General features: G+C 38.5%; 12 protein-coding genes and 2 long non-coding RNA genes across 14 annotated transcripts; 10 read left to right on the forward strand and 4 right to left on the reverse strand.

Annotated features, from left to right (window-relative positions):
• Positions 1–8,580: 8,580 nt before the first annotated feature.
• Positions 8,581–11,468, reverse strand: LOC146163631 (uncharacterized). Its single transcript, XM_083380552.1, has 2 exons — positions 10,988–11,468; positions 8,581–10,229 (listed from the first exon to the last, which is right to left on the reverse strand). Exons 1-2 carry the CDS (start codon positions 11,466–11,468, stop codon positions 8,581–8,583), a joined length of 2,130 nt encoding a protein of 709 aa, XP_083236678.1.
• Positions 11,469–59,360: 47,892 nt separating this feature from the next.
• Positions 59,361–69,726, forward strand: LOC146163632 (uncharacterized). Its single transcript, XM_083382620.1, has 8 exons — positions 59,361–59,498; positions 60,202–60,501; positions 62,001–62,053; positions 64,149–64,500; positions 66,633–66,876; positions 67,266–67,887; positions 68,535–68,680; positions 69,589–69,726. Exons 1-8 carry the CDS (start codon positions 59,479–59,481, stop codon positions 69,724–69,726), a joined length of 1,875 nt encoding a protein of 624 aa, XP_083238746.1. The 5' UTR covers positions 59,361–59,478.
• A 371-nt stretch (positions 69,727–70,097) lies between these two features.
• LOC146163633 (uncharacterized) lies at positions 70,098–83,724 on the reverse strand. The gene is made up of 19 exons (XM_083381865.1): positions 83,605–83,724; positions 81,727–81,958; positions 81,360–81,552; positions 80,952–81,116; positions 80,718–80,795; positions 80,283–80,416; positions 79,471–79,625; positions 78,777–79,053; positions 78,302–78,460; positions 77,913–78,030; positions 77,315–77,544; positions 76,562–76,642; positions 75,653–75,970; positions 74,722–74,918; positions 74,167–74,338; positions 73,577–73,732; positions 72,903–72,980; positions 72,408–72,565; positions 70,098–71,788 (listed from the first exon to the last, which is right to left on the reverse strand). The coding sequence occupies exons 2-19, from the start codon at positions 81,940–81,942 to the stop codon at positions 71,374–71,376; spliced, it is 3,300 nt and encodes a 1,099-aa protein (XP_083237991.1). The 5' UTR covers positions 81,943–81,958; positions 83,605–83,724; the 3' UTR covers positions 70,098–71,373.
• Positions 83,725–85,023: 1,299 nt separating this feature from the next.
• LOC146163634 (uncharacterized) lies at positions 85,024–88,200 on the forward strand. The gene is made up of 2 exons (XM_083380553.1): positions 85,024–85,385; positions 85,626–88,200. The coding sequence occupies exons 1-2, from the start codon at positions 85,085–85,087 to the stop codon at positions 87,842–87,844; spliced, it is 2,520 nt and encodes an 839-aa protein (XP_083236679.1). The 5' UTR covers positions 85,024–85,084; the 3' UTR covers positions 87,845–88,200.
• Positions 88,201–88,682: 482 nt separating this feature from the next.
• Positions 88,683–93,539, reverse strand: LOC146163635 (5,6-dihydroxyindole-2-carboxylic acid oxidase-like). Its single transcript, XM_083380554.1, has 8 exons — positions 93,247–93,539; positions 92,542–92,754; positions 91,611–91,870; positions 91,033–91,194; positions 90,546–90,701; positions 89,934–90,102; positions 89,377–89,531; positions 88,683–88,870 (listed from the first exon to the last, which is right to left on the reverse strand). The coding sequence occupies exons 1-8, from the start codon at positions 93,537–93,539 to the stop codon at positions 88,683–88,685; spliced, it is 1,596 nt and encodes a 531-aa protein (XP_083236680.1).
• Positions 93,540–94,761: 1,222 nt separating this feature from the next.
• LOC146163636 (solute carrier family 2, facilitated glucose transporter member 8-like) lies at positions 94,762–101,048 on the forward strand. The gene is made up of 11 exons (XM_083382687.1): positions 94,762–94,832; positions 95,775–95,943; positions 96,545–96,661; positions 97,781–97,870; positions 98,107–98,206; positions 98,571–98,731; positions 99,097–99,285; positions 99,436–99,541; positions 99,975–100,148; positions 100,632–100,828; positions 100,908–101,048. The coding sequence occupies exons 1-11, from the start codon at positions 94,762–94,764 to the stop codon at positions 101,046–101,048; spliced, it is 1,515 nt and encodes a 504-aa protein (XP_083238813.1).
• Positions 101,049–113,936: 12,888 nt separating this feature from the next.
• Positions 113,937–141,388, forward strand: LOC146163637 (uncharacterized). Its single transcript, XM_083380555.1, has 20 exons — positions 113,937–114,172; positions 119,128–119,250; positions 121,363–121,465; positions 121,958–122,083; positions 127,462–127,534; positions 127,930–128,088; positions 128,417–128,567; positions 129,567–130,120; positions 130,496–131,527; positions 132,633–132,975; positions 133,238–133,334; positions 133,904–134,153; positions 134,773–134,858; positions 135,327–135,414; positions 136,168–136,317; positions 136,857–137,039; positions 137,677–137,907; positions 139,226–139,318; positions 139,896–139,942; positions 140,859–141,388. The coding sequence occupies exons 1-20, from the start codon at positions 114,001–114,003 to the stop codon at positions 140,884–140,886; spliced, it is 4,089 nt and encodes a 1,362-aa protein (XP_083236681.1). The 5' UTR covers positions 113,937–114,000; the 3' UTR covers positions 140,887–141,388.
• A 2,579-nt stretch (positions 141,389–143,967) lies between these two features.
• Positions 143,968–164,766, forward strand: LOC146163638 (poly [ADP-ribose] polymerase tankyrase-2-like). Its single transcript, XM_083382535.1, has 21 exons — positions 143,968–144,833; positions 145,249–145,455; positions 146,020–146,202; positions 146,869–147,030; positions 147,453–147,557; positions 148,659–148,843; positions 149,454–149,637; positions 152,456–152,653; positions 153,288–153,392; positions 153,815–153,946; positions 154,837–155,070; positions 155,328–155,528; positions 156,171–156,329; positions 157,004–157,252; positions 157,794–158,067; positions 158,897–159,140; positions 160,550–160,697; positions 161,123–161,261; positions 161,649–161,831; positions 162,876–163,003; positions 163,687–164,766. Exons 1-21 carry the CDS (start codon positions 144,684–144,686, stop codon positions 163,759–163,761), a joined length of 3,645 nt encoding a protein of 1,214 aa, XP_083238661.1. The 5' UTR covers positions 143,968–144,683; the 3' UTR covers positions 163,762–164,766.
• Positions 164,767–195,227: 30,461 nt separating this feature from the next.
• On the forward strand, positions 195,228–195,669 carry LOC146163639 (uncharacterized). Its single transcript, XR_014494614.1, has 2 exons — positions 195,228–195,346; positions 195,553–195,669. It is a non-coding gene; the product is annotated as an uncharacterized LOC146163639 (long non-coding RNA).
• Positions 195,670–199,624: 3,955 nt separating this feature from the next.
• On the forward strand, positions 199,625–212,932 carry LOC146163640 (protein smoothened-like). Its single transcript, XM_083380556.1, has 15 exons — positions 199,625–199,921; positions 200,399–200,498; positions 201,550–201,658; positions 202,299–202,499; positions 204,237–204,409; positions 206,463–206,613; positions 207,017–207,141; positions 207,439–207,602; positions 208,242–208,350; positions 208,886–209,074; positions 210,240–210,344; positions 211,016–211,127; positions 211,842–212,033; positions 212,784–212,858; positions 212,921–212,932. Exons 1-15 carry the CDS (start codon positions 199,711–199,713, stop codon positions 212,930–212,932), a joined length of 2,028 nt encoding a protein of 675 aa, XP_083236682.1. The 5' UTR covers positions 199,625–199,710.
• A 101-nt stretch (positions 212,933–213,033) lies between these two features.
• On the forward strand, positions 213,034–214,132 carry LOC146163641 (uncharacterized). Its single transcript, XR_014494601.1, has 2 exons — positions 213,034–213,163; positions 213,763–214,132. It is a non-coding gene; the product is annotated as an uncharacterized LOC146163641 (long non-coding RNA).
• Positions 214,133–218,461: 4,329 nt separating this feature from the next.
• On the forward strand, positions 218,462–225,588 carry LOC146163642 (histone-lysine N-methyltransferase SUV39H2-like). Its single transcript, XM_083381824.1, has 8 exons — positions 218,462–218,766; positions 219,121–219,285; positions 219,762–219,962; positions 220,186–220,403; positions 220,815–220,968; positions 221,380–221,532; positions 222,386–222,527; positions 223,302–225,588. The coding sequence occupies exons 1-8, from the start codon at positions 218,497–218,499 to the stop codon at positions 223,514–223,516; spliced, it is 1,518 nt and encodes a 505-aa protein (XP_083237950.1). The 5' UTR covers positions 218,462–218,496; the 3' UTR covers positions 223,517–225,588.
• Positions 225,589–238,570: 12,982 nt separating this feature from the next.
• On the forward strand, positions 238,571–240,415 carry LOC146163643 (protein FMC1 homolog). Its single transcript, XM_083382212.1, has 2 exons — positions 238,571–238,735; positions 239,119–240,415. Exons 1-2 carry the CDS (start codon positions 238,607–238,609, stop codon positions 239,347–239,349), a joined length of 360 nt encoding a protein of 119 aa, XP_083238338.1. The 5' UTR covers positions 238,571–238,606; the 3' UTR covers positions 239,350–240,415.
• A 1,968-nt stretch (positions 240,416–242,383) lies between these two features.
• Positions 242,384–250,667, reverse strand: LOC146163644 (cysteine protease ATG4D-like). The gene is made up of 9 exons (XM_083381937.1): positions 250,394–250,667; positions 249,975–250,073; positions 249,634–249,753; positions 249,188–249,277; positions 248,606–248,737; positions 248,067–248,207; positions 247,112–247,408; positions 245,713–245,819; positions 242,384–244,515 (listed from the first exon to the last, which is right to left on the reverse strand). The coding sequence occupies exons 1-9, from the start codon at positions 250,542–250,544 to the stop codon at positions 244,057–244,059; spliced, it is 1,596 nt and encodes a 531-aa protein (XP_083238063.1). The 5' UTR covers positions 250,545–250,667; the 3' UTR covers positions 242,384–244,056.
• Positions 250,668–257,224: the final 6,557 nt, after the last annotated feature.

Raw genomic sequence — 257,224 nt, forward strand, 5'->3', positions numbered from 1 at the left:
TTGTGTGTGATACAACCTTTAAAATAATAATTAGTACCTATTTTTTAAATTACTTAGCTGATTGTTGGTATGCCATCTTTAGAATTTACAGTGAACTGCATGAAATGGTGATATAATCCACCTTTATTTTATGTCAATATTCAACACTTCAAAATAAACAAATTTATGTAAGGTGTTTATATTTCTTTATGACGTCACGATTTAACGTAGTTTTGTGACGTCATTTCTGAAAAAAATTTCAAGGTTCCCCAAACAAAAATCTTGGATCCGTGCCTGGAGCTAACCATTTTTATCTCATAACCGACTGCGTAAAATACAGAATAGGCTTTTTAAAATATTTTCATCCATCTACCAGCACCACTAAAAAACTGGTTTTAACAATCGGTAAATTTTAAGTGATTTAGGAATTAAGGTCAAGGTTTATATCCTCCTATTGCGATTAGTAGCTGCATTTACTCACATTGCTATATGGCGTAATCGTAAATACAGACATTTCAACTCAAGGGCGACATTCCCCTTTCGAAGCACCTCCGTCGCCCAGCAGAGAAAAGGCAACGCGGCGTTGATATTAACTTTCCACACTTGACCCGCGGGCGTAAACAGCGGGGTCGGGGGTCGGATGAATCAGACAATCAGATATTGGCACTGTTGTTTTTGCGGCCCCCGTTTGAAGGCGGGGTAGCCTTCTCTCACGCGCCCCAGTCGGGCTTACGTGATTTCGTCGTTGCGCCCCAGATTTTATTGGCAATTCGATCCGGGCGCGGATCCCCCAAAAAAACAGCTGCGAGTCGCTGCTGGGCCTCATTTCCTTTCGCTTAACGGAGGAACCATTACCTCGAATACTTTGCCTTGACGACGCTGGACGTTTCCAAGGGTTTGATGCGATTCGGACAGTCGGGTTAATCTTATAAAGTGCGTTGCACTTCAGAAATGTCTGATTTATCAGCGATAATGTTTAGTCTTTGCGGATGGCGTTTAGGGTTCAACCTTTGGACTGAGATACTTCTGACAACCTGTGGTTTGGGTGCTCTTAAAATTTACCATTTGTAACCCGCTTCTCCTTTTGACAAACAGCCCGCGAAAACCATCTATAAAAAAGGAAAAATCGCCGCAAAAAAGAAGAAAAAGTGTATAGGTGTTGATTTTAGGTTTTCCCAAACGTTGTCAAAAGCCGGAGAAATTCCTTTCAAGGACCGCGCTCAAACTGTTGAAACAGGCCGAACACCACCGCCGAGCAATTTGCCAGAGTTTTGCCAGCTGAACACACGCGGCAGCAAAGCCAAGTCGAATTAAGGCGTGCTTTGTGCCTTGGCTGGGAGCGGCGCAGATCTAATCGACTTTTAAATGCTCTAACGTCCCAAGCATTTCACGCGCACATTCGGGCGAGCGCAAACCGCATCAGATAACTTTAAAGTTGACACAGATTTGGCTGCGGCCCTGGAAAGTCGCCGAACAAAAGCCAAACAAGGCAGTACCAACACGGAGAAGATCCGCCTTTCAAAGGAGCAATAACCAGCGGATTCCCGCTCGATTAATCAACATATTGCGCCACGTCTTCTCGAGGCGGCCATTGTCCGCTATGCAAAGACAAGATGGCGTTACGCCAGCTTGCTTTGAACTTCCAGAAGCGTCTTATTGCGGGAACGGTATGATCGAAATCTGGACAGATGATGACGGGACCATCACGAGGGAATTCAATGCATATTTTCGCCCAGGGACCGTGTTTTTGGTGGAGAAGGAACATAAACAACGAGTTATCAGGCTAAGAACTAAGGCTACACAATTATCTAATGTCTAATTCTAAACAATAAAACCATTATCCAAGTGGCTGAGTGGCTGAACGAAACTGTAATCAATACTCACGGTTATATGTTGGGACATGACGCCGGACGATCCTTCTATAATTAGAATCTCTTCTTTAAAATTTGACCTATTACGTTATAATTAGAATTATTGGGGAGAGTTTAAAAATTACATCCCACGATAAATTCATTTTGGTCCCAGAATAACGGTAATGTGGTAATGGACTGATGACGTAAAGATCAAATTCTTCCCGTTGCCTTGTGACATTATCAATCGTGTCCTCTTCTCAAAATACCAGAAACTTCGCCGCCCTTTCGCCCCAACACGTCTCCGGGACAATGGCGACCTCTCCTCCCATCCATTTAGAGCTATAAACGCCGCCGTGGCGATGCCTAATAGTAAAAAAGCCTATGTTTTTACGCCGGCGCTTCTGATCTCAAATACGAGCTGTTCTTCGGCCCGGTCGTGTTTTGTTTAACCGCCGTGTCCCCAGTTTTTGCGACGCGATTTATAACTGGCATTGTTGGGGTGTTTGCGTACGGCATATATACCGGTCTTATCTTAACGGCGCTTGCATTTAGCGCACCGCCCGCTCTGTTTGCACCGAATATCCTCCACAAAGGCTGCGAGCGAGATGGGGCGGGCGGACCACCGCAAAGGACGCGTTAAGACACAATAAAGCGGTGTACTATGTGATTGGAACAAGGGCGTCGATTTATCACCTGAGCTTATTATGAACTTGAAAGTTTTCGCCGGGCCTGGACGATCTTTGTTGCGCCCCAGCCAACCAGGCACCTTGGCGATGGCAATGCGACATAGTTATGTTTAATTAATTCCGTGCGCTATTGTGGCGGACATAAAGCGAGCGTCGATTTTAGTTTTAACCGACCAAACATGACAGACCGCGGCGGCGGCGTTGCTTTGGTTTGTTTTTCGCCGAAATTTTAATTTTATTTGACAAGGATCGCTTTCCCACTGCGTTACAAACGTGATGGATCGCAAATTTATCCAGTCCAAACGAAATTCTCGCGATCGGCCGCTTCAGACGATGCAAGACACACAAAGAGAATTAATCCTCAAAGTTATTGCAATTCGACGCTATTTAATAACCGTGTAAGATTGTTTGACTTCTTTTTTGCGGTTGCGCTTGCAAAACACCTTTTTACATTGGTGTTATTTCGTCATATTTTACCTATTTATATAGGTTTTGTTGTAGTTCGGGTTAATTTATTACTAACGCCGTGACTTATTGTCCAAACGCCTGTATTTTTACATTTTCAATTCAAGTCATTTTTTTTAATTAAACGAAATCAGCGATTTATATCATCAGCCTCATAAGGTCGTTTAAAAGTGTATTGAGAGTGCATTTATATCAGCCCGATTTGCGTAAGTTGTTTAAAATGCTAAAAAAACATATTTAAACAGGCGTAATGGGAGAATAGTAGCAGATTAAATTACACCAACGTAAAATTTGAGGACGAACATAATTTTTCTTTGCAATAAGACATAACTTGGACTTAAAAACAACATCAACGTCGGGATAAAACACAGTTTGGAATAAAACCAAAATACGACTAATATCTAATAGTCGAAATAATGAAACGTGATTTTGTGTCGTTAGCTTTCAGCTGGCCAGTTTCACACAATTCACACAGTAAAATTATTCTGCTGCAGCCCGCAGAACGCTAATGGCCCCTGTGAGTGTTTTCGATTTCCCTATTTACACTCACTTGGCGTCAATATCACGGGCACTTGCCTTAAGCTTAGGTCGTGCTTGGCCGAGCAAAGATCCGACACTGACCGCTTGCTTGTCCAGCCATCGGGGGCCGTGGGACTGGAGCGGGGACCCGGGTAATATTGCCGGGCGCTGAGCCGAGATAGAAATCTCATCACTCGGCAGCTTTTGACCTCTAAACAGCTGTCAAGGGCACATCAAGGGCGGGCTGTGATTTCGCCGAAAGCTGCGCTTGCGCTGATAAGAGGGTTCGGACTTTTTAAAGCACTTTAACTGCTTGAAAACGCGCCTTCGCGGCTGCCTAAAAAGTTTGCAGCATCAACTGTGTACATAGTCGCATTTAGCCGATACTTGACTGGACTATTGCTATTTCCCGTTGCGCACCTCTGACAACTTATTTACCCCACGACATCTTTAAAGTCACTGCCAAGAAGAAACATACAGTTTAGAAATCAATTGCCAATCTACACGTAAGTGACCCACATAACAAAGCAGGATATATCAAATTATCCATAATGCTGACTATAAAGCCTATCTAAAGAATTTTTTTCTGTATCTCGAAGAAGTTTTAAAATACGTATTCCAACTGATTCATTTCTCAAGATTTTAGCCTCTTCTTGAGCATATTATCAAGTTACAAAAACACATTTACGAAAAATGTTAACAAGAGTGAAAACGTTTTGGGCCGAAGCGCTCGAACTGTGACAGAGTATTATAAAATATATATCATTTGCCCACTGTTTCCCGTGTAGGTTTGTAAATCGAAACCCCTATACACAATAAACAATGCAATAAACGGAATGTTAACGAACGCATGGGGTTGGTGGGATTCCCTCGCACCTGTTGTTGCCTCATAAACCGCTGTCGACAAACAAGCGTCGACGGCGGTCATTTGTCAGCAAGCCGACCCGCATCAAAATAAAATCAGTGCAGGTGAAGACGAGGTGTTGGACAACGCACGGAGCGCCTTCTCAATCTTGTTTGAGTAGCGGAAATCCAAGACAGCGTCAACATTTGGCGAGCGCTTTGTCGGATCACTGTGTGACAATCAACGGCAAGGGGTTCCAGCGAGGGGCAAAGAGCCGGTTTCCAGACTAATGCGGGCGGTCACAGGTGTGCCGCGGGGGCCACGTCGGGGTCCCACGCACCTGGCCCTCGGGCAACTGATACCGTGGGTGCTGGTGTTGTTTCAAGGGCTCTACCGTCCCCGGGTCGCGTTTAGGCTATTACCTTGGCCCGGCTTGAGCCAACCGCAATCAGCTACACTTGATATCAAGGCAGCAGTAAGTGGCGTGCATTTAGCACCTCTTTAATTCCACCTCTTTCTCTCATTTTGGTCGCGAGACGGTTTTCTCTTCGTAAATGTTTTGTTTGGACAGATGCACTTTGTGTCTTGCAGATTAATTTCCGCCGTCGATTAGAACCGACTGTCGCGGGCGCTCAAGGGCTGCTGGCTTTACGGCACCTGGCGCTCGCCTAATTAAGTGATCGCATCCCGGCGCTATTGTGTCGAAATATTTTAGTGAAGGGCCATAAAACTTGCTATTTGTCTTCGCTTTAAAGGTCTATGGCGACCTGTGAATCTAATATTTTGATAGATGACAAAGGGAGAAATTACAACAAAAGCAGCATGTCCAAATAGATTTCATGGAATAAAATGTTAAATGATATTTCAGGCAAATATTAGCGACGCCGTAAAAGTAAAATTTTGCAGCGTCTTAATAATTTAAAAGGTCAAGATCTATTGCTACTTGGTAAATTACACAACTTATAAAATAAATGTTAAATATTGATTCAACGAAACACCTGGCGTTTAAAAAACCGTTAGAAATAAAAACCGGCCTAACCGTTTGGCTGTAATTCTAAGGTTTACGGCCGAACAGTGAAATGTTACGATGTAGCGCTTAGAGATGAGCGCGATATTTCCAAACAAGGGTTTTACGATATTAGCCTTTTCCGCATGTATTAGCTTTTCCGCAAGTAGTAGCCTACTATAGATACGTGCCGAATACTGTATAGTAGCCCCGATTAAAATTTAAATAGGTCGTTCATTCATGGTTCGCGACCTAACAACGATTTGTTTGCCTAAAATTTACACTTTGTCTAAAAATGATTTGTCGTTAACTAAAGTAAGCTAAAAGTAAAAAGGAGGACAAATTGCAGCTAAACAACTGAAGTAAACTAAAACGCGTGAAGGCAAATTGCAGCTTGATTAGGTGATGAATAGGATCGTTACACTTTTTTTTTTAAAGTTCAGCTACCTCAGAGGTGGTGGGGTTAGCAATAAACTTTTTGGTTCGACTGTTTTGTTTATTTGACCATAAAATCGCGTATCTGGTATCGGATGGGACATATGTACTTTTAGTCCAAAATATTGGGTATGGGTATCAAAATAAATAACAATTTTTTCCTATTGAAAAGCCAAATCTCAACTTGCGGTTGCACAGGAAAGGGTCGCCGAAAGGACACGAGACGCCGTCTGACCACCGCTGGCTGCTGTCTTATGCCTTGTACAAACTGCGAGTGCAGGCGATTGGCTGTTTTCACAGACTCGTTCCACGCCCGGATTAGACAAGGGATTAGTGTGAAAACAAAGGCTGGGCTCCGCCCGACGACTGAAGCGGCAGCTTTCAAGTCGCAACCTTTCTACTTGGCTTTGATGCGCTCACGTGTAGCGCGTCAGTCACGTAATAGTATAAATCAACCTACTTGGCAAAGTATCAAAGTGAGTTGGCAACTTGAACTTGGCTATAGGCACCGGACCTTTCGTCCAGCGTCAACATTCCCATTCGACTGGCTGGGGTCGGGCTTCGGGCAAACGAAGACTCGCGACCCAAATTATTGTGCTCCAGTTAATTGCCGTGACTGTTTGTTTTCGCTAAGTCACTTTGAAACGTAAATTGAGGGATGATTGAATTCGACAAAACGTTTCTCCGAACTTAGTAGCGAAGAACACGTCATCGATTTTTATTGTCGATTTTAACCATGGTAATGAATTCGCAACGTTGTGTATAATTTACAAATATTCTTAAATCTTGTCATAATAATTGGCTGTTAGTTTTGTTGTTACTCAATCTCACTTTTTTATTAGTGCCGTGTTTTACAGTTGGTACAAACGTTGACCACTGAAACGAATCACTACTTTTTGCCTGACTATTTTTTTAAATATTTTGACACTTTATTATAACTATATAGATGGAATACTACGTTTCAGTTACAATTCCACCAATTTCCGATGCAAATTAAATTCAACTTGTCACATGTTTTACGATGACAACCCGTCTTCATTCGCCGAATCAATATCAGTGAAAAACGCACAATTCCCTCACGACAACCCCAGCGATTTTCGCACGCTTTTATGACGCGGCTTCCGCGCCTCGCATGATTTAACGCCGATGCGTCGGACGTTGTTTTACATTAGGGGCGCATTACGAAACGGCGCTCGGCCGACGGGTGGGAAATACTGTGTCGTTTTATTGCGCGCATATTGCAATATGCCACGGCGAGTTAAGCGACAATGCTCGCGAAAGAACAACATATAAGCTACAAAGTTCGTGAACCTTCCGTGAAAGCAGCTTTCAATTTTTGTTCGCAAGTGACATGTTACGCCACTATTCACATTTAACTCTTTGTACTTTATTTTGAAGATAAAGAATATTTGGCCGTAAAACAAAATAAATTTTACATTTTGCAAAGTAGTGTTTTTTGGAGTTTATTAACAGTAATCGTAAACTGACTTTATCTGAAAAAACTACTCTAACAGACCAACATAACCCCAGTGTAGGCTTTCGTCACTAAATGTTAAATCAAGTTCGCAGACTGCTTGATTTTGGTTGTTTTGTGTTTACCATAATATGCGTTAGGTGGCACTGTTGCGTAAAGGTGAAACGACGACTCTGGTTTAGGTATAATTATAAAAATGAAAAAAAAGCTTTTTATCTTTAATGCGTGGCCACACAATATCCGTTTTTGCACAGTGTAATATTTACTTTTATAAATGTAGTCCAATATCTGTCGCGAAAACTATAATGATTGCATAATTCGGTTACTCCGTATTTGTGGTCATTTCTAAAATATGACGTTTTGTCGTAAACTTAAACTGCTAGTCAGCTTATACACTTTAAATAGAACCAAAATAAAATGGCGGCACATATTTTTGACTTTCCTGTCCCATTTGCAACTCATATAAAATACTCATATCCCTGAGTTCCTTGAAAAAATGGCTCGCTTAAAATACCTTATCTGGCAACATTTATCTGACAATCTTTTTTAGCCCATAAATACTTGACGACTTTTTCTTCTTGCTAACTATAACCCTAAGCTATATCGATAGCGGCTCAAAAGTTGTTCTTGTGTAATTATAACTTTTACAAACTGTGTTGTAATTATAAGTTTTATTGGCTTGATTGCAACATGAGAAAAAACACAAACACACATAACGACGTGCACCTTGCGCACGATCGACACGGAACGAACAAAAATAATAAACAACGCGGGAAAAGGGGCACGTCATCAATGACGTCACGGCGTGAAGAAGAGGGCGGGAGTGAAGAAGACAGCGCACGCGACGATTTACGAAAATTTCACAGGGATTTGGTTTCGAAAACACGCGGGCAGAACACCTTGTGAGACTTTTACGTTTTTTTGGAAATCGCTTTTCTACTTGGAGTTTTCGCAGTATTAGCGAACTCAATTGTCTGTGGAATCCATGAGAGACTGTAGCATTTTTTGTGTACGAAATGTATTGCCAAAAGTACAGAAAACGCTATTCGCTGTCTCCATTCAAAATAACACAGCGGTAACGGGCGGTGGACACTTGCGATTGCATGCACGACATAACGCATATATATAGAGAGATATTTATACTGCATAACTAAAATGAAATGACTGGGCGTATAATTTCGGTCAGCGTTCGGACGACAACACTCTGGCAGTGACAAGCTTCGAATGGCTTCTTTTCCACCTCGAAACCCTTGGCCCTTGCTCGAAGATATAGGGCTTGAAAAAATCCTTCTGGCTCCTGAAACCTAGAAGAGAACGGATCACGTGGTGCGACCGAAGCATGGCCAACCGGCCAAAGGAGGAAGAATCCCGCTGGCGGAACCCTGGAGGGGATTTCCCGGTTGAGGGGCCCCAGGAAAGCCGGTGAAGGGATTAGCAGAAGCGGCGGCGGCCAGAAGGCCTCGTGACATCAGGGGGTTCTGGTACAACTTGGCCACCATGTCATAGTTCGTGAGCAAAGGGTTTGCCGCGGATGTTGGGAAACCGTGCGGAAGCCTGGTAGCGGAGGACGGATGGGGAAGTGCGTGCTGGATGACTCTCTCCGGAGTCGGACCTCTTTTGGCAGCGAGTTCGGCGGCGTGAGATCGGCGCGCCTCCTCGACTTGTCGTCGGTCCTCGGCGTGGTGATGACGCGCCGCCGAAGAAAACTTTGGAGTGGATGTTGCGGAGGGATGTATGGAGGAGGCGAAGTGACTCATCCTGGCGACTGCTCTGGATGATTCGCTCGGCGACGAAGATCGCGGCGGCGACTTGGAGCAGGGAGAGACCGATGGCGAAGAGTGAGAGTCAGATCCGTGAGAGGACCTCCGCTGTTGCAAGGAGTCGTCAGATGAGGAGGAGCATGCCTGCTTCCCAATAAGGGACTCAATAGAGAAGGGGGAGTGCCTCTTCGTCTTCTTAGGCTCGTCCTGGGCGGGCGCTGGAACGTAAGGGGGCGAGACGTTGTTGCGCGAAGCAGCATTAGCGAGGCTCGCGACTGAGAAGAGTCGCAGCTCGGTGCTCTCTCTTGGCAGGGAGGGGTTGGCGGCGTAAGTGCTGGGATTGAACGATCCCAGAAGCGGGTTTGCGCCGTGGAAGTTGACGAAAGCGCCACTCAGCAGTGCGGCTTGGCGGGATGCGAGCTCCTGTGGGCTCATAAGGGGCACAGCAGGCGGCAGCGGGTTCATGTACGCGTAAGAGTTGAGCGCCGCGGCCATTGCAGCTTGCTGGTTGGCAGCCGGAACTCCGTAAGCGCGTCCGTAAGGGTTTGGTGCGCCGCCCATGCCGAACATTGGGTCGCGGAAGGGGTCGCGCTGCTGGCGCTTGAATCGCTTGCGTCGGCGCAGAAAGGATCCGTTGTCGAACATATCCTCAGCCTCAGGGTCCATGGTCCAGTAGTTGCCCTTTCCCGGGTTGCCGGGCTCACGCGGGATCTTGACGAAGCAGTCGTTGAGCGAGAGGTTGTGCCGGATCGAGTTTTGCCAGGCAGGGAACTTGGCGCGGTAATAGGGGAATCGGTTCATGATGAACTCGCAGATGCCGCTCAGTGTCAGCTTCTTCTCGGGCGACTGCAGGATTGACATTGTGATGAGTGCGATGTAGGAGTAAGGCGGCTTGACGTCCTTCTTCTTATCGTTTTCATCCGAGTCCTCCGGTCCGGGGACCTTCTCGCACGCGGCCTCATGGTCGGAGTGATCAGCGGCGCTTTGAACAGGAGACTCTGCGTCTTTTGCGCACTTGGCATCGACGACGCCATCTTGTTTCTCGTCGCTGACGGCGAGGTATTCGGCCGGCATAGGGCGCTCGAATTCCGGCGAAGAAACAGCGGCCTGTCGATCGGCGGGTACGTGCTGGTCGCTGTATGTTGGCTGGTGGCAGTGGTGGTAGCGCGGTGCAGGCGATCCGACAGAAGTGACATCCACGTCAGCATCTAAAAAAGCAACAAAATAATTTATTGTTTTGATCCAGGCAAATGAACTGTATTATACAACGGGCGAAAGGTCGAGCGCAGATCGCGTAAACTGTTTTAACGCTTCTGTTTGCAATAGCAACAAATCAAGTAGTGGGAGAAATAATATTAAATTTATCGGCCACGCTCGGCGTAGCGTGAGACGCCCCGGTCTCGCGAACTTGATTTTTCGCGCGCCCCTGCCATTGACAGACACGCTCTTGCCAGGCGAAATCTGCTTCGGCAGCATGCGCCGTTAATTATCAGCGCGGCGTAAAGGTGATGATGGCGAATCAGTCCGCTAAAGCAATAGGGCTTTGATCGGGGATCTGGCGCGACGACAAGTGATACGCCAGCGCACTGATCTTATGCAAACTGTTGGTAATGGCCAGATTCGACGGCCCCGAGCCGCCTTCTAACTCGACTTTGAACTCTGATTATTTGCGAAGCTTGGGTGAAATTATTTACGTGACATGGTACGAAAAGTTTTATAATAAGTTTCGCCTACTGAAATATTTTTTACAGTAAAATAAAGGCAAAACAAGAAGTAAATTTAACACCCCTTCGCTATAGCGATTGAGGTTGCTGTTATTTGTTGTTTTCTAGTCTTACTAAAGCTAGATATTTTTTAACCAAATAATATACTTAATGTCGCAACGACAATTGTCGCCATACAGGAAAAAGCTAAACCAAGGATGTGCTCAAAGCTTGCTACCAAGTTTTTTTATGCGCGATCTTACCTGTCACGTCGTGGGCGGGCGAAAATCTGCCGAGAATGTTGGTGGAGTTCATCGGGCTCACGGAGGATTTAAGCTGGTCCTGGAGCTGTCTTACTGCGGCGTTCATAAACTGCAATGCGGACATATCGCGTGTGAAGCGATCCGGATGCTGCGGCGGAGAAGAAGAGCGATTCTGCTCGGTGGAGGAATCACTGGATGCACTCCGGCTTGAGCTTGGTCGTTGGTAGGGGTGGTGGGAAGCTGGACCGGCGACTGAGGTCCTTGCTTCGGTGCGGCGTACAGGCCCGCCTCCAGGCTGCTGTGCGTGCTGCTGGTAATCGTAGGCGCTCATACCGAAGCCTTCGGATCTCTGTTGGTGCTGGTGCAGGGCTAGCTGCTGCTCAAAGTGACGCTGTTGGAGGCTGCTGTGGTGAGCGAAATGTGGAAGCTGGTGGCGGTCTTCGACGGCTTGGTTCGGGTGCCCGTAGGTCTGGACGGTCATCCTTCTTCTGCGCTTATTTTTGCTGCTGCTGAACGATTCGAGTTCGCTTCAGGCTGGCGATTGAGCTTTGCTTTTTTCTCTCTTTTTTCGACAAGCTTTCGTATAGACTTGTTGTCAGATATTATTTGCAAGTGCTTTTATAGAATCATAGGTCGATTGGCTGAAATGTAAAATGGCTTTGTTAACAACACGGTAATTATTACAACATAATTAAAATTTAATTTGATAAAAGTAAAATAAAGATGACACTTCCTATCATATCAAAAACTTTCTGCAAAATCCTAACGTTTACAACGATGTCTTATACTTGCAAGCTGCTACAATCTATGCAATGATTCTAAACGCTTAGTTGTCCAAGCAATTTAATAAGTCTTAAATAAGTCGTGGTCTGCGCTTGGTGAGCGGCTAATGAGAATGCATGTCCCGATGACCGGCGCTTGCCAATATATGTTGCGACTTTAGCGCACGCCGGACTGCCGAGGGAAAAAAGGAAAAACAAAGACAGTTTCAAAGCCAAGACCGCGCAGCGCGCCGTCGTGTCAAAGATTCGGCGCACGAGGCCAGATTAAAACGAGCTTATGATGGCGATAAGCTAGGAAGCATCAAAACGCCTTGTTGTATTTGTTTGCGACGCGAACACAGCCCAACGTCCAACAACAAGTTGCGTTCGTCCACTGCTGGTCGCCTCCCTAACATCGGGCAACTTTGAAAATGGCGAGGGTCAATATTTGTCGTGCGCAAATACGCGAACGACGCGCACCGAAGGCTGCTTGAAGATTTGTTTAGTCGCATCGCAGTTTCCGGTAATCCCTTGGGGTGGCGACGAGTTTACTCAAACACTTGAAACTAAGCCATTACTTCGAGTGAAAAAAGTCGCTGGGAATCGCACTAAATGGGGGCAAAGTTAGCTGTTTCAACCATTGGTTGAATTGTCGTTAAAATAAACGTTGTTTTACCACGCGCGCTTTAGCAAATTTCAAGGTTAAAAAAAATTGTTTAGATTATAATTAAAAAGAAAACTTTCTTTTATATACAACGTAACAAAATATTTCAGCTTCTAAAAACAATGCAAATTTCGTAGCCTTTTCGTCACGTATTGTAAATTGTCAGGTCAATCTGTTTTCCAATTCGAGTGGCGCAGTTTAATTCCGAATCAAGACGACAAAGTGTATCGACACACTTGACGTACACCGAGCGACGGTTGGCGCGTCCCCCTTGATTTCGACGACTGCCCCGTTGTTGCCAAAACAATCGAATGTCGGCGATCCGTTACAAAATGGCGCAGCGCGGCCCGAAGATGTATTGCTCTTCGCGGCTGATCCGAACTACCACGAGACCGAATCTTTCAAGTGCGATATTGTTTCAATTGAGACGCTTCAATGTACGGAAACCGCGCAAAAGCAAAAATGCGACCTGACGCTAAACTGAAACAGCTAAACTCGACACGAATCTTGAGTATGGAATTTCGATCCTACTATACTAGAGTGTACGCGAAATTACTTTGCTCATCCCCCTTCTGTTTATTGTCATTGTGTTATAACCTTATCTTCATACCGAAACCTTAAAAATACTGGTTGTATAAACAGCGTTTTTTGCACCTTTTCTTAAGTTAATCTATTTTTAATTCTTACCTGTATATCTCGGCTTAAATATTTTTAAATTAAGGTGAAACCAAAGCGCAGTAATACTAATTTCAAAACACTGCCAACTATTTTAATTGCTCTAATTGACTCTGCTTAGTAAAGTACATGCGACTACTTATGATGCTGAAGCACACTGTGAATGATCATCCAACAACTCGACTCCATATTTATGCGCCTTTCACTTTTTCCCGTTGTTCCAATTGGCCTTAGAAGCGCCTTTGATTTAGCACCACAACGGTGGCAAGAACACTACAATGAAAACATTATTGCGTCGGTACAACTGAGGCCCGGGCCCAGGATCGAATGCAAATAGAGATAAAGCGCGGAATCAAAAAGCGCCTGGGCCCGCATTCCGTCTGTGCTTTCACATGCGGCACGCTTATCGCTCCCTAATCAGACACACTTGGCCATTTCTATGCCTTCATCAGGCCAGCGCCGTCCCCCGAACTTTGCCGGGGCCCTTTTAGATTAATGCCGGCCGCGCGCTATTCTAAAGATAGACGTGTTTACCGACCGCTATCAAATTTTATCACAAAGAAAGTGAGCCCGCGTTTGTTCATTTCGCCGGCTTACACCAGCGGCAGCCATATTGAATCATCATTCTCGCCTTTTAAGTTATTCAATTAAATAGATATTTCTAATTTCACATAAAACAGTCAGAACTGAAGCGCCTATAACTAATGCTCAACTCTTAGCGCATATTCGTCAAAATTATAGCATGCGAAATGCTAAGTTAAACTTTGCCTCACCACAGCCTGCCTTAGTCGCTTCCCCGAGGTCGACTTTCTCGACTGACTTGCCTCTGGATTTCGAACTGGGCTCGGCGGCGGACGAGAGTAACGGAGGGAAGAAATGCGGCTGATTTACGGCCTTCGCTTGGCGCGCGGCTCGCGTAAATGGCAAGTTTCCCAGCGAAGGCTATTGGCGACGGGCTTATGGCGGGTCACAATCTTTTTCGGGGATTTGCTTGGTTAAAACTGAAGACAAATCGTTGTCTTTTTTCCTTGGCTCCCCTTTTTTGCTGTTGTGAAATACACGACTGAGCGGGATGAGCATTAAGGTTTTTCTGTTTTGAAATATTTTTTAGTATTTTGTACGCATTCCTTCAAGCATTGACAAAACTTGACATTTTCGCACACTTCACCTTCAGGATTTTCACACTCCTAAAAATGTAATCATTATTTTTTTATCAAAAATCAACAAACAATCTCTCATATTTGCAAGGTCCGCGGATTAGAGCATTCCGACTTAAAGAAATCAAACCCGATAGGGCGATAAGTTCAAAGGCTACAACTATCAGAACACTACACATTAATAAATATTATCAAAAAAGGAGGCGCAACACAGTCGCCGATCAACTAAGTGGAGTCGCCGCGCTCCGCCGAAATCACGTGCCGCAAGTTGAGCGTTTGAAGTCGCGCGAAGCGTTCCAATCAACAAACGAAATGCGCTTCGGGCCCGGGTACTGGGAGCTCGTTGTAAGCCTACACGCGGCGACCAGTCGTCAATCAAACGGCAAACAGGCCAAGCAGCTAGTTGGACAAGCTGCTGGCAGATTACAGATCAAACGGCGTGCGCCTTCAGGTAACAACGATAATATAGATCACGGGCTGTAGAGAAGGTTTAGAGATGATGCCTTTAGACACCGTCTTGTCATCGTCGGCTGTGCTGGATAGTTTGTTCAAAGCGGTGTTTTGGACACGCGTTGCCGGTACGCCGCGTAATGCCCTTACCAGGACTGAGCTTACTTCGCCCGTGTGGAATCCATACGCTACATTGAGGTGATGCTTTTACAGCAAGTCGCCGATACATTACGGGTGAGTGGATTATTGAATTAACAGCTTTTTATTGGACTGGCGGTTTTGGTTGAGCTGTTTGTTATTTATGGTTACTCAAAGAGTGGTAGTGATGTTGGTTCGAGCTTTTAGCAGAACAACGACCTGTCATTTTTTATATTTTTATTATTGTTTATTGCATATATACCCTCTTATTGCTAAAGTATGAAACATAATTTTTTTATATGAATTAGGGTGTATTTACGTTGTTAGAATAGTAATGTTTGGATGTGAAATATTAAGGAAAAACTTGCCACTGTCGGGTAAATGATGTAAGAATCTCTTATTGTCTCCTTCAATGTAACTAACTCTTACGCTTGAAGCGTATCTAGAAGGGCCACTTACCTGGCTTAAACAAACTTTTTTTGCAACATTCAGGTGGCGAACAACGAGCTTACTTTATAGGTATGCGACAGAAGTGTATATATGTGCTGACATTTGTGGTTATTTCTAGGTTCCCTTATCTTTCGCACTGAAAAGACAGCTATCAACAGTTAAAGCAATGAAATGCATCACCACAAAAATAAAGCACAAACATTTCACGAATAATTTTTTTCCATGAAAACACTCTTGTTTATCAATTTGTAAAATAAGGGTACTTTATAAATTAAAGAAATAAGTCACTTTTACATTCCCTTTTCCATTGGGGTAAATAAAATTCTCCTTATGGTTAGATTAATAAAATAAATATTTTTTCATTACTTCTCAACAGTAACTTATTGTACGATCGAATATAAACTGCCAAATGTTTGCCTCGTCACTGTACGACACGGCGGCAAAAGAGAGATGGCCGTCGAACGTGCTCAAACTTCGACAGTGGTGCATTACCAACCGCTAGGGCATCATTGACAAAAATCGCTAAGATCTCGTTGCGTTCTTAATAGGCGACGATGCGCGAAGCATCCTCTTGTCAATTTAAAATAAACGAACTGTATTGGAGCGACTGAACAAACCTCGGAAAGGAGGCATGACAAGGGAATAGGTCCCGGATTGTACAGACATGATGCTTAATGTCAGTTTTTTGTGTTGATGTTGCGATTGTGTGCATTTTGCGCGCCTCTTCTTATTTGTTTTTGTAGAAACTTGCGAACTGTAGGCCGCGGCCCAAAGGTGGGCCGTTTAGCAGTTTTTAGTGGGTCGCGAGTTTTTCTTTTATTATTTCAGTAGTTGTGGGTCGCGCGATAGCCTGACATTCATTGACCTGTATTTTACAAAAAAAAATTCTAAAAGGTTTTTGACCCATTGTCGTATCCTAGGGCAACCAGGCCACCTCAAAGTATACTTTTACCAAGTTTAACTCTACGTAACTTTTTTGAGCTTCACGCCCTTTTTTGAATTCATTCGTGTTATATCTATTCAGCCAAAAGATGCTATATCTTAGAAATGGCAGGGTGACTCATAAACTCTAACAAAGTTCTATTCCTGTTAAATAAGATATAAGAATACAAATGTCTTTATTTCGAGCAATATTCGAATTTATTTTATGTGTGCCTTATGCGTCACGTATCCTTTTAACTGATGTTTTTCCAACTTAAAACAACCATACGCCATGCCTTTCGCTTTACGCGCCCGATTCTCTTGAAAACAACATTTTTGCTTTATGAAGTAACTTTGTGACGTCCTTCTAAAAATAAATAGAAATACGCCCCTGTTGTCGTAGGATTTTTTAGTAGCTCTTAAAAGACATTTTGGGCCGCCACAAAACAGTTTGCCGACCACCATGCTGCAAAGCATTGTTTGTAGTGAAATGTGTTCATTGAAATTATCATGGTCCAAAACTTACTTTTTAATGTGCCTTAACCTAATAAACTTTTCAATTTTTTATTCAAATAATTTACATTGAAATACAAAATTATATGTTTGACCTCATTTAATCAAACAAGCACGTACAGCTTGCTCAGTAATTTTCTATAAATTAAGGTAAATTGTTTTAACGTTTTTATAGAGGAAACTCATCGCATAAGATAAAGGAATTTTGTCTCTCACAAAATGTCGTAAGCCGAAAAATTTCGTTTTCCAGGTGGCTCCGAGACAAGGCGACATCTCCGCCGTTTCAGTGACGTAAGGCACTCGTTGACCGGGGCCGTTTGCCAAAGCCGGGATCGGGAACAGATGCTAATTGATTTTGCGTGGCGCGGCGCACTTAGATGCTGAACTATGGGTCGGAAGGAAACGTGCACTTGTTGGGCGATGTGCAGCGAACTTCGAGAAGCGACAGGTGCCCTTACTCCTGCCTCCCAGACACCTTTTGAGACACCACTGTCGGCGCCAAGCGTTTATTTGCAAAGGAGACGCGATTTGGAATTCCTCGAGAATTTTTACCGGTGTTTGGCTGAAACGATTTGAAAGCAACGATCGGTAAAGTTATGAATATAACCTGGTTTTGGGTATTTTGGTGGAAATGTTTTCTTGATACATATCAACCATATATATATATTGATTGTGTTTTTTCGTATTTTTTATTTAAAAGTATAGAAGTTTTAGCTGTGCTTTACACCGGTGGACTTGAAAAAAAAAAACGTTTGGACTCGCGTTGGTAAAAAAAAAGCGTTGGCAAAAAAATATAAAACAGGAATACTCAAGAAAGGGTTGTAATTTAAGTTTTCTTTCACCCAAAATGTTTTCATGGCCCAAAGTAACCGCAAAACTGCACGAAATTTTGGTTGGAGCCATTTTCCCTGGAAAGATACACGAATCTCGAGTCTGGCAAGCGAGCGAATCGAAATGGAACAATCGTGTTTCCACTTAAAACAATGGCTGTTGATGTAGCTGCCGCCTCTTAATTACGTCACGGGCCCTTCAGCTCCGTGCTTTCTCGGCGTGTGATTTCGGGGCCTTTTCAAGTCGCCCGGGAAATTTACACACGCCAGCACCTTGCAAAAACCAACGCTGCTGTTATTTTGCGCGCCCGGCCCCGAACTAAAATTAAACATCGCGCAAAGGGCCGCTTACCCTGACGAGTAACAACACAGAAGCGCCGATAGATGGAAATACAAATAAGAAAAACGCCAACTGATGACTTAAGGCGAGCTGTTTTGATATCAAACCCAGGATCAAAACACTTGATTTTCAGCGAGCCAAATCAAAATCGAGCCTTCAAGGGCGCCCGAATGTCGGACAAGAAAGCAAACGAAAACGCCCGATTCCTGTTTGATATGTCTGTCGCCCCTCGCCCTTACGAGGCGCTTTTTCAGCGCGTTTTTGCGGGATGTCGCGCGGTTTTTCGTTTTTGTCGCTGGATCGTCCCCTTTCCATTTATGCTGAAGTATAACGCGACGACCAAAATAGTTTTGCGAGGTGTGCGCAAAACGCACGCGGCCATTTTGTACACAACGCTTGAGTGATGAAGTCGATACTTGCTGACTGTTTTAATACTGTCACGGAAGCGACAGCAGTTTTTCCTTATGGTAAAAATATGGTTTTCTGTTTTATAAAATCGAGCCAGTGCACCACAGCCCACTGCTCAGACAAACTAAAAAGTTAAAGCAACCTTTAAATATTAAAAAAAATCTTTCGAACTGCAACTTAGCAAATCTTTCGAACTGAAACTTAGCATTGCTTACAGCTTATGCTTATATGTGGTACAGTTAAATTTACAATAAATAAAAAATACCTCATTTTTTGCGGCGATGAAATGCTACACCAGTCGGTAGTGGGTTTTTATTTTTTTTAAGTCAAGTTCTTTCGAAACGGGTAATTAGATATATCGCTATCCATTTCCAGCTGATGTGCTTTTAGCTTAAAATGAAGCGAAATCGAGACTTGGTGCAGCGGAAAAGATGGGCGAGATAGCGTTGAGCGTTGTGGTCGTTGCTTGCCCTTAAGGGCGCGACACCTGGACCCCTGCGTAGGGGACGCTTCTCCAAATTCCCTTCTCGATAGCAGAAAATGTTTCCAAACCTAAATTGCTATAGTTCTACGTCATTTCTTACCGAAAAGCGAAGCGCCAAGAAGGACCGCGGGGTCAATACTGAGTGGGCAATACGAGCACAGGCCCTTCGATTTTGTTTGCTCTAGTCAGAGGGTAGGGGGGTGAGGGGGTCTGGCCCGCAGGCTGCAGGCACCTGTGCCCAATGAGGCGAGCGCGGCTCAACCCCGCTGTCTAAATACAGAAAGCAATTATTGTTGTTGTCGGTGTTTTTGGCACAACAAGGGCCGGGGTGATATTGTCGCGTTACCCTGCCGATGAGACTCTGACTCACATTCTAGCTGCCAATCGAAGCGATTCGTCATTTACGCAAAGCGCTTTCTTATTTAGATTATTGCGATTTGCAAATTTGATCAATTTTTTTAAGTAAACTTATAGTTGTTTCTGTTAAAAACCATTATTCAATAGTGTGCATGTGGTATACCATTAACAGCGCCGTGTATGATCCTATGTCGAAAGTAATTTTTAACTCGCCGGTCGATTGTAAACAAAATTTCAAACCTTTATATTCAAATAAAAGATGAGCAACATTTTTCTAACATAACATCATTTTTTTATTATTTTAATACCAACCTGCAAAATACCAAATTTCACGACATTACACACACCGCCTATGTAAAACACGCATTTGCGCTTGACAACCACAAAGCGTATAGCGAGATCTAAATGCAGTAACGCGAAATCTGGAAGCTATTTACGGCGTCTACTCCAGCGGGCGATTGACTGAAATATCGGATCTTAATTGAAAGCTCCTCAGACACCGCTCTTACGCCGTGTCGGCTTCTCGAGTTGAATATAGCTATCGCGTTGCCTGGCGCAGGTGTGCTGTTTGGGACTGCGAAAAAGGGGGTGCAAGAGGGGTAACCTACCGTGCTGGGATATCCGTTAAATAAGTGTTTTAAACGGCACTATATAGCGGGGCTTACAAATGTATTATAAAAACTAAACCGATTTAAAAAATTTTAATCACACAGAAAACTCAAGCGTGAAACGCAAACCAGTTTATTCCTGTCACCCAATTGCCCCCCACCCCTTGGAATGCGGGGAATTGTACCCTCTTTAAAAAAACCTTCCTCGGCATCCCTATATGTGCAGGTGTGCGACTCCAAGTGCCTTAGGACAGATCTCACTTGAAGGGCTGTCGACACATCTGCTTGTCCTTGTGCTAACTTTGATATGATCTTCGGAGCTGAAGAACGGCCTGTCGGCTTTCCACTTGGATTTGAAGCTGGGTTCCCTTGGCAAGACATCCCACCTGTCGTCTAAATGGAATTTGGTGAGTTTTTGTTACCTTTACTTTACGTTTAAAAGTATATTTACTTTTTGTATGTTGTTTGTACCTAGTATAGACACTAAAGCGCCGACATGGCTAAGTTTATCCACTACTGTTGCGGACACCGCATCAGTCAAAATGGCAACAAACAAAAATGGCGTTGCAGCTGGCTGCGCAGTTTGCATTACGCGCATTTATCAAACAACGGAAACGTTTTTTTACGAAATTCTAAGATTATTTCTACAGCTAAAATATCACAGCTACAAATGCAGGCGTTTGTTGTGACCAATCACCAAATCAGACTATAGGAAGCAGTTCCAGTCGTACCAGAAGTGAAATATCAGCCTTTAAACAATTTAGTTAAGAAGCACTGTTATCATAAATCCAGTAGCGTAAAAATTCCCTTTGCGCATATACGGTTGATATAAGACACCGGGGTCATTTGTGCGAAGAGCAGGGCGTGATGTATTGAAACAATGCTTATAGTAAACCGTGTGAGAAAGCCACCTAGGTTCGATATGGGAGTAGGGGTGCTGGGGGTGAAAAGCCTATTTTGTATTCTCTGGGTGGAAGTGGTTAGACACGGAGCCCCCCTCGTATTCAGCATCCCTACCCACCGCCGAAGCGACAGATAACATTTGTTGACCCGTTCCAATGGCAGAGGAAACCAGCTTTGTCGCTCATGCATCAGCATAAAGCAGATCGCAAACGCGCGCCGATCTTCACTTTGGCGTTTTTCCAACTGCTAGGGGGAATTCTCACGCGGTGAGTTTTTTCCGCCAAGTTTGTTGTCGCCTCTGAAAGCTTTTTTTGTGATCGTGGTTTTACGCCATCAGCACCTGACCCTGGTCAGTATATTGGTTTCTAAGGCATTGTGCTCTGTATACTTCCAGCTCTTTTATTTCCTACCTAGTTTTAAAAAATGGCAAAAAACAGGGTAAAAATAAGGCTAGCTACTTTAAAGTGGCCGTGTAACTAAATTTCTGTCATCGCAGTTTAGCGCCCTGCTTGTTACGTATGAATTTCGCACACATTTGATATATATTACTAAGCATTTAATATGTTGTTTAGGCACAGTAGCCTAATATTCTGTTATGACATATTAATACTAATGATATTTACATGTGCATATTAAACTTTGATGCCGTGATGTTAATTATCTGTATTTATATATATTATAAAGCGCACATCTTGTTATATAGTTAGAAAATTGCGGAAAACATTTCGTTTTGTCAACCATCCAAAACATATCGATATCGACTGTGTTTAGGAAACGTATAGTTGATAATGTTGTAAGGGTTTAAAAAATGATTTTAGTCAAAATGCGTTCAAAATTTTTACAGTATGTGAAGTGTTGGTTTTCCATTTTTAAATTCTCCCACTTATTTAGGCTTTATTTTGACATCGTTCACACGCTTAAAACAGCAACCATCCATTTGCTTCAATCATTCTTAAAAGTAATTGACACCCGTAAACAGCTTCGAACACCTTTTTCAGCACCAACTGCAACGAATACGGCCCAAACGTTTGGGTGAAAGTTCGCCAGGCAGTTTGTTTTCACTGCTAAAGTGCGCTCAGTTCGGTAAAGCAGTTGTTTACAAGATACAGTTGACTTATGGGGAAATTAAGTACTCCCACTAGCTTATAGTATAGTACCCGAAAATTTGCCTATTCGACCACTTAGGAAGGCTTCCATGCATACAACACAAGGCAGCTTTCGAGAAAACTGTGGAAATTCGACCCTTTTATACACACAACCCCCTAAAAATTCAGATTCTAGAAAAAATATCAATTTTTGGTAAAACTGATTTTTTAAGAAAAGTTTGAACAATTTAATGAATAGTCTAGGAATTTTAAAAAATTAAAAAGTTTATTCGAAACTTTGCACCAAAAAAACTATATGAACGGTCGATTTAAAACACAAAAACATACACGCATGTTTTCAGTAACTTCAGCACGTTTTTTAGCCTCGGCGTTTATCATCCCGCGTACGCAATCAAGGTCGTCTTGTCTGTTTTGGAGGTCAAATATTGAAACTGTCGCGTCGCGCACGGCCGAGTGAAAGTCGTCTCCTTCACGGGCGGCGGAAAGTCAATGACGCGCGACGCCGCGAAACGATTGTCGCGTCACGATATCGACTGTTACGTCACTGTCAACGACGAGTGGCCGTTGCTCTCGTAGTAAACAGGTTTCAGGGTGGGTGGGGCCACTACATAAACTCGCTACAACTCAAGTCGGTTCATCCGAAGCCGTGTTTTGAACGAAAAAATGTGCAAAGCTGTCGTTTTTACTTGCATATTGTTAAGAACCTTATCGATGTACAATTTTAAAGGATTGTTTTATAGATTTAGTGCCATTTTTTAGGATTTGGTGTCATATTGCGATTTTCTTTTTTTGATGGAAAGACCGTCATATATATCTGAAAAGTACATGTGAAGACAAAATTAGTTCAAGATTTTTTGTTATGGAAATATCTTCGAAAAAAACAGATAACACTTTTCTAGTTGCACCTCACCCATTTTGGGGCCGGCTAAGTTAAAAATGGACTGTCTCGCGGGACCTGATTTACTGGAATTCAAGCTCAAGCAAAATTCAATATTATAAATGCACGCTTATTACCCTTCAAAAAAAGCCTTCCTATATTGACATACGGCCGTGGAACGAAAGGATCTGTATTTGTCCTCGGCAAGTGGAATTAACGATAGGTACAAGGACGCAGCTTTTGCTAAACAACCAGCGGCGACACGAATTAACAACTCGATTCCGGGCAGTTTATTGAGCAGGGGGCCTCAAGAGCGGGGCTGAGTGGAGTTGGAGATGGAGTTAAGGGTGGGAGGCGCGGGCCATTACCCGGGCCTCCTTCAGATGTGGGCTTTTATCCGCTGCCGAATAATCAAACACGGCAAATGGCTTGTAACGGCGCGCCGAAAGAAAGCGCCAGCTGGCAGCGGCACAAAGAATGTTATCTTTGCCAGTGTAAACCGGGCGCATGGGACAAAGGCGCCGGCGCTGGTGCCGCTAATAGAGCCTTTCACCCGGACCCTTCCATCCGCCGGGGATCCTTAGGGCTGTCGCAGCACCAACAACACTCGTCCACTCTATGAGCGAGACGCGCTAGGGCGTCTTTGCCCGGGGTTTGGGAAAGGGCGCACAAAACCCGCGCGCACCTGGCCCGTCGGTAACGCGGCACCGCTCGATGGCCGCTCGCTAGGCTAGGGTGTGAAAACGCGAGCCCTTAAGTTGACACGAGTATTATTGTTTGGGCAAAACTCTCACGCCTCGGACGGGTCGGACGGCGCATTGGTCCTTTTACTTACTTATAAAAAGTCCCCACTGGTCTGCTGATGTGATGGCGATGATGATGTTGTGTTTTGCGACACATTTTTTTTGGTTCTCCTTCGGGCACCTGTCGCCTGTTGTTTTAGCTGTCGGATCGGATATAATGATTAATGTAGGCAAACAACCACTAAAAAAATTCTGCGGTATGTGTTGTGCTGTGCTGTTCTATTGTTAACTTTGTTAAGCATTTCGTGGTGTGTAAGATGAAACAGATCGAAGCAAACTTTCTTTGCAGGCACTATTTTCGATATTAAAAACTCTGTAACGGTATTGTGTTCTGGTCATCTGTGTTTTAGTGTTTTTTATCACACATGTTGTGTCCATATGTTGTTTTGTTCATAGATATCCTTTACAAACAAGTGTAAACGAGTTTGATTGAATCTCGTAATATGTTATGTTGCTTACAGAGTGTATAAAGGGGCTATAGCCGCAAAACCTTTATATGGATGCGATAAACGGATAAAGTCTGTCGATTTGCCGCGGATAGGTGGCTACCGTAGTTAGCACCTGTGCACTGTTTACAAGTTTCCGGTAGTTAGCTGTTGATAAGTGGCCGAAAGTAAACAGCATTAACATTGCGCAGCTGTTGTGGCGAACCGAAGCTGGCTTTCACGGTATTTTACAAAGATAAAGTCGTGTAAAAAGTGGGTCCGAACACAGAAGAAAGCAATAACATTTACGCGAAGCGGGCGCATTAAATCTTCGCCCGATGTCGCAATTAGGATGGCGCGAAACAACGGCCCGTTCCTTGCCGTCGCCACCTGTCCACATACAAATGTGACTAAGATAAACCAAACACCCCAAAGCAAAGCGCGCCATTATGTCGTCACAAAGCGCAAACAAACAGCGCGGGCGCGACAAAAACCGGGAGCGCGCTATTTTTCCTTAAGTGCTTGCGCGAGCCGCATTTTTACCGCCCCTCCCCTCAGTCGATGTCGCTTTAATTGAGTTTCAATGTAGGCCGGGCACCGTACACCCGCACCAGCTGCTGACTGCGAGACTAAAACTAACTCCGCGTATTGTTTGCGCCACTTCGCACCTTTCGGGGGTAAACAGGGTAAATAGTTTGTGCCCCAGGGCCGCGCGCGATCGTTTGTCGTGCGATCCGGGAGCCCCAGGACCCTTCGTTGGGGGCACGGGGTCCCCAATGCCAAAGGTGCGAGGTGACCGGCTTCTGGTGGCTTCAGGTTACTTTAGCTGCGGCTTTGCAACAGGAAGACGAGTTTTCCCGACGTCAGTTGTGGCGGTGCGACAGATGACGATGCACTTAGGCGAGGAATTCGTGGCGCAAATGCCATCTGTCAAGGTTTTATGCGTGCCAAGCGCTGTTAAACATTTAACTATGTTATTTGTTTTGGGTTTAATCGCGTGTATAGGTTTGACTTGATTAGTTATCTTTACGTGGCTTGAGAGCAACGCAAGAAATGTAAATTTTAGCGGGATTTTAACTTTTTGTTTTTCAGCACAAACTTAAACATGTCAACCTGTGTTTCACACTAAACGTTTTAGATTAGATAAAGGTCGTGTCGAGAAGAACTTATGGCTTTATTAATGCGGTTAAAACCTAACAAAATTCATCAAATGCACACCTAGCCTTGAAGACCTCGCTATATAGTTAAATAGGGACAAGCTTGTCACACACATGATGAACCACTTTGAAATCGCCGTACGTTTTCCAGTAGTTTTGAAAAAGTATACTTTATTCCAGTATAAACATTTAGGTTGTGGTATGTCGTGAATTAACGACAGTCGGCAATCAAGGGCCCAGACATTCCTATCCATAAAGCCATTCAACGTTTCTTAAATTCATTCATCCCGGCGCGAACCCCTTAAATCAATTTTGATACAACAGCTTGAAGAACAAACTCCCTTCTCATAAATAATCGGGTCCGCACCGTAAGCCCTTGTCGCTCTGACGAGAGATGAAGAGAGTGAGCACAAACTCCAAAAAAACTCAAAAACAAGCGATCAATCCTGGATAGATGACGGATCTCTGTCCAAGCAGACGTGCCCGATCCGGGGTCCGCCATCTTGAACAGCGAGGCTTAATGAAAACTAATGCGCGACTAATGACACCGTCGCTTGTTTTTTTTCTCTCGCGCGCGGTAATGCCGACTAATAGGACCCCGCCGGCCGTGAAATGTTTGTCAATGAAGCGCGCGCGTCCATCACTTGTGACGTAACACGCGGGCGACCGCGTTGCGTCGTCCAGTCGCGTTGTTTATCGCGCCTGCGATGCATCAAATTAAGTTTAACGCGAAAGTACCGCGTTGGGATGGCGGCTTGTGCTTTGGCGTAATGCGACCAGAACGGACAAATGACCGCAAGGCTTCTGCTGCCGTGACCAGTTTCGTGATGGACGATCGGACATGGCTTGGACAATTATTATTGGACCGTGTTGACCTTGCTTGCGTCCAGGCGCCTCGACTTCAAAATGCGGCCGACTTGTTTTAATTCAAGCCTAATTAACTGAGCGGTCGGTTTTGGACAGTGCCCATCGTCAAGGCGCCGCAGTGGAGTTGGACCGTTCGAAAACAAGATATTCACCCGGTATCTTTCTATATGTATATGTGCTGTCGCTAAAATAATTTTTGAAAAAACACGGAGGTTGTTTAGTGTTTTGTCTTAGCTTCCAACTTTACGATAATGAGAACGGAAACTATTATTAGGTTAAGGACGCCGAAAATAAACATAATTATAAATGACCCCAACCCGTGGTTTTTTACTTTTTACTATAGCAACAGAAAGGTTCAAGTTAGCATTTGTGCTCACATATCTGAAAACCCCATTAAGTAAAGATTTTTGTGAAAGGTAAAGTGAAAGTTAGCTTTAAACCAAAAATAACCATTTTATTGTAAAATTAAAGGTTAAAAACAATTTAAGACCAAAAAATATTTCAACTTAATTTCATTAATTTTTAAAAAAACGTTACATATACTGTTTTGTAATTACAAACCAATTTTTTTTTAAATGTATCTATATTTCAGTTAAGGCGTATTTACTTACATCTTACCAAAATGGGTGTATAGTAATAAACGCTATGCTGGAACAAAAATGTAGGAGAGAAAGTAAAACAACTTAAGCCATGTAATTTAACAGGGTTTCAGCTCTTAAAATCAGTTACAACTATTTAAAATATTATTTTCAGTGTTCATCGTTGTATGAAGTAAAACCCGTAATTTGTTGTGAAAAACTGTTTTCCCAAAACAGTTACTTCCCTTAAACCAAGTGCGAAATTCGATAAACTTCGGCTTGTCGAGATTTATTTAAATTAAGTTACCTCAATTATTACGCTATATAAAGCAACCAGGATCTTTAGTTTTAACATCTACCCCAAAAGTGATGCAACATAACGTGACGCACTAAATACGTTTATGCGTACCGTATACCAAAGTGTATTGTCCAATATCCGTATACGCACTGTACAATCATCCGAGAATTTGATAGTTGGCGGGTCTGGTGGCGAAAAATGCGTTCGCCGTGCGGCAAAAATAGACTCCTTCCGGGAGTCGTGAGAATTTTTGCTCCTGATCCCTTAAACGGTGCTTTGCTGAAGGGTGGGATTTGCCCGACTTAGAACAGGGCCGCTCATGGTGGGTGTTTTAAATCGGCAGATTCGCGCCTTTTGCTGCAAACCGAGGAAGGATGTTGGGAGATGTTTCGGTTAACTTTTATGTCAGCAATTCGAGGAAACGCAGACTAATGACCTATATACCCGTTTGAAAACTTTTTAATTTTGCCAAGTTTAGGCACTGACGAAATCTTTAGCAGTTTGCGAAAACTATAGGATGTTAAACGTATATCCATCTCTTTCATTATTTCACGATTAAACATAAACTTTCTTGTTTAAAATATGCTTTAAAGATTTGTTCAGGTTTCCTTTTTTACAGGTGAACAACTAAATTAACATTCAATTACAAACACTGACAAAACAGATTGTCTATTTCATAAAACGCCAGTCCCCAAATGCCCAATCATAATTATGATTGGTTTGAGAACATTTAAAAGAAATAAAAAAACTCGCAAACCAATTTTCAACTCTTCGGCGTTTCCTGGAGAGAGGCAAATGTACCCTCATGCCCTCCCAGCCCTTCCCAGCCCTTCCCAGCCGGATCCCTGCTTTTATTCCTATACGCAAACGTGCAAGTTCAGCCCACCGTCCGGGCCCGGCTCGGAGCGCAGGTGGCAATTTGGCGTCGTGTTGTTCGACATGTGTCAATTTCGGTCCGGGCCCCGAAGCCTGGGAAACGCGAATTAAGGGATGAATTTGGACAACTCGGATTCCGCGGCACTGCGGACCACACATGAGCCCGGGCTGTTCTCATTGTCAGGGCCTACGGGGCCTTGGCGTTTGTTTGTTGTCACGAAAGCGCACCGATTGCCAGAGCTGGTGATTGTCGCTCGCGCGGCTGCAATTACTTTCCCCGAAAGCGCGTCCGATTGAGTTCCAGCCACCCGGAAACGCGCCCCTCGTGCTTTAGATAAACTTGAGCGCAGCATTGATGCTGCGCGAGCTCTGCATTTTTTCTGGGTTGCTGATTCTTCTCAATGCCTCGTTTTAAAGTTTTAATATGCCCGTACAAGTTTATAAGTACGCCCGACCTGTGGCAAATTTAAAATTCATGTAAAACAGGGTTGTCCAACTCGAACACACCAGGTATATGTGAATGCTAGCCTTCATTACAGTATATTATCAGAAGCAATTGTTAATTACCATAATTGCTGCGATTTTAGTATTTTTTTTACAATTGGCTGAATAACAAATTTAGTATTTAGGGGGAAATAGCGTGCCATTTTTATAAGGTCGCGTGCCGCGTGTTGGACATCCCTGAAGTCAAGAGATTGAAACAATAGATGACAGCGAAAAAAAAAATAAAAAAAATAATCATAATAATACTGAAGCAGGTTGTACGAAAGCTGATGTTATTTAAAACAAAATATTGTTTATCAACAGTGCCAAAAGATTTTTAGCTTTTAAGACGAAAAACACTGTTTTCAACTATAATGCCAAATAACGAATTGTTTGAGGTAATGCGCTCCATCAAAAGGAAAAAAACAAAACACACTAACTCGTCAACATGTTTTAACAACATCACCCCCAGGATGATTATATCGCTTGCACTCTGTCTATGTCGCAACGATTGTGCAATATGATCGGTTTGGGCGCGTCATTTCGATTTTTTATTTATCTGGAGGTTGTAGCAACATATATGGAGACTCGTGGACTTGCTTCTCGGGCGTGATTTATTCGTGAACACGTGTAGAAAAGCCGCAGAGGGTCTGTATTCATGTAAAGTTTGACGAAAATTACGGTTATTTATCGATGCAGGGGACTGCGGTTAGAGGGCGTTCCCCTGTTTGTCAGCAAAACTGTCGACGCCAGGATTCCGATTTCTCAATAATATGGTGAAATAAAATAATTTCTTACAGCTGGCAATGCAGTCTATCTTCTGTTTGTCAACATTTATTAAGTAAAAAAACAATTTTTTTCCTATTGGCGAATATTCGAAATCTTTGAGCCTGTTGCTTGATATTTTCAGTAAATAGAATAAAATGAATTCCCTGTTTGTCAAAAGAACGGTCGACGCCAGTATTCTGAATTTTGAATAATATGGTAAAATAAAATTAATGTCCTAAAGCTAACAAAGTATAGTCCAAGCCTCGTGAACTGTAAATATTTATGCATTGTCCTTTTGTCACTATCTTCTGTTTGTCAACATTTATTAAACAAAACACAATATTTTTCGTATTGGGAAATCCTTAATTTTTTTTTAAATAAAAAAAAATAAAAATATATATATATATTTCCCCTGTGCTTGCTATTTCCTAATCAACCCTTTAAACTGGGGTCCATGGACCCCTTTGGAGTACGTGAACTCGTTTTAAGGAACCCTGAAGCCTAATTAAAAGATTAGCGTATATTTTAAGAAGAAATCAACTTTTCAAAGAAAAGGCTTTAATTTAAAAAATAAAACATTTTTGCATTGAATCTATTCTGACTCAATTTTACTTTCACATTTTTTAGACCCAAAACAGAAGATTTTTAAAACTCATTTATAATGTGACGTTAATTTATGACGTAATCGCTAAAATTTTCTTCCCTAAAGTGGTCCATGCATCGCAAAAAAAGTCTTTAGGGGCCGCGGAAAAAAAAGTTTAAGAACCCCTGTACTAAACTAAATAGAATAAATTATCGGAATAAAATCCATGTAAAAATCTTCATCGATATGCATTAAAACCATAAAACGACTTGTAGACTAATCGGTTTACACATTTATACTCACTCGACCCGCATCCTTTATTTGCTGACATGATGAACCTAAAGACCCCAAGCATCGATTCAAATTCGAATTAGTGGGCGTACGCATATATATTCATCATGGCGAAATTTACAGCCGTATGCAATTCCGTGATTGGTCGCCTAAAACCGCAATCGCTTGTGCACACTTTCTAGTTCCTTTACAAGCGCCATAACGACACTTTCCGCACACGTAAGGGGTGACGAACACGCCAGTTGCATTGCGAACATCATCGCGGACAAATAGGTCTTTTACTGTATCCAAGTTGTTCTTATCGTCAAAACAAGGCAAAGTACACCCAGACCAACTTGTTCAGCGCCAAGATATTTGCCAAATCATCTTTCCGACTTCCGGGCAAACATTTCTGCTATGTCGTGGCATTTTTTCATTTGTATTTTGTTGACAAAGCAGTTTTCACAGTTTGCCTCAAATTAAAATATTTGCTTCGTTAGACCAAGTTGAAAGTCGGACTCAGTGATTGTCAACCTTTTATGAATAGTGGACTCTTCCATGGGCTCTCAACAATTTGTGACCCCCTCGTTAACTTTTCAGACAAATGTGTCACAGAACGTCACTAATATAGGTGGTCTGCGAAAGTTATAATGAAAACCACAAATTGGAGTTTAACTGACTAAAAATTAAAACTTTATATCATCGCGGTCCCCAGACGACTGCTCCATGGCCCCAGAGAGACGGTGGACACTGGTTGAGAAACCCTGGTAACTGTTCACAAGTAATGTTTAGTGTGGCAGTATTAACTGGTGTCAACAATAACAAAAAAAGTTATTTTGACTTGGTTTGTTTATCAAACAAAAGCTTGTACAAGATTTTTTGAAACAGCATAGTCGCAACTCGCAACTGTAGTTTATAAACCGTGCGCACGTTATTAGCTGTGTCTCAATGGCGGCGATGCCAAGTATTTTAAGTATATTTGTGTGTGAAGTGAATACAACGTGTGTGCACATGAAAGATACATCGATAGTATAAATTTTAAAAATTAAGTAACACTCGTTGATCCAGAAAATGAACCGGGTCCATCCTTTGTATTGGTATATATGAGGATTAAAACGTTTTTTTGTGTAAAAAATCCGAAACAAATTTTGACCTGATAGGCAATGGGGCGCTTATAAATATTTATTTGCTTGTATGTGTAATAAAAATATTTTTTTTCGTTTGGTTCTTTCGAGAAAATGCGCACTATTTTAAAAGCGGAATTCTCGGCTAATTTAATTATCATCCCAATAAAACTTGGCACGGGAACTGTTTTAGAAAATTATTATTTTAATTTTCAAACTATATATTTTTGAACGTCCGAATGTTTCTCGTAATATAATGCCGATTCCTCCAGTAATTGCAATCATTTATTTTTGACAAAAAACTTGGGAGTTGACTGTAGACTGCACGTAGTTCAACCAATTACCCCAGTCACACAGAATTAGTAGCGCAAGACATGAGATTCCAGGAGTAAGTGTACTTGGTCACAAAGTCTTATTGACAGCACTTATAAAGCGGATCAATTGGTCCTTTATATTGAGGTTTTGGCATCCGGGCAAATTCACATTTGAACCATTCCGTTGATCGATTTGTTCCAGCGTTTTACCAGTCAATTTATAAGGCCTTAATATAAGATGAAAAATGGTAGCTGTACACGTTTAAAATACTATGAAAACCCTGGTTAGATATTGTGCAGAAGTAGTTAGCAAACTCGTTAGGAGACAACATTGTTTTTCTGTCCTTGTTTTTGGGTAATCATCATAGACTATTCACTGCAAACACATAAATATGAAGTGTCGCTCGTGTTTTGATGTCTTGTTTGTCGAGTCTCGCCGTGTCGGTTAAATGGCGGCCGATCAAATATCCTGGCGAAAGTGCGCTTAACAGCACTTCAGCAAAAAGAGTACACCGGCAGCATGTGTAACCTGTATACACGGTGCTCTGTCGGTCGGATATTATGCGCAGTCGTAATTCCTCATCAAAGGAGCTCCCCGCTAAACTAACGTTTGCAAGCGCGGCGGCTAAAATAACCTTTTAAAGTTTTACGACTGCGGTGAAACAGTTACGTCAGTAGGGCACTCATCGTCTGACGCGATTTATTTGGGGGCGTCTTTCTCTTTAGAGCTGGAAGCCGCTGTTTAATTACTTAAAGGAACATTAAATTACATTTATTTTGTTACAGGAAGAAAAAGAAAAACAACAAAGACACAGATTTAACACTGATTTTGCAACACGTTTAGAATTGTTTGTCAAGAAAGTTGCGTTACAGAGACAATCACAAAATCAATAAAATTTGTGAAATCTCGTCGATTATTATTTTAAAAAAATTTAAATTTAATTTGGGCCTTTATCGATGCACAATCGTACTTAACTTGCCCTGCACCGAAAGACATTCGTCTTTTCTGCAGTTAGACATTTTTTAATTTTCCAGGTTCTTAGGCGTATTCCGTTAGAATGTATTGAGCAGAAAAAAGAAACGTGTGAATAGAGAATGGCTATTTGCCTAAATAGCTGTAACGTTAAAAATAGAACACTTAGAGGACCCTAAAACATAAATTCGATTTTTGTTCTCGCGGTGTCAGAGTAGAACCTAAAATAGAAAATGTTAAGTGACGAATTGGCCGGCAATATAACACCGCGAACCTTTATTATTAATTCGCTGTACGAAAAAAGAAGATTTTCGACGCGTCTGCCGGACGATTTTATTTCCTCGAGATCTGCAGGACGAGAAAGTCGCGCGTTTCTCGAAACCGTCGCAATATCACCGACCGCGGAATACACACGAACGGGGCAATATCGCGTGCATTCCTTTTAACGAGCAAAAAATCGACACACCACCTCAAAGCGGGCCGCCGAAAGCGTGCGCGGTAAATCGTGCTCGCGCAGCACAAATACGCTGGCGGGCCGCGATCGTAAATTACCGACTTATTAAGGCGGCGGCGTCGGCCTCACGTTGCCCCAGCGTAAATGTTTTGCCAGGCAACGGATCACCGCACCAAAAGCCTTCGCTGCTTGCCTAGTGCCAGCGATTCGCATTCGTCGGGTCGTTTGATGCTCGGCGTTAATTGTAACCGCTCGCGTATATATATGTATATATATATGTGTGTGTGTGTGTGTGTCTTCGTGTATGAGTGTGGTAGTTTGGTTGACAGCACGGTCAGGATAACCGGCTTTGAACAGCTTGGAGCCCCCCCTAAAGGCCAATTGCGTATAGGAGAAATGCTTGCTTCCAATGCGCTTTTGCGTTCACCGATTTAATTTTATGGTTATCGCATGGGCTCAAAAGGACAAAATCACATAACAGGGAAGTGGTTCGTTAAGAGGCATATGTGGATAAATTCGTCTGACGTTTGCAGCCCACCCACAATAAGCTGCATAAGTGCTACTAAAGTCGCTGCTATTTGCTTTGTATTAGTTAAACTTTCTTAGCCTTTTTTGTTTTTTGGTAAAGTTTTTTTGCTTTTACTGCAATTTGTATAGATTTTCTGAGAGTAGCTATCTCAATATAATAGAAATATTTTATGAATCGTTATTTTAAATTGTGGGCGGAAACCATTGCTTCTCAACCTTTTTTAGTTCGCGACCACTTTTATTGCCAGTTTTATTGTGCGACCCACAATGAGATAATACAATACATAAAACCTGCATCTTTTCTACTGGCGTACGTGCTGAAATAGATAATGCGACATAATACTACTAATTCTTTTTATTTATTACAATGTTGCATAAATGTTACGTAATGATAATGCAATAATTTCACCTAATAGAAAACAGTAACATTTAGAAATACTTCGTCATTTTGTGCTGTTATATATAGAGGTAGTTTTATCATATCATGAGACAAGGGTGAATGAAATCTGGAGATAGACGCTAGGGGTGAACAAAACTAAAAAAGTTGAAGCACTGATTTAAAGCACTCTATCCCGGCACATGGCCAATCACGTGGCAATACAACGCTGACACGGGACTGGCGTCAGAGGAAGCCGAGGAGCTATCTTATTGCGGTTAACGCCGCCACTGTTCGTTTCCACCTTCGCCGAATGTTTCCGGACGCCCGGCGTAAAACATGTGCCCGAGGCGCGTGTACAGGCGATCGGTCGATGTTCGACAAGCTCTGGAGTTGTGCGCGGGTGATAGCGGCCGTGTTGGTGGACGTGACATCACAGGACGCTGCCTTTACGGGTGTAATGGTAGTTGTAGCGCGCAAAGGCGAATCAATGACCCCTATGTGCTGGCCCGAAGCGGCACCGGGGAAAGGCGACAGTCCGAAGGTTTGTTCTCGCCAGAGTTCGGGTTTGTTTAAGTTCACCCGACTTCCCTTCGGTCTTCCGCCCCAGCCGTGTCCCGATTTATCGCCCCCTTTGCCCTTTCACCTGATTTCCCGTGAACACTTTGATTGCGTTTGATATCAAGCCTCGATTTCCTCTTTCGCGTAATACCAAACTAATACTATTGGCCTGTTGTTTTTCTGTGGAAGAAAGTGAGCCGAGTGTGAAACAAACCTTGGCCCCAGGATGTATAGTTCGTGGCTCTATTTATTTTTTGTCAATTTTTTACGCTTTATTTATTCATTTTTTAGGAGCCCTATTTAAAGTATTTTTATTAAGGTGAAGTTAAAATCTTTAGAATTTTAGTTGTCGGGTTTAAGAAATAAAGACTTTGTAAAGTTATTAAACGAAAACTAGTTTTCTCCCTTGTCAAGAAATCAAAATGGCGGTTCGAAATTGGCCTAATCCGGAACGACTATATATAGTTGAAAGCACACCGCAGTAAAATGCTGAATTGTCAATTGAAAAAAAAACATATTTCTGCTGTCCTCAGGGTCGAAACTGTTTCGCGGCTTTAAGCTGTTTTCGCGGCATTAAACTTGTCAAAATACTGCGAAAATACATTTTTTGTGCTCATAAGATAGCTCCGAAAACAGTATTTCTCCGAGTTCCAGAAATTCCACCGGTCCAAAGTCGGTGGCGCGCATAGCGATGCAAAAGCATCTGGCGCGGCATCACGATATCCAAAGAGAAACATTTGGCGAGCGCGAGTGTGTCGATTCCAGGGTTCGGCGACCAGCAGACAATCGTCGCGTTTCGGCGGCCCGCCTATCGCCTTACAGCGCCCATTGACGAAGGCAGCGCGGCTTTCAAGTGGCCACTTTGTTCAACAGAGTAGTGTCATTACAAACGCCGAGGGTTTTTGACACCTTCCCTCTGTGCGCCGTTGTGCCCGAGCCTGTGGGCGCAGACGACCGTCCTTTGTAACCCGCCACTGGGCAATTACCCGGCCAGGCTTGGGTGACATGTACATCTCTATATGTGTGCGCGTTGGACATATCCCGGGCCGGCTCCTGTGTGTGGGTTTCGGATCGTTATATTTGCCCAACCGCGCGTCCCTTTCCGGTCCTGAACTGACCAGAGCGACTGGCGTTCGATAAATACGCCAGAGGCTTAAAGCCCCCTTTGCCCCCCGGCCACCCCCAAAAGCGCCGATTGACGCCGCTTGTGCGGCGATGGACTTGCCCCCGGGGTGTCACCTTACCCCCTGGCCGTTGACCTTTTCCGACCCTTCGCGTCCCTTGTCGCTTTTTAACTACGTCCTAGACGCCCCTTTATTACTAAGCAATGGATGTGCTGGGAACGTAAAGGTTTTGACCAAGAGAGTTAACTATAATTGCCTTACATTATATTTTGTGGAAAAGAGGCAAATATCTGCGCAAAAATAAACTATAGTGGGCAGATCAAACAGTGCGTGCTATGGGCCAGAAGTTAAAAAGGATTTTTTTAACTAAAGCGGTGGTTAAAAGGTTTTTGCGCACATGTGAAATGTGCTTGAAAGGAATATTCAGCTGATTAATTGAGCGCGCTTGTCAAGGGAACTGATCGGAATCTCCGTGGGTTAACGACGGTCCCGTTTAACGGGTCAATTGTTCGAGAGTACAAAAACAAAATTGTCCGGCAGCATTATGTTACTCTAAGAAAGAAAATATTCAACAATAGAATGTATAAAAATTGAGATTTTTTCTATATCTAAAGATTCAAAGAATTGCGAACTTACACAAAATATAGTACTTTGTTGAAATTACACAGGTCATTGTCCAATATTTTTATTGCCATTCTTGCGGTAAAGCTATATTCTCCTATCCATTTTAATTGATCCTTTTCCAAAGGTACTGCAACTTAAAGCTTCCAAAGTATATTTATGGGCACTTCAAACTGGGCGTGGAATTAGGTTTGGTCGCCGAAATGAGACAAAATAAAGACAAAACCAATGCCAAACTCACCCTATATATCCCTATATTGACGTTACAGGCAATTTGATTTGTTTTGAAAATTGAACGAACGCGGCCACGAATAATAACATTGACCCGTAGACTTTGACTTTGATTGATTAGTTCACTGGACAAGGGACCCTTTTTATGGACTCAAATGGGTTCGGTTTATATCTGAAATATATTGCTGCTAATAGTGTATATGCTATAGTTTGTAACCGAGTGTAGCTTCGTAACTTTTGCTGACGGTAAAATTAAAAAAAATATCTGATTTTTTTTTGTAAATCGTACAAGAGAAATACCACAACAAAAAAAATTAAACATAATTAGGAAGCGTATACTGTAGGTTGACCTGGTCATATACATAATATTTAATTTAAAGAAGAAATTCAAAGAGCATAATTACGGTTGTACTTTAATTGTAACAATGTGTGGTTAATACTTTAAATACTTTGCGCATAGCCCAAGTTGTAAGTTTTCCGAACTTTTTTTAGAAGAAAAATCCCTTCAAATAGAAATTTTAGCATACATTCATTTATTTAGAAGAGATTGAATTCACGAGTTTTAACGGCAGGTGGGTGGTATAAAATCAGATGCTTTCGTAACTACCATTTATACGCTGCCAAAGGGTCAGAAATTTTAGCCGTAATGGGCATAACAAAAAAGCTAAATGAAAAGGCAAAAAAGGGCACGAAAACGGATACGGTAAAAACGAATTATCTATCCTAAATTGAAGTGACCAGGGTGAAGGCTGCCGGCCGGTCGGAGTCGGCTTTCGGCGAAGGCCAAACAGGCCAAACAAAATGAATCCGGCGAAGTCAGTGAACCCTCGCAAAGCCGATCCAGCATTCTTGTTGCAAGGTACGAGTCCGGACTGTCGTTGCTGATGCCACGTTTACTCAGTCGTGTTTTGCCTTGCCGCTTTGGGTTTCCGCACCGCGACTTGGACTTGCGACGCGTCTGCTTTGCGGCCAGTTGAAGAGGCGTTTCGAAAATCAGTCGAATATACGTTCTTTAACTCTAAATATGCTGTTTGCTATACCAGATAAAGTACACTAAAAAGAAGCTCTTTCGGTACCTGTTTATTTTATTTGACGTTTCGGCTACCTATATATACAGGATGCCGTTAGGGTTAGGGAATGCGAAACGTCGTATAAAATAAATAGGTATCGGAAGAGCTTTTTTAGTATTTAACTCCCCCCCCCTTTTACTCGCACTATTGAGGTGCGTAATGGGCCTTTCTATAGTTTTTCATTTGGATTACAGGAAATGGATAACACGATGTGGCTTTCAAAACGGGGCCGTGAAGTTAAAACAAGGCATTCTCAAAAGATAAAGTTACGTAATGGTTTGGGTGCGAAATCCCAATTTTTACACTATTAAATACTTTTGTAAAAGTAATCAGTCAATAATGCTCAGTCACGGTTGGAATTATTAAACGCTTTGTATATACGTGTTTAAAAAAGTAAAAAAATATTGCCTTTGTTCTTGTGTTTTTTAAAACAATCAAGCAGAACCTCGTAATATATACGAACTAATTCATCACGTCAATGGTATGTCGTGATTGATCGCTATTTTTTAAATTATCCGATCTCCATATTACTTACTCGCTCACCCCGGAGGCAAAATATTTAGCCACAATCGATATTTGACTTTTTGCCCGGTAATGTGTCAACCCTTTCCTCACTATATATTAACTTTGTTTGTGTGTAAATCCTTACGCTGAAGTTCGAATAACATGACTGCATTGACGTGTGGCCGTACACCGACAGCCACATAGGCGTGATAATGTGTTATGGGAACAAGGAATCGCCGGTAGCAGGTCAATTGGCCACTCTTGGTGGTATACACAAATTGTTAACAAAAAAATATAGCTTAAAAGCACTTTCTGTAATAGCGAATCTCTTCCACGGAATAAACTGTGAAATAACGTTTTTTGCTTCCTATATATGTATAAATTTTGTTTTATACAACGAAACATAAATTTATGGTTATGTTTAAGAATTGGTTGCCGTTTTTTATCTGTTTGTATATGAAACAGTTTTAAAATCTACAATTATTAAAGTTATATGTATGAAATACAAAGTAAATTGCTTCCTGCCCCTAAACTGGTATAAGATAGTCCAACGGAAAAAGTGTATTTTCTTTCCATTTCATAATATGTCGGGGCGTGGACGAAGCAATCCTAAAATCTGCTAGAGAAGGAAACTCAAACAGTATATGACGTAATCGTGATTTGGCCGTCGCTCTTAATGGCTCAAGTGCTGCTCTTCCAGCGGGCCAGGAATGGCAGGTATTCCGCAATCGCCGACCCAAGTTCGCATACTCGCGGTGGCCCCGGAGTCATAACACAACTTTCCCTCGGTGCGGATGTCGCGTTTCCCAAGTTGCCACTCGGTGCTTTCTGTTGTGAAAATCCGGACTGCTTTGCTACGGTTTTCGGTTCACGGAGGCCGCAAATGGAAATTCTTGGCCGCCGACAACGCGCGTTGACGCCCTCTCATCGGACTTGAGAGGGGTCTTGTACGCATTCTTTGACAAAAGTTAAATGTGGTGTTTCAGCGCCAATATCCTATTGTCGAAAGCGCGTGACCCGACCGACACTTTTGCTCAACAACAGTTTTGCGCTAAAACGCAATTCGGTGCTATATAGCGCGTTGATATAACTGAACGTTTACTTTCATATACTCAGGCAATGTTTTGTGGCAATTCAGCATCTAAATAGGTCATAAAGTGAAACGAGAAACTTTAGTGCACAACGGGTGTGCCAGGTCTTTCTGTGTAGGCGGTTGCCTTAAAGCTATGTATGAGTTGAACTGTGCCCCACCCAAACTTCTGACGAGTAGAGGATATCGATTCAATGTTGACTCATATTTCTAATTGGTCACTGTAATCCAATCTCGTTAGCTATGAACGCTTATTTTTACATGAAACCGTGTTTTGTGGTTTGCTAGCCAAATTGCCGCATTACACGACTTCCAAAACTGTACAGCCGCTTGTCTTCCATTCCAATTTCGAGGCATTTTCTCACTACGAGGCGAAAAACCGGCCTTCCTTAAAAGTGGCTTCGCAAAAGTGGCCAAATGTTACGAATGCTTCGTTTCGGTTCGCTTGCTGACGGTCGCGTCAGGAAAAAACAGTCGGCCGTGTTTATGACAATGAACCCGCGTGTGGCGCCACCGTGTGTAAAAATCCGACGACGTTTCACAAGTGACGCAATTGCATAACTTTTCGGGGCTGATCGGTGAAAAAAGGCGCAACGGTCATCCAACTAAACTTTTTAAAAACTAATTCAGTTTCGTTGAGTGAAGAATAAATGCGAAACTACTATGTTATAAATGCGAACTTGCTTATCCATAGTTTATAAAATTCTTGAATTTATATACAGAAATTCAGTAGAATCCGCCTTTTATGAATTTGACTTCATTTGTTGTATTTTTGTGCGTTTGATTTGATTTGACTTTTAGTATTGTAGTTTAACCCCTTTTACTATGTCATCCGCATTATGATATCCCATTTCATTTTCGGTCGTCCATATTCCCACAGTGGGAACGAAAAATCAGCGCCCCATCGACAGCAATTGTGTATTTATTTTGCAGGGGAAGTTCCCGGGGTGCATGGGTGACGCCTGGGGGGCGACAGGTCCGTTACCTGACCCTGGGATTGTCGCCTGGGGCTCCAGGATTAGCTTGGGCGCTAAAATCGACGAACAAGAGGCGACAAGCGTCACAAGGGGTGTCGCGTGTCGCGCGGGAAGCAAGCGCTTCCGTTCTGCCGACGAACACAAACTCGTTTATGAACAAAGCATGACAGATAAAACGGCGGCTTTGAATTTTGTCAATTAGCCCCTGCCCTGGCGCCGGCCGTCGCTGCCCCCGGGGCCGGGGCGCTTTGTCGCCTGGGACCTTTGGGACCCCGGAAAGTTGCCCCGAACCGCGTTCGCTTTGTTGTCACACAGAGTTGCACGTCACGAACAAATTAGCGCAATAGGAAGTGGAGGTGTTTGCGGTCTTGGACATACAACTGATGCGAGCTTGTTTTCTGCCCGCCCCGCCCACTCGAGCCGCGCTTTGGTAAACCGGTCCGATGGAGAAGCGCCCCGACCGCGGTCGAACCTGATACCAACCCGATGCTCTTCAAATAGACTTTGCGACGTGGGAGGCCGGAAGGCGACACTGGGATACAACCGCTGGAAAACAATTTTTGTATAATGCAAAACTGTTTTTTTTTTTGTAGTGGAAACACGTGTTTTCGATACTGCCTAAAAAAGTTTTATACTCAATCTTTGTGTATTTCATTTTAAAACGGACTTAACATATTGAAATGAATGCCTTGTACTAATAAATTACATGTCTCCGATTGTTTTGTGGAAAAAACAACTTGTTATGACAACTGGTCAGATGTTAGAAATAACTTTCAGCTTCAAGCACTATTTTTTAGTTTTTAATCCCGAATGAAACATATTTGTCCACAAAGCAATACAAATTTAAACTTGAAAATAATTAAATAAACCTACATGTTTTTAATTTGGTGGATCCAAGTACCAAAATCGGCGATATAGGAAAAATAGAAAAAACATTAAAAACTGGATTTTACTTGTTGCCTAACAAAAAAAATAGAAACTAAGAATGAGAACAATTACATTCCGACTTTTATAAGTGATGCTTTGATTTAGGCTACTTCTCAATGACATTAACTGAAGATGATACAAGTTCGTATCAAAACGTCTTAATCAAATCAAGATGATCTCAATCTACTCGACCTTTTTGTCTTTGCAATTCATTATTATCAATCTACAATGCAGATCCGTACATAGTGTACCCCCAAAAAAATTGTTTTAAAAATCCTGAAGAAACACAATGAATGGTCAGTCGGTCACTCAATAAAGTAACGCATCAAGTCAAACAAAAGGCCCATTAGATCCAGAATATTATTGGATTTTAATGACCATGTCCAAGCTCATAAATTGTCAATAAAAAATTTCCTGTGGGAAAATTGTTGACAAACCACAGTTCGCCATTAGGGCGCAAATACGATCCGTCACTGTACAACTACACACAGGATGCCGGTGAAATGACCACACAGTGAAATGTCGCAAAAGCGCGAAAATATGTTGTCATTTCCCATGCATGTCCAATCCATCGTTGTGCAACACTTGTCGTGTTGTCGGCCCACCATTGGCTAATAAAGGAACGACAAGGGTCAATAATCTCAGCCAGTCATGTTTACGTCCGTTCAACTCCGTGTTTTCGGGTCCCAGGCGACCACATGCCATGAACCCGCACGAACGCAAATCGACCCAAGGATCGATCTTTACTTTGGTGCTTTCTAATTGTTGGCCTGAAAGTGGCCAGTTTCAAGGGCTACTTTGGAAACCAACGGTTCACGGTTTACTTGCGGCAAAACTGTTTTGTGTTATAGTTCCTATACCGTATACCGCGGTGATTCTTTCACTGCTGTGGGTATAATAACCGTCAAATATACAGATTAAGCTAGTACAAAATAGTTTGTTTGCAAATTCGGATGTTATGCGATAAATATATTTCTCTCCTATAAGCATCATAATTATCTTATTCAAAAAGAAACCAGAATCGTTTATTTTTTACCATTCGGATTGAGACAGATTTATTTCTTCGAACGAGAATTCTGATTAACCGTTAAGGGTGAAATTTTTTATGGTAACTTTGTTATGGTGTAAATTTAATGATGGCCTCTTTGGCCGCCTAATAGTACCAATGCGGTTTGGGCTTTCAGTTGTTTTAAACTTTGAGCTCCAATTGAAAGCAAATTGTCACGCCGTGCTTGTTTTCTTATCCAAATAAATTTTTGGAGGTTTTAAATTGTTACCCTATTGTAAGAAAAATGTATAGATTTTTTACTTACAACCTATAGCTAAAATTTTTGAAAACACTGCTTTTCCGGTTTATGAGCCTCGTTGCTCTCCACGCTTTGCGTAACGTTTATATTTGTTAACCGCCTAAAAAATGATAAAAACAAATGAAATCAAATGTTCTTCTTCAAGCCCAAGGGTATATTATAAAACGTCTGAAGCAACCGAGAAAATTATGATTTTTACGTTTTTATACTCACAGCTTACGTTTTTATAATTAATATTAATGTTTAAAGCAATAGAGCAGTGCCCCCCAACCAGTGAGTCGCGAAGCAGTTCTAAATGTTACACTGTTCTATTAGAGCGGGAAATTATTGCATTACCATTACGTAACATTTATGCAACAGTGCAACAAATACTGTATGTAATAGTTAGATGTGTTGTGTCGCATTAACTATTTCAGTACGTACGCCAGTAGTGAAAATGCAGGTTTTATGTAAATGTTAATTTTATTTCATCATTAATTTGTATTTTTATTCGTTTGGTCATATCTCATTGTGGGTCTAAAACATTAAAAGAGAGTCGCGAACTGAAAAAGGTTGAAAAGAACTGCACTACAGGTTTGAAGGCTTTGCACCGGCATAATTGCGCACCAACACCTTAAAAAAAATCAAAGCGAAAAAGAGGATCTTTCTTGAGTGTCAAGCGAGCCCGAAGCCCGATTCGGCGAAAATGGCGCCGTTTTACAGACTGCCTCGACTCCGTCGCTTCCTTCCTTCCGCGAAAGACCGCTGGGAATCGGGCTTCGTGGTTCACACGGCTCGAAGTGCCGTAAACCGCTGCTTACACGACTTGTCGTGTTACCGCCGTTGCTGGTAATTAATGCGAGTTGTTTTCGCGCGTCGCCGAATTTTTTCGCCGTGTCCCCCTGAACGTGATATTCGATTTTCTTCTCGTCGCCGAATAATGTCCGTCGCTTTTTGTGTCGCGCGTGTTTCAACTCTATCGATTTCATGATTTCGTGGGAAATTTTTTGATGTCGCTGGAAAGCGGCCAATTGTCTTGGAACGATTAAGTACAAGTTCCAAGCAAAGGTTTTCTTGGAAATGACACAGAATACCTTTTTGTTTAATATTCAGTTAAAAAACGGGAAATAAAAGTATTTTTATAATGAATATTGGTTTAAAAAGTAGACCCAGAGTATGGCGTTACCTTGTAATTTTTTAGTTTTAGACAAGAATAGTGGTAAAATATTATTTTGATAATAGGCAAAGTAATTTACTGAAAAAAACTTGTTTGACAATATTCCAAATTGATTTTTTTGTGATATAATTTTAGAAATATAATATTTGCAACACACTTCAAACATGAGCGATTTTTTATTTATGCAGATTTGAACAAAACACTATAACTGCATATTAGCCTACATAAGATTGTGTTAGCCAATCTTTATTGACTTGCTGTGCACATTATAAATCCCTTGCTTTAATTATATTTTTATGGGTTTATATATTTAAGACAAGGGAATTTTTTTGAGGGCTCAGGTACCTCAGGGTTAGTGGGGTTAGCTTTTGGTTTTACCTAATGCCCCCCTCCCAGCAATCCAACAAGCGTTAATAAGCGTGAATCCCGAAGTGGCCAGGCCCGAGCAGACACAGTCTGATGCAGTGACCCGCGGGTCCACCTTCCCTTTCCAACTGGAAGCCAATCAGACACGGTGCTTCCTTTTTTGTAATAAGGTTATTCCTGCTGTCCGGCATTCACTCACTCACTCGCCCATTCAGTCGCTTACTTGCTCGCCGAGCCATCAGCTCCGACGTCAATTTCCTGAGCAAGAATGGGCGGGCACTCGACGAAAAACACGCGGTTTATATTTTTCGCAGATCGGGTTTCGCCTCTTCCAGCTTCCGCGCGCGTGTCCCTCGCCCGATTTCCCAGACGCAGCAGTCGTCGCTGTCGGCATATTTTCCTCACGGTGCCAACGCTGGCAAACTGTACAGGACGACCGACGCTTGTTTTTGCTGCCATTTCTTGGCAGACAGGTGAACGTTTTATACAGCTTATTTTTTTCTACAAATTAAATTGCAACAGGTAAAAGTCCGTTGGCACGTCGTCGTGAAAGCCCGACAAAATTAGCGTCCTCGGAAAAATCACCTCCAAAAACAGAGATAAAGTTTGGTTTCGAAAAATTAAACATCCTCAAACACAATTCTAGCTATAATATTTTCTATATAGCTTAATAATGGATTTGACAATACAGATGTGTGCATATAGTTTACCCAGTTTTTTGGTGTCCATTACAGTATAGCATTCAGGCTTTTCCATATAGGTTTTTAACCAACGTGCACCAAGGATAAATAAGTGGCGAGTACGAATCTATTTTTGTCGATGTTTCCCTCATTTGTTGTTTTGTAATTTAAGAGGCGTTTCATTAAAACTAAAAAAGGCGGTGGCGCAAAAAAATGACCAACAAACCCCGAGTAAATTTAACAGAATTTTAAAGCAAAATAAAAATAAAATCAAATAAAACGTTACAAAAAAACTTTTACTCGGAAAATGGTCACTGCGAGCGTCTATTGTTAAGAATGGTAGGAAATTCCTCTGCATTCCTAACTTACACAGGCAAATTTCCCACCGCCCCTTGTAATTGTCCACATTATTTCCAGACAGTACTCGGATCAGCTAAAAACGAAAAAAGGCCAGTCCACTCCAGTTCCAAGACTGTCGCTGAGCTTCAAAGAACAAAGCGGAATGGAATACAAGAAGTTGGACGACGCGCGTTCCAAAGGCCTGGATGTCGTCATGGATTGAGTCTGTTTCGGTGACCGCTGGGAAAGCGACCAACTCCACATTTTTGTCGCATTATTCGGTGTTTTTAGGACTTGCATGGTCGCTTCAAATTTAAAAGTAGTAGGGGCGTTTTACCCCGCATTTCGTGTGGCTATTATTCGCTTTAAAATTCAGGTCTTCAACAAAACAGTATTGTAAAAAGTCATCTTGAAATACAAGTCAAAGACCCTCATTTGTAAAAACACTTAAATCCAAGTCAAGGACACAAAACGCAACATATAGCAAGTAAATTGTTTATGTGCAAAAAACCTTAGTCTAGTCATTTATTCAAAAGACTTAAGTCAAGTCAAGTCATTTAAAAACAGTGCCTCAAGTCAAGTCATGTCATTGACTTAAATCATCATTACAACACTGCAGAAAAGCTGGCACCATTAAAATGGCCACTAACACTGGACCGTTTTTGCAACGACTATAGAGAGATGGGGGCGGCCAGCTTGCCTTCGGACCCCTCGTGAGCCGAGGTGCGAAAATCCTGGCGACTTTCAAGCGAATTGCAAGGTGTCGCTTTACAGCCGCCAAAGTGTCGACGTCACCGCCCCCGTACCCTGCACCTGCCGCCAATAAATACAACAAAGCGGCAGCACTTGGCCGCACAGAGGCAACTCGATAGGGTTTTATCGGCCCGGCCAATGTGTACACCTTTACAGGCACCGTGGGCACGGGGAATTTTTCGGGGTCTGCGGCTCGGCTAAGTTGCATCAAGTAATTTTAATTGGCGAGGGTAAAATGAACTTGTGTCACGGAAATTCTGGAGTTGTTTTTATTAAAATCGTTGTTGATGTTTTTATTGCTTTTTTAAAATTGGGGAGGGAGGTTATTTAAGCAGTATTTTTCAATCTGTAAGGCAAATTTTCATTCAAATAAAGTCGTGCAATAAATATAAGCTTTAATAAATAAAAAAAGGAGCTGTGTTGATGCTAAAAAGTAATTATCAAAAATAATAATGTCACAAGATAACAATAGTTTATTTGTTCTAATGGTTATTTGTGCTTCTGTACATCGTTTAATTTGATAACATTTTTTTATTTTTGAAAGGAGGAACTGAGCCCATATAACTGAAAAAGCACTGTTGCACAGGCTATCTTGGGTATTCGTTCTAAGTAGTTTTACTTTTTTACAATGCCATAACTTCTGCCAGCAGACAAATGGATATATGTGTTTTATTATTTTGCATTAATTTTCACTCTGGCCTTCAAACGGTATTCTGAGCTGGTTAAATATTTAGCTAAACGACATAAACCCGTGTAATTAAAATAAATCGTCTCTTTTGCAAAACAAATTAGTTTCTGTGTTCATAGTATAACGTATACTTCCATGCAAAATCGTGGTATTTTGCGCATTGAGTAAATCATAACCTACGTCGTTTTTTAGAAAATTTTAATCTTCAAAATATTTTTAAACAAAATGGCACCAGGCAACATTGGAAAGTCATCGATTTGTGGTTTATTGAGCAATTTATTACACATGTTTTACATTTGCCTAACTGAATTCAATGCTTGTCAACCGGTGGTTACGAAGTATAGCAAACAAAAAATAACAGCAGTTTGCGTGCTGCAGTCGCGTGTCATGCGGTCGAGTAAGCCTGGAAAACAAATACAAAACCAGATATTGCCTATTAGTCAACTGTATTTTGAACGAGTTCACTGTTCCCTGTTCCCCAAATTTACAAATCACTTAGCAGTTGATGGACGGCATACACAACTTGTTGTTGGTACAAAATTGGTGGATGCTCAGGCAAAGAAAAGCACATTTAATTTCAAAATATTTCTGAAATTTTTTTCATGTATAAAAAATACAAGATTTCCGTCAATTTGTTTACGGCCAATGTATAGACATTTCCGGCTTTCCTTTAGAAAGCCATGCTTTCGTGTAACTTCCCATATCCTGTCCAGGGGTATTGCCACTTCATGGCAGCTAGGAAAATAGCTAAAAAGTCAAGTGTTTTTTCCCGCTCCTTGTGCAAAAAAGCGAGACGGCTACATAATTGGTCCTGAACATCATAAACGAAAGCAAGAAGATCGGAGCGGGTTGTTTCTGTTCAGCGGATATTTCAACCGGTTCTACGAGGATCTGAGAGGTCATTACAGTCGGGAATCGAAAAAAAAAACAATGTAAATTTCACAAAAAGTGAAGCTTTAATAAGTTCAAACAACTATTCATATACTTTATATCGCATGTATTTCTAAAATAGGGAATATTATGTTTGCTTTAGTCATTCGAACCTAAATCAGATGTCCCTCCCCCCCCCCCCCCCCCCCGGCGTTCCTGGTATCCTTGTTGGTTGTGATTGCTACATGTATCACCATAATAAAAGGATTCGGCCTTTTACTTTCAAACCAATAAATAAACGAAAAACAACTCAACAGAGGCACTTAGTTCCCGGCTTGTTCCCACCGGCCTTCTCAGCCGGGCGTTATGTCGCATTTCGCCAAAAAGCCCTTTGTGTGCGCAGGTGTCGCTTCACCGAGTCGCTTTTCGCGTCACTCGATAGGCGCGACTCGCCGCTTGATAATAAGCGACCGACAACCCGCCGACGTGTCGCGCCATTGTTCCGAGGTGTGAAGTTATAAAAATGTTTGTGTTTCTCAGCGGCGTTGATTTGTGCCGCGCCGGAATGGAACGTCGCGTCCCATTGTCTTGAACACCCATCCCAGTGATGCACCTCCCCCCCTAGTTGAGGCGACGATGGATGTTTATTTGAAAAGGCGACAAAGGAGAGTTTCCTGTTTTCCTCTCGTCGGCTACTTCTGTTAGCCGACTGTTTACTTGCCTCTTGTTGCTGTTTATATCTTGTTTGCCGCTGTCGTTTGAACGGGCAATCGTCAAACCATTACTACAAAGCAAAAGGGTGCTCTTCGAATTTCTTCCAGACCAATTGTATTGTTAAGGGAACCTTACATTGATTTTTTTTGTTTGTAATAATTTAGTGTGGGGCTGGTATAGTTCTTCGGAATATTATAACCGCCAAATAAATTTACATAAACGCAACGTAACAAAATCCGATTAAAATTATGGTTATCAAGCTACATTCCAACAAAATTAAATGACATTAAACACAATTTAAAAATTCCATTGTTTAACTTGCACACTCGATGTGGCTGATCCAAGTAATAAATCTACTAAATTGAAAATACGTTTCAAGTTGCTTTACATTGATTTAAGTAACGTTAGAAGTTACATAAATATTAATCATGTGTTAAAGTCTACAACTAGAACAGATGCGGTATTTCGTCATTATAAGGCACCTGTATAAGTCGCCTTTAGCAGTAAGTTTAGCAGTAACATCGCCAGAAACGAGTATTTGTCTTGCAACGAAGCGCCGCTGCTTATGCCAGGAGCTGCCAGGCCCTTGATCTTGTGTGTTGGGGTTATGCAAACTTCGCAACCCCGTCGGCAACCCGATAGCGCCGGGTCGGCCTGGCGAATTAGCAAAGCGCGAGCGAATACTTTCGCAAAACTGGAGCGACAGAAATGACAACAAGCTGCTGTTGGCGCAACAACGCCGAGATCTCCCACACACGTTGACATTGGCTCGGTTTACAAGGATACCCTCGCCGTTTGTGAGTTTCCACCCTGGTAAGCAAAGTAGAAAAGCGCCCCTCACTTGTTTCCACCCTTTAAGACGTGATAAAATGCCTACGCCAAGCGGGTGGATTACAATAGTAGTCGACTGAGGCGGTCATGAAAAACTAGCCAAATGTAAGCTTCAAATTGGGGATTACAACATCGCGCGCGCTCCTGCTAACACCTAATTTGTCAAGTCGAACGCAATGATGGTATAGCTGAGGCTGTGTCGCGTTTAACTGGGTCGCGTTTGCCGCGAAAGGCGATACGCCCGCTTCGTTCCTGAGCCTGTAGCTCGGTCGCGGATCAACGCTAAGCATATATGAAAAAATTGGATCGAGGCGTGACCCCGACCCGTCGACCTTTGAACCTTGGCGCAGTGTGAGTCGCGTAATTCGGCGCGAGTGTTGCCTCCAACAGTTTGAGCGCTAACGGGGGCCTCGGAGGGCAGACTGGTCCGCTGCCAAGAATAACGACACGGTTAAAGTTCTCCTGTCAAATTAGCTGTCAGCGGCAGGACAGGCTCTCAAGTTGTTTTGGGCTGCTAGTTGACTAATCTTCTCGTCGATGGAGGTAGTTTGGAATCGGTATAGGTTCGTACAACGTACTTTTGGATAGGCATCGACATTAGGGCAAAAAGACTTAGCATTTGTTTATCATAATATTGCCGTGTTTGTCCTCTTTGGGACGCAACAAATTTTCGGGACTATTTTGCGGTCATCTAGCCTTTTAGACAAGACCATCCATCAAGGTGTTGATTTGTACGCAAATGCACGAACAAAAGGCGTTTTCATAAACAAAATTTCCCTTCATTGTCACGTATGAATTCAAAACACACTTTTTACATTAGCTGAAACGGCGTTATTGTTATAACAAACGCTGTAAAGTTGGAATTTGCAAATAGGGCAATAAATTATCCATTACACTTTCCAAAGAGAGCCATAAAGTCCGCTCTGTTATTTTCCTACAGTCTACACTTTCACGGAACGTTTCAAATAAATGGCACAGCTATGAAACAGCTTTAAAAGCAAATAGTCCTGGATCGTTAACTACAACAACGTCAAGTCATTGCGGTTAGTGTGGCCAAGTGCATTTCCAAACAGGCGCACCCGGTGCCCTTTCAAACACAATATGAGAGCTTTCAAAATTTGGGCAACTTTCTGAAATGATTTACGACCTACCTTTTAGGATATCGCGATTAAAAACATGCCAAGCAGGGCGTTTTGTATCGAAAAGGGCACACGGCCACTTTTATAGCGTCTGGAGTATTTTTAACCTGTTAAATCAATGGAGACTGAGCTGACCAATTCGAAAGTGTAAAGGGTATTTTATACACGATTTTGTTCACTCTTTTAACTGTCACAAAAAACACTGGGATTTTTCCATGTTGTATTTTTACACTATTTATCAGTTCTGAAATATCACGAAAACCACATCAAATAAAGGTACCGTGCTGGCATTTTTGCCGAAACGACTTGGCAATTGCGCCGCGCTCAAATCGACTTCACCCAAGAGCCGAGGTTGGCTTAAAGGCGACCACAGGAGCTCAGCACGAAGCGAGAGTTCATCGCACCAGCAAAAACAAGCTTATGCCGAGACCGCACTCCCGCGCCTTTAAAACAACCGCTCCACGGCAAAAGTCATCATTTGACACATAAGTCGACTCGCTATATCGCTTTCGGCGCGGCTGAGGGCCCTGCCAATGATGACGTCGCCCCCTTTTGCGGGAACGCATTCCGGAACCGGCCGAGCGTGAAAGGTGCTGTGATTGGCCGATGGGGATTTGCCCGGAAAGCTCAACAAACTCGATTTTGTTGTTTCGACGCACTTCAATCGAAATGCGCGAATAAATTGACCCCGCCGGAGCTTGTCGCCCTCGATGGGATTTACGAAAATACCTTACCGAGCCGTGGTTTCTAACTATGGGTGTCTTCAAAGCACTTCACGTCTAAGCTTTATCGTCCTTGTTTAAATAGACCGACCAATATTTTGTTAACGATCGAGTTATTTTTTTACAACATTACCAAGATAATTAAATAGCGGCTTAAGGTTTCGGTGTTTAAAAAGGTAAATTTTTGTGTAATGAAAATAATTAGAAGCAGGAAAAACAATTTTATTTGATATATTGTTTTGTTTTTTTAATTGTGTCTTTCAACTTAAATTACTATATATTTGAAGCGCCGCCATGCCTCAATAAAATTTATTGAAAATATGCCCCCTAAATTACTATAATAAGGAGCCGCCCCTTTCTAATTTTTATGAGCAAACAACGAATGTCCTGTGACTTCACCTAACGTTCAGCTAAAATATTTTTTACGGCCGTTAGGTGACGCAATATACCCATATTGTAACTTTTATATCCATTTAAAATAGAATATCTTATTGATTACAAAAAGATTTTTGATTTTCTTAAATTTTGATTGAATTGTTTTTTCGAACTCTTATTTAACACACTTCAATAGTGGCAAATATGCTACTAATATTGCAAACAGGACAAATTATCGTTTTAGTTGATTATTATTATCGTTCTACAAAAGTTTAAAGCTAATCCAACAAACAGCCAGAAAACTTTTCCACATTGTATTTGGAAAGCTATTAACCACGCTCCGATTTTCAAAAGTAAAGTATTTGTTTAATTAGCAAACCTTTCGTTGCAGCAAGAAAATTTAGAAGGTTGATTTGACGTTTGTTCTATGAAGTATACGAACAAATTTGTGTATTAACTGATTACTTTGAAAGCCCCTAACTAGGCAAGTTTAGTAAATGGTAATACATGTGTTTTAAAGGTAATCTCTTGGTTTAAAATAAAGCATTATTAAACAAACATAACCCTAAAGCGAATAAAGCTAAAAATAAAGTTGTCCTAATTTACAATAAAAATAAAGTTTGTCCTAATTTTTACAAATTGCAGTTTATCTGCTACAAACCATTTTTTATACCTGGCTTTGCCTTTGCCAAACAACCTTTGTTACGTAATACAAGTTTTAAACAATTAGCTTTGGCTTAGTAAAGTATTTTTGGAAATTTTTAAATCATTTGTCTTGGAGATACAGAGGAAATTGTATAGCTGAAAGAGCAAAAAATGACCAATCAGTATTCCTATACTGTACATTCGACTTGGTTCGAATATATAGGCTCCCTATGATGGGATTTTAAGTCTTGGTGATTTTCTGTAAGTACAGAAGAGAAAAATCGGGAGGTTTTCTGTGTTTGCAAAATACTAGTTAATTAGGCTTTTCAAGACTCGATATTCTGTATTGCAAAGTTGGTGGTTGCAACTCTATTTCTCAATGTTGGAAATTATTTAGGTGGAATACCCCCAAAAAAGGTGAGTCAACTTTATTTTGGTCTTTTTTTATTTCTCTCTTCTAGCAAAAACTTTAAAAGTTCAATAAAAAAAAAAGTTTTGCATTAGCTGCTTTCGTTTTCACTTGAAGTATTGATAAAGATTTATTCTTTGCACTCAAGTTCACGCGATCAAGGGTCAACCCCGACTCATCAACCATAAAGGAGAAAATATTTACTGAGGTATCTATTTTGTGTGAATAACTTAACAAACGAATATTAGATTCATAAAACAAAAAGTTTTATAAATCTCAATTAAACACTAGGAATTAAACTTGTTAAATGATGACCAGGCTGAATTTTTTTTCAGGGTTTAACTTTTTTTAGAAATTATTAAAAGAAGTTGATTAAAGTTAATAATAAATAACTAAAAAAACTTGTAATACTTGTTACTGAAATTTTGTTTGATTGATTTGAAGTTAATATTTCTAATATTTACAGGCCGCAAATAACTTGTTTGCTGCAATTAACAGGCAAAAAGTGTTGAACGATGTGCCTATCACAAGCAAGTTAAGCGCAAAGGATAAGTGCTGGCTGCTAAAATTGGACGCAGCGTAGTCGCTCGGAACGGGTGATCCCAAAGTTTGATTTGTTAGAGGCGCTCAAGAGGTTGCCCAATGACCCCGAAGAGCATAACACAACCCTAAAAGAGCAAGAATGGGGGCGATATTACTAGGAAGAGCTAAGCTGCAAAGAAACAAACATTAAATACCAAACTTTTCCGAGGTAAGTCGTTGTTTGCCAAGTTTACCTTGTTGCATAACTGATATACTTCTTTAACCAAAAATATGCAAAAAAACACCGCAAGAGAAACCTAATATTTGAGCGATAGATATTAAACCAGGGGCGGGCAACTTCTTCAGTCGGCGGGCCTGATATGAAAAATGAAGTACTTGGCTGGCCGGATTCCTGAATCGATACAATAATCGTATTGCCATACCCTGAATGTTTTGTCGCATAATGGCGGCTAATGTTGTACTCTTTGAACATGACAACACTTTCTTTGCACAGCAAACATACTGCCTTTTTGCCGACTTGAGTGAAAAATTACTAAGGCATTCAATCTTTGTTAAATTCGCGACCCTCCTTGTCAACTTTACCTTTCTTGTCAAAACCCAAGGGAAAATATAGATTTCAAATTCTAAATCTCATTTGCAGTGTTGTAAGCAAATCATTTTGAAATAACTGAAGTCCCAGTCAAGTCATTTGTAAAATAACTTAAGTCCAAGTCAAGTCTTTTTGAATAAATAACAAGTCAAGTCCCAGTCCAAGTCATAAATAACTCAAGTCAAGTCCTAATCAAGCCTTCATTTCAATCGTAATTTACCAAAAAGACTTAAATCATTACAACACTGCTAATTTGGGAGCACACAATAAAGTCAAATAAGCAGTAATACCCACGACAGAATAAAAACTTAATCGTCCGAATAAGACCTAAAAAATAAGGCCTAAATGGCCAACATAATGCTTGAAACTGCAGGGAGAGGGTATGGGACGATCGAGGGCAATTCATATGGCATCGGCCGTTTTGGTGGCGAATTTTGTGCGCCCTAGTTTGAAGGTCGCCGTTATGCTTATGGCGCCGCTGTTTTGGCACCTAATTTTTTACCTCTTTTTTGGGTTATTGGTGCGATACGTGTGGTTAGAAAATCGGTTAGGGTTGAAATTATTAGGGGAGTTAGTTATGTACCTAGAGGTGGGGTTTTCGGGCTGGGTCCGGCCCGCGGGCCGTATGTTGCCCTCCCCTGGATTAAACAATACAAACAAAATCATTTTTATTTTAAATGTTTATAGCAAGGGTGTCCAACCTTTCAGCTCTTGACGGCCGCATTGACAGTCTTATTTTCCTCACGGCCGCAAGTTAAATTTTTTTAGGGATGACTCAAAAAGTTGTAAAATCATGACGTCATAGCATAATCAATCTTAAAAAGACGTTTTGTTGTCTAATAAACTCGTGGTAAAATATGAAACCTAAATGCAGATTGAAAAAAAAATGCGTTTACTACGTTTAGATTTGGCAAAAATTTTAATTCAATCGAAATGGGCTTAGGCACATAAAATAATCGCATACTGTTGTAAACACAAGCATTTATGTAAGAGTTGGATTATATTAGTAATGCGGCGCAATATGCCATGATATAAATAGCACTTTCGATATTAACAGATTTACTTCAAAGGGACTAAAATACAATATAAACAGACGCGAAAAAATCGCTTTTGCATTGAATTTTGGATCCATCCCTGCTCTAATGCTTTTAGCCAATCTAATGACCAGCAATGGTAGACGAATGTCTGGCTGGCCTATAACATAAAAACCTTGTCTAATTTTGCTGTCTCAAAGTTCTAAATTCAGCATTTTTTTCTATACTGGCATTTGTTTTAAATTTCGTGCAAGTTTTTATTACATTGCCAAAAATTAAAAACAAATTAAAAATATATGCCCAATATTTTTGAATACGGTTTCCGTTTGTCCGCAACCCACTTGTCAGCCTTCCACTGTTCAACGATAAAGAAGCGCTAATCTATAGTTCAAATGATAGCCTCAAAACGTAAACGAACCGGACGCACAAATGAAATTCGCGCGAAGCGCGAAAAATGTTACGCCCTTGCCTAGTTAAAATAGTGCAAAAGTATTCGTAATGGACTCGTGTCTATAGTTTGTCCAAAGAGGCCGCGGGCCGGATAAATTACATTGGCGAGCCGATCCGGTCCGCGGGCCGTAGGTTGCCTACCCCTGTCATACACTGATTTCTTTGTGCATCAATCAATCATTGAAATCAAGTTTTTTTTTAGAGCACATAAGAAATCTGTTCACTGACAATGTAGCGAAAGAGCTTATATCTCACTGATTTAGCTGCACTCCCTAAAGTCGTAAAAAATTATAATCTGCATTTAGCATATCTACCATTAACGCATGGCAGCACGGTCGGTCACGGCCGCCAACACATGCTTATTAAAATACGTGTTAACGGCCGCACAATTATTCATCGACGGCCGCAGGTTGGACACCGTTGGTTTATAGGCTGCACGCGACTTGTCGGCTATAGCAAAACTACAAGAAAGTGTGCAAAAGACGATAACTGGCTGCAAAGGTTGGCGCAACACAGTCGCTCTAAGCATGAGCCTATACAAGTGTCGATTTGATAGAGGCCCTCAACAGGTTGCCCGATAAAGACGAAGAGTGACTTTTCGGCTGCGACAAACAGACACAGAACAGTCTCTCCAAAAGGGTGCTTGCAAGTTTTGATTTGATTGAGGCCTTCAATAGGATGCCCGATGATGACTAACAGCAAAGTAAGACTCCAGAAGAGGAAGAATGGGAGCGATATTACGAAGAAGTGATAAAGTTACAGCAGCAAGAAACAAACATTAAAGATAAAACATAAATGGGTGTAATTGTTTGTTTTTAACTTATTTACTTAGTAACCTAAATGATGTATTTCCTTAACAAAATTATACAAAAAACACCGCAAGAGAAACCTAACATCTATAATTTTACCATTTATTTTTTAAAAGTTAGAAATCATGCAACAAGTAATATTCATCGTGAATTTTTACATGCCGTAAGCGACTTTTCGGCTACTTTAAAACCACAAGAAAGTATAGAATGAGGGAGGAGACGATTGTTGGCTGCAAAATTGGACGCAGAACAATCGTTCGAAGCGGGTACCTACAAGTTTTGATTCGGTAGAGGCGCTCAACAGGATGCCTAATGACGACGAAGAGCAAAGTAAGACTCTAGCAGAGGAAGAATGGGGGCGATATTACGAAGAAGTGATGAAATTGCAGCAGCAAGGAACAAACATTAAAGATAAAACATAAATGGGGGTAATTATTTTTTTTAACTTGTATTTCTTTAACAAAATTGTACCAAAACCACCGTAAGAGAAACCTAACATTGATCATTTTAGTGTTTATTTTTTAAGAGTTAGAAAGTGACTTGTTGGCTACCATCCATAAAGCCACAAGAAAGTATGGAATTAGTGGCCAGTTTTCTATTCTGAAAAAGCACGCTTAGCGAAGACGAATCCTGGCTTCAAAATAGGGCGCAGCACAGTCCCTCTAAGTATGAGCCTACACGTTTTGATATGATATAAGCCCTTAGCAGGATGCCCAGTGACTATGAAGAGCAAATTAAGACTCAAGAAGAGAAGAATATGTGCATTTTACACAACATGATCACCGACGAAGGTTCACGAAACTCATAGCAATTACTGAAAGGAAATGTTTCTAACAAAACCGCGACCACGGCCTAATTAGATTTATGCTCCAAGTTTACTGGAAGAAAAAAGTGTATATGTTCGAGGCATTAAAAAATATAAATACGTGACGTTCAAAATGTTAGGACTATAGTCACGCATTGGCTTACAAAAATGCAGACCTACGCTGCCTTCGTTGGTGACATCGTCCGGTGCGATGAATCAGAAAATCATAATTGTCCTTCTATACTGCACAAATTGTGGTTTCCAGTGTTATATTATGGTGATGGTGTTGCAAGAATTTTTTTTATAGTATCAATAGCAAACGATTAGGTATTCACTCAAGTAAATAATATGTTGTTCCGAAAGTCACAGATAATGATTTTGTCCTGCGTTTAGACCGCCCAGTTATCGACAATATTTGGACAATAATAGCGCAACACTCGATCTTCGCGTTTTGCACTTAGTATTTACTTAAAACAATTATAACAATGTAATAGTAAGATATTTATCGATGGTAAATTGATAAAAGGACAGCCACAAAAATACTGCAATTGCAATTTTGAAATACATTATAATACGATATTATAATGATATATGGAGGCAATTTTACTTACTTGTATCGTAAAATGCAGAAATAAAGGTTTTAAAACATTGCACTTTATTCATTAGCAGTCTTCGAGCTGCTGCCAAGATTATAATCAATATAATTACTTAAACCGTCGCAAGATCTCTCCCAGATCGCTTCTCTAAGTGGATATTTATATTGGATTTCCACAGATAACCTAATTTACCCTCTTCACCCGCGCCCAGCGCAACTCCGTTTGCAGGCCTTCACGCATCGCTAAACCCGCCTCTCTCTCCTCTCCGAAATTGAGTATTTCCTCTGTGACGTCATACAACAGCTAACGCACTCGACGCGCGAAAACCAAAAGCGTTTTCCTGGCAAGCAAGGCAGCAAGCAGACAGGCAACTTCTTGGCAAGGCAAGTCAGAACAACGATGTTTCAAAGTGAGCACAAACCAGCAGTAGAAAAAGAACAACAACAGCAGCTTGGAAATCCCTTGGGTGAAAGGATATAGCAGGTCCCTAAAGAAAAGCTCTTTTATGCCTTCGTCCATAGCTAATTAGTTTCACATTTTGTAGTGTGTAGCATTGCAGTCGAAAGTAACTAGCACTTTAGGCACATGCGTACACAGTTAATCAGGGATACGTGCTGTGGTTGAAATTGTGTTGGAAGTAACCTAATTTATGCTACTGATGTTGCAAGTATATTCAATGCTTTGAAATTATTTTAATTGATGTGGTAGCCCCTAAAGAGGATTTTGTACAATGTTTACAATTGTTTTCCATTAAACGCGCACCAATTTATGATGGTGTGTAACGAGAACTGTTCATTCCACCACTGGGTGTAAAGTTTAAAAAACGTTAAATCTTTGCTTTGTGTACAATGCAAACAACACTACGTTACAATTCGCACGTTTTCTTTGGGTCAATAAACTTGTTTTACCCGCAGGTATTTGGGGTGTTGGTAAATACGGATAATCTGGCCAGGGTTCGTAGACTTATTTTGTAAACAATGCACTTTTTGATGTTTTTTGAAGGTGGCCAAAGCCCAGTGTAAACGTTTTTGTTCGGGTGCTATCAGGTTAGGCACAACTAATTTATTTTACTTTTCATGATTAAACGTTTAACCAAACGTGCGAATTATTTTATCTACTTTCTTCAGTATTTACAACGTCATACGTCTAATATAGTACGGCTGTCTGAAATAAAAACGTTTTTTGGCCTGATTATATATTATTTCGATAAAAGTAGGCCAACATTTATCAATTAAATTTGCGTACTATTCAGTAATATAAAACGTTGTTTTGAAAATCCTCACTAAAATTTTGTGAACTAATTAAGCTCGTGGTTTGATGTTGCTCACGAAGTTTAATCGAATACGGGTTTTTGTTGTTTCCCACACTTGGCCATACATAAGGCACAAAGCGAAACAAACTTGCTGCAACAAATAACATCGTTGTTATATGATTTGGTTATGTTGGTTTGCAGTATGCACGACGTTACAACATTAATACTAAAAACATAAAATGTTTTCCCTGCTAAGAGTGCTTTACTATTTAGAGTTGACTCTAAATAAGTTTTGAAGAGTAAATTTTCATGCCGCGCCAGACAATCTTTCTGGTGTCATTAATCGTGCAATGGCGTTTAGGTTTGCGGTAATCTGAAAGTCAATCGAAGCCGTTCTAAGTCTCGAAGCAGGCAAAATCCATTGATTGCGAGAAAGTTGTGGCTGGACCCTGCTCTTGTATGTAGCAACGTTCGACTTCCTGGCAAACCTTATTGATGAAAGCCATTTAGTGTTACAGCGAGGTTATCAAAGTTTTAAAATGATGTGGGGCGTGCCACTTTTATGTATTTTCGCTAGCTATTTAGTCGTTATCAACAGAATATGTACAGCGGATTGTGGTCTTGTCTAATTTAGTTTATGTTTCGAGATTGCACACGTGTGACCATTGTATCTTGTAAGCAGACTTCGACAACTAGCTGTAGTTCTAGTTTTCTAATTCAATGAATTAGAGCAAAATGCGGCTAATTCTAACCCTAATCTAATTTGTAAATCGTCTGTGTGCTTTAATTCTAGTTCTAACTAATTCGGATTTGACGAAAAACGCTACTTCCAGTGGCATTTTTAGTCATTCAGTTGAGTCGGATGCTCGGATCGAATAATTTGAATGAATTTAATTATCTTCGTCGACAAGGCTTGTAGGTGATTTTTACAGTCTGGAAAGCAACGACCATGCTCAAACGTATAAAAACAAACACCAAACAAAATAATATGGCCTTATTTTGATTCTAATCTATTTTTAAAATGCAAAAATAAATCTAGTTGTCAAAGTCTGCTTGTAAGACACAATGTTATTTGAGAGGATAGTTTTGTTCGTAAACTTTTCGCTGGACAACGTTAAACGTTAGTTGTTCCAGTGCTTTTTTAAATCTAATTTATTTCCCAAAAAAATTCTCTTTAAAGTCGATTTTTGTCGCTCTGTTTTCAATGAATTAAAGGTGGTGTTTCAAAAGCTGCGGAAAGGCGACAATTTGGCGAACAGCAACTAATCCATCGATTGCCTGTCGCACATTATTGATCACATAAAATGACGCGGTGCTATTATCGTCAGTTGCACAAGCGTAACATTGCTCCGCTATTTCAGCCCTTTGTTGCATTATACAACGTGTGAACTGTGAACACATCCGTTTTTTGTTGAGCAGATATTGTTAGGAGGTACGACGAGCAGTACGATTGCTCCCTAGAACTAAAACGAAAAGAAACGGCCTCGGTCAAAATATATAGTCAAAAATATTGACCACGATAAATGGGTCGTTCGTTCGTTGAGCTATGCTCATAGTGCAAAAAGTTAGATCAAGAATATAAATTTATATTGGAGAACACAAATTTGTATTTAATAATAGGAATTGTAATCGCATTGTACAGTCCTATAGTACTAAAATTCGTCATATTTGCTTATAGAATATTTTAAGCTGCCGGCTAAATTTAGCTGCAAAACAACAGGTTTGCAAACCAAGTATGGATTTTATGACGCCAATCTACACCTGATCACCAGATTTTCGCCCCTTACCAGGCAATATGATGAACAGAGATTATGGGTAAGTTGATGTGCGATGGGTTGATCTCCTGACCTGAAATGGCTTATAAGAGATTTCTGCTTAGATTGGTCTCACATGTATGACAACAAACGAACGTGTTTTACGATTTCCATACCGGACGGATTTCTTTACATTCAATATATAAAACACTCTTACTATTTCAAACACTTAATTGATAATTTGAAAAACTATATATCTCGGCCTTTATGGATTATTAAGCAATCTGATGTGCGATAAGTCGTTTTTCAGCTAATACCTAATTTTCACGTAAAACTATCTTTATCCGATACCCATCACTTTCCGACTTCAACAAAGGAAACGAAACGTTAAAACACATGGCCCCAATTTTATTTCGACAAAGTTAGTCTCTGGGTTGCTTATCATGTTTAGAACGTATAATAGGATAGATGTCAGATCGGCACCGTTGCAGCCCAAAGGTTAGAATTAGACAAATTGTACAAATGACTAACATCAGTTTGTTTTATTCGAATTAATACGACTACACGTTATTAATATTAGGCCTACATGTAAAGCTCTACAATATTACTCCTAAATACAACAGACACCTACCAAGCTACCATATATCAGAACAATTTCAAAAAATTATCCAAAGCTTTATTTATCCTAATCATCTCGACTCCATACGTAAACGTTTGACGCTCTCTCTCACATCTCTAACTCCTTTTTAAATCTCAAACTTCAGCCGACGTCATCAGCTGATGACGCGCGCCAGCTCCGGCTACTTGCGTATGGCGATCTCGGGGTCGCGCGAGAGCATCGATGAAGACCTGGACGACGCCAGCTCGGACGCGGGATCCATCAGGAGCACTACGAGTGTTAGGAGCTACAAGAGCTGGAAGAGACAGCAGAGGTTGAGGAGAAGGCGTGCTCCCGCTCCTCTCGAGAGAGCGCAGAGTCTGTTCGGAGACGCGAGCAGCGACCAGCAATTGCACTTCAACGCAAACCGCAACAACATGGATCCTTTCTCGTTCGGAGTTCGGAGGTTGGTTTTTTAGGGCGTTAGGGAGGTTATTGCTGGTTGTATTTTAAAATAACTCTTTTTTAAAAAGTCGTAGCTAGTCCATTTCAAATTAACTTCAGTTAAAGTCAAAGTTTGCCAAAAATATCCAGCAGGTCAATCTCCAGTCCCAAGGTATTTTCATTAGCATCAAAACAAAATGGTAATCCATTACCATTCATAACTAGTAAATACGCCCTGTTCTAAGCATCACATCGATTTGCAACCAACAAAGCCGCAACATATTGCAAGTTTGAGGAAATTGAGGGTAAATTTTACCAAAAATTTAATCAACACAAACACTCCCCAAGTTTAAGAAATATTGTTAGCCTTTGGGTTAGTTCAAGTCAGGTTATTCGTTTGAATGACTTACGTCTTATCAATTTATTAAAAAAAACAGTGCCCGAAGTGCTATTAAGTCATGTCTTTGAAGTCCGAGGATACAAGTAAGCGGTGACGTCCATAACGCGTTGCTATAAAATATTGCTGAATCGCCGTATCGGTTAAAATATGTTATTTTTTACCCGGCCATCCCGTAATTTCCTTTAATGTATTGGAAAGGTGGAACTAAAATTTTATTCAGGTTTCCTTAGGAAACTTAGCTAGACGTCCCTGATGACACAACTTTGTGACGTCATTTGTGAAAATTTTTATGCGTTGTAGTAAGGAAATTATTTTACCTTTACCCCCGCTTCAGTCATTACATTACAGCACTTGATGTTGCTGTTTTATTCGCAGTCGCAAAGCCAAATTTCACCTGGATCTATTTAGGTCACTATTAGACTCATTTTCCTATTTGTCAGCTAATTAATAACAACGCAAAGTCGGTGACGTTTACATAAAACAAGTAAAAATGAAATACATTGGGTTCTATCTAGCATTTAGTTTGTTTCACCTTTTGTTCCATGGATGTCCAGTGGTGCGGGCATTTTTATAGAATAACTCTCGACCAAATTATTATAGCCAAGGGACAAAATGACAAATTGTAAAAATATCAAGCTTTGTCTGTAAATTGTTGAACGAATTCGAGATAGAATTCTATTTGTCATCAAGTAAAACGCTATATTCCGGTATATTTTTTAGTCGGTTACTATCGAGATTACTGCCTTTAAGTCCTTCGCAAATATTGCTGTTTATTGTTGTATGTGTTTTTGCTGCTATGTTTATATAAACGAAACCCTGAAATACGCGTTGTGTGTTTTTCTTGTTGAATTCACGCGCTTCCGACTTACGTACTAAATGTAGAATAAAATTCAAAAATGCAATGAAAACTTGCCACATACAACGATCTTTGCAAATCCAATTGCTTAAAAAAACACTGGTAAAACATGGTATAATAACTTTTTTAATTAAATGGTTAGTTACATGAGTTCTCTTTTCCTACTGTTTATAGTGTTCATGTTGATAAAACACGTTTAGGCCCGATACGCCGAAACATTAGCTTTGTAAAGTTTAAATTCTAATCTTTGTGTCTTTAACTTCAGGACACCATTGCCTCGACAGAATCGTGCACCACTCCCAACTGGATACAGGCCAAGTAAGCTGCGTTGCTGGTTGATGATGTTCTGTAATATCGGGTCGCGTATGTAACGACAAAGATCGTTATTGTGTAACGGCGTCGAGCCCGATATGTCAATAAAGTAGGCTTCTTGGTCTATAACCACCAAACCAGCCAATAATTATGCGAATATAATTTTGTCGATTTAAGTTAGGGATTTGTCCAACAAGCATTATATTTTTTATTTGGTTTGTTTTTTCTCACTTTTTTTCGTGAATTCAAAGTCGGAAGAAAAATACATAAAATCTTTCTAATACTCGGGATTCTCCGCTACTAAAAATCAAGATGTCAAATAATGATTTTGCGCAGGCAGCTTGCTAAATGCTATAGGTCAAACTACTGCGTCACTCCTATTTATGTTTTATGTAAATGTGGCTCTTTGCATAACTAGCCAAGTTAAATTTGAAATAACATATTTGTGTATGTAATATCTGCAATCAGCCAGTTTCGAAATCAAATCCTTGACCACCGACTGATAAAGATCATTATTTCGCTTTGCATTTAAATGCAATATTCCTGGCAAGCCTGTGTTTAATATGAAATTCGTATCGTTTTTATGAGATCCCGGAAACTATTGATGCATATATTTTCGAAGTTTGTCCAAAACCCACGACGGTATAATCAAATTCGAGCATGCTTCGTTTGTATATTGCATTTCAAAGTCGATTGTTTTTTGGCAAATGAAATATTAAACCCCTGTCACCTCTTTAATTATCGAGTCGGTAGCAATGGTTCTGTTTAATTCTGCAGCACTAAATCCGTCATTTAATCTGCACCTTTAATCATACAGTAGGCTAGCGGCCAAAGTGTCAAAGTTTGCTTTTCAGACCTTCGTCAAGCATAGACACAGCCGGGCAAAGTTAACCAGCTTGTCGATATTGCGCACCGACAATCCGACATATTTATGACTTCTGGGAGCACATAACAGTGCGCCGGTCCCCCCGGGTCAATTAAATTTCAATGCCACATGTGGCTTACTTGGGCTTACAGTTTTCTTTCTTCTAGTTAAATTTATCGATCCAAGTACTAGATTTATTGCTTCTTCTGTTGGAATGTTACTTTTTGCGTCGCGCCTAAATGAGTTTTTCGCACTGAAGGCGTAAGGGCAGTTGGCAGAACGAAATAGAACGACTGTTTTAAAGTTGGCAAAGGAATTTTTATGATGAAGGTTTCAGTTTACGAAAAGTCTTTAGTGATTGTTGGAATAGGCATATTTTATGAAACTGGATTGTCATATTGGCTGTCTTCATGCTTCTGACCAAGGTTAAGATATCTAACTTACAAACACACAAATATAAAAGTGGTACAAGTTACAAGTAACAGGGATGTGAAAATCCCAAACTTCTATGTTGGACTTGGCCACTTTGATTTATGTTACAGTTTCAAGAGGCAGCTTTACTGCACTTTGTTGATAAGCCGAATTTAATAAAGTTAATTGAAAAACTGTTGACTTATGTGTTTTTTTTTGCCTAGTAGCAGAGCTCAAAAAACAACAGCATCATTATTTTTGAACGTAATTAATTATTCATAGAGCGCTATATTTCCAAAACAGTAATTGGAGGTAAGTGCCTAAATGGGCGATAAATTAAAATTGTTTTGAGGGCATGGGATGAGGGTTTCGTTGTTTTTCGTATTACGCTCGTGTTTTAAATTTTGTACATATAAAGTCTTTGCTCTTGTTTTTTGCCTTATAATAACCATTGAAAGTGACCAGGCTTCCTATTGCGTGTATATTCTGTCAGTTGTAGTTTGTTCTTCTTGTTAAAAAGTCTCCGTCCAGGGGTAACATACTAAAAAATGAAAAAAATACATTTACACACGATTTCTAAATAATTTTATTTTAGTATTATCCCACTCAACTATACTCTAACATACTAAAAACGAATCAATACATTAATACACGCTTTCTAAACAAATGTATTTTGGCATTGTCACACTCAATTATACTTTAACATACTAAAAATGAAAAATTACATTTGCAGGCGCTTCCTAAGCAAATATATTTTGGTATTGTCACACTCAACTATACCGTTTTAACGAATAAAAACACCCAACCTTAACAATCTGTGTTCAGGATTAAACGAAAGCTCCTCGTCAGTCGACTACGAGGTGCCACGTGACCAGGAGCCACTGGGGCGTGACGTAGCGGCCGAGGAAGCGTTCAGCCACCAGGACCTCTCCACCATCCAGCAGTCCCCGCTCGAGCCCTATTACTCCTCCTCTTCTCTCGATTCGTCCTCATCCGACGAAGAACGGGAGGACTTTGTTCCTCCTCCACTTCCGCGAGGGTCATCTGACCAAAAGGACACTCGTGATTGGCTGTTGACCGGATCGTTCAAGCACAACCAGGAGGTGGTGAAGCCGGTGCTGCCGGCGGTGATTCCCCCCAGGAAGATTATCGTGGCGAAATCGAAGGACTCGACGAAGTAAGCTCGATAGGAATATAAAAGAAAAATTAACCTTTTTTAAGAAGACTAATTTAACAGTCTAGCTGACAGTGCTTCTTAAACTTTTTTAGTTTTGTACACCCCTAGCTTCTATTTTCAGATTTCATTCACCCTTTCTCATGATATGATAAAACTATCAAGTCTGTATTTAACATCACAAAATGACTTGGTTGTTTCGCAAAACTATCATCCGTTTCCGACGGTTCACCCTTATTCACCCCTGCAAAAATTTCATTCACCCTGGGGTGAACCATTCACCTGTTTAAGAAACACTGGTCTAGCACATACTTGGCAGTTCAAAGTTTAATAAAGTGTCGCCAATTTTGTGCAAACCTTTCTTTAAACGCCGAATAATTTTACATTTAACCATTAGGAAACAAGCCACACAGGATCGCAGCAAAAAAGGCTTTTAGCGAATAATTTTGGATTTGAACTTTAACCCGTAATTTTGTATCCTAAAACGCTAATGTTTGTAAAAAATGATTTTCAATTTTCTGTGCACTTTGAATATCGGACACTTACTTCTACCCATATTGATTAAATATTTATAAATAATTTTCCGCCCTTTTCGCGAGAATCTTTTTAAAAATCTGCTCATTGGTAAGATTTGACCGTTTTTGCAAACAAAAAAACGTGCTATTTTAGTGTGGATAAATCTTCCATAACTTCGCTGTGATCTGCGTGACGGTTCTCACGCACAAAGTCAAACCCTAGGTTTAGTTTTTAACACAAGTCACGACACAGCGTGGTGTGGCTTGCAGTTATGTGACATGGCTTGCGCTCCCCGAAAAGGAAAACGTTCGGGCCCAAATATTTAATATAAGCCGACGGCCGCCAGCGTTGTTCCTGTGCGTTGCGATTGTTATTGATACCTTTTCCGCCGCGCAAACGCTGACGTTCCGGTGATAAACGTGTCTAAACGGCGTTTGCACATCGCTATGCTACAGCCGAAGGGATGTTGCGAATTAATAACGGCTGTTGCGATGCTGCGATAAACCTGTAACCCATGTGCCTTGCAACTCCCAAACAGTGGAACACTACGATTCCGGAATGGCGGGCACACACGCCGATCGAACTGACTTCCTGTTTTCTGTCGGAAGTTGGTGCTCGTTTGCTGCCGATTTACCAACAGGACAAGCTCATTTTAGCATCGAATTATCGCTATGGCGACATAGCGCCACATGATCGCTTTGTAATCCAAACAGCATAGTACTTAAACGCAGAAAAATGACCCGAATACTAGTTCCAAACTGTATTTACTGAATATGTGTTTTCCTATGTTGTAGGCATAATATGGTACTTGGGCCGAAAGCAGTATGGTTAATAAATTAACGCCAATGTCGACACAACTAAATTTTTCACTCCATTATTTGTAAGCTTAATATGATACAACACAAATAAATACCAAAAAGTTAGAATTAAATTAATCTAAGTATTTTATTATTAAAATTTGAAGCAGTTGTTGCTCAGGTTAACCTATTAAATCTAGCCGATGAAATACTGCAGTCGGCACCCCAACCGAACCCAACCAAATCAAAGAGCGTCCCACATTTTTTCTGGTTTTAGGTCATAAGATAACTTGAGCGAAATTTGAGCAAGTTTATCCTGTTAAATGACTCCCGGCGCTGCATGCTGTAAAAATTAATGTTATCGGAAAACATCACTTTAGGTTGGAATTTACCAAAATGAATAATTGTATCTCATAATAACTTAAATTTTGACTTATGATGTACCTTCAGGCACCCTTAGAGAGGTAACTTTAAGGGTACAAAAGTTCATTTTTGTTAAACACTAGAATTTGAGTTCATTTACTCCAAAGATGCATTTTATAATACTGACATATTCGTTGTATTCAGTTTTACAAAAGCTAATGTTGTGTACATTAAAATAAAATAATACTACGTTTGTATTGTATGAAGCGCGCATGTAAGAAACACAGTGCACATAAGTACATAACAATCAAGTTGAGGACGTTTATAATTGCATTTTCTACCTCCTTATTGTCATCAAAACGGCACTAAACGACCATGACGGACAGCATAAACCTCCTTTGTTAAACCACAAGAATTATTTCGGACGATTCACATTTCATTAAATCCGTTCTTCCGCAGAAAAAAATACAAGATAATTCGACCCGACCCGATGGCCGGAGGACTCAACGAGCTCCTCGACATCATTGATCCGGAGGAGAAGATGAACGGGATGCCGGAGCCAGATGAGGACCTGGAGAGACCGGACACTCCAACTCTCGTTGATGACGCAGATGATGGGAAAAAGTTGGTGCCTAACGGAATTGCTGGTGACTCGGAGGATGTTACCGGAGATAATGACGACGTCTTTAAATCAGCCAATTTGGTATTTATTTGTTTTTATAAAACTATATTCTTTGCTGTGTTTTAGAAGAACACAAAATTTCCTTGACACGTATAACAGGGCGTTTATAATTTTATTTATTGGTATGCATAACTTTATAGGTTCCCAAATAAATAAACAAAAAAGTGGAAGCATGTTGTAAACTTCAAGTCAATTAGTTAAGTGTACATTTGCTTGGAGAAAAAGTTTTCAAAGTGAGAAGAGTTTAAAATTTAGTTATTACTTTAAAGACGTGAGTCAGACTTTGGTGAATTTAAAGTGGCGTGCAATAACACTTGATCACTTAATGGAAGTTCAAAGGGTTACAATGACATATTAACAATTGTGTTTCACTATACAAATGTAATTTTCAACTTTTCTATCACTCGCAGGCGAACCAACTCGCCGAAAGCGACCAGATCGCGAGCACCCCGAACGACGTCCGACCTCCGAGTCTCAACGAATCCGAGATCAAAAATCTTCCCGGCATCGAGAGGTTGCAGACCTCGGAGGCGGAGACGAACGAAGCCTCCTCCAACAGCGACGTCCGGATATACAGCATCAAGGACCTCGCTGAGGACTCCATGGCCACGGATCATCTCAGGAAAGAAGAACGTCCTCTTCGGCAGGAGGAAATTACGGATGCTTCCAGTCTTCCCGGATCTGGACAGCGTTCGAATGGTCACGCCAAACCTGCGAATTCTCCTCCTTACAACGCAACTTCTGATTCTCCTCTCTTAATCCAAACCAATCCCACCTGCGAAGTTCCCGAGAAATCTCCAAATGAATCTTCATCACCCAAGGAGAACCGCTACTCCAGGAACAGCGACGACTACTTCCGGCACTCCCACCTGGAGGTTGTCATGGAGGAAGACGACTCTGTCGGGGAAGGATCGGAGTCTTCATCCAAGGCACCGAGGAAGTCTCAGGACGCATTTACCGAGAAGATTGACGAATTGAAGAGAGACCTCACTGACAACGATATCTACGGCGACGCCAGACCGGAATGCGATGGTAAGTATTTAGGGATGTGATCTGTATCCTTACAATTGAAATCTGCATAAAAGTGTTTAGTGATTTTACAAATTTGTAAATTAAGTGGCTCTCTTTTTTAAAAAAAAAAGTTATCTGTTTTTTGTGTTTTATTTAAACCATCTTTACCGTTCCCCATTTTCACACAAAAAAATACATTTCTAAGTTTATAAACAATGTTTATAAAGATCCTAAAAAAAGTCAAGAACTGAAAATAAATTTTCGATATAAATTTTCCTTTAAAAATATTTTTTTTTCGTTTCCTGAAACTTTTGCCTAAAATGATAAAACACTTTATAAACACTGCATTCATAAGGTAAACTGTTTCTCAGAGTAGCTTCCCTTAAAATTAAAATTAACTTTTTACATTTGAAATAAACTGTTAGAAGCACGTTAGGGCTGTGGCTGCATGTCCAACATCATTGGGCTAACATACGTTCGTATTCTAACACCCATATCAGTGTTGCGAAAACTTTTATCGTACACAAAAAATGTTTCAAGAAGCTTACCAATAGAGTTAAAAATGGAACCTGAAGAATTTATAATATCTCTGGGCACCCTAGAGGGCCTAGAGTGCCGCTGCACCCCGGTCGAGAACCACTGATCTATATGTTTGTTTTAATCACCAGTGGACGAGGACACAGGAGACGTTCGGGATGACGCTTGCGATCTCCTTCTTAACGACGAAGATGTGTCGGGGAGCAGAAGAGGAGCGAACGGCACGTCCTCCGCGATGGAGAGCACGCTCGACCTTGATAGCACGGCAAACCACACTGTGAGTAGGCTCTTCCGAAAGTTGGATTAATTACCAATTAATATAAGTTCAATTTGTCTTTATTTTGCATTTACTCACTTATGTTTTGAATTACAGAAATATTGGGTGTACCACAATCTTGTTAATGCTTAAGGCACCTACTAGGGTTAATCCGGTCCTGGCTGTTCCAATAACCTTGATATTATATCTCGGTACGAGAAAAACTGTTTTCTATTTTTGTCATCCCAAAACATCGGACTGTTAATGACCTGCCTAACACATTTGTATTTGAATAACAGGAATACAAATGAGTAAACCACGCTGGTAGTAGACTCACACGCGATCCAGCATTCCTTATTATTATTAGTTTCAAAATTTCTTTAGAAACTAGGTTCATGTTACCACTTTTAGGTAGACTAAATTCAAAATAACTAGACCTACATGTCGCTGGTCGGTGCACATTAAATTCACTTTGCCAATAATTTTTATCAGGTTGGGAGATAAAATATGGGAAATGAAAAACAGTCCGGGCGTTGACCCGTATTGATATATCAATGTAATATTTCATACTATACCGTGCCGATTTATGTCAACGGTAAACGAAATTTTGGTGGCTTTGATACAATTTTAATATGTTTCATTTCATAACAAATGAAATTCTGTATTATAAATTCGTCGTGCTTTGAATTGCCGCAGATAGCTGACACTTGTAGTTTAACAATTATTGACATATCCAAATAAGATATAGAGCATTTTCGAATGAGGCATACACGGAACACTAGAGAAGTACTTGAGATGTTAACTTATTACCTATAAATTCAGCGTTGCGAATGATTTTTGTTCACCAAATTTGAAGCCCGTCTTATTTTCTGTCAAACAGCACGGCCTTCCACAATTTATCGATAACCTTTTGTGCATGTTGAAAGCAGGATGCTACGCAATCCAACGGCAAGGAAGTTGTCAATCACGCACCCACCAACGGCGCCCACGTGCGGAAAAAGAAAAAATCGATTCCACTCACGACCAGCGACAAATCGGCTTTGTGCGGATGCTGCAGTATTATGTGATTGAGGCTATTGTTCGAAGAAGTATGACTGACGTAGAAACACTTTTATCGCTTGATTCTTATTAAAGTTTGTCTTTGTGGTACAGCGGTTGCTTCCTTTCATTTACTTTTTTGTATCGACAATAAATTGTTTGTGAGCTATGCTTAACTTTGTGCTAGAAAAACAAACCATATTGACAATTTGTGCCCCCTCTGGAACTTTCGAGGCTAGCGTATCGCGACAAAAACTGTTTAAGGCCAATCTGCATTTTTATTCTTTCCGAGTTTATTTTCTAAAGGCCACAAGATAACTTGATTCTTTAAACGAAGCGAAGAAATAAAAAGAAACAGCGCACAAAGCGACAAAAAAATGGAAAAAAAAAACTAGGCACAAGTCGTACACGGTACTATAACGAAATGAGTGCTCCCGATTTGTGGTACACAATCAATGGTGATTGCACATTAATAAGAAGACGTCAAATATAACAAAATGTGTAGGGAGCAAATGCGCCAACATCAATAATTAATACAACTCTGTTATAAACTCGTTTGGAACGCACGCAAAACACCAGCATATCTACAACGAGGTAGAATTGCGGCAGGAGGCTTCGAAGAGAAATAAAGGCTCGTGTGTGTTTTGAAGATTTCCGACTGTTCACAGTGGGCAGAATTCGGAAGGGAAGGTGGTGTTAGCAATAAATACGAGGTTTTAATTGTAAACAAGCCATTTTAAAATATCTTTACTACCAAGTCCTTTGCGAAACTAAAGCAAGTCATTGAAACACTGGGGGCGTTGAAACAGCTTTTCCTGATTGGTTATGTACAGTATAGACTGCCGGCCAAATCTTGGAATAAAGGAGTGTCGCTTAAACAACCCACCAATAATTGAACGCATTTTTATTTCCACCGGACTGCTGTACAGTTTCGACACAGCGTTGCGTGAATCCGGTTGCCATTCATTTGCTTTTTTCCGATTGAAATACCACGTTACGCTTTTCCGAGCAAAATACACAAAGGAACAATGATTTTAAAGCGGAACAACGTTTCAATGCATTTCCTTTCATTTTTGTCATAACATAATAGTTATATAGTAGCACTGTTTATGTCGCCAATTATAACGCGATTATGAAAACAAACAAAAGGTAATGCCGGGCGATAAAAGATCCCGTAAGTGTTACGGAAAATAGGGTGTACACCAACAAAATAGATGTAACGAACACAGGTATATTCCGTCTCGGACAAACGACTGGGAAACAAGCTATTAACGAATATGGAACGCCCCTTTCAAATTTTCAAATGACGAAAAATGACTAATTTGAGTTTGACGTTGCAATATTATGAAGAAACCAAAACTTAAACGTTGACATTGCACAATAGATACATGCAATGTTATCTTATCTTTCTTAAGGAGACACTTCGATCAATACGTTTAACTTTGTAAATTACGGACAAGTAATGTAAACGGAAATGTACTTTATTTAACCCTTTTTTAGCAATAAACTACATTTACAAGTTGCACTTTTTGCATGCCCGAAAAATTGCACTAAGCCATTCGGCATTAACAAGGATGACAAACAAATACAATAATTTGCTTTAAGGCGTGTTGCTGAAAGATTATGCGTTTGTATTGCGTACAGGTGGCTTTTTTACTTTCTAATGTTGACTGAAGTTAGGGAGGCGTTGAAGCATGGGCTAAGTTGTCCTGCATAATCTGGGGCGAGCCAGTGAGAATTTGTTGCTGTTGCAGGGAGACATGGACTTGTTGCGGCTGCTGCTGCTGCTGCTGTTGTTGCTGCTGCTGCTGCTGCTGCTGTTGTTGTTGTTGTTGCTGTTGCTGTTGTTGGTTGTGTGTCTGTATCATGTGTTGTTGTTGTTGCTGCTGTACTTGCTGTACCTGCTGCTGCATCTGCTGTTCCTGTTGTATCGCTTCCAGCGCTTGCAGCACGGTAAGGTGGCTGATTGCCTGGGGCTGCTGCTGGTCTGGGTCAGGGGGCGGTGGGGCCGATTCGCTTGGCACTGCGGGCCCCATAGGGGGCTTGGAGAGCAGGTTTTTACCTGGTCGCTTGTCGTAGAAGTGGATGTCTCTGTGGGCGGGAAAAAATAAATAAAGCGTTGACACAAAACGGCATCTCATTTTACTCCTCAGTAGGCCTACCACAGTAAATTCACTCTGCTTTTTTGTTTTTTTGTAAGTCTATTTGAAATTTAGCACAAAACTATAGATCAATCAAAATGGTAACTTGTTAAAAATACAAGAACTATCTTTTCAATCACATTTTACACATCAGCACCAAAGTAAGTTTACTAAATTTTTGTTGGTCTGTTTAGAAATTGGTTACAATTCTGCAAACAACGGTAATTAAAACTAGAAACCAAGAACTGTATAACTGCGGTGTATTTTTTTTATAAAATTTACCCTAGTGTAGGTAACAAACTGAAAACCTACGTTTCGAACGTACTGGGTGCATTCAGCAATAACAAAACAAACAAAAAACACATTAAACTTTCCTCTCGAATTTTTTGGCCGTTCAGGAGAATTTACGGAATAATGTTTAAGGTAGTTAAACTGATTTATACAAATCATAGACAGGTTTTTGTAACACGTAAATCATGCCTGAAATCACCTATAACGGACTTTCGCTCCTTTAGGTCGGGCATCTTTAAAACCTCCAACAGAAAAAAAAGTAAAAGCAAGAAACTAACCTGAGATGTCGCTTGAGGACTCCAATATGAGCGAAGCACTTGCCACACTCGACACACTGGTGCGGCTTCTCCAGCATGTGCACGGCCCTCACGTGCTTGTTAAGGTTGCCGTGGAGGCCGAACGACTTGCCGCAGATCTCACACTTGTGCGGTCGCTCCTGTACACAAAAAATGCGATTAGTTCACGGCCAGTCCACATAACTTACTTGGCCCATGCTTTGGGGCGTTTTAAATCAATACTGTTATGTTGAAGAGATAAAGGATGAATAATCTAACAATAGAATAATAAACAAAAAAACTAAGAAAAAATGGATTTTCTGTTTTGTTGCAAACGATATCTGATATTTAGACCAAAAATAAAACTTGTATTTCACGATTTAAAATTTAGCAACACCAACTAATGAACCTAAAAAAATTCATGTTATTTTGACTAAGGTAAATATAAAGAGGTCAAAGTAAGGTGTGCCCGGCGTAGCGTTTGCGTTCTTTCCATACCTTTAGATGTACTGCTTGTATATGTCGGTCCAGGTCGACTGGTCTTGTGAAACTCCGGTTGCACTCGTGACAGTGATGCTGTGGAAAGAAATACCTTGTATTATTGACTGCGGGGAAAATGGAATTGATCAGGGCCACAGTGATGAGTAGAGAAACAACAGGTCAAGGTTACCATTTATACTCTACTAACACACGTAGTCCGAAGAAAAAGGGAATCGGTAGTTTATACTTCAAACCTTATATGCAGACAGGAAAAATGGTTATATATTAACCAGGTCCAGGTCTTTGTCAACCTTGGTAGAACTATTTTCAATCAAATCGGGAAACACGCAGATTTTTAGTATTTACACAAGTATTATTATGCCTAAATAGTAGATAAACAATTTTAGCGCCTTTTTTAGATTTCCATTTACTTCACTATAGATTATTTTATTGTATAATTACAAAAAGGTAAAAAAATATGTTTTTTGTTTCGGATACTGTATAAATCCCGGCATGAAAGTTCAGTTAGGAGGAAAACCAAGATGCCCTATTAGTAACTTGCCTGTTATCAAATAAGTTCAAATCAAGTCCTGTGGCACGACTACCCTATCCCCACCCAACCTTGCAAGCCAAAGTTCTAAACTTTTTTTCGCAAAATGCTTCTCTTCCCTTGCTAAGCGCCTGTCACCGACCTGCGGCTGCGAGCTCTGGTTGGTATGTGCCGACCGCATGTGACGTCGAAGCTGGGTGCCTTCGCCGAAACGCTTGCTGCACACACTGCACACGTGGGGGCGCTCGTCCTCGTGGCAGATGTGGTTCTTGAAGGCCATCTCGTCAGCAAAGCCCTCCTGCGAAAGAACGAACGTGGGCTTGAAATGGAGTTTAGTATGTTTGGCGAGTTATGTCGAACTTCGCTTTCTTTAGTTGAAGGAAGAATGGGCTTTATTAAGCATAATATGAAGCATGGGATATTTAAACGTATTTTGTAATGTCTCAGAACAAAAAACTAAGGAAGTAACTTTTAATTGTAGCTTGGTTTTCAAAGGGCATAATCATTGACGTATTAAAGTTTATTCATATTGTTTACTACGTTAACTTTTGTTAGTTTTGCAATGAACTAACACCAAAATGTTATCTGGTTTGCATCCACATGTAAGCTCTCATCGTGTGTAATAATACCATCCTAAAAACCCGAGACACATTCCAAATCGGGAAAATACACACAATTATAAAGATCAGAATTGCGGGTTTTTTCGCCAAGTGAAATTCTAGCTGCACCTACCTGACAGTCGGCGCACTTGTAGCAGGGCCGCTGGTGCAGGTGAACGGTGAGGATGTGTCGCTTGAGGTGGATAGCCTCGGAGAAGGCGGCGCCGCACTCTGTGCACTTGAGGCTCAGCAAGCGGTGGGACTTGGACGGCGCCTTCTGCCGTTGGTGGACGCCCTTCACGTGCCTGAAGATCGAACCAAGGTTAAACATAAAATAATTGGCTTTCGAAAAACTAAAGATTATGAGTGATTTGGTCAATCTAGGTTCCTAAATTCAGGGGCACTGCTATACAAAGAAATAATCTCATTAGGTGAACTAAAGTAGTGTCACTGTATCAGGTGATTCGGGACAACGTCGAATATATAACTCAATTAAATCTCTTGAAAAACATAGTCTTATCATGAAATATCAAAACTCGGATCGCCCCTTAAAATCATAGAAATATAATCTCTAAGACACAATATTAAAAACTTGTATCGCCCCTTAAAATCATAGAAATATAATCCCTAAGACACAATATTAATAACTTGTATCGCCCTCTTTAAAAACATATATTTTCTCGCTTACCGATTGAGGTCGCTCATGCGCGCGAAGGTCTTGCCGCAGTGCTGGCACTTGTGTGGGCGGTCCTTGGTATGCACACAACGCACGTGTTGCTTGAGGTGGGTGGCCGTCTTGAAGCCTCGACCGCACTTGGTGCAAAGGTGAGGACGCTCGCCGGCCATCGCCATAGCTGCCGCTGCGGTCAGAGCAGCCTGCTGGAACTGCAAGAGTCCTGAGGTTACTTAAGAATCATAGTTACCGCCACCAAAGCAATAACAATAGTACACCGTTTCGATTTCTGCTTTGATGAGCCATGCGAAATGCCGAAGTAGGCGTGAAGTTTTCATGAGCCAGTAATTTAGGGCTTGTGGATGCTTTTTTGGGTCTGAAGCATAAGGTGGCCACCGTAATTAAGCTTCAAGTAAATTTGTTGTGACAATCACATGGCATGCCTGTTTACACAGAAGGAAAGCAACGCGTCCACTTGCCGTATGCAAACGTTTCGAGTCCGACAGGCAAACCTTGAGTGTTGTGAGCCTGACAGAGCAGTTATTTTTTCCTGGCTTACTAAAATATTACTCACCTAACGGTTACGATCCGAACGTTTTTTGTGTAGAATGTGGTTTGGTGTCAGACAGTCAGATCGAATGTCCTATACTTATTAACCGATATCTTAAGCAAAAAGCAGCACAACTTGCCAAATTTCGATCCAAAGTCTAAAATATTAGATTAGTCAATAAATCAAACCTCTTTCAATTTATTACAGGCCCTTTATTTGTTTTAAATTGGTTAAATGTTAACATAAGCTAATTAGCTGATTTAAGATATAGGACAGGCGACAGATTCAACCTATAGGATATAGTCCAATGCGCACATTTGTATTGATTTTCGGCCTGAATATTCAATCAAAGATAATATTTAAGCCCTGCTGTAATAGCACTGCAGTTTTAGGTACCTTCATACTGGGGCACACGTGGTCCTTCATGGTGGACTTTTCTACAATCTCCCCACATGCATTGCACTTGGCCGTGGTCGAGAGGTCGCCGCCCGCTATTGGCGGGTGAAGGTCGTCCGCTGATTGGCTGAGCAGCATGTTTGAAACCACGTTGGTCGTCCTGGCGACGGCGTGATGTTGTTGTTCCTGCTGCTGCTGCTGCTGCTGCTGCTGCTGCTGATGTTGCTGCTGCTGCTGCTGGTTGCCTAACGACAGGTTGCTGATGATGGAGGAGGTGGTGGTGGGAATGTTGTCGCTGTGTCGGGATTGGAGGTGATACTGTGCAGAGATGGGACAGTTTAGGTTTTTACATAAATTGAAAAACAATATCCCTACCAATGTTTGGTATTACGCCACTAAATACTATTCACCGAGACTTGATGGAGAAATGCACTCTTCGAGAAGCAAAATCTAGGGTTAACTTTTTTAAAGATAGTGTGCGTGGTAAAACCATTTTCAGCACATAATTAAATTGGTGAAATTCGTGGAGAATTAATGATTTAAAGTCAACGGCGAAAACATTGAATTGGCTAAACAGCAAATTAAACACGTTGAAAAAGGACGTCAATGCGTGGTTGTCGAAGTGAAACTATAACATTTTGACAGTTCAATGTGCATTGTGTAGAATAGTATTACGTATTTACGAAATTTGCCTTTGTCAGTCTTTTAAAATACACTCTGTATTGTTAATCAAAAAATCAGCGGTTTAATAAACGAACATTCTGATAAGTTTATAAAAACGCAAGTGTGTGTAGTTGAAGTAAACGTTTTGTCATGTGGTGTAGGTAACATCGTATTATACACAATGATTAGGCATTTTGCGTGAAACTCTGGATCGGTAAATATATACTGTGAGCAGTTTAGGCTTACCTGCAGTTGGTAAGATTGTGAGAAGCCTTCGCCACAAACAGTGCACCAAAACGGCTGGGGGTGGGTCGACATGACGTGGTTCTGATCAGGGTAAATATTTCAGTAAAACAATCACAATCGACAAATATTTCTATGGGAAATTATTTTATCAATGGCATACAAATCTTACTCCTTGTAACATAATACAAATAGATGTAGTAGTTTTCCTGTTGCGTAAACCTAATAAACTTGCACTTGAAGAAAATAAACTGCAAAATTTCGTGCAAAGTTTACGGTAATTAGGCATTATGATGCTCACTTCGAAAATAAAACTAAGATTAAAATATAATCTCAATTTTAAAAGGCCAACATTCTACAACTAAATCAATGACCATTTATCATCTAACAATATTAACCTGGACCATCAAACATATGGGGACAAGTACCAAAATTTTACGATCTTTCAAATCCCAACACAATAAATAATGTGAGGAAAATGGACGCAGTAGATTTTTCTTTCTCAAACACCAAATAAAGTTGCAGCTAAAGGCAAATCAAACACAAAATTTCGTTAAAAGTTTTTATTATCAGGCATTATAATGCAACTTCGACGTTTAAAACTAAACTTTCAAAAAAAGATATTAATTTTAAAAGGCTAACACTATATAATTTAAATGGCAATTTAACTCATTGTCCACTTATCTTCTAAGAATATTAACCTGGGTCATTAAGCAAGTTGTACCCTTTTTACAACTTTTTACACAATAAGCGTACCTGCAGCATGGTTACGGTGGAGAAGATCTGGCCGCATTCGTAACACCTGTTCATGTGCGATTGAGCGGTCGGCAAAGCGAGGCTGCTGGAAACGTCGCTGTGTTGGCTTTCCTGCTGTTGTTGCTGTTGCTGTTGCGGCTGTTGTTGCTGTACTTGTAGCGCCGAGAACACCTGTAGTGGCGCGGTGTTGCTGTTGCTGTTGTTTAGCATGACGCTGGTCGGCACCAAAGCTGCGCGAAAAGGAAACAGTTTTCGATACGTTGGTATTTGAAAAACGAGTTTTATAACAGATGCTGTTTCCACACGTAATGGTAGCTTGAGTTATTGTATCTGCTTGCATGGTTGGTTCATTTTTCAGATCTTTATCGCATGAAAACTAAAACTTATTAAGAATGATGCGGGTGGAGCTAAAGTAAAATGCACTAGTCTAAAATATAAATATTTTTGGGTTAAATTTAATACTAACATTAGATTTTGTTTAGCATTTTAATAGCATAGTTTACTGAGAAGTTTATGTGATAACCAGGACCAATCTTAGAATGTCACAGAAAACCAGCTTCAGCTGCCTTTACACCGTTTCAAAGGTATCTTTTCCTACTTTTTAATGTTTCGTTGATGTTGTGCACGCGAATCAAGTGCGTCTTCAGGTAAGACTGAATGGAAAACCTCTTGGCGCAAATCGGACAGTGAAAATTCTTCTCCTTGGAGTGAACGGCCTGGAATAAAATAATTTACTTTCTTACGATTGATTGAATTTTCCAAATTAACATGTTAAATGCAGAAAAATGCTTCTTTTTCCCTCTGCATTCAAAAGTTTTACTTTAGTTTTATCGGATATGCCATCACGCTTACATTCTGTTGCCTTAATTGTCGTTTAATGGCGCTTAATATAATTACCAGTCATGTAGGGAATATAATCAGTCGGTGACATTCTTGTGTCCATTAAAGCTGTTTGTCTTTACCGCAACAATTAGATTTGTGGCCAACCTGCATATGATGCTTGAGGTTGCCGGCCTCGGCGAAAGTCCATCCGCATTTGGCGCAAGAGTGCGGCCTCTCCCTCATGTGAACACCGCGCATGTGACGGTTGAGGTCGCTGCGGCGTCCAAAGCCCTTACCACATTCCTCGCACTTGTGAGGTTTGTTCTGATAAAAAAAACAATACATCTGTTTTTCTATTTAATACTGAATGTTACTGATTGGAAACCGATTTGTTTCACTAACGAGGGTTGATCAGAAAATTGTGACATAATACAAATCTTGTCTGTTTAACACGATGAAAAATACTTGCTTTGTTCGCGCAAATGAATGTTTCAAAATTGGATTAAAAGCCAATTGCGTTCCCGTTAGATTTTTTATTGGCTTATGGATCGCAAAAACAAAAGTCGGTCAAAACGTTTTGCAATGGCCACCACCACAGACCGGGTGCCGTCCTTGCGCCTTAACGAAAAAGTTAACTCACGTGCACTGCAAGCAGGTGCTGCTTCAGGTAGGTGGTGTTCTTGAACGTCTTGTCGCAGTCCTTGCACTGCAGCGGCTTACCGCTTTCGACCCCAGCTGCAGTCATCTGCCCACCACCTGCCCCACCACTTGTATTACTACTACTGTTATTAGCGAGAGCTTGCTGCAGTTGGTTAGGGTTACTTGAGCTGCTGCTGCTCGCTGTGGTGCCGTGTACGTTTCGCAGGTGGCTCGCCAGCAGCGAAGGCTTCATGAAGCTTTTACCGCACTGGGTGCAACTGGGAAGGAAAAGGGTTTCTTTCTTGTGCATAGTTTATTGAAAATTCTCGCTGACATATTTGCCTCATGTAGCAGGCCGAAATGCGGCATCTATAGGATGTTTCCAACACTGGAAATTCTAATTTATATTCGGCTACGAAGATTTGATTGCATTCCTTAACTACAGATGGTCTTGCTTAAAAAAGAAGAATTACACTGCCATATCACGCTACTGAAACACTCTTCACACATGTGTGTACAACTGAGATCTCACTCATGTGAAGAAGTTGTGTAGGGAAAGAAATATTTATTAATTTTCCATTTTTTTAAAAGATTAAAAGTTTTTAATTTTCATACTTTAAATTCGAAACGCTGTCCTTTAATTTAGCATCCTATACAACTTCACACACTTAATGACTTGTTTTGGCTTCACTTACAGGTGGTGCATGATGCGTGGTCCCTGCACGGTGTGGGCCATGTATATGTGGTAGTTAAGCTGGCCGCCGTTGGTGAAGCTGGCGTTGCACTCGCTACAGGTGTAAGTGGCGTTTGCTGGCTGGATGTCGTTCGAGTGAACCGCCTTCATGTGGTCCTACATGGATAATATTACATATACTATTGCTACCAAGAATATTATATACTGAAAAAGTTCTTCCGGGACTTATTTTATTCGACGTTTACCGTACTTCTTTTCAGTATATGGAAAACATTAAGTTGTCGCTGTCAGCTATTGTTATTGGTTTATTTGTGTTCGATAACGTACAGTGATAAAATGTGTTTTCGTTTCCTACTCAAGGGTTATGCTTTTAAATTCAGTTTCGTGTTAAAAATGTATGTCTAAGAAAAAACGTTTTCAGAAGGACGACGATTTTAGTACCGACTGTGTCTATTAGTGTGGCTTATTCGTTAAGTTGTCAGCTATGCTCTCTTAATAAATAAACATTACAGCACACTTTGATGAATTTTAGGCACATAACGCTGAGACAATGGTTTTCATAACATTCTTCGTTCATGACTTTCTTATTGATGCTTAGTCAGTTTAATTAAAAATATAGGAACGCAGAATTAAATACAAGACCTTTCTTCAATTTAAAAAAGGTTTAAAAGAAAAAAAAGGTTTTAAAAATGAATTGCGGTTTTGAAAGCTTTCCGTTTAGTTTTCGTACGCAAAAAAGTAAAAATAGCAAACTGGAAGAAGTTAGAAGTGGCTTCATAAGCCGAGCGAGGAAAAGAAAGCGACAACACTTACTCTGAGGTGATGAGCAGCGAGAAAGCTCTCGGGGCAGGAATTGCACTTATGTGGCCTGGCCTGGAGCTCAGCGTGCGCTACGAACGCGTGGTAGCTGAGCTGACCAGCCTGCTTGAACGTCTTATTGCACTCGGCTGGAAAAGTTTTGCATCGCGTAAGACTGGATGTTAGTGTTAGTGTGTAAATCGACTAATAAACCTATGTTTTACAAGGTTGTTGTTTGAGTGGTATGGTTAAACGTATTTATGAATTTTACACGTACTACCGTTTTTGCTCAACTGTATTTATATGAAGTGCTATATTATATTAATTATAAATTTGTTCGTCCGACAAAGATAGGTTTAACATTTGTATGCTGACATATGCTGACAGTTGTAGTTTTGACTATCTATTCATTGATTTATCAATGAAATGTAATCAAGAAAATAGACTTACTGCACTTGTGTTCTTCTTCATTGGGAGAACTGGGTGCGCCACTTGCATTGTCCGTTGCAAGTGCTGTGCTGCTAATAACTAAAAAAAAAACACAACAAATATTTAATGACATGATTCTGGAAAAAACCTTGTTGTACATGCCCCAAAACAAATCAATAATTGGAATAATATCAAGTTAATTATTTTTTGTGGTTTGGTGTCGCTGCTTCAGAAAAAGTCCTGCAAAACTGTTACCCTGTTGTGACAATGGGTCCAGATTGGTTTGCATGAGGGCTGCAACTGTGTCATTGTTTGCGATCATTGCTACTCCACTCTCTGCTGCCGCTTGCTGGATAAAATCTTTGGCAACCGAGGTAGTTGCCATTTGAGGGGACAACATATGCTGCATGTTGCCCGCAACTAAACATATATCGTTTTAATTTAAAAGCATCAAAATGTATTTTAATGACATTCGATAAAATTAAAAAATACGACTGTTTAATCGATCATTTAAATAAATACAATTTTTAACCCCAATAACTTTTTATTTTCAAAATAAACAGTTGATTAAGTTAAGCTAATTATACCTGCAATGAATTCGGACCAAAATATAGTTAGCAATTATCAAAACTAAACACATCTTTTGTAAACACAAAAGTTTACTTTGAATTGGTGTTGCATTCGAAATGATGACGTTTGCATTTTGCATTCCAATGTTACTGATAGTTGCCATGCCAGGAAGGGTACCAGTTATGGGAAACACCCCACTTCGCTTTGAAAGTTGGTTTGCAGGAGGAATGGTTATTTGGTTGAGCGATGGCATGCCGCCTTGGCCAATGAAATTCTTTCCTGCATTCTGAAGTACAAGATGATTTGTGTATTTTAAAAAAACGGAATGATTAGTGATATAATAAAACATAAATATATTAGCTGGCAGATTGAGCAAAAAATAATTCTTGAAATATCAAACAACCTAATTTTGTTAGTTAGGGTGCAGGTTAATGTAAAAAAACAAAAAAAACTTACTCACCAAGTCAGTACTGGCAGATAATCCAGACACACTGCTAGCCACGGCTGCAGTGGCCCCAGCAAAAATGTTAGCAAAATTTACCATCGTAGACTGGCTGATCATTGAGAGGTCAGTCTCCTTTGCCTTGCTTGGGTCTTGTTGCTGTGGCAAGACGTTACACTGGACACCACTGACCACTCCACTTGCTGCAGGCAGCCAGTAGGCATTACTGTCCATTGCTCTTCAATTTTGCCTACAAAAATTTATTTAAAAAAACTTAAATTTTTGGTCCACATACTGTATATCTAGGCTATTGGTTCCCAACCGGGGTGCTGCAGCACTCTAGGGTGCCATTTTTAATGCTCAAGGGTGCTGAGAGGTATTTTAATTTTTAGGATTCCAATTTTTGCTTTATTGGTAAGCTTCTTAATTTTTTTTGTGTAGGATAAAAGTGCTAAAATTTAAAAAGTGTTTTTTAACCTTGTTGCACACGTAATATGCCGTTTCAATTTCATTTATTGTAACGTTACAGTCCATGCAGCAAGAATACGAGCAAGGGTGCCACAAATTATTTATAATTTTGTGGGGTGCTGCAAGCCAAAAAAGGTTATGAAACACTGAGCTAGGCAAACTAATAATATTAGTGCAGTTGTAAGTTAGTCAAAGCACTAGGAAAAATACAATATGACAAAATTTTACTTTGTAACTTATACATTGCAAAGCACTATTAAGATTCCACTAATACCTTTTAATTAATTTTTTTGTTTGAGTGATGTTTGCAGCTGTTAACAAAATGTCCTGCAAAATTATGTTTAAAGGCTTTAAAAAATTTGAACTTTTGTTTTACATATCTCCACTGCTGGAAAGCTACAAACAAACAAACTGACAATACAATGTTTTTAGAATTCTTTTTTTAAATTTCATCAAATAAATTTCATCAAAAAAGGCAGCCCAAAACAAAACATTCTGCCCAAATATTATTTTATAGGCTTTGTTCAATAGAATTCAATTTATTTTTGTTCTATTTTGATTTTATATAATGTGAAGGCTATAAAAGTGTGATAAAGTAATAGACAACGTAGAAAATTTCTCTTTTGCCACCTTAAGCTTGCAGAGGCCCGATTTTACAAGTTTTATTTTCGCTTCACATAGTTTCAATTCCATATGACATGATAAGCATATTTCTAGTTGTGAAGAAAATTCGAGTTGTACATGCAGCTGTAAATCAGTGATAGCAAATCACAATCTGGAATAATTTATTTCCTCCACTACACAATCTCATTTTGACTGAGTTTTAATGTTTGAAGTTCAATCTATTTTTAGCAGTTCAAATGAAAATTTAAAATTGGCAATTGCTTTAAAAAGATTTACCTGTTATGAAATTGTTTAATAATGAATGCGTCAATTATTGTTATGTGGCAACCCATCCGGTAAAGAGTTTTGTTTATGTGCAACACGTGTGAATGAAATGCAATTTTGTTTGTTAAACCCGTGCACTGCGCATACCGAAATTGTTTCCGCAGGTCAAAACGTGTTTTTTTACGAATCAAGGTGGTGTATTGGGCCTTATGACGAAACAAATACATGCCGGGACAACAACTACAACCGATCAGCTGATCCAAGTGCGCCTGTGTGCGCAGTTTCGCCGAGAAAAAGGACCACAGAAACACACACTTGTGCTGGCAGTGGCACGGCCGAAGCGCTGCCGGTGGGTGTTAGCGCAACGCAAAAGCGCCGACGAAACACACACAATTCAGCATTTCGCTGCGCGGCGCGCGCCTCCATTTTGCTTTCGCATAGACATGCATTGACCGCCGCGCTTTGCGTAAGCGACTGGCACACTCAAAAACGACGCACAAACTATCGGCCTACTACCGTCAAACTGGGCCATAAACTCACCTGAAATGTTTTTAGCGTTGTCCGTCTTTGGACGAAGGATGCTGTCGATCTTTTAAGGCTTTATCATCGTTCTTTAATTGCTTGTTTCGGCTAATATCTTACGCGGAACTGGCGCACGGCTCACACAATCACTAGCGCTCCGCGATTGGGCGCAAGCCTGACGCGCTCATTCACGTCACAACAATTCAACCATTTCACATATTCATCCGCGCATTATGTTACCAACTTACTTCTCGCTATAAACAGGAAACGAAATTATGCAAACAATAAAATAATCAAATTTACATGTTTTAATCATCAACAAGAAAAACGAATGTTTGTCACGAAACGACCACAGATTTTATAGATAAGTTCAAATATTTTTAACATTCCAATTATTTTTAAATAAATGGCATGTCATTATAAAAAAATTCAAAGCATGTTTAAATATAAAACATGAATTTTACAAATGATACTAAACAGAGTTGGCAATTCCCTCGAATATAAATAAATGTCAAACCTTCTGTATGCCATGGTTCAATAAGTTTCGACATGGTATCTGATTTTTAACTTTGGGTGACCAAATTGTTTGGCGGCAAATACAACCCATTGCAATTGTTATTGCTCTGTAACACTTGTTTAACTTCGAAAAGGATTCCTAACCTGTGTTGCTACCGACGACCACTGGAGCTGTCTGGAGGAGTGCATGCTTATTAATATTATAGGAAGAATTTACAAACACTTTGACCTCGAGACATTTTTTAGAGGTACTGTAAAATTAATAATTGACTTGATTTAACTTGTTATATATCAGCCCAGGTTGGAAAGTTTGGCCTGCGCGGGGGATTTATCCAGCAGCACCTTCAGCCGCGGTCACAGCCGCGCATTTTAGAGAAAATGTGTTCAGCCGCGCAAACCTGACTCAAGCAAACGCGCAAAACTTCAGCCGCGCAAACTTCTGTATGGAACTAAATAACCTAAAAATAAGTAATACTACTAAAATATAAATACGGGCTTTAACAAACTTTACTATTTACGAGAAGTATATTAACGTAATAGAAACGTTAGTATGGCTCCTGTAATACTGACGTCACATTTATTCCCTCATCACTCGTGTATGACCGAAAATGTGTCACCTTAAACCAGGCCTGCACAACTAAAATGGTACAAGGGCCACAACAAGCACAAAAAAAATTGGCGGGCCGCATACTGAAGTTGCATCACATTTTTAAACGCTAGTCTATAAGACGTATATAATGTAATGCATCATATAGAACCCCCTGCAAAACACTAAAAACGCACAGTTCGGCGTTTTGGTCACGCATCAGTGGACAACGGTCACGTGTTTAGTGACGTCAAATTAGGCAATATCGAGTAATATTGCATATCAAAAGCTACACTATCAAAGTTTTTAAATATTTAGCTGCGCCCGCACACCAACCAAAAATTGCTCAGTGCTTCAAGTATTCTATGAACGCTGTAAACCTGTAAGTTTATTATAATGTCGCAACTTACAACGTTCGGTAGCCTGGTGGTTTATTTTCAGCCGCGCAAGTTCAAGTCGAAATTTTATTTTCAGCCGCGCATTTTTTCAGCTGCAAAACATCTCCCCCGCGCAATATCCAAAGTTTCCAATCTGGATATCAGCTATAAGTGCCTCATATTATGCAATAATGTTACCCTTTTAGTTAAAATAGCTGTACACTTGGCTGGAATGGCCTGCGATACATCACTAGACTTGCAAGACGACATTGATGAAAATCTTATCAAAGAAATCCTAAACAATTCTGACATAGTGAAAGGTTAGTAAATTTAGATAAAAATCTTTAAAACAATTAACGACCTAATAACCACAAGAAGGCAACTGTAGTGACGATTATTAACTATTATATTACCGTGTCTGGATAGTGTGGTGGAGACCCGTGCAAGGCTAATTAAAAAAAGACTGTTGTAAAAAACGCAAGTGCACTTGTCATACTTTCTACAGTGATACATAACCACATTTGCATTAATTGTCATTAAAACATAACTTTGTATTTTAGCATTGGGACATACTGAGGTCATTGAAAACAGAATATGTTCACTACCTAAAGCTACACCAAAGACGCATAGTCCACCACAGGACTTTTCCATAACCCAGGCTCTTGAAAGGGAGAATTCGGATAAGAAAAAGTTTGTTTATCCTCATCAGATTAATATAAATTTGAAACTTGTAAGCAATTGTCTTGAAAATCAAGAAACTGAAAGTAATGAAGCAAACACTGTTAAAGTAAAACCTGTTCCACACTGTTACATCAATCAAAAGTCTTCTGAAAAATGTGAAAATCATGTTGGTCCGTCAAAGGATATAACAGATATAGATCTCTCTTGTAACAGCAACCCAATTTCTCAACCTACTTCACCTATTTTGTCTTCGCGTCGGAATCGAAAAAAGAGAAAACATACCACGTCTTCATGTGGTGCTGGAGATGATGTTTCTGTCAAACATATAAGCACACTAACTGTAGGATGTCACAAAAATATCAATTTACCAAAACCTGTGCAAATAGTGTCAAATAAGGGTAATCTTCCAAATAGATGTTCATTTAATGCAAATTCTATCCCTCACAGTGATGCCAAAACCAACTTAACTCCTTTATGTACATCAACTAGTAGTTTTCTTGAGAATGCAACACCAACAAAAACCAAAGCACAGCAAAGGCATTTCCAAAGCAAAACAAGTTTTACGCCATCTGGCACCGAGTACAATCCATGGAAAAAGCAAGAAAGTCTGAGTAAAAGAAGAAGAACTTTCAGTGGTTCCTGTGTTAATGCTCAGACTGGAAACCTCCTGAAGTTGAAGCCTACGCCTGTCGTACTTAAAAATACAACAGAAGTAATGCAGACAAATTTCACTCCAGGGGCAACAAAGCAAACAGAAACTGTGAGTTTCTTAGGAGGGAAATCATGCCAGGGCTTTAAGACTGCAAGTAACAAAGATGTTAAAATATCCTCCGAGGCTTGGAATAAAGCTAAAGACTTGATGAAATGTCTCGATAAACCGCCAATGGCTTTGTCTCAAAGAGTGCCTAATACAAGTCCTATTAAAGTGTCTAAAGCTGCTTGGTTAAAGATTGAGTCACAAACACCTTGTAACATGAATGCCACTGCATCTAAAGGTAATTATGACACTGCATCTAAAGGTAATAATGCTACAACAGTAAAAAAATTAAAAATGGCTCTATGTCAAGGCTTTAAGACTGCTAATAATAAGGATTTGAAAATATCCAATAATGCATGGAATAAAGCCATACAATTTATGAACAATGTTGAAGGGCCCTCAATTGAACATCCTCAAAAGGTAGTTACGAGAAGTCCAATAACGATTTCAAAAGCCTCTTGGTCAAAGGCAGAAAGCACATTGCAGAGCAAGGATCAAACGCTTACAAACATTAAGCATTGCAATATACAAACAAAGAAACAGCCAATCGTGCAAAACACTTCTTGTGGATTTCCGGAAATTTCGAACAACTGTGGATTTAGCACTGCAAGTAAAAAAGCCATAACTGTTTCCAAACAAGCGTGGACCAAAGCAATGCAGTTCATGGAAAATGAATCATCTGCTCTGTCACCAAATTGTGGTAACCTTGAGGGTAACTTGAATCATATTAGTAGTGGTGGTTGCAAGCCAATCACTATACCCAAAGAAGCATGGAATAAGGCAAAACATGTTATGTCAAGTTCAAGTTGCATGGAGAATAAAATGGAGAAAACTGACAATATTACCGGTAAATCAGTTGCGAAAAACGTTGAAAAAATATGTAAACTAGAGAGAAAAGTGATTCAACCTGTTGGTACTCTAAAATCTGTAAAACCAAATAGTTTTACGACTCCAAAATCTTTGCAAAATTTGCCTGAAAACAGTTCGGATTCTGGATGCGGAATTCGAACTCCTTCTTCCACAGTAAGAACAACAGATGACTCTAACCTGCTTAGCCAAAAAGCTGTTTTAAGGAGTTTCCCGTCTGCGAAAAGACGCAACAGTGCCTACAAGCCACCAAGGAGTAAAAGGGATAAACTTCAAAACCATAGCAAAAAAACGGGGCCTGATATTGCACAAACAGTTGATTCTGAAAAGGAGAATGTTGTACCGTCTTCTCAAAAATCACCTGCTTGCAGGTCGATTGGTAAACGCCTGGGCATCAAAACGAACCCGGAAACTCAGATTATGATGTCTGACGAAAGTTTGCTTTTGGCGTTGGAGCTAATTGAAAACACATGACGTCACATTGGCACAGTGATTTATTTTATTCACTTAACCGCAGTGACACCCTGTTGTTGTTGTTGGGCGATTTTATAGTGTTTCTTACAGTACTATACGTATGAACGCGTGCTGATTACTCCTAGCGCTTTGTACTGATTTTGCAATTTAGCTTTTTCTTACCACTATTGTTCTATCCCACGCCACTTGCATGAATTGTTTTCGCGATTTTTCGTGTTTCACATTTTTTCAAATTTTATGCTGTTTGCCGTTGTTGCAATTTGCTTTTTGTTGCCACTTAAAGTTCTTCAGCTTCTCGAAGTTTTCTCTGTTACTGATACGGTAGAAGAGGACTGCGAAATGCTATTTGAAAGAGGCCGTAAAATGCGTACAAATACTCTACACTTCAGGAACAGGCGATCTCTTAAGTGAAAATTGTATTTTACAACACGAAAAACACAGTTTTACAAGACACAATCCACACTTAAATTACCTAACGGCTGAAAAGGCAAAAGTTATAACAGGGCAGAGGACACAACCGGAAAAATAGCGCAAAAACAAAACACTTTAAATTGCTAAAGTCGTATAAATAACAAATAAATACACAACAACAGCGGTGGCAAGAAATTATACCCTGTAATAGTTGAATTTAAGAAAAATCCGCAAACTCAATGTTTGGCTTTTTAATTATATTTCAATTTATGAACATTTTTCCAACTTACGATTTCACTGTGTAACAGTAATCGGCCTACAGTATTTTTATTTTACCGTTAAATTATATAAAACAAAATATCCAACATGGGAATAGTCACAAGTGTAAAGCTCTTCCTGCGCGAGAAAAATCGCCATTCTCGTTCGTCTATTCGGTGTACATCAATCCGGGGCTGTCTTCGTCAGACACCAGGTTCTGGTAAAGGCTCTGCTCCTTCTTTCGCTTTCTGTATCGCTTCATGCTGGTCACTGCCAGCGCCACGAGCACGTTAAGTACTACGAAGGCGATCACACCGACCGACGCCCACACAATTGACTCGGTGGTGGCGAGAGCGTCTGCGCTTGCTGTTGCTGGTGACTCTGTTTAAACGGAAGCGGTTATTTTGAAGCGCGACTTGCAATGCAACCACATCGCAGTAAAATGTAGAAATCACAACGACTGGGTTATTTTAGCAGTTCCCATATAAACGGTTCTAAACTTTTCAGCGGGGACTCGTAAATTCCCTTTGGCAGACACGTTTCCATTTACAAAACGCGATTAAAATAAACTACGCGAAACGTTAATTTACCTAATTATTACTCTACGCGATTAACAATATTATAGGACAAACGCTCATTAGTTTTTAAGAAAATGTCAACTTTTCGCTGGGCTCGCTTAAATTTTGTTTGGTAAACACTATACCCACTTTTCCATTGACAAAACGTGGATAAAATGTATTATGTGGATCTTTCATTTACCTACTTATAACCAGACCCGATCAAATTTATTTTAAGGACAAACGCTCATTATTTTTTTTTATAGAAAATGTTTATTTAGATAGAAGTAAAGAGGTAAGATTTACCTGGAAACGTCACCTCGTAGCTGTACCCAAGTTGCTCGCTCGGTACAAACATTTCACCGTTTTTAACCGGCGGAAAGAATGGAACCATGTTGTAGTTGAGGTTGTGGCCGACCGGGGCGTCTTGCTCCGGGTAGTCCGACAACGTTCCATTGTTCCTGGTAAAAAAAGTTCAACAACATAAATTTTACTGCCTGGTTAAACTGATGTGCCCATAAACGACGTAGCGCAAAACATTAAATTCCGACGCAACACTACTTTCTTTTTGCTTTGTCTCAATTTTGAGATTACTGTTTTAAAAACGAGATAACAGTTTTAATAATTTTACTGTCTGATTGAAACGAAGCATTGCCTTAAATAACGCATTAAATGACAGTACATTATAAAAAACAGGAATTACTTTTCCGTTGTAACATGTTTTCTAAGTGTGAATTAAGAGAGTAATTTAAAAGAGTTGATTGTTTTATATGCGTCATTTAATATGACCCTCGAATATAAACGTCCTAAACCCCCCCATCGTAAGTGCTGTGCCTTAAAGCAAGTCATTCTCAGAATCCTACCTCTTTAGCCACTCGTCGAAGATAGCATCAGTGAAGGAATGGAGCAGAACGAATATTGGGTCGTTGGTTGAGGCGTGGGTCGTTCCTCCGGTGCCGTTTAGGAAAAGATGGGCCAAGTTGTGCAGAGTTCGAACACCGACTTCAAATTCACCGTCCGGTTTTGAATAACCTAAAGACAGGGGAAAATAAACTGGCTATAAAACAGTGTTTCGCAACCTTTTTTGGCTTGCGACACCCTACAGAAATTAAAATATTGTATCAAGAAGCTTACCAATAGAGCAAAAATTAGAATCCTAACTAATTTGAAATGTGTTTCGGCACCCTTGAGCGTTAAAAATGGCACCCTATAGAGTGCCGCGGCACCCCGTTTGAGAACCACTGCGCTCTAGGGTGGACAATTGAGCATCAGGTATTTTATGTTTTTGAAGGCAATTTATGTTGTGAAAGTAAATCAGCCAAGAAAACGTAGGGTTGCATAAGCCTTGAAAGAGGCAAGTTTAAGTTATAGATATTTTGGTCGCTAACATACTTCGGATAAAATTAAGTTTGCACAATGCATTTAAGCTAAGCTAAAATTTTAGTTTCTTTTGCAATACTCGGGTAAACTCGTACCTTCCAACGCGTTCCTAAAACTTCCATTCGAGTTGGAAAAAAAGGGAAACGAGTCGTAGGTTTCCACTTGCACGCAGCTTGCCACGTCATCTGGCTCGGGAAGGTTCTGCACTGCTGGGCGTTCAACGTTGCCACCGGGATTGCGAACAATTGGGCCTGGAATGCCCACAATGATAACATTATTAATTAAAAAGGAAGGAGTAATAATAAGCAACAAATTAAACATAACTGTACAGCTTTCGGTGTACTAACTGTACAGGCTTACATAAATGTCGAGGACCTATATGCCAACGAACGGCGTTCATTGACGTACAATGTCAATCACCAAACATTCAATAGATACAGAAATGTTATTGATAAAGAAACATTCTGATCGTGAATTCCTTGCGTAACTTACAGGTAATTTTATTTTCGCTCTATATTTTTAACCAGGAAAATTGTTATTTTGCTAGAAAGGGATGTAAAATGTTAAATCCGAGTATATTACCCTCTGCCGTTCCGTTGCACAACTTCAGGTTCTCGTTGTACCAATCCATGCTGAGGCAAACCACTTCCCAATCGGCAAAACGCGAGTTGTTTCCTAACGACGTCGCATTGTCGGCACTTCGAGCGCCCATCAACTCGTCCGTGCAAATGTCACACTCTGAACCTGTCAATTAATTAGCGGGGAAATTAATGGGACTTATTTAATTAAGGTAAAAATTAGAGTGTCAATGGCATTACTTTTTAATCTATGGAAAATACCAGCTTGGATTTTAAACTGGGTTGTCACTTAATCGACATTAAGTTGCCAAAGAGTATTTGAAGTCGAAAAATATACAAGTGGTGCTTTAATTAATTTTACGCCGTATATAATAGGAACTACTAACATATCACCCATATCGATTGCTTAGTACTTCAGACTATTTTTAAAGCGTTTAATAAAAAAACAAATTTGCCATTTTTTTAACATTTTATTTTCTGCTGAAGATTCCTTACAAACCTAAGTGGTCCAACTTATAACAAAAATATACATGACAATTAACGCAGCCCTGCTACTTAATCACAAACGCATAGACCTCCTACCTCCGATGGCAAAGTCCCAGTATGGCAGTGACAGGGTCGGGTCCCCTGCTAGCACCTGCAAGTCGCGCTCGAGCCCAAGAAGATGCATTCTGTGCCAGGTGAGGAAGGCAGGGCCCTCGTGGGAGAAGTCGATGGCCGCGTAGGTCTGGCCTGGGATAAGCACAGTGTCGCGCACTGAGTAGTAGTGCTGCCAGGTAAAAAGGTCGTACACCGAGATGTTCACGAACTGGGGCTCAGTTCCGTTCTCGCCCAACAGGTTGCTGGGAAAATATTGCAATAACGAATAAAAAGGTATTTGTGCGGTGGATTTGATTGACCCTTTGCGTTGGAAACATTTCTATTAGTTGGGCCGTGGAAAAAAATCTGTTGAAACGTATATTTAGTGTCGAGAACTATGTGATTGCTTGCGCTGCTAGTCTGTGACAACTTTCAATTTTATTTTATCTATGACACAATAAAAGGTTTACTAAGACATGAAAAATAAGGATCATAACAAAAGCAGGAAATAAGGTTTGTTCAGACCTGGATTATTATACTTAAACGAAAGCATTGTTTAATTACCGCTAGGAGATCTCACGTTTCATTGCTAAATTTGAAAGTTTAGAGTTTGGACAATAAAGCATTTCGCCTTTAACGTCTATTTGGGCCGTTATTTTCACCATTAAACTTATTGATAGTTTAGATTTCCTTAAAAAAATCATTTTAAATCTAATAACGGAAGATAATATTATATCGATATGATCTTTACAGTATAAGATGATATCACGGACTAAGAATTCCAAAGGAATGCAGAAAGTCAGAAAAGATCTATTTATCTGACAAATTTGTAAAAAGTAAAAGTATAGATAGGTCTTGGTTCAATTAAACTATTTTCAGGGCTATTGGTTAACAACATAGTAAATGATTCAAGACGCCCTTCCGTGTTTCATACCTGTAAAATTCGGTGGCGACCACAAAGTCCGGATGCGGCGCGGTCTTGGACTCGTCGAGGACGCTCAGAAACCTTTCTTGCTCCTCCGTTGTCATGTTTACGATGTTCCTCCGGACGTTGACCGCCCGTCGCTCCTGGCAACCGTCTCCTTGCCAGCCAATCTGGCACCGGGAGCAGTCAAATCCGCCGAAGTTTCCGTTGCACTCGCATGCCCTTTAAAGTAGATAGAAAGTATACCCTACTAAGACAGGGGTGGGCAAATATTCTTTAGATGCCGTAGCACGAGAAACAGAAAATGGTTTGAAAGGCCGGGTCAAAGAGAGAAATCCAAACGGGAGGTAGCAATGAAGTCTTACTGACTTTTGTAAAACCCATCCCACGAAAGCGCGGTGGATGCCCTCAAAAAAGCTTTTATTAAAAATGAGAAGCATACCCAAAGGCTTGGCTAGAGTAGCACTCAAGTAAAATGATATAGGTCTAATCCATAAAGGCATTTTTTTATTACGAATAATAAATTGTTTCGTGCAGGCATTAAGTAAATTTAAATTATGCTCTAAAGTCTATAAAGTATATGTACCTTGGGGATTTTCGGTATGTTTAGTATAAATTAGGGAAAAGCTTTTGCTAGTTGTGCATATGTGCATATACAAAGTAAAAAAGCACATTTCAAAACCATTGTCCATTTAACTGTCTCTAGCTTCTTACCTAGTGAAGAACCTTTCCGGCCACCTTTCTCTGTCGTCGATCCCGGCCAACAGATATTGCACTCCGTGACGTAGGTCTTCGATTGTGACGTCAGCGCAGCGGCCTCTTCCCTCCAGCTCGCCGCACTGGGAGCCGTTCAGCAAGGGGCAGCACTCTTTCGAAACTATTGCGTCCACAGTGGCGCAAACCCTTGGAAACTGGCAACTTGCAAGGTGCAGTGCGGACACGAAAAACAGCAGTATAACCGTGGGAAGGCTTGGCTGCATATTAGCTGAATGAAGTGCAGTCTTCATTGTCTCGAACCTCTGCTGGTTGTTACGCTAGAAACTTAAAAGTGAACGATCGCTACAAGTCTACTACTATACTTGAAACTTTTACTACCGAGTTGATCTTGCTTGTTGTAAACAGTAGACGCCGATGAATGATGTGTCGTTGAAGTTGACAGCGATCCCTTATGTAGGTTTTCGACGTCGCGCCTTTTTCGATAAAGTTTTTAATAGGATCTTTGCTCCTTTGTTCTTTTGCATTCTAAGACGCTAATCCTTTGCGTTTCATGTCTATTCAAACGGACGTGGGATATTGACTTGACTTTAGGAAACGGCAGAAGCTATTAACGCAGTTGCTCACCGCTAAGATCTATGTTTTATAATCCGATCAACGTTTATTCGGATTTAAACGAGCAGCAACATCTCTTGCCAAGGCAAGAAAGCACATTCGCCGTATAGTTTGGATAAAAAACTGTAGAGATAGCCGACTCGAAAAAAAAACAATTGTTTTTTTATGAATTTCGAGTAGTTCGTCGATTTAGCTTTACGCTGTTTTAACCGTATAAGGTTTGTAATATTATTATGGAGTTTTTGTTTTGTGTGCTGTTCCAGTTTTTTAATGTAACTCAGAATTATACACCGTTTGTGACGGAAATATATAAACTACAACAGAAATATATACATTGTTTTATATGGTCTACTCCAAAACATTGCGAAGGGACAACTGTCATAAATTTGCGATTTAAATATGGAAAAAAATTATGACAAAAAAATTAGATTAAATATGGAAAATATATAGTGAAAACTTCATTGTCTAAAATGTACTTAAATAGTGTCTGAAGCCACAGCGAGAACTAAACGAAAATGGTTAAATGACTCGAGGCGAAGGTGCTTTTGTCACACATGCGTAATATTGAGTTGTGCATTAGTTGTGCGTTATGCTAATGAGTATATCAACATTAGCGCGCAAACGGTATTATATCGATGACATGCGGTCAATCGCTGCATGCCGACCGACAGTAGGCCAATATAGGATGTCGTCTCGCGCCTCAGTTATTACAGCTACGTCCGCTGCCAGCACCAACCGAACAGAAAGTAAGCCAAAGATTAATGGCCGAAATGATCTCTGCTGTGTCAGGCGTGAGTCTCACACCCTTCCGGTAAAGCTTAGGTGGAGGTCTTAAAAAGTTACATTTGCTGCTGATGTTCGCGAAAAGCTTGCTTACTGGGTTTGTTTTATGTTGCTGAAATGGCACCAAATGCCCCTCAAGATGTAGAAGAGTCGAAGTCATTGCTGTCGGGAGACGGTCGCAAAGAGAAGTTGTGAGTTTTTTTACATGTTTATCTGTTAAATAAACTTACATAGCTTTAAACATACGTTCAGCTTGAAGGGCGCACATGCTCGGCATTGTCTGTTTCAAAGAGCATAATACTGTGCCACCATATTAGTTTGATATTTGTTTGCAGTTCCGCGACTGACGCAAAGCTTAAACTCAAAGTTTGTTGCGTTGTGTTCCAGTCAGCATTACAGCGTTAAACGTTATTCAGCACATATGCTGTTGCGAATAAAATGGGTGGAAGTGTACATGGCTAATTCGTAATTTACACAGTCCCGCGCCAACGAGGAAACTGTTTGATCGATTGCTGTCCCAATTAAGTTAGCCTCAAACTATTTGAGATAAAATAAAAGCTTTGTCCATCCTATAGTTAAAAGTAGAATGCTTCATGCTCTATTTTGTTGGAGTATTTACAAATTTGAACGAATGCCACCCAAGCTATGTGCATATCACCCGCATAGTTTTATGACTTGGTATCCAATCGTCCGCACGCCCTTGGTCCAATCCAAATGTTAGGCCTGTGTGGGGTTGGTGCGTTTGCTCAAAATCTCTCTGAAAAATAACAAGAAAGAGGACATATGCTTATAAATAAAATAAGCGACAGGCAATAATCTTTGCAATACGGGAACTAAATGTAGAATATTTTAAACTCGAAGTCTTGCTGCTTGTGCTACACGAAGCCGCTGCTAAAACCACCAACCATTTTGTTACTAATATCGCCTAGAATTTGAGCAGACAATCAAGGGCCTTATCTAGCTAATGTAAAATTTGTTAGATCTAACATTAGGTAAAGAAAGGAAAATTATTAACAAGATAATACGATTGGACATGAAGTCACTTTGCAGGCGATTTCTACGCCAAAATGTTTTCCGAAATATCGTAAGCTCTACCGACACCTCGTTAACTGTGCACCTCTCTTTTACAGTGAAGAGAAGGGTAGTTTCGTCCTCTATGTATCGTGTTTCATCGTGCTGCTCGGGGCCGTTTCGGTGGGTGCCATGCTCGGTCTCACATCTCCAGTAATCCCTGGTATCCAGGCGATGGGTCCAACGTCGCCCCTCTACCTCACCACAATGCAAGCGTCGTGGTTTGGGGTAAGTACTCAGTTGGTCAATAAGCACGTACCGAGTAAAGGCTTATACAGTTTTTTTGCAAAAATAACTTCGGATAAAAGTTTTGTTTGTTTTTGGGATTTTTGCATGTTGACCTATCAAATTATAGGTTGTTTGGTATTGTTTCGTGGAGGGTATGCTAAAATGGCTCGTTTGTTTTGTTCTCAGTTGCCTTAATTTGTTGCGCTATTCCATTTGCTTTATTTTCTTGTGCTTTTGCTTTTCCATTTAAAACATTCACAGTTTCAAAGTTGCCATTTCTACGGAAGCCGTATAGGCCTAATAGCATAAACGTCTTTCGTGGTTTCCTGACTGCTTCGACTAGGGGAGCTTGCAAGCTAAGTTTAGCATGTCTTATGACCTTGTAAACGCCCTAGCACTGTGTACGGTTTTCTACTCTAAAATTTCGGCAACAGCGAGACTATTCGTTGCTTGTCTTTATATGATATTTTAGAACAACATTACCTGATAACATTTTAACTAAAGTATCACAAGAACTAAAGTTGTGATATTTTTAATTTTGCGATATTTTTGCTTACATTCATGTTGTCATCCTTATAATTGGCTGTTGCTCGCTACCCAGGCTTCGGTCACCGTTGGTGCTGTAGTTGGTGCTTACATCGCTGGTTTCATCATGCAAGCGATTGGAAGAAAATTTACGTCCGTCTTATCTGGAATCCCGTTTATAGTCGGCCTGATCGTAAGTATATTATCGAAGCAAAAGACAAGTAGTTTTCGGAAATTAGAGCGATTAAGTTTTAATAGAAACTTACTTTTGATAAAAAAAAACAATTGGTAAGGTGACTTTTGTTTAAAATCGTCGAGAAAACATATTGACGTAATTTTTTTTAGGTTAATGGCAGGTTGGTCGAGTTTAACACCCTTAAAGCCAACTCACTTTTACTCCTTATGTTCAAACTGCAGCTCGATATTCAGTTTAAGCAACATTAAACATTTACACGCCAACCAAACTATTCCCAGCGAAATGAACCTTTGTTTTTATTGAAAGTACCACTTTTCCTGGTTGCGGGGTAGGACTTACTGCGGTCGCTTTCCCACGCGTCAGACACGTGGTGAAGACCACCTCATGCCCGACCCACAGAGGCGCAACGCCCCCGACGATTGCTATAGTCAAAACATAACTGAAGAATTCGGTTTAACGAATTATAAACTTCCGTCCTGCGTCGTGTATAGGCCTACATTCTTAGAACAGGTGTATGTTACGAGAGAATGAACAACGAAAGCATAAACTGAGTTTGTTTAAGAAAATACAACTACTTTTTATAACTTTTTGTTTATGCAATTACGAATTATTATAACGTCGGAAAGATGTTCACCTGAGATAATAACAGGCCTCTTACGCAGACAAGGAATAATACATTTGTTTAGCTCGATTAAAATTTAATCAACACTACAAAATTCGTAAATGTCCTGTATCGATAACGTTAGTTCGTTTATTGCTTTTAAGCCCAACAAAACATTCCAACAGTTACAGTTATAGGCTATTCAAAAAAACAAAAAGCAGTAAATTGTCTTTTTTTTACCCGTTGATCAATTCAATTCTTACATTTTTCTCCAAAAAACCATATATGTATTTTAATTAAAGTTCGTAAAATAAAAAAGGTCGAAGTCCAAATAAACCGAAGCAAAAGTAAACATTCCATTATGATTAATGGTATCTCCAGTTTAGGAAAAACTCTTCCTCCAAAATAAAAAACAAACATGTTTCGATGAAATTTTATCAATGTTACTTTTACTACTTAACAATATCAAGTTTCAAAGTTGCGTTTTGTTTATTTTGTTGTAAAATATATTTCAGATTATTTCTTATGCCTCTCAATTGTGGATGCTGTTCTTCGGAAGGGTATTGACCGGATTCGGGGTCGGCATTATTTCCCTCATCGTCCCGGTAAAGTTTTTTTTTTATCATGTAGTAAATTGCAATCACAGCACGATATGTGCGTAACACAGTTAAAATGTTTGCAACAAAAATACGGCTTGAGACCAATCCATTAAGGGTTAATTAAATTTAGGCTCGGTGTGAGGTTGAAGTTTGATTACGTATAGTATGACAATGGCGTTGTTCAGAAACAGCAGACGTTAAACCGACCAACATTTACATTTAAACGTATACGTGTTGAATAGACGTACATCGGCGAAGTATCGACTGCCAAGATGCGTGGAATGCTGGGATCCTGCAATCAGCTCTGCATCGTTTCCGGAATCCTGTTTGTTTACGGCGTTGGTAAATAGCAGCCTAAAACTGTTTACATATGTTATATATCGAACGACCGGCATAAACGCGACGGCCAGCACCTGGACCCTAAATGTTATTTTTACTTTACTCCTAAAGCATTGATATTTGTTTTTGTACATTTATTTGTCAAGCGCCCCAACAGTTCGTGACATAACTTAGGCTAAAAATAAAAAGTATGTAAAAAAAGTACGAATTACTCTTAACTTGCCCTATAGTTTTACAACTAAAACTGTAAGCGCTGACTTACGCTGTCATGCGCAACCTTCCGTATATATAGTCACAATAGCGCCTTGTTATATTGGAAAAGAAAGAAACACCAAAACTTCTTTATCACTTCGGCAATTTTGTATAGGTTCCGTGCTTCCTTGGAGGTCGATTGCGCTCGCCGCCATTGCTCCTCCTGCTCTTCTCAGTCTCCTCTCCCTCTTCATCCCAGAAACTCCAACCTACCTCCTCCAGAAGGACAAACCGGAGGCTGCAAAGCAATCGCTCACCAAACTACGAGCTGAAGATGTGAGTTGTTAACATAGGCGACTCCTTTAATCGGCAATTTATTTGTCTTTAACCGGATACGTAACTCCACCAAACACACGCACGATGTCCACCCTTTTAGGTGTGAAACAAACGTCCTTCGTCACAAATTAAAAATTCATCAAAAGGTGGCACACACTAATTTGACAACGATTTGTATAATTGGTAAAAACATCAACATTATTGCCCAGTGATGATAATGACGATTAACGTCAGGTCTATTTAGGTTAATTTAGGACTTTTTGTCTGATCGATTAGTCGAGCATCTTTTTAGAACTGGAAAACGTGCTTGGTAATGTCACGAATAGGTAACATATTACCTTACACGTGTCATATACTGTTATTAGTCAGACGTTGAACTGGAGTTCACCATCTTGGAGGAAGGTCTGAAGAACCAGGAGGAGCAAGCAAGTTGGCTGGAGATCATCAAGGACAGCTCCCTGAGGACCCCGACTCTCGTTTCTTTGGGGGCGATGTACTTTCAGCAGATGAGCGGCATCAACTGCGTCATGTTCTACGCAAAGTCCATCTTTATGGTAAGCCGTTAGGAGGGTATACTTATATTAAACTAAAGTTCTATTCCTCGATTGGTTTTGTTTGTCAACTAACGAATGAAAAAGTAATTTTGAAAACATCTTGTGCGATCCGTTTGTCGTGAACAACAAAACATGTGCACTCACTTTCAGACCGCCGGATTCAGCAACCCAGCACAGTTAACGGTGGCAGTACTTGCCATCGCGTCGACACAAGTTTTCTTTACAGCAATTTCGTGTGTCATCGTTGACAAGACAGGTAAACGTTTTGGGGGTCGGTGCCGATGCGGCAGCTGTTTTAACACCAGATTGTTCTCATGTTTTGGGTTTAGGGGTGGATATTTGGTGGGATTAAAAATATTGAATTAGGATTGAAATTATTAGGGAGATGGTAATTAAGTCAGGGGTGGGGTTTGGGATTAAGTAGAAGGTTGTATATATAGGCGTTATTCTGGCTATTTAGGTCTTATTACGCCTATTAGATACCGATATTAGTCTTATTTCGGTCTTATTCGTTACTGTGTTTTATTTAATTTGCACCAACGGTACATTTTGTTATGAGATATTATTACCAAACCCCCGCTGTGGACACTAATAATTGAAATATGTTTAAAGTTGAGATCGCGATTGCATTTTATATTTATAGTTAAAGAATACAGTTAACAAGATTAATCGATTGCGATTTTTTTCAGGACGCAAACCTCTCCTTCTTATCGGAGCAGTGCTCATGACCCTCAGTTTAACGGCTTTCGGCGTGTACTTTGAGATCAGGGCGGAGAGCCAGCATGCTGTTAGTCACGTGATGAACACGACGCTGGCAAACGTCACAAACAACGTCACTTCAGCAGTCGCCACCGCTAGTGGCAGTAAGTAGAAACAAATTGGTTTAAGGTTTGAATAAATCAGTTAAAATGACATGTATTCTATGGGAAACAGGACAATAATGCACACAGGCAAATGTTTTTGTTTTGTTTGATTTTATTACTATTTCCTCTAATGGTGGACCAAATTGATAGTAAGTAAAAAAAATAAGAAAAGTAGAAAAGTGGTTATTTCTACCCATTTAAAAGGGATAGGTTCTTCCCATTTTCCAAAAGTTGTCAGGAAATATCGGACTTAATGAGTAATGTTCTGAGCCCAGTCCGTTTTGGCACTCCACAGGGGCCACCATGGATGTATGGCCCCAGTTAATCTTGTTTGTGGCGTAGGTGTAGAGATCCCCCAGACCCCCCAAAAAAGTTTTCCTAAAAAAATGGGTTTGGATCACTCGCAAGTCGCAATCAAGATTACTGACTCTTGTTGTAGTAGGCTACACGAATGCCTTACACCCATTCGCCTTGTTTTTGCAGGTAACCCATTGTCCTATCTCGCGCTTGTCAGCCTGGTGGTCTTCATAGCAGGCTATTCTATTGGCGTCGGGCCCATTGCCTGGCTTCTTGTTGGTGAAATTATTCCGGCCAGAGCGAAGGAGAGATCTGCTGGATTGTCAACTGGTTTCAACTATTTTCTTGTGTTTATTCTTACTTTGGAATTCAGCAGTATGCTTGTAAGTAGGCCTATACCAAACCAGTAACACTTGTTCGTCATTTGTGGCATTTATGCATAACATTTTTGTCTAATTTTAGGTCGCATTTACTTCACAAGGAACTTTCTGGATATTTGCAACTAACTGCGCTCTGTCAATCCTCTTCACAGTTTTTATTATGCCCGAAACGAAAGGAAAGTCCTTGGAAGAGATAGAAGAGATATTCCGAAAAAAGAAATGAGCGTTACCTTTTTTAAACAAAAAACATAGAAATATAAATGACAGCTGTTTCTGGGTACTGAGCTAGTAAAGAAATTCGGGATTCTTTTAAATGAGTTGCGTAAAACTTCAACCCCTTTGCAATGAAATTGTTCAACATATTTCCTTCATAATCGAACAACGATTCCCAATAAAGTGTCTACCGTTTTAATATCGGTTAATAGGTTCAATTTTTATTCAGTATTTTTGACGCCATAAAAACTGTTGTTTGTATGTTTGTTTAATTACATTAGTTTTATATGTTAAAAGCAGGCGCTGATGGTTCTTCACGTTTTGCTTTCGTTATCTGTTTCGTTAGCAATCATATCCAGATTTATGCAGTTCATTATTACGCATCGTAGCACAAATAATGAAGCAAAATATATTCCTAGGTTTTTTATAAGAGCGTGTGTTTTTCAGTTGTTTATTGTCAGGTTTTAAGATCCTTTATCACAATTTTTCAATTATCATCTTAGTCATAAAATAGGGAAAGCACCTAACAATATTGGCGTGAGCTTTAAAATTGCAATCGTGGAAAAAAGCATCTACAGTGCTGCAAATGGTAGCAAAATAAGTGTTTTTTCGGCAATGAAGGCGATAAGTCTGATGGCAACTATGTACATATATGTAGGCTTGATAACATATAGCTTATATTCCCGATACCTGTGATACATCTAAAGTACAAGGGTGAGAAGAAACGTTTCATTATACCTTGCTCGATAAAAAATAAGGCACTGGTCTAAAATCCGGCGCTCTTTCACTATTGTACGTGAAAAGTTATGCAAAAAAAAAAAAAATAATACCGTATACCACAACGCATATTGTTTGGGTTAGGGTGCGGGTTAGCGTTTGGGTGAGGGTGGGTCAAGTAATATTATGTTTATTATTAATAATAACTTGACCCACCCTCAACCAAACGCTAACCCGCACCCTAACCCAAACAATATGTGTTGTGGTATGCGGCATTTGAAGAAAAATTTTTTTTTATTAATTTTTACGTACAATAGTGAAAGAGCGCCTAAAATCCTACCACTTTTTTGTCCGTTGGTTTATACTGCTAAAATTGTTTCGGTTAGGGTGGCTCAAGTAATATTATTATATTTATTTTCTCACATTGATTCTGTCTTGCATTTTCATTTTTTTTTGACAGCTGATTTAGTTACTATAAAATAGTGGTAGGATTCTACACCAGTGTCAAGAATAATAGCTATAGCTGTGTGGAGAAGAAACCTACTTGTTTGAGCATTTTAATCACTTTGGCCTACTTGGTTAAATTGAAATCTATTTCTAAAATTTTACTCATTTTCAAAGTTTACTCAAAATTTTACTCATTTTAAATTACAAAACTTATAAAGCTTTAGCCTTAACCTGAACACAAATGTTGAGGTCCAACTTATATGTTGTAAATGTTCTAATGTGTTTTGAGGGACGAAAATGATCTATCAAATTTCCTCAATAGTTTCAAAAACTAAAGCCAGCCTACTTCGATAATTAAAGCAGACAATTAGCAGATTGTCTTGGTAAGCGGGTAGTTGCTGTCTCTTCAAACTTCTTAGAGGTCACCGATACCCAACCATAAAAATATGTGATGTTGTTATTTGTTATTTCACTGTTGGATTACTAAGTCAAACAATTAAGTGCAACGTTAATTTGAAACAATGTGTCCCATATGATTAAATAAATAAAATTCCATGTAAATACCTGTGTACGAGCAATCAGCATAAATGAATTTATGACACTTCATAACTTGTTTTCATCATTTTAATTAAAAATCATCTGCCTGGTTTTTAGGGTTAAACACAAAACCTGCTAATTATTCTTTTTTTACCTGCTTATTATTCTTCTGCTTATTATTTCTTCTTTTTTTCTGATATTTTAATTTAGAAGCCACCCTGACAGCACTAAATTGAAAAACATCATATTCGTTAAACAAGTACAATAGTTAACTTTAATTTTTTATTAGTTTTACAAATTGCAAATTATCTTAAATAAAATATAATTTAAATATCAATTATTCTAAAATAGGTATAGTTTGTTTATATCTGAAATATTATGTGTTGTAAAATGTATATTTTTTTACTTATGAATTTTAAGCATTCTAATTTTATATATTTTCATTTTTACTGGACAACAATAAATAAAGTTCATGTATTTTAACATGCCTTAAGTAATTTTTAAATTTGAATTTAATATTCATATTAGGTGTGACATGTGGTACTGACACTTTTTCATAGAGTGTTGTTTATGTTGTATTAGCATGTTTTTAGCTAAGCTCAACTGTAACATTAATAGGCCAGAAAGCAAAAATAAAAAATAATTTGTTCCCTGAATTTTTTTTTACCACAACACGGCAATACAGGCTTCAGGTTTCTGTGGCTTAGCAGTGAACCGCGTCTAAGTACACAAACCTAAACCAACAGGGGGATCGCTTTGAGCTCGACTGACTTTTAAAGTTCTGTCCATAGAGACTGGCTAGAGAAAGAGCAGTATACAGGTGGACAGGCTTAGCTTTTTTGTTAACGTTTTAACTTAAATCCTGTTACAGTTTTTCAGCTTTTTCAATAGGAAATTAGGCAGCCTGAATTAAAAATCAGATATAAAATCTGTCAAACCTGGTACATGTGCCAATTAGATAATCATATTTTTGCTTGTAATGTAATTAACTTTGCTTAAATATATAGTTAAATCAATAGCAAGCACAAAAAAGTTCATAGTTCAACTTTAAACCAGGTGGGTCAAATAATGCGCCTAACATATAATTTTGCTGCACTTTTTTGGATACAAAGGTCGCTGGCCTGTGTGCAGCCTGAGTCATACAGGGCTTTGATGCTGTTGACTTAGATTCGTTTGTTTGTGGAGAGGTTTACCGCTTAACAGGCTGCGCTATACCGTCGACGAATTCCGGTTCAATTGATTCTTAAAATGCCGCACGAGTCAGTTAATAAAGAAAACATTTTTTTGCGTCAATGACAACGCGCAGTTTCATTTCTTGTTGAATTAAGGTTTTTAGTCGTCAAACAAGTCGCGAAATGTTAATCATTTTTATCTAAAATAAAACGCAGACACAAATTTTAACGGCTCTAATTTGCAAGGGATTTTCCCTGATAAACCCAGGCATATATACAAATATCATCCACTTCATTATCGTCGAACACCTCCCGAAAACGTGTCCGGAATTTTGGGCACTAGCCCAATTACGTCGATAAAGCTTCGTTTTTCGAATCAGGCGGTTTTTGATTTCCATGTGAAGCAGCCTGCCTCTTTCAGCACCAGTCTTGCAGAAAATCGCGCCCAGTTTCCACAAAGGCCCGTTCGCACCGTTCACCAAAAGAGGCAGGGTTTCAGGGGGGCATGTTACCCCCTTCAGGGCCTTCAATTAAGCCGTACGTAAACGAGGTGCACTCTTGAAAAAAATTGCGCCTCGTAACCCTGACATTTCGCCAAGTCGCTACTCATCCACAAAATGTCGCATTCATCCTCGATTGAGCAACTGTAGCCGTGCGTTGCAGGTCGGGCTACGTGCAGGCTTTGTGGTGCACTGGGCCGACGTGTATCGTTCGATTAACGTCAAACAAGTTTAGCTTTTGCCGCAGCCGAGCTTTTGCTGTGCTCCGGCGAGGGGTGAAGTTTTTATCTCTGCGTTGAATCGTTTGCTCCTCTTTTTTGAGACAAACCAGAAGTTCAAGTGCTCCATTTGTTGTAGCCTTTTTGAATCCTTTAAAGAGACAACAGCCAGTCGAGATAATTTTTTAGATTTTTCGTCAAAATTCGCCGAAAAGTTTTGGCTTTTGTTTGTGTTAAACGTTATAAACGGAAAACTATAGGTTCGTTTATTATCCATTTTATTCGGGTAGGAAAAGTTTTTTTTGTGATATGTGCTGCTTGTGAAGTTTTTGTGATATGTGCTGCTTGTGAAGTTTTTTGTGATATGTGCTGCTTGTGATAACTTTTAGTATGGTCAGGTGCTTAAAAAAGGCACGTTTAATAAAGTTAGTCGACAGGATTCAAGTATCCCGTTAAAAAAACTACTAAACTGTTTTTTTTAGTTAAAAAACCAAAACAGTCATTGTAACGTCGCTTCAAGAAGGTGAAGTTGTAGGTTGAGTGAAACGTGGCACAAACTGGCCAACGAAAGCAAGAGTTAAGTTAGACGTTTATTCAGCAACTGGGGAAAAAGGCTTCGTGTTTTTCTGTTTGCCCTCCATTATGGACGGCGGCAAACACAACAAAAGCTAATTAGCTCCGGGACCAATGTAAATATTGACAAGCTCCAGCGTGGCTTTGTAATTGGGTTTGTCGTCGGTTGGAGCGCAATATGGTTAAATTGTGTAGCCTGAATAAGGCTTGGGAAATCTCTACAGGCATTGGCAAAGTGGATTTATTTACGAACTCGATTTGGGCCGGATGAAGGCAAACTTAGCTTAGTTAAAACCACCCAGCGAATGACGGACCTACCTTGAATTAGCCTATTGGTGGCTTGTTTTGTCATCATAAGCACGAAATGCGCTTTACCGAGAGTTATCGCAGTGGTTGCTTGTTATCGTTAGGCTTAGCGACTGTTAGCCTGATTCGGGTTTACTTCTCGAGGCTGCAAAGTCAAAAAGCAGATTTCACGCCTGGCTTCCGCGCGCTCGTAAACGCTTAAAACCGCCGGATTATGTTTGGCCTCACGTGATACAGGCTCAGGTAATTTGTTTACGTGCCCGTGTGATGGGATTTTGCGGGCTTGGCCGTCGCTATTTAAAAACTGAATCGCCACGAAATAATGCAGAGGGATTGTTAGGCCTAGATTGTGTTTTGGCAACTTTTTATTAGGTAAGGTATTTTTGGTTGTGGCATTGTTCCCTAATAAACGCCTTGTGGCATGTAGTTTCGGATTCCTCACTATAGTTGGTGCGTGAGCGCTAAACGCTTTAAACAGCTTAGGTTCTATCAATTTTTCTAGTTTTGTACCAGTATGATTTTTATCCCAGCTTTGCGTTTCTCCGTGTCAGTGTGGAGAACTAAACTTAAAGAAAGTACCTAATAGATAAAAAAAATACCTAATATATATATCGATTTGTAATGTAGTTTCACTTGTTGCCATCGATAAGTTTCTTGTGGTATACCATTTCATTTATGCCGAAATTTTCAGCTAATCTCGTACCCTTTGTCAGGGGCAAAAAATTAGGTAATTGCTTTGAAGTTGACGTCAGACCGACCTTACCATGTTGCCCAAACAACAAAAGCCCGGCTCATTTCCAAGCCATTACATCCCATCCAGCCGTATATAGTCAACGTGTGCGAGCAATACCTGACTTGTTCCGACTCGGCTACGTCAAACAGACTCCCGCTTTCAGTGGAGATCACGTGCGCTTTATGATTGACAGATTAGCAACGATTTGTCTTCATAAATCGCTGTGTTTTAAGCTGATGTTGGCCCGACTGTTGACTGTTTTTTGCTCGATTTCTCGGTATGGCCATTTACTTGCGAGTGCTTTTATTTCTCTTAATGGCTCTAAGCTGAGAAATGAGTTTGGTAAATAAACAAAGGGCCAAACTACTGCATTGTACAGTTTTTGTAGAATAAACGTTGACATCTTATAGTGCAGAAAAGGTCTTTTCAGCGTAGTTCAAGTATTCCACCGGTTTCCCACAGAATAATTAGATCAATTAAATTGCTAATAATGCTTGTTGTCCATTAAGAACGGCGCATATTTAATTTCTTTACCCGAAACTCAAATAAATTTCTGGGTTAAGCTTGGAAAGTTCCAGACAGGAAATCTTACCTATATCAACAACGGTTTGAATTTGTCAGTCAAAATCAGTGTCAGCGCAAAAGTTTTATTTCGTGTTGCTTAAAACTACAGAAACGCAAGGGTAGTCGGCGTGAAACGAGGTAAATCCGGCGCGGTTGTGATTCTATGGCTCGTCCTAAATGAGATGTCGAGTGTTTACGAGTGGGACCACTCGCCTACGAGCGGATTAAAATCAGGAACATATACTGCTACCTTTTCCTGTGAATCAGCTTTTCTCAGACCACGGCGATGGTCACCGCGTCCTGTGAGACTTATCGCGGTTTTAGCGATTATTATTTTTTGGTCGTTCGTGGCGTTTGTTTTGTGTCTGCGACCACATCCAAGTAAAACATAAGGCAGGGTACAGTGAGTCTGTTGAACTCGACTATGTGCTATAGACTAATAGAATAAATGTTTTTTTTATTGATGTTGGAAAGCAATTTACGAGTTGACGTGCAAGACAGTCAGTGTATTTTTATAAGTCTGTTAAATTTTTCCTGATATATATCTAAAAAACAATCTTAACAATTGAAACTTTATCTGGTGTAAAGTATCTGAGTCATCCAATTTTCTGCAGTCATCAAAATTATTTTTAGAATGGCAAAGATTATCCGTTTGAAAGCTGTGTAGGGCAGAGAAAATTCTTCTTATTTTGCTTGTACCATTTCTAACAGGGACACATGTTAACTGCTGTAGGACCAGCTCAGACATCCCCGCTGCAGTAACTTTATTTTTCCGGTTATTGTGATTCACAACATAAAAGCAGTCAAATGATGAATTTCAGCCGAAATTAGTCAGGTATTTCTTTTATCTCAGGGTGTGACTTTTTCCCACTACAGTATTGATTTGCCTTTCAAGTTCGTTTGAGTTCCAGCACAAAAAAAATCAGGCTGTTTTTTGTACAGAAAAATGTCATCTCCCGAAAATTTCTAGATACATTACGAGCACCCAAAGTGTGTTTTTTTTTGAGCACCTAAAGTGAAATACTTCTGTGCAGAAGGTTTTTGTCGGGACAAGAGATATTTTAAACTGCGAATCACGTTGTCGTCGAAATTTGTCGGGCCATTCCTTTGGAAGCGAAGAATCCCGCTGCGGGCGATACAGCGACAATTACTGCTCGCGAGTCTTACTTTTATAGCGCTCGGTCGGATCACAACAGGGTCCTCGAAATCGCCTTATCTCGATAGCTCGCTTTTGGAACGGATCGTCGCAGTACACCTGCAATTACAGAGACTGCCGCGGGCTTTTAATTGTACCTGTCGTTTCCCGAGCGGGGTGTAGTATTACGCCAATCCCGGACGGCACCTGGATTGCGTCAAATGGATTTGCTGCGCTCAGCAGACGACTTAGTTCGTACAGTCCAATAGACTTTACTTGTAAGCTGTGTTTGCCGAGTTTTCTTTGGTTTGCGCGTGTATTAGTCATCGGCCGAAATTCCTATTCTCGGTATTTGGGTATTGACTTTGTTAATTTGATTTCGGGCGTTTCAGCTGAGGATGCGACTTTCCAGGTAAAACCGTAGTCAGGCATTTTATGTTCTTGTACTTGCGAAGTTGCGTCATTGGCGTATCATCGTTATCAAATAGTGGGCGTTTATTGCCTCATGGTTAGACCTTAAATATTCGTCAGGAACCCCGTCTTCTGAAGTGGCACTGCGTGTTTAATATAACATTGAAATGTACACTTTATAAAAGCAGCATCTTCAAAGTTCAGCTCCACAAAGTCGGGTCTTTCTTTAAAAGCCAATTTAGGCCCCAATTCGAGGAATACACAAGCAGCATGTGAGAGCCGGTGTCGTAATCGTCCGAAAACCAGTTGTTTCGAATTTCCACACAGGGCTACAACAAAAGCCGGGCAGGTTGATGCAATTGCGCGCGATGAAAGGCGACGACGCCACAGAGAACACGCTGATTGAAGCTTTCACTGCCCTTCGTCCGTACGTACGCCACACGAGAGCGTATTGTTCCTGCATTTGTTAAAGTTGAGCTGGGCGTGTATCAAACTTAAAAGCCCGTGTTTTATTTTGCGCGGCGATTCGAATCTGACGTATTACAATAGTGCGGCAGCTACAAATTGCGACTGTATTTTTTAAAGGTGGTTTACACGTTAAGTGCGGTGTTACGCACCTGGCTGCTGTGTGCATTGTGCTAAGATAAACTACACTCCTTTGTCGGTCTTAGCGGTTTGATTTAAAGGTTTCTAAGGTTTTTATATTGACTATGTGAACATACCTGGCTGTAAAACCAAAGGGTTTGTGGGCGTTTTTTTTTATAACCGATAATAGTGCACAACAGTCTTTAAAGCCTCGTCATGTAGCAGCGTTTCAACAATGATGTTCTTAAATTAATCAGGCAATTTTAGGGGCGCTTTACGAACTATTCAATAGATGGCTATTTTTGGCTTGCGTTGTTATCAAACAAACAAGCTTGTTGTCGTGTTTACATATTGACCGAAAAACGTGCACATGCCGGGCGCCATACCTGTCCTAACCGCAGGAGGTAAAATAATTGGACATTCCGCCGGAAACTTGCCGTTCGCGAATTCCGCCTAAAGCAGCGAACCTTCTCGAGAGCAGCACCCTGCTTGTCGCGTGTGTTGACCTAGTGTGCGGTGGGCGGCCGTCGAGCGCTGTAAAATGCACCGCGGCAGCCACACTGGTGCCGGATGAGTTGCTCGGCTAGTCTACTTGATTTGCTACCTGCTTATCGAGGGCAGACAATTTTAAGCCACGAAGAAAACGATTGGTTGGATTTGAATGGGTAGTCTTTTGAAGACGTTGGTAGGCTTTTTAGATGTTATTTGTGATACTGTGTGTTAGCGGTGCGTTTTGGGTTTAATGTAGAGGCAGCGTGGGGTTCATGAACCGGCTTTACTCTACTGCCACTCCATATGGCTGCCCGGGCAAGCCTGTCTCCAATGGGAAAGAGAGGAGCCGCAACACAAACCTTGGTAGTGACGTTTTTCTGTTTTTTGATTTGAAGAATAGTGCGATTTTATGGGTTCGCACCAAGTAGGAGTATTATTAGTGTTGTCTAATTTTTTTTTCTGGTCATTACCATTTTTTATTTTTATGTTTAATGAATTTTGACAGAGATATTTGCGATTACGTCACCACTTGTAATAAAACAAGCCCAAATGATATTAAAAACAACACCAACAAGAACTTGGTTTGAAGTGGGCTTGTTGTTAGTGAAGTTCGCGGCCGGAATACAACCGATCGACTTTCCTTGGTCAGCCAAATCTATTTCCAGAGCCGGTGTATGTTTTTCGGGCGGGGCTCGACGCGCGATTCTTATGTCTCTCGCCAGTTTTTGACGCCAAAAGGCCGAGGCCACACAAGTTGTACCGAACAGGGTCCGAGAGTTTACTTAAGGCCACGTGCGCGATAAGGACATTTATATTCCAGCCCCAAGATTTTGTTTTGTACGTAGGTGTGCACAAGCCAAACGTACGAGTACATTGACTCGGCAACGGCATTTTTATCAGCATCGTACGTTTAAGAAATATATAAATTGGAGCTTTTTTTCAAAGTACGAATAGCTGTTTTTATCGTCCGAAAAAAATCTGCGAATTTGTTTTCGATACTGAGTCATCAAACGTTTAACTTTAATACCCGACATTCAACCACATGAAAATGTCACCTGTTTTTTTGTGCTTTCGCTGATCCCACGCATAACGTTTGCAAACCGCAACTTATAACCCGACCCCTGTTTACCTGCGCTCGCTTTACCCACAAGTCGCCGCCTTTCTAGCCTGATGAAACTTGTCTGACCCTCCGTCGAAAAAAAAACACTGTCTGGCTTGGTTGAGGGCGTGCTCATCGGTTCGGGGAGATAAAATCTAAACCTTGCTGCACTTCTGCTTTGAAAACAACGTCTGGCGCGCCGGTTAAATCCTATAATCAGCAGAACACTTGCAGACAATATGCTAGAACAGTGGTTCTTAACCTTTTTCCTTGCTGCACCCCTCTCAAATCACAAAAAAATTTCTCGCACCCCCTTTTAGATTTGCTTAAATAACAAAACCATTGTAATTTTATTTTTATACAAGTAACTGATAACACAGTGACATAATACCAAACTGTGAGTTTTACATTTAACTAATCAAAGAAATAAATTACAGTTATACATTTTTTGTGTCTGCAGCCCCCGCACGGCCGCACCCCTTGGAACAGTTCTCGCATCACTTGAGGAGCACCCCTGGTAAAGAAACCCTTTTCTAGAACCTGCATTTGGAGCGCCGATTTCGGGCCAGAGCATTCCCATTTATGGATTGCTGCCTCATATATGCCGATCGTGGCGTGACGTGTTGCGGTCACGGCTGACTGGCGCTCGATCTTGGCCTAAATCAGCAGCCGACTCGACTCAGAGCTTGTTTTCGTGTCGTCGGAGTTTTGCGCGGAAAATGAAGAGATTCAATCGCTTTGGATAGTAGGGAAAGCTGTCAGATCGTTTGCGCGATCAGTCGCTTATCGACTTTCTCCGGCGGCAATTAGGCTTTCCCGATTTCGAGGCTTTTCGATTCCTAGACGACGTAAACACGATGAACTTTGCGGTAATTTTCGAGGCTCGACTCGTGACCTTCTTCCACGTTCCGTTGCAGGGACGAGCGGCGCCTGACGCATTTTGGTGTATTTGTGAAGTTTCTGAGGCTCTGGATGCCATTTACGACGCTTCTTAATAGCTGGATCCCGAATCATAGAGCATAAAAAAGCGTTTGCCCTTTTCAATTTTACGCAATTGAAACTGCAAATTTCCCGGTGGTTTTGTATTTGTTATGCTTCGCTGCGATACAAAGGCGCCTCGATGCAGGTGTCGTTCGTTTGTGATTTTTATTAAATTTACATTTCGACTGGAGTTCACTAGAACCATAGTACGGCGTTGGTGCACTGGTGAATGCGCTTCACTTATTAGCGTCGGTTTTGTAGTTCTTTAAAGTGATGGGAGAACTGTTTAGCTTTGAATGCTGTTAAACAGGTATTAATTTCAGTTGATATATTTTGTTGATGTAAAAGATTTGTTCGCGAACATTAAGATTTTTAATGTGATGAATGTATCAAGTGGCATGTTCCAACAGAAATTTTGTAACCTAAACGCAGGGCGCTTGAAGCAAAATTGCCAAAAGTTGTGTTTGAATGTGGTTTTCCAAGACTGCTTTAAGATAAGGTTCTTAACCAACTGTCCCAAATGTTACAACCTTTTTGGTGTTGTCAATGTAGAAATTTAGTAGCTAAGGTATTCTGCAGCACACATATCCTGTCTGCTTTTAGACACAGCTGAAAATTCCCCTTTTAAAAAGACGCGACTGTTTTTTATTGAAGTGAAAGTTGTTCAAACGCGTCGTCAGCTTGCCGCCGGCAAATTTGGCAGTTTTATCAGAACGGCTGTAAATTGTGTTTCATGCAGTGTAGGGATGTAATGCAACCTATAATATGTCAGTTAATCGGTCCAGCAGAATATCTCAGTCGAAGACAGAAAGACGAGTTGCCCAGCTATTTCGGTCGGGCGCCAAACGCACAAGCCCGTAATAATTGCTGGTGCACCGTTTATAAATATGTTCAAGTGCTACTTGCGCGTTAATAAGGAAGCGTTGAATTGCATGTCAGTTGGGCGCCGCGACAAGCCATTGTTCGGCTCAACGGCGAAGATGTTGACCGACATAGCTGGTCCAAATGCTGTTTTCTTATTGTGGATATAATAAGTAAGCGTGGGATTATTTTGGGGCGACGAACATTGTTTCTGTGTCAGGTGCCCAGTTCGATACTCATAGTTGAATAGATGAGTCCTGGCGTCAAGTCAGATTTTTTTCGGATTGTTTGCTGTTTATTGTTCTCGTCTGAAAATTAATTGCAATGAAAAAGTGTCGTACAGATGACAGATTTTCGCTAGAAACCCATAACAAAAGCGTTTAACTGTGGACTTTTCCTAAAAAAGCTAAGGCAAATGGGTTACTATTCTGAAATAGCTAATGTGGATGTTAAATTAGTTTCCCAGGCTGCGTGATATAAACTTCTGCTGATTGTAGTGGAATATCAATCGACCAGTATACAAAAGAAAAATATAAGATTTTTTGTACGCATAGCTAAGTTAGGAGTTTTGTCTTGATTTGACGAAAAAGGCGAAAACTCAACTGTTTAAAAAAAAATTTATATGCCGTAAATTCTGCAAGAAATAGTTGTATTTTGGAAAAGCGGTAGCTTTTATGACACAGATCAATTATTCGTATACGGGCACGGTCAGCACAAAAAACGAAGAACAAGATAGATCGCAATAAAAAGTGGCGAGTCGTAATTCGAAACTGAATAGGAAAACCCGTATTTAACAAACCAAAGTAGCACTGTACAAGTCAGCATGCCCTGTTTAAAATGGGTTAGTGTAAGCCGTAAGGGGTCAATAAACGTTTCGTTGTAGGTTGTCGCAAGGGTTGTAGGTTAAACTTTATGTAAAAGTTCAGTAAATCTAAACACTTATGTTTTTGCCACTGAGTCTTCAGTTTTTTTAGACGTTTTACCACCAGCGAACAATCAAGGCCCCTGCCAAGCCACCTGTGCTGTGTGCTGTCAAGACCACAAGAAAGGGCAATGGGTTTTGCGGTTTGGGAAAAGATTAGAGCATCGGCACTTAAACCGAAATCACGAAAAGGCCGTCGTGGTTGCCCGCCGCTAGTCCACTTAACCAGCCACTTAACCAGTCACGAGTTAGCGGAAAGGCCAGCTCATTAACGGTGCTACTACTATTGGATTCTCACGTTGGTTACTGCTGTAAACTAAAAAAAAACGAGGTTTGGTGACCAGCAATAGTTAGTCCACTTTTGAAAGCTCTGCAGATATGGGTTTTACAAAAGTACAAGGTTACTGTATAGTATTAAAAATAGGGCCAGCAATAGCTCAGACAGACCAAAGCGTTAGTTACTGTGTTTAGACAATTACAGAGCATTTCCCACAGCTGTTTTTTGCCGAATTCCATGTATCACTTTTTGGTTTTAATGTGTGTAACAATTTACTTTGATATCCGTGAAATTTTATTTAGAACCTAAATTTTGCAACTTGTGAAGTATTCACTGTATTTACTAACTTTATTCCAATAGGTATAGAGGCAAAATGACGGTATAATATTAAGTCCAAATTTGCCCTAAAAACATTTCCCGGAACTGAGAGAAATGGAATTCAATAAGCTCAAAGGCTTCTGGAAGTCGAGTTCGGACAAGTCTTCCACTCCTGCAGGTGGACACTCGGCCAAGAGTGAGTCGACCAATCAAAAAAAACAAACGGTTGCCAATGCCAACAGCAACAACAGCAGCAACGTACAAAGGGGAAGAGGCCATCCTAAAGGTGAGGGAAATACGACACAAATTTTAAGAATATTTGGGTATTCGTATGTGGCCAAAGTGTAAAAAACCTATATTGTTAACTGAGGATAATTTTATTAAAAGCCGACCAGGCAACTCTTGCAAATCTCTTCTGCCTCACTCTTTTTTAACCTTGACCAAACAAGTTTGTAACACCTTTAAATGATTTATGTGCGGATATTTAGTCTGAGTTTGTAACCTCGCAGGCAAACTTTGCATAATTTTGAACTTAAACTTATTTATGATTTACCTAAATTTGCCTTGATTGTCGATGCATTAACCTGAACAACTATATATATTCTACGCTTAAAATAGCCTTTTGTGCATAACTGGAGACGTAGTTTGAGATATACAACTACGATAGTTGGAAAGGTGTACGGTTTGTTATGGGCTTACTATCTTAGATGTATATGTTATTTGTGATACTGTGGGTTAGCAGTGCGTTTTGGGTTTAATGTTGAGGCAGCGTAGGGTCCATGAACAGGCTTTGCTCTTCAGCCATGCCATATGGTTGTTTGGGCGAATCTGCCTCCACTGGGGAAAAGAGGGGCCCAATACAAACCTCCAGCCATCGCGCAGATGTGTCGGTTTCCCATGCCGGCCGGCCATTGTGCGCGAAACTTGGCTAATCGCCGACTAACTCACATGTGCATGTGTTCTCTTCAGTCGTTGTTATTTCTAAATAAGGGGCGTCTGTGCGCCGGTTTCGCGCTAGACGACCGCTATCGATAAACGTCAATGTTCCCACGTACCTTGTAGTCGATTATCGCGAAACCGTTAGTAAAACAGGAACGTCTAACTCCCTTGCCTGCAAAAAGCGATACTCGTGTGTGATTGACAGCCTGATTTAATCCGCTATTGGTGTAAGGTAGCGACCACAAACAGAACGCTTTGTTCGGAGCGTTTTTTGAGCCTTACACGCGTCTCGTTTACCCTGAACTATGCCTAGCTTCTGTTTGGGGTTCACGTCCAACGTAAACAGTGTCACTTCAAAGCCTTTAAATGGCCTACTGGGTCTTTGTAGTGTTATCTGAACCAAACCCTAATTGGCGAACATAATCTAAGCCTTAGGGCTTGTCATCTGGGGTTCTCTTTCCTATTGGGTCATGAAACGGTCTTCTGGGGGCCACAAAAACAGGTATAAAAAAACAAAAAAAAACAGGTATTCACTAGGTAGCTCCGCCGTGAAATGGCAAAACCTGCTGTGCCATGTTATTAACTAAATATTCGCCAGTTCAATTTGCGTTTTTTTATTATTACCTCGTAGAAAAGTGTTTCTCGAACGCGGCTATCCAAATACTAAGCGTAAGTTTAACAGCGAAGCTTTGGACACCCAATTTTGTTTACTGAACTTTAGGCATCAACATAAACAGGTTATTTAACTAATATAAGGCACGTTTTCGTTTTGCTTTCTTAATTCTTAAGTTTTGGATCATTCTTAATAAATCTAGCCATGTGAGTTACCCAACCGAATCAAACGCCGCGCCTAGTTTGGGTCATGACCAATGAGCTGAGAAACACTGTCATAGAGTCTCGTAGACCTGACGTGTAACGTTCTGTGACTCTTTTTGTGGAACATTTATTTTCACGTGAATTAAATACTATATGAAAAACACGATATTAAGCTAGGTATTTTATTAATGAATAGGTTGGAGAAAGGAATTGAGAGCCTTTAAGAGTTCTGGGGGCACAAACTATAAAAGTTTAAAACCACCGCGATTTTAGCTCAAAATGTAACAACTATGAGAGATAAATGACTCTCATTGGATAAGTGGCAGTTTGTTGATAAGTAGTGAGATGTTGATAAATTGTAACCCATAGCTGTACAGCGACGTTTTGTCGTAGGTTGTCGTGCAAATCACGTTATGCCATGCATATTTTATTGTGGCGCTTTCCAAACCCACAACTCCGATTCATCCAATTTCTCGTTTTACGTTACGTCAGGTGTCCGTTTATAAAAAAACGTCACTTTTAGCTGCATAATCGCCGCTTAAAAGCCCAATTGACATCAAAACGTGCCTTCCGTGCAGTAAACACCATCATCACTTTTCCCGCGTCGGCCTTTAATCGGGGTTTAGTAATTAGTGCCTGTTTCGGTCGGTGTATCGATTTCGCTTTTTCGACGGCCCCTCTGATTGGATCAATTACACGCACGTGCTTATTTTGGTTCGCTGGCCTGTCCTGTGTCACTGTTTTCGGTCAGCAGGGCTCATTAGTTTTAGATTGGAAGGGACGTTGAGTGGCTAAAAGCGATACCGTTTCAACACTATCACCTAACGCCTTTGTTAAAAGTTTTGCACAAAGTAAAGTTGGCTAACTTTTTGAATTTTATAGGATTTATATGCGTAAAAAAATAATTTCTTTAATTTACTTATCTCAATTTTGTAAATTTTGTTTCAAGAGAAGCTCGAAGTGCGAAGTGCGCGCACTGACAAATATTGCAGTTTTGCACATCCAATTTGGTTATTTATAAAATCTAGTGTTAAAAGCATTAACCTCACTACTATACTCATCCAATTTACGCATATGCTCAACACATGTTATACTGATATACAGTAATGAACAAATCAGTGTGAGCTAATGCTCGATATGGGTATCCTACTAAAACACACCGCTGTAATGAAAGTGAATTCTTCTGTGAATAATTGTTAATTGGTACCGTCTTCAACCTTATTTTAATGCAAACACAAGTAAGGCCCAGGATCAGTGTTTTTAAAGTGATTTGGTGGCGGAAACGATTTCTCAAAATATGACTTACTTATGTAAATACAGCAAAGATTAGCAGTTGGTACTAAGATAAAACAGTTGTGAAAACGTACAAAACAGTAATTTTTGCTTTTTAACAGTTACAAAAAACACTTTAAATAAAAAATCGGCCACATTCATGTTTTAGGTGGTAATTGCCCAACAAGCTAAACACAACACAACAGACGTTATTGCTACCAATATTACCCTCGAATCTTCAAAAGATAATTAATCTGTTTCCTACAAGTAAATTTGGTTGCAGTAAACCTTGGCGTAGATGGTTTTAGGTTGCGTAAAGTCCAAACCCCAACGTCGCAACACACGACCGCTTTGTACTTGCTCTCAGGCCGAGCTTCGTCGAAACCGAAGTGCATTTAGGCTCGAGCAACCGAGAATCCGGCTGTGTTTGACTTTGACCGATCCAATTTCCGTCAAAGGACAAGCTTGTTCCCTCAGAAACGCGTCTAATTTCCTGGCCCGGCCACATTTTATCGCGAAAATCGACTCGGCGTACTGACGACCCCGCTAGCGACCATTTGCCCAATTTAGTAACTGTAGATTTTGCTGGCAGTCGACCTGACGGACGCCGGTAACGTTCGTTCCGTTGCATACCTCAACGCTCGCCTTACCACTTTGCCAAGCGTATCTTTGCTTTATCTGATTGTTTTTCAGCGCAAGTTTTTTTGGCCGGCACGCGAACGAGATTTTTTTCGTATTTTTATAAGCGATTGTTTCGTGCAAGTATAACCTTTCGTAGGGACAAGGCCGCTTATTCTTATGAAACAACAGTTTGGTATGATATACCTCACAACGTACCAAGCGATCCCCAAAACTTTATTTGTTGCATATTACAGTCATTTGATTCGACAGCATTGTATTCGCGTTTAGCGAACTCAAAAATCCATAAAACCTATTTTTTTACATAACAACCATAATATATTGCAGATTTTCGAATTGTAAGTGAGCCTATCAATTGTACAATTGTTCTTTCGGCAAAATTTCATTGCCTAACGTTTAGACAACCTATTCAAGTGCCAACGTTTAGACCACCTATTCGGGCACTATATTTATTGTAAGTAAGCCTATGTTTATTTTTTGCTAGACCTAAAATAGAGTATTTTTGCCTCCATTACGTCACATGTTTATACAAAGCACCAGATTCGCGGCCTTCACGCCGTAATTTCACGCCTCGTAGTTCGCATGCCCGTAACTTCTGAAGTTCTCCGCCTATCTCCTTTGTCGCCGGTCTTTCAACGCCATCCGTGTATATTTCCGGCTGAGGAAACCGTGGCGTTACGCGGAATGCATCGCCATTTATGACGTCACACTTAACCTCTGTCGCGTCGTCGCTGTTGTTGACTTTTGAACCGTTCGATCCGAGCCCAGGCGCTTCAGTGCGTTTTCGCCTGCACTTGGGATTATACGGGCGGTCAGGGTGCCGTAAAAAGATTAGCTGGCCAGCCTTTAATGGTGCAAATTAGGAAGCGTCGATGTTTTGCAGCTTAACTTTGGTATTGTCGTGGTTGCAGGGATGAAAGCGCGGCCGTAGTGCAGTCCTTCGCTTTCGCTTTGGTTCTTCACGTGTTTTCAGAAGCCTTGTCAAATCATAGGATTACCCAGCATGTGATTCAGGCATCGTCGATATTGGCAGTCAGAAAGCTGATAGTTCAGAGTTGCCCGTAAATGCCAACCCGTAGACAATTTGCATTGTAAGTACAGCAATGCGATAGCAGTTGAGAATTCAGATCAGTACTCATTTGGTAGATGGGTGCAGTTATTTACAGGTGTACTTCTGTCCAGGAACTCCTATCTTACGTAGCTCATGTATAATGTCATAATAATTTTATTTAACGTTTTAATATGTTAAGCATTGTCGGTTTAAAGAAGTTGGCTCATTTAAAAAAAAGTAAGAAAAAATATGTATTGTACTTGGAAAGTCAGTTTTATTATAAAATGTAAAAGGAAATGATTTTTATACTAACTATATTTTTTATCTCATGAGTGATCGTTGTAGTTTATAATAAAAAATGGTCAAACAATCCTGATCTGTGATTGTGCTTTTATTCAGTTTTACTTTCAGGAGAGTTTTATTTCCCGACAATATATTATTTTGAGATAGTCCGGGTTCGCATTAACTTTCCCCCAAAAAGTTGTGCAGTAAAAGTGAATTGTTAATTTTTTAATCTGTTGCAGGGCCGGCCCACCTCGAGGCTTTGGACGAAATTCGACCTGAAGTAACATCAGAAGGCTATGGATTAAGGACTCCTTATGGCACCCATCTCAACTTGGACTTCGTTAAATACTGTGAAGATCTGGGTAAATGGAACTAACTATTACTATTCTTTCTGTAGTTTTCGTGGCGCTGGTCTAGAATCCTGCCACAACGAACATTGTTTGGGTTGGGGTGCGGGTTAGCGTTTGGGTTTCGGTATGTTAAGCAATATCATTAAATAATAAATATAACAATACTCGACTCACTCAAACACTAACGACACCCTAACCCAAATATTGTGCGCTGCTTTAATAATTTGTTGCAACGCTGTGGTAAGATTTTAGACCAGCGCCGTTTCTGTTGCTTTAAAGCACATGGTTTTCCAGTGGTTTTTAACCAAAGGGCATATTTATTAACCATTTTGCGGTACCTTTCTTATATCTTCAAATACCTGTGATATGTGTGATATGTAATTTAAACAACTGAGACTGCTACAGTGGACTAGTGGTGAACAAACTTTTTTGCATTAAAGCCCGGATAACTCTAAGGATTGGCGAACGCGGGCCGGATTTAAAATTTTGTACTCCCTCATTTTACTTAATTTTTACAAAAAAAGGAAATCTAAAATAAATGTTTATTAAAATTTGTAGTAACCTTTATGAAACTGTCGTTTAGATTCAACTTTAATCAAAATTCGGGCCGGGAGAATTAACCGGCGTGTCGAGCATGGGCCCAGGCCGTAGTTTTGTTTTCTTGGTGACACGATTTTGATATACAAATACAACACCGAAGCGTGGCACAAAATAAGACGATACGAACTAAAGCAAGTATTTCATGACAAAGATTAATTTAGATTGGCTAATCCATATGTTAATTTGTCAGTTTACAAGCAAGTGGTGTACATTGAAAAAGTATTCCGCGTGAAAGGTTAGATACACGAGCTTTCCATACAAGCATCGTACGCGTGATCTATTAAAATATTCGTGCTGCATCGAAAGAGGGTTTTAAAACGATTCTCAGTCATGTTTTGTCATGAAGACTTTTCCATGCTGCGTATTGTCATCAAAATTTGTATCGAATATAGTGTAATGGTCAGAGCCATTCTAATGGCTTGTTCACCCTACCTTGATTGAAAAATCGAAATATCACTTGTACAATGCCTCGGCTAACACCCATTTAAATTAGCTGGGGACCATGCGAATTTTAAAATTACACGCGCATATCGACGAATCGATGAGAATACTCCAAAGGAATGTCGCTGATTGCTACTGATGCACTGTAGTTGTTAATAAGGCTCCCAAGTATTGGCATCAGCCAAAGAAGAATAGTTGACTTTCGTGTTTCGTATTGTAATAGTTTTGGGCATTCGGATTGCTTATATATTTCAATAAATTTGTAGAAAATCTCTTACATTTCCTACCTATACCGCCTAACAATGAAAAAGTAATCCGGACAGTTAATACAAAAAAATATCGGTAGCTATCGACATTAAAGTTTTAAATCTTTAAGAATGCAGATAGCGATCGATTTCAGAATGTTTTTAGATTGTTTACAGATAGCAACATGAAGGCCTCGACTCTCCGACAGTCAGTGGAGAGACATATGAGGTGCATATGTTTAACGATCATCTCTCATATTTAAGGGTGCTTCAATCGTGCCGTGTTGAAGTTTAAAGTATGTACTTGGCTGGGGTTTAATCAGCTCTAGAATGTCAGTTGTCCCTGTAGTCAGTCGTCTAACTGTTGCAGCCGGATATTTAATTCTTTAGAAGCAGGTTTCCTCATTTTAAAAGGAATTAATGCAACAAAACACAGTATAGTAATGGTTGCTATCTGGCTACCAAATGGATCATCAAGAGTAAAACTGTAGGCGTTTTCATGAATAAGTTTGTAGAGTGTTTGGGGTTATAGTGCCACCTGAGCCTTATTGCGAACTAAGGTTGCTTTTCAGGATGTGGCACTATGTTTGGTAAATTCACCTCCGGTTTTATTGTATCTTTTAATGTTGCAGTGAATGGTACCTTAAATATTGCCTTTCCCCGACATAGTTTGTCGTCTATACTGAGTTTGAGTAGTTTAACTGTTTGAAATTTTCGCTTAGCCTATAGTAATATTTGTGATAATCGTTGGTTACCTCTAATGTTTATAGTAAACCCGCGTTAGGCACATATTTGAAGTAAGTTATAAAAGTTAAAAAAATGCCGTTGTACGTCACAGCAACGGGCCAGACCTTCAAGCGTACGTCATCGTTACGTAAGCCCCGGTCACGCACCACGTCCAGCAGCGTCCTGACCAATCAGAATCAAGCTCCTCACCACAGGTCAGCATAAAGACAGATGTGTGTTTTTAAGTTATGCTTTTCTAACATAGTTGAAACATGCAGATTTTGCTAATAAAAATTTTAGTTTCGCAATACTATTTATGTAGGTATCATAGTGAGTTTAAATTATGAATCCAATAACGCTAGTGTATGTTTGCAATTTTAGTTTTATGTATTACAGAAATTTCGAGCCGCTTAAAAAAAGAAATTCCTAAATGCGTTTTTCTCTTATTCATTTTTTAATGTTCTATCTTTATTTTTCATATTCTATGAATCTTTCAACCTTTATTAAAGTAGCCATTATATCTGTGACGCGATCAATTTTTTAGCTTTTTCGTTTAATTTCCACCGTCACTGTTGTTTACCAGAATGGCCCGATGAAAAAATATTCTGCGGCCGTTTATTTTGTAACTCTGAAAACCGAAAACGCGATGAACCACGTTTGCGTTTAGAACCTGTGTTATTTTAAGCTATTTTCGACCTTAACTGCAGGTTGGCCGGCGGTCCGTCCAATGAGAGCTTGGACTCGCTGGCGAGCGAAGGCGGCGATGCGTCACGCTCGAGTGGGCAGGCAGAGAACACTCTGATGGAGACGAGGAGACGTTTGGAAGCATTCAGGTGGGGACGCTGGTCGTATTACGGTCGGCGCGAGTTTAGCTTTTAAATAGGTGGCATTTTGTAATTCGTGTCCGTTCGATTGTTGCCAACTTAACCGGCTGCTTTTCGACATCGACAATTGTCGGTTTTTCACGGAGAGGGGTTACAAGTGCTTTTTTTCGAAGAGTCTCGCGACCCAAACTCTTCGTTTTTGTTTTGGGAAATTATGTTAAATGGCAACGTCTGTCGTTGCTTGGTTGTAGGAATATAGCAGCTAATTACAGTAAACTATTTGCGAACCCTTTTCCTGGAGTACTGTGTCCCTTTTTACTCTGCTGTGTGTTGAGTTATTTTTGATCAATTATTACCAACCAGTCTGCAGGAAAAATTCGGACAACACATCACTAAAAGGGTTTATTGTGCATCAGATAGAACATGCGAGTTTTCTTTTTTAAAACAATACATTTTTTGTTACCAGGAAAAGCAACTTTTTACAACCATAACAAATTTTACAAACATTTCATGTTTTTTTAACTGCTCAGAAAAACATTGTATAACTTTCGGAAATCTTGAAATTAGGTGGCACTCTGCCTCATCAGGTCAAAGTAAAGCTTCCAAATACAATAAGATACGGTTATCACCTAAGATTGATATAACTTTCCAGATTCTCCCAAAGGGAATTTATATGCGATATTTGGAACAATTGTGATCTTTCCCTGATTTTGAACAATTTTCACCGGTGTTTGCCTCTAGCCTCTTTTTACTAACTAATAAAATGTGTATGTAAACTAAGTGGAAAACGTGTAGTGGCTTTTTCTTCCCATTGGCCAAAAAGTAGGCTGGGAATGCCTGAAATATCAGTAATTGTTCAGACCCAGTCCTTAGGACAACCGATCTCCCATAAGAAGGCGGTGTCGCCACTGGAAGTAGGGCCAGAGTAAAAACTGCGCATCGCCAGAAGGTCAACATTTTTACCTATTCGTTATGGTGTAAGTGTTAATATCGGTGTAATTGTAAGTAATAAGTATTATACTGCCCCCTAAAAACGGTGTTACCTCAATGACAGGCTAATACCTTAAGTTATTCGGTTAAAGACCCTGTCAGGTACCCAGCCAAGGTCCATCTCGATTTGATTTCGCTTCCGTTATGCCCTGTGTTCACCGCAGCTGTCAGTCGGCGTAATATCGACATTTCTCGCAATGTTGTCACAAGCGGTCGAAATATATCGCGGTTATTTGTTCAACGCCGACCCGAGTCGCCCGCAGTTGTCGTTGCCGTGACGTACAACAAACAGGCGGCACGTGACTTTCCCATTCGGCCCCTTTTCGTCGCAAATTCCGCGAAGTCCTAAAAGGTTTGGCGCCGGTCGCCCCATGAAACGACTTTGGCGTCGAACGGTCTTTCAACTGGTTCGAAAATATTCATAGCCTTCTGTTTCTGTCACGCATGAAGCGACCATTAAAAACGTAGCGTGGCACTTTGGTTTGGAATGCAGCAATTTTTTTATTCTATGTTTGTTTAACTGATGTTCACCCTAGCAGTATTTTGTAAAAAAATATAAAAATATTTTCCAACCGTTTGACTGGGTTATTTCATATGCCTTGAAGCACGCAGTAAAAAATCATATTAAATCTTCGTTGTACTCTCAATGGACTTTTGTACTTTTTTTGTACGTTTGCACTGTAGTTAGATGTTTGGCGTGCAGTATTAATGCCTATTGTTCGCCAAGGGCTTGTTGATATCTGTATTGATATACATTCGGTCACTATTTTGAAGATCTGCAATTTAGTATGGATTTTGCCAAGAAACCTCGTCTAAAGGGCTCTTCTTTAATCTAGATTCTAGATTCTTTCCCCGTGAAAATTGTTCCTGAAAAACCTCGGTCGGTTCCCAGCTGCAAATCCCTACCCACACCCTGCCTCACCCTAAACAACCTCATCCATAACCCAAGCCCCGGAACCGCACTTCTCCATTAGTGGGGCACAAGTGGCACAACAACTATGACTAATTACGTCACTTTAAACAGTTCACAGCCTTCACAAATACGGTGAGATTTCATCTCAGACCCTGTACAATATCACGCACTAACGCAGTAGTTCTTAACCATTTTTTTGTAGCACCCCCTTCAAACCACCAAACATTTCTCGCAACCCTTTAAATTTAAAATCATCAACCAATTTTGCACCACCCTCTAGAATTGCTTAAATAACAAAGCCAAAACCATTGTAATTTTATTTTTAAACAAGCAACTGATAACACATTAACACAATACCAAAATGTATGTTAGTTTTACGTTTAACTGAGAAAATAATTAAATTACAGTAATATATTTTCTGTGTCTGATTCGACACCCCCGCATCCCCTTAGAATAGTTGTCGCACCCTTGGTTAAGAAACTCTGCGCTAACGTATCCACTCTACACTCGCCTCTGTGACTGAATTTCGAGTCGATATTACCCGGATCCCGTTCATTTTGGCGGGTGTGGTGAGAGATTTAAAGAATTCCGAGCAAACCATCGCAATAAATCGGCCGCGGCGTCACAGGCCCAGCGCAAACAAAGTCTAATATCGCCGCGTCTGCTTTTGCCCGATTAAACAAACACTCTGCTGCCTGTATGCATTGGTTGTGGCGAGCTCCAGATTTTCCCTGCTGGAAAAGTGCCTGCTGTTGTCCCACTGCTAAATCGCAACGGTCAACATCAATTTATCAGCGATCGGACTGTGGAGAAGATATAAAAAATACACGCACACCACGATTGGAAACATTTCCGTCGCTTGCTGGCTTCGCGAATTTTCTCGACAATATAAAAGCGTGGGATTTTTTTTTAAATACTAGTTCTCTATTCAAGGGCGAAGCATGCGCATGCAAAATGGCGCTCGAAATGTCGAGGTTTTAGTTTCTTTTTCGGTAGCAATTAGGCTTAAACTCGCCAAACGCCCAACAGCGATGTTAGATTACTCATATCCCATTAATTTGCGACCTGTGTTTGTGTACAGTTGGTCATTCGCGCGCTCGTATCGCTTGTGTGATTGTATTTTGTTCAGCCTATTAATGTGTTATTGATTTTGGGTGGAAAACAACCTTTTGCTAAATATTGTTAACTGCAGTAGTCTGCGTTTTCGTGTAAAATAGTGGTGTTGTTTTACAAATATATTAAACAAGGTAAATCGTTTAGACAAAATATCTTGCGAACAAGGTTTTATTTGGTAATAATGTTTTTTTAGCTGTGCGTTGTTCGTTACTCTTGCGGTCCCCGGTAAAATGTACAATTGCAATGATGATCGTTTAAAATGATAACAACTGACTTCTGCTCATTGTTGTGCCAGCGGAAACAATCGGGGTTGCATCTCTCGAGGCAGCATGCTAGCAGAAACAATCACCTCGCTTGTAATGCCACAACGAACTTTGCTACAAACCTTTCAATGCAACTGCAACATTCAGTTGCAGAAAGGCTCCAGCGGTAATCGTCGCGCAATTAGCGTTGGAGATAACACTGTAGTAGGGACGTTGCGAGGAAAGGTGTTGATTGGTGGCCGCGTTCAAACCAGGTTATCAGTGTAGCGCGCGTACAAGTGACTTAACAGATATCGGTTTCGCCGCTGGATCGCTCTTGCCTTCTCGCGCATTCAGGTGTTGATATCGAGCGGGTCAAGGCAGTTTGTTAGTGATGTTTATCCATAGAGGAAGTCGTGCCTTTGATACTGTAGCTTCTGGACGTTTGTAGATTGGCGCGTATCGCAGTTCGGACAGGAAGGTCATAGCCACGCTAAAACACAATTTTCACCCGGAGTCACGACTCTTATCTAGGAAGTCGTACCTTCAATGCACTTTGAAAGAAATTGCGGGCAACCTCCGACAAGTAAAGATGAATGTTGCAGATAGAAAAGAGGCAAAAGTATCAGATCGGTCACCAGTGTCAGCTATTGAATAGCCCAGTGTCTTGTTTTTTTCTTATTTGTTAATTTGAATTCAGTAAGCTAGTTGAAATAGAGCACTACGTGAATTTTGTACCCTTGATGCTAAGTTAGGTCAATGCTATTTTTGGGATCGAATTTTAAGTTTTGTTAAATGTCATAAATAAGGTATGCCAGTCTGTCTATAGGTTTTTGTTTAGTAGTTAGTAAATGCTGCTAAGGGTCCCTAAATTTCTTAGTAAAAACAATTCTAGGTTTGCCGCAAGCGGGTCATCATGCCAAAAAGTAAAAATACTGTTATCGGTATTTGCATTTACATTTAAAGTTTAATGTCAGCAACAGCAATGTACATAAGCCGTGATTAATTGATGATTTTAGACAGTCAATAATCAGTTAATACGCAATGCATCATCTCGTCAAAAGTGTATTTGCACAAACCGACCTCCTGGCCTTTTAGCAGAAAAGATCTAACTTTTTGCAGATGTTAGAATTTACGCAAATGCTATATGGGGCTCTCGCAATGACTAATTACCTATTTTTGCCGTTTGGCTTCAGGTAATAGTTTAATCGTAATGCCAGACGTTATTAGCGTTGCATTTAACCTGGCTGAATAACCTATTTCGAAACCGTAGCAATGCGGTTAATCACCAAACTTCAACGCGATGTTAAGGTGATTAATCGTTGAAACAACGCGATAGCTTTATCAGCATTTGCGTTAAAACAAAATCCATATGCGTCAGGCTCAAAAAAATGATTTGGGTTGAAGCAAATTATTTGTTTCAGTTGCATTTTGTAGCGCCTTTATTTACAACAATCGATCTTTGCTCTCGAAACGCCTAAGCGAACCAGTTGCAGTTCTACGCAGGTGCTCAGCAAACCGGTTGTTTACGTTTTATGTTGTAGGAAGAAAATTGTAGCTGTAGGGACAGCTGCTGTGACTATGTTGTATTACTTCTCTATACGTTGTGCTGTTGTGCTAGCTATAGTTAGAACGAATGTTCCTTACTGACGAGATATCTCTGTTTTTTTTCTGTACTGGAACTCCGGCAGTTAAATTGCGTTTGGCAATGATTTAATTTCATCGAATTAGAACTAGTTTAAGCGTATTAATGTCACACAGTTTACGTGCTTTATTAAGATATGTGAACAGTTTATGGTTTGCCACGTTACCGCGATATTATCATATAACGTGCTTCGAAGTTTAGCTTGAAATTTTTAGCAGTTAAAATTCCCACCGTTGACGTTGTTAAGTTATTGGCAAGGCCTCTGGAGCAGTTTGGGATTTCAAACTTAACCTTTTTATTTCATACACAGATTTTTATTTTTTACCATCGTCAGTTTGTTGTATATTTTATATTTTTATACCGTTTAAATCCGAATTGTTCCATCCACCTGTCAATGATGCCATGTTGGTGAGTGCGCAAAGCCCATAATTTTGATTCTGTATTAAATATAACCCTCAATTTGACGACTATTTTGTTTCAGGTCCTTTCGCACGAAACGGCACAAGTCCAGTGACCACCCGCCGCAAGTAAATCACCAGAATGGCTACAGCTATGTGAGTTGCAATCCGTTTGTTATAGAAGCTTTTAAATTGGTCGTGCTTTAATTGGATACCTTGCATTTTTAAATAATTTTCAGCGTATGTTGGCGCATTTTTGACGTGAGGTATTTTCCCATGTGAAAACCATTGTTTTAAAAGCCCATTTTATGCTCCAGTTCATGCAAAAATGGATAAAAATTGACTGTTTTATAGTTGCAGCTTTTTTTCCTTTTTCAGACTACGTATAATTAAAATAATAAATCCTTTACGTACAAGTATTATAATAAAACTTGATACCAAAAAACTGTACTATAAGGTTCCTCTTTTTGCGCTTATTACAAGTAGCCACTTTCTTTTTGGCGTTGTTAGTTAGTATCTGCCATTGTCCAACCCTTTATTTTCACACGCAGTCGCGCGGCACCACCAGCCCCGGTTCGTCCAGCGGCAGCCTGACCCCCAACAGCCTGGGTAACATCCTGGGGGGCAACCAGGTCACCCCCCAACATCTCCAGATCGTCAGGGAGCAAATGTCGGCCGCCCTTTCTCGCTTGAGGGAACTAGAGGACCAGGTTGGCAGGACTTTATATTTTATGTTAAATGTGTAATAACTCCTACAATCCTACATCTGGGACATATTTGTTATTGAATATTAAAGTGAGCTATAAATCAGGAAAACCGAATACGAAAACAGATTCATTAAAAGACTCGTCAAGAAAAAAATCCCAGATAAACGTATGTTAAAATATGTTTGAGGCTTTTAATTGTGTATCCGTCCCTCTCATATAGATTCAAACTGCCTTTTAAATCGACTAAAACAAATCCCTTTTCAAGGTACAAGCAATAACTATATTACTCTTGATTTATTTTTTAAACGAAGTAAATACATTTTTTGTCCAGGTGAAGACGATCCCTGTCCTTCAAGTGAAGATCTCCGTTCTCCAGCAGGAGAAGAAGCACCTCCTCGAGGAACTGCACAAGAAGGAGCAGGAATCTCCCGCCTCTCCCATCAACGGATACCAGATCCATCGGCAGGTCGACGACGGCTTTGGTAGGTTTTGGTCGATTACGTCGTCATAGTTAAATATAACTGCTATGTCTTGGCGATAAAGGTCGACTGCAACCCATTCATACTTATGGAAAACTGCATGTCCGGACACAAACTAAAAAATACAGCTGTCGTCACTGTTATCTTTACTCGTATATGGGGATGTCCGATACTTGACAGTTTATTCCGATACCGATACCCGATATTTTGGACAAAAAGTATCGCGATCCGATCCGATACCAAATGACGTCATTACCGTGCTTTAACAACAAAATAGATAACGTTGTAAAATATAAAGGTATTTTTTCAGGTTATCACGCCAAAATCAGCTTTAGTGTTACGAAATTTAGAAATTCAGTAAATTCAAGATTTTAACCTACTTACCAAAATACTAGTTAATGCGAAAAACTAAGTTTCTGTATTTTACTAGTCCAATACCTCGCCTGATATTACAACGGCTAGCTCCCTTATGTAATGTTAACTTCTATTGAGTGTTGTCTTTTTACGACCGGCGTGTAACTACATGTGGTGATGCGCCGGTTTAAAGGACACGTTGGCTTAAAACTAGGAGCCCACAAAAAATGTCTGATAATGTCGGATCGGAGTAGATACCCGTTGACATCATTACTATGCTCCAACAAAAAATATTTTTTTAATAATGTTTCACGATAAAAATTGCTGCGTTTGATTGCAAATTGTGGCTAAAATTCCTATATATAATTTGGTATTGGATCGGCACCGATACCACCCTAGTATCGGACAGGTACTGATATAATAACTTGGCATCGGGTATCGGTTTCTATCCGATATCATCGGACATCCACACTCGACTTCTCGTATATGTTGTTTATAAAAAACTATTTTTAATAAGCTACGCATAATACATGTAACTACTACTTACGACACACCTTTTTCAACCCCATTTGCCTTCAAATAAAATTTACAGCCGGTTAATAGTTTAAAATTGCAACTAATTTAACATCAATTGATATATCTTCGCAGAATCCCCCGACGCAAAACTCTCCCCGCGCAAATCAATCCTCTCCACCTCGAGCGGAATCTCTTCCTCCTCTTCATCCCAATCCTCCATCAACTCCCCGAGGAGCCCGAACAACCTCTCCACGCTCTCTCCGGACCTGCAACGATCCTCTTCCAATGATGCTCCCCTCTCGCCCAAAAAGAAGATAGGTCCTCCGCCTCCTCCCAAGAGAAAATACCGCTCCATGGGAGTCGGCGATTCCTCCTCCATATGGGATGTCGTATGTTACTCCAGGCTTGACAAGCCACTGATTGATGTCGGGGTCCTCTGTGATGATCTCCTCCTGCGGAACCCGTCCTCGGATGCGAGTAGCATGGTGGAGCCGATCGACATTGATGCCGCCTTCAACATCTTCCCTCCTCCACCAAAGGAGTACGTGGATGCGGGATTCAACACGGAGGAGCGTCCGACGCGGGATGACTGCGTCCAGACCAACGTGGAGATGAGAGGAGCAATAATACAGACGGAAGAAATCGAAAAGATCACTGTTGCGTGTGGGGATCACGTCTTTTTTGAGGTGTGTTTATTATGATGTTCAATATAGCCTTTATTAATCCTAAACAAGCATATTTGTATATATCTATGTCTATTGTGTCGATAGCCATGTACGACCTCTGAAGTTACTGATCCCAGTTACAAATATACACATTTGTTCATTAGTTTCAAGTTATATTCATTAATATAATTTTTAACCTGTTGTGTATAGCAAATTAGTTATTAGGTTTGTTTCACCATTCGGGCAGAACAAATTTTAATAATTCTGATTGCTAAAGATGAATTTTAATAAAATTTCAATAAAGGTAGTATTACATTTATATTGACAACGCCTTCTGTTCAAACAAACTTTACACTCGCCTAAACGTCATTGGCATTTCTGTTGTTTTTTTGTTAGACGAGAGAACAAGCAACCGAAACCGCCGTAACCCAGCAGCGCGACTTCTCCTGTTCGGTTATTCCCCCGCCCATCAGCACCTCTAGTGTCGGGACTTGCACCGAACACCAGATCTCCCTCCAAGACGCCTGTGTGGGGGTGCAAACACCCTCGACCGACGCCGCCACTTCGCCAGTCGACTGGCCTTGTTCTACAGTTGCAACCGGTTGTGAAGGGCTTGTTGAATTGCAAGACAGCGCCTGCGGTTTGGATAATGCTGTGGTATACAGCGACGCTGCTGTTGAAACCGAAGCGCTCGTGAAGGATTCTAGAACGGTGGGATGCGATGCCCTGCCGGGAGTTGAACTCGCGACCGTCGGATCCAACACCGGCCATTCCGAGGGAAGGTGGTGCTCCTACTCAGACTCAAGGAGCGTAGCTTCTGGCATCGACCAATCTGTGGAGTACGTCTCTTCGGCAAGCAACACCGAGGTTAAAAGCACACACGAGCGCGGGTTCAACACCGATCCTACCCCTGTTGTTTCGATAGCGGTGAGCGCCGATATTCGACCTTTGCAACTAGACAGCGCCTGCAACACCATAGCAACTGAAGAGGCAACGAAGGGAACCAACACACCGCTGATCTCGACAGTACACAACGCCACATGTACTCCGCACATCACTAGCAGTGACGCCGCAACCAGCGTTGAATACTCGGCTGCGGATGTATGCACCAACACCAAGACCCGCGAGACCTCTGACACTTCCACCAACACTCACGTCATCACCACTTCTGACGTCACCACCGCGACCTCTGACCCCGCCGTGAACTCTGACCCCGGCGCGCTGCTGCGCGAAAAGTTCACTAACACCCTCGAGGTGGCGACCGAAAGCAACGCCACCCAGTACGACTCGGGCGTTTACGATGACGACGACGAACTGGTGACGTCATCGACGCGTGACGCTGTCGTCACAAGGGACATGGCGACCGACACCGCGGACCTCGAAGTCGCCGACGCCAACGCGAAAGAGATCGACAGCTACGTCGACAAGGTGAGGGTCGTTGGTTCGATCCCCTTCTAGGGAGCTCGACAAGTGAACGTTACAATTAATTAAAAAAATGTCAGTCTTCAGGAAAACAATTCGTTTGTTTACTTTAGACTTTCGAGTATAGGATTCTGTGCTTGGGTTTTCCATAAGTGCACAATGCGAGTTTTGTGGAAATCGCTAAACGACTGCTTTAAAATAGATTCTTTAAGTGGCACAGAAATCTGAAGATTTGTAATATTGCTATTTCATTCCACCATTCTACTATATATAAAGACGGGGTCCATGATGCCAAGCTAAAATTTAAGGATGTAAGAACTGTGCAACTTAAACATACAAAGCAGTTTCTTGAAATATTTAGATCAAAATCACAAACAGGTTTATTTCACGAACCGCATTAGGTCATCTAAACGAAAATGGCTTGCAGCGCAGACGAACCACGTTACTCTATTTTACTGCCTTGGAGCGACCCACAAGGCAAATACGTGAAACCGCACTTGGACAAATACGCACTGGTTAAGCGGCAACGGGATTCGGGCAATAACCAGCCGTAAACTTGGCTCGGCGCTTTGTTGTGGCACGAATATGGCAAAGCAAAGTGTCGGAGAGCCCATTAGCGCGCGCGAATGACCTTTTGACCTCGCGATGCGGTTAAGCCGTAAAACAGGCTTTCTCGGAAATTCTGGGTGGCGCAAAACTGGGTCAACGGCGTTTGGGATAATCATATATTTCTGTAGTTCGCAGTTAAGGTTGCAATGGAGGAGTTTATGGTTTTTGCTGTTTCGTCAAGACCATATGAAATATTTATTCATGGTTTGCAATGAAAGTGTTATTTTGCGGTTGCCAGGCATTTTTTATGTCCACGACGACTTAAATTGTCCTGGCGATGAAACAAATTTCATGAAAAGTAATTGGTGTTTGGCCTAACACTCCTAAATAACACCACTAGTCAACTTTCTGACAGACCACTAAAAGTTTTTATAGTTCAACTTCCATTATTTTTTGTAGCCCTGTGGCCACTCGGGTTGACTCCGCTATCTTACTATTTCTAGTCCATAACTAGTTTGCTTTTCTACACCCCTTAAATTCGCCTCCTCTATGTTACTTCTAGGTGCAGTCGCTTCTTGCCGAGCAGCAAAACCTCCTCGCCGAGAACTACGAGGAAATCGCCGACGTGTGGGAGCAGCCGGACCCCGATTCACACGTCACAAACGACCGAAATTCAAACGTAAACAACGCCGGCAAAGTCTCGCGCTTCGTTAACCCTGCCTTCGATGACAAGTCGGGCGACGCCGTCGACAGCGATCAGAGCGGATCGCCAAAATCGCCTGCCATCGCCGCCTCCTTTTCCTTGATGACGTCATCTACCGATGATGACGACAGCGAAGAGAATTCGGATGACGAATATGACGCGCCCCGAAGACCGTACACCTTACCCCCGTTGCCATCACCAGGTAAGGTGTTTTAGGTTTAAACATTTTAATAAATTATTTGTTTTTTAACTCTTATATTAAAGTCCTTCTGGTTTATTTGGTCGCTTTTGGCATAGCCTTTGTTCAAATAATGCTCTAGATCGCATATCAAGAATTTAAGTTGACGATATCTTGCTCTGCAGCTGTGGTGATAGTCTTTCGAAGAGGATTTATTTAAAAGTGTCTTCCCAGCTTTAATAAACAGGAGACTTGTTTTTTTTCAAAATTATGTTTTAACTTTCAGGTAGCGACATCGAACTCAAGTCGATCATGAAGAAGCCAGGCACCCCTGTCGGCGAGAAAAAGTTCCTTCGCTTCGCGGAAGGAGTAAAGTCGGACGAGTGAGTTTTCTATCGTTGATAAATCATAACAATACAGCTGTGGTTTGGAAACGTCCGACGTTATAACATCGCAATAATTTTACTTAAAATGTAAATAAAACTGTATAAGACCTCAACGAAAGTGTGGACACTGGACAGCTAAAAACGTCAACGAATATATGGGCACATTGCAATGTCAAAGCACTATCAAAGTGTTAACCACCACAAAGTCAATGCGTATTATTTAAAAAAAACGAGTAACTACCAATAAAGGGCCATTTGAAGACATGTTTTTACATGTGCTAACCTAAAAATCAAACGAATTAATAGAATAATATGAAAAAGAAGTAAATCTGCGTGTTGGAAAAATATTTGTGTTTTATATTTCCTAAAAATCATTTTTAGGCAAATAAATCTTACTCTATAGTCGATAAATATTACAATTTTGTTACCGTCAAAAACTTTTTTTTATATTTTAAATTAAATTAGTGAGACGCATATATCCCTTGACATCTAATTAAGTCCCTGACACAACAATAATAATCTACGCTGGTCGTAAATTCAAAAACATAACAAAACGTAATTCAAAGATCCAGCGACGAATTCTCTTCCGACGACGAGGACTCCATCAGCGACGTGGAACCTAGTCAAGAGGAAGAAGAGACGTCCACCAGCGAAGAGGAGGAGGTGACCCTCCTCCAGGAACAAGTGAACAAGAGAGTGGAGGAGCGTAGGGAGGTTGCAGATGGCGAGAAGAGCAAATCGCAGTGGACTTACAGCGACGAGTTTGTGAAGAAGTCCGAGCCCGAACCGCTGCGAGTGGAGCAAGCCCAAGTTGTGGTGAGATTATACACAATTATTGACCAACGATAGATAAACTTAATCTCTTAAAATTTTAAAGCAGTGGTTCTCAACCGGGGTGCCATTTCTAAAGGGTGCCGAGAGATATTTGAGAATCTTTAAGAATCCGATTTTTGCTCAACTCTTACACCTTTTTGTGTAAGATTATAGTGGAATAAATCCAATTAAAACGTCTTATTTTGTGCAGAGTTGATGTGCGTTGTTTCAGTTCCGTTTATTGTGACATTCTAGTGAATTACCTAGGAAAAATCTTTGTACGGGGCCGCAATCTATTTATTATTTCCGAGGGGTGCCGAAAGCCATAAAAGGGTTGAGAACCACTGTTTTAAAACATAAAAAACATTTTAAGTAATGGCTGCATTTTTTCAAAACAGTTTATTAAATGGTAGTTGAAAAGTACCTTTTAGGCCTTGTCTTCAATAGGTTTAAGTAAATAAATTGCATTTTTTTACAAACCTTGTCACACAACTACTTACACATTATTACATTCATTACATTGCTAAATGCTTTCCAAGTTTATACCTAAAAAAAGCTTGCCATATTGCGATACCTTGATATTATTCCTAACCACACAATTCTTTAATTACCGTCGGTTTAGATTTCGGACCCGCCTGTTGCAGAAGTGATACCACAAGCGACGGTTCCCAGAAATCTGCAGCCTCTTCCTGTTGCCACCACAACCAAGTAAGTAGAACCAGTAAAAACTGTACGTTCCCACAATCCTTTTCCACCTAGAGCAATTAGAATGGCACCGGAGCTTAAGTTTCCAGATTAAGTTTATCTTTTACCTTAATTGTTATAAAAGATTCACTTTATTCGTTTGGTAAAATTGAATAAAACCAATGTACTTTTTGCAAAATCGCAACGTAAACCGTATACCACTTGTCTTATTTGTGTCCCGTAAAGTGTATATACTGGGAAAATGTGAGCGCGTGGTTAAGTTTAAAATCACAAATATCATGTATTCCCCTGGCGATACACAACAGTAAAGAGTCCTTAGCTGACCGTGGTCGTCACTCGTATGTGAGATTTTCAATTATAATTTACTTTTCTTGTGCTTTTTTTCGCCATTTTGTTTATTAAAAAAAAATTATAATATTAAAAAACTGTACGCTCCGTAAAACGTCGTACTAAACCTGAACTTGCTTCCAGATACCAGTTCACCTCGGAGGTGTTGGACGCTTGCGACATCCTGGAAAAGCACCTCCGCAATCCAAAGTCTGTCGACAAAAGTGACCTTGTGAGTAATTAAATCCTGTTTTTCTTGTTTTCGTGAAAATTTGATAATAACCTTTTAACATTTGGAAGGAAAATGGATAAAATATTTCCATTTACAGAGTTGGAAATTCGTCGTTGTGTGATTTATATATATTACAACTTTAGGAATCTCTTTCTTTATATTCACGCTGAAATAAAACCGCGTTAAAAATACAATTTGGTTAGTTTTTTTGTTGGGGTTTTAATACCAATTCAAATACCTTGATCGATAGAAGTATTTTTGTAAAATGGCAAAGAGAAAAACGATTGCTTTTAAGTAGTTAAACCTTTTTTGGTATCCTTCGTTTTAAGGAAAATATGTTTTTTTGTTTTAGCGAAAATTTGATAATGCCTAGCACTTTGACGGAAAATGGATAAAAATTTCCGCATGCATGTCTTCTGTTAAATGTAGCGGTAGGCTGAATTAGCGTCGAAAATCTGGCTAGTTTTTTATCAGGGTTTTGATACCAATTCGTTTTGTAAAGTTTAAGGCGAAAACAAATGATTGCTTTAAAATAGTTTCACCTTGATTTGGTAATGTGCAAATCCAAATTTAATCCCCCACATAATTTGTGGCCGCCAAAGATTAGCGGCAAACTTTTTTTTATTTTACTACGCCTGATAGCAACAGTTTAACCCTGAAGAAGGTGATTTGCATATGTTGCCGAAACGTTGGTCAAGAATTAAAATGACCAGAGGAGCTGTTTTTTGATTTGTATTAATCCCCCTTTTCCAGGGCCTTGCCACGACCTTGGTTCAGCAGGAATGGTTCCGTGTTGCCGCCTGCGCCGAATCGGCCAAGAGCAACCTCGACGATTTCGTCACCGACCTCGCCGACACGTCACTTCCGGTATTGCGCAAGGTCGTCAACATGACCGACGGCAGCGTAAGTCGAAACACACGCATTTCCAAGTTGAATTAAAAATTGAAAAAAAAATGTTAAATACATTACAATTATCGAATGAAATCTGAACACACATATGTATGTTTACAACTGAAATCTAGCCCTTCTGAAGCTGCTTTATTCAGTCTGCAATGGCTTTCGGTATACACATTACAATTAAACACTTAAAATAGCTTGTTTGTTAAATTACAAACAAAAACACAAAGAATATTTAATCATAATAAAATATACTGAGTAGCATGTAAAAATACTTGCATGTAGATTATCTATTGTAGGGTTACGCCTGTAACGCGCAAATTGCCGTTTAATATGTCCTGTGATTAACTTAGCTTAAGTCATACTTCGATTGTGTGAAAAAAAAAATTGTCGAGTTGAAAACAAAAATTATTCTATTTTTTATCTCGAAAAACAAACGTTTTAAATATCCAACATCACTTTCTACCCGTGCTTGTTTTAAATGGTAGTTCTGGCAAAATGCTATAAAACAACCCAACCTCAAATACAAATACCCACATTGGCAGGGCAACACGGTGCTCCACTACGCCATCTCGCACGGCAAGACCGACATCGTCGACCTGCTGCTTGGAATCGACGAGCTGAACGTGAACCGGGCAAACGAGTCCGGCTACACTGCCGCAATGCTCGGCGCCCTTTGTGGGCTCAGGGCAGGGGACGACGCTCGCATCGTGTCGCGACTTTTCGAGGTTGGTTTCAATCGCTTTTCTGTGTTTTTTTTGTGTGACAGATTTATTGAGCGAGTCGATCCCGCGGACTGGCTTTTTTTAGTTTTTCAGCTGCTTTGATAAACGAAAAACGATCTGCAGTCTGCGCTGAGAACTTTTACCTAAAACTAACAAATAAATAAGACAATCTTAAAATAACGGCCGAAATTAGGCCCATCCATGGCCGAAACTGGTATTAACGGACCCTGGATGATCATTTGTTTGACGTTTTTGTTACGAGGCACTTAGAGAAACATATTTTATTTTTACGTATTATTTTAAACTGTGGATTAAAAAAAAATACACTTAAAAATAAGCACTGAAGATGGCAGACCCATGTTAGTATATGGAACAGAATAGATAAAAACAAACAAATTAACAAATATTAACAAGTACCTCAAAACAAAAGTCGTAGAATTCTTGTCCCTTAATAGAAATTTCTCACGCAAAGGCCTATTTGTAGTATATTCAACAGAATATATAACAATACTCAAATTAAAAATAATAATACAATAAATATTAACGTTCCATAAAACAAAAAGTCATAGAACACCTGTCCCCTAATATAAATTTCTCAAGCGAAAGCTCAAACGCCAAAATAACAAAACAAACTTTGCAGAAATCGGACATCAACTGTCACGCGCGGGAAGCAGGCCAAACCGCCCTTATGTTGGCGGTGAGCCACGGTCGCCTGGCAACCACCCAGCTGCTGCTACGTCACGGCGCTGAGGTGAACGCGCGCGACGACGATGGCTCTACTGCCCTCATGTGTGCGGCTGAACACGACCACCTCGAGATCGTCAAGCTGCTGCTCGCTCATCCGACTTGCGACGCGACACTGGCCGACAACGTGAGTGACTTAAATGTTTGAGTTTTCGAGCGACATTGACTTAAGTATTGAGTTTTTGAGCAACAGTGACTTACGTGTTGAGTTTTTGAGCAACAGTGACTTACGTGTTGAGTTTTTGAGCAACAGTGACGTAAGTATTGAGTTTTTGAGCAACATTGATTTAAGTGTTGAGTTTTTGAGCAACAGTAAATTAAGTGTTGAGTTTTTGACCAACAGTGAATTAAGTGTTGAGTTTTTGAGCGATAGCTAAAGTTTCGCTTAAGGGTTGATATGTAAAACCAATGGCTCTTCATAACCTTAAGTGTTATTGGGAAGTTGTTATGGGTAGTGAGAAAGTACGGAACCTGACAAATAGTGGGTCAAAATTATACGAATATTTATTATAAAGGAAATCCCGGCGTTCAAGGTTATGCCTTTCTCGTTTGGGTTTGTTTTATATAGCTCAGGGATGGCGAACCTTTTCATTGCGCGGGTCACAAACACGACTTTAATCCTTACAAAAATCACAAGTGGTTCATATATTTAATTATTTGCTAATTTTGTGCGAAACTCTGCTGCGTCGTTTTAAGTGTTGTTGTCTGGGTTGGTAATTTAAGGTTTTAGGATGATTTCCAAATTTGTTTTTCCACAAATATTAAGAAGCTGATATAGTTAACAAATGCTGCATCATTTTTTAACTCATAGTTTCCCTAAAGGATCACCACCCGATACGTTTTACATCGATAAACAAAATGCTTTTAGTTATCTGCTTTTCTGCACCGATTTGTTAAAGTGCAGTTAATATAGACCTACTCGTCACCCCTTGAACACTTTTGCACGACCCACAGATTTGCAAGTCCTGATTTAAACAGTATAGTTTCATCTAACGAAGAACTGTTTTTTTATATTTGTTTTTTCATGAAAATGATTGATAACATTTCGGTATTTCTTGAGAGACAAGTGGGTCATTAAAAATATGTGGTGGGTCACGAAGTGGACAGTGGTTCGCCATCGCTGATATAGCTTAAGATTTTAGGAAAGGTTAACTGGTGTTTAAACGTTTACTGATGTAGCATACCCAATTCGTGGTTTTCTAATTTTTGTTTGAAATTCGCTCCATTCCTGTGTTATTGTGTTTAAAAAGATATATTTCCATATTACTTATATTGAGTTTGTTATTGTATTCTAACTGGACTGTATTGGCAGGGGTCTTTTGCGCCAAAGACTTAAGTCAAGTCAATTTGCCCAAAAGATTTAAGCCAAGTCATCGGCTTATGCCATTTCAACACTGCGAATAGGTGTTTGGATGTTTGCTTAAAAATAGTTTTTATTACCGCAGGACGGCAGCACAGCACTCACCATTGCAATGGAGCGTGGTCGAAAGGAGATTGCGATACTGCTGTACGCCCAGGCCAACTTTAAATCCAACTCGGTAAGGAAAAGCATTGGTTGCTACTAACGAAATATACTAATAGAGACGGCCGAATGTTGAAGCACTCATCGTCCTTTAAACTACGCGTCAGTCGGTTCTACTTCGTTTGAATTACAAATTTTCTTGTCGTATGCCTAACTTCTATACCAGGGCCAATATTTTTATAATTTAATGGTACTAAAATGCCGTTTATACACGATTTTTCACTTCTTAAATGTTCATAATTTTAAACTGCCCTATGTTTGCAAAAAATACTTTTAGAATTATCTCAACCCTAAAAATTTTAAGTTTTTGTACAAATTTTGTTTTAAAAGTAAAATTTGACTTTAGTGGTGCATTTAACGTCAAATGTTAAAAGACATAAGTCTTGGGTTTTGCGATTTACTGTAATATACTACAGCACCGATTGTAATGTTGCATGGTCTACCTAACCAACCGAATGACCCGGCATGTTTTTCTAACCTTTGCTGTTGCGCACGTGCGTGACGTGACCTTCACGTAACCTTCAACGGCTCTCTTGTGTTGACCGTTTGTGTTCATACCGCTTCATGTAATGACGTCACTGTTTCCTCTGCAGCAGCGAGCGAGTCGACCTCGACAGAAATGCACGTCCTTAATCCCGAGGTAATGTTCCCACTGCCAAACGTAGAGTAGTAAACATGTGTTTTCTGTTTGATGCGAACCGACCAATAAGGCCAAATGTTGCCCAATATTTTATTGTTTGTTTTTTACTATAATATATGCAGAAAATTGTCCAAAAAGCACTTGTTAAGTGCTTAACACAGGGGTTCAAATTTGCGAAGTGTTTAACACAGGGGTTCTTATAAGAGCAAAGGGCTCTAACCAGATTAGCAACCTTTTACAATGTATAATGTAACTTCACTGTCTGTGCGCGACTTAGAAAGTTCTAAGAACTTCGTACTGTTTTGCTGGTAAAAATAGTTCGATAGATACGTTCATTACAACATTACTTTTCGGAAACTTTGTCAAAATTAACATATTTTGACCCTCTGTTCAGTTTCTTAACATTCGTTCAGTTTCTTAACATTTCTTTTTTTGTGTTTAAAAAAATATCTTCCACGCCTCTGTTTGATTAAGTTTCCATTTGCAAACTTATATCAACGCCACCTTCTTACCACGCACTAATACCTCACTATGTCATTGCATGTTAAACTTAACTGGAACACACTGAAATTAACTGTCAGTTTTCAATACCAACAGAAATAACAAATGAAGCCATAAAGTATGTAAAAAGATGGTATTTGTATGAATTTAAAATTTATTTAAGCAGGTCTGTGTATCAGTGTTACCTAGAGTAGCTAATTGGTATTTGCATGCGATAAAATACTGTCATATATAATCTATACATAATATACTGCCGCAAAACGAACCACTATATAGCTCGGTTACTAAGGCATAACTTGCATAAAATTAGCAATGCAGTGCTCCAGCGTGACAATGACTCGAAAATTCCATGACCACTTCAGACGATGGTCCTTAGACTTTCCAGAATTGATTTGAACCCGTTCTGTAATTACAGCCCGGTTCGGAGTCCAGTAAAGTTATGACAAAGTTTTAAGTGAAAAAAGAAGAGTCTTCTTCCGTCCGCCCTCGCCGCGCCCCCTTTTTTCTACCAATCACAGAGTTCCCGCTGCTGGCCAGTGACACGTGACGAAATGCCGTTGTTAAAATTGTTACTACAGATATATTACTTCTAACACTACTACTACTAGCCACTTTAGCTTATCATTGTGTAAACTGAAATGCAATTTTACCACCTGTTTTTGTTGTTTTATATTGTGAAATTGTACATCGCCCCGCGTTTTTTGGTACATATGCTAATTTGACGGGCCAGCGGTTGCTTTACAATCGTGCTGCAGATATCAAACTTTTACTGATGTACGTTTTTTTGTTTTTCGTTTACTGACCTCGCCCTCATCCACGCTTTTACTGATTATCCCGGAATGAATTGTTTTCGGGGAAAATTCACTTTCCGCAAACCACATCTGTGCCAACTGTAATTTTTGCAATAAAAATGGTGTCTATATTGCAAACTTAGTTTAACGTCTCATTCCCCAGCAGTTTAATAAATTCTAAAACTGTTTTAGTCAAGGTGTAATTTATAATATGTAGAAAATCTAAATATTGAGCTGGTTCCAAGTTCGAAATCTGGTCGAGCAGAGGCAAAAACAGAATTTTCGACAGAACAAGAAAGCAGAGCAATATAGCGTTGGCAGTTTAGTAAAATTCTACCAACGGTTATCTAACCTACGATAAAGGCTTATAAGAATGTCCAGAGATGACGCCATAACATATGTGTCTGAAATAGCAAGAAATCTGTTGTTCTCGCTCGACTGTTTAGTGCAGGGGTCGGCAACCTTACGGTCCGCGCCCGCCGATGGAATTCATCCGGCCCGCCGCCTCTTTGACAAATTAGACACGAGTCTATTTCACAAACTTTTCTATTTCACAAACGACTATTTTAACTACCTAATTGCGAAAAATTTTCGCGCTTCGCGCGAGTGTTCATTCTCCGTCCGGTTTGTTTACGCTTAGATGCTGCCTTTTTAACTGTAGACCAGCGATTTTTACCGTTGCGCCCAGGAAGACTGGCAAGTGAGTCGCGCAAAAACGGAAAACGTATCAAAAAATATTGGACATTTTTAAACATTTTCTTATTTTTATTTTCGGCATTGTAATAAAAACTTGCAAGAAATTAAAAGAAATACCGGTGTAACCCCCCCAAAAAATCGCGCTCGCTTCGCTCGCCAGGTTTGCCTTGACTTCAAAAGTTAACAAACCCTGAGCTAAATTAACTTTAAATGTTATCGCGTTCCTCAAAGTAGTTTTATTACACTTTTTATTAGTATTGGATGACGAACGTGTGAACTCAAATTTTAAACCAAACAAACGCTTTTTTCGCGCTTTGCGTCAACGCTTTACGGCCTCTGTAAATGTAATTAAGCACGTTTTTAAATACAAAAAAAAAACAAGCCCCACCTGATTCACAGTTGTTTTAACATTTCAATAACACAATTCTTAGTTATCATTTTGTGCGGCCCGCAAAGACCTTTCTGAGTTTAGTTTGGGCCCGCGACTAGAAAAAGGTTGCCGACCCCTGGTTTAGTGGGCCATATGTAGCTCTATGGACCCGAACGGAAGATTTACAGCTACCGAGCTGGAACTTGGCCCATTGGATATGAGTTTGCTGGCTCCATAGCTATTTTTAATTGCTCCATAGCTGAATCCGGAGCTATTGGTATGTGTTTGCTTGCTCCGTAGCTAGAACCGGGACTGGAGCCGGAGCCAAAGTTCCTTTACAATGACTCCCCAGCGCTGCTTTTAGGCACACTTTAGCGCAGGGTTTCCCAAACTTTTTTGGACGACGGACCACTATTTGTGAATCTTTTTTTTTCGCGGACCTCAATACAAAGCAAAAAAATAAAAAAAATACGAGTTTTATTACGGTAATTTACAAAATTGACAACACAAATGGGACGGATGGAATTGCTTCTTTCTGCATAAATCATCAATTCTCGGAGGTGTTTGTGAAAAGCAAACTCGTAAGTCAGAGTCCACGGAAAGTCTGGACCTATATTTATTATTACGTCATAGACGAGGAATACGAGAATTTTTCGTAAACGACTTTTAGACTACAACGAAGGCGCAACAAGTAAGATTTGCAAAACTGGATAGCAAAAGCTTTTGAAATAATTAAGTTGTGAATAACTGCGCCAATTATCTTTGAAAGAGTACGCATACAAGACAACGTTTATGTGCAACTTTTTAATTTCTTGTCATATCGCCACGGACCACCTGTGCAGTCGTGGCGGACCACAGTTTGGGAAACCCCGCTTTAGCGTTTTCTCTTCAACGCTTTTAAGACTAAATTCCCTGACATGTCATTACGTATCATAGTACCGGTATATTTGAGCCTTCAATATAGATTAACATAATTAGTCCCTTTACTACTTTAATCTAACTAACCGCTAAACCGGATATTAAAAAGTCTATTTTTAGATTATCGATTTTTACAATTTTGTAAATACCCAACGGTAACAAAGATTATTTTAAACATTAATACATGCCAAGGAAATGAATAAATCGCACGTCTTGATTATTTATTTTCTCTTGTTATTTGGGCAACACTGTATAGTAAGCAATGGTGTCAAGGTTGTTTTCGATTTGTACCCCTTTGAACCTGAATAGCTCACTAGGCAAGCGACGGTCTCGGCAGTGCCGGAAGTCTTGGGTTAGAACCCCGCTGCAGACTAGTTGTTTTTTTTCCTTTAAATCAGCCAAAACTTAATACCCAACAAAACAAACAATTGTTAAGTGCATATTTTTACACTTTTAGGTGAACCGAACACCCCAGCTAAAGTTTTTAGGTGAACCGAACACTGCTTTTTTTTTCGGTAAATCCAAAGAGATTTTTAAGTATTATAAAATGTATATTAATTTAATAGAAACATTAGTAATATTTTTAAACAACTCAACCATGACTCTGTAAAAAGAAAAAAATAACTATTCTTTTTTCTCCTTGTCTTCTCATCGTTACCGTTGCGTTTAATAAAATCACCTTTTAATTACTAAAAGTTGTAAAGGTTTTTCGTAAATAAAATAAAGTTAAACTGATCTGTAAAGAAAGCTATATTTTGGGCGCTAGTCTAGAATCCTTCCACAACGACCATTATTTGGGTTAGGCTGCGGGTTAGCGTTTGGTAAGGTTAAGCAATAATATTAAATAATAATACTTGACTCACCCAAACAATAACCAACACCCTAAGTCAAATATTGCGCGTCGCTTTAATAATTGTTTCAATGTGCATTAGGATTTAAGACCAGCGCGTAATTTGTAACTAATTTAAGAAAGAGTCAAGTGAAATAATTTTTTTGACCAATATATTTGACAGTTTGTTTTGATACTTACAATGATAACAAATGAACTAGAATTTTAATTTCAAAAGAATTACCAGGGGAATTTAAGTGCTTGTATTTTGTATTATTTAATTTGGTACTTGCTATGAGCAAACCTATAGGTAAACTTATCAGCATTGGTCAACTAGCAGACATTACAAACTAAACTTATTTTAGTTGTATTGCAAATAGATTATTTTTTGCGTTAAAGAATTTCACAAAGCCGTGAACGATTTTCTGATTATTTAATTTTACACAAATCAATTTATCAAGTTTTTTCACATAGGTTTACACCCGCTTCCGACCGACAAATATCTCAAGTTCGTAACAAAAAAATTTTGTGCAGGAAACCCCGGTTGTTGGTTCACCGGGAAAGCTTATTCAATTCAACATATTCGAAAAAAACTAATTTACCTCATTACAACAATTGTAATAACTAAAACAGTCAATGGCAAACCGCCACACAGGCATGGCAGGTGGCCTGGCTGGGGGAAGCACTTATACTTCCTCAACTTCAACATCCAGATCAGAGCGGAACCTCACTACCCCCCTGGCAAGAGAACTTTTTGATGCCTGTCGAAACGGAGATCTCAGCAAGGTAATTCATTGATTTTTGGTTGGCTTATTATGCTTGTCATTTTTTTGACGACTTATAGTAATTTGTCTAGTGTTTAAAGTTCTCATCAAATTTCCTCTCTTTTATGCACATTTTGTAGCTTTTACTTTAGGATACCAAGGCACCCGATTGCATTTGATTCCCTTGCCAAAGATTTTTGGGCCCAATGCCTGCCCAAAACTGACAGTCACTTACTTTGGCGTAAAATATGTTCTGTGTTTTTAATTCAAATTAAAAAAAGGTCATATATATAGGGCAGAATTTTAGCGCAAGATTTTGGTTAAAAAATTTCTTGGCCAGAACTTTTAGCGGCAGCAAATTATGGATTGCGGTTGCATCTAGACTCAGCCCTGAATTTAAATTTATAAATAGTTACAACATTTACATTTTTTAACAGGTGAAAAAGTTGGTCACTACTCAAAATGTGAACGCTCGGGATGTTGAAGGCAGAAAATCGACCCCGCTTCATTTTGCCGCCGGTTTCGGACGCAAAGATGTGGTTGAGCATTTGCTACAGTGCGGGGCTAATGTACATGCGCAGGATGATGGTGGTCTTATTCCTCTTCATAACGCCTGTTCCTTTGGTCACGCTGAAGTGGTGCAAGTAAGAGTGATAGTGTACCTTTTTGCCAGTTCTGTATGCACTGTTATAGCTTGCTTTTTGATATGGATTTAGTTATATATGCCTCCGTGCTTTCCATAATGTAAGTGAAACTTTGTCTTCATAAATTTAATGCCTTTTTGGGCTCTTCTGGTTGTGTTGCTTGGGTAAAACTACCCAAGCAACACAACCGTATGCAAACTTTCAACAATTATATAGTCACAAACTCACGTTGATGGCTGGTTTTCCCTGTTGTCTTCATACTATAAATGCTAATCCCAATTTTTTTTTTTTTTTTTTTTTTTTTTTTTTTAAATGTGTTATGTGTTGAACATTTTAAAGGGCTGTGAAATTTATTTTGAAGTACCGTTATTATTACAACTTGTTATTCAAATCCTCTCTTTACAGCTCCCATATACTCTGACACAGATCTAAGCTTTTTTTTATAAAAGTAGACTAAAAAGGCTTGCCTAAATGTGTTATGTGTCAAACGTTTTAAAGGACTGTCCAAGTTATTTTAAAGTACCATTATTGATGCAACTTTTTGTATTAATCCTTTCTTAACAGCTTCTACTGACCCATGGTGCCGACCCAAATGCCAAAGATAATTGGAATTACACGCCTTTGCATGAATCTGCAATCAAGGGCAAACTGGATGTGTGTGTTGTGCTTTTGCAAAACGCAGGGGATCCCGCTATAAGAAATGCAGATGGAAAGACTGCAATTGAGCTTGCTGATCCATCAGCAAAGGTAAACTGTTATTTAGTGGTTGTTAAAATGGTATTATCTTGTATCAACATGCTTCAAATTTGCTTGTTTTGTAGCGAAGAAAAGTTTTGTAGTGAAAAAATACCTGAAATTTTTAGGATTTGGGAGTTAACTTTGTTAAAGATTTTAAATTATAGTTCAACATTTTTGCTTGTTTAATAAAACAATTTTAAATTTCATTAAATCTTGTTTGCAATATAGAACTTATTTGTAATGCCTTCATTGTAAAATTAGACATACATTTTTCCATATAAAACATACTATGGAACCTAGGTTACCTTCCCATAGCAAAGCTGACAATTATTATTGTTCAAGGCTCTAATATTGATTAGTCACTTGGCACAAATCTAATTGCCCCATTAAGGACAACAGGAGTATCTACTTTAATACTCCAGCCAACTGTAATATTGATCCATTTGCTATTTTAGGAACATCGGTTGCAAAGCATTCAGTTTTGTATGTCAATATTGTTTTACATTAATAGTTGCCCACCACATGCCCAAGTATATAAAAAAAATTTAAACACAGAAACATTGCTGATTAGCTATTTTATTTTTATTTTATATAGTACTAATATATTTAAGATATCACATAAAAATGTTAAAATAATTTTGCTATGTGGTGTATGTAATTTCCTTTTCCTTCCAGGTTGTTCTATCGGGAGAATTCAAGAAAGATGACCTGCTTGAAGCAGCTCGAAGTGGCCAAGAAGACCAGTTGATGGAGTTGCTGACACCTCTCAATGTCAACTGCCATGCGAGTGATGGGCGCAAATCCACACCACTGCATTTAGCTGCTGGATACAACAGGGTAATGCAAAGGCCAAGTATCATAAAATTTAACTAAGTTTGCGATGACAATTTTATAATACAGCCCTGTTTTGTCTTCTCTTTTATTTAACCTTGGTTTCTAGTTTGTTTACCAATTGGGACTAATCCAATATTTGTATTGGCGTTGGCCTACACTAGAGTTTCTCAAACTCTGCTATGTTTCAATTTATCAGGGGCATCGCATAATCATTCTGTTTATTAACCAAACTCAAGTGCGCTAATATAATGCTTAAATATTGGATCATTCCCTGCAACATATCTTTTTACCTTAATTTTAATTGATGTTATAAAAAAAAAATACCAAACACTGGATGCGTAGCAAGTCTGACACATTTTTTCATAGGCTTCCTAAAAAATTAACAATAATTTTTTTATGCTTGATAAATGTTGTTTTTTGTGCAGGTTGGAATTGTAACATTACTTCTTAAACAAGGTGCTGATGTGCATGCTAAAGACAAGGGTGGGCTAGTTCCTTTGCACAACGCATGTTCATATGGCCATTTTGAGGTAAAATTGTTTAACATTTAAGGTTGTTTTTATTACTTAATTGATTTCAGACCTGAATGTTTAAAACAATACACTTTTTTCTTAAGTGAAATACAAAAATCTAAATATGTAAGTTTTTAGTTTTGTCAAAAAAATGTTTGCAAAACCAATAAAATGAACTTATTTATCAGGATTACCATTTGTTTTTATCAAAAAAATAACACAACTTAGGGGTTTTTAGATTTAGTTTACCTTAAATCATATTTCTTAACAAATATATACATATATATATATATAGTGGAATCTAGGCAGCTCTATTAAGGATTAAAACGAAACAAACTTTCAGGTGTATGGCCCTTCTTTATTAATAGTGCTCCTTTGTTGTCAGACAATGGTTGTTGGACACTTCACACTGTTCCCTTATCCCCTTACAGCTTAATTCCCTGTAATGAGATAAATTGTTTACACAAGTACTTTCCTTCTGAATAAAAAGTTACCTGTATAAAAATAGGCTAATATAAGTTGTGTAAGTTAAAACAGCAAAATCGTGCATGCTCTTAGAAATAAAGATTGCTAAAATTATCTCATATTTAAATGCAGTAGTTTATTTTCCAATTTTAACTGATCAGAATGGAGCAAAGACTGTGTTAATTATTGCTACCATCTATAATTCATTGTGCTCATACCAAAAGTCAGTTCAGGTCAAAATTACTTTAGAGAAATTGAAATACCATGCAACTGTTTAAAACGGTGATTATAAAACTGGGGATAATTATTGTAAATTAATTTGTTTTTAATTATGCGTTTGTTGACACTATAATATGAGGTGCTCCAATATTTGTCAAAATGTGGCAGGCAGGTAAAGAAAATTGAGACCCCATGGTTTAAAAGGTACCAGAGCATGGTTCAAACTTCACAGCTGTAAACCCTTCCGCCAGCATTTTCATGTTCTTTGTGAGTAGCGTCAAGTTGCCTCTAATGTTTGAACAGTCACGTCTGAAGCGCTGTTGATTCACGTTACAGGTGTTGACTGTACAATAGCCACAGCACACTTGTGCCACTGCGCTGACTCACATCAAATTGAAGTGTGTTTATTGATACAGCCCTTTTTTGTCACTATAGGTAACCGAGCTGCTCATTAAGCATGGAGCCAATGTCAATGCAATGGATCTGTGGCAGTTCACACCCCTTCATGAAGCCGCCTCCAAAAATCGAGTTGAAGTCTGTTCGTTGCTTCTGGCCCACGGCGGTGACCCAACTGTTGTCAATTGCCACTCAAAAACTGCCATCGATGTGGCACCCAACAGGTGGGAATGATGTCATTTCTTGTCTGCTATGAATAATTCTCTTTCCTTGATTATTGATTTCCAAGCCGTCCAACTACTGTCCTGTAGTTCAATGTGATGTTACATGTTGAAAGGAATTTAAAGGAAGTTTAATTTTAGTTAGTTTGTTAACAATGATTAGCTAAACCGCTGATTACTGTCCTGTGTATCAATTAAAATTTTTGGTGTTCCATTGGACTTTGTTTAACATTGAAACTGAAAATCTGCCCAGCAATTTTCCGTGTTCAATTGCATTTAAAAAGTATAATTACAGTTAGTTGGTTAACAATGATTGGCTAAATCGTCAAACTAAGTTCATCCTTTATAAAGTATATTTTCATTGAAATAATATTTATTTGGAAATCTACGCCTATCAAGGAAAATCAGGTATAAGCATTTGATTAAAGGTGTCCAATCATCCAAGTTTTAAACATAAAAGTTAAGGAAAACATAACTATTTCATTTAAATGCCGGGCAAGTGTAAACAACAAAAGCAAACTTTAACCCGTTGACAAAGAATCACATAGTAACTAGACCTTGTTAAACAAATAGGTTGGCATAAACTAAAAAGGGTAATATTTGCTTTCGCCAGGCAATTGCAAGAAAAGCTTTCCTACGAGTTCAAAGGCCATTCTCTGCTGGAGGCAGCTCGTCAGGCCGACATCACCAAAGTGAAAAAGAACCTGAGTATCGATTCTGTGCTGTTTCGTCACCCGCATACAAATGAGTCAGTGTTGCACTGTGCAGTGGCATCACCATATCCCAAACGAAAACAGGTGAATATCACTTTTATCTTAAGCATATAGTTGTCCTGTGTTGTTTCGTAACCTTGTATTATTCTAATTTCTTCTAGTTAGATTATGTATTTTAGACATGTATAGCAAAGCTTTTAACAACAACAATTACTTTAAGCATACAAAGGCCCGATATATTTAAAGTAAATTTTGTGAAAACATTTTCTTATAATATTAATCATGAGTATAAAACTAAAATTTGAACTTGACCACATTAATACTATACCAAAAACTAAGTGACAGAGGAAAAACTGAAATTTAAATTGTTACAAAGTCCGGATCTTTTATAAAAGTGTTATATGGCAGGTCCAATAGCAAACTAAGAACAAAATTGTCCCAATCACTTTCTCAAAATCCATTATCTAACCTCCGTGGAGTACAAAAAAGAGAAGGCCATGTCATTAATAATTTAACTAGATTTAGAATTTCCGTCCCGGGTCTGATGCCACTCAAGCTCGGTTGAAGAGCCCTTAAAATGTGCTTAGTTGTCTGTTGAAGCCTTTTTTTGTCTGGTAGCCAGTTGGTTCGAATGGGCACTAATCGTTTATATCTATCTTGAAGTTGCTTTGAATAAACCAAATTTCCAATCTTTGTTTGGAAAGAATGTTTTCTCACTGTAACTGCTAAAAAATAGTAAATCTGCGGTTGTAATTGTAATGTTTTTTAAATCCACACATTTAAATTAAAACCCCTATTAAACCAATCAAAACTATGAATTACGTGTTATAAATTGCCTTTATATACGTGTGATGATTCGTAAAATAGGTTTGGTTTCACTACCATACACTTAACCTATGAAGCTTCGTCAAATCTTTAAAAAAAGATCATGTGACGTTTAAACTGTTTAAAATGGTGAATTGATGTACATTTTTCTATCACACAGAGCTTTACCTGTAAAAGTTTGTTTTGAAAAAAATATTTAAAAAAAAGTTCGTCATGAAAAACAGATTTAAATTGTTTAAAATGGTCTGTTGATATACCCATTTAACCCTGGCACCCAAACAAAGCCGTGTGTAGTGTTCAACTGCAATATAGTGCTCACACAAAGCCGTAGCAGACTGATGTGAACCATCTGCCCGGCCCACGTCTGTGTGATTGTTCTTCCAGCGGATCAAATTCCAGCGGACACTCGATAGGAAACAATGTGGAACCAACGTCTTTCGTTCGTTTTCCCACACTGCTGACTTTTGATGCATTGTAGAACCGAGAGGTTTTTGGGGCGACTGCTTGGCACACTACTGCTATTAATAGACTTTTGTCTACAGTCCATAACACATCACTGTTGACTGTATTTTAGTTTATCTTAAAATTCCAGTATATTTGGTCAAATAAAACAATTTTTTTTCTAAGCATAAACTTAACTTATCACACAAATTGTAGGTATTTTGGCAGTCATTGTTAATTGAAGGTTGAAACAAGATATAGCAAGACAGCATAATATTTTATAATAACTTTTAAATAATCCAAGCAATTGACAATTTTTTCGGGAAATTTAAATATTTTTAAACTAACACAAAATTAGAGCCACTGGTTTTAATCGGGAAAATTTAAATTACCCCCTGCCAGAAAAAACTCAATCTATATATTTTACAACAATTTTTAATATTATTGGAAATAAAAGTAACTGTTTTCTCATTTTTTTTTCAGTTAATACTTCAGTTTGTAATATGATTATTTTGTGTTTGTGCAAAAATGTTTAAAATTATCCAAAGTGTCAATTAAAACTGATCATAAAACTAATTATCACAGCACTGAACTGGGCATATTGCATATGGTAAATCTCATCGCGCGTTACTTATATGTTATATCTTATATATTTTGTTTTCCATTATATCAAACGAAAATATCGTTTACACTGTCTTTTGACATTTATTAGACCTCTTATATGCATAGTAAAGACCCCGTGCAATGAGAAATCCCGTGTGAAACATATTTTGCGATGTGAGAATGACAGTGGCATGTGTCGCAGCATTCAGTCAACATGGCTGGCGTCCCAGTTTTTTTAACGTTTCTGCCAGCGATCGCGCTTCTCCAATTCACTTTCGTTAAATCCAATTGTTTCCTGTTGTGTTGGCTTGGTTCACTTTTTATTTTGAGTATTTCAGCGTGTCAAATACACAGTTGTTTTCCTCTAGTATGTTTTCTGTGATACCGCGTGGCCATTTGCGCGCCTTTTTTGACTAACAGACTGTATGCCTATTTAGTTGATACACCATATCAGTGCTTTTTTAAAGTGTCTAAAAGGGATTTAAACTAAACCAATAATAAAAAATATAGACGTAATAAACATAGACGTAATATTTGGTTATTTTCCCATACTTATGTGTAATAATAACAACAGTATTTTAATAATTCTTAGCGCTCACCAAAGCTAGCCCTAAAAAGACCCAACACTGTACGACCCACGACTTACCTCAGGCGTAAGACTCTTGCCCTGTTCCCGGATCTGTCCCTGGATATCCAAGACGAGAAACCCTGGCCTAAGGAGTAAATTCATTGAAAATTTTGACCCTTTGATTGTGGGGGCCACTAAATAACAGTTTAATGATGTCATCAAAATTTTCCTAAAAATAATACAGATAGTAAATACCACATTAGCACAATCATAGGTGTCGTTGTCTATTCCAAGCTAAATATGATATTTTAGATATATCAAGCACTTCCAAACATAACCCAGCTCTTCCAACTCTATACTCAATCTGCAAAGCAATCGCTCAGACCCAAGCCCGCGATTTCGAACCTCATTAAAGCGCCTTATGTGATGTGCGGAATGTAATTGCCCCAATATTATGTTCCGTAGGTTACCGAGCTGCTGATTCGGAAGGGCGCCAACATCAACGATAAGAACAAGGAGTTCCTCGTACCTTTGCACATCGCCGCCGAGAAGGCCCACGTAGACGTACTAGAAGTGCTGCTTAAACACCGCGCCAAGGTCAACAGCCTGGACTGCCTCGGACAAACAGCACTGCATCGGGCCGCAGCTCTTGGCTTGGCGCAGGTGAGATCTGGTCTTAGGGCAGTAACATTTCTGGCAACTATGTGGTCATTTGGGTCGACTGGCAACTATGTGGTCATTTGGACTGCCACTAGGTATGGAGACTTTTTCATTTCGATACAGTCATGATTTTAGCCAATAAAATAAATCACTTATTGCTGTCACTCCTGTCAGTTACAATTCTTATCAGGGCTGCGGAGTCAAGGTTGGACTCGAGTCGGTTTAATTTGCTCTTAAGACTACTTAATACTATTACTAACTAACCATGTCCGACCTGCGCATGCACAGTACCAGGTTTTTAACTGACATTTGGCCAGATTCGGACTCGGAGTCGGACTATGGGTTCATTTTTTTAGCCGGAGTCGGACTTTCGTTATATATAACCGATGCCACAGCCCTGATTCTTACTGTTGCTTAAATTAAATACCAACCGATGTCGTGCCCAACTAAACCAAGTATGACTAATTTAAATGTAGTAGATAAATCCCCTTTTTCTTGTTTTTTTGTTCGCCGGTGGTAATATGCTATATTCCTGGTTTTATTTGATGCTCGAGCAAAAACATTTTTTATTTTTGCTCAAATGGCGTTGCCAATTCTTATCGCCAACTTTCGTTAAAAAATGCTCGATCATTCCCAGGTATGCCAGCTTCTGCTGAGTCACGGTATCGACGCCAGCATCGTTTCCCTGCAAGGTTTCACCGCAGCGCAAATGGGCCCCGAGAACATTCAGCAGCTACTTCAGGTAACTTGGGCATTTCAATTTAAATAAATTAAAGTCACGATATTCGATAAAATCGACATTTCGCAGTTTACGGACGTTTCGGCAATAACTCATGCCATCTTCAGTGTAAAAGTATGTGATGGCATGAGGTATTGCCGACACGTCTGTAAACTGCGAAATGACGACTTTATTGAATATCAGGGCTTTAGTATTTTTATTGAAATTACTAAAAAATCGTGTATCGTGTTCAAAAGTTTAGAGGCATTTCGTTACCACAAAAGAAACTCAATTCAACTTCCTTCGTCCTAGAGAAAAAAGTTTGATCGTCGTGTTTATTTGTGGTATTTTTCTAACTATTTCTCTGGGAAACATTTGTGAAGATGGCAGGAACAAACTCGGCATACTTAATATTTTCATTAACCATTCGTTGCTGTGTCTTGCAGGAGGCAGCAGCGTCAACCAGCACCTCCGTGTCGATAGCGGCAGTTTCGACCAGCGTCGAATCCAGTTCCACAGTGATGGCAAACAGCACAACCTCAACCTCGAACGGAGCCACAACAGACATAGAGCTTCAGGTGACTTCTGAAATATGAATAGGGCTGATGGATAAAACCGTAGATGAGTCCTATACCCAAAACAAGGTACTGTGATCGAGTTATTTTTAATGTCCAAGTCATTTGCAAATAAATTTTCTAAGTCATTGACAAAGTGCGTCATTTACGACAGAAACAAGTGCTATACCGATACTAACCTAAGTGTACTTAGCAGAGTCATTGACTTACGTAATTCCAATACTGGTCTTTGTCCTATACTTGAGAGATATCAGTGCCGATCAAATAATCAGTTCAAATGGGGATTTTTAGTCGTGACATACAATTTGATATGTAACTGGCTTCGTAATTTAGCTCAAAACAAAATTCATTGAGGTAATATTTTTGTACGGTTGCTGGAATTTTTGCGGTTCGATTAGATAGCCAGTTTGATAGTGAAGACGTACAACCAAAATCTTACAAAAGAATATCATGACGAGTATTAATCCTTATACTTATGTATTGTTAAATCTTGACATCTAAATGTAAAACCGCCAATTTAGTTTAATAGCCTATTCTCAGCATACATAGGGCAACCTCGTTTTTTGTCTATTCTCTTGTCACCTGGTCCTACAAACTGCATAGCATTCCTGTAAATTAGAAATGCCTTATTTTATAGCACAAATATAAAAAAGTGTACAATGTGCATTGCACATGTAGTGGCTACCTTGAAAAACTCGACAACTAGTGCGCCTGTCAGTGAATATTTGAAGATTACTGCTATAATTTTGTCCCTGGCCCTGGAAAACAAGTAAGACGTTACGCTTTAAACTTCTTGTTACCTAACGTTGCTAATGGTTTTCCATATAACACAGATGGTTCCGACTTTTTGGTGTTATTACAACATCATATCAAGCAAAACTCTTCACTTTCAGTTGCTTGAAGCGGCAAAGTCCGGCGACCTTGAGGTGATCAGCAAGCTGTGCACGACTCAGAACGTCAACTGTCGCGACACCGAGGGCCGCCTCTCCACGCCCCTGCACTTCGCCGCCGGCTACAATCGAGTGGCGGTGGTAGAGTTTTTACTCAAGCACGGCGCCGACGTCCACGCCAAAGACAAGGGCGGACTCGTGCCCCTGCACAACGCCTGCTCTTACGGACACTACGAGGTATTTTTTCATTGTATGGTATTGCATTGTTATTGGGTGAAGCTAAAGGGTGCTATACGGTTTGCGACGGATTTTTTTTCCAGATTATTAAGCCTAAATTTGTTTTATCTCAAAGAAGTTTAGTTACTTCCGGTTTTGAATTTCTTTGCTTTTAAAGAATTTCCCCTTTACTGTAGAATCGCTGCGTTGGATCGCAAATTATGGCAGAAATTCCTAGATGTACCAGCATTTCTAATTTTCATTTTCCCTCCCTACAGGTAACCGAGCTGCTTGTGAAGCACGGCGCGGTGGTGAACGTGGCCGACTTGTGGAAGTTCACGCCGCTCCACGAGGCGGCAGCAAAGGGCAAGTACGAGATCTGCAAGCTGCTGTTACGTCACGGCGCTGACCCGCTTAAGAAGAACCGGGACGGCAACACGCCGCTGGATCTGGTCAAAGAAGGCGATTCTGATATTCAGGTTGGTTTTGTGATCCAGCGATAGTTTTGAGATGCTGGTAATTAAAAGCCAACCAGAGTTTTCCTTCGGCAAAAGTGGTTGCCCTTATTATGGGCGACCCTCTTTTTAGCCTAACATAATGCTTGGCAAAAAATGTGGCTGAGAATGAAAAAATGTTTTGGAAAAGTTCAGTTTAAACTAAATGTTTTTTCCGTAAAATTATTTTTATTTATTGTTCTGTTAAACAATATTGGTATGTTGAATTCTTGCAAAATTCTTTTACACTTGTTTTGACAAATATCGCTAACAAGGCCTAATGTTAGCGTGTTGTGCGTCACAAAAGTTTGACCACTATGCTGTTTACTGGGCGGTGGCAATGAACAGACACCTAACATTTCGATCCAAACCGGATGCCTGGTAACTTAAAAACTAAACAATATGAAAACAATGTTGTAAGAATGGCATTGTAAATAAGACCATTGTAAGAGAAACATCAGCTACCATCCTTCTCACAAGGTGTTCTCATGTCACTAAGCTGCAGCAGCACCAACTAAAGTATTATTGAAAATTAACTCTTAAGCACAAGCTACGAAGATATTTGCATTAATTGCTCTTTGAACTGTCAGCAACTTACAAACCTTGCAATGTGCCCCTATTTTTCAGGACCTCCTTCGAGGCGATGTCGCGTTGTTGGATGCGGCCAAGAAGGGCTGCTTGGCCCGCGTCCAGAAGCTCTGCACCCCCGACAACATCAACTGCAGGGACCAACAGGGTCGCAACTCAACCCCGCTGCACTTGGCCGGAGGCTACAACAACTACGAGGTAAGATTCGTTCTTAGAATATGTGCGTGATTCACTCTTTGATATTGACCGGCCTGAAACAAACAAGGCAAAAATGTCGTCGAACAGATTGTAGGGACTTGATAAAGTGTTAAAAAACACCGCTTTTGACCATTTGAATTGATTTACTGGTTCGCTTAGTTTGTGAGACCTGTTTGACGCCGGAAAATGCCTAGACGCTATTTCTACCACAACTAAAAAATATTTTGTCAAGTATGTTAGAAAGAACCGTTACTCTTTCTAATATACTGTAAAGACCAACAACTGCATTGTAATTGCTTCTTGCACCCACTTTTTGAAATAAATTTATCCCTTTCGGCACCAAAGCTAACACGTGGCAACCGTAGCTCATGGCGTGACATGGCTTATTATTGATATACAGAGAACGAAAAAATCCAAAATGAGCAAACTTTCTTACCGAAAACGATCCAGACTTTTTTGTAAGCTAATCCAAAACAAACAAGCATGAAAACATGCAAACAAACAACTTAACAAAACCCCTTATCAACTGATGGTGATACAAGGAGTTATCCAAACGCCTTAATCAAGATGATGTCTTTTTACTCGCCCTTTTTGGCTTCGTGATTCAATATTATCAAGCTATATTAAAACCCCCTGCATATTATTACCCAGACTCTTACTATTTACGAAACCAGGTCGCCGAGTATCTAATCGAGCACGGGGCCGACGTAAACGCGCAGGACAAGGGGGGCCTCATACCCCTCCACAACGCTTCCTCATACGGGCACGTCGAGATCGCCGCTCTGCTGATTAAGAGCAACGCGTCAGTTAACGCTACAGACCGCTGGGCCTTCACCCCGCTCCACGAAGCTGCGCAGAAGGGCAGGACTCAGCTCTGCACCCTGCTTCTGGCTCACGGCGCCGACCCCACCATGAAAAATCAGGTGAACCTCTTGCGATGATGAATTGGTTGTAGTAGGTAAAGGACTGGTTTAGGAGTTTGTTGGGTTGGTTGAATCACTATAACGACTCCAACGCGAATTTTTTTATCAGTTATCTTTTTAGTTAGATTTTATAAATTTTGTTGGAAGTCTTCTTTTGATAGAAAATCTTGTTTGGGTTCACCCTATGTACGTCTTATACCTTAACCATCCAGAATTAAGTTAAAAGAGCAGTAAACGGACTTTTGAGTTTTGGATTAAAAATATTATAATTGCAACTTTTTTGGTAAGTTTACAGTTGTAAGGCCAATTTTAAAGGTTTCTCGTACAATGCAATCCAGCTGTATTTTTTAACCTAAATAACGTTCGGGAATAGTTCACCATCGCGTTTTTCAGCCTCTGTAACCCGCAAAATACATTGGTGTTTTTTCAGTATTCCCAACAGTTTCCTAAAATAAATCAAAAAACATGCGAAATCATTCCAACGAAAGTTCATTCCTTCCCAAATCCGCACCACAAGTAACCAAACATTTTCTCGACACAGGAGGGCCAAACTCCCCTGGACCTGGCCACCCAGGATGACGTCAGGAGCCTGCTGATCGACGCCATGCCGCCCAGCATGGTTCCGCCGCCCGCGGCGCCTCAACAGGGCAAGGCGTCGTCGGCGTCCTTCTCGAGTGGCGCGTCGACCTCGACGGCCCTGACGCCCAGCGAAGTGCTGACTAACGGATCGCTGGACACGCCCGACGGTCAGGCCGGCGCCAATTCGGCCGCGAGAGCTGGTGGCGCGGTCCCCGGCGACGTTAGCTTGCCGACAAGTAAGATTTTGTCCCATTTTTTATGCTGTTGGTCGTTAGGGATGCGTAATGCATACTCTATTCCGATACCAGGAAATAAAACCACATTTTAGTTAATTCGCTAAGTTTTTACTAGGTTTTACTTAGGTTTTAAGTCAAACCAGAAGTTAAGTTAGTTTTATTTGACTGTTTTATTGGTAAACTAGTCAACGAAACGACCATTTTCGGTCTTATGACTGGAGTCATTTTAATCTTTAAGAATTTGTACTATTTTTTACGTTGGTGACAGCGAATGTTATGCCGGTTTTTGATATATTACTTTGTTTACCTGCTAATAATGCGCCAAAGCTGGTCAACAAGTCTCTTACCCTTGATCCATCATATGTTTAATGAACATAAGATAGATTAGTATTTATTTCTTTTTAAAAACAAATACCAACATAGCGTAATTCCTTTCCCCAATACGCCACAATTTCGGCCTTACGCGACTTTGTTGAAGGAAGGAGCAAGGCCCAGCTCACATTTAAAAATTAAAAGCAAACAACAAAAACAACTTAATCTGGACTCCGCTGTTGAATTTTGATCAGCGAAGGAGCTTGCCCTTAATCCATATGTTTAATTAACAAAGTTGATCAGCGAGGGAATCCATATGTTTAATTAGCATAAGATACTATTACTTACTCGCCTGCAACAAATGTCAGCCTAACGCTCTTTCCTCAATACGCCACAATTTCGGCGCCTACCTTTTTGTATATGGTCAAAATAGGCGTCAAAGGTGAAATGAAGTAACTAGGCCCAGCTCGCATTTCAAAAATTCAAACAACAACAACTTGTCCTTGTTACGTCACAGACGAGGCGGCGGCCGTGCAGCTGCTGGAGAGGCTCGGCTTCCAGCAGTACCGCGAGACCTTCGAACGCGAGAAGATCACTCTGGACGTGCTGGCTGAGATGGGCCACACCGAGCTGAAGGAGATCGGCATCCCGGCGTACGGACACCGACACAAACTCATTAAGGCCGCCGAGAGATTGTCGCTGGCCGCTGCGGACGGCGCCGTCGATCCGATCGACGACATGACGCTCATGCCCTTCACAAGGTATGTGGCTTTTTTTTTTTTTTTTTAACGCGCTTAACCGTTTTTTGGCGCCTGTCCAAATACAGGCCGAAAACGGGGGAAGCGTAGATCGTTTTAATTCTCGAATTTTTTGCTGAATTAACCTAGTTTTTATTTCCAATTTTATATGGCGATATGAAAAGGTCAATGGATTTGCCATTGAGAACTTCTTTCGGCGTTTTTCGGGGATTGATTCCGTTTTGTCTGAGAGTTAACAACCAAGTAATAAGCTCGCTTTGGCGTTTGGCAAGCAGCATATTTCGTTATCTCTTAACTGTTACAAAACCGCTCGTGAAAATCATTGTAATAATCTGTTATTTTGTATTTTCGCAAAAATCGACGCCCACATGCAACGACTGTAATCGTTTTTTTTTAACTTATTAAGATTAATTATTCCTGGAGATTAACATGTCTTCCAACCAAGTTATACCTTCACGTCGTTATTGTATACTAATAAAGAATAAGTTTAACAACCCAATAAAATTAATGTATAATGCTAAAATTTGTTTCACCGGTCACCCTAAAATCATATATTAGCAAAATAGTTTCACTTGAACAACCTTTACCGACTCCTTTAACACAGTATGTAAAAAGAGTCACTTTTTTGCTAGCAGAAGTTTAAGATAATAATGGTGCCATGTGCGGTTTTAAGCGCTGTCGCATTATTTATTAATCGCCCGCTTGCAAACTATTGATCGACAGCAGAATGTCGAGGTACAGAAACCCATTAGAGATACGCGGGTACCGCCTGATCTTAAAACAGCCAACGCCCACGCCACAGCTTGCTTGGAAAGCGGATGTGAGCTCCAATTATGCACGAGGCGAAGTTACAAGTGATTTGCGTTGCTTGACAGTTTGTCTATATTTCTAGTTGTCTATATTAACGCGCTAGTTATTTGGTACCCCACAGTTGTGCTCATTTGGTAATTTTTTTGACGCAAGCCTTTTTTCAGTTTTTTTTAGCCAGTACATGACGTATTATATATATAATGTCCCTGTGCATGCCGAACGTGTATCAGTAGATCGCTTGCTTACAGAGAAAACTGGGAAGATTTTGTAAAGAGGTGGGATTTTGCATCAGAATGTTAGGTTTTTACTCTGATCTTCTATCTATCCCTGATAAGAGTAATTTCACGTGTTTTTATTTTTGATCTTAACAGTAGTATTGTGGTAATAATTCATTGTAAATACAAGTATTGTTAGAAAGTTACTCTTAGCAACGGCGATAAATTTACCCCAAGACAAAAAAAATTGTTATCTCTCAAACTAAAAACCAAACACTTTTACAATACTGTTATGTTATATTTAGAAATTCGATTGATCATCGCCCATACTGACATGTCGTTTTAAGAAATATCCTCTTTGGCTTTCACACTTTCACTTTTCCTTAGGCCGACCCAGCAAGGCTCCTCTTTGGAAGAACTCAGTCCGGATGACAAGGAGTACCAGTCCGTGCTGGAGGAGATGCAGACCACCATCCGTGAGCACAGGGACGGCGGGGCGGCCGGAGGAATCTTTAAAACCTACAACGTAGTCAAGGTAACTTACGAGTTTGGCTCCAGACGATCTGTGGTTGTTAACTTGCTTTTGATGAAATTTCTAATCGAAGAGGACATTCGCAACACCAGGCCACGTTTTTGGGAATAATAAAAAAAAAATAATAAATAAATCTAGTTGTACGAGTCATGTTGTTAAAAAAAACGCGGAAATGGCAGAGAAAATGTGCCAAAACAGCAAATTACACCAAATCTTATAATTGTATGAACATTTGATAAAGTAAAAAGGAAACGAAACATTTAGTTAAAAAAAAGTACGCTAAACATGTCTGCAGTCATCTCTCTCTCTGATCTCTCTCTCTCTCTCTCTCTCTCTCTCTCTGATCTCTCTCTCTTTCTGATCTCTCTCTCTCTCTCTCTCTCTCTGATAAGCGTTCATCATTAACATACTTTCCTCTTCCCGAGCAGGTTCAGAAGGTGCACAACAAGAGACTCCGGGATCGCTGGATTCACAGGAGGAAGGAGATCTGCGAGGAGAACCATAACCACAGCAACGACCGAATGCTCTTCCACGGATCGCCCTTCATCAGCGCCATCGTGCAAAAAGGTGGGTAAAAAATACTCTTTTAATTGAAAACGTTCAGTTAGATTGCAAATTGTGAAAGAAATGCATGATTTATTGGTTTTGGACTTGCACCGATACCCCACTTTCAACTAACCAATTAATATAGGCTGAATGATGTCAAAACTTTCTTTCTTATTCTGACAACGATGCCCCATATTTCAAACTCCTTTGTGAAATTACGATACAAATTTTCATTGACTGTTTTAACCTAGAAACACTTTTTGTCTAACCAGGATGACTTTTTGATCGCACTAAACACCCCTTAGACCCGTTTATCATGCCTATTCACTACGTACTTAGCATTTTTATTTTTAGTTAAGAATTTGTTATGCAAACGGTACAAACATTAAATCAAACGCTTTGTTGCAGGTTTCGACGAGCGGCATGCTTACATCGGTGGAATGTTCGGCGCCGGCATCTACTTTGCCGAGAACTCGTCCAAGAGCAACCAGTACGTGTACGGCATCAACGGCGGCACCGGCTGCCCGCTGCACAAGGACAGGTCATGCTACATCTGCCAGCGCCAGATGATCTTCTGCCGCGTCACCCTGGGTAAGTTCGCCATCCTTGTAATGTTGGTGAGCTTTTGAAAGTTTGTTTAGGCAACTTTCCCTATTTACTACAGTTGTAACCTTTTTATGTGTGCCGTTCGAAGCTGGTGGTTCTGTTGATGAGGTGGCGTAATACCAGAATCGCACAGTTCAAGACTGAAAGGCAACTGATTTATTAGTAAATCGCTAACATTGTGATTTGGTGCGAAATGCTGGTCTCGAAACATTAGTTTTTTTAGTTTGCGACTTGTAAATGTCAGGTTATGTTGTTTATGCGTTACAAAACCTAACCTGATGTTGTAGATCGTTCATCTATTCTAAACAGCGTTTCTTAACCTATAAGTCGCCGATTTCTTTGGGTCATAGACTGCCGTTCATATGGTGAGATTCAACTGCAGCCCAAGTAGAAGTTCAGTGTAAAGAAAATTAAACTGTCGCCGAATGTGAGATTCGGCCATTAGTTCACCGAGTGTCTGCTTTACACCGTTTGAATGATAGTCGTAATGTTCCAAACCAAATTTTATCACCAGGAAAGAGCGTATGATTACAATTGCAAAAAAATCACATCGAAAACGCCAACCTTTTTATTTGATCCATATTGGGTACTTTACGCAATGGCTGAGCCTAATTGTCTTTCCATTGCCTAACAAGTGCATCCTGTAATTGCAAGTCTTGATCAATATAACGATAGCCACTGTGGCCCGAGCAGAAAAAAAGCTTTAACAGTCGCCAACATTAAGAATAGGCTTGAAGTTTTCTCAGGAATTAGCCGCCTACATAATATAGGTACTACGCTGTTTGAAGTAAAAATATTGTTTAGTTGTAACTTGTGGCAACAGTGAAGAATCGGATGCCTGATCGACCACGTTCCCACCAAGTGTGTCCTGTGTTTGACTGAATATTACTTTAAAACTTAGAGGCAATAGGCGAAAGGCTATAAATTATCGCAGTCACATCAGAAACGACAATTTATTGGATCCACATTGGTTGTGTGCCACTTACTAGCGTATTTACTTAGACTTTTAATTTCCCGTTTTTTTCGCAGGAAAATCTTTCTTGCAGTTCAGCGCCATGAAGATGGCCCACGCCCCTCCAGGCCACCACTCGGTCATTGGTAGACCAAGCGTCGGAGGACTTTCTCACGCCGAATACGTCATATACCGCGGGGAGCAGGTAACACATTTTTACCCTTTTTACGGAACAGGTCGACGCTTATTGTTTTGTCCTGATCGCCTATTTTTTAATGCTTTTGTTTAAATCAGCGATCTGTCATAACGCGGTGGTTTATTAAAAGCAACCACTCATCGTGTCTTAATTTTCACCAGGAAAGCTAGTCTGTTTTGGCAATACAAAGTGCAGGCGCCTTGTAAATTACTATTGTGGTTCAAACTTTTAAAACCTTTCTGTACTTAAAAAAGCCACTCTTGTTTAGAACGCTACATCTTTCGTATTTTCAAGAGCTGCCTAGTCTTGACAGTTATCAAACATAAACAAATGAAGGCCCATTTAGTTAATCTATTAACACCTTTTAACTATTAGAAAACTATGTACAAACTCCCTTCGAAAGTATTTGCCCCACTCTATCTTTGCAAGTGTTTAAACAGTGTAACCATAACAGGCAAGAATTGTTTTACTTCAAAATATTACAAGTTTCACTTCTTAGTTATCTTGTTTATACGAAGACACGACGGAAACAAGGTTAAAATTCACTTTTCACAGGCAAACCATTACTTGCTAACACTGAAGACTTAGTATACATTATTGTAACAGCCTCTAAAGACTTGCTTTGTGTAGTAAACATGGTTAGATAGACCGTGGTTTCCTTATCCCACAAAGACGTATTGGTTTTTACTCAGGCTTTTCCGGAATACCTGATCACGTACAAGATAGTGAAGCCCACCGACCAACAACAAGCGAGCACGAGCGCCTAGAGCTGCCCAAAGACTACCGGTCCACTGTCTCATCCCCTCTACGTGCCATTTTCATACCCGTTTAACCGACGTTTCCCACCCGAGACCGAAGACTTTTTTCCGCTCCCAATGTTTCTTGCGCATATTGTCAAAAGTCATTGTGATCGGTTTGCACAAGATATGGCCCCTGTCAAATGAAAAGGATACTCTAAAACTGTAAAGCGTGCATTTCTGTTACCCCCTGTCGCCATCCACCACCAATCATCGAATAAATTTTACATTTGCGCGAACGGATCGCGCGAATATAGAGCTCTTTTAAAATATACTTTTTCGTTTTTGCGAGCGGTGTTTAAAAGGCGTTTTTAGCTGTTTTCTTTTGTCGTTAGCCGCATGACTTTTTGATGTTTTTCTCTTCTTCTTTTTTGCTTGTTTTTGTGATGTCTCGGCCAATGTTTGTTTTTATTTCCGGATGCAGCTTCACCACTTTTGAATTGAACTTTTGTTTTCTTTCTTTTTACACTCTTAACTACTCTACGCTCACAAGATCTGATTGTAAATCCAAATCGTCGATGAAGAAAACGACCTTTAGAAATCTACGACAATGTACTTATCTAGACAACTGTTTTTTGTTGTTTGTGCTTTCAAACCAGTTTTTTGTAAAAATATTGATGTTTGTATTTGTTTCACACACCAGAGCGCAGTGGTCCAAAATTACTGATCGACCTTCACCTGATGATATTAGAGTTGTTTTTACTCCAAACCAAACACAAAGCTTTCGAGAACTTGTATTCCACACCGACAAACAAAACGTTACGTCGTTGCCATCTCAAAACTTAATCGACCTTGCGTTGTTTTGTTTTTGTCGTTTCCTTGGTCTTCGGTAAAAATTCTTTCATACATCTACTTTTTTCTGTGAAATGGAACTAACCGAAAGGCGCCGCTGTTTATTTTTCAGGTTTCTCATTAGTGTTTATTGTGTCTGTGTGTACTTGATGGTGGCGAACTTAGAATAAACATGTAGCGCTCCTAAAACGTAGCCCAAGTCACTTATTCAAGGTACATTAGTTAAGCCTTTTTTGTTTTTGTCTAGCTGAAAACGCGACAGTAAATAATTTTCCATCGTCTTCAGAACTCGTGGGCGACCAACGCTATCTTTCAAAAAGGCTGTTTTCGGGGAAATAAAAAGTGCATTTTAATATACCCATGGGCTGGCGATCGCCCATGACTTATGGGCTACAATACTGTAACATAAAATGTCAATCATTTGTTTAAAAGAATTATAATCAATATCAGTAAAACACTTTTAGCTAAAACTCATTAAAGTGTATGTTCTCTTGTTTTTATATCTTAAACTATCATTTTGATTTGATTTACCAGAAAAAACCTTACCGGTTATACGGTTAAACAATCCAATCTAAGAGAGAGTAAATAATTGCATTCTACGATTTAGTTTTTTGGGGGAAATGAAATGATCGAACATCGTTTCTGGAAGTCACTTGTTTTGAGATTGACATTTTCATACAACCAGCTGAGCTTATTTCCAACCTTTGTGAAAATTTTGGGCGTATAGTTTACTGCTGGTGCTTTGAAATATACTTAGCACCACGGAATCTTAAAGAAATAGTGGATTAGAACTATAAAACGCAAAGCAGGTTTTCGAAGGTCAGTGGTATATAGGCATAAATTTAAACAAGAGTAAAAATGTTCTTTATCAAACAAAATTCAATTCTAAATTGTGCAGCGCTCCTAAGAGCATCTGTTCTTACCTCGTTTGTCGCAGAAAACGAAAACAGGATGTTTGATAGGTCGTTTTGTGACTCAAAACACTTCTTCACAAACGTGCTGTGATTGCGGTTTCTGTTTTGCTAACAGAGGTTGGACTTGAGAGATCCGGATGTATTAAGTTATGGCTCAATCACTTCAAGCAAACTTCCATCCTCCACCAAAGCATGCGGCGCTTGATGTCTTTGTTGTTTCAACCATAGTTTATTTGTTCCAATCGGATTAAAGTTTTTGTAATTTCCATCCCCAAAACAAATTAAAAAAACGTTAATGTGACTAATTCAAGATCGTGAGAAAATCAAAGTGTTTACAGGAGTAAACAATGTTTTTAAGCTTTTGGGCATTAAAACAGACACTACTATTAAATCATAATACAAAACAAATTAACATTTTCCAAAATATATTTAAGCGCCCAAATTGCGCCATTTAGAACTAATTACAATGCCCAAGATTTGATTTAACTGTGTCACGTATTACAATAAAAAGGTCAAAACGCCATCAAAGTTGGTCACAAGCAAAGAGATTAACTTCATCATGGTGAGCTGATTTTTAACTCCTAGTGAATATTTTGGGCGTGTAGGCTGCTACAATACACATGTGATTCAAGATAAACTAACGCAGTTCTTTGATGACAAAGTTAACCCCAAATCCACTACATTCTAATTGAATAGCACGTTAAATATTTAAAAGGCAAACAAGTTTGCGAAAGTCACTGATATAAAGTTTAACTTCCATGTGTACATAGGCCTAGTCAGTACTGGTTAAAAGTTTGAAGTCTGGTCTTTCAAATGTTTCAAGGGGCTTATTTAATAAGAAAAGTGAAAAATGTTCTTCTCGCGTTGTTATTCAACTTAATTAAAATCTTTCATCCTATTCCAAACCGTGCATCGCTGCGAGCATCTTGTCTAACTTAAACGGAATCTTTTACAGGTCGTTTCGTGACTCAAAACACTTCAAGCAAACTTCCACTTCTTCTCAAACGTGCTATGATTTCGGTTTCTACTTATCGAATTTAAAACAGATGCTCAAAGCGTTGCACGTTTTAGAAGAGGATGAAAGTCTGTGTGATAAAGTGGAATCACAAAGTGGAAAAAGAACCCTTTTCACTATTCTGTTTAAATGAGTCCCTTGCCACGTTTTAAACACCGTGCAAACCTCTTTGTATTTTATATATATAACGCGCTATTTAATTAGGTTTTAATGGAACTCAAGGTAACTTATTCTCCAAAGAACTCCGAAGTATATTTTAAAGCACCTGGGTCCTTTTATACGTTTACAATCTTCAAAAGGTTTTGAAAAAAGGCTTAGTGATTGCATGATGAACTTAATCTATATGCTGTGACCACCTAAGATGGTGTTTTGGCCTTTTAGTTGTAACTTACCAGCAGTTGAATAAAATATTAGGCATTTATATTTATAGTTCCATATTTACCGGAATTAGGGCGCTTATAGTTTTTATTTAAATGTTCAAATTTAGTTGTAATCGTATTTAATAGAAGTGTTAAGTGTACCATGGGAGCACCGCTTTATACTTTATATGCCACAACTTAAAAACATATTTTAACACCAGTACAAACACTATAATTTCCCATGGGCTCCAATCAAAAACATTAGCGATTTTTTTATTTAGGGGATGAAAATGAAACAAAACGCTAATCTCATTGCAGTAAATAAATAAAGAATGGATGAACAGCGACGGCACCAAGCGCTGCATAATTTGGTTGAGGATGGAAGTTTAAAGTGGTTGAGTCATAACCTAATACATCCTGATCTATAGAGTCCAACCTCTGTTGGCAGAACAGTAACTAAAATCACAGCACGTTTGTGAAGAAGTGGAAGTTTGCCTAAAGCAGTGATTACCTTTTTTGGAGCAAGAGCCGCATTTCAAACCTAAGGTTTGCAAGGAGCCGCATAAAAAACAACAATAGGCATATAATTAAAAAACATTAAGAAAGCAACTAGAAAACAACAAAAATACATTACGCTAGCCTAGGCTAACTAATGGCTAAATATATTGTGACGTAACAAACCACAAAATTATTTTAAAGAGTCGGATGGAAGTACCCGGTAACATTAGTACTTCGTACTCGGGATCCTTGCTGATACAATTCATTAATTCTTGATTTCTCTTACTTACTTTGTTGTAATTCTGCTACTTTTAACTAATTTTTCACTCGGTTAGAGAGCCGCAAAATGTTCAGTTGAGAGCCGCATGCGGCTCTGAGAGCCGCGGTTGAGAATCACTGGCCTAAAGTGTTTTAAGTCACAAAACGACCTGTCAAACATCCTGTTTTTATTTTCTGCGATATAAGTTAAAACAGATACTCAAGCAGTACACGGTTTGGAATATCATGGAAGATTATTTATTGAAGTTGAATTACAAAGTGAAAAGAATATTTTCACTTTTTTTTAAATGAGTCTCTTGACACATCTTAAAGACCAGGCTTACAATTTTTACCCAGTACTGACTATATGTGAAAATTAAACTGCATGTATACCAGTAATCTTTGCCAACCTGTTTGTCTTTGTATATCTAACGCGTTATTCATTAGAATTTAAGAAGCTGAAGTTAATATTTTACCGTCAATCAACTCCGGTAATGTAATTTAAAGTTTAAATCTTAAACTTTAAAGCACCTGTGTGCAGCTTATGCGCCGAAATTGTTCACAAGGAGTTGAAAAATCAGCTCCCCTGCCGATTGCATGATAAAAGTTTCTATGCCTGTGACCAACTTGTTTCTATGCCTGTGACCAACTTGAATGGTGTTTTGACCATTTTTTTATAATGTGACACTGTTAAATAAAATATTTATTCTAATTTAAGTCCTAAAAAAACGAGATTTGAGCGCTTAATTGATGTTTAGTAGATGTTAATTTTTTGTATTAGGACTTAATAGAAGTCCCACAGGATCGCTGCTTTATAAGCTAAAAACTTTCAAGCATATTTTAACACTCCTGTATAACTTCAATTGCCAACAAGAGGTTGAACGCTAGAGATCAGGATGTATCAATTTTTGAATCAACCACTTCAAGCGAACTTCCATCCTCTTCCAAATCGTGCAGAGCATTAATATCATGGTTATTGCCTCCATACGTTGGCTGCTGCATTTACCGATTGCTCCTATTAAGGTTTTGCTTAATTCTTAACACCTATAGTCATATACCCATACGATTGGTTAGTGTGCCAATTTACGCTCATAGTCGCCTGAAAACGTACCAAGAACGTTCCTTTTTAATCGCATTGCAACAGGAAAGTTTATTTTTACTTGTCGACGTACATTTAAAGTGTTTGTTTACATAAGTGTTGAAATATAATTTTGCATTTGTTTCGCACCATTTTAGGTGGTCACTATAAAGAGAGAGATTGTCTTCATCATGCAAATTTATCTACATTATGCAACATCATTTTGTGGGGGTGCATAACGTTTTATATATGGCGTCAAAAGTTACCCTATAACGTAACGTCAAAGTTAAGTAATCTTAAAAAGCTGGCTGTTTCCCTTTGTACAACTGACGTTAAATTAATCGCACTAAACTCGAAATAAATGAGTTTATTCGGGTTCAGTTGGCAAGAACTTTTTCACCATGAAAGAAAACATGGCGCATGAGCACAAAAAGAGATTATAGCACTATTGACTTCTAAGATGAATGGCTCTAACGATATCACGCAAAAAAAGTTGCGAAAAACAGATTCCGACATCTTCTTCTCCTTTGTCATTTTACAAATATCATCCTCGTCAAACTTTCTTTTCTTTTTATGACACGCCTATTCGCTAAGTAAAAAAAAAACCTACAATTATACTCCCGAACCTAAGAATGGGCAGCGATCCGCTTGTCTAACAAACCCTGCGGTTCCCGACCCCTCAAAACAATAAATTTTATTGCTCATCTAATTAACCGGAAAAGAATATTTTTGAAAAAAAGCTGATTTTATTTAGGATGGCGACGAAACGCACGGCGCCTTTATTTGGACTAAAAAGATTTTCTTAAAAAAAAACAGTAAAAAAAGATTTTGAAAAACGGTGGACATGAAAAGGTCTTCTCAAAACAGGGCAAGACACAACAGAAAAAATACAGATTCATAACATTTTGCATTTTAGTTGTTAAAAAAACGTTCCTTCCAGTCTCAGAGAAGCGGATGACACGAAATCAGCGTACTAAACCGTCAAACATATGTTCGGCGAAAGCTATAAAACCCAGCCCGCGTGAGATCAGAACCGTGCATAGTAGGCTTGATAAGGTTTCGCACTTTCGATACGGCCACATTGGATCAATTTTAGCCGACTTATTTATTATTTTTGGTATCGGGTATCGTGGGCGTTTACAACGTATTCTTTTATTTTTTAAAGGAAAAAACACCAACAAGATGAATAAATTGACTTTCTTTGCGCTGTTGTTCGTTGTTCTTCTGACAGCAAACGTACATTCGTGTTGGGGTGGCAGAAGACGACGACGACGAAGTGGCAGAAGAAGGTTTGGCAGAAAAGTGCTTCATGTGATCGGAAAAGGCTATCGTATTTATAGAAGGGTCACAAAATACATTCCTATTTTCGGGAAATTTCTTCTAAAAAATCATTTATTTACCAAGGCAATTAAAACAACGCCTATCTATAGGCGTTGATTAAAATAACGTCGACTATATAGGCCTACTGGTCTATTGGTTTAGAAATTTCCGATTTTGCCAAATTCGGCCAATGCAGTTCACTTATTAATGGTTTTATCTTTTACAGAGGCAACGGCAAGGATCAAATTACAGACGCAGGTATAATGGGTCGTTATTAGCTACAAAATAAAACTACCCTACTATTCCACACATTTTGTATAAACAATTTTAAAATACCAACAATTTTTGTAATAAGAATCTCCAAAAAATAGGTTAAACCTTTGTGGGGTTTATACTTTTGTTCTCTGTAAAGCAAAACTTTTTTTGCTATGCTGCTTTTACTATACCACTCATATATGGCGCACTTACCGAAAGCGGAAGACCGAAATATATTCCAAATGACATTAAAAGTTTATTAAACAGTATTTTACACTCAATGTTCGGCATTACTTAACACCACATTGACAACTCTAATTTTTTGGCGACCATATTTTGTTACAGAAATAGCGGTTAATATAGATAACGATGAAGAACTAAAGTATATGATCGACGTCGCCGAAAACGAATCCCCTGAACAAGAGTCGGCGGAAATTGACGACGCAAGTGCCGTTGAAAAGGTTAATTAAACGAAATAAATAGTGAAATTTCAGTAATAAAGCCACAATATTGATTTGAATAAATTTGCCAAACTGTGCACGAAAACTGTGTCACTAATTTCACTTGTTTTTATAAATAATGTGTTGGCCTGAAAAAACGTGGTTTCTTGTTGCTTATATTTGACAAATGTTTTTATTCGTTAGTTGCAGTGATTACAACATTAAACATCGGAGACGGACATCGACACGCCTAAAGAACATTTAATTTTATTTTTCGCTGTATCCGGATTCCAATAAATATAGAATGCATTGGTATGATTTGTGTTGGACGAAAAATATTTGCAGTTTGTTTTTAAGGCGAAGAAGATTTTGGCATAAGGCTGTTTAAGCCATTAACCATATTTCTCCAACTCAGTGGTTCCCAACCTGGGGTCCGCGCTCCCCTAGGGGTACGCGGCGGGGTTTAATGGGACGGCGAAGGAAACGTTGATTTGATGATGCCATTAGTCGATGGTAAAAATGAAATGTAAACCATACTTCTATATCAAGGCGTTAACAAATGGTGGTGTGATACTCCGCACAACTAAAATCGAGTTTTAAATATAATAAGAAAAGTGAAGGAAAAGATTCCTCAGGGCACACGTGGCTATGCCTTATCAAATTAAACTTGGGTTATTTTAACGACGTTTAAGAAGCGAATCTAAATTATGTTTCTGGCATGTCTTAGGCCGTTTGGTTAAAGCGGTTAAACCCCAAGGTATCGAACTCTTAGAAATTAACATTGCGCCGACCTAAACCATAAATAGGTATTTTTCACAATGCACACGAGTTTTTTACAATATTAAAATACTCTACTTTTGACGTAACTTTATACCGTAACAAAAAGTCTCGTTTTGCCTAATTGTGACACACGTGTCTTTACGTAGCTTTTCTGTGGCTTCAAACCGAAAATTGTTTTCCTCATTAATATAAAATCCGGAAAGGTGAAGTTCAATTTTAATACCTTTGAAGGTGAAGTTACAGCAGGTTAGGAGCAATCGTATAAAAGCCACTTTTTGGTCGGCACTACTAACAAAATAATTAAGTAAACACATCTACCAAATTCTTATACTTGTGTTAATAGCCCTTGTGTTAACTCCCATTATATAATGTCGTGCTTTAATATCCATAATTTTGTATTATGGTCTTCAAACATGTAATAATGCCCGTAAACGTATTTTTGTGGCTTTTGGATACGTCCAACTTGTTAAGAGTTGCCAAAGTTCAACTGATGACTACGGCCCTTAATTGGTGCGAGTTTATGTTTTGTTGTTTGCATATTTATACCTATATTTAACTTTACTTCAAACCTTGTAGGCCTACAGCGTCTCAAACTAATATTTCAGATTTTTTTCTAAATAAAAACCCTAAAAGTCAAATCACTGTCAATTTTGTTTAAAGTAGGTTATTTTTTTCACCTTTTTTACCATACCGCATAGACCAGAAATAGTATAAAGTTGCGTGACGCTATAACGAAGTAATTTTACGAACACTATGCCGTGCAGCAGTTTTCGTGTTATATTAGTTTTTGGTTTGAGAGGTGTTACTTTCAATACAAAGAGTACATTTTGTGGATGTTATCGATTCGCGCAAAGTGAAAAAGTGAAAAAAAAAAAAAACATAGGTTACTGGAAACGGAAACCAGATTCCGCAAAACATTTATGCATTTACGTCAAAAAAGTAAAATTACAGTTTGGGGGAGCATGGTCACGTGCCATTCCTGGATGCTATGTATTTTTTGTAAGTTATTCATAAGTTATCTATCCCAAAGAGATTGGCCTAATGACAAATCGGTAATCAACCAGGCATATCAAACTCTAACTGGAAAATTTCAATTCTACTAGTCTTGATTTTTATAGGCTTTGGTCTGGGAAGTTGTATTGATACTGAAAACGTAATCGCGCCAAAATAGAGCTCTTTTAAAATATACTTTTTCGTTTTTGCGAGCGGTGTTTAAAAGGCGTTTTTAGCTGTTTTCTTTTGCCGTTAGCCGCATGACTTTTTGATGTTTTTCTCTTCTTCTTTTTTGCTTGTTTTTGTGATGTCTCGGCCAATGTTTGTTTTTATTTCCGGATGCAGCTTCACCACTTTTGAATTGAACTTTTGTTTTCTTTCTTTTTACACTCTTAACTACTCTACGCTCACAAGATTTGATTGCAAATCCAAATCGTCGATGAAGAAAACGACCTTTAGAAACCTACGACAATGTACTTATCTAGAGTTTAGACAACTGTTTTTTGTTGTTTGTGCTTTCAATTTAGTTTTATGTAAAAATATTGATGTTTGTATTTGTTTCACACACCAGAGCGCAGTGGTCCAAAATTACTGATCGACCTTCACCTGATGATATTAGAGTTGTTTTTAATCCAAACCAAACACAAAGCTTTCGAGAACTTGTATTCCACACCGACAAACAAAACGTTACGTCGTTGCCATCTCAAAACTTAATGTCGTTTCTTTGGTCTTCGGTAAAAATTCTTTCATGCATTTACTTTTTTCTGTGAAATGGAACTAACCGAAAGGCGCCGCTGTTTATTTTCAAGTATTTTATTAGTGTTTATTGTGTCTGTGTTTACTTAATGGTGGCGAACTTAGAATAAACATGTAGCGCTCCTAAAACCTAGCCCAAGTCACTTATTCAAGGTATATTAAGTTAGCCTTTTTTGTTTTTGTCTAGCTGAAAACACTGAAATTTTCCATCGTCTTCAGAACTCGTGGGCGACCAACGCTATCTTTCAAAAAAGCTGTTTTCAGAAAAATAAAAAGTGCATTTTAATATACCCATGGAGATTGCCCATGACTTTTAGGCCACCATACTGTAACATAAAATGTCATTCATTTGTTTAAAAGAATTATAATCAAGTCTAACAAAAAAAAAACTTTTAGCTAAAACTCGTGTTTGTTTTCTTGTATTCATATCTTAAACTAACGCTTTAATTCTATTTACCACAAAAATACGTTGCCAGGACGGTTAAACTTATCCGATTTAGGAAGGAGTAAATAATTGCATTCTACGATTTAGGTTTATTTGGGTAATTAAAGGGTCGAACATCGTTTCTGGAAGTCACTTGTTTTGAGATTAAAATTTTCTTACAACCAGCTGAGCTTATTTTTCAACACTTTGTGAAGATTTTGGGCGACTAGGCTACTATGCTGGATTGCTGGTGCTCTGAATATACTTAAAAATAATTTGACAAATATTTATGTAGGCCTACAACACCACTTAATCGTAATGAAATAGTGGATTAGAAATATAAAACGCAAAACAGGTTTACGAAAGTCACTGGTATATAGTAGGGATTAATTCAAACAGAAGAGTGAAAAAGTTCTTTATTAAACAAAATTCAATTCTAACTTGTGCAGCGCTCCTTAGAGCATCTGTTCTTACCTCGTTTATCGCAGAAAACAAAAACAGGATGTTTGATAGGTCGTTTTGTGACTCAAAACACTTCAAGCGAACTTCCACTTCTTCACAAACGTGCTGCGTGATTGCGGTTTCTGTTTTGCTAACAGAGGTTGGACTTGAGAGATTAGGATGTATTAAGTTATGACTCAATCACTTCAAGCAAACTTCCATCCTCCACCAAAACATGTGGCGCTTGATGTCTTTGTTGTTTCAATTAGTTTCATTTGTTCCAATCGGATTAAAGTTTTTCGTAATTTCCATCCAGGGCCGGATTAAGGGTACTGTAGGCCTAAGGCTAATTACCAGGGAAGGGCCAAATTTTGCAAACGAAGCTACAAAATGTAGTAAAAATACATACATGAAAACTTGAAATTATTTACTGCAAAATAACACAAACATTCATAGACTCCTAGTGTAGGGAAGATGTGGGACCAGTGGGTCACTTTTGATGTTTTTGCACCTGCAGGTTTTATTTGCGTCGTAAAATAGAATTTAGAGGTCGTAACGTGTTTAATCTACCCTTCAACATACCACAGCATTTACCTCGAAATGTAAGAAGAAAAAAGTTGAATAAATGCACCTACTTTCTAATTATTTAACAAATCATTTATCCAATCTTGCCACTCGCAAACGTACAATTATGCGTAAAACTTTGCGAAAAAACTTACGGTAATAAAAGGATACAATATTCTACTTTGAACATCCTCACTTGCGAGTAAATCAAAGAGCGTGTCAGAAAATTGAGTTACATATAATACGTTACAAGAAAGGTCACAATTAAAATCACAATTTAAGCTAACAGGCAAATTATATAAATAGAGACACTTGTGTAGTTGGGTTATGCAAACTACGACCTAGCTAGAGAGTTATACCCGTGGCCCCCCAATGACCTCTCCGTGGTTGAGAATACCTGTTCTAGATTGTAGAACAAAATACAATTTGTATTAGATGACATAATTACTTTTTTGCCTCAATAATCGTTGTATTCTTTCAAATAGTCGCATATCTATTTTAAATAAAAAGAGGAAAAAAGCTCTCGAGTCACTGGTCCCTATGATCCACTGGTCCCACATCACCCCTATTACAATGTAGCCTATATTTAAAATTACATTTTCCTTACCTTACAGCTAGCAACTAGGTTAGTTCACATACAACGCGTTACGAGCGTTAACGGCAAATTTCCTCGCTCCTAACCGAAAGCATCAAACTTGAAATGTTTCAACTTTCGCAACCGAAAGCGTTTTTTTTAAACGTGAACCAACCATATGAATGATGTCATTGAAATCTTTATCACTATCTATGCTTAAAAGGGACTCCAGCCATAAGACCGAAATAAGAACAACATCAACGTCGCATAACAAAACACACTTCTGAATAAGACCAAAATAGGACCAACCTAATAGTCGTAGTACCGTCTAAATTGATATAAGTTCAAAACCCGTCAGAATAAGAAATGGCCAGAATCAGGCCTAAAATACACTTTACTTAACCTCAAACAAGCTTACACCTAAGTACATCACTAACTCCCCTGATAATTTTAACCCCACCCGTTTTCCAACCCCGCCCATTACACACCAATCACCCCAAACAGGGCCAAAAATCCAATGCAAAAACAGCAGCGCCCTAATGGCGCAGGTCAAACTAGGGCGTCCAAACGTCGTCACCAAAACGACCCATGCCAAACCTAACACACCGCCCGACCCATACCCTCTCTCCCTACCGTTTTAGGCGTTATTTTGGCCATTTAGGCCAGGGTTTCCCAAACTTTTTTGGACCACGGACCACTATTTGTGAATCTGTTTTTTCGCGGACCGCAATACAAAGCAAAAAATAAATAAAACCAAATTTTATATATTTACAAAACTGTCAACATCAATGGGACGGAGAAGATTGCTTTTCTCTGCTTAAATCATTAATTCATCATAAATACAAAGCGCAACAAGTACGATTTACGATACTGGATAGCAAAAGCTTTCGAAATCAATAAGTTGTGAATAACTGCGTCAATTCCATTATTTTTGAAAGAGTAGGCCTACACATACTGTACAACAGGGGTCGGCAAACTTTTTCTAGTCGCGGGTTAAAACCAGACTCAGAAAGGTCTGTGCGGGCCGCACAAAATGTCAACTAAGAATTATGTTATTAAAATGTTAGAACAACTGTAATCAGGCGTGCATCGGATATGTTTTTGCACTTTAAAATCGTGTTTAGTTATTTTTAAGGAGGCAGTAAAGTGTTGGCGCAAAGCGGGACAAAAAGCGTTTGTTAGGTTCGAAATTCGAGTTCACACGTCGTTATTGATATTGAAAAGTGTAATAAAACCACTTCGAGAAAACGCGATAACCTGTAATGGTTAATCTAGTTCAGTGTTTGTTAACATACTGTATGAAAGTCCGGGCGCACCTGGCAAGCGAAGCGAGTGCGATTTTTTTTTGGGTACACCGGCATTTCTTTCAAATTTCTTGCAAGTTTTTATTACATTTCAAAAATTAATGTCCAATATTTTTGAACACGTTTTCCGTTTGTACGCGACCACTTTGGCACTTGGCAGTCAGTCTTCCACAGCGCAAGAAGCGCTAATAGTTCAAATGCCAGCATCATAACGTAAACAAACCTGATGTATAAAGATCGTTAACGCAAAGCGCAAAAATTTTTCGCACTTACATAGTTAAAATAGTCAAAAAGTATGAGAAATGGACTCGTGTCCAGTTTGTCAAAGGATAAATTACATTCGCGGGCCGATCCGGCCCACGGGCCGTAGGTTGTCGACCCCTGCTGTACAACATATGTGTGTAACTTTTTAATTTCTCGTCATCGCCACGGACCACCTGTGCAGTCGTCCACAGTTTGGGAAACCCTGATTTAGGCAATATTGCGATGAATTTAGGACGTGTACTGGGCAGTAATCTGCGTCTTTGGCTTTATTATGTCATTGGTCTCAATACTATCGGTTGATAGATTTTTCTGCTTTAGGTATTGTTGCTTTTTAGATATTATTGTGTGTTTCCCTTAAAAGTGATAGCACAGAACATAGATAGTTCTTAACTCGTTTGTAGCATAAATGATACAATTAATTTATCTACACACACACAAGGTACATATTGACTCGACTCAGTCATTCGATTTTAAGCAAAAATTGTACTGTACTGGTAGGCCAAATAGATCCATAACACTATTATCCTTACAAAAACTTAACCTTAAAAAATTGAGGGCCGAATTTTTCCGCAGGGCCTAAGGCTATAGCCTTATTAGCCAATTGGTTAATCCGGCCCTGTTTCCATCCCCAAAATAAATTAAAAAAACGTTAATGTGACTAATTCAAGATCATGAAAAATTGAAGTGTTTACAGAGTAAACAATGTTTTTAAGCATTTGGGCATTAAAACAGACACTACTATTAAATCATAATACAAAACATATTACCATTTACTAAAATATAATTAAGTGCCCAAATTGTACTATTTAAAACTAATTCGAATGCCTAAGATTTTATTTAACTGTGGAACGTTACAATTAAAAGGTCAAAACGCCATCTAAGTTGGTCACAGGCAAAGAGATTACCTTCATCATGTAACCAGCAGGTGAGCTAATTTTTCAACTCCTTGTCAACATTTTGAGATTGTAGGCTGCTACAAGACACAGGTGCTTTAGGGCAGGGGTCGGCAACCTTTTTTGCACTGCGGACCGGTTTAAAACTAAAATTTTGCCGCGGACCGGCCTTAAAAAAAACAAATGTTTAGGAAAAGGAATTTAATGCAAACTTTATGCTTGTTTAGCCGCAAAGAGGTTCTCCCATCTAGAAATTATTGAACTTACTGAAACCCGCGGGCGGTATTCAGCCAGCCAAACAATTTAATTTAACCCAGCCCGCGGCATATAATAGTATATGATCCCATTTTTGACCAGTCCTTACACGACACTTTTAATAGTTAGCCTATCGCAATATAAAAACATAAAAAATAATGGCAATATGAAAAAGTACGAACCACAAACCGACACCTGAAAATTATTGGATAGACATACGTACAGGGCTTGCCAAAATTGCTTTTTTGACAACAAAAATCATTTTTTAACGTGGTTGATCTCAGAAAATCCATCAGGCTTTTTTTTGTCATTTGTATAGATTCTAAAAGTATAGAGTCTAAGCTAGATAATATACATACGTTTTTTCGAAACCTTTCCTGCCTAATGGGACATAGTTTATTAACATTGTTTGCATGAAATTTTATTGCACTTTAAGGTGAGCACACTTAATATTAAAACCCATGATATATTGTAAGTACTAGAAGTTAGATTTTGTAATAAAATATGCATTATGGATGTTGTGAACGTGCTATGTAACTCATATGGCCACAACACACTAGTTGCTTTGAACCTCACGAGAGGTTGATACTAATTGTGATTTTTTTATCATACCAATCAACCATGGAGTAGTATAGGCTATATTAAAACGAAGGTAAATGTGTTTTAAATATAAAAATACATTTAATTATTTTTGACTTTAACCAGGTTTTTACGTACAGTTCGTGTTTAAACAAAATTTTTAATCTGACAACCCTACCACGGACCGGTAACCAACTCCTCGCGGACCGGTACCGGTCCGCGGATCGGCGTTTGCCGACCACTGCTGTAGGGTATAATAACGCAGTTGTTTGGTGAATAAGTAAACTCCAAATCTATTAAATCATAATTGGATAGTTCGTTAGATATACAAAAGCAAACAGGTTTGCTAAGGTCACCGGTATAAAGTTTGAAGCCCGGTCTTTAAGATGTGTCAATGGGGCTTATTTAAACAGAATAGTGAAAAAGATTCGTACTGTGTTGTAAATCAACTTCATTAAAATCTTTCATTCTATTCCAAACCGCGCATCGCTGCGAGCATCTTGTCTAACTTCTTTTATCGTAGAAAATAAAAACGGGATCTTTGACAGGTCGTTTTGTGACTCAAAACACTTCAAGCAAACTTCCACTTTTTCACAAACGTGTTGTGATTGCGGTTTCTGCTTAACTTAGTTAAAACAGATGCTCAAAGCGTTGCACGTACGTGTTGGAAGAGGATGAAAGTTTGTTTGATGAAGTGGAATCACAAAGCGATAAAAGAACCCTTTTCACTATTCTGTTTAAATGAGTCCCTTGCCACGTTTTAAACACCGTGCAAAACTCTTTGTATTTTATATATATAACGCTCTATTCAATTAGGTTTTAACGGAACTGAAGTTAACTCATTCTCCAAAGAACTTTGAAGTATATTTTAACGACCTGGGTCCTGTAGCAGTTTATACGCTTACAATCGTCAAAGAAACTTAAAAAGGGATTTTTTTGCATGATGAACTTAATTCTATGCCTGTGACCACCTAAGATGGTGTTTTGACATTTTAATTGTAACGTGCCATCAGTTCAATAGAATCTTAGGCATTTGTATTTAGTTCTATGTAGTTACCGCAGTTAGGGCGCTTAGTTTTTATTTCGTCAATTATCACAATTTGCTGTAATCGTATTTAATAGAAGTATACCATAGGAGCACTGCATTTATGCTGTATATGCCAAACAAGTTTAAAACATATTTTAACGCTCCTGCAAACACTTTTATTTCCCATGGGCTTCGATAAAAAACATTGACGATTTTTGTATTTAGGGGATGAAAATTACACTAAACGTTAATCTCAATGGAGTAAATAAAGAATCGATGAACAGCGCCGGCACCAAGCGCTGCATAATTTTGTGGAGAATGGAAGTTGAAGTGGTTGAGTCATATCTTAATTAATACATCCTGATTTCTCGAGTCCAATCTGTTAACAAAACAGAAACTAAAATCACGGCACGTTTGTGAAGAAGTGGAAGTTTGCTGGAAGTGTTTTGCGTCATAAAACGACTTGAAAGATCCTGTTTTCATTTTCTACAATAAACGAAGTTAAAACAGATGTTCAAAGCAGTAGACAGTTTTGACTATCATGGAAGATTATTCAATGAAGTTGAATCGCGAGAAAAATGTTTTTCACTTTTTTGTTTGAAAGAGTCCCTTGACACATCTTTAAGATCATTAAGATCAGCGTTCCAATTTTTCACCAGCATTAATTACATGTGGAGAACTTTATACCAGTAACCTTCGCGAACCTGTTTGCCTTTTATATACCTAACGCGCTATTCAAGTAGAATTTAATAGAGCTAAAGTTAACATTTTACCGTCATTCAACTCTGTTAGTAAATTTTAAAGCACCTGTGTGTAGCTTATAGGCCTATGCCCAAAATCTTCACAAGGAGTTAAAAAAGTAGCTCCCATCCTGGTTGCACGATGAAGGTAATTTGTATGCCTGTGACCAACTTGGATGTCGTTTCGACCATTTAATTGTTATGTGACAATGTTAAATAAAATCTTTATTCTAATTATAGCCCTGGAAAGCGAAATTTGAGCGCTTAATAGATGTTAATTTTTTGTATTAGGACTTAATGGAAGTCCCGAAGGATCGCTGCTTTATAAGCTAACAACTTTAAAGCATATTTTAACATTCATGTATAACTTCAATTGCCAACAAGCTTGAATCAGTCATATTACCGCTTTTTATGTATTTAGGGGATGGAAATTACGAACAACTTTAATCCGATTGGACAAACGAAGACACCAATAGCGCTACATGATTTTGTAAAGAATGAAACGTTTATATAAATCAAAAAACAGCTTTAATGAAAAGTTTGCTTAAAGTGGTTGAGTCATAACTGATTACATCCTGATCGCTTAAGTCCAATACGTGCTGTGATCTTAGTTACTGTTCTGCTAATAGAGGTTGAAAAACTTCCATCCTCTTCCAAATCGTGCAGAGCATTAATATCATGGTTATTGCCTCCATACGTTGGCTGCTGCATTTACCGATTGCTCCTATTAAGGTTTTGCTTAATTCTTAACACCTATAGTCATATACCCATACGATTGGTTAGTGTGCCAATTTACGCTCATAGTCGCCTGAAAACGTACCAAGAACGTTCCTTTTTAATCGCATAGCAACAGGAAAGTTTATTTTTACTTGTCGACGTACATTTAAAGTGTTTGTTTACATAAGTGTTAAAATATAATTTTGCATTTATTTCGCACCATTTTAGGTGATCACTATATATAGAGAGATTGTCTTCATCAAGCAAATTTATCTACATTATGCAACATCATTTTTTGGGGTGCATAACGTTTTATATATGGCGTCAAAAGTTACCCTATAACGTAACGTCAAAGTTAAGTAATCTTAAAAAGCTGGCTCTTTCCCATTGTGCAACTGACGTTAAATTAATCGCACTAAACTCGAAATAAATGAGTTTATTCGGGTTCAGTTGGCAAGAACTTTTTTACCATGAAAGAAAACATGGCGTATGAGCACAAAAAGAGATATAGCACTATTGACTTCTAAGATGAATGGCTCTAACGATATCACGCAAAAAAAGTTGTGGAAAACAGATTCCGACATCTTCTTCTCCTTTGTCATTTTACAAATATCATCCTCGTCAAACTTTCTTTTCTTTTTATGACGCGCCTATTCGCTAAGTAAAAAAAAACAACCTACAATTATACTCCCGAACCTAAGAATGGGCAGCAATTCGCTTGTCTAACAAACCCTGCGGTTCCCGAACCTTCAAAACAATAAATTTTATTGCTCATCCAATTAAGCAGAAAAGTAGAATTTTGAAAAAAAGCTGATTTTATTTATTGAAAAGGCAAAATATTCGTGCACAGCGCGAAAATATAAATTTATATCATTTGATCAATTTCAAGGCTATTTGAGCCTAACCTGTTCTTGCTTTCAGATTTACTAGATTTGTTAAAATTTCTAGTATGGTCTTTTGACGCAATCGTTTCAGAAATATTCACGGCTAGTTTTACCATAATTAACAAAACTTTTTTAAATATAATGAAAAAGTTGTTCAAATTTATATTGTTTAATCGCCCTTGCATATTCCAGAATTGACAAACATCATTTGGTCGGTTCTACCTTTTGTTATTGGAGAGATATTAAAAAGTACAATAATTGCAATACAAAACGATCTAGCATTTATAAATAAATAGATCTATAAATAAATCCTGCAAAAAAACATTTGATAAAGTGTTTTACAACATTATTTCCGCAAATATGATCAGCTTTCTCTTTTTTGCTACAGCACAACAAGCCTTCCAGTCTCAGAGAAATGGATGACACGAAATCAGCGTACTAACCGTCAAACATATGTTCGGCGAAAGCTATAAAACCCAGCCCGCGTGAGATCAGAACCGTGCATAGTAGAGTTGATAAGGTTTCGCACTTTCGATAGGGCCATATTGGATCAATTTTAGCCGACTTATTTATTATTTTTGGTATCGGGTATCGTGGGCGTTTACAACGTATTCTTTTATTTTTTAAAGGAAAAAACGCCAACAAGATGAATAAATTAAAATTTCTTTGCGCTGTTGTTCGTTGTTCTCTTGATAGCAGACGTACATTCGTGGTGGGGTCGCAGAAGACGACGACGAAGTAGCAGGAGAAGAAGAAGGTTTGGCAGAAAAGTGCTTCATGTGATCGGAACAGGCTATCGTATTTATAGATCGGTCAAAAAATTCATTCCCTTTTTCGGGTAAGACAAATTTCTCCTAAAAATAATTTATTTACCAAGGCAATTGAAATAGCCTTGACTAGGCTATATAGGCATAATGCTCTTTTGGTTCTGAAATTTCCGATTTTGCCAAATTCTGCCAATGCAGTTCACTTATTAATGGTTTTATCTTTCGCAGAGACAACGGCAAGGATCAAATCACGGACGCAGGTATAATGGGTCGTTATAAGTTACAAAATAAAATTACCCTACTATTCCACACATTTTGTATAGGCCTATAAACAATTTTGAAATACTAACAATGTTATTAACAATCATGTCAAAAGTATGGGTTAAACCTTTGAGGGGTTTATACTCTTTGTATGGTCTCTATCTTAACAAGAGTTAGAGCCGTATAGCGAAGGTTTTTCTGTTATGCTACTATTTTACTATTACTCCTAAAGCAGCGAAAAAATATTCCAAAATGACAATAAAAGTTTAGAAAACTGTATTTTACATTCAATGTTTGGCATTACTTAACACCACATTGGCAACTCTAATTTTTTGGCGGCCATATTTTGTTACAGAAATAGCAGCTATTATAGATAACGATGAAGAACTAAAGCATATGATCGACGTCGCCGAAAACGAATCCCCTGAACAAGAGTCGGCGGAAATTGACGACGCAAGTGCCGTTGAAAAGGTGAATTAAACGAAATAAATAGTGAAATTTCAGTAATAAAGCCACAATATTGATTTGAATAAATTTGCCAAACTGTGCACGAAAACTGTGTCACTAATTTCACTTGTTTTATAAGTAATGTGTTGGCCTGAAATAACGTGGTTTCTTGTTGCTTATATTTGACAAATGTTTTTATTCGTTAGTTGCAGTGATTACAACATTAAACATCGGAGCCGGACATCGACACGCCTAAAGAACATTTAATTTTATTTTTCGCTGTATCCGGATTCCAATAAATATAGAATGCATTGGTATGATTTGTGTTGGACGAAAAATATTTGCAGTTTGTTTTTAAGGCGAAGAAGATTTTGGCATAAGGCTGTTTAAGCCATTAACCATATTTCTCCAACTCAGAGGTTCCCAACTTGGGGTCCGCGCTCCCCTAGGGGTACGCGGCGGGGTCTAATGGGACGGCGAAGGAAACATTGATTTGATGATGCCATTAGTCGATGGTAAAAATGAAATGTAAACCATACTTCCATATCAAGGCGTTAAAAATGGTGGTGTGATACCCCGCGCAGCTAAAATCGAGTTTTAAATATAATAAGAAAAGTGAAGGAAAAGATTCCTCAGGGCACACGTGGCTATGCCTCATCAAATTAAACTTGGGTTATTTTAACAACGTTCAAGAAGCGAATCTAAATTATGTTTCTGGCATGTCTTAGGCCGTTTGGTTAAAGCGGTTAAACCCCAAGGTATCGAACCCTTAGAAATTAACATTGCGCCGACCTAAACCATAAATAGGTATTTTTCACAATGCACACGAGTTTTTTACAATATTAAAATAGCCTACTTTTGACGTAACTTTATACCGTAAGAAAAAGTCTCGCTTTGCCTAAAAGTAAGGTAAGACATAGGTTACTGGAAACGGAAACCAGATTCCGCAAAACATTTATGCATTTACGTCAAAAAAGTAAAATTACAGTTTGGGGGAGCATGGTCACGTGCCATTCCTGGATGCTATGTATTTTTTGTAAGTTATTCATAAGTTATCTATCCCAAAGAGATTGGCCTAATGACAAATTGTTAATCAACCAGGCATATCAAACTCTAAATGGAAAATTTCAATTCTACTAGTCTTGATTTTTATAGGCTTTGGTCTGGGAAGTTGTATTGATACTGAAAACGTAATCGCGCCAAAATAGAGCTCTTTTAAAATATACTTTTTCGTTTTTGCGAGCGGTGTTTAAAAGGCGTTTTTAGCTGTTTTCTTTTGCCGTTAGCCGCATGACTTTTTGATGTTTTTCTCTCCTTCATTTTTGCTTGTTTTTGTGATGTCTCGGCCAATGTTTGTTTTTATTTCCGGATGCAGCTTCACCTCTTTTAAATTGAACTTTTGTTTTCTTTCTTTTTACACTCTTAACTACTCTACGCTCACAAGATCTGATTGCAAATCCAAATCGTCGATGAAGAAAACGACCTTTAGAAACCTACGACAATGTACTTATCTAGAGTTTAGACAACTGTTTTTTGTTGTTTGTGCTTTCAATTTAGTTTTATGTAAAAATATTGATGTTTGTATTTGTTTTACACACCAGAGCGCAGTGGTCCAAAATTACTGATCAACCTTTCACCTGACACCATGATATTAGAGTTGTTTTTACTCCAAACCAAACACAAAGCTTTCGAGAACTTGTATTCCACACCGATAAACAAAACGTTACGTCGTTGCCATCTCAAAACTTAATGTCGTTTCTTTGGTCTTCGGTAAAAATTCTTTCATGCATTTACTTTTTTCTGTGAAATGGAACTAACCGAAAGGCGCCGCTGTTTATTTTCAAGTATTTTATTAGTGTTTATTGTGTCTGTGTTTACTTAATGGTGGCGAACTTAGAATAAACATGTAGCGCTCCTAAAACGTAGCCCAAGTCACTTATTCAAGGTATATTAAGTTAGCCTTTTTTGTTTTTGTCTAGCTGAAAACGCGACAGTAAATTTTCCATCGTCTTAAGAACTCGTGGGCGACCAACGCTATCTTTCAAAAAAGCTGTTTTCAGGAAAATAAAAAGTGCATTTTAATATACCCATGGAGATTGCCCATGACTTTTAGGCCATCATACTGTAACATAAAATGTCATTCATTTGTTTAAAAGAATTATAATCAAGTCTAACAAAAAAAAAACTTTTAGCTAAAACTCGTGTTTGTTTTCTTGTATTCATATCTTAAACTAACGTTTTAATTCTATTTACCACAAAAATACGTTGCCAGGACGGTTAAACTTATCCGATTTAGGAAGGAGTAAATAATTGCATTCTACGATTTAGGTTTATTTGGGTAATTAAAGGGTCGAACATCGTTTCTGGAAGTCACTTGTTTTGAGATTAAAATTTTCATACAACCAGCTGAGCTTATTTTTCAACACTTTGTGAAGATTTTGGGCGACTAGGCTACTATGCTGGATTGCTGGTGCTCTGAATATACTTAAAAATAATTTGACAAATATTTATGTAGGCCTACAACACCACTTAATCGTAATGAAATAGTGGATTAGAAATATAAAACGCAAAACAGGTTTACGAAAGTCACTGGTATATAGTAGGGATTAATTCAAACAGAAGAGTGAAAAAGTTCTTTATTAAACAAAATTCAATTCTAACTTGTGCAGCGCTCCTTAGAGCATCTGTTCTAACCTCGTTTATCGCAGAAAACAAAAACAGGATGTTTGATAGGTCGTTTTGTGACTCAAAACACTTCAAGCGAACTTCCACTTCTTCACAAACGTGCTGCGTGATTGCGGTTTCTGTTTTGCTAACAGAGGTTGGACTTGAGAGATTAGGATGTATTAAGTTATGACTCAATCACTTCAAGCAAACTTCCATCCTCCACCAAAACATGTGGCGCTTGATGTCTTTGTTGTTTCAATTAGTTTCATTTGTTCCAATCGGATTAAAGTTTTTCGTAATTTCCATCCAGGGCCGGATTAAGGGTACTGTAGGCCTAAGGCTAATTACCAGGGAAGGGCAAAATTTTGCAAACGAAGCTACAAAATGTAGTAAAAATACATACATGAAAAATTGAAATTATTTACTGCAAAATAACACAAACATTCATAGACTCCTAGTGTAGGGAAGATGTGGGACCAGTGGGTCACTTTTGATGTTTTTGCACCTGCAGGTTTTATTTGCGTCGTAAAATAGAATTTAGAGGTCGTAACGTGTTTAATCTACCCTTCAACATACCACAGCATTTACCTCGAAATGTAAGAAGAAAAAAGTTGAATAAATGCACCTACTTTCTAATTATTTAACAAATCATTTATCCAATCTTGCCACTCGCAAACGTACAATTATGCGTAAAACTTTGCGAAAAAACTTACGGTAATAAAAGGATACAATATTCTACTTTGAACATCCTCACTTGCGAGTAAATCAAACAGCGTGTCAGAAAATTGAGTTACATATAATACGTTACAAGAAAGGTCACAATTAAAATCACAATTTAAGTTAACAGGCAAATTATATAAATAGAGACACTTGTGTAGTTGGGTTATGCAAACTACGACCTAGCTAGAGAGTTATACCCGTGGCCCCCCAATGACCTCTCCGTGGTTGAGAATACCTGTTCTAGATTCTAGAACAAAATACAATTTGCATTAGATGACATAATTACTTTTTTGCCTCAATAATCGTTGTATTCTTTCAAATAGTCGCATATCTATTTTAAATAAAAAGAGGAAAAAAGCTCCCGAGTCACTGGTCCCTATGATCCACTGGTCCCACATCACCCCTATTACAATGTAGCCTATATTTAAAATTACATTTTCCTTACCTTACAGCTAGCAACTAGGTTAGTTCACATACAACGCGTTGCCAGCGTTAACGGCAAATTTCCTCGCTCCTAACCGAAAGCATCAAACTTGAAATGTTTCAACTTTCGCAACCGAAAGCGTTTTTTTTAAACGTGAACCAACCATATGAATGATGTCATTGAAATCTTCACTATCTATGCTTAAAAGGGACTCCAGCCATAAGACCGAAATAAGAACAACATCAACGTCGCATAACAAAACACACTTCTGAATAAGACCAAAATAGGACCAACCTAATAGTCTTAGTACCGTCTAAATTGATATAAGTTCAAAACCCGTCAGAATAAGAAATGGCCAGAATCAGGCCTAAAATACACTTTACTTAACCTCAAACAAGCTTACACCTAAGTACATCACTAACTCCCCTGATAATTTTAACCCCACCCGTTTTCCAACCCCGCCCATTACACACCAATAACCCCAAACAGGGCCAAAAATCCAATGCAAAAACAGCAGCGCCCTAATGGCGCAGGTCAAACTAGGGCGTCCAAACGTCGTCACCAAAACGACCCATGCCAAACCTAACACACCGCCCGACCCATACCCTCTCTCCCTACCGTTTTAGGCGTTATTTTGGCCATTTAGGCCAGGGTTTCCCAAACTTTTTTGGACCACGGACCACTATTTGTGAATCTGTTTTTTCGCGGACCGCAATACAAAGCAAAAAATAAATAAAACCAAATTTTATATATTTACAAAACTGTCAACATCAATGGGACGGAGAAGATTGCTTTTCTCTGCTTAAATCATTAATTCATCATAAATACAAAGCGCAACAAGTACGATTTACGATACTGGATAGCAAAAGCTTTCGAAATCAATAAGTTGTGAATAACTGCGTCAATTCCATTATTTTTGAAAGAGTAGGCCTACACATACTGTACAACAGGGGTCGGCAAACTTTTTCTAGTCGCGGGTTAAAACCAGACTCAGAAAGGTCTGTGCGGGCCGCACAAAATGTCAACTAAGAATTATGTTATTAAAATGTTAGAACAACTGTAATCAGGCGTGCATCGGATATGTTTTTGCACTTTAAAATCGTGTTTAGTTATTTTTAAGGAGGCAGTAAAGTGTTGGCGCAAAGCGGGACAAAAAGCGTTTGTTAGGTTCGAAATTCGAGTTCACACGTCGTTATTGATATTGAAAAGTGTAATAAAACCACTTCGAGAAAACGCGATAACCTGTAATGGTTAATCTAGTTCAGTGTTTGTTAACATACTGTATGAAAGTCCGGGCGCACCTGGCAAGCGAAGCGAGTGCGATTTTTTTTTGGGTACACCGACATTTCTTTCAAATTTCTTGCAAGTTTTTATTACATTTCAAAAATTAATGTCCAATATTTTTAAACACGTTTTCCGTTTGTACGCGACCACTTTGGCACTTGGCAGTCAGTCTTCCACAGCGCAAGAAGCGCTAATAGTTCAAATGCCAGCATCATAACGTAAACAAACCTGATGTATAAAGATCGTTAACGCAAAGCGCAAAAATTTTTCGCACTTACATAGTTAAAATAGTCAAAAAGTATGAGAAATGGACTCGTGTCCAGTTTGTCAAAGGATAAATTACATTCGCGGGCCGATCCGGCCCACGGGCCGTAGGTTGTCGACCCCTGCTGTACAACATATGTGTGTAACTTTTTAATTTCTCGTCATATCGCCACGGACCACCTGTGCAGTCGTCCACAGTTTGGGAAACCCTGATTTAGGCAATATTGCGATGAATTTAGGACGTGTACTGGGCAGTAATCTGCGTCTTTGGCTTTATTATGTCATTGGTCTCAATACTATCGGTTGATAGATTTTTCTGCTTTAGGTATTGTTGCTTTTTAGATATTATTGTGTGTTTCCCTTAAAAGTGATAGCACAGAACATAGATAGTTCTTAACTCGTTTGTAGCATAAATGATACAATTAATTTATCTACACACACACAAGGTACATATTGACTCGACTCAGTCATTCGATTTTAAGCAAAAATTGTACTGTACTGGTAGGCCAACTAGATCCGTATCACTATTAGCCTTACAAAAACTTAACCTTAAAAAATTGAGGGCCGAATTTTTCCGCAGGGCCTAAGGCTATAGCCTTATTAGCCGATTGGTTAATCCGGCCCTGGTTCCATCCCCAAAATAAATTAAAAAAACGTTAATGTGACTAATTCAAGATCATGAAAAATTGAAGTGTTTACAGAGTAAACAATGTTTTTAAGCATTTGGGCATTAAAACAGACTATTAAATCATAATACAAAAACATATTACCATTTACTAAAATATAATAAAGTTCCCAAATTGTACTATTTAAAACTAATTCGAATGCCTAAGATTTTATTTAACTTTTGAGAGATTTGTAGGCTGATACAAGACACAGGTGCTTTAGGGCAGTGGTCGGAAACCTTTTTTGCACTGCGGACCGGTTTAAAACTAAAATTTTGCCGCGGACCGGCCTTAAAAAAAACAAATGTTTAGGAAAAGGAATTTAATGCAAACTTTATGCTTGTTTAGCCGCAAAGAGGTTCTCCCATCTAGAAATTATAGAACTTACTGAAATCCGCGGGCGGTATTCAGCCAGCCAAACAATTTAATTTAACCCAGCCCGCGGCATATAATAATATATGATCCCATTTTTGACCAGTCCTTACACGACACTTTTAATAGTTAGTCTATCGCAATATAAAAACATAAAAAATAATGGCAATATGAAAAAGTACGAACCACAAACCGACACCTGAAAATTATTGGATAGACATACGTATACAGGGCTTGCCAAAATTGCTTTTTTGACAACAAAAATCATTTTTTAACGTGGTTGATCTCAGAAAAACCATCAGGCTTTTTTTTGTCATTTGTATAGATTCTAAAAGTATAGAGTCTTAGCTAGATAATATACATACGTTTTTTCGAAACCTTCCCTGCCTAATGGGACATAGTTTATTAACATTGTTTGAAATTTTATTGCACTTTAAGGTGAGCACACTTAATATTAAAACCCATGATATTTTGGCGCATTTTTCGATATATTGTAAGTACTAGAAGTTAAATTTTGTAATAAAATATTCATTATGGATGTTGTGAACGTGCTATGTAACTCATATGGCCACAACACACTATAGTTGCTTTGAACCTCACGAGAGGTTGATACTAATTGTGATTTTTTTATCATACCAATCAACCATGGAGTAGTATAGGCTATATTAAAACGAAGGTAAATGTGTTTTAAATATAAAAATACATTTAATTATTTTTGACTTTAACCAGGTTTTTACGTACAGTTCGTGTTTAAACAAAATTTTTAATCTGACAACCCTATCACTGACCGGTAACCAACTCCTCGCGGACCGGTACCGGTCCGCGGATCGGCGTTTGCCGACCACTGCTTTAGGGTATATAATAACGCAGTTGTTTGGTGAATAAGTAAACTCCAAATCTATTAAATCATAATTGGATAGTTCGTTAGATATACAAAAGCAAACAGGTTTGCTAAGGTCACCGGTATAAAGTTTGAAGCCCGGTCTTTAAGATGTGTCAATGGGGCTTATTTAAACAGAATAGTGAAAAAGGTTCGTCCTGCGTTGTAAATCAACTTCATTAAAATCTTTCATTCTATTCCAAACCGCGCATCGCTGCGAGCATCTTGTCTAACTTCTTTTATCGTAGAAAATAAAAACGGGATCTTTGACAGGTCGTTTTGTGACTTAAAACACTTCAAGCAAACTTCCACTTCTTCACAAACGTGTTGTGATTGCGGTTTCTGCTTAACTTAGTTAAAACAGATGCTCAAAGCGTTGCACGTACGTGTTGGAAGAGGATAAAAGTTTGTTTGATGAAGTGGAATCACAAAGCGATAAAATAACCCTTTTCACTATTCTGTTTAAATGAGTCCCTTGCCACGTTTTAAACACCGTGCAAAACTCTTTGTAACACTATATACGGATCTGTTCATAAGTTTAATGGTGAAAAAGCTTTTAACGTCTATTTGGGCCGTTATTTTCACCATTAAAACTCTTTGTATTTTATATATTCAACGCTCTATTCAATTAGGTTTTAATGGAACTGAAGTTAACTCATTCGCCAAAGAACTCTGACGTATATTTTAACGACCTGGGTCCTGTAGCAGTTTATACGCTTACAATCGTCAAAGAAACTTGAAAAGGGGCTAACTTGATTGCGTGATGAAGTTAATTCTATGCCTGTGACCACCTAAGATGGTGTTTTGACATTTTAATTGTAACGTGCCATCAGTTAAATAGAATCTTAGGCATTTGTATTTAGTTCTATATGTAGTTACCGCAGTTAGGGCGTTTAGTTTTTTGCTGTAATCGTATTTAATAGAAGTATACCATAGGAGCACTGCATTTATACTGTATATGCCAAACAAGTTTAAAACATATTTTAACGCTCCTGCAAACACTTTTATTTCCCATGGGCTTCGATAAAAAACATTGACGATTTTTGTATTTAGGGGATGAAAATTACACTAAACGTTAATCTCAATGGAGTAAATAAAGAATCGATGAACAGCGCCGGCACCAAGCGCTGCATAATTTTGTGGAGAATGGAAGTTGAAGTGGTTGAGTCATATCTTAATTAATACATCCTGATTTCTCGAGTCCAATCTGTTAACAAAACAGAAACTAAAATCACGGCACGTTTGTGAAGAAGTGGAAGTTTGCTGGAAGTGTTTTGCGTCACAAAACGACTTGAAAGATCCTGTTTTCATTTTCTACAATAAACGAAGTTAAAACAGATGTTCAAAGCAGTACACAGTTTTGACTATCATGGAAGATTATTCAATGAAGTTGAATCGCGAGAAAAATGTTTTTCACTTTTTTGTTTGAAAGAGTCCCTTGACACATCTTTAAGATCATTAAGATCAGCGTTCCAATTTTTCGCCAGCATTAATTACATGTGGAGAACTTTATACCAGTAACCTTCGCGAACCTGTTTGCATTTTATATATCTAACGCGCTATTCAACTAGAATTTAATAGAGCTAAAGTTAACATTTTACCGTCATTCAACTCTGTTAGTAAATTTTAAAGCACCTGTGTGTAGCTTATAGGCCTATGCCCAAAATCTTCACAAGGAGTTAAAAAAGTAGCTCCCATCCTGGTTGCACGATGAAGGTAATTTGTATGCCTGTGACCAACTTGGATGTCGTTTCGACCATTTAATTGTTATGTGACAATGTTAAATAAAATCTTTATTCTAATTATAGCCCTGGAAAGTGATATTTGAGCGCTTAATAGATGTTAATTTTTTGTATTAGGACTTAATGGAAGTCCCGAAGGATCGCTGCTTTATAAGCTAACAACTTTAAAGCATATTTTAACACTTCTGTATAACTTCAATTGCCAACAAGCTTGAATCAGTCATATTACCGCTTTTTATGTATTTAGGGGATGGAAATTACGAACAACTTTAATCCGATTGGACAAACGAAGACACCAATAGCGCTACATGATTTTGTAAAGAATGAAAAGTTTGCTTAAAGTGGTTGAGTCATAACTGATTACATCCTGATCGCTTAAGTCCAATACGTGCTGTGATCTTAGTTACTGTTCTGCTAATAGAGGTTGAACGCTAGAGATCAGGATGTATCAATTTTTGAACCAACCACTTCAAGCGAACTTCCATCCTCTTCCAAATCGTGCAGAGCATTAATATCATGGTTATTGCCTCCATACGTTGGCTGCTGCATTTACCGATTGCTCCTATTAAGGTTTTGCTTAATTCTTAACACCTATAGTCATATACCCATACGATTGGTTAGTGTGCCAATTTACGCTCATAGTCGCCTGAAAACGTAGCAAGAACGTTCCTTTTTAATCGCATAGCAACAGGAAAGTTTATTTTTACTTGTCGACGTACATTTAAAGTGTTTGTTTACATAAGTGTTAAAATATAATTTTGCATTTATTTCGCACCATTTTAGGTGATCACTATATAGAGAGAGATTGTCTTCATCAAGCAAATTTATCTACATTATGCAACATCATTTTTTGGGGTGCATAACGTTTTATATATGGCGTCAAAAGTTACCCTATAACGTAACGTCAAAGTTAAGTAATCTTAAAAAGCTGGCTCTTTCCCATTGTGCAACTGACGTTAAATTAATCGCACTAAACTCGAAATAAATGAGTTTATTCGGGTTCAGTTGGCAAGAACTTTTTTACCATGAAAGAAAACATGGCGTATGAGCACAAAAAGAGATATAGCACTATTGACTTCTAAGATGAATGGCTCTAACGATATCACGCAAAAAAAGTTGTGGAAAACAGATTCCGACATCTTCTTCTCCTTTGTCATTTTACAAATATCATCCTCGTCAAACTTTCTTTTCTTTTTATGACGCGCCTATTCGCTAAGTAAAAAAAACAACCTACAATTATACTCCCGAACCTAAGAATGGGCAGCAATTCGCTTGTCTAACAAACCCTGCGGTTCCCGAACCTTCAAAACAATAAATTTTATTGCTCATCCAATTAAGCAGAAAAGTAGAATTTTGAAAAAAAGCTGATTTTATTTATTGAAAAGGCAAAATATTCGTGCACAGCGCGAAAATATAAATTTATATCATTTGATCAATTTCAAGGCTATTTGAGCCTAACCTGTTCTTGCTTTCAGATTTACTAGATTTGTTAAAATTTCTAGTATGGTCTATTGACGCAATCGTTTTAGAAATATTCACGGCTAGTTTTACCATAATTAACAAAACTTTTTTAAATATAATGAAAAAGTCTTTGAAATTTATATTGTTTAGTCGCCCTTGCATGTTCCAGAATTGACAAACATCGTTTGGTCGGTTCTACATTTTGTTATTGGAGAGATATTAAAAAGTACAATAATTGCAATACAAAACGATCTAGCATTTATAAATAAATAGATCTATAAATAAATCCTGCAAAAAAAAAACATTTGATAAAGTGTTTTACAACATTATTTCCGCAAATATGAACAGCTTTCTCTTTTTTGCTACAGCACAACAAACCTTCCAGTCTCAGAGAAGCGGATGACACGAAATCAGCGTACTAACCGTCAAACATATGTTCGGCGAAAGCTATAAAACCCAGCCCGCGTGTTTAGATCGCAGCCGTGGTAGACTTGATAAGGTTTCGCACTTTCGATAGGGCCACATTGGATCAATTTTAGCCGACTTATTTATTATTGTTTAGTATCGGGTATCGTGGGCGTTTACAACGTATTCTTTTATTTTTTAAAGGAAAAAACACCAACAAGATGAATAAATTGAATTTCTTTGCGCTGTTGTTCGTTGTTCTCTTGATAGCAGACGTACATTCGTGGTGGGGTCGCAGAAGACGACGACGAAGTAGCAGGAGAAGAAGAAGGTTTGGCAGAAAAGTGCTTCATGTGATCGGAACAGGCTATCGTATTTATAGATCGGTCAAAAAATACATTCCCTTTTTCGGGTAAGACAAATTTCTCCTAAAAATAATTTATTTACCAAGGCAATTGAAATAGCCTTGTCTAGGCTATATAGGCATAATGCTCTTTTGGTTCTGAAATTTCCGATTTTGCCAAATTCTGCCAATGCAGTTCACTTATTAATGGTTTTATCTTTCGCAGAGACAACGGCAAGGATCAAATCACGGACGCAGGTATAATGGGTCGTTATAAGTTACAAAATAAAATTACCCTACTATTCCACACATTTTGTATAGGCCTATAAACAATTTTGAAATACTAACAATGTTATTAACAATCATGTCAAAAGTATGGGTTAAACCTTTGAGGGGTTTATACTCTTTGTATGGTCTCTATCTTAACAAGAGTTAGAGCCGTATAGCGAAGGTTTTTCTGTTATGCTACTATTTTACTATTACTCCTAAGGCAGCGAAAAGATATTCCAAAATGACAATAAAAGTTTAGAAAACTGTATTTTACATTCAATGTTTGGCATTACTGAACACCACATTGACAACTCTATATTTTGGCGACCATATTTTGTTACAGAAATAGCAGCTATTATAGATAACGATGAAGAACTAAAGCATATGATCGACGTCGCCGAAAACGAATCACCCGAACAGGACTCGGCGGAAATTGACGACGCAAGTGTCGTTGAAAAGGTTAATTAAACGAAATAAATAGTGAAATTTCAGTAATAAAGCAACAATATTGATTTGGCTAAACTTGCCAATTTTTGGATTGGAACTGTGTCGATAATTTTACTTTTGTGACGGTTGTTTTAAAAGTAAAGCGGCGGCTCTATTGCGATTGGCCTGTAAAAACATGGTTTCTTGTTTCCCGTCTAACAAATGTTTTCATTCGATAGGTGCAGTAATTACAACATTAAACATCGTAGACGGACAATCGGACATCGACACGCCTAAAGAACATTTAATTTTATTTTTCGCTGTATCCGGATTCCAATAAATATAGAATGCATTGGTATGATTTGTGCTGGACGAAAAATAGAAGAATGGCAGTTTGCAGTTTGTTTTTAAGACGAAGCAGATTTTGGCATAAGCCTGTATAAGCTATTAGCCATGTCCCTCTAACTCAGTGGTTCTTAACTTGGGGTCCGCGGTCCCCTAGGGGTACGCGGCGGAGTTTAATGTGACGGCGAAGGAAACGTTGATTTGATAATGCCCTTAGTCGATGGTCAAAATAAAATATAAACCACACTTCTATATCGAGGCGTAAAAAAATGGTTGTGTGATCCCCGCACAGCTAAAATCGAGTTTTAAATATAATAAGAAAAGTGAAGGAAAAGATTCCTCAGGGCACACGTGGCTATGCCTCATCAAATTAAACTTGGGTTATTTTAACGACGTTCAAGAAGCGAATCTAAATTATGTTTCTGGCATGTCTTAGGACGTTTGGTTAAAGCGGTTAAACCCCAAGGGGTCGAAATCTTAGAAATTAACATTTGGCCGACCTAAACCATAAATAGGTATTTTTCACAATGCACACGATTTTTTACAATCTTAAAATAGCCTACTTTTGACGTAACTTTATACCGTAACAAAAAGTCTCGTTTTGCCTAATTGTGACGTCACGTGTCTTTACGTAGCTTTTTTGTGGCTTCAAACCAAAAATTGTTTCCCTCATTAGCCTAATATAAAATCCTAAAGGGTGAAGTTCAATTTTGGGTGAAGTTACAGCAGGTTAGGAGCAATCGTATAAAAGCCACTTTTTGGTCAGCACTACTAACAAAATAATTAAGTAAACACATCTACCAAATTATTGTGTTTGTATTAATAGCCTTTGCGTTAACTCCCAGTATACAATTCCGAGCTTTGATAACCATAATTTTGTATTATGGTCTTCAAACATGTAATAATACCCGTAAACGTATTTTTGTGGCTTTTGGATACGTCCAACTTGTAAAGAGTTGCCAAAGTTCAACTGATGACTACGGCCCTTAATTGGTGCGTAATTTATGTTTTGTTGTTTGCAAATTTATACCTATAATAACTTTACTTCAAACCATGTAGGCCTACAGCGTCTCAAACTAATATTTCTGTTGTTTGATCTAAATAAGAACCCTAAAAGTCAAATCACTGTCAATTTTGTTTATAGTAAATTGCTGTTTTTCACCTTTTCGCCCATATAGAACAGAAATAGTATAAAGTTGCGTGACGCTATTACGAAGTAATTTTCCGAACACTATATGGCGTGCAGCAGTTTTCGTGTAATATGAGTTTTGGTTCGAGAGGTGTTGCATTCAATACAATAGGTACATTTTGTGGATGTTATCGATTCGCAAAAGGGAAAAAAACAGGAAGTCGAACCGGAACCGAACCGGAACTTTATGAACCGGTTTTGGGTCAATTTTGATCCGAACCGGAACTGAACCTGAACCATTTTTTGTAAGATTTCAAGGAGCCTGAACCGAATAATTTGAACATGAACCTTAACCGAACCCGAACCTGAAAACAAAAGCGGTTCACTCCAGCATGACGTCACAACTTCTTTTTACAGATTTATGTTACGACATGTTCGAAATTTTATGACATAAATTATAAATATTGATTAAAACAACGATGATATTTTTATTTTTCAGATATTTTAATAATGAGTTGCTGTTTTTTTAATGCGTCACGTAACTTGGATTAAATGACTTACAATCAGGGAGTCGAACCGTTTGACTTTTCCGGTTCAGGTTCGGTTCGGGTTCAAGGATTTTTTCGGAATCCGGTTGAGTTCCGGTTCCAGTTCGGAGGAATTTAAAAGTTCCGGTTCAGCTCCGGTTCAACCATCGCTATTTCAAACCCGGTTCATAAAGTTCCGGTTCAGATACAATATAATTTGCGTTAAATCTCAAAATGTGGGTCGATAAATGTAGAGAATAATCTTTGAATTGTAAGTCATTTAATCTAAGTTACGTGACTGATTAAAAAAACAGCAACTCAATATTGAAATATCTAAAAAATAAAAAATAAACGATTTTTTCATTCAATATTCATATTTTTTTCATAAAATTTCGAGCATGGCGTAACTTGACTCTGTAAAATCGAAGTTGTGACGTCATGCAGGAGCGAACCGCTTTTGTTTTCAGGTTCGGGTTCGGTTAAGGTTCAGGTATTTTCAAATTATTCGGTTCAGTTCCGGTTCAGCTGCTTAAAATCTTATAAAAACCGGTTCAGGTTCGGTTACGGTTCGGAAAAAATTGACCCAAAACCGGTTCATAAAGTTCCGGTTCGGTTCCGGTTCGACTCCCTGCTTACAATTCAAAGATTGGTCTCTGCATTTATTGACCTACATTTTATAGATTTAACGCAACTTATATTGTATCCGAACCGCGAAACATTTATGCATTTACGTAGTTAAAATAAGCAAAATTACAGTTTGTTGGGAGCATGGTCACGTGCCATTCCTGGATGCTATGTATTTCTGGCACTGATCTCAATGAAATATAGGAATCAGTGATTTCTGGTAAGGTATTCATAAGTTATCTATCCCAAAGAGATTGGCCTAATGACAAATCGGTAATCAACCAGGCATATCAAACCTTAACTTTTATATTTCAATTCTACTTGTCTTCATTTTTATAGACTTTGGTCTGGTAAGTTGTATTGATACTGAAAACATAATACACGAATGATCAGGATTTGTAGTAAAATAAATTTAAAAGTCAAATGCATAAATATATTTTTGTACACGAAACAACGAATTGCGGATTCTATAAACGCTGTTGTAGGGTTACAAACCAATGATCGTTAAATTATTGAAGCTGGTGAACTTGTATGATAATAAAAAAAGCATTGACACCATCAAAAACTTTATGATGTCTTTTATGCTGATCTATTGGACCCAGTGTTTCAGTATTTATCTTGCAATTTGTATCAAATAAAGCAGAGCATATACACAATGTTTTCTGACTTACAAACATTATCTACAAAACTACTAATTGTCACTTGATAATAAATTGCAAAGCCAAAAAGTTCGAGTAAATTGACAGCATCTTGATTTAGACGTTTCGATATGAGCTTGTATCATCTTCAGTTAATGTGACTAAGAAGCATTTCGAGCATCACTTATAAGAGATAGGACGCAATTGTTATCAGTCTGAGTTTCAAAAGTAAGGGCATTATTTAGCACCTTCAGGTGTTGAACAGATCTACAGCGGTGTTAATAAGGTGTCAATGTGTTAACGAGGGTCAAAAAACACAGAGTCTATGAGAAATCAAAGGTTTGCAGGCATCTTCTGCAACATTCTGATCATAAGGTTGAGTTAGGCAAACCCGAAGTTCTCGGAGGGGCTTCAGACTTTTAGATTTCGGCTACTCGAGTCGCTATCTATCCAAGACTGCAGCCCGAACTGAACGTTGACACCTTATCAACACCGCTGCACCTTATCAACACCTGAAGGTCCTAAATAATGCCCCTACTTTCGAAACTCAGACTGATAACAATTGCGTCCCATCTCTTATAAGTGATGCTCGAAATGCTTCTTAGTCACATTAACTGAAGATGATACAAGCTCATATCGAAACGTCTTAATCAAGATGCTGTCAATTTACAATTTATTATCAACCTACATTACCGATCCGTACATAGTGTACCCTACTAATTGTCACATATATATATGACATATTGAAAACTTTTTAATTTGTGCAGGAAAGGTGTTTGTATGGCTTAAAATTGCCAAGGTGTAGCAGATTAATAATTGCTAAACTTATGCAGAACTTGCAATATATAAAGTTATTCCTAAAATTAGGTGACAGTAATTGAAGAATAACCGAAAATCGTGAGCGAAAACTGAAGTAAATCTTTTGAAATTTACATGATATTACTGTTCCATATGTTCATTTAAAAAATAATGGACTGAGCCGAATTAATGTCTATAATTACTTGACACATACCCCTACTTTATGTATTTTATTTTATTCACAGTGCTTGTTCTGCTAATTTTTCTAGCTTACTGGTTGTTCTATTCGGTTATGTAGACCAAACTAATATTAGATGGTGAAGTCAGAGTTGTTTTATGATGGCAAACGTCACTTTGTTCTCTTTCAACGATCTGACAACTCCTAGTGTGAGCAATTGCCAAACAGCGGCCACTGACCCTTGCCAGTCACTAAATGAATCTACCACCTGCTTCGGAACAGTCCTGCCACACAAATCAACCTCTTTCCAATTAACAACTGATGCTAGCACCTTGCAACAAGCTGATGAAAAGCTTCTTCTGTGGTCAGGTATGCATTATTATATATACATATATATATATATTAAATTTCTCAAAGCTTATGTGTACACAATTAGGATGATATCTTAAAACAATGTTCTGGACCTTTGCCATTGATTGCAAACCTTATTGCATTCCAGTGCTTTCCCGTCAGAGATCTTGGGTGTGAAATGCTTGCCCAAAAGCATGCCAGTTATGTCATTTGGCGTGAAATATCGCCTGACTAGTGAATTAACCAAAAAAACTTGTCGTTTTTGGCATATATATCGTTCTCCGTGCATAGTGTACCCAAGTATATCGTTTTATTTTGGCGCAATTTTGGTAAATCTTTGCCGGCTACAAATTATGGAATGTAGTCGGGATTGCAAGCAAGTGTAATTATGACCGCTTACAGGATTGCTCAAACGGTGCCAAGTCAATAAACACGTTTACTTGCTAGTGTCTGTTTTAATTGTTTCCTGTTTTAATTCCTTGTCGTGTTTTTTAGGTTTGAGAGCAGTACCGCGCTGTTGGGATGCCATTCAACCTTTGCTCTGCTCTGTATATTTGCCATCTTGTGTTGATGATAAAATCTCGCTTCCAGACAGGTAACAAGTTTTTTTTTAATTATTTTGAGTATCTAAACTTGGCCGGTGACTATAGTATACAGAAAAACCCTAATTTACAGTAAAATTTAATTGGAAATCATCCCTCACAATTACCAAAACTATTATACCGCACAATCAACAAAATTTTTAATTATTTTGTGTCATATACTGTCTTGCTTAAACAGTGGTAGCAAGCACAAGGCAGTCTAAGAAGACACAGTTTCTATCATCCGTCGACATTACCTTTTTACAATCATTTATTCTGTCCATGTTTTTTAATAAGAAAAAATATTAATATCAAATCGCTCATTTAAAATTAAAATTTTAGCAATTGTTCCACCTTCAGTTGTATGTGTGTTTTATACTATTAACCTAATATATACAAATAATATTGAAAAGCCAGGTCTCCCCCTGAAACTTCTACTGACAGTGGAACTATAAAAACATTGACCCAAATTTATTAATAATTTTATCCAGTGAGAACAATAGTATCCTATGCATTATGTACCCTTAGTAAATATAAATAGATCCCAAGTAGAATTAGTACTTTAAAAAGAAAAATCTAAAATGACTGATGCTATTTTTGTAGTATGCACATGTTTTGAGGTAATGGTGAGTAATTGTTAGGGTTCGACCGATATCACTTTTTTGGACCGATACCCGATTTGTTACAATTTTGTCAACCAATACCCGATACCTATTTTTTTGATATACCCGGAAAATGTTTAAAACTTTATTTTTTTAAAATAAAATCCAAATAGCGTTTTAGTTTATATACCTTTATTAATGTATAAACTATTATTTTGCATATTAACTTGGCGTGATGCTAAAACCCAAATTTTTTTAATCGAAAAATGGGTTAGTTGTTTGTTGTACAGGAAAAATTTTATCATAATCTTGAACTAAATATCGGCCAAAGTATCGGCCTTCATTTACTGATACAGATATATCTATAGAAGTAAAATATCGACCGATATTATCGGTATCTCTAGTAATTGTTTTTATTCGTCTAAAATTAAGTTTGTACTAAGAAAAATTTTTCTCATTAAAGGAGCATTTGCGAAGCAACACGTGGTCCTTGTAAAATTGTTGACATTGAGTATGGATGGCCGAGATTCTTACAGTGTGACAACAATGATGTTTATGCTGATGGCTGCAGTGTAAGATGCTAAATTAGCTTTATTATTTAAAAAAACTATTTTTAGAGTTATAAGCCTGATTTAGTTATACTGTAATATCTAAAAAATTGGACAGAACTTTAAAATTAATGAAATCTATCAGGGATGATATTGAGTTAAAATTTGCATTCACCAGTCCGGCTAGTGTCAAACAATGTTAACCCTGGTACAGAGTTACGTCTTACACCTATTTGTTTATTGCCAATGATTAACCTGCCTTTGATTTCGGAGCATTAACATTCTCAAACTGTCGCCTTGATTATTTAAAAAAAATTAAATGCATAGTATTTTTTGCCCTGTCTAATGCGATTGTTTAAAATGTTTTTGTAGTTGTGCAATAATGAATCATTACAATTTATGCAATAATTGACCTTTAGGCTTGGGCATCTTAGATTTTAGTCTATATTCTTATATTAAAGTTGTTTTTAATTTTCGACAGCTGTCTCACTTTTTACTATATATATGTATGATCAACTTTACCCGATGAACAAAAGGTCTTTTTGCTGTTCGTGTGCTATTTTTGTATTCTTTGTTTTTCAATGTTCGTAAGTTGCCCGAAAAATAAACTGAATCCTAATTTCAACTAATTGCATTCTCTTCATTTTTGTTGATTCAATTGCAGATCCAATCTCTAAAGTTCAACAAATCCGATTGTGAGGCACCACTGATAGCAACAAACAATGTTGACTCCTATTATGAAGATGTAGAAGGTTGCGGCTTGCAATGTATGAACCCCTTCTTTAACCAGGCACAACATGATGATATTCACTCCTTTATTGCTGGATGGGCTACTGTTGCCTGTCTTTGCACACTCTTTGCCATGGTATTACAATTTAATAAACTTTGAATAATTCTTTTGAAAAGTTAACCCTACTTACAAGTATATACATGCTTGTATGTTTTGTTTTACTTTATAAACTTTGATATATACCTAATACCTTAGTAGTACAATTTTTTTTTATTAGCTTTGTACCTTGCACACCCTTTGCCATGGTATTAAAATTCAATAAACTTTAATAATTGTTTTGACAAGTTAACCCTACTTACTATTATATGCATGGTTGTATGTTTTGTTTTAGTTACTAAACTATGATAATATATACCTAATATATACTTTAGTAGTATAAAATTTTTCTCATTAACTAAGTACCAACTTTTATATATATGTAATATGTTATCAGTACTTTCGAGAAATATTTCTAGAAGTTTGTACACGAAGAATGTTCCTTTTTAACTTGATATTAGTTAGATGATATGTACATTTTTTTTAGTTTTTTTTTTTAGTTTGTTTTTTTTTTAATCTTTTCAGTTCATAAAACATTTATTTAGGATCAGTCTGGGATTTTGTTGTGTGATTTTAGCCAAGTGTCTATTTTATAGTTGTTTATATTAAGGCACTGATTTTTATGTGAAAAGTAGTGTCATTGATTTAAGTTGTATACAATCGCTTCCAGTTCCATTTATAAAACCTCAAGAGCTTACTACTTAATAAGGCCTGCATGGTTGCCAGTTGTTCATACGGGTCAAATGTTGTCATCTGCCTTACTTGGATTGTGCTTGTTGTCAATAGGGCAGCAATGACAAGCGCGACTGAGGTGTGTCTCATGCCCGTTCAACCATGACATTAAGATTGATGTTGGCTGTATGAGCGCAGATAAAATTAAAATATGTCTTTGAATGCCCTGTGATTCTAGTCAGTGCATCAAATGCTCTGTTTCTGCCTGCGTGTTTGGCACTTTCTTTCCATGGCCTTAGGCATTGACTGAAACAGCAGGCTGTGTCAAAATATCTCTTGTGGCCCACTATATGAATTGATTTTCTCTAATTTTGATGCCTTGTCTTCATTTTTGATGTTACCCACCTGGCACCTAACCATATTTTATAAAAGGAAAATTAAAGCCTAACAGGTAACAACGTTATTATTTTGTAATATTGCAGGTATAATAGGCTGATGCATAAATAAGTCCTAAACAGTTATTCTTATTTAAAAATGACAGTACAATTATAGTCGCAACTCGCAAAGCTTATTGGATATAATGTACTCTTATATCTAACAAGAAGTTAATATAAAGAAAATGGTTCATTATTTGGGTGCCCTGCTGTCCAGCCAAGCAGAATATTTGAGTGTGCTGTGTTCTTGTGGTTTCCTGGTGGGCAGTTGCTCAGCCTGGCCAGATTGTAACTTGATACTGTCTTATCTCTTCTCTACACTATCAGTAGGCTGGTGGTTTTGTCTGAAAACAGAAACAGTCTCCCCTTGTCCAAACAACCATGGTGTTGTTAAAATATTTATCTAAAACAACTATAATTGATTAGACCTTGGTTCTTTGTCAAATTTATTACTGCTCAAGAGTAAATGTATTTCCATCACCAAACAGGTGCCAATAAACCTTAGTTTTACATACCAGTCAAATACAAACACATTTATTATGTTTTTTTTAGTAAACTATTTCACTGCTATTTGGACTGACTAGAAAAAAATAGTTCAAACTCCAAAATTTCAGACAATGACTATTCTGTGTATATTTTAATTTTTTAAATCAAACATTTTTTCACTTAGCTGTCATTCTTCATCGACTGGAAGAACTCGAGCAAATATCCAGCGCGGATCATCTTCTACATTAACCTGTGCTTCTTCCTCGGCAGCATCGGATGGTTGGGTCAGTTCATTGACGGAGCCAGGGAAGAGATTGTTTGCAGAAGGGATGGCACCATGAGACTGGCTGAACCAGTGTAAGTGTTTACAAGAATATGTCCTATCTTGAAATATATTATTGTTCTCTTCCTAGACCTGACACCTTAAGGCTGACTGAACCACTTTGAGTGTTTTCAAAAAAGGCCTCATCTTGAAATACTTTATTGTCCACTTTCTATAACTATCACCCTCGACTTTTGTAGTGTGGTAATTCCGCTTGTAGAACAGTGCATTGTTGTGTTTGACAGGTATTTGCACTTTTATTCTTTAAAATTCTTTGGTGTGGTTGACTATGGACAATAGAATTTCAGTTATTATTATTTATTTTTTTAATTTAGCTCTTCACACCTGCATTTCGCAATTTTTTTATTAGCCAAACAATTCAAAAATATATACTTTACGGATTTCTGACTACATAATAGAAAACAATTGCAAAACTTCAATGTTTTTGTACATGTCGTAATGTGAGTTTAAGATATATACAATTAAAAAACACCAGTGTGTGAAATTTTACCTATTCATATAGTCAAAAGAGTTTTGAAAACCTGTTTTAAGTGATTTGGATACCACTCCAATGAAAAACGTTTTAGGCAGATGAGTCCTATAAGTATTCCTTTATAAAATCTTTTCAACCAATTCACAGACACAATTTGATTTTAGGAAACCCAATGTGGAATTTTTGTCCCAGGGTTTAAATATTTGACACGCTATGTTTTTACACCAACAATTTTGCACACAAACTATTCGAAGGCCAGTGAACAAAAGCAGTCAGTAGTCGACTTGATGTTGATTTAGAAAACATTATGGCTTCGTCAAGTTTATGTATATGCCTATTAGATTACATGCCACCCCTGCAGGCAATGTTCTGCTGAAATGACCTTTACTGTTTGTGCCTAAGCACTGGTGCCGGTTTCTCGGTTTTCTGCATCTCAGCTAGCAGGTAAAAGAGAAAGCGGCCTGTGTGGGCTGCAGCTTTTGTTTTGACTGAGATAAAGTCATGTTTGCTTGTGACGGGTCATTGCAAACACGTTTCACATTTAGGTTTTTCAGAGAATCGTGGATAAACCCAGATTTTTTCATGACCCTTGTTCACTAATTTTTACTTTTTCGGTTAAACCTTAAAAAACAACAAAAAAAAGAATTGTTAAAGTGAAATGCATTGGGTTTAATTAAAAGCCCAAATTAAAAAATGCTTGCTGCTCATGAGAAATAAAATTAAAAATTACACAAAACTGATAATCATATGTACAAATGATGTTCTGTAATGTAAATGTGTATTGGTCTAAACATCCAAACTTGGTACAGCACCATTGTTTAAATGTTTAATCTTTAGTGTTTAAGTTTGTTATAATTTTTGTTTCGTTTTATAATACTTGTTTTATACAACCAAAAGCCTTTACTCTCCCCAGCTGTTAATGTCTAGTTAATAAATCACTGGGACAGCAAGGGAGTATATCAACTGGATTTGCTTGGCCCAGCTAAAGTGCGTTTTGAGGCTTTGTTCCGTCTCATTAGGTACATATCTTTTACCAAACTGAGACCACAGGTTTGCTCCTGCAACCAATTACCCACTGTCTCCTTGCTGATTGACTGTTCAAGGTGCTCAATGCCCTTATTATTATGGTTAAAATTCTAAATAAAAGTGTAGAGCAATATGTAAGCCAATCGAGAATAACATAGCTTTAAGTATGTGATGGCTTTGATTCATTTTATTATAAAATTCTTGTATAAACTCTGTTTAAAAATAAAAAATCAGTTTGTGTACATTTAAAAATCTAAAACCACAAAGTAAAAAAAGAAAAAAATGTGACAAACAGTACAATAAAAAAAAAAGAAAATATAACATAATATTACTAAATGTTGTATACTTAAAAATAAGCTAAACTCATGTTCTGAGTTACATGCTAAATTAGTTATTGTATTATTTTCTTTGTGTAAGATATAAAGTTATCAATAAAGGATTCTAAAAAAAACATTTTTAATTAGAGTGTATGGTATTTTTTTAGTGAGCTGAAAGCCTCACAACATTTGGAAATTTTTACAATCAAGTATTTTTTTCTAATGTAATACTTTTATGTATTTGTTCGCCAGTGGTACAGGGGAATCTGCATCATGCGTTATAATTTTCGTCTTGGTCTATTTTTTCCTCATGGCTGGCATCACATGGTTTGTCATCTTGTCATATTCCTGGTATCTGATGTTCAGAGAACTGGTATCTAACAAAGATCCTTTGAAGGGAAAGGTAAAAGTGTCAGCATGACCAACTTTTTTATTTGTATCACTTTATAAAAGTAGATATTAATATAGAATAGAAAATAATATAACATGTAAGTGTAACAATTGAACAAAATACTCTCTAGTTTTCTCTAGTAATATCTCATAAACTACAAAGAACAAGTTTATTTTGGTATAACCATTTAATTTGTTTAGTATTCTGTTAAAGTGATGCCAAATATTTTATTGGCAATTTATTTTTGCAAGAGTAATGAAAATGTCACCTATAATTTAATTGTTTATAAGACTGGGTAGCTGACAACATATTATTGAAAATAACCATTTTGAACCGAAAGGTTAGTTTGTTTTTCAAAACTTTTAGCAAAGATTTTAGTCAAGTTCATTGTACCTGATGACTAATTCATTTTCAGGAGAGAAGATTTCATTTAATAGCCTGGTCGGTGCCTTTCATCTTGATGTTGTGCTGCCTCGCTGTGTCGCAGATAGATGGCGACTCCATGAGTGGCATCTGCTTTGTAGGATACAAACAACACACGTGAGTTTCAAATCACGGAAATGTAAAACCAAAACTATACTCATTTTTTATTTCCTACATCAGGTGATGTTTTAGTGACAAAAATTGATGGGCAATTCCTTCTTGGTTTTCAAAAAACGTCAATATTAAAAACCAAACTATTTCAGGATCTCAAGAAGTATAGTTAGCTCCAACGAAAATCGGACCAATTAAAACGTTTAGCTAAAAATATGCAAAAACAGACAGAAATGTAGTTTTCATGAAAAATAAGTTCGAATGTTTTAGATGCATGAAAATAATAGACATATTTTTAACCAGGTACCGCTTGATTTTCCTGCTTATTCCTGTTGGGGTTGTCCTTCTGGTTGGAGGCTTCTTTATTTGTAAGGGGCTCGGCATCTTGCTGAGGATACGAAATACGCCACCCAGCCTACTGAACGAAAACGCTCACACCAAAATCACTTGGGCGATGTGCAGAATAGGTTGGTCTTACTCTTGGTTTAATATTATTACGTTTTTGAGAAATGTTCACCAAACTACGGCCCATGGTGTTAATTTGCCTGCCCGCATATTATCTACATAAAGCTAAAATACAGTTGAATTGTTGCCAGATGCAATTCCAAACTAAGCTTTGTTAAAATGTGAAACAAAGGGACTATTTTATAAAGCTCACTACGGTTGTAGAAAATAGTTATAATCCCAACAGTTATCTGGCCGTTTATTTGAAAAAGTTTGGTTAGCCCTATTCTAGTTAGAAATGTAAAACTTTATTTTCTAGCTGTAGTCAATTGCTATTTGCTACGTGCTAAAATACACTTTAAAGCAAGGACCACAAACTTAAATTGGTCTTAGGGCCAAATCAAAACTAAATTACCCCCGAGGGCCGCATTACATAATACATTATAATCTAAATAAGGCCAACTAGGAAATAACACGATGGCACAAACTCCTATCACAAATGTTTGTTTCAATAGAATAATTTGAGAACAATGGTATTTTTTTCAAATTTAAAGGAAATCGTTTCCGATTTATTTCGATTTTAATGCTTAGTAGTGTTTAAATTGTTTTTAATCATGTCTTGGCCAGGATTTTTTTTAAAAGAAATGGATTTTGTTTTTCAGGTTTGTTCACACTGCTTGCACTGCTCTTCGTATTTGTCACATTCGCAGTTCACGTTTATGATTACACGCATCAAGCGACCTGGGAGAAGAGTTTCAGAGAATACATCAAGTACACTTTGATTTTTTTACTTGGATGTTACTATATTTTATCCTAAAATTATTAATACAATATGTCTTTGATAAGGCTGTAATATGTACGCTATTTCCATGCCTGCGTTTGTTTAGCCACGTACTTGATATAATTGCATATAAATTACAAAAAAATAAATTGCCATGTTCTATTACTTGGAATAGACGAATTGGTGTGCCGAAACTTGAACAAAAATGAACTACAATATAACCTACAATTGAACAGATTCGTGATCATCTGATAAGATAAACAACACGGACAGTGTTGATAAAATATATCCCTAACGGTTAACCATGTTCTTGACTAGTTTACCTTACAAGAACAGCCCATTTAAGTCAATTTAGCACACTTTGCAAACTCAGTTCGAGACCGCCATGAAATTGGATGCTCGCCCAGTCAGTAGAATTGAACCTAAATGATGAACTTTTCTTACCAACCAAATTTACCGTCTTCCTTGCCCCTGTCCTAAACTTCCATGTTTTTGTGATTCAAAAACTTCGCTTTTTTCACGCAGGTGCGAAGCCAACGTGACTGTACTGGAACAGCTGAGCGGCTCACCTCCACTGAAGTGTCACCTCCACAACAAGCCCAGCATCTACGTTATGAAGCTGCATCTGGTCGCCCTCTTCGGCACCGGCATCGTGATGAGCACCTGGGTTTGGACCAAGGCGTCAGCGGCCAACTGGCGCCGCTTCTGGTTCAAGTGAGTCTCGCGCTACAACGTTTTCTAACTAAAATTAGTTCTTTTTTGAAATAAAAATTTAATTTTACCAAAAAACGAAGAATTTTTTATGACGACTTTAACATAACGTTTGCACTTCTCAGTTTTGGTCCATAAATTTCAATTTTACAGAAATAATTATTTAAGACAACAATTTTAGCCTAATACTGTGTTTAACATAACATTTGGACGCCTCCGTTTCGGTTTATAAATTTTAATTTTACAGAAAACTATAAATTCTGGCCTAATACTGTGTTTATACCGTGTTCATAACATTAAAACGGCTCAGTTTTGCTCCCAATTTTTAATTACCCCTTTATAGCTAAAACCCTTTTTTCTGATTCTTTATAGCAGGGGTCGGCAAAGTATTTCATCCGGCCCGCCGTCTCTTTGACAAATTAGACACGAGTCTATTTTAAATACTTTTTGACTATTTTAACTGCGTAACTGCAAAAAGTTTTCGCGCTTCGCGCGAATGTTCATTATACCTCCGGTTTGTTTACGTTTTGATGCTGCCTTTTCAGCTATAGATCAGCAATTCTTTACCGTTGCGCCGTGGTAGGCTGCCAAGTGCGTAGCGCAAAATAGGAAAAAGTATTAAAGAATATTGGATATATATTTAAAAAAAATTTTCTTTTACATTTGGCATTGTAATAAAAACTTAAATTTAGAAGAAATACCGGTATACCAAAATAAAAATCGCGCTCGCTTCGCTCGCCAGGTGCGTCTTGACGTTAAACAGTTAACAAACACTGAGCTAGATTAACTTTAAATGTTATCGCGTTCCCTCAAAGTAGTTTTATCACACTTTTCATTCGCCTTGCGTAAACAATTTACTGCCTCTGCAAATGTAATTAATCACGTTTTTAAGTGCAAAAAATATCCCAGGCCCGCCTGATTCACAGTTGTTCTAATATGTTAATAACACAATTCTTAGTTATAATTTTGTGCGGCCCGCAGAGACCGTTTTAAGTTTGGTTTGGCCCGCGATTGGAAAAAGGTTGCCGACCCCTGCTTTATAGCTTGATTTTTAGGCATTATTTCTTATAGCATTGGCCTGTCCAAATTGTTTTTGCTACTGTAACGTTGTAAAACAAAGGATACGATTTTAAGAAATAGAGCAGTAATGCCCTCCTTTTCTTAAAAGGATGATTGGTCGAAGCGATGACGAAACGAAACGAATTCGTCACAGAAGCAGAATGATCGCCAAAGCCTTCGCACTCAGGAGCATCCTTAAGCGGAACAACAACAAGTAAGCCGCTCGGTTTATCCTTTTATTCTATCTGTCGTTTCGTTTGGTCTTTTATCAATAACAACATGCAGAGATAAGTTTGAATTCGAGCGTTGAATAGAAATAAAGCCTAATTGTGAGTCATAAAACCACAGTTACAGTATACTGTTAAGCAGTGGTTCTTAACCAGTGGGTCGCGAAGCCGTTTCAGGTGGGGCGCGAAGCATTTCTAAATGTTACTGTTTTCTATTAGATCGGGAAATTATTACATTAACTTTGCGTAACAATGATGCAACAATGCAACAAATACGTAACAATTAGATGTGTTGTATCGCATTAACTATTTCAAGGCGTATTGCACGTGTATACATTGTTATTTTTTTTCTCTTCATTTGTTTTTTTTTCTCCTCATTAATTTGTTTTTTATTCTGTTGGCCATATCTCATTAGGGGTCGCACAATAAAACTTACATTAAAAATGGGTCACGAACTGAAAAAGGTTGAGAATCACTGCTTTAAAGCGTGACACTTTTATCATACACATTGAGGCATAACTCCATACAAACCCCCAAAGTTACACACTGGGAAATGGATTAGTCCGAAAAGTGGCGTTACCAATGCTGAAATCTACCAAGTGTGATGCAAGCAAACCTGTCAGCACATGTACAAAGCGAACTTGATTATCTGTTTTAGAAGCGACGCCGCAGAATCGAAGGAGGACGGCGCCGATATCGAGTATAGCATCAACACCATGACGCACCAGGACCCCGTCGGGATGGACTTTGACCTGCACAGCATGTCCCATGTAAGTTCAAGTTGCATTTTGCCTTAATCTGATTTGCAAATCAAGTTATGTTTTGAAAAAGTTCAATTCTTTTGGTGGTCTATTCGGTCTTATATATTAGCAGGAGTTTCAAACGCGTTTGACTAGGGGTAGGGGTGGTACATTTTCACGTTTTTGTCTTGTGTCGCTGCGAATTTTTTTGCATCTCGGACACGTTGTTTAATCATAAAAATGTACAACTCTGAAGTAAAGGAGGCAAAGTCGCTTGATTTGTCTTGCATTGCTGTGAAAGTTTACGAAACTAACACGTTTTTATTGATCGTAAAGTTCTTTAGCAAATTTGACCCATTTCTGTTATATTTTCATACCCAAAAAGTAAAATCATTAAAGAAATGAAGAAAAATGTTAAATAAAAGCTTTTACTAAAGTACTAAACCCTTGACTCGAAAACAACTATTTCAATCCATTTTTTATTTCCTTTTAATAAGAATTCTTATTATTATTTTTGTTTTTTTAAGAACAAAAACCATAGGCAACTGCATGGGAGTCTATTTTAATGAATACTAAACCCCTAATTCTAAAACAGTTATTTGAATTTAATATTTTTATTTATTTGAATAATAATTTATATAAATAATTTTTTAAAAAGCTGAAAACTATTGGAAAACTATGACGAACAGCGCTAATATGCCCGACCTTTATCATCTTACAAGCGTCCTCTGCTCTTCAATACAGGACGTCTCTTCCAGCTGGATCCGCCACGTTCCCAAGATGGTGGAGCGACGCGGCGCCATTCTTCCGGAGGAGGAAAGATGCAGGATCGGCAGCCAGCACACCGTTACCTGGCAACCGCCAGCCGCCGCGAAGGCCGGAGTCAGAAAGCAACAAAGCCAGCCCGAACCCGGGCTCTGGGCGGTGTCACAATACGTGAGTTCGTCTGGTGCGAAATATTTCCAGAAAACTTCTCATTTGCAGAAATTTCTGAACTGTCGATTTGCAATTCGTTTGATTGTGTACCACATTTTTTATTTTATCTGCTACCGCCGAGTATTTTTTGTCTTCTGTTGTTGATAGGGTTGTTCAAAGTAGAATCCCAAGGTATTCTAGAACAGTAGGTTTCGAATCTAGAATGTCGAATCGAATCATGTAATATGTCGGGAAATTTTTACTATTTATGAATATTTGGCATTTGTATGACAACTCAACAATTTAAAGGACATGTTATTTGAAATAATTAAACATTATTTAAAAAGAAAAAAATACAAAAACATCCCATAATAAACATAACACTAAAATATTAACAAGGGTCCGATATTCTACTTTGAACATCCCTTTGTTGACAACCGTATCTGTGTAATTCTGGACCAACTTTTATCACTATTTTTTTTTTTGTAACTGTTGGCGATACTTTAACCATTTATATTGGTTAAACATCTTCACTGAAAACTTAAGTGAATCCTAAAAGCGGTGTTAGTTCAAATGTGCGCTACTTATTATTCTGTCCATCCACGGACCACTTATTTTGGAGAAAAAAAATTCAACCTTGGTAATACGTATAGTGACTAACTAAATTAATTTTATAAACCGATTGTTTACCAAAAGTGCGTCATGTCGTGATTTTAAAATGTATTTCTGCATCAATGTAAAAACGGAGATTAAATCTTCGTTGTCCTGTAGATCGATGGCCAAAACCTGAAAACAAAACCAGAAGAGAAATCTGAAAAGAAGAATCCAGCCTATAACAGCCACCAGGTACGTTTCGTACATGACACATCTCTATTCCTTAGCACAGACGAAAACCTTTACGAAAGTAGGACAGTTACTAAAGAGACTTTTTCAATAATACACCATTTTAGTTACCCATTGTTTATAAAGGCTGCCTGCTATTTTCAGATAAACTGCATTTTCATAATGTTTACCGCAGAGGTACCAGGGCGCGTTCATCGGGACTTCCCCGTACTATCACTACATGACAGACCCAACTTCGGTTCCGCAACACAGCCATCACCATGACAACCAAGCTTACATGCCTAACTACGCCTGCCACGGATGTCAGGGTGAGTGGCGTGTTTTTTTCTTTTTTTACGAAACACCAGAACGGCGATTTATATACTGGTTGTTTTCTGTGAGGTGTAGGCTTCGGCGAGCAGATTTATACACATTTTCGCCGAGCAGATTTATACAGAGCAAGTTTTGCATGAGGTTTTTTAACATGTCATTTTGCCAGCAATAATCATCCCAATGCCCAAAATGTCTCTGAAACGCATATTTTTCGACAATTGCTTGTACCATGTTCATTGTTCAGTGCTGTAAAAAAACTAATATATATTAAGTAAGGGTGCTCAGTTTGGTACCTATGCTGGTAAATTTTAAATTTTATGTCTGGTACATTTGCGATTTTTTCTTCAACATCAAAACACGTTTAATCTTGTTTTTGTAATATCAATAAAAAGTGAACGGTTTGTCATTTTTTGTATTGCCATGAATCGATATTACTAAGAGCATCTGGAGCTTTTTGAAAGGCGTCACTGCAATATCAGCTGAACAAGTCTTGTTTGCAAAATAATCTTATTACTTTGTCACAGCACTTAGACTTTTCTAATGGGAAACAATTCCACGCAATACTATTAACCACTATATGCTCGTTTTAAATTAGGCCACGAACTAAAATCCAACTCCAACTTATTCAGAATGCGACGGCGGAGGATATGTCAACGCCGACCGCCATTACGAAGCAGCCACAACCTCCAACCCCACTTTTCCGGGGGAGATCAGCGATTCGGCGGGGGCGGTCGCCCCAATGCCGTGTGGGATTCTGCGCAACGGTAAGTGCTACAACTCGCCGGCGCACAGCGAACCGCTCAGGACCGCCAACTTTAGCGTCTCCTCATCGCGGAAAGTTGCCAGGAGGCCGATCACATGATGAAGCTTTACTATGTTTGCAAATTTCACAAATTTGAGGAAGAGGTCTCTTTTCACCTGGCGGAGATTTCGTGAATTTTTAAATAATACAGATCAACTAGTTTTAAAACAGTATATAAAAACTCGAGGAGTAAGTTTTTTTTTTCACCTGGCCGAGACCTTTGAATTTTCCAATAATAATGGTCAACTAGTTTTAAAACTGGAATTAAAAAAAACTCACAAATAATTACTTGGCTTTCAAATCGCTACTTCTGTACTATAGCTCTCAAATGATTAATTACCATTGAAACGCATAAACGCAACATGCTGCGGCTAGTATAGATTGTAAAAGATGCTCCGCGAACCTGTTGAAACTTCTTAACAAACTTCAGTTGGAAAACGACTAAATTGGAGTAATGATTTTCACTTCGCCCGTGTGAATTTGAAACAATTATTTTTGCTTCGGTCGAACAGTCGTTTAAGATCAGTGATTACAAAACTGTGCTGTGGTACACTTGCGTATCTCGAGAGATTCTAAACTGTGCCGCGATACAATTAGGGATTTTTAGAAATAAGCTAATTGTATTACACGCATGTAAGCGTACGGCACTTCAATGCACACTATACATTAGAAAACTAATAATATTAAGGCATGTATCCATGGCTTTATCATGTAAGATGGACGTTTGGTCAACAACCTTGCCATTGGCAAAAATCCTTGTTTCAGCAATAGAATTGGCCATCGCATTATCACGCGCTACCCCATTCCTTAAACATGTTTTTCAAATGAGGATAAGATCGTAACTTTTGGCAATATTTCTGATTAGGCGAGGTAATTGCTTCTTTGTTAGTTATTGTGATTACACAAGATTTTTATGTCAGGTATCCATGTCAAGATTTTAAACTAAAAGTGGTCTCTAGCGCGGAATAAATAAATTCCCATACATAAGGTTCGCAAGCGCGCAATTACGCAAAATTGCTGCTTTTTGTACCGATTCATGCTATTATTACCGCTGCCGCTCCCAACTTGTCTGCAAAGCTACGTTTTATACTCAGTAAATCGTCTATGTTTCATATCACGTTTTAAATTGTTTAATCTGCAAAGTATTGTTTTTCTACCTTAGCCATTTTACCCACAAACCTTCGTTACAAATACCAATACCGTTCGTCTTTTTCGCCCCTCCATAATGCTGTATATGATTTTTACCAATACGGCATGCATGTTTTGGTACGAAACCTTGATTTCTATGTTTGTAGTTTGTAAGCTCTGTCCTGCCAATCCCGTACGATCAAGTGTATGTGCCTTTAGAATGACAAGTGACCTTATGCCCGCCCTTTCAAACTGTGCCAGTGTGCTGCCTTACACGTTGCTCCTTTTAATTACACACAAGTGCTTGACATAATATTGCAAAGCCTTTTTTATTGATTAGTTTCACCGTTACCTAACTTTGTTTACATATCTTACCGAAGTTGATGTTTTCTATATTTTTTTAACAACGCATTGTACAAAACCGTCCATGATTTTACTCTTGGACATCGCAGTATTTTTAGATATCTTTATATACATTCACAGCACGAACAAATAAATAACTTAACAATTGTGTAAAGCCATGTTTGTAACCACTCTTTCAAGGTGGTATGTCATTTCATATGTTTTTATATCAAAATATTTCGGCTCCTTTATAGCCAATACCACCTTAAGCTCTCGTTTCCGTTGAATTTTTACTGCTTTGTTGTTTATTTGTGCTACTAATATTGCAGCAACCGTCTAAACTTCTGATTAAATCTAGATTTGCAGTAATTTTTCTATTTTTGATTTGCTTGCCAACAGCGCTTTTTTACGTCCTTAATCATTCAAATCGATTCGTCCATATTTGCTACATGTAGCCGTTGGTTTTCTTCTGAACTAGTAGTATTTTTAAATAACGTCCACCACTATCTTGCGTAGTAATGAGTTTTTCATTTCCTTCATTTCTATTCAGTGCGAAGCCATGCTAAACGCTTTACCTTTCTCAGTTACCTGCCGACCATTGGTGCCTTATTACGGTTAGTTTGTGTTCCGTACTTTTCTACCCTAACCAGTATGTTTATTGCATATAAGGATGTTTATGTTTGCTAGTCACTGGCGCCTCACGTGCGACAGCTTGTTTGTTGTACCTGGAAGAAATACAAAAATATACACATCACATAGTTTGGTTGTTGTCAAGTAAAAATGTAAGATGTCTTAGCTACGGTAGCAGGGCAATTGATTTTTGGGCAATAAAATATCATTTTGACTTATTCAAGTAATGTAGATTTATTGTTTAGTAAAATGTGTTTCCTTTTGTGCTGCGGTGTGATAACACAGTTTCAGCCAGTGTTTTTTTTAATTCTTTACAACAGTGCTGCTTAGTCAATTAGCTGTAGCCAGCCGTTCGATTTTAGGTTGTCATTTTAATTATGTCTAGGGCAAATGAAAACTAAACCCAGAGCAAGGATTTCAATAACGTTTTCTGCGTTAATCGTGTGATTATCATTAAATTATTTTTCGGCAATTCCTGGATATCAGAATCACGACTGATATAATAAGTTATTTTTGGTTAATTTGACGCCACCATACCTTGTTGTCCGTTTTATAAGTTTCCTGTAATAGGCGGAAAATATAAAAGCTTAGGATGCACTGTTTTGGTGGACACGGCACGAAACAATTTTGAACAAAATTACCGGATTCGATATTTTCACTTTCGGACATGCTATTGTTGGATCTTTGCATTTGGAAGACCCAACGCTTCCAGTCTCCACCTCACCATATTATTTTGCAAAGATTATTATCATTTTTTATAATAGACCTATATTCGTTTATAAACGAAAAACTCATTGTACAAGTGAACATCGGCTAACCTGTGACTAGGAACAAGTGATCGGTTTCGCAATAAATTCAAGCTGGCCAAAACAAATAAACATTTGTGTCTCGCCTGATCTTAAGGTAACAGGACCAAATAGACACAAACGTAGTAAGTCATGAGCTACGATTAGAATTTATATATCATATCATTGGATTGAATTTCTCACAACAAAAGGACATTGGTGTGATTTGTTCTATTTAAATGTATCGACCCTTCAACTGTTGTGAATATAGGCAATGTCGCGGGAAATTCTACTTCCAGCTGAATTGTTAGCAGCGTGAACAAAACTAATACAATAGTGCAAGTTAATTTGTTTATTGGCTTTCGTTTGAGTGTTATAATGTAATCTATTGACTTGATTTACGGATTTGATATAAGCTATATATTTCTACAATTTTTAGTCGCTTTTAGCTCGTTGAAATTATGAATTAAAGACTAATTTTGTAAAGTGACTCAAGTACCATGCAGTCTGCTTTCCATGGCATGTGCATAGTGCACGCCCAATATTTGTAAAAAAAAATCATTTGCTCACCTGAATTGGTTATTGCACACTTAAATTTCGAGAAAAGGCTGAGCTCTTTTCTAGAATCCTACTACAGCATTCAATTTCAACACACATTGTTTGGGTGGGGTCAGGGCTGCGTAGTCAGACTCGAGACTGGAGAAGTCATTTCTTTGTTTTGCTGAAGTCAGACTTGGTAAAACTACCAGAGTCCGACATGCGCATACACAGTACCAAATTTTAAAACTAACATGGCCGCCAACTGGAAATTGTAAAGGTGGAATAGCATATGGTGGAATATTTTCCAATCGTATTGTGAGTTAATGAATTATAGGAAACCACTATATAAGTGGATTGCTGAATATTCACATTATATTAGTTACGTAAATTAGCGGAATACAGGCTGTAGAGTCAGGGCCGAACTGAAGACTCAACAAAATCTTACAACTGACCGGAGTGGGTTATTTTTTAACAGACTCTGTAGCCCTGGTTGGCCAGTCTGGCAAGTATGACTGATCCCTACAAGATCTCATCAAAAAATGGCCAAAAATCCAAAAAAGACAAAGGTCAAAAAAGTGCACCTCAGGTGCAGTTTCAAATTTCCGGGTGCACTTTATGATTTTGGAATGCACTCATTATTGCATACATGTGATAAATAAGGGTGCACAATTTTTTATTTTTTTTTGAGATATTTTTCATGTTGCACTTTTTGCCATGCTTTCCACAGTGGCTGGTTTGGGGTGGGTCAAGTATTATTATATTTATTATTTAATAATATATTGCCTAACCCGACCAAATGCTAACCGGCACAATAATTGTTAATGCAAAATCCGCCCTTCGAAATAAACTTCCTAATTAAAATAATTTTACCAGGTATGTTTTAATGTGGCCTATAAAGTTTTATAATGTTTTAAGTAATCTCCAAAAACTAATTGTAGAGTGCAAACATGCCCTGTTTGGTTTTCTGTTGCATCGTAAGCGAAAGCATTATGTAGATATCACTGCAAGCCATATGGAGCCCCCTAAAAAAAGACGAAAACAATGTGCACCGTGGAAAGGTTTTGCAAACAACTTTCACATACCATGTATTGTGGTATCAGAGATGATTCCAAAACTAGCAGCAAAACATGGCTGTACCTTAAATGTTGAAGATAAGAAAAACAAAAGGAGTCATGTGCGTGCTGTGACCGAATGGTTTTACAAGGACGTTCCAATTATGAGTACATTTGTAAATGACCGAAAGCCAAATTTTCTTAAGCCCGAGAACTGCAAGAAAATCTTGGTCAAGGCACATCAAATCAAGGCTGCAAAACAAAGGAAAACAACCTCATTTTTTGAAGTCGAATATGTTGCAGACTTCAAAGTTCTTAATGTAAGTCATTATTAAATTTATCTTTGTCTGTTAAAATAAATTACAATGTTTCAACCGCTAATAAAGTTGTCTTAACATAATAAGTTTTGTTTTAATAACCAATCTTCCAACTTGTTGGTCAATAGAATACCTCAATTAAACATAAACTTTTAAAAAAAATCTATTTTCTTATATTTCCAACCCACGGAGTGACAATTTCTGCAATAAAATAACCAATACAGATTTTATTTATTTGCTTATAAATAAAGTTGCTCTGTTTATACAAAAAAGTGGTTCATTTCCTACTAAAGTAATGTAAAATTACATGACATGCAGCTACACTGTAATTTAATTTAAAAAATGTGTTTTGTCCAGGGAAGAAGATATTATCTTATCAAATGGACAGGCTGGCCAAAAGAGGCCAATACCTGGGAATATGTGTCGAATTTGAGTTGCTCAAAACTCATCATAGAATTCCATTGTGACTACATAAATCAGTTAAATGAGTTCCTTGGTGAGCGGAAGCTCAGTTGGCCCCAGGTTAGAGTTTCATTAAAACATATTCACAATACAGATTGAACTTCTATTTCAAAATAGATTGTTTTTATGTATATAAATGCACACTAGACTGCACAGAGTTTCTTTAAAACATATTCACAATATATAATTAGCGTTTTAAAAACTTGGTTAAGGGCCACCTTGACTAGCATATAAGGATGCTACAACAACTGTTGTTCTTTGTAATCCTCATAACTTATTACAAAATGCATCAAAATCATTTGGGTCACAGCCCTATCATGTAGTTTGGGATACAGGTCCTTTATTTTTTTACCCATAATATGAAAATTTGTTGGACACATTGCCTTGCATTGGGCTTAAAGCCGTTTTTGTTTAAATCTCTTAGGTCACTAAGCTTACTAGCGTTAGTTACCTTTACTAGCGAAGCAGTTGTACAATGTATGTTATAAAATTCAGTTATCCTTTAACGTCAATATTTAACCTAACAATCTTTTTAGCTTTTGAAAACCGGAGAAAAGCAACAGAACAGGCTACTGCAGCGCTTATACAATATGACACCGAATAATTTCCACTTTGAAGCAAATTATGCCAAAGCAAAGAAGATTTTACAAATGAAACTTTTGCGATGGCAAACTAAAATCAATGCAATCACAAGAGGATGCCCTTTGATTGTAATTGAAAATGAAGTTAATTTGGAGGTATGTGTTACATAGCGTTATAATCAATCAAACATTCCATCACAATGATGGTAAAGATTTTTTCACAAAACTTGGCAGTTCTACAAAAAAACTTTGTATTTTTGTTTTATAATAATGGTCTATTTATTGTTTTAAAACATTCGACTCAAAAGCTAGCTAAACACAATAATACCCTCTTAAACCTCAAAAGTTAATATATTGGCAACTTATTTTTTACTTGCAGGGATTGCCATCTGATTTTGAGTATATTGAGCAAAACAAGCCGGGTGTGGGGGTGGAAATCCCATCAGACCCTCTAATCGGGTGCCATTGTGTTGGCAGCTGTGCTCTTCCTGTGGAAATGGGCAATTGTTGCCCAGGACTACACAGGCAGAAGTGTGCCTACAAGAATGGTCTTTTAAATATCAAGCCGGGCAAGCCAATATTTGAATGTAACTCCAGGTTTGTGTGCAGTGTACCCTAGGTTTTCATTTATTTTTAAACATCCTGCGAATAAATACCTTGTGGACAAACTTAAGGTTGTTGTCCAGTTGTTGACTTCTTAACTGTGTTACACCAAGCCAAGATTCTCTTCAGGACAAGTAGTTTTTTTTATTGAGACATTACTCTAACAGAAGTATTAATTTGTAATTTACATAACTCTTATTATGGTTAACAAACAATTTACTGTTTATACTTCTATAGTTTTGTTGAATTTACGGTTTTACAAAATCAACATTCAAGGGCATGATGAAGTTGTGACACTGTAAAATTCTTGTTTAGGTTGTTTATTTTTGTTTATAGGGCCACTGTGTCATTGAGGCATACTTCCTTTAAACTACCATTTAGGTAAAATACAAACTGTTTTGGTAGGTGTAATTGTGGCCTAAATTGTCCAAACCGAATTGTGCAAAGAGGCCCACAACTCGCAATGTCCTTGTTCCGTACTATAAATGGCAAGGGCTGGGGAGTGAAGGCACTTGAACCGATTCAGAAAGGTGCTTTTGTCATGGAGTATGTAGGAGAGGTGAGTTTGCTTGGTTTATCTGTGTTATATTGCTCTATTTACATATATTTTATCATCGTTTGATGTTGGAAAAAGAGTTAAAACTTTGGCCAGACAAAATAGAATAACCATTTAATTGAAATAACCAAGAGCAAACGAAAAGACAGAGACTTAACAGAAATTCACAAGCACTGATTAGGTTCTGCTTTTGCGTTTAATGCACAATAACCGTCAACACTTCATGATGTTTCCTGAAAAGTTCAGTTTGAACTTTTATTTCAAAATAGATTATTTTTACGTATATAGATTCAACCTAGACTGCACAGCGAACAGTGCACAGTGCAAAACCAAAAGAAAAATATATTAGAAAAATTGTGCAAAGATAAAAGACTCGCATATTAAACTTCTGATCACGATTTCGATTTTTCACAGGTAATAACTAATGACGAAGCGGAAAGACGCGGAAAGGTTTACGACAGCTGCGGAATTACCTATTTATTCGATTTGGATTTTAATGATTCCGAAAATCCCCTCACTGTGGACGCCACCAACTTCGGAAATATCTCGCATTTTGTTAATCACTCGGTAAGTTATTTTTGTTAATCACTCATTAAGTCATTTTGTTAATCATTCAGTAAAAGTAATTTATCAGACTAACGCCATGCTTTTCCTATCCTTTATGAAGAATGACGTCGTGTCTCATTTTGTCAAAGTTTCGCTTGATTATGGTCATATTTCAAGGACGAGATACAGTGGTATTCTTTTCTCACAGTTTAGGAACGATTGGGGATCCATTTTTCAGTACACCCGGCCCTATTGCAGGCATTGCCCTTTTACTATAAAGGGCGGGATCACTGAAAGAACTGACGATCGCGCGCCTGATAACAGTAAAGATTGACGATCGCTGGCCGGATATAAAATTTTGCGTCAACTTTTACTAACTTGATTATCGTTAAAGACATAACTATGCAACACGAACTGTAGTTGGCTGCAATAAATTGTCGATCAAATCAGTTCTTTAAAATTTAGTTTGGGATTGTGTTCGACAGCATTTCAGCTGTACTTTATCTTCATTGATGAAGTATGCCGCAGGCTGGTGGAATCACCTCTGCGGACCCAAATCTGGCCTGCAGGTGTAGCTAGGTGACCCTTGCCCTATTGTTTTAAATCGCTGTCTATCTAACCAAGGGGTGGGAAACCTACGGCCCGCGGGCCAAATTCGGCCCGCCAATGAAAATTATTCGGCCCGCCACCTTCTTTACCAAATGGCTAAGAGGCCATTTCTCATATTTTTTGGCTATTTCAACTAGTTGAATGCGAAAAATTTTTAGCAAAATCTATTACGGCCAGCAGAGCTTCTTTTTTGGTTTTGGCCCACAACTAAAAAGGGTTCTCCACCCCTGATCTAACCACAGGCCACGTTTCGTTTGCATTGCAGTGCAGTCCCAATCTGCAAGTGTACAACGTCTTCATCGACAACATCGACCCTTCATTCCCTCGCATCGCGCTTTTTGCCCGACGCAACATCGCCGTTAACGAGGAGTTCACCTTTGACTACCAGATGACCGGCGATATGACAGGTACCGCGTATCCTTTGACCGCTTGGCCTCTCTTTTACATTGATAACCCGCCTTTAACATTTGACCTTTGGTCGGTTTAAACTTTAAATCACCCTTTTTAGATGCGCGTTGGCGATTTCGATTTTTGATTGATTCAAAGACTGTGTTTAAATATATATGGATCACAATTATTCTACCATTCCGCCGAATTTCCTGTCCGGCTGTTTATTTTCAGGGTTCAGTAAATATGGGTTCTTTGCATAAAACTGATTTCTTTTAGGATTGCAAGTCTACTTACTTTTTAAGAAAGGCATTTTGTTACATTTGCAGTCTATTTCGAAAACTTTTAACTTTTAGCACACACTTATTTAAAAGCCACCCTTATTATAATCAAGAATATAACCTGATTTTGTTATTGCTTTATAATGAGCCACACAATACCTCGCTTGGGCACCTGCGTTTATATAAAACAGCTTCGTGTTGTATATGCAATAAGTCCTGGCTTCTACAGGATTGCCACAATGTCTTTGATTCTTGTCTTTTTTGTCTTTGAAATGAACTACGTATTAAAAAGTCCATAAAAAATGTTTTTTAAAAAGTTTTTAAATTTATTTAATGACCAGTCGGCGATTCAATTTTAAATCTTTGAAATTCAGAAAGTATCTTAAAATTATTTTCATTTTTTCGTAGAATTATGTGACAACCTTGTATATACTTCTATCAACACACTCACACGTCAAAAAACACAAAAATAACAGCAGCTTCTTAAATCGTCTTTTGTCTGTCGAAACGCAGACGGAGAGGCGCGGCCACCAGACCTGGACGACATTTTGCCGGGGCTGGATGAGAAGAACACCCTCCCTGTGGTCAACGGGGACTCGGCGCTCGCTCAGCGCAGAAATGGTGATGACACAGCCTCGGACATTTCCCGAGCCTCCTCTTGTTCTTCTGTCTTAAAGCGCACCAAGTGCCTATGCGCGTCGCGCAACTGTCGTGGATGGTTGATTTAACGCGCCGCTGCCTTTACGAGGCGATTTTCCGGTCATGTCCTCACTGGCCACTTGACAGAGGTTTCAGCTTTGGGCGAACAGTGCGCTGGAAAAAGCGTAGGTTTTTAGGCTTCAGAACGGTCGGGTTAAGACCTTTTAGGAAGCTGGTGTTTGGTTCTGGGCTGTCCGCTTGGGAGATTAAAGTCTCTCTTTGCCCCCCGCCCGTAGCCGCCAGGACCATGAGCTAGGGATGTCCGATAATATTGGTTGGAGCCCCGAACCCGATACCATATTAGGTTGTGCGTTTCAACAATAGTTTGTCTACAAACCTAGCGTTTATGTATTTAGGTGTTGCTTAAACATTATGTGAATTTGAAACGACTGACTATCTGAGCCGTAAAATAACAGTTTCGGCTAAATTTTAAAAGTTACAGTTGAAAAGTTCTCACTTTTAAGAACGTTAAATTCAACTTTATTTACCCTTTAATAAACTTTTTTAAGTAAGTAATCAGCATAACGGACCAAACCATCACAAAGATACGTGTTTTCAAAGTCTTGCTGTTTTCGCTATACCAAAGACGTTTAAGTATATTTGTCAAAAATTGTTGTACAAGGCTACATTTTTAAAACAAATATTTCACTGGATTTCCCGATCTGCTTTTACGTTAAACAACATTACCGAGTAATTTTTAGCTTATTTGGAAGTTTGCAACATCAATTTTTGGTGTATTATGTTCTACTGTTTTTGCTGAATGAAGTTTTAGGGCCTTGTTACCTGTACCTAAGCGACAAACCAAAAACAACATTTTTCTAGTTAAAGTATATCCAAAACATTTGTGTTTTTCTTATACAACTTAACAATTCGTCTTAATTTAAAGATTTGAAAATTAAACGCCTCAAGTTTTGACACTCAGCATTTTACCACGAAAGTCTTTTTAACCGTTTTCTTAAAAACAAATTTATTTTTATGCTTCGCGTTTTTTGTCGTTATTTAGGCGATCATCGTTTTACCCAAACGTACCCTATACTCACTAACTCAATTTTACGCGAAAAGGTCACGAAGGTGATTTTAAGTTGTTTGAAGTTGTAATACTTTTTTACTGTCGTACGATTCTCTTATTTCGCCCAAAGTTATAAACAATGATTTTTGAATGACGGAGTCTCTGCGAAAAATCACTGAAGGACTTTGTTAAGCTTCAATGCTTAAATATTTCCTCTTTGCAATGTTGTACGTCAATCGTGCATATATACGTAGGTAATTACAAACTGTTTGGCCGAATATTTATCAGGTTCGAATGTTACCTTTCTAGTGGAAATCAGGTTTAAAATTTTCATCTTGCGCCTATTCTGGCAAACAGCGCTTGGTGATCAGGTTAATAACGCGCCACATTTTGTACTTTTTTATCATTTCAAATTTTCGGGCGATCTTTCCTAGTTTGTCGTTTTTCGCTGTTTTTTGTTGCGTTACACAAAAGTGCAAGACTGTGTTTGTTACGGAATCGATTGCAACCAACTCCGAAGTGACCTGAGCTCTAGCATCTTTTAATATATACCGCCTAATTAACCTTCACCTCCTAATTTTGTCACGAACTATAATCCTCATAAAAAATGAGATATGGTTGCATCTATTTTGACCAAAGCAATAGTATCGATCAGCTAAACAGCTTATAGACCCAGTTTGTTATATGAATATCCCCGAAACTATAAGCTCTTACGAACTTCTGTCAATTTTGTGGTGCTTGTATGTCAACCTTAAGCTATAAACCTACATTGTTTATTGAGTAGCTTTGATCATTCTTTAATTGACTTTTTACTGCACGTGGTGTTGCCGCCATCCCTGTTTGTTAATTAAGGTACTGCAATGGATAAAACTATTACGGAATTGCCTGCCAACACACTTTATACTGCCCATGCGTGGTTTGGTTGTTTTTCTTTGCGGTTTTATAAAGTCGTAATTTGTTGTAAGCTGTTCTCGATGTTTTATATCCCTGTTTGTGTTTCTCTTAAGCTTCTCTTTAAGCAACGGCAACCCGTTTATTGTGCGGTATACTGTCGCCGTGGTGTCCGTATTTTAATAAATCCGCCGTCAAGACGACCAGAAACAAACGTGTGTTTTGTGTGAAAGGTATTGCGGGACTGCTCTATTAATACCACAATTTTAATGTAGTACTTCATTTCCACAGTTCAATTTCAAACCAGGTTATGATTTAACACCAGTTAAACTGACCGACACCATTGCTATAATTCAAAAAATATCAGTTAAGAAATTCTAATTTAGAACAAAATGTGGATGCAAAATAACGTCGACCTCATTCAAATAGAATCAAAAAATAATAATAACCTGTTCTAATTTGACATTTTTTGACAAAGCCTTGTGCTGCAATCTAACAAAAACATCCTCACTTTATTCGTAAAGCATAGGCCAATCCGTGCACGGGTGGAATGTCAAATGCAAAAAAAATTAATAGTCCTTTTATAACTCCGTACTATTTTTTGGTGTGCCTTTTTAGCGAAAACTTGCCCATTTGAAGCAAAACTTGTTCAATTAAGTAGATATTTTTTACCTATTGTTTAGATCTTTTTTATCAAATGATTACTCTAGTAGTACACCGCCCTCATGTATGATAACATTGATGGCCGAATCGTTACAGCTTAATAAAACGCAATTCTTCATGCTTATTCAATAGTCAGATTTAACATGCAACGCAACGTCTTTTTTTGTACCGAGTTTACAAAGAGTTGTTAGTTTCGAAAATCTCACTTTTTTAGAAATATTCATTTGACAAATGTCTATTTTTAATTAATTATTATCTTATCGTAATTCTGTTACATGCTATTTCGATAAAAAATATGGGTTTTAATACTCGCATTTTGCATTGAAACATCGCCATAACAATAATATTACCCGAACATGGAGGTCGCTGGTTAACCAAAACGTCACAGATCGCAAACAATTTGACACGAATGTAAGCAAAAAATAAAACTAGGAATGCCGAGAGAATTTTACAGGCACTTTCCCTCTCGATAGCAGGCCAAAGTGGCGATTAGGAACAGAAAACTTTGATAGTTTTGCCTTTGGCGCATTGATTAAACTATACGCGGCGCCGCTCTTATTTTAAGTTTGGCTTCCGATTATATGAGCACTGATTCAGACAGATGTGAGTGATAGTTGATCCGAAAATATGCAAAACATAGCGGAAGGGAGGGTAGCTAATTGGACAAAGATTGGTCGAAAACCTCTAGTGCGGATATCGCCCATCCCGTATAGACCGTACACTCTAAATCCACGAATTTGATGGCCCACGTGAAAACCCGGCATATTGCTGGCCTCATATCCAAACTGAATTGAACCAAATCGAACAAACTAACTTCCCTTGTCACCAGGCATTAAGCGCGTCACAAAAACTCATCGAACACAGACATGGCAGTTGAGGGACGAGCTTTTAACATAGTGGCATTTTACGCGCAGGCAAATCGGATGCTTGTAATCTCGCTTGTTTATGATAAAAATAAACTCCCTTTATTACGCGGGCGCAATCTGCAACAAGGTCAGCAATTTTTTTTTTAAGAGTATTAGTTGCGTCAATGCCCAGCCCGCCGAACGCCCGCTATGTGCCGCAAAACGCAGATTGCGTATTTGCTGTGCTCTACTCCTAATATTTTTTCATATCTTAGCTAAAATTATGTTTGCTGGATTGCTAAAGCAAATACAAGGACTGTATAAATATTTCAGCTTATTAGCGGCACGACTTTCGGAGATATTTCCCAAAAAAAACTCGGTACGCCAATGTCGCTCAGGTTCCGATCGAACTATCAGGAGCACTTATATTCGAGGAGCTTGAATAGCGGTTGCGGCTCCTGAATGTTTTTTTTTTTTCGCTTAGTCCCTTATGAAGGGTTTTGTATATAAGCGACCACGTGTCATCTTGGTGAACCCACACGGTTAAAATATTACTACACGAAACAAGAGTCTTCGAAAAGTGATATAAAAAACAAAGCTGAGGAACATGCTTATTGGGTATTTATGGATAAGTAGAGTTCCCCATTAAGCTTTGATCGTTTGTGAAACTTAAAACAATTTTCATTTTTGTATGGTAAGCATTAAGCATCACAAAGTAAAACAAAGCAGCGTTACAGTCGTTAGATAAAATTTAAGGCGTAAAAAATCAACCAAAAGACACCCGCGGTTTCGAGTTCGTGCTAAAGCGATGCCAAAAATGGTCTCAATGCCGAGAGTCCAACTACAAGTTGGAGCAAAAACCGATTTATGAGAACAAGACTGCTGTACTTTTCCACCGATAGCCGAACTTTTTCGAATCGAAACTTTTGCGAGGTTTCGGTTGTTTAGTTAATGATGCAGAGGAATTTTAGCCGTGCCACCGGCCAACGCATGATTATCACCAGAAGCACGTTTCATATTCATTTTCTGGCGAGCGTGAGCAAAGTAAGCGGACGTAATGGCCTTAAAGGGAAAATGTCATGGCATGTTATGTAACCGCTAAAAGTAGGCGATGCAGTGGCTTTCTATTTAATCAGATGCACAGGTAGTATTTAGGAAACATTATTGTACCCAGAATTAAACTAGTCGATGGTTGTTCGATGGCAAGTTTTATTTAGTTGTTTTTTTAATTCGTTTCGCTCAGAAGCCGCCATATAATTTGCAGCAACACTTATTAGAGTTCGGGTGGTTCGATGGGCGATCCAAAGCTTGATAGATTGTAGACAAACAAAGGATTTTAGTTCTGTATTTACTATGGACACAGTCGCACGCCAACAAAAAATCTCAAAGTATAAAACCAGGTATATTTGCCAATATATTCCTGACAAATGACGCAGATTAAATAAAGCTAATTTGGACGTTTGTTGTTGTACGATCCGGTATTTACTTGAATTTGGTTAGATCACTCTATACAGCCGCTATCCATAAATAGTTTTTAATTTACTTCTAGTATGGCATTTTAAACTTCTTGGCTAACAGTTTACATGAAATTTGTTAAGCCATCTCTCACTGAAAGGCCGTGATGTTTTTAACAACCCTAAAAGTTAATAAGGAGAGGTTTAACGGAGATCAGGTCTGATAGTTTTCGCTTCTCAAACAAAGTGGCTTTGTACAAATATGACAAGCCCGTTTTACAGCAAGATCAGGTTTTCAACTGCGACTGAAAAAATGGGATATCCTTGTGATTTGGTCAACAGGGCATCTTGGGTAAAATTGTGAGGATCAAGTATGTCCTTTCAGCAACAGACTTTTCACAAAACACAAAATGTTCGGCGTTGAAATGCATTTCACGGTTAAACTTTTTTAGTGGTTTACAAAAACTAAGGGTTTAAAATTACACCATTTAAAATACCGTATTATTCTAACCAATATAAGATATCCCGTCGTTTAATAATAACTTGTTGGCCAAATAGGAAATTTTCGTGTATTTTATACCTACTGCGAATCACGAATTAACAAATTTGTGAATAAAACGTTACAGAAAAAAATGAAAAATGCATAACATACATAGTGGCTCTTTAAGTTTTCTTCCTACTGTTAAAACTTAGCTAGCCAAATTTAGTGGACTCAACAGGCACCAAAACTGCCGGCGGCCAGTTATGTAAGGCGTTTTAAGACGATGAATTCTAATTCCTTTGGGTCAGTTCTCAACACTTTCTGGGCCGACAGCAATTAAGACGAGTCACAGTCAGCACTTTTCTGGCAGCGCCATTTCGCGAATTCCCCAGAGTCGAAAACACTTCGAATAATCGGGCGCGAAGAGCTTGAAAAAAGCAAGCATGCGCGTGACACGCGTTTGCGAATGTGACGTCACAATACTTGGTCACGGTCGGAGTAAAACAGGACGCCTACCTGCTTCGCTTGTAGCCAGCGATGATAAACGACAACCTGAGAGCGAAGATAGAGCTAGCTGCGAGGTTTAGGTGCGCCAAAATAAGCAGGCAAAGGGCAGGCTACAGGGCAGGCTACAGGACAGGCTACAGGTGTGGTGCTCGCACATTTGAGTTTATTTATATAGCGTAATTGGCCTAAAGGCCGGATCAGGCTATTATAGGCTTTTTACGTTGCGAGGTTTGGTTTGATATACTCTTGCGTTTTATACAAACGTTGAAAACAGCATGAAAGCTAGGCGACGGTCAAGAATCCTCTCACATTTTCGCCGGCGGTTTATATTGCTAACATTATTTCAGTTAGGGTGTGGGTTTAGGTTGGTCAAGTATTATTATTATATTTATTCTCACAAATTTATTTTTGCTTGCAATTTAAAACAACTCTTTCGTTACTGTAAAAAAGTAGTAGGATTCTAGACCATCGCTCAAAATATGAAATACAGTATTAGGTGTAGCGTGATTTTTTGCCTAAACGCTTTATTCATATAAACACAAAAATTCCCGCTATAATGTGTCGTTTAAACACAATGGCGTTTGTGTCCTGTTCGCAAAGAACAGCTCCATTACTTTCCTGGTATAGAGTTAAAGTGAGTTTTGTAAAAATGCGCCTCAGTGCTTGCTAGATGGTAAAATGTGTTTCTCAGGTCTCTACGGAGCAAGACGCCACCAGTCACATTTCTTGGCGAATATAGCCCAGAGGTATTTTGTGCCCGTTCTGATGCATTCGCAGATACCACAATGACAAACTTTCGCGAGATTTTCAACAGGGCCTAGCGTTTGTAGTTTAAGTTAGGCAATTACCCAACTGTTTTGATAAAATTCTATTTGTTTGAGATGCTGTATAACGATAACATAACATCAATATATTTTCAAAGAAAGATTCTAATGTTAAGATATCATTTCTGGTGTAGTAGGAAGTTTTGAAACTTCCTATTTAAATGAAATGACAATTGACATTGTTTCGTACATTATTGTCTTTAAAAAAGCTTGTCATTCCTGCTTTCAATTCCAACCTTATGTCAAACAAAGGCGTTTAACGCTGTTCGTGGTTCGTAATATTGCCTTTTCAGGAAATAATACAGAAAGTGAATTCCAATTGGCTCGACGTCAACGTAGTAGTAGTTGTTGTTGTTGTTGTTGAATTCGCCAGGGCAGTGTTTCGGGTGGGTCAAGTATTCGCACTGAAGATAAATCAATGTTTTTTTCACCAACAAACTTTGCATTCGGTACCGGGACTAAACATTTACTTGCATTTCGTAAATAATTCGGATGCGTTGTTTATGCACACATAGAAATTTCGCAGACAACGCCAAACATTTGTGATCAGTGATAAATACATACTCATGTCAGGGATATGAACCAAATATTACACACTTATTCTGTGTTTAAATTTGTTTTTATGGCACCCATATCTTTACGATTCGGCTTAGCTAAAAGGTTGGTTTGGCCGCTGGCGACCTGTGTAAGTGCTCAAAAGTGACTTCCATTTCCGCCTGTCGTTATTAACGCGAACCTGTCACAGTTGTGGTTGTACACGCTCATGTCACAGTCACACGTAGTTGTTTCAACCGGTCTGACTCTACCTGGAATTAAATAAGGCAAGCTTTAATTAGTACCATGCACCTGCCCGACATATTGTCAAGCATGTTTGGTACAGGTTGTTCGACTCAGCTTTACTACTTGGTGACAACTGCAGACTAATCGAGGCCAACTTGGTAGCACGATGTTTGAAGAACAAGTAAAACTCGTAGTTAAAAACCTGAGTAAAAACAGGATTCATTCGAATTAAGGAACTGACGATGCGACTTGGCGAAATATATTTTCCTTCTAAACAAAACCTCTGATCCTATTTTTACTCATGTTTATAACTATGAGTTTTACTTGTTAATATACGCGTCAGCGGAGCAGTGATTGACTGGCTTAAACCTGCCGCCGATGGTTTTGGATTCCATAAAGATACACCCTAATGTTTGAAGAAGGTAGTTAAACGTAGAGTATATTTTACAAAGGCCACATAGATATAAATATAGAGGATAACCTTGCTTAAATATGTTGTCGCATTATTGTATTTTTAATTGAATACCTATAAAAGCCCGGCTAATGCACTTGTACGTGTAACGTTTTACTACTGCTCCCGTTGTAACGCCTAATTGGTCTACCGAGTACCGGGCGGAAATTGCGGCGGTGTAATGCGTTCTGCTTGCAAAACGTCATCGGAAATTGTGTCATTCGCTCGACAGCTTCTCGTATAATTACTAGTACCTTGCAATCAGTGACGCAACAAATTTCCCCACGGTCCTTCCGCGAACTGCTTGATTTTTCGTGTTCCATCATCGCCGCCACATCGATGCGCCTTTGCGAGCTCCGCTGCAGAAGTGTTAACGTTTCGTAAAACTTAGTTGGGTTCATTGTAGACTGGTTCAGACATTTTGCAGTTGGAATTCAGGTGTTAAAAAGGTTCAGTTGTTCGTTGAAGCATAACATTCCACGAAGGTATTCCCGCATCGCCGCGCTTAAGTTGTTTGTTAAAATTCTACTGAAAACGAAATTCGGCTTTTAAGTGGAAAAAATCGTAGCGCATATTGTGCCGCATCCTTTTACAAAATTGGGGTTTGTTTACAAATCACAAATTCAAATGGGAGTTGCCTAACAAATGCCCAATCGCAACTGGAACAGGGAAGGCGTATTGTGTTGAAATCATTATAGGTTTGTGACTTCCTTTATTGCGCAGTGATAAATTTCTCTTTCGAGGAATTGCAACGCTGTTTACTGATTACCCTGTTTGTAAATCGAAAGGCCTATACGCTGCGTATTGGCAACCAAGGTATACTTTTTTCTTTTATGATCGGGTTAAACACGGCGCAGCGGTTGTTTTGTGTTATGTCTTTAGATTGCTGTTAAACAATGTTAAACCAGTGGTTCTCAACCTTTCAAGAGGCGTGTCCACTTTCATGTTGCCTCCCTACTCACGTTTTAGAAAAATAAGTCTTAAAAGTCATAATTAAAATCACAAATTTGTGTTACCTAATATTATACGCTCGTGGCTCCCAAAGAGTGCTCCTTTTAGAAAAAAATGATTTAGGGTGTTTAAAGGCATCAGGTCACTTTCTAGGTGCATGTATCATCACGAGGTAATTCGCAAGAACAAACTACCGCGCATGGAAAAAGTCGTTTTTCCTAGTTCTCTTTTTGGTGTACGTCATGGTTATATAAATGTATAAGTAAAGTTGTAAAGTTAAGTTTCAGTGCAAAAATACAGCTTCCACGACAACCCAACCGCTAAGAACATCGTCAGGTCAAATTAATATAGATTTTTAGCACAACGTTCAAAATATCGACTGGTTTAGTCGGTCACGCCAGACTAATTAACAAAGCAAGCGCCCCTGCTGGAAAAAAAACGATTTTAGAATGACCAAAGTTCCAGTCAAGCCATTCGTAAATTAAGTCTAATTGCCAAATAGAATCCTACCACATTTTTGCTGGGTCTGTATTGCTAACATTATTTCAGTTGGGGTGCAAGTTTGGGCTTGGGTGGGTCAAGTATTAATATTATATTTGTTCTTCCGTATTTATTTCTTGCCTGCTTTTGACAACTCGTTTAGTTACTGTAAAAAAGTAGTTGGATTTTAGACCAGCGGCTATAAGCTGGAAAAAAGCATAAAGATTTTTTGCATAATCGCTTTAATCATATAAACATAAAATTTCCGTTATAATGTTTCGTTTAAACACAATGCTATTTTTGTCCTGTTAACAAAAAAACAGCTGCATTATTTTCCCGGTGTAGAGTTAAAGTGAGCATACGTAAACGCTTTGTAAAATTGCGCCTCGGTATGCTTGCCAGATGTAAAATTGTGTATCTCAAGTCTCGACGGAGTAAGACGCCAGCAGTCACATTTCTAGGCGAATACAGCCCAGAGGGATTTTGTGCCCGTTCTGATGCATTCGCAGATACCACAATGGCAAACTTTCGCGAGAGGTTTAGCAAAGCATAGCGTTTGCAGTTTAAGTTAGGGAATCAGCCCAGCTGTTTCGATGAAATTCTATTGGTTTGAGATGCTGTGTAACGATAACAAAATTAACAATTCCACGTCATTAGATACCCAAATTAACTTACAGTCATTTATTTAAATGAGTCGAAAACAGTGACTTGAGTGTTTTTTAATCAAGTCATTCATTGCAACACTGCTCAATGAAAACGTTAAATTAGCTGGGCCGCTTCGTGACTACTGAAGCCCATTGCGGTGACCAAAATAGAAATCTGGAAAATTCCTGGCATTATCGTCTCTCGATGGTGGTCGACAGACAGTCGTGCAGTAAATTGTTTGAGAAGTAACGGATAACGTTTCTAATTAAAAGCAAAGTTAGTTTTTTACAGAAAAAAGAATTAAATATAAAAAAAAACTGTTTGTTTGTTACAAATAAAAACTGGAGATTTTGTCACGTTAAAGTTCACCCTATATTCAAATTTTAATAAATATGTTTGATTCAGCTGAGTGATGTCCATAGCTCAGTGTTACCAATACTTGCCTTGGTGGATGAAAGATTTGAATTAACTAACAGAACCACAATAGTGTGTAAACCATATTTTGAGACCTAACTTTTTGTCGCGATTGGCGACTTATAGCTTCAGAACCCCTAATGTAATCCAAAAAACAGCATCGACCGACCGTTATCGATAGCCTTCCTAACGAACACTCATTTTAACGATTTCTCGTCGTTCGCCATACCTGTGGCATTTCACGCCCATAGTCGCAAAATCAATATGGCACATTGTTTGTGGGTTTAAGTGAGTTTTACCTCCGGTAAGTTTTGTTCCGCCTATGGGCAAAGTAAAATGATGATTGCCATACCCGACAGAACGCTTCTGAGAAAAAGTTAGTCTTTTTGAAGACGCAACGTGCCTGTATGCGTTTTACTTCTTGTTAAATTCTCCGTAATGCTTTGCCATTTTGCTTTTTCCGGTATTGGGTATTTCTTTAACGCTACCACAACAGTTTGTAATTTGATATGGGCATTACCCGCATGCACATTATTTATTGTTTGTATGCTTGAGTGCAAGCAAGGTCTACAGTAAAAAGTTTTTGTGCTAAGTTTCCCGAAATTATATGTAGGCAGCAAAAAGCACATAGGTTTTTTTTTATGCCTAACGCACATAGTTCGTTAGAATTTTTTCGCAGCAGCTAACCGATCAATTTATTGTTTCGCAGAGAGAAAGTTTAGCGTAAAGTGTGAAATGACATTTTGAGTCACTCTCTGTCGTGCGCGCGCGTCGTGCAGGAAGTGACGTCACAAAGACGATCTTCAGAAGTGCGTCATCATGACAATTTTGCCAGGCAACTCGAGCTCTGTGCTCCAGCCGGTCGGCAACCAATCAAGCACCCTATTGACTTCGCTCACAAACGCCACCCGTACATCGGTCGGTGTGGGTACCCCGGGGATTTCCCCTATCCCTCACCTCGGGGACCACTCTGGGGGCAAGCTCTGGTGGAACCTGACCCCCCTTGCTTTCATCATCAGTGTAATGGTCGTTATGGTGCTTTGCGTCGGCCTGACGGTCTACATAAACTGGGAGGATAACCGGCGCCAATCCTGTCTGAAACGGTGCCATTGGCGTCGGCGGGAAAGGCGAAACCAATCGGACCAAGATCCCTTCTTAGAGTAAAATCGGCCTTACCTTTTCAAGACGGTTTTTTCGCATAGCATTTTGTCGAAGTTAAACTTCTTAAAGTGAGGATTTTTTTTTTTACTCTAAATTGTTAAAAACAGTTTTAAATTTTTGCAGGAGTTTTACTTAAACATGTTATTTTGTCGTCTTTTGTGTTTCGGGGACTTTAAAATAGTGCATGATTCATTCCAGCGATCCCGTGTTTTATTGGTTCGAGTAAAATACAAACCTTAACAAGGGCAAGATATGCTGTTGTAGCTAAGCGCAAGTTATACTCATTATATAATGCACAAGTTATACTTTCCCCTTCGTTCTTTAGAATTAATAACCACGTGTGTCCCCTTTGTGTGTACGTCGTCCTTTTAATTCCTAGACTGTACGAGTTTTAACCGTGCTGCTTTAGTTGAACAACAAATAAGTGTAATTTTCAAAGCGAAATAATGACTGCCGATTTTTTGGGGAGAGGGCTGGTAAATTTAAAAAATATATATAATATATGGGTCCTTTAAAAATGAAGGGAATGACCCATTTTACTTACAATTGTGAACTACACTAATCTATATCTTAATATATGCATTGAATCCATTTAGTCAATTTTACCTTGTGATTAGACTACCTTACCTTAAAACGCAGGGAAAACTGTTCGTAACCAATTTTAACCAGCAAATGTAGTACATGCAAGAGATTATACACTTTTAACTTAAAAATAAGTAGGCTATTTATACACTACTTTACGTTTTACCTGTTTTAATATCGACGCAGACGAACTAATTTATCTACATCTCTTGACTTACAAAATCTCACTAGCCTACTATGTTGAAATAGCACATGTCCGTATATTTTAAAACGTTTTTAACTCTTTTTACCCAGAAAACCTATTATCGCGGTACAACGAGTGACTTTTTTTTGTAGACAAGTCTACAAATATTTCTAATTTTCATTATTTGGTAGTTTTTCGTATTAATTCTTACGTTATTTAAAACATCTTATTACTATGCTAAAAAACATATACATTGTTTTAAATGTAATACAGTCTTTCCATTACACTTACCATTGGATTGTTTACTTTGTTGCAGTATTGTATTTTCCGCGCTTAAGCTGTGTCTGTTCCCCGTGTTTTCTATGTTGGTAGTTACAAGTTCAACTTTGTATTCGCACCCAATAATTTATGTTACTTTTATATTTATTAACATGTACGTTTTTGTTATATTTCAATAAACTAACCCGACAAATATATGATGACTGCAAGTAGAAATTATTAGTGTAGCCGGTAATTAAAACCATTTAAAGCAGTTGTTCTTAAATTGAGGTCCGCAAAAAAGTATAAAACTGAGAACGCAAAAAATTGTTTCCTTTTCAGCTATTTTGCACTCCAAGTCCCATTTAACACGACTACCTCAAATTGTTACGCTGCACTCCGCGTGACAACGTGATATGTCAATGTAGAGTGTAGACACATATGTAGGCCTACTAAATACTATTTAAAACTATAAATTAAATTTTCGTTTTGTATCAACAATTTGCTTGGTATATGTTGCGTTTTTTACACTTTTTAGTTGAGTTATGACTTATAGGTTAATTATACGTGATTAGAATATTAACAGTTCAACGCTTTATTTTTGTATCAATGACTTGACTTGGTTTTGACTAGCTCAAATAGTGATTTGACTGGGACTTGACTTTTTGCAAAATATTTAACTTTATACTTATTTTTTAAATGACTTAATTGGGATTTAAGTCGTTTTTAAAATTAAACCTAGGCTACTTGTTTACAACAACAATTGAATAATTGGAACGTTTGGGTTTAGTCCAGGCCCACCAAAGTTATTTTTAATCGCGGTTTTGAATTTTCTGTTCGGGTTTGATATGAATATCGTACGCTAAACTGAAAGGGATAGTGTAGTAATACCGTAAATAAAAATATTTCTTGCTTTGAATCTAAAGTTCCCTGACGGTGATAAACAAAACTCAATCAAGTCACGGAACAATCAAAGTGCGCCGTTTTTTTGCAAAAAAATGGCAATGTTTGCTCATATCTTACCTTTACCACGTTGTTTGCCAGTTCCCTGAGGTACCCTATTGGAAATCGTTCTCATGTGCATCTTAATCGACTCATTATTACCATATCAAATGAAAAACATGATAAATAAAGTGCATAATTCATTGACTATATTATCCAATGAACTGGCGAAAAACTTGAAAAAATGGATGGAACCACTTTTTTTACAGATGCCGGTTTGACTGACCAACGCCCGTATATATCTACATTATAAAAGAGAAAGTTTGAGAGATGTTTGTGTGTGGCAAGATGTTCGCCCAGTCGGTGATGATTATAATATAAAATTCGTCACTTCACACTCAATGCGAATGAGCTTTATCACTTACCAGGATTGTATTTAAGCATGTATCCCAGATTCCCAGCGTTAGTTAATTTAATTACCAAGATTGTATTTAAGCATGTATCCCAGCGTTAGTTAATTTAATTACCAAGATTGTATTTAAGCATGTATCCCAGCGTTAGTTAATTTAATATAGGTATATTTAGATGTGTTTGTGGATCCCCTGAAAACGTTTTGCGGTCCCCCGGTTGAGAACCACTGTTATAAACTATGTTAACAAACGTGTGCAACGTTCCAAGTAAAGACTTAAGTTTACCAATGCCAAATTTAGGCAGAGTTCGCAAAATATCGCGTTTGTTGTCGCAGTAAGTAAAAGATAGTCCAAGTTTAACGTATCCGCGCAAAACTATTTTCAAGCGCAATTACCTGCCGGGAAATAAAAAAATAAAACTAAGTACATTTCCTTCATAAAGTAAAATGTTTCCAACTAAGACTATTATGTTTAGGAACTTATTGATGCCTGTTTACGCTTAAAATTTAGTTAGAGTTCGCAAATTTACGAAGAATTTAATTTTTATTTTTAAGCCGTTTGTTAGCGATAGTGATTGAGGCCAAAGCCTAATGACTTCTTACAATGTGTTTACCCACGCAATACTTAGCAGAGTTCGCGAAATATTGCGTTCATTGCAGTAGTTAACAGTAAGCATTTGTTTTTTCAATGAGGATTTTTCTCACGTTTGACGCAGTTTAGCACCGGGATTACGTATTTGCTTAGACATGACGCTACCAAGCAAGTCTAAGCAATTGCTGCTGCAACCTAAAGTTTTACGTTTGGGAGTTATTCTCAATTGGCAAATGTCACGGTTTTTCGTTACTTAAAAGATGGAAAAATGAAAACCTGTTCATAAAGTTTCGGTTTGGGTTCGGTTCGACTCCCTGGATTTGCTGTTTAACAGTTTCTGTTTTACGTTTCTGTTTTTTTCTTCTTTCAGCGAAAAATGTAAGTCATGTAACCCAAAAGCGACTTGTAAAATCTAGTTGTAATTTTATTATTCTAGATGTGTTTTTCATTATAAAAATATAACAGTCCCAAAAGTATTTAAATTAAAGTTAATTTTCAGAACCGCCTGGTAAAATGAAAAAACTATTTTCACGCATGACTTCATTTGGCCTTCACAACAATTCAGCTTCGTCTGGAATTGCTCAAAAGTGTAAATCATGGCATCGGCCATAAATAATGGCAAACAATTGTCAGTGTTTCGTGCTATTGTAAAAGAACTAAACCGTGGAAAATTGGTTGGCACTCCATCTTATAAGTACATGCTGGACAAATATAAGTCCAACCAGGTGAAGGCTGCCCAAATTTTTGTCTTTATTGCTGTTTGACCTAAGTTGAAATAAAGTGTTTGGGTTATTTATCTTAAGTTTTGCACATTAAATAATTTTCTTGCTTATGTTGCATTTTGTTGTAGTTTTAGTGTAGTTATTGCTTATAGTTGGACAAGTTTACCAAGTTAGTTTAACAGTTATATTTATGACAAGGACTTGACTTGAAATTGACTTAGTTAGTTAGGACTAAAATGGTTATTTATTAACAAAAAAAATTGATTTTTTACAAACGACTTGACAGGGACTCAAGTCATTTCAAAATGACTTGTTTACAACACCACTTTGGTGCAAAAGTTACACAAATATACCTAATTAATTATGTTGTGTGGTTCAATTACAAGGTCACAGCAGCGCGACATTGCAGAGAGCAGTATGCGGTAGCACACGATGCTTCAACCTACTACTGCTTGCTCAGAAGTACAAGGGAATATGATGAGCTGGTAACAAAGTACCACGGGGACGGTGAAGACACAACGCAGAAGGCGGCAAATAGGGTTGGATTACAACTTCCCCGTCTTTACCAGGAAGAAACTGATGTCAATACTGAACCAAATAATGACCAACCATTATAGCACTACCTTCATAATTTGGTTGGATATGGAATGTTGGGAAGCAAACAGTGCTTTAAGGCAATATCGCAAAGTTTGTTTTGTATTTTTGTCAAACTTTATTATTGTGGTTAATGATGTAAAGACATACTATGACACATTAATAGTAGTTGCCAATGCATTTTATATTTTGTGTCAATGAGTTATGGTAATACAAGCAATAAACTAAAGAGGTGTATGTCTGCAACTTTGAGAAACATATCAATATGGTAAAAAGCAGAAAAAAAATAAAAAATTATACTAACACATGTCATACAGCCTTTATGTTCAAAATACAAATGCTTTTCACATTTAAAATACTTTTTCACTGCTTGCAAAATACATAATTGCAGGTGTAAACAGGTCTTCATAATAAACATTTTATCTTAGCAACCATACAATTCAAATTAAAACAATGTTTGTGTGGCAGTAAAACTCGGTTATTAAACAACGAAAAGAAAAGGCAAATTTGATATCATAGAAAAACAAAGGCTAAAAAGTATAACTAAACTAATAAATTTAATGTTTGCAAAAACAATTGATATAAGGTAAAAAGCAGTGTAAACCTGCAAAGTCAGTATACCACAATATTTGAAGTCTATAATTTAAATTTAACCTTTAGCAATATGGATTTTCAAAAATGCTAACAGACCTAACTGGTATGCTTCAATGTGACAGACAATACTATGGTAAAAAAATAATTTTGTTTTATAATTTGTTTTTCTTTTTATGTTTTGCCCCTTTGTGTTTTCTTTTTTTCTTCTTAATTACAACCTTTTTTTCAACCCATTCACTAGAGTCACTGCTTCTACCTGAAGAGTCAAATTGTTTTCCTGAAATCACCTCTCCAGGGTAGAGTTCCATATAGCCAGTATGACCCCACCGTTCATTTTGTTGCACACCAGTGTTGATAGTTCTTGTCACCTCGCACTTTACAGTATCTTCTTCAGATAAGTCGGGGCTTTGTTCACGCCGTTTTTTTCGCTTAACTGTTTTTTTGTCTTTTTTTGATTCTTTCTTTCGCTTTTTCTTTGGACTTTCATCTTGTTCAGTGGCTTTATGCTGTTTCCACATTTGGTTTTCCTCCTTAATACGATTAGTCAACTCTGCACTTTGGACAATCTTGGCAACCATGTGCTTGTTGACCCTCTTTCGCCCACGTTCATCCATTTATGCTTGAAGCTAATAATATACAAGGAATGTTAATACTCTTATTAGACACCAAACATAACAAATAACTAATGCCAATATTATTGGCTTGTGGTTAATCCACGGGCCTTAAGGTTTAATGGTTTTGAAGTAGAGTTTTACAAGGTCCTTGGTATTAATAAGTACCTATAATATAGAAAGTGGCATTCAAATGTCTACCCAAGTTAAGGTATTTTGCAAAAAGATATATTTAAACTGTTCAGCCATCATCATTTAAAAACAATTTAGGCACTTTGGAGCATAATTTTTGGAGGTTGTAGTAAGACATAGTAATAATATCAAAGCCCATACAGAATTAGGTATCATTTTGAACGTTTAGAATAACTCTTTATTTATTTTCAACATATGTTGAAAACTTCAGTCACCATTTATTTGATTATTTAGGAATATTAATTTGAAATAGCTTGTTACATGACCCACTTGAATATACATTTTCCCTTTACTAATTGTACACTACTTTTGGTTGGGTCGATACTTGGGAATCAGGTGGTGAAAATAATAAACTTATTATCCTCAGACCTTATGTACCTTATTTCTATTACTTATTCCCTTTTGAAGTTACGTTGTTTGAACCCAAACAACGTTGGCAATATAAATCCCTGAGCGCAAACCTGGAAGGATTCTAGACCAACACCCTATTTGGCATTACGTACCTGCTATTCAACTTCTACCACAATCAAAAGAAGCTAGTACACAGCTATCAGAAACTGTTGTTTTAGGCGACACATGTAAACAATGTTTGGGTGTCCTCTAATCAATAAAATTACCAAAAAAATGAGAAAGACTTTTAGGCGAGTAGGCTACTACACAAGTTCTATGGTAAAACGACTTAAACACTTTAGAACAACCTTTATTAAAAAAGACTTACATAAAACTTCCAGTAGTATAAAGGTTGGAAATTTCTCACTACATATCACCGAACTTCTTCATAACACTACACAAAAATAAATTTAATATATCAGTCACTTCAGTGTTTTATAATTTAGAATTGTCTTGATTCTGGGGAAAACCCGTCGAAGTCAGTCTTCCGTATCATTCATAGTGCACTACATATTTGTTAAACATACGAAAAATTTTAAGGCAAAACATACTTAAAAAACAAAAAATATTTCTTCGGTAAAGTATAAACGCAACTAAAATATTACCTATTGCGAAAATTTTACGATGATCCTCCTTACCTTTGATGATCTTATGTTATTCTGGCAGCTTAATTTACCGAAACAGAAGGATTTTCATTAGTAGCATGCTACACAGGGAATTGTGTTACCGAGATTCAATTTGACAAGCAATCTCCTTTAAAGAAGCTGTTAAGTATAATCTTTGTGTCGCCGCTTACGTAGGAACATTTGAGAAATGTTTTGTTGTAGGATGATAGGCTATATCGGAAGCTAAACAAATCCTTGCATATCTACAATTCAAAGTTTTTTTTCCGCATGGGTCAATTTTAGGCAAAGTCCTACGGTCCGTCAACCTGGTTAGATGAACTATGATATCACTTAAAATCTATTTATTTAAAACTACAACATAACAGAAAAATTCTAGCCTAAACCTGAACAGTGTAAAAAGGCTTTTCCTCACTTTCTTGGGGTTCAATTTGCCTAACGTAAAACCCGAAGCAAACTTGGACAACTAGCTATTTCTAGTAAATCTAGTTGTCCAAGTCTGACCCGAAGTCCGTATTGAACGACAAAGCGTCTATTGTTAAAACATTGCAACGAACTAAACAAAAGTTTCAGGAGACTGCTGAAACACAACGAATAACAAACAACTCTATTATATATTTCATCAATATCATATATCAGAAGCTTACTTAAAGTAGAAAAGACGCATAAAACATTGTTAAACAGTTGTTACTCACGTGGACAATGCAGGTGAATGTAAAACAACGACTTCAAAATTTGTGAAAAAAACAGGTACGAAAGTAATCGGCGTATTGCACATTACACGCAAAACATTTTTTCACTTTGCTGAGTTTCTAGTTTCTACTGTAGATGTCAAAGCTCAAGTTGATAACTTTCGTCTAAATACGCAGTGTCAAACGAAAGTAGCAAAATATCCGCGCATGCTTAAATATAAATACAGAAGACAACACTTAACTGGGATAAAATATAAATAGCGGCGAAAGAACAGGACACCCATTAGCAATTGAAGTTACGGATAAAAATAAAAATGCTATGCTGAAGGCCTGGGTGCGAATATGCGGTATATCAGGCCTTGGGGTAAGTTTTTTGCTACAAATATGTGCCGTTTGGTACCGTATATACTAAGCACAACCTGTTTTGCAACATTTACGCGAATGCTTGTAAAATCGGACAAGGCGCACGCGCAAAATACAGCAGTCGAACCAAAATATGCTTTATAATGGTCAGTCGCGTTAAAAAAAATTTGCCAGATACACAGGAAATTTACGAATTTGTTTTGACCGATAGAAATATCTTTTTAGGTTTTTAAACTGTAAATGTTTGCTTTGAGGGGCTAACTCGGCGTTGTAGGTTTAATTTACTAACAAAATGTGATGCAATCTTTGCTGGTGAAAATCGTACCAATCTTCCATCTGCTTAAACTTTAATGTACATTTAATCACGTTATTTTTGTAGTTGAGTATTACTAATGGATTACAGAACATGCGTTATTTTAAGGAAGTAATTAAATCAATTAAACTATCTTTTAAAGGCAACAACAGGAAAGAACACTAACTAATCAAAACATCGTACTTAACTAACAAACCAGGCGCAAAACATAGAAGTGTATCACCAGAAACCACAGAAAACAGTTTTAATGCCAAGCGTTAAAATCTAAGAAAACAGTAAAAGTTTGGCAGCGGTTGAATGGTAAAGTGGTTAATAAGGCTGCAAAACGAAGGGATCTATTATTTGTCAGTTTAGCGATTTTTCCGGTAATTTATAATTGAAGGTCCAGGGTACGAGTTGGCAATAGCCATATTAAAATTTTACTCACCACTGTACCAACTCATATACTACTTATTCCTTTGAAGCAAAACACAAAAAGTGTGATACCTATTTTAAAACTAGAAACGGCACTCGAAGCGGCCATGGCGGCAACGCGCTATTAAGTTTGTTGACTTAGATAAAAAAATAAATGAAAATTGGATGTAAAAATCCCCACAGATAAGAACACGCGTTTCTTTACGTTGGGCAACCGTTGCTTTACTATTATACAACAACAGTGGCATGGAAAGGCGGGGCAACAGATTGCAGTATCAACCGCTGGGTTATCAAACATACACAAAGAATGTTCTATAAAATATATACCGATATAGTTGGATTAGGTATGCAATTATGTCAGCTTTTTGCTTCGCTCTGCCAAAAAAAGTTTTTGTCAAAAGTTGTGTGTTGAAGGTAAAAACAGAATCCCCGGGAAGCCTCTACACCGAAGCATAGTCAAAGTGTGCCCTTCGCCAAAAGCGATTCGAAAACAGCGATTCGTGTGATCGAAGAAGAATACGCAAACGCAAGACACAAGCTACAAAAACTCAAAATCTTCTTCAAGCGACTTGTCGTCGGCTTTTCGCCGCGTTTTGGGCGAGCGCGAGTGTTGTCTGTAGAAGCCGATAACCGATCGCGGCGTGGGCAGAAACTTGCCCAACTTGAGAGCGCTCAGTTTAGAAGAATCGCGTTTTACCTCTTCTGTTTCCGGTTCCGGTTTCGGTTCCGGTTCAGGATCAGGCTCGGGCGAGTTTAAGCGGATCTCGGTAAAGCCGGCCTTGTCGGGGGATAGTACTGAACAGGCGCTGGCGTCGCGTTCTCGCGTTACTTTGTGCTGGCGAGCGCTGCCCTCCAAGATTAGGCAGAGTGGGTAGCTGGTGCGCTGGTTGGGAGGCGCCAGCAGCTTGTTAACCCCAGCCACAAAGTCATTGAAGTCGTCCAGGTCGCGGCAGTAGAAGCACAGGCAGCAGCTCGGATCCAGCTTCGAAATGTGCGTCTGCGCAAATCAGTTGTTATATCGATGGCAGAGCACGAAGCTATTTGCGTCTCACCACCACTGTGTAGTCTGACAATCATGACAAATTAGTTGTTCGATTCCTGAAAGGCCGGCCCTGCGCTCGCCTATTTCCGCCCATTTGCTTGATTTTACGTTAATGGGTTTAAAAAAAAGCCGTGCCTCTGAAGATGCAAGCCGGTCACGAGACTTTAATTAAAAAAGCGTCAAAGAATGAAATGTTTGGCGCCGCAAACGACGCAGATACAGCTTTATATTGGCTAAATTTTTTTGCAAAAAACCTGTTCACTGCATTGAATTTCATAACCTAAATGAAAATCTAAAACAAGCATACAATTTTTTTTAATTGTGCGTTGTTTAATCGTAGTTGTACACTTGTTTTTTTAAAAGCCGTCAGGCCGCCTTGCACATATAGTGAGATCGCGTGGCGACGGTTTAACATTGTTCAGTGCAAACACTGTCACAATCTATAGCGAATATGGTAACATTTTGATACCCAAGTTACAAGCTATTAAAAATAAATAAATTCTTTTTAGTTTCTCTAGAATATAGAAAAACTGTTTCTATACTGGGGTTTGCTGAAGCCTAGCTATCGGTTTATCAAAAGTTATCAGGGGTTTGCAAAATATATTTAAAACACATCGACTTATCCGATTTGCCTTCAGTAATTCCGCCCTTTTCTTTAGTTTTGCTTACAGCTTACGGTTATTTACCTCAAGTATGTCTTTTCGCAAGCGAGTTGCAAGCACTTCCTTTGCATTAAGTTTTGTTGACAATAAATCACTTCATAGCTCTTGTACAGACAGGTCGTTTGTATGAGTGCTGATTTGAATGTAAAACTAACTATTGTATCGCGATATTTTTAAACTAGTCTAGTATTAAAAGGTAAAAAAACGAGTATTGGCAATCAGTTCGCGAGTAATAGTTATACTAGATTTGACACCTTTGCTAACCATTTACGTTAAAACATTGAAAGATTTTTACAAACTATTTTGGCCTGAGAAATTCAACTAACAGAATTCGGAGTAATATTAATGGCTACACAAAAAGTTATCGAGTTTGCTTAACTGCGTTGGTAATTAGCATATTTGCAGCTATAACTTCTAAATATTCGCATTAAAGCTAATGTTAAGAATAAGAAACCAGACACCCGCGACTAGACACAAATTAACTCTTTACCTTCCTTGGCGACATGTTGTGATAGTTGTCAAGCTCCTTATTACCAAAGGTAGTGGCCGAATCAGCTTGACGGCAATAATGTGGGTCCAGGTAAAAGAGGTGGTCGTCTACAAATATTTTTATTTAATAAAGCAGTTGCTTACAGAAAACAAGCAACTGTTAAAATGCGTCAGGTTTGATAAGTCTTTCCAGCTTTACAATCAGGTCATTCGTCAAAGACTTTGGTAAGCTATTTTATACTAAATTCTTAGAGCTCCTGTTTAAAAAATGTTAAAAACAACTCCAAGTCCAAGTCCAACCACTAAATACTAAAGTCAAACAAAGTCTTTGTCAGTTTAGTAACATCTAACCACAGCATTTAATCATATATTCTATTTTTGGGTTACCGTGTTTCTATTCCATGTTCGGGAAAGCTGTTTTCGGAAAGGTTTTTATTTTTACCTTTTTATGTTGCGAAAAATATCTTAACTCACGAACAGAAAGTTTAAACAAAAAATTAACTGCTGGATGTTGTTCTGAACTGAAGTCTGCATTATACAATGTGTGACCTCTATAGTTTAGGAACGCTATTAAGGAGATGCCCAAGACAGGAAGTCGTAAACTGGTCGAAATAACTAACGTATTGACGAAACATAGCTTATGTAGACCTTGCCTTGTAGTGATTGTAGCATTCGGTAACACTGGTAAAGCACATGAGTGACGCAAAACTACAAATAAAAGTTTCGATCGTAGTTTGACAAATAACATATATATTGTTGTTTAAGACACTAAACTGTGCCAATATAAATAAACTACATTATCGTCGATCTAACTCTGGGTTTGTGACAGGAAAGCCTAAAGAATATTTGTAAGTATTTGTAAGTAGGTGAAGCTGACAACAACAAATCTTTAGTGTTCCAGTTGTGGCGCGGTATACATAACAAATTAATTTGGAAAAAATCATTAAAATTGGATTTAGGTAACTCGCTGATAACCTAATGAGATTTATACCAAGCGCGTCTGGTGAAACCGACTTTGAAATTTACTCCTTATGACGTGCCGACAATTCTTGGACAAGGGAGGTTTTATCTACGGGTTTGAATCTTGTGATGTCTGAATTAAAGGTATCTTCTCAAAGCAAACGACGCAAAATTAAAATTTACAAACTTTGCCATATGTAACACACTAATGTCTTCGTTGCATTAGGGAATCTAAAATGTAATGTAAAGCTGAAACAAATTTATAGCGGTATTGACAAAACTATTTAAGAGAGACACTGTTTAATTGCCTAAAACCTAAATAAGCAAGAGTGAACTTTTAGCCGCCTGCAACTCAAAATTGTTGCTGTTATTGTAGACAAAAAATCATACCTACGTAAAAAAAAGCGGCTTTCTAACAAAATCGACATAAGGGAATGTACCTTGAAAGCCGATGAAGTAAAGTGAGTGCCTCGGTTTGCCGCCGACGATTCCCATGCACTGGTCGAGGGTGAGCATGGCCTGCAAGCACGGCGAGTATATGGGGTTAAGGGAGGCCTCACCCAGGCGCACCGGGATCAGGATGATGGCCGACCTGGGTGGAGGGGATTCCCCGTCCAGTGAGCCGCCGGAGTCGGCCTGGGCGCTTGTGCTGCAGCTGGCCGCTTCATTTGCCTCGGTTCCGTTAGGGGTTTGGTGTGGGCGCCAGTGACAGACCTCGATCACGTCTTCGGTGTACACTGAAGAGACACGTTTTTTTTAGAAAAGTATCACGACTGGTAACAGCTTTTTTTTATTGGGTTTCCATGTAAATATTTTGAAAACAACAAATTGTCCTTTTCATTGCGAGATTTATCGATATTTCTTCTTCTTTTTTTCGAGAATATTGTGCTTTGAATTTAGTGTCTAAAGTTTTAATTTAGATGGGTTGAGGTTCACTGTGTTGCAGGTGTACGGAAAAGCATTTCAGGCCATTAAGGTTTAAAGACGACTACCGCTTGATAGTATTATTTGTAAAAATACACTTTTCCCGAAATGATGTCTAAAAAAGCATATAGCTGGATAAGTTATGTGTTAAGTTACTAGGGGTGAAATTTTAGCTGGATATTAAATATACTTCAAACTATATTCAACGTTGAGTTTGAGGATACTAGCTTTACTGTATTAAAGAATTACTCGTTTATGGAAGCTTTATATCTGTGACTTATTGAGAAAAGCTGTAAACTTTAACGAGAACAGTCCTGCAAACTGTACAGTGCTCTTGTGGTAAAGATTCCCTATAAATGTGTAAACTATAAAAAAAGTTGTAAAACTTACAGCAGTCTTCAATGGCAGTGGTAAAAATAAAGCATAAGTGCAAAAAAGTATGTGTTTTAGTATAGAATATATTATTTTTACCTGTACAATCTTGAGAAACGTAAACAACAAGTTGATCAAGGAGGGGATGGGTGCCCTTTGCACATTCGGTTGCGTCTTGCATTATATATGCTGCAGTTCCTGGGCCATACCAGTCACCAGCCGTGAAACGATAACCCAAGCCTTCAAGAAACATGATTTTTCTAATCCTTTAGGTAATATAAATTCAGTTACACACAAAAAATACTCTCACAACTTCATAAAATTTGTTCAGACGGGATGATTTTTTTATATTTTTCATTTCAGGAACAGTAGTTAACTTTACTTTTTCTCACATTATCCTAAATACAGTATTGTTCAGATATCAGTTTTATGAAAATATTAACAGCCAATCATGTAAATTAATTTTAATTTCTAAGCTGTTATTCTTTAGACTGAACAAAAAAATATTTATGTTAAAAATTTTAATAAATGTTAAGAAATAAAAATGATCATTTAAAAACTAACAAAGCATCAGAGTTTATTTCTTGTACAATTTATGTTTGTGTATTCATTTCTAAATCTAATGAGAAGGTTTCTACCAATTTCTGTAAGTTTGTGTATGCTGAAGGGGCAGTTGGGGTTAGGGTCATCAACAAACCATTTGATAATGGTCCGGTGCAATTTTGATTCTTCTAAAGTGTGGGTGCTCTCTAGCCATCTCCACTGGCGACCTGAATCAAAAAGAATTTTCTTAAGACAATCCTAAAAGATTTCAGTTAAAAGCAGGAATGTTTTATTACAAAATGTTAACTCAAGTTGTAATAATTTAAAAGTACAAGTTGCAGTAATATAAACCTCATACACTATTTGAGGGTAAAACAATTATACATATGTCTTTAAATATGTATAAACGTATATTGTTTAATCTTATATGTAGTCATACAGGCCTTGAAAATATTTCTAAATAATTTAAAATTATAGTAGCAATCTAAGTAGAAATGTTTTTTTTTGCAAAATGTAACAATTTTAATTTGAACATCAGTATGAATTTTAGTTGCAAACATTTAATGGGGAAAAATATGTTCATAGATATGCCTTTATATATGTATAAAATGTACTGTGCATGCTGGTATGTGATCATACAGTCAAATAACTAAAACAAAATGGTGTTCGATTATAACCTAGAAAGTGTGTAATAAAACACTGGGCCATCATCATTTGCGTTGATCGGAGCATACATCCCCAACCAGTGTCGGAAGTCAACAAACCATCTACAAATACAACATAGATATTACAATTAAAACAAACTTTTATAACAGTAAAATATGTTGCTGTTAGGTTGCAAACAAGTCATTTTGAAATGACTTAAGTCCCAGTCAAGTCATTCGTAAAATAAGTTAAATCCATGTCAAGTCTTTTTGAATAAAAAACAAGTCAAGTCACAGTCAAGTCATAGTTAATGCAAGTCAACTTCAAGTCAAGCCCTTGATACAAAAATAAAACTTTTAAATATGAAAACAGCAAATTTGCCTAAAAGACTAACCAGCTTTTGTAGCCCATTGATTTGGAGCATGGTAAAATAAACAATCTGTTCGATTAATTCCTAAAGAAAAAAGTGAAATAAAACCTTCCAGTGGTGGGAACCCTTTTCTGTAGGTAAACCAAGGCTTAGAGATGTAGTCCATTAAAAACATATGGAGTGGATCGCATTCAGTATTTTGTTGTTCCTGACTGTTGCTTGGTGAATCTGAATTATAAAGATGTGAACAGTTACAGCCTACATTTAAAAAAATGGAAACATAACTATTTTACATAATAGGTTCATTCAACATAAACAAATAACTTTAAAAGACCAATAACAATAAACTTTTCAGTCAAAGTATATACCATAATAAACAACCTAGAGAACAACGATTCACGAAAACTTAAATTATAGTCCACATAATAACATATTAAATCTATACAAACTTTTAGCATTAGGCTTTGGTGAAGTCATTTTCATATGGTAATACTTCCCAAGCAACCACAGTGGAGAATCCTTCTTTACTGATGTTCCAGAACCAAGATCTAAAAGCAACAAATCATGTCTAAACACTAGCATAGTTATAAATCGAGTTCTCAGAACTGTATACTAGTTGTTATAATAAAAGTATTACTAGTTGGAAAATTGATGAAGTAATAATAATATTATTAGAAAAATGTCTGATTTAAGTAATTAGTTAATTTCTTTTGGCTTTAATATACAGTAATTATGACATTTATTATAAATCATATGTGGCATATATTTACTCTAAGTTTAAATGAAAACACAGATTTTATTATATCATCTTTGACAGTAAAAACAAACCAAAATAAAATCTTTTTACAATCTTTTTTTACTGGTTTACCGAATTTAAAGTTATGCCACGATTCGATAAACTTGGTCTTCATGGTGTTGGCTTCGTCGCTCTGCTTAGCAGGTTTGCTTGGAATCTGCGAGCTGAACGAGATCGACTTAACGTCGCTAATAAAATCGTCCATGGCCGCTTTGATAGACATTTCGTGTTATCTTTTCCTTGCCAGTGCGGCCGAATCAGTAATTAAGGCAATCTCATTATAAGTAGAACTGTCAGTGACGACCAATATGGATGACAGATAATATGGATATTTGTAAATCGTATAATTTCCTTGAAGTAAGAAAGAGTAAAATTGTATCAAATACTAAAAAGTTATCAACAGAGTTTCTCGAGCGTGCAGATCACTCATTCGGAACTCTAAATTTGTTTGAACGCCATCTTTTTTAATAAGACCTAAAAAGGTTTTATGGCGTTTGTTAACCACATTGTACGAAATTGAACTAAGGTTCAGGTAAATCGTTCAGATACTGAAATTTTATTTATTTATTTATTTGCAACCTTCGCGGTGTGTATGTATTTATCACCGGTCATTGCGCGACTACCGCGTCACATCTGGTTGTCCTATACTGGTAACGTAACATGCTTCGAGTTATTTCTTTTTCCAACATTAGAAATACTCTTTGCAAATCACTCAAACAGGAGTATGGCGCTACAAGGAAAATTAATACTTATTTTATTTGCACCGAATTTTGTACGCATCGTAACTGAAAGCAACACAGCCTTCCTGTTGTAATAGGGCTGTTATATAGGCACAAAGATGGATCTTCTTAACCAAGTACATTTCCCCCTAAAGACCTAGATACATACAGATGTACAGCTGAATATGACAAATGGTCCTGCGGTTATTTCTGCTAAAGCCACCAATAAAAAGTCGTTATATTTTTTTACGCTTCGCAATTAAAACGTACTAGGCCATACCTACCAGGTGATTCGGGTTAATTGTTTCAAAGTCGCTAAACATATTGTCTTATTGCAATCTTTTTAGTGTGTATTAACATCACTGGCTATCTTGTCTCACTTATTTTGCTTAGCGTGCCGAAACACCACCTATGTGAGATCAGTGATAGTCAGTGTTGTAAAAGAGTCATTTTAAAAGGAATTAAGTCCAAGTTGAGTCATTTGTGAAATAATTTAAGTCCAAGTTAACACTTTTTAAACAATAACAAGTCAATTTCCAGTCCAAATCAAGTCCCAGTCAATCAATGTTAGAGCAATTGTAATCTCCAAGCCAAATCACTGATATAAAAAAAGTAAACTTTCAAAATTGGTAAACGTCCGATTTTGTACAATAAGTCAATTCAAAAATAAGAAAAAGCAACATGTAGCAATCTGATCGTTTAGTTTACGTGCAATAATTAAGATAAATAACTTAATTTTATAACAAAATGTTAAATGAAAACACTTAATTTAAGTCCAAGTCAAGTATTTTGTCCAAAAAACTTAAGTCAAGTCAAGTCATTCGAAAACAGTGACTTTTTTAAGTGTACATACTTGAATCAAGGGATTAATTTAGTCATTACAAGACAGGCGACAGCAGGTATAGGGATTTCAAGTTAGTTCCGCAAAGCCATTGTTATTTCATGCGATGGCTCACCTTACCTGTTGTTCACATGATACCGTAACGAAAACATTCTTGAGTCACCGCCTACTTTGCGGTTCTTGTTGTAAAGGGAAATATTGGCATTCATTCTGTTGTAGGCTTATTACCAGTGTAAAATAGCCTTTCAATTTGCTTTAACTGTTAACAGTTTTATGATTTAATATTTGTCAAAAAATCAAGGACATTTTAATCGAAGCATCACGAGCATAAGAAGATTGTTTGCTCATATATCAGAATTAAAAAAAAATAAAAGCACTGGAAATGGCCGGGGGAAATCAGCAAACAGAAGCGGAACCACTAAATAAAGAAACTTTGGCGCTTAAAATTGCATTGCAGCAGCAGATTGAGAAGTATAAACGATTATATGACTGCTATCAAGTTTTATTGGAAGAAAATAATTCTTACAAAACACAAATTAATCAACAGAATGAATATATTATATCAACGAGACTTTAGATGATATTTGCAAGACCATTCCAAACATAGTCCCAGCTAACAATTTGACGTCGCAGCGACGTAGATTTTTGGTTTAAGTTTGGTCGATAAGACGTTGCAACCAACGTTATTTCTACGTAAAAACGTCGACACTTTACGACCTAGATGCGACGTTGTGCAACTACGTTGTTTATACGTTCATCATAAACGTTTTTTTACGTAGAAGTGTCTACTCCAGACGACGTAGATTCAACGTTGCAAATTACGATGTTCAGCGACGTTATTTATACGTTTATCATGAACGTTATTTTCACGTAAAAGTGTCGACACCAAACGATGTAGATGCGACGTTGTGCAACTACGTTATTTAGACGTTTATCATGAACGTTATTTTCACGTAAAAGCGTCGACACTTTACGACCTAGATGCGACGTTGTGCAACTACGTTATTTATACGTTTATCATGAACGTTGTTTTTACGTAGAAGTGTCTATTCCAGACGACGTAGATTAGACGTTGCAAATTACGATGTTCAGCGACGTTATTTATAAGTTTATCACAGACGTTATTTCTACGTAAAAATGTGTGATCCGGACAAAGTTCATGCGACGTTGGAAACTACGTTGTAAAACTAGGTTATTAAAAGCGTTCACATTGTTATTTTTGCGTAATAGTTTGGACTCCATGCCCTACAAATTACGTTTGCAATGGAGTTACAAATTACGTTCGCAACTACGGTATAATGCGCAAAAAAGAAACATAATAACGATGTTTTGCACTTTTAAAACACTTATACTTGTTGTAACATATCTGACTGTAATTATTTACACTTGCAAATTCTTACTAAATCTTCTAAACAATTACCATCCAGGAAAATATAGAAATAATATAGTATTGAAGTAAAACAAACACGGCAGTATAAAAATGTTGACAATAAAGAACTGTAAAAAAGACAAGAAAACTGAGAAAATTGGTCTGTGGACCTGCAAAACACACAAATTTTATAGTGTTACTTAAATTGCTCTATTACACTAACACAGTCTAAAAGACAAAATTGAAAAAGTTTTGCATTTCACAGACTATGTGTAAAACAATGCACATTAAAACAGGAAAGTAACGTTAACAACAACAACGTATTGAAAAAATAAGAACAATACAAATCCAGCGATGTAAAATGAAAATCCAGCAGTTTAATCCGAATCTGAATGCATGTGTGATACATCGAGAGAGCTGTTGGCAAATAATATAAAAATTAGGGAATAGGGAAGTGACTGCTAGGGCTATAGGGTCAAACAGGGGAATATATACCTTATAAAAATTGCTCATGTGTTTGTCAAGCTAAGGAAAACCCCATCCAACTTTCATCTGTTTAAGCTGCATTAACTGGGAAATGTGATTAATGACTACAAACATAACTTTTAACTTTATTTAACTTATGAAACCAAATCGAAATGAGCAAAGCCAAAAAAAACTAATTGCAATGATTTACGTGCTTCTGCATGGTACAATAAATGCCCAATTGGTTTCCTTAAACAAAACATTTAAAACAACCTGATAGTTATTTCATGTTTTTGATTTTTTTATTATGTCAGCAAAGTGTTTTGTGATTAATTGTTCTCACTATTAGTAATATTATGATCCAGACGTTTGGAATCCTAACACAATTCAACCATAGTTTCAAAATTTAGATGTGCCATTTACTAATTTAGCCAAGCACAGAAATTTTATATCACTGTTAATGTATTTTCTTGTGCAACCTGAATTTGTTTGGTAAAATTTAGGATCAAGAATTTTTATCTCATTTTTTTGCCAATAATAACATTTAATACTGAATATTAGTATTTTTTACATTTTTTTAACTTTGTTTTTATATTAAAAAAATATAGACCATTCTTAGTACTAGTCTATGGTATAATTTTTTCCCAATAATTCTGTCATATTATGTTTATTTTGCCTTTACTTATTGTGTGATAGCGTTTTGTGCTGTGTAGCTTCTGGTCCACAGAATGCAGACTGGTCAGAAATATATAAAATTAAAATTCTGGTGACATTGTATAACTATCACTGGTAGGTTTTGAAAAAAATTGCTGCCCAAATAAAGAAATTTAAATGCAGCCAGGATACATTTTAAAGTCTTTGTTGTTAGCATCTAGGGCAATTGCAAGCATAAAACAAAACAGCAAGAGTCAAATAAATATAATAATTAACAAAAATCTTGAAAATATTAATCACTAATTTACCTGTAAATATTGATGAGCAGCCAAGTTCATGAGGAATATCTTTAACGTGTACACTTTTTCAAATCCCACCTTGAACTTTTAATCAAGCCTTTAGTCGAGATCTTCAGTAATGAATTTTCAAGTGTTCATTTGGGGTTTTATGCACACCCAAGGTATTTACGCTGGCATGATACAAAGATCAAGATTTGCATTAAAATTGTCTAAAAAGTTTGGGTGTTCACTCGCTGCAGAATGCAATTGGGCGCTGGTCTAGAATCCTACCACATTGATTAAATCAACGCACAATATTTGGGTTAGGGTGCGAGTTAGCGTTTGGGTGAGGGTGGGTCAAGTATTATTATATCTATTATTTAATACTTGACCCACCCTAATCCAAAATGCTAACCCGCACCCTAACCGAAATATTGTGCACTGTGGTAGGATTCTAGACCAGTGCCTGCAATTGCCCACAGAGGTAATAGAGCTTGTTTTTCTATGTTAGATGAAAATTAGTGGAGGCTTTAAAGTCATTTATTCAGTAAATTATTTTTTTTCCTACTTAAAATATAAGTTATAAATAAAACTACAAATACAGCTTAGACTATTTAACCTGAAAATATATTTGATAACAAAGCCTAATCTTCATGGTTTAAGGAAAACAACCTAAATATCTAACAAGCAGTCCTTAACGCTGAGCTGCCAAAACTTATTTTGAATTCCAATGTCCCGATAGCAAATGTTCAAACTGGACTGTGATGTCATCCGCATATTGGCCAATCACGAGTTTACGCGCCGTTCGAAAACCGCGAAAAAAAAGCAGCAGGGAGCGACATTCTTGTCTATCCAGGAAACTGCGTCTATAGCGGTCGCTGCGCTAAGTACTTTTTTATGCGATTTGTTTCATGTAAAGACAATGTTACCCTTACTAAAATGCTATCTTAAATTAAGTCACATCTCTATTTTATGTAAGCATAACTAAGTATACTTCTTTACATTTTCTAAAAAAGTTAATCAAAACACATTACAGAAAAAAACAAATATTTTGTACATAGGCTACATAATCCCGAGGCATTCCTTAAAAGAGAGCATTTCTATTTAACGAAAATTAAAACTTGGAAAGTTAGTTTTGACGTCGGCAAACAACGTTTTTTATACGACACGTATGACATTTTGATTCGATTGTACTTCAGCTCAGTCGAAAAAACTGTGTATGACACGGAAATTCGTCTAAAATCAGCTACCTTCAACGTAAGTAGGCTAATTGATGTTGTTTCTACCTCACGTTTAACGTTTTAATAGGGTTCCTTTGACGTTTGTATCAACGCTAAACAATATTAATGAAATGTTTTAATTTATGTATAAAATAGTCTAAAACAAGTTGACCTCGATGTCAGGTACCTATATACCTTGTTGTATACGTCACGTTTAACGTTTTAATCCGGTTGCATTGTGGTTTGCCGTAACCTTCGAAATAACTACGATCATTCAAGATGTTGCAAATTTGGTCGCGTTTTAGTTTTTCGTAATGTCAAGAAATAAAGTTATTGGAACTTCTGAAAATAGCATTTAAAATGGTTTCAAATAAGTTATCTTCAGCGACAGTTATCATTGCTTTTTGCATATACGCCACGTATGATGTTTTGAATTGGTTATATTGAAGATTGTAATAACGTTGAAAAATAACGTTATATTAACGTTAAAAATGACGTATAAAATAGTCTAATTCTAAACACAAGTAAGCTTCGATGTCAGTATTTACCGTAGTTTTTACGTCACGTGAAGTTCTAATTAGATTGCATTGCTGTTAGTTACAAACCAAAAAATAACGTTGTTAAAACGCTTAAAATCACGTCCAAAAAGCTGTCAAAGAAGTTAGCTTTGACCTTAGAATTCAACGTCATTTATACTTCACGCGTGACGTTGTCAGTTACTTGGATCTTAGTTTGTCGCAACGTCAAGAAATAACGTTATTAAAACGTTTAAAATTACATCCAAAACGGTCTTAAATAAGTTAGCTTTGACGTCAGAAATCACCGTTGATTGTACGTCACGTATGATTTCCTAAATTGGGTCCATTGTGGTTTCTCACGACAACGTATGAAATGAAATCAAGTTTACTTTGACGTGAGTAATTAACGTTGCATGTACGTCACCTATGACGTTCTAAATTGGTTACATTAAGGTTTGTAATAAGGTTGAGAAATGACGTTATTAAAACGTTAGAAATGATGTATAAAATAGTCATAAAAGAATTATCCTTGTTACAAAAGGTAACGTTGTTGTTAGGTCACGTTTTACGTTTTAATTATATAACATTGTAGTTAGTCAAAACGGTAAAATGACGTTATTATAACGCTTAAAATGGCGTCCTGGTCTCCAAGAAATTAGCTTTGATGTCAGAATTTAATGTTGTTTGTACGTCACGTATCACGTTGTAAATTAGTTACATCAATGGTGGTCACAAAGTTTAAAAATAATGTTAGCAAACCGTTCGCTCTGACGTACAAAATAGCCCAAAACAAGTTATTAGCCTCGAAGTAATTAATTAACCTTGTTTGTACGTCACTT

This window comes from Ascidiella aspersa, chromosome 2 (genome assembly GCF_963924565.1).
Source record: "Ascidiella aspersa chromosome 2, kaAscAspe10.2, whole genome shotgun sequence".
In the NCBI taxonomy this organism is placed as follows: domain Eukaryota; kingdom Metazoa; phylum Chordata; class Ascidiacea; order Phlebobranchia; family Ascidiidae; genus Ascidiella; species Ascidiella aspersa.

Bases quoted from the DNA above. Each gene is read 5' to 3' on its own strand.
- LOC146163631 (XM_083380552.1), bottom strand. From the start codon at position 11,468: ATGACCGTCCAGACCTACGGGCACCCGAACCAAGCCGTCGAAGACCGC. The intron at 10,230-10,987 runs GTAAGATCGCGC...TTGCTTTTTTAG, and splicing joins GCCCGCCCACGACGTGACAG to ATGCTGACGTGGATGTCACT.
- LOC146163632 (XM_083382620.1), top strand. From the start codon at position 59,479: ATGATGAACAGAGATTATGG. The intron at 66,877-67,265 runs GTATTTATTTGT...TATCACTCGCAG, and splicing joins TCTTTAAATCAGCCAATTTG to GCGAACCAACTCGCCGAAAG. The intron at 67,888-68,534 runs GTAAGTATTTAG...TTTAATCACCAG, and splicing joins CGCCAGACCGGAATGCGATG to TGGACGAGGACACAGGAGAC.
- LOC146163633 (XM_083381865.1), bottom strand. From the start codon at position 81,942: ATGGACAGTAATGCCTACTGGCTGCCTGCAGCAAGTGGAGTGGTCAGT. The intron at 80,796-80,951 runs GTAACAGTTTTG...TTTTTTTTTTAG, and splicing joins GGACCCATTGTCACAACAGG to TTATTAGCAGCACAGCACTT. The intron at 80,417-80,717 runs GTAAGTCTATTT...AAACTTTTCCAG, and splicing joins TGAAGAAGAACACAAGTGCA to CCGAGTGCAATAAGACGTTC.
- LOC146163634 (XM_083380553.1), top strand. From the start codon at position 85,085: ATGTCGCAACTTACAACGTTCGGTAGCCTGGTGGTTTATTTTCAGCCG. The intron at 85,386-85,625 runs GTTAGTAAATTT...TTTGTATTTTAG, and splicing joins CAATTCTGACATAGTGAAAG to CATTGGGACATACTGAGGTC.
- LOC146163635 (XM_083380554.1), bottom strand. From the start codon at position 93,539: ATGAAGACTGCACTTCATTCAGCTAATATGCAGCCAAGCCTTCCCACG. The intron at 91,871-92,541 runs GTATGAAACACG...ATATTTTCCCAG, and splicing joins GTCGCCACCGAATTTTACAG to CAACCTGTTGGGCGAGAACG. The intron at 88,871-89,376 runs GTAAATCTTACC...CAGCAAGCGCAG, and splicing joins CTACGAGGTGACGTTTCCAG to ACGCTCTCGCCACCACCGAG.
- LOC146163636 (XM_083382687.1), top strand. From the start codon at position 94,762: ATGGCACCAAATGCCCCTCAAGATGTAGAAGAGTCGAAGTCATTGCTG. The intron at 94,833-95,774 runs GTTGTGAGTTTT...TCTCTTTTACAG, and splicing joins GGAGACGGTCGCAAAGAGAA to TGAAGAGAAGGGTAGTTTCG. The intron at 98,732-99,096 runs GTGAGTTGTTAA...TACTGTTATTAG, and splicing joins CCAAACTACGAGCTGAAGAT to TCAGACGTTGAACTGGAGTT.
- LOC146163637 (XM_083380555.1), top strand. From the start codon at position 114,001: ATGGAATTCAATAAGCTCAAAGGCTTCTGGAAGTCGAGTTCGGACAAG. The intron at 133,335-133,903 runs GTGAGTTTTCTA...CGTAATTCAAAG, and splicing joins GAAGGAGTAAAGTCGGACGA to ATCCAGCGACGAATTCTCTT. The intron at 139,943-140,858 runs GTAATGTTCCCA...CTGTAATTACAG, and splicing joins TGCACGTCCTTAATCCCGAG to CCCGGTTCGGAGTCCAGTAA.
- LOC146163638 (XM_083382535.1), top strand. From the start codon at position 144,684: ATGGCAAACCGCCACACAGGCATGGCAGGTGGCCTGGCTGGGGGAAGC. The intron at 145,456-146,019 runs GTAAGAGTGATA...CTTTCTTAACAG, and splicing joins GTCACGCTGAAGTGGTGCAA to CTTCTACTGACCCATGGTGC. The intron at 157,253-157,793 runs GTGAACCTCTTG...TTCTCGACACAG, and splicing joins ACCCCACCATGAAAAATCAG to GAGGGCCAAACTCCCCTGGA.
- LOC146163640 (XM_083380556.1), top strand. From the start codon at position 199,711: ATGATGGCAAACGTCACTTTGTTCTCTTTCAACGATCTGACAACTCCT. The intron at 207,142-207,438 runs GTGAGTTTCAAA...ATTTTTAACCAG, and splicing joins GTAGGATACAAACAACACAC to GTACCGCTTGATTTTCCTGC. The intron at 207,603-208,241 runs GTTGGTCTTACT...TTTGTTTTTCAG, and splicing joins TTGGGCGATGTGCAGAATAG to GTTTGTTCACACTGCTTGCA.
- LOC146163642 (XM_083381824.1), top strand. From the start codon at position 218,497: ATGATTCCAAAACTAGCAGCAAAACATGGCTGTACCTTAAATGTTGAA. The intron at 219,286-219,761 runs GTTAGAGTTTCA...CAATCTTTTTAG, and splicing joins GGAAGCTCAGTTGGCCCCAG to CTTTTGAAAACCGGAGAAAA. The intron at 220,404-220,814 runs GTTTGTGTGCAG...CTGTTTTGGTAG, and splicing joins ATATTTGAATGTAACTCCAG to GTGTAATTGTGGCCTAAATT.
- LOC146163643 (XM_083382212.1), top strand. From the start codon at position 238,607: ATGGCATCGGCCATAAATAATGGCAAACAATTGTCAGTGTTTCGTGCT. The intron at 238,736-239,118 runs GTGAAGGCTGCC...TTCAATTACAAG, and splicing joins ACAAATATAAGTCCAACCAG to GTCACAGCAGCGCGACATTG.
- LOC146163644 (XM_083381937.1), bottom strand. From the start codon at position 250,544: ATGTCTATCAAAGCGGCCATGGACGATTTTATTAGCGACGTTAAGTCG. The intron at 250,074-250,393 runs GTAAACCAGTAA...TGTTGCTTTTAG, and splicing joins GTGGCATAACTTTAAATTCG to ATCTTGGTTCTGGAACATCA. The intron at 244,516-245,712 runs GTAAAGAGTTAA...TGATTTGCGCAG, and splicing joins ACAACATGTCGCCAAGGAAG to ACGCACATTTCGAAGCTGGA.